At 44.0% G+C, this 288,358-nt stretch overlaps 2 protein-coding genes and 1 pseudogene across 6 annotated transcripts; 1 reads left to right on the top strand and 2 right to left on the bottom strand.

Annotated features, from left to right (window-relative positions):
- Positions 1 to 96,794: 96,794 nt before the first annotated feature.
- On the bottom strand, positions 96,795 to 154,301 carry ABHD17B (abhydrolase domain containing 17B). 2 transcript variants are annotated; one of them, XM_029612462.1, is made up of 4 exons: positions 153,568 to 154,301; positions 136,693 to 137,167; positions 106,743 to 106,922; positions 96,795 to 98,340 (listed from the first exon to the last, which is right to left on the bottom strand). In XM_029612462.1, the coding sequence occupies exons 2-4, from the start codon at positions 137,157 to 137,159 to the stop codon at positions 98,121 to 98,123; spliced, it is 867 nt and encodes a 288-aa protein (XP_029468322.1). In that variant the 5' UTR covers positions 137,160 to 137,167; positions 153,568 to 154,301; the 3' UTR covers positions 96,795 to 98,120. The 2 variants fall into 2 exon arrangements, with proteins under 2 accessions (XP_029468322.1, XP_029468331.1); XM_029612471.1 differs by lacking the exon at positions 153,568 to 154,301 and adding an exon at positions 152,514 to 152,658.
- Positions 153,404 to 253,622, top strand: C1H9orf85 (chromosome 1 C9orf85 homolog). Of its 4 annotated transcripts, XM_029612495.1 has the most exons (5): positions 154,637 to 154,751; positions 169,217 to 169,312; positions 182,452 to 182,558; positions 230,341 to 230,454; positions 253,191 to 253,622. In XM_029612495.1, exons 2-5 carry the CDS (start codon positions 169,271 to 169,273, stop codon positions 253,405 to 253,407), a joined length of 480 nt encoding a protein of 159 aa, XP_029468355.1. In that variant the 5' UTR covers positions 154,637 to 154,751; positions 169,217 to 169,270; the 3' UTR covers positions 253,408 to 253,622. The 4 variants fall into 4 exon arrangements, with proteins under 4 accessions (XP_029468365.1, XP_029468375.1, XP_029468345.1 ...); XM_029612505.1 differs by lacking the exons at positions 154,637 to 154,751; positions 169,217 to 169,312 and adding an exon at positions 153,404 to 153,521; XM_029612485.1 differs by lacking the exon at positions 169,217 to 169,312 and having other exon boundaries at positions 154,363 to 154,751.
- Positions 242,862 to 243,772, bottom strand: LOC115097033 (annotated as a pseudogene).
- Positions 253,623 to 288,358: the final 34,736 nt, after the last annotated feature.

The following is a 288,358-nucleotide window of genomic DNA, read 5'->3' as shown; positions in this document are numbered from 1 at the left end:
TACTGAGTGTCCATAATTCCATAACAAGACCAATGGGAAAGCAAGAACAGAGAAACCCAGGCATATGAAAAACACCTAATAGCATTCTGGAAAATGTATCACATTTACAATAGCTAAGAGGTATCACTTTTCATGACTATAATAATGGTAAATTACCACTGCTAATTCTGCTTTTACTAGACATGCTGTCAGAGATAGAACACAACCAGAAATGAGCTAAGTCAAATCTTTATCAAAAGAGACAGCAAACGTTTAAATAAAGCTTTCATTTCATTCTTCTCTTTGGTTTCAGTTGTCTCAACTTTTGTGTTTGCTACTATTTCGGTTCTGAATGTTGCATTAGTGTCTAATCTGCACCTGATTTCCAACCTGCCATATAGCTTTTTAAAAATATAATATTACAGATTAATGAAAGATTTAGAACCACAATGCTAGAATACGATGCCTACAAATGAAACCACTGACTTGCCAAGCAGGCACCTCCAGTTTATGAGTTGGTGGTTTTTGCAAAATTATCTGTTAGCTGCAGTCCACTGGAAACTGCTGGAGAGATGCAGGCAAGCTCAGAGGCATCAGCCAGACTGCACCATTATTCAGCAGTCCTCACCGCGTGCACAGAAGTTATGAAAGGTCCATAACACATCAATTCAAAACAACAGCTGATTTAAAACTGTTGTTTTGATTCACAAATTCAATTGCACCTTGTTCCATAGCAAACACTCTGGAGCTGCACTCTACTGAACGTCAGTAAAATTCCACTAACACTCAATTATTGACAGTTCCCTCAGTCCGGGCATATAAATTGCAGATATTACAGGTGGTTGTTTCTCTCACTGTGGCCCAGTATGCCTGAATGCACTGCCTGTAGAACAACGAATGGAAAAAGATCTGAAATTTTTTCATAAACAAGTGAGAGCTTTGTATTTTGCTGAAGCCTGTGGTAGAACAGAATAAATTAGCAATTGTTTTTATTACTCTTATTGTTGTTACTACTGTTATAAGTACAGTATTATTGAATTATTATGTATGTTTAACTTGTACACTGCACTGAACATTGTGGAAGATGCGGAAAATAAGAATTTTTAAATAAATACATAATTAAGAAGTACTGCTTACCTGAATAGGTGTTGCCTTTAGCCAAGACAAAATAAATGCACAGAACTGAAGATACTTTTAATCGAGAAAATGTGTTGTGTTCTGCATCCAGAAATACCTGCAAAATAGCAAAATGAGCTCTTTTTATCTATGGCGAAAGACACACATTTAATCTAAGCATACAGGAAGGGCACTATAGATTTCAAGCTGTGCTCAGGATGCTATTTTGACCTTCTGTTTTTCTGACATACAAAAACAGGAATTAAAATGCCTTCCATAAGAAAAATGCATGAGAGCCAAAAGTTACAAGTCAGAGATAATGAGGTGCTGGTATTCATTTTTGAAGTGAAAACGTATGGCATATTAAGTGAAAGGTCAATTTGCTTCTCTTTGCTTTGCATTTAAGGCATATTTGTTCCCTTGTTAATCACTAGGATACATAAGACCAGGGTGTTTGATCTATGAGTTTTAACCAGAATATTTAAACAATCAGGTCTCACTACCTCAGCAAGATGAATTCTATTACTTTTATCTTGTTGTAAATATGTGTAACTATTTTCTTTGGGAACATCAAGCACATATATGGAGTTGTATTTGTTGCCAGATGTGGACCCTTGGGCCGAGGTGAGGTTAGCGCTATCCGCAGGGAGGAGCCCTGCAGATCCTTACTGTCGGTAGGCGGAGTTGGCCGGAATAGAGGCCCAACAGGAGCTTCATCGATACCAGCCCACGTTCCCCACAGGTTGAGCCCTAGGGTGCCGGGCTGACTGGATTTAGGTGCGGGCCTCTGGGCGGTGAAGAATCCAACGCGGAAGTGGAAGACCAGCAAGGAGAAGACAAGTCAGTTCAGACCCAGGTCGGGGCAGGCAGCAGACAGCAGAGACGAGGACAAGCCGAGGTCGGGGCAGGCAGCAGATAGCAGAGACGAGGACAAGCCGAGGTCGGGGCAGGCAGCAGACAGCAGAGACGAGGACAAGCCGAGGTCGGGGCAGGCAGCAGATAGCAGAGACGAGGACAAGCCGAGGTCGGGGCAGGCAGCAGATAGCAGAGACGAGGACAAGCCGAGGTCGGGGCAGGCAGCAATCAGCAAGGTCAAGAGGAGGTCCGAGGTCAGCCAAGAATCCGAAATGAAGACAAGCCGGGGTCCAAGCTAAAGAGTAAGTCCAGAAGGAGGAGGGCTAGGAAAAGCAGCGGAGAGCGAAGACAGATAAAGGACCACGAGACAAGATGCAGGACCACTGAGGAAGCAAAAACAGGAACCGAGAAAATAGGCAGGAACAGGAACCAGTATCAACATGGCAAACAGTTACTCCAAGGAGCGGTGCCTATTGCCACGGCATCAGTAGCAGGGCCGAACAGGCTTTAAATACAGGAGAGATTGTGATGTCATCTGTGGGCGCCACAGTGGTTTTCCTGCTGTGGGTCTTTTAAATAATGATGAGACACACGTGTGCGCACCTAGGAACTCACTGCTCAGTGAGCGGCAGCCCTAGCTCCGCATGTTGGATCTTCACAGCAGTCAGCCATGTCTTCAGCTTTGGGGACTGCGCTGTGGACTGGGAGAGAGGTAAGGGCAGTTGGTCGCGGAACAGACCTGAACGCAACATGATTTGAGAGAAACCAGGATTTGAACTATATTGTTTCCCCACTGAAGGGTCTTGGATATTATTCTTTGGTCCCCACAAGTACTCCTGTGTCCATCTCATGTTAAAGAGTGAACCAGAGCTACATAAAAATGGCACCCAATGTGGGGCCCTATCAAAGGACCTTTTGAAGGATTGTTGCTGATTTGTGACATTTTCCTATAAAAGTAGGATTTTTCCCTGCCTTTGTGCCTTGTACACTGCATGTAATTAAGAACATAAGAACAAAAGAAATTGCCATGCTGGGTCAGCATCCTGTTTCCAACAGAGGCCAAACCAGGCCATAGAGGCCAAACCAGGTCACAAGAACCTGGCAATTACCCAAACACTAAGAAGATCCCATGCTATTGATGCAATTAATAGCAGTGGCTATTCCCTAAGTAAACTTGATTAATAGCAGTTAATGGACTTCTCCAAGAACTTATCCACACCTTTTTTGAACCAAGCTACACTAACTGCATTAACCACATCCTCTGGCAACAAATTCCAGAGCTTTATTGTGCATTGAGTAAAAAAGAATTTTCTCCGATTAGTCTTAAATGTGCTACTTGTTAACTTCATGGAATGCCCCTAGCCCTTCTATTATTCGAAAGTGTAAATAACCGATTCACATCTACTCATTCAAGACCTCGCATGATCTTAAAAACCTCAAAAAAATTTGATCATGTTTCCCCGGTTCTGATGGGATTACATTGGTTGCCGGTTCAGTTCCGCATACAATATAAGTGCCTAACTTTAATACATAAAGCAATCTATGGCACGAATTCGGAATGGCTGAATGCCTCTACGTATCCATGTCCCATCACGAAATTTGAGATCCCTTGGGCAGGCCTTGTTGACCATCCCATCGCCCAAACTGGCTCACCTTAGTTCAGTGAGGGAGAGGTCTTTATCTTTAGCAGGGCCAAAAATGTGGAATTCCTTACCCGCTGAGATTCGGACAGAGGAGGACATTAATAGCTTTAGGAAGCAGATAAAAACCTGGCTATTCGAACAGGCTTTCAGCCTAAATAGTTGATCCCGTTCATCATAGTAATACAGAGACACTAGGGGAGGAAGGAGATGAGAGTTGAATAGGGAGGGAGGGGAGATGAGTGGGTGGGGGGGAGGAGGGTAGATGGATGGGTGGAGGGAAGGGGGGTAACCTGAGAAGATGTGGTAGAATTGTTGGGATTTGAAAGAGCTTAGTTTTAATGTATTTTAGTCAGCTAGCTTTTGGTTTTAAGGTATTTTAGCCATGTATTATGTTTAATGATATGTTTTTTAGTATATATGTGCTTGAAGGTTGCTACTGCAATTTCAATCAATGTAAACCGCCTTGAAATGAATTTGAAAGCCGGTATATAAGGTTGAACAAATAAATAAATAAATAAATAAAATATCATATCCCACCTCAGCCGTCTCTTCTCCAAGCTGAACAGCCCTAACCTCTTCAACCTTTCCTCATAGGGGAGCTGTTCCATCCCCTTTATCATTTTGGTTGCCCTTCTCTGTACCTTCTCCATCGCAACTATATCTTTTTTTGAGATGTGGCGACCAGAATTGTACACAGAATTCAAGGTGCGGTCTCACCATGGAGCGATATAGAGGCATTATGACATTTTCCATTTTATTAACCATTCCCTTCCTAATAATTCCTAACATTCTGTTTGCTTTTTGACTTCTGCAGCACACTGAGCCAACGATTTTAAAGTATTATCCACTATGATGCCTAGATCTTTTTCCTGGGTGGTAGCTCCTAATATGGAACCTAACATTGTAAATGATGATTGACTTTCCTGTCTGTCCCAAATAATCAATGGTGAAGTACACCAAAATTGGTGAAGAAGACAACTGTGCTCTGGCCCTAAGTGAATCAGTTTACATCAGGACATCATCACCAGTAAGATACAGTAGCAGTAACTTTCAAAGTGACACGCGTGCGAATGTGCATGCGTTTTTCTGGGGCAAGCACATGTGCGTGCCGATTTTATGACATGCGCACATTTATGTGTTCATGTTATAAAATCTGCTACCTACATGTATATAACCGTACGATTTTATATTGACGTGTGCATGTGAGTGCAAATGCCATCTCGAGTGCGTAAGTGGAGGGAATTTTAGTAGGTACACACATTGACGCATTAGGCCTATTTCCCAGTTCGCCCCAGTAAAAGAGAGGACTTCCTAAATCCCCTACCTAACTTGCTTCCCTTTTACCCTACTAACCCCGACCCTTAAAACCCCGCTGACTACCCTTTTTTTAAAATGTACCTACTTACATGCAGTCCATAGCAGAAGCAAGTTACGCGATAGTTGGATCCCGGCGCGTGCTTGTGCGCGTAACTGACTTCATGGTGCAGTCCCAGTCTGCCTGTGCCCTGCCCTTGACCCGCCCATGCCCTGCTCAGACCAGGTCTATGTCTGGCCCATTTTTCGCCAAACCTTTTTTATCTGCATACCGGAAGATACACGTGTGGCCACGAGCCTTTTAAAATCTGTGCAGCCCTTGCGCATCCGAGTCACATGCGTATCTCCCGGTTTTTGCCACGTACAAGCCTTTTAAAATCTACCTCAGTGATTTTTGTGAAATGCACAGGGATATGGCAAGGCTCGTGCTTGCCATTTCTTTCTCAATAAAAGGAGAACACTTATGGAATAATGCTCAATGAACCCAGAGAATGAGAACTTGAAGGAAGGACAGATGGAATGCAGCATGACCTGTCATACTTCTGCAAGCCAGGATGAAGGAAAGGCAGAGCTGAGATTTGTGTGAGTTTCTTGCTATGTGCAGAGCATCTACATACCAGTAAAGCTGTGCTATAAAGAGTGCAGTTCTCTTTTCTTTAAACTGGTGGTGATGACCATGAAGTTACAGACTCCAGAGGATTTTGGAAGGCCCAAAAATGTTATGGCGGCTCTGTGGCTATGGAGCATGAAAGAAATGCTGTTCTGGTATCGGTGTCGGAAAAGAAGAAAGCATTGGACCCAGCATCATGCTGATTTACATCTGGAGTACCAGAACAGGCAGTTCAGTTGTACTTGAAGAGACATTAGCTGGAGGCCTATGCCACAGCAAAGAAAGGAAACCCCTGTTGCAATGTCCCTAAAAGAGTGAGCCAAATTAGTGATGGAAGCAGAGAAAATATTGAGGGTAAACCAACCTGAGCTTGTCCAAAGGAAAGAGTGAGGATTTCCTAAAGATAAATTCTGACCTGAAGCAGAAGCAACAGAGAAGGCAGGGAGGGACTGTGGTCGCTTGGTAAGGGCCACGAGTTGGGAAACAGCCAGGAGTACAAAAAAGAGGCCAAGTTCCAGCTGGTTCCACACAAACATACACTTTGTGGTCGATTTTAAAAACTTTGCTCGTGCAAAAATGGCCACATACTTTTTTATCTGCATACCGGAAGATACACGTGTGGCCACGAGGCTTTTAAAATCTGTGCGGCCTCAAGTATGTGGGCCACGCACAAGCAACACGGATTTTAAAAAGACGCCAAGTATTCAGGTATATACAGGTGTGTGCATCAAAATTATGAAAGTGGAAAAGGGGCAGGGCATGGGTGGAGCATGGGCATTCCAGGGCGGGGGCCAACAATTGTGCCCACAACTCTGTATTTTAAAACTGGAGACCACAGTACGTGTCAGCTTGTTATCCACGTAACTTTACTGCTGCTCCAGATGAGGAGCAAGTCTCTAGATCTCGAGTAACCAGGCAGTCCGGACATCAGTGGGCTTCTATCCACCTCCACCCCAGCCTCGCTGGACTCCCCCACTTACACACAAGGAAAACATGCCACACAATTTGGATTCAAAGGCTGCAGCCGTGTATTAGGATCCCTAACATGGGAGTCTAATTAAGTGCCGAGTCCATTCATATTAGCGTACCGACACCGGGTAGGTGTCGGTACGCTAATATCCGCCCAAGTAGAACTGCGGGGTCTCGCGTTCAGCAAGCCCCCGGAACAGGTGTCGTGACCACCAAGAACTGGATGGGACTATGGCTTGAACTGCCACAAAGCAAGCCCACTGCCGTAGCCCATCCGCTGGAGGGGATCCCAGCCCGGCTGCCACAAAACAAGCATTGCCAGATCCTCTCCCCATGTATCAGCCTCGATCTGTCGAGGCCCCGAGCATGGGCCCGACATTGATCTTCCGTGGCAAACGGATGAGGGTCCCTAGACCTCTCACGTACATATCGGCAATTCTCGGCTTCATGCTAATGCTTCTGCATTTACAAAGGCACTCCTGGACTTGGTCGCTGCTGCCACAGGGGCTCGGCACGCGGGAGCATGGAAGCATCTTCCCGCCTGTGCATGATGGGCACCCTCCAGATAACAGCTATGGCCACTGCGCCTGGGTGAAAAATCTCTGCATAGCTTGCAAGAACAGATCGTTTCCCAAGTTTGACAAGTGTACCCATCCAGAGCGTACAATTCTGCGCAGTGCCCGTCCACCTATTCATGACTCAAATGATAACCACCCTGGAATTGTATGGCTTTGGCTACCTGCTGGTTGAACTTGGCACAGTATCTACCCCACCACCCAGTATGCATCAAGCTATGGCGGGGTATGATCTCGGACCAGCAGATTTTTGTGGATGGTCAGGCGGCTAAAATCTCTCCTGATCGCGTTCATCAGGGATGCCGACGCCTTTGCCTGAGTCATTGCCACCAAGGTGAATGATGATTAGGTCAGGAGGTGCTGTGCTCACTCGTCTCAACTGCAACATGGGTCATAGCTGATGCCATCGAATGCCTCCGACCCAGCCAATTGATTGTCCAGCCTTTTTGCAAGAGCCCAAGGTCATGACCAAACTTCCCTTCGATTGCTCTTCTCCGTGCATGCGTGATTAATGAGTGACTGACAATCTACGCAGTGACCCCGAACACCAGCTGCGAGTGAGATAGAAAAACTAAGTCATGGCGCACGCCCAGGCAGGTACAAGCGCAGGGGAACTGTCCTTGTGCCTAAAGTATGACGCGTAAGTTCCCAACCTCCAGCGGCCCTACCGCTCAATCACTGCCTGCGGGATCCTGGCGGTGGCAGCACCACAAGTGGTTCCCATGCAGAATAAGTGAGTGCCAAAACATTCACTCTGGAGTCCTGCCTCCGCTAGGGCTTTCTTAAACACTGCCGAAAACTGATAGCGTGTTCAAAGGGATTTGTCACAGTGTAGCAAAAATAAATCGTTCCATTTTGGGCATAGGGCTAGGTATCAGGTTATGGCTGCTACCGGACATGTCTCTAGATCCTTGACCGCTGTCAGTGTGATGACTTGTCCACAGGCGCACTGGTCAGTCTTAGACTGCCTCAATTTTAGGTATAAGGTGCCGCCTGTGATACTGACATCCTCCCCCAGCAAGCCTCAAACCTGAGATGCCTTACGCGACAGTGCCGTAAACTCAGGAACATGCAGGATGCCAAAAAATGCCAGCGCAAAGGCAACCAGAAAAGCGCAGTCTCATACAGGGTGAGGGTTCTGAGTCAACTGGGGGGCATGCAGGATGAAGGCTCAGAGGGGACTTGAAAACCTCTATATTAACTGGGCAAATGGTGGACTAATTAGAAAAACTGCGTTGTCCCTCGCACAAGCATAATTTAAAATCTGCCTACAAAGCTGAATAAAAGCTGGCAAAGTCCTAGGAAAAATAAATGAGGTACATTTTCTCGAACAATCTCTTAAGTTTAGGTGCATACTTTCGTGTGGGAGGTATATTTAAAACATATGCACGCAAGTGTGTGCACAATTTAAAATTGTGCATGTTGATAATTACGTGATGGGCGCATGTGTGATTGTTTTAAAATTAGCCTGTGTAATGTATTGATAAGCAAAGCCAGAATATAGCATAGAGCCCACTTATATCTGCAGTCTCACAACAATCAAGTATACGCAGTTCTTGTATTGACTGGCTTCCTGCCTACTCTCTATATGGCCTATCCAGTCTTCTTGACCCTGCCTTCTTATCCAAGGCTGCAGGGATCCTCCCTGGCCCAGAATCCCTTGCTGGGTTGTCTCTTAAGGCTGACTGGGCCAGATAGCTGTAACGAGTCCTTTAAAGCAGTGGTTCTCAACCTTTTATCTGTCAGGACACATCTGACAGTTGGTTCTCACATGATTGTCAGGGGGCTAGATGTAAACATATATTCTGTATCTACAGGAACCGCCCTGAGCCCCAACAATGTATGCAGAACAGAACTAGGATATTTCCCGTTCAATTTACCATACAAAAAAGACATTTCTGGTGTCATTTGCTTTCCCACCTAGCCCCTGTGCTTTTCCTGCTCACCCCCAAAATCCCCATGTCCTCCTTATCTTCCTCCCACATTTCCAAGAATCTTCCTGGCTAGCTGCTTCTGCGTCCTGCACTGTACTTTTTTTCTTCTTTGAGCTTCATGCCTGAAACTGGATCTCAGCTATTTGAATCAAACTAACTTAAAAACATCAGAATATACAGAGCAACAAAGAGAAGAAGGACAAAAGATAATAATCAAATCATGTAGAATAAACCAAATGAGAGAATGTAAGATTCTCAAAACAATCCTTTATCTAAGATGTGAAAAGTATCATTTTGTTTTAATTTTCCATACTCATTGCCTTAGGTACTAGATCAATCATTAATATGTACTAGATAATTCCACTTGATAGATATTAATGCCTGTCTATGAATACCATTCCTGTAACCAATCATTGTTTGTTGAGTTATAACTATGAATGTCACTTTGCAAACCGTTGTGATCTATACATGCAATGAAGGTATATAAAATGTCTAAATAAATCACGGGGCTCTGTCGCTGCAGAGCCCCATGCAGTTCAAATAACTGTGATGTTTGAACCTCACAGGACTCCGTAGATCCAGAGCCCTGGAATTGTAATAGCAGAACTCAGGTTTCCACCATTGGGCCAGAAGAAGGTTGAGGTGCCACCAGACCAGATTGGAGTGTGAGAGGAGTTCCTATTCTTTCTGCGCTGCTGGCTCCCACCGTGGATCAGGTAATCATGTGGTGGGCCAGCGGCAGCCTTGAGCAAATGCGCTTATTGGCCATATGTTAGCTATGGCTCTATCTGAAGGAATTTGATATATACTCCTTCACAAGGGCCTATTTTATCTACCACTGAACAGTACTCTACATCTCCTATGGTACAGCTTAGTAGAAAGAAAAATAGTTCAGGGGTGTTCTAGGTCAATTCTAGACCCTGGAGTTCACATAACATATCAGACAGTTTGTCCTGTAAAGAAGAGATGCAGGGGGAAAAAGAGTAAAAAAAAAACAATTTATTGCAACTTGCTGTGAATGGATGTATATAGACTATTTATTCTTGTGTAAAAACTTGCAAATATCTACCTTTAAGTAAAAGGATATTCTGTGGGAACATTAAATACCCATACATTTTACATACATTTATTTTATTTACATACTGGTTTACATTCAGGTACTGTAGGCTTTTCCCTATCCCCAGAGGGCTGGTAAAAATTCTGCAGCCCTTCAAGGATGTCATGGAGGAGCTGAGTTCCAGAAGTGCCACCTTGGCTGACATCATATATAGTTAATTTTTTGGAGGAAAATTTGGTGGGCTTTAAACAGGAAGAGGGAATGACACCTGAGGTGCTGCATTGTCTGGACATTTTGCAGGAGTAGGTGCAAGAGAGATTAGGGCCTTTAACAGAAGAGCACACATACATGCTCGCCACAGTCTGTGATCTCTCATTTGTGAAGGACCTGCTGATAGCAAAAGTCTGTGATCAGGAGCGCCATAGGCAGAGACAGATTAGGCATGAAGCAGAGAAGGAAACAGTGGCAGGCACTTCAGAGAGTTGTGCTAGCCCAAGCATGAGCAGCACTCTGTCAGCGACAGCTAGTACCTCTTCCTCCTCCACTTCAGTACGCCAAAGGAATGTTGGCCATAAAGATTCATCTTTTGTGCTACGGGCTAGAGAGAAAGCAGCTGGCATGAGTAACTCTCAGCCCACCCAAGCAAAGGAGACACCAGCACAACTGTCAGTGACACGGTATCTCTCAGAGCCCACAGAGGACATGCAGACAGATCTGCTGGCATATTGGGCACACAAGACCACTGTCTGGCCACAGCTAGCCAAAGTGGCTCAGTGATATCTGTCATGTTCACCAACCAGTGTGCCCAGTGAATGTGTATTTTCAATGACAGGGGATATCATGAGCCCTCACCGCTCAAGGCTGGCACCAGAGTTGATGGAAATGCTAGTGTTTTTGAAAATAAACCTGCCTTTGCTTGGGTTTCCAAATTTTCCCTATAAATGGCAAGATGAATAAAAGCAATTGAAAGCCTTGCAGCAGCTCCAACTGCCTCCTATGCTCAAGATAATATCAGGACATGTACCTGACCTGAAATGCTGTACCTTTCCGTCTACTGTCTAGGCCATATGTCCCTACAAGAACCTGACCTGAAAAGCTGTGCCTGTCTGAGTTTAGTTCTAGTATTTCTAATTTCAGTTTCATGTACTTGTGCATCACTTCTTTCCAGAATATTCTTTTTCCTGTTTTGCAACATTTGGAATGTAAGAACATAAAAAGCTGACTTAAGATGTTTGGAGCTTGCATATTTCATATGCTCAGTAGTTTTTATGACCTTCATAATATGGGCCATGTTCCCGAAATCTTTCGTAGGTGCCAACAGTAATGTTTCTAGTACTATAGAAAACTGGTGGTAGTTGCATTTAGTTCATCCTCTGTCTTCCCGTAGTTTACAGAGGCACTGTGTAAACTACAAAGATATTGTTGATATTGTTGATATTGTTGATATTGTAGATTTGGACTTGAGTAGCAGTTTTCTTATTTCTGAGAGCTCTTCAAATTCGTTTGTCATCAGCTGAAGTGCATAAGTACAGTTAATAGCTTCTGGATATTCACAAATAATCTCCAGATCAGTTCTTGCTTCACAAATGGCAGTCTCTATTGCTCTAAAAGCATCCTCTGTTGAATTATCTTTCAGAAATGAAAAAGATGCCATTTTCTTCTGGCAGTGAACCAGTTCAAGAAGAAGTGACAGATCAAACCACAACATACCTGCACAAAGGAAATCCTCTAATGTTGTGCCTGTACGTCCAGGCCTTATGTCCCTAAAAGGGCTTGACCTCTAATGCTGTACCTGTCCGTCCAGACCTTATGTCCCTAAAAGGGCTTGACCTCTAATGCTGTACCTGTCCATCCAGGCTTTATGCCCCTACGAGGGCTTGATCTCTATCCTCGAATGCTGTGCCTGTCCATCCAGGCTGGATGGGCTTAACCTCTAATGCTGTGCCTGTCCATCCAGGCTTTATGTTCCTATGAGGGCTTGACCTCTAATGCTGTGGCTGTCTGTCCAGGCCTTATGTCCCTAAAAGGGCTTGACCTTTAATGCTTTGCCTGTCTGTCCAGGCTTTACGCCCCTACGAGGGCTTGACCTCTATCCTCGAATGATGTGCCTGTCCGTCCAGGCTTTATGTCCCTACAAGGGTTTGACCTTGAATGTTGTGCCTGTCTGTCCAGGCTTTATGCCCCTATGAGGGCTTGACCTCTATCCTCGAATGCTGTGCCTGTCCGTCCTGGCTTTATGCCCCTATGAGGGCTTGACCTCTATCCTCGAATGCTGTGCCTGTCCATCCAGGCTTTACATCTCTACAAGGGTTTGATCTCGAATGCTGTGCCTGTCCGTCAAGGCCTTATGTCCCTAAAAGGGCTTGACCTCTAATGCTGTGCCTGTCCATCCAGGCTTTACACCCCTATGAGGGCTTGACCTCTAATGCTGTGCCTGTATGTCCCTAAAAAGGGCTTGACCATTAATGCTTTGCCTGTCCGTCCAGGATTTACACCCCTAGGAGGGCTTGACCTCTATTCTCGAATGCTGTGCCTGTCCATCCAGGATTTACGTCCCTACGAGGGCTTGACCACTAACTCTGTGCCTGTCCGTCCAGGTTTTACATCTCTACAAGGGCTTGACCTCTATCCTCGAAGGCTGTGCCTGTCCATCCAGGATTTATATCTCTACAAGGATTTGATCTCGAATGCTGTGCCTGTCTGTCCAGGCCTTATGTCCCTAAAAGAGCTTGACCTCTAATGCTGTGCCTGTCCGTCCAAACTTTGTGCTCCTATGAGGGCTTGACCTCTATCCTTGAATGCTGTGCCTGTCCGTCCAGGATTTACGCCCCTACGAGGGCTTAACCTCTATCCTCGATTGCTGTGCCTGTCCATCCAGGCTTTATGCCCCTATGAGGGCGTGACCTCTAATGTTGTGCTTGTCTGTCCAGGCCTTATGTCCCTAAAAGGGCTTGACCTCTAATGCTGTGCCTGTCCGTCCAAGCTTTATGCTCCAATGAGGGCTTGACCTCTATCCTCGAATGCTGTGCCTGTCCATCCAGGCTTTACGCCCCTACGAGGGCTTGACCTCTGTCCTCGAATGCTGTGCCTGTCCGTCCAGGCTTTATGTCCCTATGAGGGCTTGACCTCTAACGCTAACAATGTGCCTGTCCATCCAGGCTTTACGCCCCTATGAGGGCTTGACCTCTAATGCTGTGCCTGTCCGTCCATGCCTTACGTCCCTACGAGTGCTTGACCTCTAACGCTGTGCCTGTCCATCCAGGCTTTACGCCCCTACGAGGGCTTGACCGCTAATGCTGTGCCTGTCCGTCCAGGCCTTTCAACCCTAAAAGGGCTTGACCTCTAATGCTTGGCCTGTCCATCCAGGCTTTATGCCCCTACGAGGGCTTGACCTCTGTCCTCGAAAGCTGTGCCTGTCCATCCAGGCTTTACGTCCCTTCAAGGGCTTGACCTCTAATGCTGTGCCTATCCATCCAGACCTTACGTCCCTACAAGGGCTTGACCTCTAACACTGTGCCTGTCCATCCAGGCTTTATGTCTCTTCAAGGGTTTGACCTCGAATGCTGTGCCTGTCCTTCCAGGCCTTACATCCCTAAAAGGGTTTGACCTCTAATGCTGTGCCTGTCCATTCACATTTTGAACGTAAGAACATACAAAGCTGACTTAAGATGTTTGGAGCTTGCATATTTCATATACTCAATAGTTTTCATGACCTTTATAATATGGGCCATGTTCCTGAAATCTTTCTTAGGTGACAATAGTAATGTTTCTAGTGCTATAGAAAACTGGTGGTAGTTGCACTCTAGTTCATCCTCTGTCTTCCAATAGTTTACAGAGGCACTGTGTAAACTACAAGGTCAACATAGGTTGATATTGTAGATTTGGGCAGAGATGACATCAGCGTTTTTTTTTGGTCCTAATGGCTGAACCCTCGATGCAAAGGGAACCCTCTGTCTCTGGCAATTCAAAATACTAATCCTTCACAGCATGGATCCTTAATTAAAACAAACACGCTTTGAAGTCTTGTGCTCCACTCTAGGGGCCAACCCATTCCGGGGAGCCCTTTCCTGCTCAAAGGAAAGGGAACTCATCCCAGCCCGGGTAGCCAGCCAGCCTGTCTCTTAGTACCTGTTGACCCATGTTGAACCGCTGTTCACATGGCACTCTACTTCACATCACCACACTTTGAAGGCTCGTGCTCCACTCTAGGGGCCAACCCATTCCGGGGAGCCCTTTCCTGCTGAAAGGAAAGGGAACTCATCCCAGGCCGGGTAGCCAGCCAGCCTGTCTCTTAGTACCTGTTGACCCATGTTGAGCTGCTGTTCCCATGGCACCCTGCTCCACATCGCCATGCTTTGAAGGCTCGTGCTCCACTCTAGGGGCTAACCCATTCCGGGGAGCCCTTTTCTGCTCAAAGGAAAGGGAACTCTCCCTGGGCCAGGTAGCCGGCCAGCCTGTCTCTTAGTACCTGTTGACTCATGTTGAACCACTGTTCACATGGCACCCTCCTCCTCCTCGGCCTTGAAAATTCTCGTTTGTATATCTGCTAACTCCACCAGATTTTAAAAGACCAGCGAGAGCTTCCTAGATGCCAATGGAAACACCCCACTCTAGGGGCGAACTCATTCTAGGGAGCCTTTTCCTGTGCAAAGGAAAGGGAACTCTCCCCGGGGAAGCCTGTCTTGACCCTATCAAAACCACAGGGACTTGACTACCTCAGCTCTGCCAGTCTGTCTTGCCCCTATCAGCTTTCTGTCACTCTGCCTTGCTGCCATACACAAGATGACTCACTCAACTCCTTGTGGTGTTCTTGCCACTATCATGGTTCCTCAGTGTGTTGGTGCTAATCTTTCTGCTTGCTATGTTCCCCCTTCATTGTGCTGTAGGATGTTGATGCCACTTGTCTTGCCACTTTGCCTGTCATGCTGCCTTTGATGGTTCATGCATCTGTTATTCGTGCTCTCTTTTGAAGCTGTGGTGTGTTTTTGACACTCTCGCTGCTGCTTTGCACCTCTGTTAAAGCACTCTTGCCACTCCTGGTACCCCTTTGCCCTTTTAAAGTACCTTAGGCTATTCATGCCACTTTGGTGCCACTTTGCCACAGTCTAAGTACCTTGGAGCTCTTTTCTCATTCTGATGATTGCTCCCCAGAAGTTTCATCAGAATTGATAAGAGAACTCCAATTTTGCAGCCAAAAATAGGCTGCAAATACATCCCCCATTGACTTTAATGAGAAATCGGAAAATGAATAAAACTAATCAACGAATTGGTTTTCCCCCTGTGAAACGAATGCAACGGATTTAGGTCCCGGCAAAACGAATTCCGAATCAAAATGAATTTTTTCCTTCTGCACATTACTATCCTCCACTCAACTGGTAACTACTGTAAGTCATTAAAACTGGAGTAATCTGCTCTTGACTGGAAGATCTGGAAGTCAACTTTGCAACAGAATTCTGAATTATCTTTAAAACTTTCATATGAGAGTGCAGCAGACCTAAAAACAAAGAATTGCAATAACCAAGTACAGAAAGAGCCAAGGATTGGGTCATTAATTAAAAATCTGAGCTATAAAGCAATGGGTGAGAACTCAAAAGATGCAATTTAAAATAAGAAGATTGAACCAATCTGAGGGTGCAATGACAAAGATGAGTCTACCAAAATCCCCAAGTCACAAGTTTGACATTTAATGGAGATCGAGTAACCATCAAACGTAAAACTTAATGGAAAGGTATCTAGTTGGAAATACCACCTCAGTCTTACTAATGTTAAGGCCCAGTTTGTTAGCAGTCAGAAAAATTCTTGACCTTTGATGAGAAAATTGATAATTTCTGTATTGCCAAGTCAGAGGCAGAAGAGATCAAAAAAAGAATTGAATATCTTCAGTGAATAGTTTGAAGGAAACACCCAAAAGTCCCAAGACTGAATAGAGATGGTCTTATTTATTTTTTTATTTATTTGTCGAGTGTTATATATACCGTCGTTCGGTTTCGCCATCACAATGGTTTACAAAGTTTTGAAGTTTAACAGAGTTTTTCAAAAAAGGTTCATTTAAATGGTTAACATAAAATTATAGTTTTACAGAATTATTAATGTTTTATGAACTTAGTTTGTAGGATAGATTATACATGTTTCGGTTAATTGTTATGTTATTTTTTCTTACATTGGTTCAAATATATTTTTTTGCATAGTGTCAATGGGAGGGGGGTGATGATTTAGAGTCATTGGGTGAGATATGCTCCTCTAACTGGGTAGAGGAGTATATCAAGACCATCTCTATGACTTTAGATAGAAGTGATAAAGAGGAAACAGGACGATAGGTACCTAGATGTAGATCATCAAGATTGAATTTTTTTCAATAGTGGACGCAATACTGCAGATTTTAATGCAGATGCATACTGGCCCTCGGTGAAAGAGGCATTTGCAAGACCAGCAATAAAGCCAATGTCAGATCATAAAAGTTTTATAAGACAAGAAGAACAAGAATTGAATACAGAGAACCTTTCTTTCAGTCCTCCCAGAAAGGAAATAACCTCAACAGAGGAAGTTGGAGAAAATTTGGCTGCTTGAAGTGGGGGTCATAGCCTCTCCCAGAGAGAGGGAGCTCCTTCTGGTACACAAACAGCAAAAGCTACCGTGTGCTTAAAGGAGAAACATCTTGTCCCTGTCTGTCACAGGAATGGTGCTTACTGCTTGGTGCTACATTGGAATAGAAGAAAAAGAGAAGAAGGAGGATATAAGGGAAGAAATGCCCCGGGGGCATATATGTGAAGATATTAAGTCATTCTACCCAGGGTCAGTTCAAGGGAATCAGGTGACCTAGGCAAACTTTACAGCCTCACATCCTCCCCCACCCCCTCTTCTAAATCCTAACCTCTTCTCCCACAGCCCTCTTTCCACACACAATTAAAAATCATAGATTTATAATATTAAATGTTACATGAAAAAGGACATTCAAATTACAGTCTTAGGTAAAAATATCACTAAAACAACACGCATGTTACATTTACATGCACTGCTGTGGTGTCAACAAGAAACGCTTGTAAAAAAGACACTTGGAACCTAAATGATATTAGGCCTGTTGCAATGTGTGTTGGGTGTGGACTTGGCCCTCAGAAAGTCACTAGTAAACTGAATTCAATATAATAACCCTTCTTTATGAAAACAGTACTAAATGCCAGCAGTCAAACAGTAACAACTCTAGCTATAAAAAGGCAACATTGCAAGTATTACAGCAGACACTAAAGCATCAATACACCTCCTACTAGGAAAATAGAATTAGCCAGGCTGCTATAAATCCCTACACAGAGATTACACACTAGCAGAATATCCAGGCCCAGCGCCACCGGGTGTGCAAACTGTACAATTATATAGGGCGGCAATCCTGGTAGGGCGGCATCAGGACTAGAGAGAGGCCCTTGCCTTCGCCGGTGGACCCGATCCTACCGGCAGCGGAAGAAGCAGGAGACCCATGGTGCCTCCAGTGGACCCAAACCCACCAGCAGCAGAAGAACAAGGAGGCCCATGGTGCCACCAGTGGACCTGATCCCACTGGCAGTGGAAGAAGCAGGAGGCCACAGCAGAAAAGGAAGCCCATCCGGCAGCTCCTCATGTGTTGGCCCGTGGTATCAACACTCGCGGTGCTAGCACTTCCTTTATTCTCATGCACGAGATGAGAATAGAGGAAGTGATAGCACCACGACTGTAGAATTACCTCAGGGTCAGCACATGAAGAAGAGCCACAGAACAGCTGCTCTCCACAAAGAAGAAAGTACAGGCTGGCAGCAGCAGAGGAGGAAGGACCCATGGACCCTGACTGCCTGGTCTACATGTGTGTATGAGAGAATGGGAGGCTGCCTGTGTAAGGGTGTGTGTGTGTGTATGAATGGGAAGCTGCATGGGATGTATCTGTGTGTGTGAACCGGAGCCTGCCTGGGTTGGGTGAGTGTAGGAAAGGGTGCCTGCCGGGTTGTACATATGTATATGTGTGTGTGTGTGTGTGAATAGGAGCCTACTTGGGAAGGGTGGGGAGGGTGTGTGTGTGTGAGAGAGAGAGAGAGAAAATGGGGGCTACAGGTAGATTCCAGCCTGCCAGAAGCTGAAATGAAGATGAGGGCCTGGAGCTGCTGGTAGATCCCAACCAAAGAAAAGCTGGGAACGCCTGTGGGTTTGTCTGAGAGGGAGCGTATATGTGTGTGTGTGTGTGTGTGTGTGTGTGTGTGTGTGTGTGTGTGTGTGTGTGTGTGCGTGTGTGTGTGTGTAAAAAGAGGAGAAAGTTTGTGCATCCCATTCCCACTAAAGCATGACAATCTCAGGGTGACTAGAAATCAAAAGTTCTCAGATATAGAGAGTATGCATTTTTAAAATCCTATTTAGTTTTATTTTTCAGGTGTTATTTGATGTGTCTACTGTTTTGAAATATTTTATTGATGTTTGGGACATTTAAAAAAAGCTTGTAATGAGTTTTTAATTATTTGATCTTTTATTCATCAGCTGTTTTTGAAATAATATTATTACGGTAGTTTGTTTTTAGTATTATGATTATGTATTTATTTAATTTGTCGATTTTATTGTTTGATGTTTGAGGAATGGTGATGGTTCCGTTTTTTCATTGTTGCACTGCATAGAGTGTCTGGCTTCTTGTGGTTTCCAGTTCAGTTTTTGGCTACGCTTTTGTATTTCTACTTTATGGTTGCTCTATTCTGTATTTGGTGAGAGTCTATTTATATTCTGCATGTGTGACTAAGGTAGGGCATTTTTTCCTAATTGGAAGTATATTAGTGTATTTGGGCTTTTAAAGGGTCACGTCCACACCCAGCACCCATCACAATAAGCCTAATACCATATGGGTACCAAGTGTCTTTTTTGCAGGGATTTCTGGTTAGAATCACAGCAGTGCATGTAAAAATAACGTAAGTGATATTTTTACCTCAGAATACTGTACTTTGATATTTTTCATGTAAAATATAAATGCATAACTCTTAACTGTTCAGGATGGGGGTGGAGGCATTATGCAAGGTTATAAGGTTCGTCTAGGGCACCCAATACCCTTGCACCAGCCATGGGTTCAGGTGGGGAGGGGGGGTGGTAGTGTCAGTTTTTAAAGTTTGCATCACTGAAGGGAGCTGGGCTTTTTTTAGTGGATTCAGGACGGAGAATGAATGAATGAACGGGGGGTGGGAGGGAAGGAGCAGCACAGTAATTGTTCACCCAGGGCAGCAAAAATACTAGCATCGGCTCTGAGAATACCTCACTTCAACCACACATGCAGAACGCAGACAGATCCTTACCAAATGCGGAAAAAAAGATTATATAAAGTATAAATAGAAATGTGCAGACAAAAACTGAACTGGAAACTGCACCAAGCCAGACTCTGTATGCAGTACAATGATAAAACAGAAATATCACCATTCCTCATAAAACATGTAACACTAAAATCAAGAAATATAAAACAATTATAATAGTAAAATCGTACTAATAGAAAGAATATCAGCTTGTTGTGTGTTCTGCTAGGAGATAGCAAGCTGATGTCAATCTGTTAACAAAGCTCTGAGGTTCGTGCCAACGCTGGTACATCAGTCGGGCCGCCCTTAGGCATCTGGTCAACATGGCGGCTTGCAGCGTCAGGCCGGTCTGGGAATGCTGGAGGAGGACGGCATGGAGGAGCTGCAGCAGCTAGCCTTCCATCAACCCCGAAGGGAGTCGCTAACGAGGTAAGGTGGGCGGAGCAGAGACGTCAGACAGCGATGGACACAACACAGCTGAAGAATAGAACATCCAATAATTAAAAACTCATTTAACATTTTTTTTTAATTTTCACAAACATCAATAAAATATTTCAAAACAGCAGATACATCAAACACCCAATAACAAAAAAAAGATAAGGATTAAAAAATCCCTTGTTCTCATGCCTGAGAACGTTTGATTTCCAGTCACCCTAAGATAGTTGCATGGGCTATATCTGTTTGCCTTTTTTATAATTCTCATGTTTATTTCTAATAAATCTATAGATTCTGAGCTGAGCATAGTGTGATAGCTATCTTAACTTGTGATGCACAACAACTTGCTTGATAAATGCTGGAAGTGTTGAAGTGTATCTCCTGTGACCTCCCCTTAGACACACAGTTTGGACAGGAAAGTTCAGAATTACTGTAAAATGAAAATTAATAGCAGCAAACCTCAGCTAAATCCCAGCAATGATTAATCAGGAGATGGGCATATTTGTCAACTCTTCTGCACCAGGGAACAATGAAAACTTGAGCCCCCATTAAGTAAGCTTTCACAAGCGCCCATCTCTCTCAGTCAGCGTGTGGCGTAGTTCCTCGGCTTTTGCTCTTCCTTCCAAACCCAAAGGTCATCATTTTGAATGTCATGAGATCAGCTATATACAAAGGAAATTCAAAAACACAGGAAAAAAGCACTCGATAAAAAAATGTACAACGGGATATAGGAATTTCCTGCATATACAGTGGTGTCCTCATGTAATGAATCTGAAATGCAGTCTTGCTTTCAGTCTCAAATGCTTTTACTGAGATGTGTTTGGAATCCTAATGGACTGCATTTCAAACTCATTTGAGAAAAAAAGGTAAATTCTTGTTAGTTCGAGGTTTAGAGAAAATGTGTTTTCAATCCAGAGCTTTAATTGCAGTTTACATAGAAGATAGCTAATTCACATTGTGGGAAGAATGGCTTTCATATACGTAAATAAAATTTAATTCCACTGTAAGAAGCATAGACCAAAAAAAAAAAAACCTGTTGAACCTCAAGGAATACATAAAGGCGACTTTTAAAAGCCCTGCTCGCCCCAAAGGCGGGAGGTACGTGCACAATTTGGGTCGGCAGGTGCCGAATGGATTTCATACGCTGCCCAGGTATGCGCCGATCTCTGGCCAGGTGCACAAGTCAGTTTTTTAAAAAGGGGTGGGGCTCGGGTGTGGTCTGAGGGAGGTGTGGGTGTGTCAGGGCAGGCCAAGAGATGTGCGCATAAATACTTGCACACAGGCGCATGCTGGGGTTCCCTGCCACGTAACTTTACTACTGCTATGGGTGGCGTGTAAGTAATAAAATAAAAAAATCTAGGCTAGTCAGCGAGGTTTTAAGGTTCGAGGCTAACAGGGGAAAAGGGAGACTATTGAACTAGGAGGGCAGGGAAGTCTGCTCCCTTAACTGGGTGAACTGGGAACGAACTGAGCAAACTACCTAAGGCGTTGGTGCGCCTCCCTTATAAAATCCCCCCACTTAAGCAGTAAAAGCAGAATTTGGGCGCATCCCTTTAAAATTGTTTGCACGTCCAGGCTATTTTATAACATGCGCGCACGTTTCCTGCCATTTTAGGGAACTTGATGTGAAAAACATCAGTGCTATAAACCTGTACTGTGATTTCCTTTTTATTTTTTGATACATCCGTGGCATTTATTGAGGCCCATATTCGGTTATCTAGCCAATGCTAACCAGATCATTTGTCATGGACATGTGGCAGTCTCCTGCTGAACATACTGGGCTAACAATCTTTTGGGTAATGCTACCTGGATAACTTTGGCTCTACTCAACTATATTCAAAATATAGCTGGGTTGCAAAAAAAAAAAAAATAAATAAAAAAAATACTCTTGCAGGCCACCAGATTTCTCAGCCTCTTTGCACCATAAAATACTTAAAAATATGTCTGGACATAGCCCCCAATTCCTACCAAACCTCTAAGCCCCCCTCCCCCCAAAACTTTTAGATAAAGAACACATGGGCCTTAGCAGCCTGAGGTCCCCGTCCCACCTCTCCCTCCCCAACCCCCTCGCGTCCCACCTGGATCCCCCCATGCTGGGTGCTGGTTTAGTATTACTACTTCCAGCAATGCTGGCATCATACACTCTACCAATGTTTAGGGGCTTGAGAGGGTCAGCTGGCTCTTGGCCATAGGGGTAGAGGTTTGTGGGGCAGGAGGGGCTCTGGGGACTTTTATTTAAATATTATGGGGTGGGGGAGTGGGCCTAGGCCCACTATGGCCTGCATCATTTTTTTTTATTTTTTTTTGGGGGGGGAGGGGTGAACAAGGTGCTATGTCCAGACATATTGTAAACTATTTTGTGGGGTAAGGAGGCTGCGGTATCTGGCCTGCTGGGGTTTTCTTTTCCAGTTACCCAATTATATTCTGAACATAGCTGGGTGGGGTTAACATTATTTGGATAGCAACAAATGAGCCCATTTTTTGTTTGGTTTGTTGTTTTCAAAATAAGTGGATAGTCCTTTGACAATGCCTGAAAACTTTTATTTCATTCTTTTTCAGATCCATTCTGTGACTGGCAGCCAGGTACAGAAACATTTTCTGTGGTCTCTGACTTTCTGAATTTTGGAAAAGTTGTCTTTGTTGTGTACAGTGTGTGTCTGTGATTCTTCCACAAACTATGTCACTTAGTAACTTACTAATGTTAAGTCAACATAGCAGCATGTGGCACACTTTGGGGTCGATGTAATAAGGTGTGCTGAAGCTGCTGTGGGTTTGTGCATGGATGTACACACGTTTGTACGCGCGGTTTCCCATGCAAAGCTCTATACGGGGATGTAATAAGGGTTTTGTGCGCGGGAAAAAATCATGTACGAAGAAAGAGACAGTCAGATTCACAGGGTGAGGAAAGGGGAGAGTCAGAGGGGATGCAGAAAAAATGAGAGGGAAAGGAAAATAGACACATGGGGAGCAAGGGAAGAAAGAGACACAGAGAGGTATGAAAGGAATAAAGTCACAGAGAAGGGGAGAGGAACTACAGGGTCATGAGGGAAGGAGGGATACATAGAGGAGGGAAGGGAAGAAAGAGACAAGAGGAAAAAAGGAGACAGAGGGAAACACAGGAGGAAAGGAGGTAGAAAGAGGAAGTCACTGGGGAGGAGAGGGAGGCAGAAGGGAAGAAGGAGGGAGAGAAAATAAAAAGCATGAGGAGGGGACTAGAGACAGGAGGGCAGCACAAGAGGGGTGCACAGAGGAGGGGGAGAGCATATTGAGAGACAAGTGGTACGAGGGAGACAGATGAAAGTCTGGGAAGCTTTTAAGGAAAGGGAGAGTGAACCACCTGTGTCTGAGAGAAGAGGCTCAGTGTGTGTGTGTGTGTGTGCACATATGACAGAGGAGGTGGTGTGTTTGGGAGTATGTGTGTGTGTGCTGACAGAGGAAGCTGTGCGTATGAGAGGAGGTTGTGTGTTTCAGAGTGTGTGTGTGTGTGTGTGAGTGTGTGTTTAAAAGAGGAAGCTGTGTATTTATGGGGAAGCATGGAGGTGGGTGTGTATTAGAAAGGCTTTAGTTGTGATAGAGACAAAACTGCATGAGAGAGGCTGCGGTTGATGCCTTTATGAGGATAGTTGAAATAACATTTTATAAAACAAAGTTTTCTTAGCGTATACACAAGTGGACTCAGGACCAGTGGGTTTATGCTCCCCTGCCAGCAGATGGAGATGGAACAAGCTGACGTCACAGTATATATAACCCTGCAGTGACCCCAGCCTGCCAATATTCTCTGTCTCCAGCAGATGGTAGGCATAGATCTCCCTATGGGGATTGCTTTGAGCTTTTTGAAAGGAGAAATTTGAAATTCTAAATTCAGGAAAAGAAAGCCCCGCTCTCCTGTGGTGATAACTAAAGATCCCTCCCCCAGTTGAGAATTACTAAGGCAATTTCTGTGGTCCCCTCAGAGGTGTGCCTTGGTCCTGTAGCTGGGTTTCCCGGCGTGGACTTAGCCGCTAGTTCAGCTGAAAGGCAGCATGTGCAGGAGGCAGAGCGTGGCAGTGACGGCAGATGACCCCCCCCGTAGCCAGAGACCATCTCTAGAGTCAGCTCAGGAAAGGTTTAAAAAAAAAAAAGAGAAAGTTTAATCTGAATCAGAGATAGAGGGGTTTCAAGACTTCCTCCGATCTCCATTCTCAGCGTGCTGTGCCAATGTTCGTTCCCGCTCCCGTTGGGGTTGGGGAACTGGGCAGCCTGGCAGGTTGAGCGGCCCCTGGTGGGCTAGGCCCCGCATTTAGGATGTTTTTTTGGACACTGCATGGTAAGCTGAGGTGACCATTTTTGCATGCTCTTGTGTGTGTTTTGCTGCCATCTAAAGCTGTTGGTGTGCGCAGTGTGTCGGCTCTGCACATGTGTTGTGTGCTCGGTTTTTGGGCACACTTTTTAAGCACACAAACATTTTAACGTGCTTAACTTGGTGCACAGGTTGTGTGTGCACCTTGCCATATTTTCTTCTAGGGGCTTATTTTTTGGGTGCATTTCATTTTTGAGCACAAGCTGTTCCAATGCACGTTTACCACAGCAATGGCACCGGTAAGCAAAAAACCTAAGCGTCTTCCTATTTGTGTTGCCTGTCATACTTGGGCTTCTCACTCTGGCCTGGCTTCTAACCTGTGTCAGCGCCACTCAAACGCTCAGGGAGAGTTGTCTTCCTCAGATTTTGCTAAGCCTGGCTCTTCCCAATCTGATGATGGGTTGGTCTCGGCCTTGACCTGGGGGACACCAGATCTTAAGAACATAAGAACATAAGAAATCGCCATGCTGGGTCAGACCAAGGATCCATCAAGCCCAGCATCCTGTTTCCAAAAGAGGCTAAACCAGGCCACAAGAACCTGGCAAGTACCCAAACACTAAGAAGATCCCAAGCTACTGATGCAATTAATAGCAGTGGCTATTCCCTAAGTAAAATTGATTAATAGCCATTAATGGACTTCTCCTCCAAGAACTTAGCCAAACCTTTTTTGAACCCAGCTACACTAACTGCACTAACCACATCCTCTGGCAACAAATTCCAGAGCTTTATTGTGTGTTGAGTGAAAAAGAATTTTCTCCGATTAGTCTTAACTAACTTGCTAACTTCATGGAATGCCCCCTAGTCCTTCTATTATTCGAAAGTGTAAATAACTGATTCACATCTACTCATTCAAGACCTCTCATGATCTTAAAGACCTCTATCATATCTCATGTGGTTAGGGCTATCCATGCCTCTGTTTGAGCCTTGAGGTGTTCATACCACTGCTGGTGCAGCTTTGCTCCCCTTTTGGTATCTTGGGCTATTTATGCTACTCTTCTTGCTGTGTTGTTACTATTTGTTACCATAAGTGCTCCTGCTGCTTTGTGCTTCTCTTGGTGCCTTTGGATGTTTTTGCCTCCCAATGTTTACAAAGTTCTTTTCAAATTCCCTTACTAACGACTCCAGTACTATTGGTCTTGTCATGCCAATCCAATCTTTTACAAACTTGCTGCAACTTTCATTGTTCCTTGGGATGTTTATGCCATCTTGGTACCACTTTATTCCTCTTTAGGTGCCTTTGGGTTGGGGCCAATAAGTGCTGCTTTGCACCTTACTTGGTGCCTTTGGGTGTTTTTGCCTCTGCTCCTGCTGACTTCAAAATTATTTTCAAATTCTCTTAAGGTACTTATTGACTATTGATTTTGACATGCCAAACCAATGCATTATGCACTTGCTACCAGAGATGTGATTTGGCCGAACGTTTTGGTTCGGCCTTTGTTATTGGCCCGCTGCGGGAAATTGACCCACTGCGGGAAAATTGGCCCGCTGCGTTTTGGGCCGATTTTATTTCTGCTGCCCCTGAAATGAAAAATGAAACCCACCCCAACCCTTCAAATTTAATTAATTACAACCCCCCCAAAATTTTCCAGGGGTCCCTGGTGGTCCAGCAGGAGTCCCGGGAGCGATCTCCTGCTCTCGGGTCATCGGCTGCCAGTAATCAAAATGGCGCCGATGCCCCTTTGCCCTTACCATGTGACAGGCTATCGGTGCCATTGGCCGGCCTCTGTCACATGGTAGGAGCAATGGACGGCCGGCACCATCTTAAAAAATGGTGCGGGCCATCCATTGCTCCTACCATGTGACAGGGGCCGACCAATGGCACCGATAGCCCCTGTCACAAGGGAAGAGCAAAGGGCCATCGGCGCCATTTTAATTAGTGGCAGCCGACGGCCCCAGAGGGGGAGATCGCTCTTGGGATCAGGGTCTTTCAGTAAGTCTTGGGGGGGTGGGGTCGGGCAAGTCTTTGGGGATCAGGAGGATGGGGGGTTGCAATTAATTAAATTTGAAGGGTTGCGGTGGGTTTGGGTTGTTTTTGTTCTTTTTTAATGTGCCCTTTCTCTCCCCCCCCCCCAAACGATAAGAAAACCACACAAAATTTCGTGGGTTTTCTTATCCTTTCGTCGGCCCCACGAAATGCAACAAAATAGGAAATATTGTCTTTATTTCCTATTTCGTTGCAAACAAATGCACATCCCTACTTGCTACACCTAATATAGGAGCTGATGTAACAAGTCCTGCAGCAAAACAGGCGCTATTTATGAGCGCGGATTTTGATCATCATGCAGAGCTAAAGCTGGCGCCTCCATGGGATATAAAAAAATAAATAAATTATGCAAATGATTTATGCGCGGAAATCCATGCACACATGAAGAAATGCTGGTACCTAAACGCAGTAAGGCCCTATGTAATAAGTGGCTGGATCTGCACAAAAATGCCTTGCCGATAATCCGCTCATAAAATGAACTTGCGAACGGGTATCCCTTTTCAGCAAAAATATAACTCTGGAATATATTTTAAAGATTTAGAATAACTTGTCTGCTGCAGAAAACATGGCAAATAGTTTCATGGGTGATATTTCACACCGCACGGCAGTGATATTGGAGGGTCTTTAAAGAGAGGGAAAAGCAGCGCCTGCTCTATTGGCTGCATCAGTAAGCACGGGAAATGTAGCACTGGCTGTATAGGGGAGAGCAGGAAATTGTAGCAGATGTTTTATTGGCTTTGTACAGTGGAATGATCTTCAAAGACTTGTGATTGGTGTACATACATGTCAATAATCACAGGACACTCCCCTTTCTTGCTAAAAAGCAGGGGATGCTACTTAGCCTTCTACTCCCCTCTCTGATGACGCCTTGAACTCAATCTCTGATGCCTGTCCTCCCCCCCCCCCCCACTAAGATTTTACATTACCTTCCCTCCTTTCTATTGTCTGTATACGTTCCACATTGTGCCCCACTCTGAACATAGGAAGGGCGGGTAATAAATGCCTTTAAATAAATAAATCCTTAAATTAGCCTGGCATGGGTGTAGTTTGGAGCTGGGGGGAGTAGGAAGTGTCCAGAGGCTAGCGGCAGGTTTACAAGTTATTTTTGCAATTGCTGATTGCTGTGTTTTTTGAGCTAATTGTTTATTCATTGTGCTTTCCCTTTCCCATTGTTTATTGTCTGTGATTGCAGTTTGGCAGAGCATTGTTTTGTTATTGTCTTGCTGTCTGTGTTTTTGTCCTCTAGGCAACAAAGAGCGGAGTGGGAGTTTTTGAGAATGGAGTGTGACAGAGTGGGGGTGTCTGAGGGCGAGGATGTGCATGACAGGCAGATGAGTGGGGAAAGGATGGATAGGAGGAGTGTGGCGTCTGTCTTAGGTGAGGGTAGTCAGGGACTGCAGATGGGGCAGGAGGAGAGGCTTGTGCAAGTGTTTGAAGGTCCGGCTGGGGGTGGGAGAGGAGGCAGGAGGTGGGTGGAAGAGATAGAGCACAGGGCAGGGGAAGGGGGAATGGGAGATGGGGAGGAAGTACTGGACAGGGAGGTAAGGGAACCACTACAAGCTGGTCCCAGTAATTTGGAGGAGAAAAGGCAGCAGAAGGAGGCAAGTTTTTCAGACAAAGAAAAGGATCTGCTTGCCAAGAAGGTGTGAGAGGGACTTTGGTGTGATAGTGTCTGAGGATCTGAAGGCGGCGAAGCACTGTGACAAGGCGATGGCTAAAGACAGAAGAATGCTGGGCTGCAGAGTGAGAGAAATAACCAGTATGAAAAAGAAGGTGAAAATGCTCTTGTACAGGTTCTTGGTGAGGCCACACCTGGAGTACTGGTGCCTGTATCTCAAAAAGGATAAAGACAGGATAGAGGTGGTCCAAAGAAGATCAACCAAAATGCTGAAGGTTCAGTACTGGAAGACTTATGAGGAGAGGCTGAAGGATCTGAATATGTATATCCTGGAAGAGAGGAGGTGCAGGGGAGATATGATACAGACCTTCAGACACCTGAAAGGTTTTAATGATGCACAATCAAGAAACCTTTTCCATTGGAAAGAAATCAATAGAACTAGGGGTCATGAAATGAAACTCCAAAGAGGATGATTCAGAACCAATGTCTGGAAATATTGGGTGGTGAATGCCTGGAATGCCCTTCCGGAAGAGGTGGTGAAGACGAAAACAGTGAAGGAATTCCAAGGGGCATGGGATAAACACTGTGGATCCCTAAAGGATGGAAATAAATAACATAGTGCATGGGGGTAACTGGGGGTAACTTGCTGGTGTGGCAGTTGCTACCTTTAATACATAAGTCTTGATATTGTTAATGCAAATCCATCATTGCTCTCTGCTCCAATGGCAGTGGGAAAAGGGGAATTTAATTCAGACGGAAACCAACAAGGGCCAGACTTTTACAGTTTGGGGAACAAATAAACTTGGGGGTAACTCGCTGATGTGGCACTTACTACCCTTAATCACTAAGCCTGATACTTTTGATGCAGCTCCTTCATTGCTCTCTGCTTCCACAGCAAGGGTAAAAGGAAATTGGATTCAAACAGCATCCGAGGGCCCTGACTTTTATGGTCTGGGAAACTGATGAGCAGGGGGGTAACCTGCACAGTGCAGCAGATACTGGCATAAGCTTGCTGGGCAGACTGGGTGGATCATTTGGTCCTTTTTCTGCCTTCATTTCTATGTTTCTGTGTTTCTATGTGTGTAAGAACTACCATGCACTCTTTGGACAAAAGACATCCACAAGGTTAAAGAAAAGAATATGGGAGAGTATAACCAAAGATGTAAGCAGCCTGTCGATGGCAAACATGTCAGTGGAACAATTAAAGGATCGCTGGCATGACATCAGATTAGCTGTAAAAGCCAAGGTGGCTCAGATAGAAAGGTCAAAGTGCCAGAGAGGAGGAGGGGCCACCATGGGAGGTTCAGCTTACAGAAGTAGATCTGATAAGGGCCACTCTACAAAGGGACTTTATTCCAGAGGTCCATACAGGAGGGACTGACACAGACGCTGCAGACAGAGGCTGAGGGCGTAGCATAGAGGTGGAGGAGATTGCTGTAGAGGAGACAGGAGCAGAGGAAGAATATTCAACCATTGTACCAGATGGGGGGGTTGCAGGATGCGTTGTCACATCTTGATTCCCCACAAGATGCATTGTCATCTTGTGGGGAATCACAAGATGACAATGATAATGCTGAGCTGAAAATAACTTGCGTGAAGACATCACCCAGCTCTGGGGTGGTGGCCCTCCTGCCACCAAAGAGGCCTCTGCTGGCAATGAGGAGGTGCCAACATTTGAAACTCTACGTACCTCCATGGATGCCTTTGTGGAGAACCTGGCAGCAGATCTCATTGCTAGGCAGGAGCAGATTCAGGGCAATATGACAACAGGATGGAGGGCTATCCAGAATGAGATTAAGCAGCTGTGCAAAGAAGTTAGGAGGATGTGAAGGCAGGCTAGACACTCAACCCAGGACCTAAGTGCTGCAATCAGGGAATTGAATACTACTTTGCAAACTCAGCAAAACTCACAAACCAACAGTTCAGCCAACCAAAATAACCCCTCTTGCAGAGGTAGAGGCAGAGGGGGATCAGGATAGCCAGAAATAGATGAAACTACATTCTACATAAAGAAAGGTAGTTCCATAAAGAATGCCATCTTCATCGCTCGTCCTTGCTATATGTGGAGATGGGCGAACAGCTTCTGCACACCCTTCTGTTGCTGACGGACCTCATGCCTGCAAGCCTCTTCTCTTCGCAGACTTCCCTCCCTCCCTATCTCTGCCTGGCCTGTCTTCACTTGTCACTGCTGTATGCAGATATGGACAATGAGCTAGTGCACCTCTAGCCAGTGCGAATGCTTCTCTCACACTAAAGTGCCTGACCTATCGTCGCTCATCACTGCTGTATGTGAGTAATGGCAACATCACCCCCCATCCCTCCTTTCTCTAGGTATCTTGCTCTCATCCACTCCTTTTCACTTCCCCCTTCCATTCCCCCCTTCCTTTTCTCTTATGCAAGACTTGCTCCTGACACTTTATCCAACTCCCCCCACCCCCTTCTATCCCTCCTTTCCCTTGCTACTCACTCTCCAAACCCCTCTTTCGTACTCCCCTCTTCCTTCCTTTCCTATTGAAAGACTTGCTTCTGTCATTTTTGTCAAAAACCTCCACTTTTCCTACCTTTATTCTCAATAGCTGTTCACTCTCCTAATCTTCCCTCCTTCTTTTTGTGTTTCCCCTTCTTCCCTCCTACCAGCTCACCCTTCTTCTCCTGTGACAATTTCTCCCACCCCTCACTTTCTAACCTCTCCTTTTCTCTAGGGGGGTCACTCTCCCAACCACCATTTCATTTGTCTTCTTACATAGCCCCTCCCCCTTTATTTCCCCCATCCCCCTCTTCTCCTGTGCAAGAATTGCTAATCATAAATTCTCCTACCCACCCACTTCTGCCCCCACACGCATCCTTTCTCTAGATACTGACTCTCCCAATGCCCAGCTTTTTTGACTTCACCCCCTCCCCTCATCCCCTACCAACCCCTTCCCCATCCTCTCTTATGCAAGATGTGCTAATGGCAATTTCTAAATGTTTTTATTTGTTTCTTAAACTTCTCCTTCAAGGTGGACGACATTTCTGTCGCCCATCACTGCTGTACGTGTGGATGGTGTTTAGGACTACGTCACATCATTCCAGATCCAGTGCTTGGTATTCTTGCAAGCTTCTTCTATTCGCAGAGACCTCTCCATCCTTGCCCGTCGTCACTATACTTTAATGTTAAGTAAACTATTTGCACAGATATATACACTGGTTTTTGGGGTTTTTTTTTTATTTAAAGTGTCTGGTCATGCGTTCCTAACTATTTTATTAACCTAATACACTCCCTCTTCCAAACACCCTTTCTCCCCCACCCTTTCTCCCCCACTCTCCCCTCTTAACCTTCACCATCCTCTCCCGTACAAGACTGGATCCTCACGTCTTCGCTTCCCACCAACCTAACCCCTATTTTCACTAGGTAATCGCTCTTCCAAACCCCCTTCCCTCCTCTTGCCTCAGCTCTACACCCTCCATCCCGTTACCCTTGTCTGTACTAATCTCAGTGACATGACCCTTGCCTCTAATCACCTTTCTGTGTATCACATCGTGCCCGCCCTCTTTTCCCCTCCCCTTTCCAAACTGATGTCTAGGTAAAAACTGGTGAAACTTACCCCCCTTCTTCTGTCTTCCCCTCTCCCTTCTCTCTCAGAGCAGAATTCTAACAAAATGAAGGACACACCCACCAATGAAAATGTGATTTTTTTTTTTTTTTTAATTTGGCAAATTTCGTACAAAACTACTTACACACAAAAAAAAAAAAAAAAAGGTAAGGGGTTGGATATTCTAGGGAGAAAAACTATTTACAATGATAAAATAAATGGGCGCTGGGACAGTAGGGAGGGCTGAGGCAACAGACTTAGGGGTGTCGCTGACGCAGAAACAGGCCTAGGTGCTGAGCTAAGGCCAGCAGGAGTCCGGAGTGATTGTGCTGGACCTCGGCTAGGTACATGGCAGCCTCAGTGAAATCCACCAGGGCTGCCCGATTCGCCATCAGCTCCTCCCCCAGCATCTGGACGGCTCTCGCAAATTGCTGCTGAGTAACCGGCTCATTGCCTGCAGCGGCTGCTCCAGGCGATGAGCCGGGTTCTTCGGCCGAGTCGCCACTTGTTGAGGGACGAGGTGGCTGGTGAGACGGGCTTCCCTCGGGCAGCAAAGGCTCCCCGGTCTGTATCTCTGCCTCCCCACTGCCCTGCTCAGAATGGAGAGGAGGCTCTACGGTGTGGGGGAGAGGGTGCTGTGGCTGCGGTGGGGGAGGAATATCCTGCTCCTCCCCAGGAGCGGGTGCAGCTGTCCGGGCGGGGCCCAGGACCGGTGCGTCGCCAGCCACCATCTCCTCTTTTCCCTCCTCATCCTCCTCCTCGTCCGGCGACGGGATGTCATCTGTGAAGAGAAGGAAAATATTGTGTCATGTCATTTGCATCCAATCTGTTTGAGGGTATAGAATTACCAGTGGAGATATAGGGCAAGGGAAAAACCAATAGCTCCAAGGAGCCTAACCCATAGACGATACCTTCGACTTTCAGATTAACAAAATAAAATGACTATAGTTTGATGTTGCCTCGCAGGTGCATTGCGTGGTGTTTTGCATTCATTGACAGAGTGTGAAGCATGTGTAACCCAGACCAAGTCTTGGGTTACTAATAGGTCCTGTAACAGTCTAATGCATTTAAGGAAATAATTAGGGGAGTATCCATTCATGGACAGCCCTCCCCCTGGCAGAGCTGTAATGGATACCCCTGGTCCTGAGGTTTTATAGCAGAGCTCTGACATAGGCTCTGGGGGCAGTATTATTTGGAAGTCAGAAAGAGAGGTTGTATTTTTCCTAAGTTGGATTTGGGCCTACCTGGAGCCTCAGAAACCCTCCGAGACCCCTCCAGAGTGGGTCAAAGGGCTACGCTGCTATACTCTTCTCATGAGGTGCAGAGTGGCTGCTCTGGGACTATTTTGGGATCTTGAACATTTATTTAGAGGAGCCCTGCTGGAGGCCTGGGCCTTTCTGAGGCCAGAGACTGGGGAGCCCTGAACTGAAGATGCCCAGTGGTTAGGGAAGATCTGCCCTTCGTGTTGAGCCTCAGTGAGGAAGGGGGTGTAGTGACCCGCTGCAGAGGATTTCCTGATTATCTAAGTTGGGGAAGGAAGATTTGTTTTCAACATCTGGGAGGAAATGTTTTCTTCCACTCTTAATACCCACCAAGGGGACTGGCAAATCCTGCAGCCTCCTAAGGATTCCTACCACCTGGGATCCTGCCATAAGATTAATCTACTAACTGTGAGTAAAAGATTCACATTCAAGGGAGGACACCCGTCCAGTGTCTACCAGAGCCCTGAGGGATAAAGATATTAAATTCTGTGCCAAGATAGATTTTTGTGCCATCGGGAGGGGTTTCCCATCCAACCAGGGGGGGGGCATGCCCAGAGGGACTACTGCACAATCTAATCCAGAAGTGTAGATGGATTCCTTGCTTAATAAAGACTAATGCACAGATAGAGGAGAAAGGAGCTGTAATTGGAAAAAGCACAGCAGAGACCGTGGTGTGTGATTTGCCACATCTGACTGTGCCATTCAATGAAACTGTATCAGTAAAGTATTATTTTGGACACTGTCTACAGGGTCCGAGTGTGGTTTGTTTGGCACACGATGCACAGCTCACCGTACAATGAGGGCAGGGGCGGTCCTATAATGAGGCAGGGTGAGGCGGCCACTTCAGACGGCAAGAATTTGAGGCGGTAAAATTGCCCCGGAAACCTTCCTGCCACAGCCGCCTCACCCTTCATTCTGTCGGCAGGAAAACCTGCAGTGCTGGTGGCGTGGGGCACTGACCTGCTGGCGGGGATTCCGTAGCTGGCGTACGGCCAACGTCCACCGTGCTCTCATAATGTGGCTGAAAAGCCGCTTCCCCTCCTCCCAGCACAGCTCTTTCTCTTGAAGACCAGAGCTCTGCCTCCCAAGGGAAGAACTGAGGCTCCTCGCATCTCCCTAGCCCTCAGGGCCATCCATGAAGGCGGAAGTGGGAGGGGGGGAAGCTAAATCGGGATATCACTATTACTTAGCTCAGAGACAGCGTGCGCAGGCACTTGTTTCTCGGCAGTGAAGAGCAGTGCGGCCTGTGGGGCCGCATGAATTGTCATCAGCCTCCTTTAGTCCAGTCAGAGCAGGAAGAGCAACGCGGTGCTCAGGCCACCTAAAGAAGCATCTGCTCCCCCTTCCCCCTGGCAGTCAGGTACAGGAGAAAGTGCAGCCCACAGTGTAGCGAAAAGATGCATCAGCTCCCCTCCCCCGAAAGTCAGAAACGGGAGGAGTAGCGTGGCTCGCGGTGACGCTAGAAGTATCAATAGCCTCCCCCGCCCCCATCGGGAACAAGAAGAGCAGCGTGCTGCACGGGTCACAAAATGAAGCATTCCCCTGTACGTACCCGGATCAGTCCAGACATTGGGTTGAGCCTCCTGTCCAGCAGGTGGAGACAGACCAAAACTGTGAGGGTATCCTATATCAGGACAGAGCCTACCCTACACCCCTTCAGTATTTGTCTGCCTCCAGCAGGTGCAGGCAGCTGAACCTACGGTTCCCCTTCTTCTTTCCTTAGTTTCCCTGAGGGGATTTTCTTTACTTTTGGTCTGGATCAAGCAAGTTTTAAATTCTTGTTTAAAAAAAAAAAAAAGAGGACTTTGAAAGTTTTTTCCCTTTTTTTCTTCACAGAGACAGTTTGGTCTCTTCGCTCTGCTGGGAGCCTAGGTTTGGGGGGGGGGGGGGGGGGGCTTGCCCATCCTAGGCCCCTTTTTCCCGGTGACCATCTGGGGTGATACTGGTGGTCCAGTCCCTCCCCCATTATCTAGCTGTCCACTGTAAAACAGTACCCTCTCAGGGAGTGTTTTTCCCCTGGCTTAGCTGAGCAGTTAAAAAAAAAAAAAAAAAGGGTACAAGCAGGGCTGTATTTGTTACTTGTATTTGCTACTTTTCAAGAACTGTGGACAGCTCCGGCAGTGTGCAGAGTTCAGTCGCTGCCTCCGCTGACCGACTTCAGCCCTGCACAGCTCAGCTGATTTTACTATTTTAGCGATTTTTTTTCTTCAGCGCTGATGCCCCGTTCCAGGGCCTGTAAAGCATGTGGAGAGTCTGCCACACATTTTTCCCGTGGAGGCCTCTGTTCAGGGTGCCTACCGGGTGGGGAGGGTCCCTCGTCGGTCCCCTCGCCCACAGCGACCCGGAGGTGAGTTCCCCACCGCGTGGGAAACCGCGGGAATGGCGGTCATCTTGGAAGCAAGCTCAAGTGCAGAATCAGATGTTCAGGAGGAAGGTGAGCCCGATTCTTTAGTTTCTCCTCTGGATGTGAGCCCCCCTCATGCCCCGGAGGGGCTGGCTGACCTTTCCCTCCCCCCCTCCTACCCCTCCCCCCCAGGAAGTCTAAATCTTGTTTCTTCGTGGAGTTTGTGCTTCTTATGCAAAGTCCTATTTAGCCAGCTTACAGCAGGAGGAAGATTTATCCCTGGACCCTCCCCCACCAAAAAACCCACAAATTTCTCCTCCGCAACCTCCGAAGGCGCCAGAGGGCCAGGACTCAGTTAGGGTTAGGGTGGTCCCGCCACCTCCAGATCCGCCACAGCCGCCGCCGGTCCCTATATGTATACATATATATATGAAAGGATGTGTGTGTGTGTATGTGTATATATATGAGAGGATGTTTGTGTGTATATAAGAGAGACTTCGTGTGTGTATGTGTATATATAAGATGGTATTTTTGTATGTGTGTATGTATGAGAGGGTGGTAGGGATGGTGTGTGTGAATGAGAGGGTGGTGGTGTGGTGTGTGTTTGGTAGGGTGGTGGGGGTAGTATGTGTGAATGAGAGTGGTGGGAGTGTATATGTATGAGAGGGTGTTGGGGGTGAGTGTGTATGTGTGTGTATATATGAGAGGGTGTGTGTGTGTGAGAGAGAGAGAGTATGAGAGGGGGTGTGTATATATGAGGTGTTTATGTGTGTGTATGTGTATATATGAGAGGGATTTTGTGTGTATATATGCGTATCTATGAGAGAGAATGTCTGTGCACACGTGTGTGCATGTGTGAGAGTACCTGTATATATGTATATGTGAGAGAGGTTAAAATTTGTGCACCCTCCTCCAAACTACAACATTCTCAGGAGGACTGGAAATATAAAGTTCCCACATATGGAGAGTGGGAGATTTTTTTTTATCCTTGTTAGTTTTAATTATTGGTAGTGATGTAGCTGCTGTTTTGAAATATTTTATTAGTGTTTGGTAATATTTTAAACATTTTTATATGTGTTTTTAATTGGCTGAATTTATCAGCGGATTTGACATTCTTTTTATTGGTATGTTTAATGTTTTACATTTCTTGATTGTATTTGTATTGCTTATAGAGTTCGGCTTCTTTTGATTTCCAGTACGGTTTTTGCTGCACGTTTCAATTTATATTTTATGATCTCTTTATTCTGCATTTGGTGAGAATCTATCTGTGGTCTGCATGTGTGACTGAGGTTAGGTATTCTGCTAGCATGTAGTTTCTGTGTAGGGATTTACAATAGCCTGGCTTTAATCTGCTTTCCTAATAGGAAGTATATTGGTGTTTAGGGCCTGATGAAATATTTGCAGTATGGCTTTTTCATAGGTTGAGTGCTGGCAGTTATGATATGGAAGGCTTACTATACTGGAATTGTAGTTCAGTTTATTCCTGACTTTCTGTGGGCCAAGTCCTCACCCAATGCAATTTACCATAGGCCTAATACCATATGGGATCCAGTAAACTGCCTTGATTACTATGAGAAAGGTAGTTTATTAAGTCTATTAAACTATTATTATTGAAAGTGTGTTTTTGCAGTGTATGCCTATATAATATATATGTTGTTGTCATGATATTTTTACTTCAGAAGATTGTACTTTGAATGTCTATTTTCCCTATACAATCTGCCTTTATAGGTTGGGGAAGTTAATAAATTTTAAAATGGAAAAGAATGCATAAGATTTAATTATGTGGGGAGGGGAAGGAAGGGAGAATGAAAGGCTGTAAGGTTTGTCTAGGGCATCTAATACCCTTGTATCAGCCCTAAGAGAGAGTGTGTCACACACACAGACTCCCACCATTCACCAACCTCTCACACCCCCAGGGGGCAGATCCTGGAGAAGGGTGGGAGGCAGGCAATAGGGAATGGAGGGGTCCTATTTCTAGACCCAGGGGATGGGACAGCCAAAGGCCGTCCTGCCCAATTAAACATTTCTCCGGCGCCCCCTAGTGCAGACGCCGAAAACTGAGAACAAAAAAAATAACAGGCCCAAAAAGTGAGTGGTTAGAGCAGTGGGCTGCAAACAAGGGGAGCCAGGGTTCAAATCCTATTGCCATTCCTTGTGACCTTGGGCAAGTCACTTCACCCTCCATTGCCTTCCCCCTGCCCTGGCCCTCGGTGATTTCACCTGTACCGGGCCATAGGGGGGGCTCCATTTCATTCTTCGCTTCAGGCAGATTGCCTTGAGCTGCTCCTGAATGAGGGAAAATCAGGTAAACACTCCAGCCACCCCGTACTGGGACCAGAGAGGACTCCTTTCCACCCCTAGTCCAAAGGACCTACACCTTGAGATGGGAAGAGAAGAAAAGCTAGCCAGGGCCCCTTCCCCAAAGAACTTGTAAATAACTTTATGTCCCCCTCTGTTCCCGACCCGTACACTAAGGAGAGGTAGGGGTTACACAAAATGGCGCCCAGCAACATGGGGCACCAAGTGCAGGGTGCGAAGACAGAAGTTTCAGCTGTGAAATGTGACAATTTGGACTTCCAAAAACTGCTACTTTACAAACTTGCTGGACCTTTTGAGGAAAATCCTCCATGGGCAGCAAGGGACTAAAGATGGCCGCCGCCGCCCCTGACTGTGGGGGATGGGCCAAGACTGAAACGCCCCCCTGCCTCTTACCCAGTCCACGAGGAGGCTGGTGACGTCAGCAGAGAGGCGGTACAGGTGACATCACGGCAGGAGGAGCTGGGACCAGTGATGGGAGGGGCCTGATGATGTCTGCCAGGAATGGAGGAGGAGGAGGCGGCGCTTGCCCATGACACAGGAGAGTATGTGGCCAGCCAAGGCCCGGTCAAGCCCCCCTACAGCCCACCCAGGATAAAGATAAAACAACTGCCAACCCGTCCCGTGTCTCTCCGCACGACCTGGGAACTGAAGAGCAGCCTGGCTGGGAAGTGGACCTGGGCAGAGAACCAGTGGGACTTACCGGCAAAACAGCAGCAGCAGCAGCAGCCGCCGCATCGTTGGAGTGCTCGAGAACCCTGCATGGAGGCCCGGCAAACTGCAGCAGGTAGAGATAGGGCTGAGGTCAGGATGGGAGCCCTTCTTAAAGGGGCAGTGCCTGTGATACCGGCAACTTTTTTTTGTTAAAAGAGCTATTTCACTTGAGGGACCCCCCCCCCCCCCCCTTCTGTAGGGTCAAGCAACGCAGCACTGACTTGGGGGATTTAGGACCGTGGCACCATCTGTAGGGGTGTGAGCCTGCATGCCAGTCCATGTTGGCATTTGCTGCCGGGGCACTGTATAGGAAGAATTCCAGCTGCTAAATTGTGTATCCTGTTACTCAGTTTAAGAAAAAGGGAAAAATAAAATCTGACAAAAAAAATTACAAAATGTTTGAAAACAGTGTCCCTGGTTTTCTTTGTGACTTGGTCAACTTAAAATAACCTTTTGTTTTGTAGGTTGGGTACAGAAGCTCATCCGGTGCCTTAACTTTTCCTTTACAGGACTCGCACCACAGTGGGAGGAATAAATTGAAGTTGAGAAGTGTTAACCAATTTTCTCTTCACAGGTATTGGCAGAGACACCAGTTATTCTACCTGAAGAATGAAGTAGAGGGGCTAGAAGTGTGTTTAGTCCCCTCCTGGGGGACCAAGTGTGAGATTTATCTCCCATTGGAGATGGGGTGCAATGCATCCATCGTTATAACAAGAATGGTAAGAGCATTCAATGCTGGTAGCCAGCTGTGGCAGGGCTGGCGTAATGTTGGTCTATCTCATTGTTAATTTTACTTATGTGCTGTTACGATGTATTAAGGTGATTTTTCCACCAAAGTGCTTATGTGAAGGTATTAGCCGACCAGAATTTGAGTGCCTACACCAGGTGTACAGTCTGCCTGGACCTAGAATCCAGTCCAGGACAGACATGGGGGCATTGCCTGTCAAACTGATTGTGAGATGTGTAGTAAAGGTGATTGTGAGAATTGCAGTGCAAATACTACATACAGGCCGATACAGAAAAACGCGCGGGAGAGCCGGCGAGCGCCCGTTCTTCCGGCGCGCACACAGGCCACTCTCCTGGGCGCGCGATTCAGGAGGGTGGCCTATGCAAATTAGGGTCTGTGATAAAAAGAGGCGCTAGGGACACTAGCGCCTCCTTTTTGACAGGAGCGGTGGCTGTCAGTGGGTTTGACAGCCGACACTCAATTTTGCCAGCATCCGTTCTCAAACCCGCTGACAGCCACGGGTTTGGAAAACGGATGCTGGCATAATTGAGCGTCCGCCTTCCGACCCGCGGGCCGATTTTTTAAATTTTTTTTTTTTTTTAAATATATTAAGTCGGAGGGTGTACAGAAAAGCATTTTTTGTCTTCTTTTCTGTACACTTCCCCAGCGTCAGCAGAAATTAACACCAGCCTTTGGGCAGGCGTTAATTTTTGAAAGTAAAATGTGTGGCTTCGTTGCACATTTTGCTTTCTGGATAGCGCGGGAATAACTAATAGGGCCATCAACATGCATTTGCATGTTGCGGGCGCTATTAGTTTCGGGGTGGGGGTGTGTTGGCCGCGCATTTTCGACGCGCTATTACCCCTTACTGTATAAGGGGTAAAGCTAGCGCGTTAAACGCCGGTGGAGCGCACTGTACTGTATCGGCCTGATAGTACTTTTGGGTGTTCCACATTGTAAAATCCGTGAGGGGGGAGGTGTAATCCAGATCACTTCTTGGGTTACTAATAGATCCTGTAACAGCCTAATGCATTTAGGGAAATAATTAGGGAAGTATCCATGCATGGACAGCCCTCCCACTGGCAGAGCTGTAATGGATACCCCTGGTCCTGAGGTTTTATAGCAGAGCTCTGACATAGGCTCTGGGGGCAGTATTATTTGGAAGTCAGAGAGAGAGGTTGTATTTTTCCTAAATTGGATTTGGGCCTACCTGGAGCCTCAGAAACCCTCCGAGACCCCTCCAGAGTGGGTCAAAGGGCTATGCTGCTATACTCTCCTCTCGAGGTGCAGAGTGGCTGCTCTGGGACTATTTTGGGATTTTGAACATTTATTTAGAGGAGCCCTGCTGGAGGCCTGGGCCTTTCTGAGGCCAGGGACTGGGGAGCCCTGAACTGAAGACGCCCAGTGGTAGGGAAGATCTGCCCTTCGTGTTGAGCCTCAGTGAGGAAGGGGGTGTAGTGACCCGCTGCAGAGGATTTCCTAATTATCTAAGTTGGGGAAAGAAGATTTGTTTTTAACATTTGGGATTAAATGATTTCTGCCCTTCTTCCTGCCCATCAAGGGGACTGGTAAATCCTGCAGTCCGCTAAGGATTCCTACCACTTGGGATCCTACCAGAAAATTAATCTACTAACTGTGAGTAAAAGATCCACATTCAAGGGAGGACACCTATCTGGCATCTACCAGAGCCCTGAGGGATAAAGACATTAAATTCTGTGCCAAGATAGATTTTTTTGCCTTCGGGAGGGGTTTCCCATCCAGTCAAGGGAAGGCCATGCCCAGAGGGACCACTGCACAATCTAATCCAGAAGTGTGGATGGATCCTTGGCTTAATAAAGACTAATGCACAGATAGAGGAGAAAGGAGCTGTAATTGGAAAAAGCACAGCAGAGACTGTGGTGTGTGATTTGCCATATCTGATTGTGCCATTCAATGTAACTGTATCAGTAAAATATTATTTTAGACACTGTCTACATAGGTCTAGCGCCCTGATGTGGCCAGGGTAGATCTGGGGAGACCAATCTCTGCATTAGAAGTCAGGGAGGTGATTAAAGATCTTAAATTGGGCAACACACCTGGCATAAATGGGTACAACCAATTGTTCTATAAAAGGTATGTAGGCATCTTGGAAGATCCATTAGTTAGAATGTTTTAATGAAATTAAAGAAAGGGAGTCATTTGTTTCCCCTTAGCTACCCTTGGGGGGCTTCTCTTCCATATAAAAGAAAATACTTTCTTCTGAAGATTTTTAAGGTGAAAATTGGTAATACAAGGTAACATCTGAAAGAAGTAACTAATTCTGGGTAAGAAATTAATCTTAATCGCAGCCACGCTACCTAACCATGACAAGATGAATCTATCCCATTTTCTTAGTTCCTGTAGTAAAGATTGTATTAGAGGAGTATTCTCAAACTTACAGGTCGATCCAGTAAAGTGTGCTCCGTCGGAGCGCACTGTCACCCTGCTCTGGACGCGTGTTTTCCCTTACCCCTTATTCAGTAAGGGGAGGAAAACACACGGCCCACCCGCGGCACCTAATAGCGCCCTCAACATGCAAATGCATGTTGATGGCCCTATTAGGTATTCCCGAGCGATCCAGTAAGTAAAATGTGCAGCCAAGCCGCACATTTTACTCTAAGAAATTAGCGCCGCCCAAAGGTCGGCGCTAATTTCTTCCGGTGCCAGGGAAGTGCACAGAAAAGCAGTAAAAACTGCTTTTCTGTGCACCCTCCGACTTAATATCATAGCGATATTAAATCGGAGGTCCCCAAAAGTAAAAAAAAGTTAAAAAAAAAAAAATTTTTTTTGAATTCGGCCCGCGGCTGTCGGGCCGAAAACCGGACGCTCAATTTTGCCGGCGTCCGGTTTCCGAGCCCGTGGCTGTCAGCGGGCTCGAGAACCGACGCCGGCAAAATTGAGCGTCGGCTGTCAAACCCGCTGACAGCCGCCGCTCCAGGCCAAAAGGAGGCGCTAGGGACGCGCTAGTGTCCCTAGCGCCTCCTTTTCCTCGTTTGTACCGCATCGCCTAATTTAAATACTGGATCGCTCGCACCGGCGAGGGGCCGGTGCGCGCGCCGGGAGAGCGGGCGTTAGTCCGCTCTCCCACGGACTTTACTGGATCGGGCTGTTAAATAGATATTTCTGCTCTGTGCAAATATTCACCCCCAGATATCGTAATCTGTCTTTACTGCATTTGAATGACTGATGCCCCTTTAAGAAGTGGATTTGAGAGTCTGAAACATATATAGGCAGTATTTCAGATTTATACATATTTACTTTAAATCCAAAAACGACCCCAAAGTTTTGTAATTCCATTACTACTGCTGGAAGGGATGCTTCTCGATCTTCTAAGGCAGTTGTTCTCAACCTTTTTTCCGTTGGGACACACCTGACAGATGGTTCTCACATGCATGACACACTGACCCATGATCGTCACGGGGCTAGATGTAAAAGTACAGTTTGCATCCACGGGAACCCCCCTGACCCACAAAAATGGATGTAAAGCAGAATTATGACATTCCCCATACAACTCACCCTACAAAAAAGATGTTCTGGTGTCATCTCAGTAACAGCAACTCAAACTCCTCCTACTTCCAGGCTCAAGAGCCCTACTTCCCTGTATGTACCAGGATCAGTCCAGACTGCTGGGTTATGCCTCCCCTCCAGCAGATGGATACATGCTATTAAAATATCTCATCTCGGTAACAGACACAGAACCGACCTAACATACTCCCAGGATCTGTAGTAATGCACATAAACTAATCCGCACACAGTTACACCTGTATTATGGAATACACTCAAACAGGAGCAACCCTATCTATGAAAAGGCAACACTACAAATATTAAATCAGGCCCTAAAACCCAATACACCTCTTATTAGGAAAACAGAACTAGCAAGCAGCTATAGATCCCCACACAGAAATAATTGTAAAACTATACTAATAAGCAGAATAAATGTTTCAAAACAGCTATGAACAGAATAACATCCAACAATTAAAAACTCATAAAAACTATTAAACATTCTCCAAACACCAATAAAATATTTCAAAAAAGCAGACATCACATAATATTAAATAATTAAAATGGCAGTCAATCACGAAAAATAAACTTAAAAAGCCACCTTTACTTACCCCCCTCCAGCAGCTCTCCTACTCCCCTTCCATGCAGGCCGTGGCACACACAGGAAGCAGCAGTAGAAGCTAAGCCCTATACTCATGGTCCTCTTCCTTAGTGCCCATGACCAGTCTCTCTGTCTCTCACACACACACCATACCAGTTATGCCCCATAACCAGTTTCTGTCTCTCACACACCAATCATCTCCCAAACAGTCTTTGACACAGACACACACCAGTCACCTTCCCGAACAGTTTCTCTCATGCCATCACACACACAGGCTTCCCACTCCCATGTTCTACTTACATATATTGGCTTCTCACTCTCACAATCACTTTCTCTGTCTCACACACACACACACACACTCACCAGTCTCTCACTCCCATGCTTGTTCTCTCCACATGCACAGGCTTCTCATTCCCATAATCACTCTCACACAGGCTTCCCACTCCCGTGTCTACTTACATATATTGGCTTCTCACTCTCACAATCACTTTCTCTGTCTCACACACACACACTCACCAGTCTCTCACTCCCATGCTTGTTCTCTCCACATGCACAGGCTTCTCATTCCCATAATCACTTTCTTTCTCTCACATACACACACCAGTCACCTGATCTCTCTCATGTATACACACACACCCACACACAGGCTTCCCACTCCCATGTTCTCTTTCAGATATACAGGCTTCTCACTCCCATGCTGTGTCTCACACACACCCAGGTTTCTCACTCCCATGCTCACTCTTCACATGCACATGGGTGCGTGAGTGGCAGCTTTGTGTGTGTGTGTGTGTGTGTGTGTGGTAGAATGGGTGCGTGAGTGGCAGCTTTGTGTGTGTGTGTGTGTGGTAGAATGGGTGCATGAGTGGCAGACTTGTGTGTGTGTGTGTGTGTGTGTGGTATAATGGGTGTGTGAGTGGCAGCTTTGTGTGTGTGTGGTACAATGGGTGCATGAGTGGCTGTGTGTGTGTGTGTGTGGTAGATTGGGTGGCTGTGTGTGGTAGATTGAGTGCATGAGTGAAAGCTTTTGTGTGTGGTACAATGGGAGCATGAGTGGCTGTGTGAGTGTGTGGTAGATTGGGTGCATGAGTGAAAGCGTTTGTGTGTGTGGTACAATGGGTGCATGAGTGGCTGTGTATGTGTGTGTGTGTGGTTATAAGTGACAGAGGTTGTGTGAGCTTGTATGTAAGTGACAGAGCATGTGTGTGATTGAGAGAGACTTGTCAGGGAGGTGCCTGGTGTGTGTGTGTGTGAGAGAGACAGAAACTGATCAGGGAGGTGACTGGGGTGTGTATGTGTGTGTGTGAGAGAGACAGAGACTGGTCAGGGAGGTGACTTGTGTGTGTGAGACAGAGACTGGTCAGGGAGGTGACTTGTGTGTGTGAGAGAGACAGAGACTGGTCAGGGAGGTGACTGGTGTGTGTGTGTGTGTGTGTGAGAGAGAGAGAGAGACAGACTGGTCAGGGAGGTTACTGGTGTGTGTGTGTGTGTGTGTGAGAGAGACAGACTGGTCATGGAGGTGACTGGTGTGTGTGTGAGAGAGAGAGACAGAGACTGGTCAGGGAGGTGACTGGTGTGTGTGTGTGTGAGAGAGAGAGAGAGACAGACTGGTCATGGAGGTGACTGGTGTGTGTGTGTGAGAGAGAGAGACAGAGACTGGTCAAGGAGGTGACTGGTGTGTGTGTGTGGGGGAGAGAGACAGACTGCTCAGGGAGGTGACTAGTGTGTGTGTGTGTGTGAGGAAGAGATACTAGTTAGGGAGGTTACTGGTCTGTGTGAGACAGAGACTGGTTGTGACTGGTTGTGGGCTCTAAGGAAGAGGACTGTGAGGACAGAGCTTCAGCAGCCACTGCTGCTTCTGGTGAGTGCTATTGGCCTGCAAGGGAAAGGAGTAGGAGAATTGTTGGAGAGGGTAAGTAAAGGCAGCTTTTAAAGTTTATTTTTCTTGATTGACTGCCATTTTAATTATTGGATGTTATGTGATGTGTCTGCTGTTTTGAAATATTTTATTGATATTTGGACAATTTTTAATAATTTGAATGAGTTTTTAATTGTTGGATGTTATTCTGTTCATCAGCTGTTTTGTAACATTTATTAGTAAAGTTTTACAATTATTTCTAAGTGGGTATGTATCTATAGCAGCTTGGCTTGCTCTGTTTTCCTAATAGGAAGTGTATTAGTGTTTAGGGCCTGGTTAAATATTTGTATGTGGTAAATTACTGTCTTTTCATAAGGAAGGGCATTGTGCTTGCCAGTAAAGAGAGTTTGTTTTGCTTTTACTGAGATGTCATCAGATCCAGAATATCTTTTTTTTTTTTATGGTGAGCTGTACGGGTAATGCCCTAGTTCTGCTCTGCACCCATTTTTGGGGGTCGAGGGGGTTCCTGAGGATGCAGAATGTATATTTACATTTTGCCCCATGTCGGTCACATGTTCAGTGTGTCACGCATGTGAGAACCATCTGTCAGGTGTGTCCCGGCCGAAAAAAGGTTGAGAACCACTGTCTTAGAGGAGCATGTTCAGACAGCTGGCAGTCAGACAAGTTATCCAGCTAATATTAGCCTGATAACTTGTCCCAGATATTCAGCCAAAAATGATGGACTTACAATTTCCTTTATATTTTTTGATCTTACATAAGACGTATGTATATCCTTAAAACAAGGAAGTAATCGTAATGTTAGAGTGCAGTTTTACAATTTTGGCCAGACCCAGAGTCAAACTCGTGTACCTTGTGACAAAGTTAAGAAAACTCTTGTCCTGGGTGTTATGTGTTGATCTACTCAGTAATTTGTCTCTATTGGAAAACCTAGCTCTCTTGTAACATCTCTTCAGTAATTTAACAGGATAGCCACGCTCCAAGAGATCACTGCATTTTTGTTGTGACAGATTTTTAAATTCCTGTATTAATGTATAGTTTCTACAAATCCTCAACAACTGTGAGAACGGTAAACTGTCTTTAAGATGTGCTGGATGAAAACTACCAAGAATATGTTGCGATCAACAGGTTTCTTATACAATGTGGTTTCCAGAGTGCCTTCAGGTATTTTGATTACTCGGACATCGAAAAAGGGAATTGCTGTAAAGTCATATTGCATAGAAAATTGAATTTCCTCCTCATAGGAATTCAACCAATTGAAGAATTCAAGTAATTCCTTTATAGATCCAGACCAAATTAAGAACACATCGTCTGTGAATCTTTTCCATAGAGAAATCCTAGCTGTATATGGAGAATTCTGAATCCATGTTTTCTCAAATCTCTCTGTGTAGAGATTGGCTAATGATGGTGTCATTGTGGCACCCATGGCTGTTCCTGAAATTTGTTTTCATAAATGAAGAAGTTCCTTGTTAATGAAATCCTCATAGGTTGCATAATAAAATCAGCAGGGACCTCATGAGGACGAGGTCTATGACTCAAAATATCACGAATAGTATCCATTAGGGGTATTTGAGGTATTACCGTGTACAACGATTTAACTCCAGGGTAACAAGGTAACAATCCTGAAGATCAATTGACAACTCATCTAGTAGTTTCCCGGATCACCCTTGAGCCCTTTTTAAAGATCGAGGTTACATTGGCCACCTTCCAGTCTTCAGGTACAATGGATGATTTTAATTATAGATTATAAATTATTGAAATAGAGAAGTGGAGCCTGACCACCTCCCTGAGCTCCTGACATCTCTGTCCCCGGAGGAGCGGTTTGCCTTGGGAACCCAGCAGAAGCGCGAGAGCTGTCCCTGCAGCGAGATTGGGAGCCGCTGGAGGAAGTGGGCGGTGAACTTTCGACCTCTGAGCCTGGGGGACTATAGGAGGACGCTGCTGCACTACGGAAGATCGTTGTGGAAACAGGGGAGGCTGTTGGCAGGGTTGCAGCATGGCAGGATTGAGGAGAATCAGTGGATCTTCTACAATTTCACCCAGTGGAACTGGTAAGACCAGTTATTTTCAGTTTGGAGACTATTTGGGAAGCCATACAGACTGTGAATACTAATATTATGGCTCAAATTAGTCCTATTATTGAGAATGTTAAGTGTGTGGAGTCCCGTTTAACAAAATTGGAGAAAGAAAGTTGTGAAAATAAAAAAATGTTGGAAAGCTGTACTACAAGATCTGAAAGCACTGCAGTTTTACAGAATATTTTAAAGAAAATCAATCTCTTCAATTCAAACTTGAAAATATGGAGAATCAGATTAGAGGAAGGAATCTTCGATGTATTAACTTTCCCAAATTACCACATGTTCTTCCGAAAGATATGTGGAATAGATACCTGACGGAAATACTTAAAATCAAGGAACAGATTCTCCCTTTAGTCTCAAGGATATATTACATTCCGCCTTTTAAGAAGAGGCCTTTGGATAAAGAAGGTATGCAAGTCTTAGCTTTAACAGAATCTACAAAATTGGATATCTCGGCTATATTAGAAACATCTGAAGTGAACTTGGCTACACCAGCAACACCGTGTGATGTAACTATGAACGACGGTATAGAAAAGCTTCTAAATTTATTTATTTATTTATTTATTAAGGCTTTTATATACCGAATTTCTTGATACAAATCAAATCAATTCGGTTTACAATGAACTAAGTAGAATATACAATTAACCAATCAACAAGAGATACAGAGCATACAGTTACATTATAACAAGGAAGCCTTAACTTGGAGTAGGAAAATAAAGAAGGGGTGAACGGAGCAATAAATATATAAAGTGCAATAAAATAGAATAAATACTATATACATATAATAAATAAATAAATAAATAAATAAATAAATAGCTAGCACTGGTTGTTTCATTTCTCCTTGAGTCGGTCAGAGAATGGGCTTTGAAGCAGTATTTCAAATATAGGAGAGAGCCTTTTCTAAATAATCAAGTACAAATATTTCCTGACTTGGCTAGGTCTACACAGGCGAGAAGGCGTCGATTTTCTTATTATGAAACCCCGAGTTGTAGAACTTGTGGGCTTTTTCCTGCTTAAGTTCCCCTGTAAGTGTGTGGTCAAGATGTTGGGGGGCCTCTTATATTTTTTACCAGCCCTCTCAGTTATCTTTTTTGTCCAATAAGACAGGGATTCCCTCTTCATCCTCACCTGCCTAATAGCTGAACAAATATGTTAACAATATCAAACCACAAAGAAATGTTTAAAAGTTGTCCTCTGAGCTAGTTTTCCTTCCTTTATTGAAATGTATTCATTTTTTTTCCACTGAGGTTATTAATGGATCCTCCTATAAGTGGACTTTAACATATATTCTGATAAATAAGGTACTCTTGTGAAAATATATTTAGTTCTGTATTATCAGTTATTTCTGTCGGATATATGTATTGCAGCTCAAGATGTTTTCTTGAAATGTATTTTATAAAAATTCATAAATAAATAATTTAAAAAATCATTTATTAAATGCTTAACTGATAAATCTCATTAAGTGATGTACAACATAATACATTTCAGACCATAATACACATTTTACAACTTTTTTTCAATCAATCATACAATGTTTTATATTTAACTTGCCAATGCTTATGCTTTTTCTTCAGTTGGATCCTCTTCCAATTTCTAAAGGAAGTAATTTTGGCTGGATTCGCTGCCGCTGCTGGGGAGCCCAACCCGGGACCCACAGAGATCTTAGAAATGTGAGCAGGCGCGGGCCAAGCGCGGCCGGGACGTGCAACAGTAACCCCCCCTTCTAGGCCTCCCCCCTCCTCAGACGAGGCTTGTCTGGATGTGCCTTATGGGAAGGCCTTTAGGAGGTCTTTATCCAGAATGTTTTGTGAGGACTCCCAGGAGTTCTCCTTGGCCCCATACCCTTTCCAGGAGAGAAGGTATTCCCAACGGCCTCGACGTCACCATACGTCGAGAGACCTCTTACCTGGAGGGTGTGATCTGGCTCGGTGGACACTTGTGGCGGAGGAGGATCTTTGAGGAAAGGCCAGGAGAGCATGAGTGGCTTCAGTAGAGAAACATGGAAGGTATTGTGGATACCCATGGATCGAGGCAACTGTAGCTGGTAGGTAACTGCTCCCACTCTCCGGAGGATGAGAAAAGGTCCAATATATTTTGGTGCCAGATGATGTAAGGGGAGTCGCAGTCTAATGTGCTTGGTACTTAGCCATACCTTTTGACCGGGTCTAAAGAGTGGAGCTGACCATCTATGAGCGTCAGTGATCCTCTTTGAATGTTCTGAGGCTTGGGCGAGTCGTTCTTTTACTTGATTCCACACGTTACAGATACTTTGCGCCATGAACTGCACTGCAGGAGAAGGCACAGAAAGTGGTACAGGCAAGTGTAGTCGTGGTTGGCGTCCAAATACCACAGAGAATGGGGAGACGTCTGTGGCGGCAGCAAGATGTGTATTATGTGATAATTTGGCCCAGGGGAGTAAGCTGGCCCAATTGTCCTGTTGGCCATTTACGTAAGATCTTTGAAAGGCTTTCAGGGTCCGGTTAGTTCTTTCAGCTTGGCCGTTCGCCTGAGGGTGGTTTGCTGAGGTGAAACTTAACTGAATGTTGAATTTTTGACATAAGGATCGCCAGTACTTCGCGGTAAACTGAGGACCTCTGTCCGATACGATTTCTTTAGGTAGCCCATGTAGGTGGAAGATATGCTTCAAGAACAGCTTGGCGAGTTCAGGGTCCGATGGAAGGCTCCGGAGTGGGATGAAATGTCCCATCTTGGAAAAACGGTCGTGACCCAGATGACAGTGTTGTTTTGAGATGGAGAAAGGTCAGTGATGAAATCAGTAGCTATGCTGGCCCATGGCTCAGTGGGTGCTGGGAGTGGCTGGAGAAGACCCCATGGCTGGCCAGTAGGCGGCTTTTGTTGTGCACATATTGGACATGAGTCCATGTAGTTGCAAGAGTCCATTACCATGCTGGGCCACCAGTATAAGGGTCTCAGCATTTCCAGGGTTCGTGCTCGACCAGGATGTCCAGCTAGTTTTGAATCACGGGCCCAGCAGAGTATGCGTTCACGTAGTCGATGAGGGACGATTGTTTTACCAGCAGGTACTGTTACAGTTACTGCAAGGGATACACAGGCCGGATCAATGATGTGTCTTGGGATGTCCGGGATGTCCTCAGGCTCGAAAGAGCACGAGAGTGCGTCTGCACGAAGGTTTTTTGAGACTGATCAGTAGCGCAGTTCAAAGTTGGATCGCTCAAAGAATAATGTCCAGCGGGCTTGTCTAGGATTTAATAATTGCGCCTCTTTGAGGTGCTCCAGATTCTTGTGATCTGTTAATATAGTAAATCTGTGTTGGGTGCCTTCCAGCCAAGGGCGCCACTCCTGAAGTGCTAGTTTGATGGCTAGGAGTTCACAATCACCGATGGTATAGTTCTGCTCCGCAGGCGAAAATTTATGAGAATAAAAAGAGCACGGTACTAGTGTACCCTTGGAAGAGTACTGGCTTAGCAACGTAGCGGCTCTGATACGGACGCGTCAACCTTGACGACAAATGGGTGACTTGGATCAGGGTGTCATAAACAGGGACCTTTAATGCATGGAATGCTGATTGAGCTTGAGGGTTCCAAACCCGGAGATTGGTTCCTTTCTTGGTCATTGCGGTGAGTGGAGCAGCTAATGTGGAGTAGTTGACTATAAAGCTCCTATAATAATTCGTGAATCCAAGAAATCTTTGTAAGGCCCAGAGGCCTACTGGCTGGGGCCAGTCACGAATTCCCTGAAGTTTTTCGGGATCCATTGTAAATCCTTGATTGGAAATAAGGTACCCTAGGAATGGTAGATGATTCTGCTCAAAGATGCATTTCTCTAGTTTTGCGTAAAGGTGATTCTCTCGGAGGCATTGTAGAACGGTTCTGACATGGGAGCGATGGGACTTCAGGTCTTTTGAGAATATCAGGATGTCATCTAAGTACACCACTACGAATGAGTAAAGTAGATCTCTGACAATTTCATTCATCAGGCGTTAGAACACCACAGGGGCATTGCAAAGGCTGAAAGACATCACTATATACTCGTAGTGGCCATCCCTGGTGTTGAACGCGGTCTTCCATATGTCCTTGGGCTGGATGCGTACGAGATTGTACGCTCCTCGCAGATCGAGCTTCGTGAAGATCTGGGCCCCTTGCAGATGGTCGAACAATTCGCTGATGAGAGATAATGGGTAGCAATCTTTACGGGTGATGGCGTTTAGCCCTCGGTAATCGATGCAAGGATGAAGTCCTCCATCCTTCCTCTTAACAAAGAAGAAACCTGCTCCTGCCGGAGAGTCAGAAGGTATAATGAATCCCTTCTCGAGATTCTCTTTTATATATTCGGTCATCACCTGGGTCTCGGGAAGTGAGAGTGGATAGGTCTTACCCTTGGGAGGTGTAGTACCAGCTAGAAGTTCGATAGGACAATTATATTTTCGGAGTGGAGGTAATGTGTCTGCTTTTTGTTTTGAGAAAACGTCCTCAAAGTCAGAGTACTGAGCCAGTAGGCTGGTGAGAGTGGTAGTCTTCAGAACGGTCACTGCTGGGGATACTTGCTTCAAGCAGTGTTTGACATTGTGGGCCCCACTGAACCAGCTGGAGGGACTTCCAGTCGAATTGAGGTCCATGAGTTTGAAGCCAAGGGAGGCCCAGTATGTCTGGGTGTGTTGAATGTTTTAAAACATATAAGGATATCTCTTCTTCGTGAAGGGTTCCCACGGTGAGACGGAAGGCCACCGTGCAGTGCGTGATAAGTCCGGGAAGATGTTCCCCTTGTATAGCGGCAATGCAGAGAGAAACTTCTAGGAGTTGTGCTTGGATTTTCAGAAGGTTCACTATGTCATCCATTATGAAGCTGCCACTTGCTCCAGTATCGATGAGAGCAGTGGTGGCGAAGGAGCAGGACTCCATAGACAGGGTAACAGGTAGTAGAAGTTGGGAGCCGGTGACAGTAGCACCCAAGCTCAGGACCCCCACCAGGCTTAGGCCTTGAAGTTTTCCGGATGGATTGGACAGGACTGCCTCAGGTATCCAGAGGCAACGCAGTAAAGGCAGAGGCCCTGCTTCTTACACCGAAGACGCTCGTTGGGAGACAACCGCCCACGGTTGACTTGCATCGGTTCTTCGTTGGAGGGAGACGGTGCCGGTAGAGACTTCAACTAAGGGCTAGGGGAATGTGCTGGGTGTTGAGCTGAAGGCCGGGGTGCTTTCACTTCTTGGTGCCGTTGCCTGAGGCGATGGTCAATTTTCCTAGCGAGGTACTTGCTAGGTACTTGTAGCCTGGATTGGCCACTGTTGGAAACAGAATGCTGGACTTGATGGACCCTTGGTCTGACCCAGTATGGCAATTTTTTATGTTCTTAGGTTCTCAGGCTGTACACAATTAATATGCCCACATTGTATACAAATCTATCACATGCATATTTATGTGCCCTGAGGACTGGATTGAGAACCATTGGTGTAGAGGTAACACAAAATGTTGAACAAAAGATAGAGGTATAGAAGAGAGAAAAGAGAGTGAAAGATGAATGGAGCTATGGATAGAAGGGCTGCAAGGATAACAGAGAGGAATGGGGCATTAAGACTATTTAATACTGTGGGAAGGCAGGATTCCCACTTTTTTCCTATTTCAAACCCTGGACAGAACAGAATGAAATTGTTCCAGAGAAGATACATTGGAACCTGGAAAAATGTTTTAAAAAGAATAATATTCTTTTAAAGATGACTTATATAAAAGGTGAAATTATATAAAAAGCATGGATGAGAGAACACATTATCTGTTATTCTTCAGTTTTAGCAACTGTAATCTGACTGCAGGAGCCTTGCAAGGATGAGAGCTGCAAAATAGGATGCCGGTATTGATCAAGACTTACTGGCACACAGAGCTAAATGAAAGTTTAATGAAGAGCAATGAAGTGCCTGCATGATTACATGGCTGTACAGATACTATAAAAATTCAAGAGAGATTTCATTTATATTCTCTAAAATGTAGATTAGAACTCAAGTGTTTTACTATTTTATTTACATTATTGATTGCTATAGTAACCAGCAATAATCTTATTAACAATGTTATGCTTGTGATTCTTTGAGAATCTGAGAAGTGTGAATCAAAACTGAGTGATTCTGAAATCCCCAAGGGGTTTATAGCAAATAAGGCATACAATTATCATAATGGCTATTCCATTAACTTGTCATGAATCTGGGGGAAGGGAGACCTTAGTGGCAACTTCTCCTTTTAGCTCCACCTAGCTTTTGATTTATTTTGGTTGATAAACTCTGCTTATATCTGTGTTTATATATACACTGCTTAGATTCAGCATTTTGAACGTAGAAAATACTGAAGAGCACTTTATTTGTGTGCAAAATTTCTAGTTCTATCCCCCAATCCATCCAGTAGGAATGTACAATCATTTGAAGCAATTGGGTAAAATATAACAAATGAGCCCATATTTGTTTCATTCATGGTCCCTCAAAACAAATAGTCTTTGTCTCATTTGTCCATTTCCCATTCATTTCCATGGCTTAGTAAAGTCTATGGCTTTGCTCTAAGTAAACAAGAGTAGGTAACTTAGCAACCAGCTCTGGCATTTGTGATCTCGCCACCTTGTCAATTTCCATTTCTTGCTTCGCTGGTACTGGCTACCTGTGGTGGTGCTACCCTGACACTGGACCCTGTTTTTGCTACTTCCTCCATGCTTTGCCCTTCTCTCTATAAGACAGCATGGCTGCTATGGTGTCCATCTGTGCCTCCACCTTCTGTCATGATGGTGCTCCTTCTCTGTCCTGCAGCAAGCCTGGTGATGCGCCGCCCACTGACATGGGTCCTGATGTCTCCTGGTGGGGGAGTGGTCCATATCTCGCCCATTGCTGCCATACCAGTGTGTACATAGGTTGGGTTACCCCTGGTAAAATGCAGGACCCCCACTGAGCCATGCCTTGCTCTGCCCAACCATAGGAAAAATTTCATATCTTGACCTTCAAGTATGGGTGGGGTAACTGCTGCATGTGCATGGGGGCTCCCTAACTTGGCCCAGGACCCTACTGTGATCAGCCTGCCACCTGATTGGTCTGATGCTTGGCACCATCCATGGATACACATGAGTGCCTGAATCTTGGTCTGACCCTGAATGTTGGCCTGACGTCACTGGGCACAACCTCATCTGCATGGGGAACTGCCCAATCTCCTGAGCTGTAGGCCAAATCCATCCCATAGCACTGCAGGGACAGTGTTATGGGACAGTAATGGTTCACCCCCAGCATCAGTGGAGTCACTTAATGCTGTTCCACATGCAGATTCCCTGCTCGTGGTCTATCTGTCTTCCCTCGTGGTCATTCCATTCATGCTCTGACAAGTGTCGTCTTCTTTTTGGCCTGGGTTCCCTTCTCTTCCTCACTGCTCCGATTCTGCTCTGAATAAAGGTTAGGCCATGCTGCTTGCTCTGCCATCACCCTGAGTCCCAGGAATCCATGGCACCTCCAATTTTGGCTCTCTCGGTCTATTGAGGGCAGTCACCATATAGATGTGTGGCATCACTCCTGGCTCCTCTTACCTGCCTCAAGTCTGCGGCTGCTGCTGGCTGATGAATGCTTGAATTTATCTGCCTGCCACATGGTGGCTGAAACTGTTCCTCTGTCTGAAGCTGGGAATGGCATGCGCCAGAGGACAAATTACGGTGCAGCACCTTATTAACTGGCTGCTATTTGGATCAAGTAACATTAGAAACAGAGAAACATGATAGCAGAAAAATACTGTATAGCCTATCCATTCTGCCCATTCACCCAATCGGTCCAGCATTACAATTCCAGTTACTTCCCTAGAGATCCCCTGTATTTATCCCATGCTTTCTTGAATTCAGATACTATTTTTGTCTCTCTCACCTCCACCACCATCTCTATAAAGAAATATTTCCTAAGATTACTATTGAGTCTACCCTCTTTCAACGTCATTCCATGACCCCTCGTTCCAGAGCATCCGTTCTGTTGAAAGAGACTCACCTTCTGTGCATGGAAACCTTTGCGATATTTAAATGTCTCAATCATATCTTGCTTTTCCAATAGGGTATACATGTTTAGATCTTTAAATCTATCCCCACATGCTTTAGAACGAAGACCACTGACCATTTTAGTAGCAGCCCTCTGGACTGTTTATATCCTTTTGAAGTTGCACAGTACATAGTATTCCAAATGAAGTCTCACCAGGGACCTATACATGGGCAATATCACCTCTCTTTTTCTACTGACCATTCCTCTCCCATTGCAGCCAAGCATCTTTCTGGCTTTTACCATTACTTTATCCACTTGGCTGGCTACCTTAAGCTCATCAGATACAATCACCCCCCAGATCTCACTCTTCCTTTGTGCTTAGAGTTTCACCTCTGATACTGTATCTCTCCCTTGGTTTTTGCTGCCTAAATATATTACTTTGCATTGTTTAGCATTAAATCTTAGCTGTCGGACACTAGACCATTCTTCAAGCTTTGCTTCCTGGCTGTCCATCCTGTTTCATCAGCAAAAAGACAAACCTTTCCCAACAATCCTTCTGTTATGTCACTCACAAAAATGTTAAAAAGAATCAGTCCAAGGACTGATCCCTAAGGCGCACTGCTAGTAACACTCCCTCCTCAAAGAAAACTCCATTTACCACTACCCTTTGTCACGTCCCACTTAGGTAGAGAGCGCATCAAGCTAGGGCGAGAGTACATAGTAGGGATGTGAATCGTTTTTTTGATGATTTAAAATATCGTCCAATATTTTTTTAAATCGTCATTAATCATTAAAGAGTGCGATACAATAGAAATTCCACCGATTTATTGTGAAAAAATCGTTAATCGGGTTAGTGCACACTAACGGGAGTTAGGACACAACCTAAAAACCCACCCGACCCTTTAAAACCGCTCCCTTAGCCTCCACCACCCTCCCGACCCCCCCCCCCCTCCCCAAAAAAATAAGTTTTAAAATTACCTGGTTGTCCAGTGGGCTCCGGGAGTGATCTCCCGCTCTCGGGCCGTCGGCTGCCACTAATAAAAATGGCGCCGATGGCCCTTTGCCCTTACCTTGTGACAGGGTAACCATGCCATTGGCCGGCCCCTGTCACATGGTAGGAGCACTGGACGGCCACCGCCATTTTTAAAGATGGCGCTGGCTGCCCACTGGATGGCCCATGCCATTTTTAAAGATGGCGCCGTCCACTGGATGGCCCACGCCATTTTTAAAGATGGCGCCGGCCGTCCACTGGATGGCTCGCTGGACCACCAGGTAATTTTAAAATGCTTTTGGGGGTGTCGGGAGGGTGGTGGAGGCTAAGGGAGCGGTTTTAAAGGGTCGGGGTGGGTTTTTTGTTTATCGGATCGGATGGCCCGCGCCATTTTTAAAGATGGCGCCGGCCATCCAGTGCTCCTACCATGTGACAGGGGCCGGCCAATGGCACAGTTACCCTGTCACATGGTAAGGGCAAAGGGCCATCGGCACCATTTTTATTAGTGGCAGCCGACGGTCCGAGAGCGGGAGGTAGCTCCCAGGGCCCACTGGACCACCAGGTAATTTTAAAATGCTTTTGGGGGGGGGGGGTCGGGAGGGTGGTGGAGGCTAAGGGAGCGGTTTTAAAGGGTCGAGGTGGGTTTTTTGTTTATCGGATCGGGCGCAGCCAATTAAAAAAAAAACAAAAAAAAAAACGATTGGGCTGGACGAAAAAAAATGCACGATTTGAATCGGAACCAAACCGATTCCGGTTCCCATTCAAATCTCTAGTACATAGCTCCCTTATGAGGAAAGACTAAAGAGGTTAGGACTGTTCAGCTTGGAGAAGAGACGGCTGAGGAGGGATGTGATAGAGGTGTTTAAAATCATGAGAGGTCTAGAATGGGTAAATGTGAATCGGTTATTTACTCTTTTGGATAATAGAAGGACTAGGGGGCACTCCATGAAGTTAGCATGTAGCACATTTAAAACTAATCGGAGAAAGTTCTTTTTCACTCAGCGTACAATTAAACTCTGGAATTTGTTGCCAGAGGATGTGGTTAGTGCAGTTAGTATAGCTGTGTTTAAAAAAGGTTTGGATAAGTTCTTGGAGGAGAAGTCCATTACCTGCTATTAATTGAGTTGACTTAGAAAATAGCCTATTACTAACAACGGTAACATGGAATAGACTTAGCTTTTGGGTACTTGCCAGGTTCTTATGGCCTGGATTGGCCACTGTTGGAAACAGGATGCTGGGCTTGATGGACCCTTGGTCTGACCCAGTATGGCATGTTCTTATGTTCTTAACTCAAAAATTGACCTAACCATGCCCCCCCCCCCCCCCCTTTTTATTTTTTTTATTGTGGGAGCTATTCATGCGAAAATTATAGCAAAATGATGAATCTAAGCCTAAGTTTGAAGGAATGCAAACCGTTCTGGTTCTTTTGTTTAAGAAATCAAAACCATGTAGTTAGAACAGAGTGATTTTTTTTTTTTTTACTGTGTAAATTAATCATGTACTTATTTCTTCTTTAATTGTTTAGAAATGAAGATGTCTAGTTAGTTCAGTTGCTTATAGCTGTATTTACCTTGTGATGTAATTTGATTTATAAGAATGAATTAACCTTACTTCCTACATAAGATTTTTTTTTACAGATTGACAAATACGAAGCCTGCTTTGCCAAATAGGGTGCAAAACTTGAAGGTATTTTCCCTCTAGTTATTCCTTTATGCTTTTTTGAACAGATGTCTTAAAAATTCTAATTTGTTTGTTTAATTTTGGATCCAAATATTTTTTTTTTTGCTTTTAAAAGGCTATGTTTTAAGCTTTAATGCTTGATAACTGTTTACTGTTTGTGGTTCTCTGTCATATATTTTGTTTGTGTGTCATTGTTGTGTACATTAAATTGTGTATCTTTAGTAAAGATAAAAACCGCAGAGTTTAACAACTGTGTTTTATCTTGGTACTGAGTATGAGTAAAATACAATGAATACACAATAGCTTCTGAAGTCATTTAAGTGAAACAAACACTGTGCTTAAGTTTCTGCTAAAGGATGATAATTGAAAAATTTTTCCCCTGTTAAATTTTGTTTAAATTCAGTCACAATCTATAAACCTGAAGGCAAGGAGGTAATATGTTTTTTTTGTTGTTGTTTTGTTTTTATATAAGTATTTGTGAAATTTTTTTTTCCCTTCCCTATTCCTCCTTTTACTTTTTGGGGTTTACATTATGTATCATGATCTTACATGTAGAGTCTGAACAGATGAATGAGCACCTAGGTTACTTGTGTCTGAATATTGTGTGTTATCTTATAGGAAAGCAGGAGACAAAGAAGGGATTGGACATTATGTAACTGCTTCTTTGAACTATGACAAAGCAATATTGGACATCTATATTAATAGTATACATAGGGATTAATCCATACAAGTAGTTATTGACATTTATCACAGAGGTTTTTTTTATTTCTTAATTTTGAATTTTTGTTCATCTCATATCAGGTAATAATCCATAAACACAAACATCTGAGGTAGTGATGGGAGTGCAGAATCTGTGCTTGAATGACAGCTTCATGATTGCAGTGGTGATTCCTTGTAAAGAGGACTGAACATATCATTTGTCAGTGACATTGATTACAACATCACACTCTTTTGCAACAGAATGGCCTTTTCAACAATTCATTTTATGGACTCAAGTCCTCAGAATTTATGCATATGCTCTGCCTTCATGTATTCTTATACTATGAGGGTAGTGTTAATCAGACACTGTTCTTATTTGTTTTATGAAGCAATATATATATATTTAAATATAATAACTGATTATTGTGATGAAATATTTTTTATTATGTACTTAGCTAATACCTAGTTCCATACTTACTTGCAGATGCTACTATTTTGATTCTCACATAGATGATAAAGACTGAATTAATGCAAATTTATTGGTCCATAGTTGCTACTCTCTGTGTTCATGGTTCAGTAGAATATGCTATCTGCATGTTGATCCGCCACTCAGATAGTAATTTTTTTTTTAGAGAGAACTAGATTAGATTTTTGAAACAGGGGTTTGTTTTTGTTTTTTACTTCTTTACCAGGGGTAATGTACTACACATGAGTTTAACTATTCCAGATACTTAAAAAATGATTAACAAGCTATGCATTACCAGTGGGAGATGCTAACTAGCAAGGACCAGAGATCATAATACATCACAATGTGGAGAGGTACTCAAATAACTGCACATGTGAAGCTTTCGTTATGCAGACTATGCTGAGCACAGTAGGCCTGACATTGAACACTCAATGAAAGGTGGCCTATATACTTTATATACTATATATATATAAAACCTTGCTGTTCACCAAAGCATACCTTAATAACCTTTGATCCGGCAGACAAATCTACCCCCGACTACAATTAAGATGTATAGTTGGACTTTCGATTCATGTTTAAAAAATCATCGTCAGACTGTTACTTAAAGAAGCAATCTAGAAAAACAACCACAGGAACCTTTTTGGAAATTTTGTTAAATATCATTCGATATTATCTAAACTACCTACAATGTGTTAAAAAACCAAATGTTATTACTTAAATTTATCTACGTTATGCTTTTTAGACTAACAACCTAAGGATCTGTTAGCAATTTGTTACATCAAATCTTTGTAAACCATTGTGATGGCGAAATCAAACGATGGTATATAAAACCCGATAAATAAATGAAATACTCTGGTGACCCAGGTGTTCCATGAAGTCATATAGGCTAGCCATGTGTACATCTACCAACATGGAGATAGCAACGGATGATAGAAGATACTGAGAACTGCCATAGAGACTCCTGGCAACTGGAGGCACACCTTGCTAAGGATTTTAAATTGACCAGACTTCTGAGTCAACTAAACTCCAGGTGACATAAAGCTTAGATGAGGTTTAGGTATTCTTAATGAGGGTCATCTTACCAATTGCACAGAGTGAGCAATGAGATAATGGATTTAGCATTCTTGCAAATATGATAGCAGCCCTGGTCTTTTATACTTGCTAGTACTAAGGGAACCAATGTTTAATGCATTTGTATACAAGTAATAGACATTGCTCAGATTAATGCTGACACCAAGATAACTGTAGAGTAGGAAACTTTGCATCCAGCAGAGGTCTGTGTAAGTCCTCTGAATCCAGGGATGAAATGTAATGGAATTATTTTTTATTACTTTGGTTGAGGATGTATTTAGAGGTTAGGCTGTATGGATTCAGAGATCTTACCAGACACAGACTAGTTTGAAGGCTACAGGCCAACCTCTGAGTGAACTCATATTTACTGTTTTACACTGTAAATGCTTACGAACAGGTAAGAATCTGTTTATTGTAGTTATGCCAGTAGTTCTATGGTAAGAAAGTAAGCAATTAACTCATACTAAAGTCTGAGAGAGTGTGCCTGAAATTGCTAAGAACTCAGACAGAGGGAACATCGCTGCTTTTCCCAAGCATTTAGGGCAGTGGCGTAACCACGGGTGGGCAGCTGCCCACCAAATTTGGACCCAGGCACACCCAACTGGAACCAGAAATGGAGCACTGGACCTGCAAGGCCATCGCAGGATTCCATCTCCGCACGGTGATAGGAGGACCCAGGGCCGGCGCGCTATTACGTTCATTTGCATGGCACGCATGGGGAAGCGATCCTGCGGCCCTATGGCCCACGAATCTTGCTATTTTGGGGGGGGAGCAGAAGCGCCACACACAGCTTCCGCTTCCTCCCTCTCCCCCCCCCCCCCCCCCAAGCAGGAAGATCGGTAGGCCCTATGGCCCAAAGATAGCAGGAGGCCAGTGGCAGCAGGAGAGGCCAACTGATCTTCCTGCTTGGGAGGGGGAGGAAGCAGAATATGAGCTTGTGTGTGTGTGTGTGTGGGGGGGGGGGAGAGCATTTGAGAGTGAGAGCTTGAGTGTGTGAGAGAAAGCGTGTATATGTATGTGTGGAAGGGAAGAAAACAGTAGTAGAAGAAAGACACTGAAAAGGAATTAGGAAATGAGCGACAAGGGAAAAAATAGGAAAAAGTGACCAGGACCAACTGATTAGAAAAATACAAAGATCAGACAACAAAAGTAAATGATATATATATATATTTTGAGGTGTTAGATATGCCATCTTTGGGAATGTGCATTTCTTATATTTTTGTATTTTGCTCTTTCTTCAGTATTTCATTGTTCAGAGACTTTAGTTTCGCAGCCTTTCTATTTTGGTTTTATCTGCATGTTTCTGTTTCTAATTTGTGGTCTCTTATTTCTAATTAGGTAAAGATCGGTCTCTGTTTTGCCTGTGTGTGTGACTGAAATGCAGTATTTCTGCTAGCGTGTAGTTTCTCTGTAGTAATAGTAGTAGTCCAGCTTGTTCTGTTATTCCCGTAGGTGATGTATTAATGTTCTAGGGCCTGGTGTAGTATTTGCATTGCTGCTTTTTCATAAGGTTGCTGTTATTTGAATCCTGAGAGTCAATGCTGTGACTGTATGGCAAGGTTCCAGATGCCTCTTTCTTTGCAAGAGTTTGTGTTACTTCACAAAATAGCAGTGGAGGGTTATTTTTTGCTGAGGTGACACCAGAATTTGAATTTTTTTTTCATGTTAGTTGTAATGTGAATTGCCCTAGCTCTGCGCTGCACCTGTTCTGATGACTAATTATATTTTATTGTATTTATGAAGATTTCTAGTTTTCTGCAAAGATGGTTCATGAAAGAATACATTAATTTTTGTTTTATTACATGATTGGATCTGATTGTTTTCTATACTTGTGCATTTATAAGCTGCAATAAATATAAAATAAATTCTGATTAATAAGGAATTTTTAATGCTGGTAAGTGCTTGAAATAATTGAGGTAAAATGTTTTAAAGTTTCACGCATAATGGCTGTTGCAGATTACTTAGAAAGCCATTCTAGGGAGCAGTATATGGCATTATTTATCAATAAGAAAACAACTAGTAGGTCTCAGACCTGCATGCCTACAGCCCCACCCATGTTAACCTGTGCCCCCCAAAAAATCAATTCTGGCTACGTCACTGATTTAGGGATAGATTTTAAAAGATGCTCGTGTGCATCTATGTGCCTCTCCCAGTTCTCTACTGCCGGCGAGCACTTTCCTGGCAGAGCAGCAAATGGCCACTGTACAGGCCACCTGCAGCTCTGCCCCTCCCCCTCCGGACCACTCCTTTCCTTGGGCCCAGCACTTCTGCATGTAACAGGTATTATGTGCGTAGCTGGGCCCCTTTGAAAATGCGCACTGTGCGTGCAAGGCCTGACCACGTGCAAAACCCCCATTTTTTTTACATGCATTGCCCATTTAAAATGTTAGTGCAGTGGTTCTCAACCTTTTTCCCATCGTGACACACCTAACAGATCACACTCATGTGTGACACACTGCTCATTACAATTTATGGCAGAAATAAAAAAATAAAGGTCCATTATTATTTTTATTGTTAAGAATGACACAAGGAAAAGATACATATTTTGTTTGAACAGAAATGCATAAAAGGTAAACAACCCACACCAAAATAGCACCAATTTCCAGCACTTAATAGTAACCACCTTACCTAAGAAAAGGCAACACTGAAAATATTACACCAGGCCTTAAGACACCAATGCATTTCCTATTAGGAAAACGGACCAAGTCAGGCTGCTATAAAGCCCTACATAGAAACTACACGGCAGCAGAGAACCTCACCTGAATCACATGTGCTGACCCTCACCTAACAAAGAATAAAGAGACCAAAACACATAACTAGAAGCATGCAGACAAAAACTGAATTGGAAACTGCAACAAGCCAGAGTCTCTGTATGCAGTGCAACAAATTAAAAAAAAAAGAAACATCACCCATCCTTATAAAACAAATCAAGAAATATAAAATCAGTAGCAGTAAAACCATACTAACAAAAAGAACAGATTATTTCAAAACAGCGGATGAATGGAATATCCAATAATTAAAAACTCATATAAAAAATTTCTAGATACCAATAAAATATTTCAAAATAGCAGACACAAATACCCAGTAATGAAAAATAATGATACAAAAAATGTTTTGCTCTGCATACCTGGGAACGTTTGATATCCAGGTGCCCTGAGATTGTTTTGAATTAGCAGAAGGGGTGGTTTGCTTGGAACTTTCTCCTCTCTCTCTCTCTCTCACACTGGCTCACAATCGCTCAAATATGCACATGCTTTTTCTCTCTTACTTATATAGGCTCTTATTTACACATTTACACACATGCTGTCTATCTTTTCAGGCTTACACACACAGACTTTCAATCACACACACATACATGCTGTCCTTTTCTCTCACACACAGACTCTCATTCACATGCTTACAAACATGCTCGCTCTCTTTCTCTCGTTTATACACAGGCTCTCAATAACATACTCACATGCTCCCTCACTTAAACCAGCTCTGACACACACAGAAACACATGCTCTCTCTCTTTCTCTCATTTACACACAGGCTCTCAATCACATACTCACATGCTCCCTCACCTAAACCAGCTCTCAATCACACACATACACTCTTTCACATGTATAGGCTCTCAATCACATACTCACATGCTCCTTCACCTAAATCAGCTCTCAATCACACACACACACACACACACACACACACACACACACACATGCTCTCTTTCTCTCATTTACACACAGGCTCTCAATCACATACTCACATGCACTCTCACCTAAACCAGCTCTCAATCACACACAGACACACATGCTCTCTCATTTACACACAGGCTCTCAATCACATACTCACATGCTCCCTCACCTAAACCAGCTCTCAATCACACACAGACACACATGCTGTCTCTCTCTCATTTACACACAGGCTCTCAATCACATACTCACATGCTCCCTCACCTAAACCAGCTCTCAGTCACACACATACTCTCTTTCACATGTACAAGCTCTCAATCATTCACATACATGCTATCTCACTCAAACACACACAGGATCTCAAACCCACATGCTTGCTCATTCACTCACTCTCCCCCTCCCCCAAACTAGCGGCAGCAGCAGCCTCCTCCACTTCTAACCCTAAAGGCAGCAGAAACCTCCTTCATTTTCAGCCCTCGCGGAGCAAGGAGTCTCCATCGGCCGCGGGGGTTGATGTTGTTCTTCGTTTTTCTCTGAGCCGTGCTGCTCATTCCTCATGCTGCGCCTCTCTTTTCTTCGGGCCGACGCTGCCTGCACTAGCATGGTATCTTCTTCCCATGCACACACCCACTGATCACCACTTACTCTTCTGGGCCGCGGGAGGGGGGGGGGGGCGGGAAGAAGAGAGCATGCCGGTGCCGCTGACTCCAGCTCTCCTGCCGCGTTCCACCTGGGCTTTCAACGTTTTAAGCCTGGGTAGAGGACCTATCTTGCTCGGGTAGGGGGAGCAGCTGGGTCAGCAGGGGACTGGGAAGTGTGGTGACAAACGTGCATGTGCTTGGTGAGACACCGGTTGAGAACCACATTGTTAGTGTATAATGAGAGCTAACAGCTAGGGAGAGAGCACTTCTGGATGTGATAGCACAGTCTGATCCTTTGGAATCATGTAAGCTTTACATATATGTGGTAATTGATATTATCTGCAACTAATTCTTTGCTATGATCTGATTCTGTTTGTTCTATCCTCTTATTGCTCAAATAACCTTACTTGCCTAAATACCTGGAACTGTGATGTAGTAAATCAAAGTTTATGTGTGTAGCTATTTGGGTGGAGAATAAGCTCCTGGGTTCAAGCCTCCAGGTATACTCCTAGTAATTGTGTGTTTACATTGGGTAAGCCCCCGAGGCAGTTCTGTGTGCATGCAGGCGATAAGCCCCTCAGGTAACTCGCAGTGTAGACCCCAGTGAGATTAGCCCCCAGGTCAGAGCCTCTAGGAAGAATGCCAGTGTGCACAGTCTGAACTCAGAACACCAGCGGAGCTGCTAGGTCATCTCTTAAGTTCCCTTAGTACCCTCAGATGTATCTCATCCGGCCCTTCACCTTATCTACTTTTAAGTTTAGTTAGCTCCTCAGGAACACACTGTTCTGAAAATCGATTGAGGTTCCTCCTTCCTGACATCTTCCCACTGTAAAATCTGAGCATGGGCAAAGAGCTCAGTATTTCCTATCTAGCTTTTGGCAGAGAAGCACATGCTACTAGAAACTCTCAGCATTTTAAAAAGGCTTACAAACTTTTTGACTTGCCACTGGTAAAGGGCTACTTCTGCTCTTCTCTGTACTGCATGTCTCGCACACTAACTGCACTAGAAAGGCAGTGCACTGCTTCTGATTTTTTTTTTTTGTGGACAAAGACATGGGCAACGACTCTTGGATGAAGGTTCAGGAGCAAGGTTCTGTAGACAACAAGTCAAGAGCAAGAGCTGAGTTGAGACTGCGACGCAGTGCGCCCTACACAGCCCACTCACGGGGCTGGTCATGGACCATGCTGGAACCGATGTAGTCAGGAGCAAGGTTCTGGAGACAAAGCAAAGTTCTGTAGACAACAAGTCAAGAGCTGAGTTGAGACTGCGAAGCAGCGCGCTCTACACAGCCCACCAGCGGGGCTGGTTGCGGACCACGCTGGAACCGACGTAGACTCTAGACGGAGGATGAGACCAGGACATCAGGAACATTGAGGCAACGAAGGACCAGGACATCAGGGAAACTGACCCACGGTTCCCTGCCACGAGAGGTGGCTCTAGGCGCGGCAGTCCGAGCCGCATGGTTGATCGGCAGCCGTGGCTAGGCCGCGAAGAGCAGGGGATTCGGCAGCGGCAGCCTCCCAGCTACACGAGGTGTCCTGGCAGCAGCACCAAGCAACAAAGACAGTTGGCGGCATCAGAGGTGGGTGAGTAGGTGGAGAGGCCTGCCGCGGGATGGGCTCTGCTGGCAGGAATCGTAACAGTATGTGTGAGAGAGAATATGTGTGTAATTGTATGACTGAGAGCCTACTTAAGTGAGAGAGCGAGCATGTGTGTGATTGAGAGCCTATGTAAATGAGTGACCATGTGTGTAATTGTGTGATTGAAACATAAGAACATAATAGAATATACTATATGTACATTCTATATACTTTCTATACATAATAGAATGTATAGAAAGTATATAGAATGTACATAAAGCCTGCATCTTGTAAATAAACCACCTTCAATCCCTCCTCTTTTCCTGTATACACATAAAGTTCCAAGTTACCTCCCTCTCCCACACCGTCCCTCCCTCCCCCCCCCCCCCCAGTTATAATATCAGTTACAATGTAAAGCCCAGTTGGCTGAATTTTCTGTTGTCTGGAAACCGATGTGATGCCTCGTGCGAATGTCGGTATAGAAAAATGTTAAATAAAAAAAAGAAAAAGAACATAAGAAAATGCCATACTGGGTCAGACCAAGGGTCCATCAAGCCCAGCATCCTGTTTCCAACAGTGGTCAATCCAGGCCATAAGAACCTGGCAAGTACCCAAAAACTAAGTCTATTCCATGTTACCATTGCTAATGGCAGTGGCTATTCTCTAAGGGGCAGATTTTAAATACTTGCACGAGCGCGTACTTTTGATACGCGCGTATCATATAAAATCCGGGGTCAGCGCGCGCAAGGGGGTGCACATTTGTGCAACCTGTGCACGCCGAGCCCAGCGCGCGCTGCCTGTTCCCTCCGAGGTCCATTTTCCTAATAGAAATATTGGAGTTTTAATACCTGGTGTAAAATTTTCAGTGTTGCCTTTTCTTAGGTAAGGTGGTTACTGTTTGAGTGCTGGAAGTTGGTGCTGCTCTGGTTTGGGAGGTTTACTATTTATATATTTTATGTTCAGAGAGAGTACTCTTATTTTTCCCTTGTGAAACTCTTAAGAATAAAAGTAATACAGGGCCTTTTTAAAAAAATTTCCACCATCGATTGTAATGAGCAGTGTGTAACGCATGTGAGAACCACTGCTCTAGATAATCCCATGTATCTTGCTGCAGCTACATATTCAACAATTAAGTCTGCTAGGACAAGCCCTGTAACCCAGACTATCCCTTTTAGGAAATTCGACACAAGGTCATAAACCTTCCCATAAGCCGACCATGTCGTCAGGGCTACTAATTCCTGGAGTAATTCCCATGCTGTTGCATTCCAACCTCCATAGGTATTCTGGAACAGGAACTCCCATCTCATCGGCCTCTGGTATATGCTATTGAAAGAGATCCAACTTAGCTTGGGATTTGTATCCACCATCCCATGCCTGTTACCTGGCACATGGCATACCCTCACCATTATATTAACACGCAAACATGCCAACTCCATGTCCCGATCAAGACGACCACCTGCAGGCATTTGGCAGATTGCCTGTTCATGACCTCAACTATGGCTTCATTGTTGTACCAAAAGACTATCTTTCTGTCTTGAAATCTCTTGACACATACCTCCAGCACTACTAGGATGGGGAACAGCTCTAGGAATGTAATGTTTTTTGTTATGTCTGCATCCACCCATACCATTGGCTGCTGCGTGGTGCACCATGATTGCTGGTAAATGACTCCAAAACCCCAACCCCCTGAGGCATCCAAGTATATACTGAGGTCCTTGCTGGACACTGGGGGATTCCTGTCATACCAGTTCTTTGTAAAAGCATATACACCGCATTCCTGTTCCATGTAAATCGATATGATGTTTCCAACGAATGTCAGTCTAAAAAAACTTTAAATAAATAAATACCAAGACGCCATTATAGTCTTTGAGGAAAGCATCCATAACACCAGATCTGCCTTCACGGCTGCCGAGATCCTAATAAAATGATGTGATCAACTGACCCCAGTTGTCATTGTGTCAAGTTCTCAGGAACATCCACCCCATCAGTATCACCTTACACATGAAATTGAGGGAACCTATCAATGAATGCAAGTTGGCTAAAGGCAATTTTTCAACAAGCACCGCCTTACTGAGCATACTGTGGAGCTTTTGTAGTTTCTCAATGGGCAGCCTCGACACCATAGCATTTGAGTCTAGCTTGATACCCAGGAAAGATATGACTGTGGAAAGGCCTTGCCACAGTCTAGGTATCTCAGTTCTTTCCCCTTCTGGTGATGTCTTCCCCCAAATTAAAATTTATGAGAAACCCCCAATTTTGGAGCCCAAAATAGGTTGTGGTACTTCCCTATAATAAATGAATGAATGGAGAAATTACTTACCTGATAATTTCGTTTTCCTTAGTGTAGACAGATGGACTCAGGACTAATGGGTATAGTGTACTCCTAATAGCAGTTGGAGATGGATCAGATTTCAATCTGACATCAGCCCTAGTATATATACCCCTGCAGGAAGTGCAGCTCTTCAGGATTGTCCTCGAAAATCATTGTGGATATATGTATGACTGAATAATTTGAATAACTTGGTTAACTTTATAACTTAACTTAATTAATTTGAACCAGTTGAATTGGTTATAGCTGGAGACCGCCAGTGCCCTCAACCGAGAAATGTCGACACCCGGTAGGATGGGTGTTCTAGCTGGAGGAGAGCATGGCTTACCTGTGAATCACTCACTCTCGGGGATGTCACCCAAGAATTCCATGAATAACGGCAGCCGGGGGTGGGATGCTGACTCCATCTGTCTACACTAAGGAAAACGAAATTATCAGGTAAGTAATTTCTCCATTTCCTAGCATGTAGCAGATGGACTCAGGACCAATGGGATGTATAAAAGCTACTCCCGAACCAGGTGGGAGGCTGCCCGTGACCCGCTTAGTACTGCCCTTGTGAATGCTGTGTAATCTCGAGCCTGAACATCCAGGCACTAAAACCTGGAGAAGGTGTGGATGGAGGACCATGTCGCCACCTGGCAGATCTCGGCGGGTGACAGCATCTTGGTTTCCACCCAGGACACTGCCTGGGCTCTAGTGTGCAGACGTTGAGAGGGCGTAGACTGCGAGACTCTTCCGAGTTCTTATGCTCATCTGGCGATGGTAGCGAGATGGTTTGGTTGAGATGGAAATGAGATACCACTTTGGGGATGAATAACGGAACCGTGCGTAACTGGATGCTTCCCGGGGTGAGTCTGAGGAATGGCTCCCAGCAGGACAGTGCTTGTAGTTCGGAGATACGACGGGCTGAACAGACTGCCACCAGGAAGGCTGTCTTCAATGTTAATAGTCGGAGAGACAGGCCGCGAAGAGGTCTGAAGGAAGCTCCTGCTAAGAAATCTAGGACCAGGTTGAGGTTCCAAAGAGGCACCGGCCACTTTAGGGGTGGTCTGATCTGCTTGACTCCTTTCAGAAAGCGGGAGACATCCGGGTGAGAGGCTATGCTGCTGCTCTCGCTCTTGGTTCCAAGGTACAGGTGGCTCTTGTGGCCACCTGTACCTTGATGGAGTTGAGAGACAATACCTTCTGTAGTCCGTTCTGCAGGAATTCCAAAATTGCAGGAATTTTGACTCAGTGTGGAACGATGTCGCGGTTCTCACACCAGGCTTCGAATACTCTCCAAATCCTTATGTATGTTAAGGATATAGAGAACTTGCGTGCTCGGAGCAGGGTGTCAATTACTGCCCCCGAGTATCCACACTTCCTCAGGCGAGTCCTCTCACTGGCCAGTCCGTAAGAGAGAATCGAGCTGGATCCTCATGGAGGATCAGTCCTTGTTGTAGCAGGTCTCTGTGTGGAGGTAGCAGAAGTTTGAGGACCTGTAGGTAGTCCCATGCTGTGGGGTGAAGTTCGCTGAACAGGGTTCACAACTGGGTCATCAATTTCAATCTCCTTGACGGTGTCAGGATGACCTTGTCTTGTTTGGAGTCGAACTGGACTCCCAAGTATTCTAGAGATTGGGAGGGCTGCAGACTGCTCTTGTTTGTGTTGACCAACCACCCGAGGCTCTCCAGGAGATGTTTTGACTCTGTTGGTCACCTGGTGGCTTTCCTCTGGGGATTTCGCCCTGATCAGCCAATCATCTAGATAAAGGTGTACGAGGATTCCTTCCTTCCTCAGTGTTGCTGCCACTACCACCATGATCTTGGTGAACGTCCAGGGTGCTGTGGCTAACCCGAATGGTAGTGCCAGTCCAGGATCGTGAAGCGTAGAAAACGCTGATGCTCTTGATGGATCGGAATGTGTAGATAAGCTTCCAACAGGTCCAGGGATGTAAGGAACTCTCCCGGTTGTATCGCTCTTATTACTGAGCATAGGGTTTCCATGCGGAAGCGAGGAATCTTCAGGTGGTGGTTGACTGACTTGAGGTCCAGGATGGGCCTGAACGTTCCTTCTTTCTTGGGACTGTTTGAGGATGGATTCCAGATGTCTGTCTTGAGCATGGCTCAGTAAGCGCGTGGCTATGCGTGTTGCTTGTGCACATGGTACTTGGGCACGCGACGTTGTGCGCACAAGGTATTTCTGTGCACGGCTCGCCTCTGTGCGCACGGATCGGGATGGCGACCACCTCGGAAGGTCTCCACATGGGAGGACCCTCAGATCTAACCGGGGTCTAGCCCTGCTAGGGCAGATCAACCCGGTGGCACTGGTCCCAGCTGGCGACCTGTGCGTCTCCTTGAGCTTCGGAGACTTTTAAATAGATTTCTACCTTACCTTGTCTCGGCACTTCCCGGTCTCATTCTGGGCATGCTCCAGCTGCAGGGGGAGAGGGAAAATACCTTCACCACCGCGCTTGAAGTTGCACCCGCTGCCTCTCATCCTCACCCGATGATGGGGGCTAGGTCCCCGCTGAGGGTCGGCCGCCAGATCGAGGCTTACCTCCAAGGGATCGCAGAAATCATCTCAGGAATTCTCAACTGGGGGAGGGACCCAATGGGTGTCACTGTAGGAGAGCAGGGCTCGTCTGTAGAGGTAAGATTTCTTCTTATTTTGCTTTTCTTTGGTAAAATTACTCTAACGCTGTGCGAGTGTGCATAGAGTCCCTAACTGCCATGGAGATGGAAAATACTGAAGAGCTGCATTTCCTACAGGGGTATATGTACTAGGGCTGACGTCAGATTGAAATCTGATCCGTCTCCAACTGCTATCAGGAGTACACTATACCCATTGGTCCTGAGTCCATCTGCTACACACTAGGAAATAAAATATTTTTTTGGTCATTTGAAACTAATGTACTGACTAGAGATGTCCTATGAAACAAATAAATGAACGAAAATGAAAATGTTTCCTCTGCACACTCCTGTCATCCAGTTTGAAGGAGAAAATCTCAGTCAGTGGCCCTCTTGCTCTCTGGTCCAATGAATAAAAGCGGGTGTGTTGACTTCTTTATTTTCCTGCAGAGTAAGATGTGGAAGGAACAAGTGAACCTGTATTTTTGGAGGGGAGATAACATATATACAGGGGTTTAGATTGCATACATTTATAAATAAGAGTTGGGAGCTTGTGCATCAAGTTGAGGTGGGCTCCTGCTTTGATCACAGGCGAGGGGAAAAGAATCTCTGTTAGCTTGGCTGCCTAAGTGCTAGGCCCCTACAAAAATGTTTGCAGGTAGCTGTAGGATCCTGTCTGCTCATATCGCAGAACCTTTCTGCCAGTCACATGGACAGGATGTTCAGCATAGCAGGTTAATTTCCATGCCTCTCTGTGAATATAGCACATGATCCAATGCAAAAAAAACAGTGAAGAAGGATGCTACATCCGTGAAACAAGCCAAAAATTAAAAACAATAACACCACTCCACAGACATAAAGTAACATATTGAAAGGGAATATAATTTCCTTCATGACCTCACAATCGGCGTACTTAAGAGTACACAAGAATGCAAAAGGTTTGATGTTAAGATGGTCAAACACTTTGAAGCAAACAGAGATGGGCTCTTTGAACTGTAATTTTACTAGTCCGTCAATTCCTCCTTTTATCCCCTCCTCCAGCGCACACAGACACGTTTTCCTGAGCTGCAATAACATATGCAGGCAACCTAAAGCCTAGCTGACCGCACTATTTAAATACAGCATCCCTTCATCAGGTCAGCTGCTTCCTCACTGACCTGATGAAGGAAGAATAGATCTGCAGTGCTAGTGAAAGATGCATCAAGCTGGCCCGAATGAAAGTATCACCTACAGCTTGAACTTGTTTGTTGACTGTTATTGCTAACAGGATTAGGGAACTTTGTTTAACCATTAAATGTACCTATCTTTCAAGAATATTTACATCTACAATAATATGCTTCTGAAGGTATACCTCTGATTTTAACAAACTGGAGAAATATACACTGAGTAGGTTGAATTCTCAATCTGTAGTTTCCCCTCCCAAAATTTCCCCTTTCCCTCCCTTTTCATCTCAGGCAAAGGGATTAGGTAGGATGAGAAGGACTAGAAAGAGGTAAGAGGAGTTAAGAAGCTATGATGGTGTGTGTGTGTGTGTGTGTAAGCAGTAAAGATAGACAGTGAATAGAGAGAGATGCACACAAGAAAGAAAGAACTGAAATGTTAACAAAAAGGAGGGGAAGAAAAAACTGAAAAGAGAAGGAATGGGAAGCAAGAGAGTAAACTAATAAAATGAAAAGCAAGAAGAGAGAGAGGATAGAACTCAAACTACAGCTCGGTCCCCTTTGGCAGCTCTAATGTCTATGGCATGGTAAATAAGAGGGACCTTACACTCCTTATCTGCTGTCATATTTCATGTTTCTGTGTATACCTTTACCTTTTCTATGTTACATAGTCTTCCTTTCAGGCACTGCAAAGCAGGTTACATTCAGACAGTGGAGTATTGATGTACTAGGGTGAGAGCAGCGGGGCAGTCTGCCCCAGCTGCCTGAGAGGAGGGAGATGCCATCACAAGGAAGGTCAGCAACCCCAAACGGAGGCCATCCCACTCAAGGCAGAAGAAAAGGGTGGCTGCCGGGCCACGAGCAGTGGAAGACAGTGAAGAGAGTGGCCAGATAGCTGCAGGCAGCTGAAGGAGAGAGCCAGAATGATTATACTTGAGCCTATGCAATTGAGAGAGGAAGGGTGTGTGTATGTGAGTGTGTGTGTGTGTATGTGAGGTGTGTGTGTAAGAGTGTGTATATGTAAGAGATTGGGAGCTTGCACATATGTGTGGGAGTACATGTGTGTGTATCTATATAAGAGACTGGGAGTGTGTTTGGGTATGTAAAGTGTGTGTTTGGAAGTGAGGGTGTGTGTGTGAGAGAGGGAGCCTCTGAGAAGGGGTGTGTATGTGTGAGGGACAGATAAACTGAGGGAGCCTGTGTGAGGGAGAGGGAAATTGGTGATCGCTGCTGGGGGGGGGGGGGGGGGTGGTGGAAGGTGACAAAGGAAGCACTCACCCCAGGCGCCAAATACTTTAGGTTCACCTCTGCATCCAGGTACTGTAGGCATTTCCCTGTCCCCATGGAAATTAAAGTTACATTTGTACCTGAGGCAATGGAAAGCAAAGTGACTTGCCCAAGGTCACAAGGAGCAGCAGTGGGATTTGAACCCTGGCTTCCCTGGTTCACAGCCCACTAGCACTAGACTACATGCCCTACCGTTTCACTGACCTGGGTGTTTTTACTGAAAATCCCATAGTAATGAATATTTAGTACTATGCATTATAGTTGGGGAAAGGTGCACAATGCAAACTATTGTTGGGTGTAGTCTTTATGCTACCAGCATTTGACTCTGTCTCCACAACTAGTTTCTGCTGCAAAAGCAAAACAGCACAAAAGAATAATCCGTCTAGAAATTAGTGGTTGATAAAAGGTCCCTGGCCTGAAAGCTGGAGAACTGGCAGAAAAAAAAATATCATTAAGGTCAGATATCCAAAAATAGTTGGAATAAACAAACAAATACACCTTTCTTTTTTTTCCAGGGGTTTTGAGTGATGATATTGTTATCAATTGTACTCAGAACTACCCAGACAGTAGAGACTGTATCTGTTTCTTGAAGATTATAATCTAAAACTTCTAGGAATCTAAATCTTCTAGGAAAGAAGCACAGACAAAACACGTGGGAGTGTTAGATTAAAACAGCTGGGTGAGCTGCAAGGCCTGAGACCTCCGCAGAGTCTCAGAGCTAGAACAGTGGGCGGAGTCCACCTAAAGACAGGGACTGCCCTCCCCAATTAATGTGAACGAGTGGGAATGTCTTTTCCTTAGAAGTAGTCTGTATAAGAGGAACATAGCAAACACATAAATAAATAAATGTCATCAGAAATTTAAGGCTTGCTGCCGTTCCTGGAAAAAAAAAAAAATTAAATTAAAAGGAAAAAAACCATAGAAACATAGAAATGACGGCAGAAGAAGACCAAACGGCCCATCCAGTCTGCCCAGCAAGCTTCACACATTTTTTCTCATACTTATCTGTTTCTCTTAGCTCTTTGGTTCTATTTCCCTTCCACCCCCACCATTAATGTAGAGAGCAGTGATAGAGCTGCATCCAAGTGAAATATCTAGCTTGATTAGTTAGGGGTAGTAGGGGAAGTAACCGCCGCAATAAGCAAGCTACACCCATACTTATTTGTTTTACCCAGAATATGTTATTCAGCCCTTATTGGTTGTTTTTCTTCTCCCCTGCGGTTGAAGCAGGGAGCTATGCTGGATATGCGTGTAGTATCAGTTTTTCTTCTCCCCTGCCATTGAAGCAGAGAGCGATGCTGGATATGCGTGAAGTATCAGTTTTTCTTCTCCCCTGCCATTGAAGCAGAGAGCTATGCTGGATATGCATTGAAAGTGAAGTATCAGGCTTATTTGGTTTGGGGTAGTAACCGCCGTAACAAGCCAGCTACTCCCCGCTTTGTGAGTGCAAATCCTTTTTTCCACATTTCCTCTTGCTGTTGTAGCTTAGAGCGATGTTGGAGTCGCAGTAAGCATGTGTATGTTTATTGAATAAGGGTATTATCTCCAGGCAGTAGCCGTCATTCTGGCGAGCCACCCACTCTTTATTGACGGCCTCTTGATTTTATGGATCCACAGTGTTTATCCCACGCCCCTTTGAAGTCCTTCACAGTTCTGGTCTTCACCACTTCCTCCGGAAGGGCATTCCAGGCATCCACCACCCTCTCCGTGAAGAAATACTTCCTGACATTGGTTCTGAATCTTCCTCCCTGGAGCTTCAAATCGTGACCCCTGGTTCTGCTGATTTTTTTCCTACGGAAAAGGTTTGTCGTTGTCTTTGGATCATTAAAACCTTTCAAGTATCTGAAAGCCTGTATCATATCACCTCTGCTCCTCCTTTCCTCCAGGGTGTACATATTTAGATTCTTCAATCTCTCCTCATAAGTCATTTGATGAAGACCTTCCACCTTTTTGGTCGCCCTTCTCTGGACCGCCTCCATCTTGTCTCTTCGGAGATACGGTCTCCAGAACTGAACACAATACTCCAGGTGAGGTCTCACCAAGGACCTGTACAAGGGGATAATCACTTCCCTTTTCTTACTCGATATTCCTCTCTCTATGCAGCCCAGCATTCTTCTGGCTTTAGCTATCGCCTTGTCACATTGTTTCGCCGACTTCAGATCATTAGACACCATCACCCCAAGGTCTCTCTCCTGCTCCGTGCACATCAGCCTTTCTCCCTCCATCGAATACAGTTCATTCGGATTTCCACTCCCCATATGCATGACTCTGCACTTCTTGGCATTGAATGTCAGCTGCCATATCTTCGACCACTCTTCCATCTTCCTTAAATCCCGTCTCATTCTCTCCACTCCTTCCGGAGTGTCCACTCTGTTGCAGATCTTGGTGTCATCCGCAAAAAGACATACCTTACCTTCTATCCCTTCCGCAATGTCGCTCACAAAGATATTGAAAAACACCGGTCCCAACACCGATCCCTGCGGTACACTGCTTAAAACCGCTCTCTCTTCAGAGAGAGTTCCATTTACCATCACACATTGTCTTCTGTCTGTCAACCAGTCCAATATCAGTCTACAAATGGTAGATCACTGGAAATGTAATCCTTGAACTGTAAGAGCAGAGAAGAACATGCCATACTGGGTCAGACCAAGGGTCCATCAAGCCCAGCATCCTGTTTCCAACAGTGGCCAATCCAGGCCATAAGAACCTGACAATTACCCAAAAACTAAGTCTATTCCATGCTACTGATGCTAGTAATAGCAGTGGCTAATTTCTAAGTCAACTTAATTAATAGCAGGTAATGGACTTCTCCAAGAATTTATCCAATCCTTTTTTAAACACAGCTACACTAACTGCACTAACCACATCCTCTGGCAATACAGAAATGACTCCTACTTATTCCCAGCCTCCCAGCTGATCTGTATGCTTAGTCCAAATGCCCCCCCTGCCCCCCACATTTTTAAAACTGGAGTCAGTGTGGAAGGTGGAGTTGAGCACCTCACTGTGTGTTGGGAGGGAGTGGGAAGAGAAAGCATGTTGGACTAAAGGAAAGGCAAGAAAACAAGTAAAATGCAAAATCTGACAGCAAGGAAAGGCAATGAAGACAATTTAGATGAAACTCAGAAGAAGAAAGTGAGAGAAGAAAGGGGCCATCAACAGCAGCCTGACCATACCAAGCTGTGAAAGTGACCCCAGCAGATTGACTAAACAAGGCACTGCTGCCCTGTGTATACACATCTGTAGCAGGAGAGAGATGGCTTACAAGGACCCAGTGTCACTTTCTCTGCTATATACAGAACTGTCACAAGGGATGGGCACAAAGGGAGACTGCCCTGGGCACCTAGCTGAGGGCGTAGGGAAGGGGTGGTGGTGGGGGGGGGGGGGGGGGGGGAGGGGGGGGGGTGCCAAACCTGAAAGGGAAGAAGGATGCTGAAAGTGACCATTGCCAAGGGCACATTTTGTCTAGCAGCTGCCCTGGCTATGTATACATATATACCAGTGAAGCAGGTGGTGCTATCATGTCTGTCCCAAAAGACTAAATGATTTACTTGACTTAATGGGGAGGTGCTGACACTACTCCTGTGTGGGTGTGACTTCAGCAGAAGAGAGAGTAAGTTACAGCAATTAGTCATTGATTGGGCATCACCATTCATTACACATACATATAGGAGAGAGACTAGTGGTGCCAGTATTCCCATAAAGAAACAATGCCAAAAAATCACACAGGCTACTATATATACGGTGTGTGTATATATATATATATATATATATTTTTTTTTTTTGTGATTTGTTCTAGTTGAAGAAGAAATACTTAATCCTAGGCTGCCAGCAAGCACAGAAGTGAACACTGAAGTAACGCTGACAGTAGGACTGCATACTTAAAAAAAAAAAAAAAAAAAAAAAAAAAAAAAAAAAGTAAGCTTTCCGCACACTTTAATTTACTTATTTATGCATTTTATATTCCATCATTCCAAAAGAAGATCACAATGGGTTACAAAAGCAATATTCACATTTTAAGTCAGCGTATCAAAGCATGTTAACTAGATTATTAAAATTGTCACTGAGTTGTCTTAGTACTCTTTACATCTCTTAATGACTGTTGCTCTTTCATCAGCCAATGTCCATGTCATTTTCTGGCATTTGTTATTTTACACAAAATCATATACCCGTGTATATAATTAAACTCCTCAATTTTTATTTCTAAACACTTGTTTTTAAAAATACATAAAGCACACCTATTACATCAAAACCATTCATACCACTCTCATTCACTCATCTAAACATACAATGGTAAAATACAACAAAGTTACATTTCAACTCCCCAATTACACAAATATTGCAACAATCCCAAATTACAATGTATATATTTCATTTAACAAGGATTTACTAGGGAATTTACTAGGGAATCCTTGTTAAATGGAACATATACATTGTAATTTGGGATTGTTGCAATATTTGTGTAATTGGGGAGTTGAAATGTAACTTTGTTGTATTTTACCATTGTATGTTTAGATGAGTGAATGAGAGTGGTATGAATGGTTTTGATGTAATAGGTGTGCTTTATGTATTTTTAAAAACAAGTGTTTAGAAATAAAAATTGAGTTATTTAATTATATACACGGGCATATGATTTTGTGTATCACTAGTGATAATACCTGTGGTAGACCCATAATAATCTAATTTATATCGGACATTTGTTATTTTACGTTAGATCGTATGCATTTTTGAAAAGCCATGTTTTCAGCTCACGTTTGAAGCTCTCTCTTTCAGTGATCAGACACAACAACTCAAGTAGACAGTTCCATAGCTTGGGGCCCGCTATAGAAAACATTTGTTCTCTTATTTGTGTCTGATGAGTACTCTGCCGTATAGGTACAATTAATAGTCCTTTGTTTTGTGATCTTTGTGTTTGCAGGGGGTGTATGGTTGGAGATTCACACCCAATAAGCAAGAGTTTCTGTCATTGATTATGTTGAAAATTAGTGTTAGTACTTTGTAGTGTATTCTTGATTGTCATGGCAGCCAGTGTAGATCTATCAGCGAGTAGGTGATATGATCAATTTTCCTTGTCCCCAATAGAAGTCTAGCTGAGGCATTTTTTTTAGAAGCTGTAATGGTTTTAATAATCCTGAAGGTAGTCCTAGTAATAGTTGCAGTAAACAATATTTGACAATATTAGTGTTTGTAGAACAGTTCAGAAGTCCTGGAATGTTAGTAAAGGTTATAACCTATGTAGAATTCTAAGCTTGGAGTAACCTCTTTTATTTAGTTTATGTACATTTTCCCAGTAATGTTTTCACTGATCTGTATTCCTAGATCCTGTACTTGTTCAGAGGGTGTAATGTGAAAAATACCTAAGTCTAGAGATGGCGGTTTTACTATAGCACTGTTTCTCCTTGGCCATACGATTTCAGGTTTTTTTGTGATTAGTGTTAGTTTAAGCTGAGATAGCGTTTGCTGTATTGCCTTCATGGATGTTGAATGTGTTGATGTTGTATTTTCAATTGAATTGATTATAGGAATGTAGAATTGTATGTAGAAAAAGTTGATTCCTAGTTCTGCAAGTAGTTTACAAAGAGGAAGCATATAAAAGTTGAAAAGTGTAGCCGAGAATGCAGAGCTTTGAGGGACACCTGTATCGACTGGGAATTTGTCAGATAAGTGGTTGCCCAGTTTGGCTTAGAATTTCCTATCAACTAGGAAGGAGAACCATTTTGAATCAAACAGTTACCAACAAGAGCCTTGAAGCTGGTGGTTGGTGAAACAGATAAGTATGAGAAAATAAGAGTAGAAGCTTGATGGGCTGATTGGTCTTTTTCTGCTGTCATTTCTATGTTTCATTTGAATACACTTCCATCTAGTCCAGTTTTTTCCACCTAATGGCATAGCAGGGCATGGTCAACAGTGTCAATGCGGCTGTTAAGTCTATTAGCACCAAAATGTAGGATTCATCAATGTCAAATCCCTATTGCACAGGGTCTTTTAAGGATAGGAGTAGGGTTTCTGTTGATCTATCTTTTCTGAATCCAAATTGGTTTGGGTATAGGATATCATTGCCTTCTAAGTGTCTATCATCAAGAAAATGAAGCCCTCATCGCACCCAATAGACCAAATCCCAACCAAATTCCTTCTCACAATCCCTAACATCATCGCCAAACCTCTGGCAGACATCATAAACTGTTCCCTCACTCACGGAACAGTCCCGGATGCTTTAAAAACAGCCTCTCTGAAACCATTACTAAAAAAACCCTAACTTGGACCCCTCCAACCCCATAAATTTCCACCCCATCGCCAACCTACCTTTCATAGCCAAGCTAATGGAAAAACTGGTCAATACTCGACTCACAGACTACCTAGACTCCCACGACATTCTATACCCATCTCAATTCGGTTTCAGGAAATGCAGAAATACAGAATCTCTCCTACTCTCATTAACGGACAACATCCTGATGGGCCTCGACAAAGGTCAATCATACTTGCTAGCTCTGCTAGACATCTCGGCAGCGTTCGACACAGTTAACCACACAATCCTCATCAATTGTCTGATGGAAATAGGCATCTCAGGTTCTGCATTCCTCTGGTTAAAATCCTTTTTAAGCGACAGATATTACAAAGTAAAAATAATCAACAAAGAGTCTCACCCTGTAGCGGCCAAGCAAGGAGTTCCCCAGGGTTCCTCGCTCTCGCCAACCCTATTCAACATATATCTTTTCCCCCATGCCAACTACTCAATAACCTCAACCTCACCTACTTCATTTATGCGGATGACGTGCAGATCCTAATCCCCATCAAGGATCCCGTTTCCGACACTCTTAACTATTGGAATAGCTGCCTTCACGCCATCAACCTCCTTCTCACAAGCCTCAGCCTTGTTCTCAATACGTCCAAGACTGAACTGCTGGTCATTTTCCCCAATGATAATAATCCACTAGCCAACACTACTAATGTTGAGATTACTTACCTGATAATCTCCTTTTCCTTAGTGTATGCAGATGGACTCAAAACAAATGGGTATAGTGTGCTCGTGCTAGCAGTTGGAGACGGATCTGACGTCAGCACGGGTACATATACCCCCACAGGAAGTGTAGCAATTCAGTAATCTTCCTTGCAAAAGCTTTTATGGATATATGTGTGACTGACCGATTGTTTAAATGAACAGGATTACCCTGACCAATTTGATGGTAGCTGGAGACCGCCAGTGTTCTCAACTGGAAGGCGTCAACACCCTGCAGGGTGGAAGCCCTATCTAAGCAAACATGGCTTTACCATGAGTCGGTGAATCCCCAGAATAAAAATACAAACAAAATACAAACTTTGAAATGTTTGTATGCTAATGCCAGAAGTCTAAGAAGTAAGATGGGAGAATTAGAATGTATAGCAGTAAATGACGACATAGACTTAATTGGCATCTCAGAGACATGGTGGAAAGAGGATAACCAATGGGACAGTGCTATACCGGGGTACAAATTATATCGCAATGACAGAGAGGACCACTCGGGAGGAGGTGTGGCGCTTTATGTCCGGGATGGCATAGAGTCCAACAGGATAAACATCCTGCATGAGACTAAATACAAAATTGAATCTTTATGGGTAGAAATCCCTTGTGTGTCAGGGAAGACTACAGTGATAGGGGTATACTACCGTCCACCTGGTCAAGATGGTGAGATGGACAGTGAAATGCTAAGAGAAATTAGGGAAGCTAACCAAATTGGTAGTACAGTAATAATGGGAAACTTCAATTACCCCAATATAGACTGGGTAAATGTATCATCGGGTCATGCTAGAGAGATAACATTCCTGGATGGAATAAATGATAGCTTTATGGAGCAATTGGTTCAGGAACAGACGAGAGAGGGAGCAATTTTAGATCTAATTCTCAGTGGAGCACAGGACTTGGTGAGAGAGGTAACGGTGGTGGGGCCACTTGGCAATAGTGATCATAATATGATCAAATTTGATTTAATGACTGGAAAAGGAACAGTGTGCAAATCAAAGGCTCTCATGCTAAACTTTCAAAAGGGAAACTTTGATAAAACGAGAAAAATTGTTAGAAAAAACTGAAAGGAGCAGCTACAAAAGTAAAAAATGTCCAAGAGGCGTGGTCATTGTTAAAAAATACCATTCTAGAAGCACAGTCCAGATGTATTCCACACATTAAGAAAGGTGGAAAGAAGGCAAAACGATTACCGGCATGGTTAAAAGGGGAGGTGAAAGAAGCTATTTTAGCCAAAAGATCTTCATTCAAAAATTGGAAGAAGGATCCAACAGAAGAAAATAGGATAAAGCATAAACATTGGCAAGTTAAATGTAAGACATTGATAAGACAGGCTAAGAGAGAATTTGAAAAGAAGTTGGCTGTAGAGGCAAAAACTCACAGTAAAAACTTTTTTAAATATATCCGAAGCAGAAAGTCTGTGAGGGAGTCAGTTGGACCGGTAGATGATCGAGGAGTTAAAGGGGCACTTAGAGAAGATAAGGCCATCGTGGAAAGATTAAATTATTTCTTTGCTTCGGTGTTTACTGAAGAGGATGTTGGGGAGGTACCCGTAATGGAGAAGGTTTTCATGGGTAATGATTCAGATGGACTGAATCAAATCACGGTGAACCTAGAAGATGTGGTAGGCCTGATTGACAAACTGAAGAGTAGTAAATCACCTGGACCGGATGGTATACACCCCAGAGTACTGAAGGAACTAAAAAATGAAATTTCAGACCTATAGTAAAAATTTGTAACCTATCATTAAAATCATCCATTGTACCTGAAGACTGGAGGATAGCAAATGTAACCCCAATATTTAAAAAGGGCTCCAGGGGCGATCCGGGAAACTACAGACCGGTTAGCCTGACTTCAGTGCCAGGAAAAATAGTGGAAAGTGTTCTGTGATTTTGATGTTTAGAACATATAGAAAGACATGGTTTAATGGAACAAAGTCAGCATGGCTTTACCCAGGGCAAGTCTTGCCTCACAAATCTGCTTCACTTTTTTGAAGGAGTTAATAAACATGTGGATAAAGGTGAACCGGTAGATATAGTATACTTGGATTTTCAGAAGGCGTTTGACAAAGTTCCTCATGAGAGGCTTCTAGGAAAAGTAAAAAGTCATGGGATAGGTGGCGATGTCCTTTCGTGGATTGCAAACTGGCTAAAAGACAGGAAACGGAGTGTAGGATTAAATGGGCAATTTTCTCAGTGGAAGGGAGTGGACAGTGGAGTGCCTCAGGGATCTGTATTGGGACCCTTACTGTTCAATATATTTATAAATGATCTGGAAAGAAATACGACGAGTGAGATAATCAAATTTGCAGATGACACAAAATTGTTCAGAGTAGTTAAATCACAAGCAGATTGTGATAAATTGCAGGAAGACCTTGTGAGACTGGAAAATTGGGCATCCAAATGGCAGATGAAATTTAATGTGGAAAAGTGCAAGGTGATGCATATAGGGAAAAGGATTTGAAGATGTTCTTGGAATTGGTCAGGCAGGGTTTCAGAGAAGTCCTGTATTTGCTTGAAAATGACCCTGTTGTATTGGGTCATATACAGCTGGTAAGAAGCAGTCCTTGAGATAAGCATGGCCCCTTGGAACACTCGACGACCAATATTGTCGAGGAACTTGTGTTCGTTGACAAGAGGGGTAGAGGAGTGTGGTGTCATCCTTTTTGCTTTCTTTTGAGCCGATTCCACCACAACTGAGTGGTGGTCAAGCTGAGATTTTTGAAAGCCAGGGGCTGACTGTACCAAATAAGTAGTGTCAGCCTTTCTGTGTACTGGGGCAATGGATCCAGGGTTTTCCCAGTTCTTTTTGAGGTCAAGAAGAACTTGATGAATGGGAATAGAAGTGATCACTTTAGGGGCATCCAGGAATTGGAGAAGCTCCATCATCTGGTGCCTATCATCTTGCTCTGTCTGAAGCTGGAAAGGGACCAATTCTGACATTTCCTTCACAAAATTAATGAAAGAGGTCCTCTGGAGGAGAACGCTTTCTACTTTCAGTAGGAGAGGGAGGTGAAGGTACGTCATTGGTGTCTGTGGAAGTATCATTACCCCAGGTGTCATAAGGATCAGTAGGCTGACCTGTAGGACGAGAAGGGGGTTGGATACCTGAAGGGCCCGGCTGAGGCTCTGAGAAAATCGAAGGAATCACCGGGGGCACCGTGGACACCCTGGGGGGCATCGGTGCCGGCATCGAAGACGCCGATGTGCATATCGCTCCCGATGAATGAATCGGTGGCGAGGGACGACATGGCATTGATGGCTGAGGCAATACCCCCAAAGGAGGAATGCGAAACGGTGTTTCTCCTCCCGATGAAGCCGTCATCGGGGAGTGCACCGGGGCCAGAAACCCGGGAATTACCGGTGGAAGGACAGTCATGAGCGCCTCCATCCGGGATAGCAGCGGTGCCAGTGCTGCTGGAATCGGGTGGGTGACCGGTTTCCACTCTCGGTGGCCGGGTGTCAGTGCCGGAGGGACCTGGAGTCGTTGCATCGCCTTGTCGATGGCCTCCTGGACCAGTCGGTCCAGTTCTTCCCGGAGACCTGGGGCAATCAGCTCCGGCTCCGTGATGGAAGAGGGAGGCTGAGGCACAATCGGAGGGACCACCTTTACAGGCGGAATCGCGACTCCCAAACCCCGATCTGGTGAGGGTGGCCTCGATGTCCCGGTCACAGGAGTGGTCGGTGCCGTTCCTGGACGGGGCTTCTTCGATGGTAGCTCGGACGGTGGCGAGGTCGATGATTTCGCTCCCTCGACGTTCCGAGACTTACTATGCCGATGTTTCTCCCTTCGATCCCCTCAATCTTGAGGGGGAGAAACGGGAGTCGATGGCCGTGAAGACGTTGATGGCGGGCGGTCACCGAACAGTTGTCGATGGTGGTGCGACTTCGACGGTGCCGGTTCCAATGACATAGACGCGATGGACGGCGTCAGGGTGTGAGCACGGAAAAGGAGTCCAATCTTCTCCATTCTGGCTTTGTGACCTTTTGGTGTCATGAGGGCACATTTGGTGCAAGTCAGGACATCATGCTCATGGCCTAAACACATTACACAGACTCTATGAGGGTCTGTCATAGACATGGTGCGAGTACAGTCCGGACACCAATGAAAACCCGACACCATGGCCATAGAAAAAATATCGAGCCGCGGTACGGTCGACGGCCAGTAGGCCGCGAGGGCCAAACTCAACGGTAATTGACGAAAAACAGTGAAAAACTTACCGGAGTACTGCGGCCTGAGAAAAGTTAGAGGGACGGACCCCTGTGGGGCTAACTAATTTTAAATAAGTCCGTGAGGAAAATTCCTATCAGGAATGTGTTCAGAGCTCCTAAACCGCGAGGCTACTGCTGCGCGGAAAAAAGAAGACTGAAGGGGGACCCCTGCTGGCTGCAGGGTTAGTGCCATGCTGGGCATGCCCAGTAGGTGCCAGTCAAAGTTCTGGAAACTTTGACAGAAGTTTTCTGTGATTGGGCTCCATCCTGATGTCGTCACCCATATGTGAGGACTACATCCTGCTTGTCCTGTGAGAAAGAACTTTCTCCGATTATTTTTAAATGTGCCACATACTAACTTCATGGAGTGCCCCCTAGTCCTTCTATTATCCGAAAGAGTAAATAACCAATTCACATTTACCCATTCTAGACCTCTCATTATTTTAAACACCTCTATCATATCCTCCCTCAGCCATCTCTTCTCCAAGCTGAACAGCCCTAACCTCTTCAGCCTTTCCTCGTAGGGAAGATGTTCCATCCCCTTTATCATTTTGGTCACACTTCTCTGTACCTTCTCCATCACAACTATATCTTTTTTGAGATGCGGCAACCAGAATTATACACAGTATTCAAGGTGCGGTCATACCATGGAGCGATACAAAGGCATTATGACATTTTTCATTTTATTCACCATTCCCTTTCTAATAATTCCCAACATTCTGTTTGCTTTTTTGACTGCCGTAGCACACTGAACAGACGATTTCAATGTATTATCCACTATGATGCCTAGATCTCTTGCTTGGGTGCTAGCTCCTAATATGAAACCTAGCATTGGGCTAGATTTTAAAAGCCTTGCGCGCCGCCAGCACGCACAAAGCCCCGGGATGCGCCCAAGTCCCGTGGCTTCGTAAAAGGGGCGGGAGGGGGCGTGGCAACGGTTCAGGGGTGGGCCGGGAGGGCAGTCCCGAGTCCCCTGGCACTGCAGCATGTGCCAGGGGATGCCGAGGCGGCGTGCACAAGTTACGCCTGCTTCAAGCAGGCGTAACTTGCACAACAAAGGTGGGGGGGGGGGGGGTAACGCGGAAGGAAAGATTTCGGAGCGGCCTCGGAGAAAACGGAGGCAGGCTGCGCGGCACGTGCAGGCTATTTTGCGCAGCCTTGCATGCGCCTACCCCGGATTTTATAAGGTACACGCGGCTATGCGCGTATCTTATAAAATCCGGTGTACTTTTGTTTGTGCCGGTTGCGTGTACTTTTTAAAGATTTACCCCATTGTGTAATTTATATAACCATCTTTTGCTGGATGCAGAGTTGTTACCATTGATGAATTTGGTGAGCATTACGGTTATCCCTAAACCAGGGCAGGATAGCAGTTTCTGGGTCATATAGACCAATATCATTACTTAACACTGATGTTAATATATTGGCTAAAATATTGACTGACCAGACTGATGCTGGGGCTGGTACATGCTGACCAATCTGGGTTCATAGTGGGAAGAAACACCTTGGATATTCTTAGGTGGCTCCTAAATTTGACTTGGGTAGCAAAGGATATCAATCAAGTGGATGGCAGGAGTTGAACCCACCATCAGTATGGTAGCATCTCCAGACATGATTAAAAAGCCTTCTTCAGCGTTTGCCAGATGGATTTCAGGCATCTGGATCGATTCAAAAAGCACCAGCACATCATCCTCCTTCACAGATATTGGGAAACCACGGCTCCCCCAAGTACTGTCGCCTTGGCAATGACATCATCTAGCACTATAGTCACCACAGTAGGAAAGTTCTGTAGCACCAGACTGTTGGCATAGCTAAGCGATACCTCCTCCCCGGGGCAATAATGGCACCCCCACCCCTACTAGAATTACACATGGGGAGCTGGATGGCTGCTACAAGAGGAGCAAAAATTGCACAATGTTCTCCTGTCCCGGAAGAAGGGAGGCTCGCACGGGAAGACTCTTACTCTCCCCTTCGAGGGCATTTCAGTGAGGTAACAATCAATGAGCAAGGAGATACAGGATGCTGGAGCCCGTGGCTAACCCATACCATTATGTTGGCTTTTCCCCCTTTTTCCAATTTTTGAAAAGTTCTTTTGGCTAAAATAGCTTTTTACCTCACTTTCTAACCATTTTGCCCCTGGTCTGGTCTTCCTTCCACTTTTAATGCATCGAATACATCTGGACTGGGCTTCCAAGATGTAAATAGTTAACCTTTTTAGCTTCACCTTTCAGTTTTTATTTCCTCATATTATCAAAAGTCTTCCTTTGAAAGTCTAATGCTAAAGCTGTAGCTTTACTTAGTGGCCTTTGCTCCAGTCATTGACTCAAATTTGATTGCATTATTTATTTATTTAATGTCTCTTATATACCGATGTCCGTTCGCACATCGCATCGGTTCACAGTAAAACATGAACTTTATGGGCGAAGCCCTTACAAAGAACAGATAAATACAGTTAACTTTAGGGCATAGCCCTTAACAAAACCAGGGAAGCAATACACTGGAGGGGGGTATTGATTTACATACTATAACCTATATATATATATATATATATATATATATATATATATATATATATATATATATATATATATATATATATATATATATATATATCTATAAACATAAAATTATAACAGTTCAAAGTACCAAAATCAGAGGCATATCGTAATCCATATTCAGGTAACTGTTGCCAAGGAGTCCCACCATTTTTATTTCTTGCACAAAATCCTGCATTCCACTAAGACCTAGGCCTAAAATGGCTCCCCCTGTCCTCAGTTCTCAAACCAACCGTTCGATGAAGCAGTCATTTCTGCTAGAAACTTTACCTCCCTAGCAGGTTCTGATTTTACATTTACCCAGTCAATTGAGGTAGCTAAAGTCTCCCATTACTGTGTGTCGCAAAATCTATTAGCTTCTCTAATTTGTTAGCATTTCATTGTCCTTCTGTTCATTTTGGCCAGGTAGATGGTAGTATACCCCTCCCGCTTTACTCCATCACACATGTAATTTCAACCCACAAAGATTCTACTGTGCATTTAGTCTCTTGCAGTAACATTATGCTGTTGCACTCTATGCCATCCCTAACAAAGCTCCCCCTTCCCCCCTCCAACTTGCTCCACCTATCATTGCAATATAATGTGTCTCCTGGTATAGCACTTTCACATTGGTTATCCTTCTTGCACCAGGTCTCCAAGATACCAATTATGGCAAACTCTTCATTCAGTGGTATACATTCTAACTCTCCCATCTTACTTTTTAATTTTCTGGCATTAGCATACAGACATTTCAAAGTGGGGGTTTTTTGTTTGTATCACTCTGCTTATCAGTTGAAAAGGGTAATTTGAAATCTTTTAACTTCACTGGTTCTTTACTTATAAGCATGTGCGCTATATTTGCTTTTATTGGAACCTCTCTATTGGGATGCCTTAATGCCTCTTATTTTAGCATTTTTTTGAAGATACCTCCCTCCATGCAGACCTGAGTGACTGTCTGATGTGCTGCATGTTCTAATTTAAAAGTTGCTCTATGTCCTTTTTGAAGGTTAGCACCAGCAGCCTGGTTCCACCACAAATTATCTGGCTATGAATCCTAACAAACCCTCTCTAATTCTTGGTGATTTTAATGTACACATGGATGATTGTTCACTGGATAATTCATGCTCTTTTTTACGTGATTCTTTATTAGCTCTTGGATATAATCTCTCTTCTCAAGCCCCTACCCATAAAACTGGCCACACACTTGATTTAGTTTTTTCTAATTTTAATCTTTGTAAAAATATTACTACTATAACACTACACAAATTCCATGGTCAGATCATTTTTTAATATACACTGAAGAATTTCATTTTCCTTTAACTCAAATGAATGAAGATCCAATATACATAACTTATCGACCTAAGCTTAAATTAGATGACCTAATTACTGAATTTCAGACCCTCAAAGACAAATTCAAGATAGATAATATAACCAAGTAACCTCTGCTTGGCTAGTGGAATGTACAAATATTGCAAATAAATTATGCCCAACCAAGTCCAAAAAAATCAAACCTAAGGAAAGTTTAAATCCCTGGTATAATAAAGAATTAAAGCTGCAAAAACAAGTATTAAAAAAACATGAGATAAATTGAAGAAATAAGACTGTACAGCTGCTAGGTATTTTTAGAACAGCTCTAAACTGTTACAAAAAAAAAAAAAAAAAAAAGAGTATAGAACGTGCTAAAAAAGAGTTTAAGAAAAAAATTAGAAATATCTCTACATAACCGAAAAGAACTATTTGCAATTGTTAAAAATTTAACAAAAAACCCCTCTGGTAATGATAATAGTCTATCAGAAGATAAATGTACTGAGATTGCCTTATTCTTCAAAGAAAAAATTGATACATTAAACTAATTTTAAAGCTAACCTAATTCAAGAAGTAATGATGCCTGTTAAACCTGATGTAAGACGGAGTACCTTCGAACCAACATCCTTTGAAATTGAAACACTTATTAAAAAACGGAATCCGGCAAAACATCCTATAGATGCTATTCAAGTACCTATTCTTAAATCCATTGCAGATACCATTACTCCTTTGGTTACTGAAATAGTAAACTTCTTTAAAAGAAGGTATTTTCCCAGATATGTTGAAAAATGCTAACACCAAACCAATTCTTAAAGTAACCTAATTTAGACGGAGCCCAACTAAAGCATTTTAGGCCTCTCTAATCTTTTGTTTTTAGCAAACATTTTGGAGAAAGTGATTCAAAAACAGCTCGACTCCTTTTTAGAAACCAATAACGTTTTATTTCCAAATCAGTTTGGTTTTAGAAAAAATGTGTATACAGAAACTCTTAATTGCTCTCATGGATAGTTTTAGAGGCTTTGATACTGGACATAGGTTTTTTTTTTTTTTTTTTTTTTAGTGCTTTTAGATTTGTCATCCGCTTTCGACACTGTTGACCATAATATTTATTTACTCGTTTAACAGAAATAGGTATTAAGGATACAATCTTAAATTAGTTCAGGTCCTTTTGGAATAATCGCTCCTTTCAAGTTAAAATTAAGAACTCTATATCTGATAAGATATCATTGCAAACTGGAGTGCCACAGGGTTCAACTCTGTCTACAATCCTTTTTAATGTTTATGTATTACCAATTTGTCATTTTTTAAATGGACTAGGCCTAAAATGTTATATTTGTGGACATACAATTTTTAGTCTCCATAGAAAAGTCAGTAGAGCAAACTCTCAAAATTATTAAAGTTTATATATCTGCCTTGAAAAAATTACAGCATTTGAAATTAATCTTGAATATGGATAAAACAGAAATAGTTCTACTCGAGAGAAAACGTCATTACCAAACCATCCCTGATTTAATATTGGACGACAATATTAAGTTAACACCAACATGTTTTACAAGGGACTTAGGGGTTTTTATAGATACAGAATTATCCTTGAAAAAACATTTTACTACTAAATTAAAAGATGGTTATTTCAAATTACTAACATTAAGAAAATTAAAACCATTTTTAGAACAATGTGATTTCAGATCTGTGTTACAAGCCTTAATTTTTGCAAACATTGACTATTGTAATTCACTGTTAGGATATCATCTATCAGGCTTCTCCAGGTCCTTCAAAATGCGGCCGCAAGAATTTTAACAGGCAAACGAAAATATGATCATAACACACCTACTTTGATATCATTACACTGGCTTCCAATTTGCTATCGGATCTAGTATAAAACAGCTTGCATAGTCCATAATAATATATACGGTGAAAGAACAGAGTGGCTGAATTCATCCATATGCTTGCATGTTCCACAGAGAAATTTAAGATCAGCCAATCAAGGACATTTGACAGTTCCTTTGATTAAATCCGCAAAGCTCAGCCAACTAAGGTAGCGTGTAATATCAATAGCGGGAACTAAAATATGGAATTCTTTACCTACTTATTTGAGATTACAAGCAGATAAAAGAAAATTGAAAGCAGATTTAAAAACATGGTTGTTTGAATGTGCTTACACTGAGTTGGAAAGTCGCAGTGAGCAGTAGCATTATTATATTTCTGGTCTTAACTTTTTCTAATTCTTCTTTTAAATTTTAACTTTCATTTTAGGAAAGATTGACTTTAGAATATTTAATATTTAAATATTTGTTCTTAGATAATAATGTATCATGTTTTTTAAATATTTTATAGTAGTTTTATATTTTTAGCAGCTAATTTATATATGTCTTTTTATTAATTTTAGCTCTCTTATGATATTATTGTATTTCTCTATTTTAATGTAATTGTAAACCGTTGTGACAGCATTGCTTATGTGACGGTGTAGAAAAACCAATAAACTAAATACTAACTTTTGAATATTAAAGACACTCATCCAGCTAAGTTTTTGCCACATAAGTCATAACCCCCCACCCCCAAATTTAGGAAAAAGTACAGTCGAGTTAGCCAAAGTTATCTGGCTAACTGATATTTGGAAGCCGAATAAGGGGAAGGAACAGCTTTCCCTATAAGGAAAAGCTAAAGAGTTTAGTGCTGTTTAGCCTGGAGACAGCTGAAAGAGGGAATATGATAAAGGTCTATAAAACTATAAGAATAGGCAAATGTAAATAGATTTATTATTTAAAAAAAATCAGACAAGAGGACTCTTCATGAAGTTAGTAGCAGCACATTCAAAACAAACAAATTTCTCCTATTTTTCAAGCAAGCTCTGGAATTTGTCCACTTTGTAATTCAGCTCAGATGCAAAGAGGTCCATTGTTGGTTGACCCCCCAAAGTTGGAATATCTTGGTCGCTACGAAAGGATCCAGGGACCACTCGTGGGGTTGGAACAGACTGAGGCAGTCTGCAACTGTGTTATGTATGCCTGCCAGATAAGTGGCCCGGAGAAACATGGAATGTGTCAGGGCACAATCCCAAATCTGCGGCTTCTTGGCAAAGGAGATAAGAACCCATACCCCCCCCCCCCCCCCCGTTTGTTCAGGTACCACATGGAAACTGTGTTGTCTGTTTGTATTAGAACATTCTTGTGCAAAAGGCAGTCCTTGAACGCATAGAGAGCATAACATACAGCTCGAAGTTCTAGGAAGTTGATTTGAAATGTTGCTTCGAGGCTCGCCAAGTACCTTGAAGATTGTTGATATGCGCTCCCCAACCTAAGATGGATGCATCTGTAGGCAAGGTTACTTGAGGAACTGGTTGCTGGAAAGGTAGGCCGGTGAGCAAATTGTTCGTGTTTGTCCACCAGAGGAGAGATGAACGTAACTGGTGAGTTATTTGAACTGGAGACTACAGTGGTTGAATGGCTTGGATCCACTGTGATCTCAATGTCCATTGCATTATTCTCATGGCTAATCTGGTCATAGGAGTGGAAGCCATGTGGCCTAACAGAGTAAGGAACAGATGGGCTGTAGCTGTTTGTTTTGCACGCAGAGATTTCACTAACTGGGAGAGCATGTCTGTGTGATATTTTGGTAGGAAAGCTTTTGACACGGGGGTGTTCAATTCTGCTACAATGAATTGTAGAAGATGAGATGATAGAAGTGGGATTTTTGGTAGTTGAGAAGAAATCCCAGCGAGTGAAGCAGATTGATTGTGAGCTTGAGAGAGGTGAAAGCTCCTTGTTTTGACTGACTTCTGATGAGCCAGTTGTCCAGATAAGGAAAAACGTGTATGCTTTCCTTGCGTAAATGTGCCGCTGCCACTGCTAGGCACTTTGTGAATACTCGGGGTGCCGAGGCAAATGCGAATGGCAGGACCCGGTATTGAAAGTGTTGACGACCCACCAGGAAGCACAGGAACTTGCGATGAGGGGGAAATATTGGGATGTGAGCGTAAGCGTCTTGAAGACAGAGCCAATCTCCTGTTTGAAGAAGGGGGAAGCATGGTGCCTAAGGATACCATCCTGAATTTTTCTTTTTGTAGAAATTTGTTGAGATTTCGGAGGTCTAAGATGGGACATAGGCCTCCTATTTTCTTTGGAATGAGAAAATAGCGGGAGTAGAATCCTCTACCCTGCTGAGGTCAGAGAACTGGTTCCATGGCCCTGGCTCTCAGTAGGGTGGATAATTCTGTTTGTAGAAGAGTGGTATGATCTCTGTGTATCCAAAAGAGACTTTGGTGGAGAGTCTTTTGGCTGTGTGAGAAAATCCAGATGGTATCTGTATGCTTTAATGGACAGAACCCATTGATCTGTGGTTATGGCTGACCAGTTGGGTAGAAAATAGGAAACCTGGCCTCCGACTGGCAAGTTTGGATTTGGGATCTTGGAGAGGCTGCTGTTCCCTGGGATCACTTCAAAAACCAGATGCCTGGCCTGTCTGAGGGGGAGGCTGAGGTCTGGATGTTTTGCTTTGTCTTGACTGACCTCTTTGTGATGGTGTTGATGGTCTACCCCGAGCAGGTGGTGGATAATATCCACGTGGTCTGTAGAAAGGTTTCCTTTCTGGAGGGTCGCCGTATAGAAGATGAAGTTTCCGCTGGTACGGCGTAAAGTCTCGTGGTGATCTTTCAGCTGTGCAACTGCTGCTTGCACCTTATCACCCAACAGGTTTTCACCTGTGCAGGGTAGATCTGCCAATTTTTCCTGAACCTCAGGCTTGAGGTCGGAGGCTATGAGCCATGCCCATCTATGAGCGCTGACACCAGTTGCTGCCATTCTAGATGAAGTTTCAAATGAATCATAGGCTGCACGGACTTCATGTTTTCCAGCTTCTAGACCCTTAAGAATGATGGAGTCGAAAGAGTCCTGATTCTGTTGTGGAAGGGCTTCTGAAAAATATAGCATATGCTTCCACAAATTCCGTTGGTATTGTGTTACCATATATATAGTTGATATGAGGCAATACGGGATAATAAGAGAACCCTGGAACATTTTGCTACCTAAGGTATCTAGGAATTTTTGTTCCTTCCCAGGAGGTGTAGAAGAATGTGGTTTAATCCTTTTTTATCTCTTCTGCGCAGACTCTACCACCACCGACTGATGTGGGAGTTGTGGCTTCTGAAATCCAGGGATATGTTGCACTAAATAGGTGGCATCTGTTCTTTTATTTACAGGTTGCACTGTGCATGGATGCTCACAAAGGTGTCTTTGGAGATCAACTAAAACCTCATGCACAGGTAGGGCAACAATCTCTTTAGGAGCTTTAACAAATTGTAGGACTTCTAAAGTTTTATGTCAAGTGTCCTCTTCAGTAGCCTGCTGGAAAGGGATCATTTTAGACATCTTTTACAAAGCTGGAGAAGGAGAGATCTTCCAGAGGTGACGGGTCCGACAAGATGTCCTTCAGTGGAGGAATCAGTCTACATCCTCCCAGGTGTCCGAACGCGTGTGGACGTGGACTAGCAGGAGGAATGGAAAATGGTAATCGATGGAGACTTGATTTTTGAAGGTTCCGATGATTTTTGTTTCTTTACGTCGCATCGATGGTATTGGAATCGGCATAAATGGAATTGGTGCTGGAATCAGGCAGCTCGATCTCGATAGACCCGACGGTCCTGGAATTGACTGATCTAAATCGGAGTCAGCACCGGTGGCACTGGTTGAGTCGGCAAGGCACCGAGCAAGGAATCGAGCCGAGACAGTAACTGCTGAAACACTGATGCCTCTGGAGTTGGTGGAAGCATGGGAACCGGCATCGGTGGATGGAGGTCACGGAAGGCATCGACTACTGCCTGGCGGATGAATCTATCCAGTTCCTCCCCAATAGCTGATGCGGACAGAGCAGCTATAGGGGGTGGCAGAGGAGGCAAAACTGGCTGCACCACAGGTCCCTGTGGGGGATCAGTAACTGGCACAGATATCAGTGGGGATTGCCTCGGTTCCGGAATTGATGGCATCGAAGCGTCTTCGATCCTGGGCTTTTTAGCGGGTGGGTCGATAGGAACTGAACTCTCACCCTCGGATTGGAATTGGCACCGGGCGGTTCCCGATGCCAGTGACTGTTTTTCACAGTGCTCTCTTTTTTCAAGTACCGATGCCGACTTTGTCGATGCCTTCGATGGAGTTGGAGATAGCGGGTCCCCACTACCCCCATGCACCTGGAGAGTTTTAAGAATTACCTTTTTTGTAATCCTGCCCATGATGACTGCAATGACGATGGAACTAGCTGGATACTGAAAAGGTGTTCCATTTTATCTAGACAGGCCCATTTACCTTTGGAAGTCATCTCGGCATACTGGGGACATGATGAAACATTGTGTCTGGGGCAGAGGCATAGAACACACTCAATATGTGGATCGATGATGGACATGGTAGGGGGCAATTAGGGCATTTTTTTGAAGCCGGTTGCCATTGTGAAAGGCCGGACAGCCGATGGCCTGCGGTCACTGAAAAAATAAAGGAATGGTATCGACCGCAAATATAGATTTTGTCACCGATCGAGGGAAAAAGTGATCCTGAGACTGGGAGACCCCAATGAGGGGATTTTTCAGAGAAAAAATTATTACCATGAAGAAAAGTTGTGAAGACACACAGGGCTCCTTAAACGCGAGGCTAATTGCAACGTGGAAAAAAAGAAGACTGAAGGGAGACCCCGGTGGCTCGAGGGATCATGGCATGCTGGGCATGCTCAGTGTGCCAGTCAAAAGTTTCTAGAAACTTTGACAGAAATTTTCTGTGATAGGGCTCCGTCCAGTGACGTCACCCATATGTGAGGACTATCATTCTGCTTGTCCTGGGATAACTGATCTTTCTTGATTTCTCTCTTGTTTTGCTGCTACAATTTAACAATCTCAAATCAAGCACAACTCCTGATATCCCTAGGCATTTTTTTGAAGTCGGCTGATATTGTGAAAGGCCAGACAATAACTGGCCATTTTTGATGACATGATACAGGAGAAATATGATTCCAACAGATAAGTCATTCCTTTCACAAGGATCAGTATGAAAGAATGCCTCAGCTTTGCAGACAACTTAATTTGAGTAAGCATATGCAGTCCCCCATTTCCTATATTTCATACTTTCCATTACTGTATAAAATTAGTGTCTAACTACTCTAGTTCAAGTCAAATTCTGTACATGCCTCCTGCACTATGGCACCACCACCTATAACGGAACTTGGAAGTTTTGAGGCTGAAAAAAAATGGAATAGGAATTTTCTAAAATGAAGCATCAGTTGGCAAAATACCAGAGAAATCTAAAAGAAATTAACAAAGCAGAAGTTACTTACCTGTAAACAGGTGTTCTCAGAGGATAGAAGGATACAAGTCTTCACCAATGGATGACATCCAACAGAGCCCAGTGCAGACAACTTATGTAAAAGCTTCTAGAAGCTTTAGGCATGCTTGATTGAGCATGTGCAGCATGACCTGTGTCACCATGTTGCATGGGATCACCTTGATTCTAACATAGCTATTACTGTGCACATGAAAATCAACTCTAAGGTGAGACAGGAAGATTTTGTGAGGAGACCTCCTGCTGTCCTTAAAAAAAAATATCTACTACAGGTAGGCAACTTCTGCTTTCTCTTGATAAGCAAGATAATAAGTCCTTACCAGTGGAAAATTCCAAGCCACAGACTACCTAAACAAACAAAAAAACAAAACAAAAACACAACAACAAAAAGCCAAAGAGGGAAAACCATGCCAACAGGAAAAATGATTTTTGATGGCAGATATTTTATTTTCTATTTCTCTCACTTATTTCTATAAGGGCAACCTGGAATACAAAGGTAATGTGTCCTAGGGGGTTGAAGTTAGGTTCACACCTCAAAGACTCCATAGGACAGACTGACCAAATTTGTCAGGTTACAGGTGCTTGATGTCAAAGGGTATCGATGCCCTCCCTCTATGTTGCACTGTCAGCAGCCAGTGCAGCTCCTGGACCCCTTGATGTCAATGACTCGAATGCTGATGGACAGGACCTCCCAAAGAGCTTCTCCATCAGCTCTAGGTGGGAACTGGGGTTTGTGTGTGTGTCATCTTCCCACAAGTGAAGCACCCTGAGATAATGTGTGCTTTCCCTGGATGAGGACCACAGTATCATTGGGATTTGTGACAGATATGAGTTTGCATTCGGGGCACTTATTGAAGCTGCTGGCCTTCGCTTTCTGGGTCATCAGCCAAAAAACAAATGAATCAAAATCAATTGATTTGTTTTAACAAAACCCAAACGTATGCCACTTAGATACATTGATACATCCAACGGTCAAGAAAAAAAATAAACTTTGAAATGGATCGACAAAATCTACTTAGTGAGACTTCAGAAAGTTAGGAAACTGTAAAGAAAGTTTGTCTGAGAAACTGCTACCATGGGGCTCCATGGAAAGAGACTGAGATGGCCCCCCCTTGTGAAACGGTCGTGCTGCACATGCTCAAATTAAGTATGACAAAAGCATCTAGCAACTTTTGTGTAAATCTTCAGCACTGAGCTCTATCAGATGACCTCATCCACTGGTAAGAACTTATTCTGCTTGCCCTCTGAGAAAAAAAAAAAAAAAAAAAAGCTTTATACTTTCCAGTTTGAGGCTTTTCTTTAAATAAAAGCAGCAACAAGGCCAGAGGGGGGAAAAACCACAAAGGCTCTTTCACTGATGCACTTGGGACAGAAATGTTCTTTGAAATTTTCAGAAAAAAAATGCAAATGGTTGGAATCCACTTTACTGTTTATCGCATCTCCACCACAGCATTCACAATACTCAAGATAGATAATACATTTAAGGAAAGCATACATGATCTCAGACATAACCACAAAGACAAGAACAGATAAACGAAGACTTAAATATTACCACAATATTTTTGAACATTCAAATTCAACTATGAATTGTGAATTCATCTGCATTTATTATCATTGATAGTTTAATGTAGGAAAAACTGATTTGAGAAAAAGGGCAACTTACAAATATGTTACTACAGTAATACAAAATATGAACATTCTTTGTAACCTCCCCTCTTAGAACTATATTAGGAAAATGGTAAAAAAACAAAACCCCTTAAACAAAAAAACCACCAAGAGAAAAACTGAAGGTTCTACATTTAAAACAAAAATGTAATTCTGAAGGAGGAGGAACACAAATGTGTGAAAAACTACAAAAACATTCAAGTTTTTTCTACAATCAAACGACTGCATCAATGTGCATTCAAAGTTTAAAACAATGTTGTATACAAAGTATTTCTTCAAGCTTTATACATTTTAGTGGTTTCATATACACATTGCAGACCAGATGCAGACAAATATACTGACATACATGATATATGCATACACAGAACCAGAGTCAGCCAACAATTTTTGGACTCTGGTTCCATAAATGAATACCAAACCATGCATGTCCATTGACTGACCAGGCCCAAGTACTTTGTTGCCTATTCTAATATCTAGCCTTTCAATGACACTTGCACATCATCATAATTCAGTGGTGTTCAGAAATTTCATTGTATTTACAGTTCAATCAGGCAGAAGGAAAGATTAGATCTTAATTCCTCCATCTCCATATTGTAACATGGAAGATGCAATATACTTAAAAAAAAAATTATAAAAAATAAAATAAAAAGTGCTAATCACTCATTTAAATAAACATCTTTGTTTTGATCAGACTCTGTATAACAGACTTGACCAATGCCAGTGAACTTTTTATATATGCTCGTATGTTTACTAGAATTTGCTTACAATTTCAAATCATGGCTATTGGCAATATATAATTTAGGAGGTACAGTCTTGGAATTGACAGTTTAGTTACAGTTAAGCAACAGAATACATCACAGTATATTTGAGATGTTTTAAAAAAAAACTATAGAAACTCATGTTGTATGCCGAAGCATTTGGCAACACTTTGTAGCATCTTTCTGATTTTACATAATTAAGATTTCATACAGTACTGCTTCATATTTCTTTTAAACAGCTAAGAAAACATGTTTTACACAATAAGTATATATAAACTACATAAACTTGACTGCATGATAGTGTTATTCCAGTTCATAATACTGGTATTAAAACCTTCATTACTAATGTTCACAAATCATTACCTGTACATTTTTCAAGGCAACTGACCTGATTTGCAAACAAACACCTTCAGGTTTTATGATTAATATATACTATGGCTTGCAGTCTACCAATGAAACAAAATATAGCAAGCAAATTTACATAGTAATTACAAATTTACTAGCTCTTGTGAAACAAACTGTTTTAGTCGCTCAAGGTATTGTCCATAAAGCTCCACATCATTGTGTCCAGCTCCTTCCACCCACAGAGGCTCTACTGGCCTTTGGCAACGCTCAAATAATGCTAGACCATGTGAAAAGTCAATGACTTCATCTTCTGTTCCATGGATTATCAATACTGGAGAGGTTATCTTCGAAATTTTATCTATGCTGTTAATTAAAAATACACACTGTAACTCCAAATATTTACTTGAAGATGGCATAAGAAAGGTAATACACATTTTAATATTTGTTCTTTGCTTATTTGATAATAGAAACATATAGAAACAGAATATGATGACAGACAAGAACCTCAGTCCATCTAATCTGACCAACTCCATTCTTACTGAAGTATCAGACTGCAATGGATCCTTGGCTTTCCTCACTTATTTATAGCCAGGAATTCTTTTGTTTAACCCATGCTTTCTTGAATGAGGTCACTTTTCAAGACAATTCCCATGAAGAAATATTTCTTGATGTTGCTCCCTTAGAGCTTCATGCTGTACCTCTTGTTCTAGAGCACTCTTATTTGAAAGTTTTGCTTCTTGTGCACTATAAAATTCCTTTGAGGTGTTTGAATTTCTATCATACCCCTCCCCCTTCTATACTCTAGGATAAAATAATTTGGTATTCAACTGTACTAAGAGAATATACAAAACATACAAAATGGCACGTTCAAAATACAAGACAAGATTTCCTAATTTTTCAAAGATAAATTTCTAAGAAAGTCATTTGATCTAATTTGACCAACTGCTGTACAGGTATAAACTAAAACAGAAGATCAAAAGAGTATTCTGGCTGACAGCAATTACAAGCAAATGATGATTGTAGTTCTCAAAGGATATCAGTTCAATTAAATCCCATGGATGGATCAAGTGACCATCCATGTGGTTAAATTGAAGGAGCTACACATGCTCTACAACACATACACCCAACTCCAGTCCTCAAAATCCACAAACTAGTCATTTTTACAACATTCATAGTTAATGCTCAGATACATTTACATATATTTTGTCTAAGAATCCAGTTTATTTGCATATTTGGCTCATTTTGAAAACTAGATACACATCTGTAGATCTTGCAGAGTACCCCTGATCTAGAAATTTTCCTAAGTTTCAAGCACAACCAATTTCAAACTTTTACACTTAAAACTTATAAAATCACCTTTCCAGTGCGCTTGCCCAAGGTAATGTACAATATGATAATAATAAATATACATAAAACAATGCAATTAGATAGCTACCTAACATAATAGGGTGTTTAGAGCCACTGGAATTAACCATCCTCCATTTCTTTTTAAAGAAGCATGAAACAAGGATAAATGATACTCCCAAAATGAGGTGATTTGTTAAACTAAAATGCTATCTTCAAAAACTTCTATTCCACTTAAATGGTTACTCTTTATCAATCAGCTAGAAAATTCCACTGAACCTTTGTTTCAGCCATAACCATCCAAAAACTAGGCAATTTAGATTACTCTACTTTTGCCAAAATACAGTACATCAGATGAGCTAGTAAAGGATTGCATATGATTTGCAAAATAAGAGCCAAAGGAAACTGACAGAAATATATCCTGAGAAAAAAATATTTTAGGTGCTTTTCTGTTTAATTGAACCAGAAGGACAGAACCATGTTTTAACTTTCTAAATTTTAAGCACAAGAAAAGTAGGGAATAGGGGAAGAGGTAATATCATTAATCAGTACTGCTTCACAATTCAGGGCATTTATATAATTGAATATGCATTATTACTAAAGCTATGGTTAAGACTGGGAGAACTGAAATTGCAAAAATGCAATACAGGAACATTAAAAATTCTATATAAATGAACCCCTGATGGGACTGCAAGTGGATAGATTAACATCTAGAACACTAAGTGTGTCATAGGTGTAAACAAATGTTGCTTACCTGTAACAGGTGTTCTCACAGGACAGCAGGATGTTAGTCCTCACATATGGGTGACATCACAGGATGGAGCCCAATCACGGAACACTTTTGTCAAAGTTTCTAGAACTTTGACTGGCACCTACTGGGCATGCCTAGCATAGCAACAACCCTGCATCCAGCAGGGGTCCCCCTTCAGTCTTGTTTAAAGCTACAGGAAGTGCCGAAAAATAAAATAAGAAAACGTAACAAACCCAACACCGCGGGGCGGCGGGCAGGTTTCGTGAGGACTAACATCCTGCTGTCCTGTGAGAACACTTGTTACAGGTAAGCAACATTTGCTTTCTCACAGGACAAGCAGGATGGTAGTCCTCACATATGGGTGAGTACCGAGCTGAGGATGTCCGAAGAATGCACCAAATGTACCCAAGATGTGCAATATGCACAAAGACTGGGGTGGAATTTGGTAGAGGGCATCCTGAACCCTAACGGGCAGGCGGAAGGGTGTTGGTACATCAAGTTGTAAAAAGGTTTCGCAAGACAGACTGGCCGAAGATGGAACCTTGTCTTCCGGCCTTGTCTAAGCAATAATGGGCTGTAAAGGTATGGAGAGAACTCCAGGTAGCAGCCCTGCAAATGTCAGGAAGCGGCACCGAGCGTAGGTGCTCTACTGAAGTCGCCATGGCCTTCACAGAGTGTTCCTTAACACGGTCTTGAAGCGGAATGCCTGCTTGCTGATAGCAAAAGGATCTGCAGTCCGCTAACCAGGAGGAGAGAGTCTGCTTACCCACAGGCTGCCCCAATTTGATGGAATGCAAAGAGACAAACAATTGAGTGCTTTTCCTGTGGGCAGCTGTACGATCTAGATAGAAGGCGGGAGCCTGTTTGCAGTCAAGGGTATGCAGAGCCTGTTCTCCTGGATTGGAATGAGGCCTGGGAAAGAAGGGAGGTAGTATAATGGATTGATTAATGTGAAACTCCGATAGGTAAGAACTTAGGGTGAGTGTGGAGTACTGCCCGGTCCTGCAGAAGTTTAGTGTAAGGCGGGTAGGTAACTAGAGCCTGTAACTCACTAACTCTGCGAGCAGATGTTATTGCAAAAAGAAAAATTACTTTCCATGTGAGATAGCGAAGATCATAGGATTGGAGAGGCTCGAATGGTGGTTTCATGAGCAGACCCAAAACCAGATTGAGATCCCAAGAAGGGGCTGGAGGACGCAGTGGAGGCTTGAGGTGAAGCAAGCCCGTCAGAAAACGTGTTACGAGGGTTTGTACTGAAATAGTAACATCCGACACCTTTATGCAAGGCGGCCTCCGCATTGACATGCATTCTGATGGAGGAAGTTTTTAGACCTGATTCTGACAAGTGCCAGAGATAATCCAGAAACTTCGTGGTGGAACAGGTAAAGGGATCAAGGGATTGAGAAGAACACCATGACTTAAACCTGTTCCATTTGTATAGGTAAGTCTTTCTCGTGGAAGGCTTCCGTGAAGCAATCAGGACATGGGAAACTGGCTCTGAAAGGTTAAGTGGCTGAAGAATTAACCTTTCAACATCCAGGCTGTCAGGGACAAAGCTTGAAGATTGGGGTGGCGTAGGCACCCGCCATTCTGAGTGAACAGAAGCGGGTCCATTCCCAAGGGAATGTGCCTGCGAATAGAGAGATCCTGATGTATTGGATACCACACTTGGCGAGGCCAGTGAGGTGCTACCAGGATCATAAATCCTTTGTCCTGACGTAACTTCACGAGAGTCTTCGAGAGAAGTGGAAGTGGAGGGAATGCATATAGGAGACCGGTTGCCCATGAGAGGGAGAACGCATCTCTTGGCTGTGAGTGTTGGCTGCGAGTGAGAGCAAAAGTTCTCTACCTTGCGGTTTTGAGGTGACACAAAGAGGTCTATGCAAGGATAACCCCAATGTTGGAAGATTGTGTCCGCTACTGAGGGCTTGAGGGACCACTCGTGCAGATGGAAAGCGCGACTTAGGTTGTCCGCCAACACATTGTCCACTCCCGGCAAATAGGTGGCCCTGAGGTACATCGAGTAGGAGAGGACCTCCGCCCATATCTGCGCAGCTTCCTGACACGGTAGGAAGGAGCCCGTCCCTCCCTGTTTGTTGATGTACCACATGGCCACCTGGTTGTCTGTCTGAATCAGGGTGACCTGAAATACCCTGAGAGCATATCTGATTGCTTGAAGCTCCAGGAAATTGATTTGGTGTTTGGCTTCCTCTGGAGACCAAGTTCCTTCTGTTTGCAAGTCGGCCACATGGGCTCCCCAGCCGAGGTTGGAAGCATCGGTGGTGAGAATTAAAGGGTCGGGAGCCTGGAAGGGCAGGCCTTGGAGGAGATTGATCTGATTTTTCCACCAGGCTAGAGACTGACGGAGGGAGTCGGTGATGTGGACAGTGGTTGATAAGAGGTTGGACGGACTGAGTCCACTGCATGACACATGGCCAAGTGGGCCATTGGGGTAACCTATACTGAGGATGCCATGTGTCCCAGTAGGATAAGGAAGTGGCGTGCAGTTGTGCGGCGCTGAGACTGTAGCTGGTGTGCGAGAGAGATGAGAGAGAGTTCGCTGTCGAGGCAGAAATGCCTTTGCCTTGATAATAGAAACAGTTTCCCAGAAAGCAGACTAAGTGGCATCGCAACATAATGTTGTCTTTTTGCAAACCATCCATTTCTTTTTCTAGTGCAGCTAATTTCAATTGCAAACTGTGCTTTTCTTTGTGACAGTTTCTGTATCCTGTTAATAAAAGCCAGCCACGTCTTCCTACTGCCTCCAGTTCCTTCCCTTTTTTTACTGGGACCTCTTGTAATTTGTCTACAATATTTACAGGCTCGCTACCTACATCCCATGCTTCTGCCAATCCCACATTCTTTGCCCATTCCTGTGCCAGCACAGAATAGGGAGTGTTGCAAGGTGTCAAAGTCTGCCACTATGAATGATAAAAGTCTGAGATGGGACTAAGCAGGATTTTGCGTAGTTGACGAAAAATCCTAGCAAAATCAGAGTGTGTAAAGTAAGACGTAGGGACAACAGAGCAGCTTGTTGAGTGGGAGCCCTGATCAACCAATCGTCTAGATAGGGGTAGACATGAACACCTTGAGTCCTGAGGAAGGCTGCTACTACTACGAGGCACTTGGTGAAGACTCGTGGTGCAGATGCCAGGCCGAATGGGAGCACTCGGTATTGATAGTGCTTGGGGCCTACTAGAAATCTCAGGAACCTGCAATGAGATGGATTTATCGCAATGTGAGAGTGTACGCATCTTGGAGATTGAGAGAGCAGAGCCAGTCTCCTCTTTGCAGAAGAGGAAGGAGGGAACCCAAGGCTACCATCTTGAACTTTTCTCGGTGGAGGTACTTGTTGAGGGCACGCAAGTCCAGAATTGGATGAACGCCTCCTGATTTTTTGGGGATTAGAAAGTACCGGGAATAGAATCCTAGGCCTTGTTGAGAGTAAGGTACTGGTTCTATTGCTCTGGACTGGAGGAGGAGGGAGACCTCGTGCTCCAGGAGTAGTGAGTGGTCGGATGTTCTCCACGCCGGCAGAGGTGGGGAGTCCGGTGGAATGGAGAGAAAGTTCAGGCGAGAACCTTGAGAGATTATGGTAAGGACCCACTGGTCTGAGATGATTGTGTGCCACCTCTATGCAGGAGTCAAAAACCGGAAGCAGGGCCTGGCTGAGGAGCTACTTGCGGCTTTTGTTTATGAGGTTGACGAGACTGGGCTTTTTGGAAAGGTCTCGTGGAACGAGTCCTAGACTGTGGTGGGTAGGACTTCTTTGGACGGAAGAATGACTTTTTAGTATCCTTCCTGAAAGGCTGTTTAGAGGAATACTCAGAGGGCATCAGAGAGAGCTGGTGAAGGGTCTCATGATGGTCCTTGAGTTCCGCCAACGTCGGCTGAATCTGTTCCCCAAACAGGTTGTCTCTTATGCAGGGCAGATCCGATAATCTGTCTTGTACTTCAGGGCGCAAGTCCAAAGACTTAAGCCAGGCCCATCTTCTTGCCGAAATAGCAGTTGCAGATATCTTTGACACCGCTTCCAGGGTATCATAAGAAGATCTTATTTCATGCTTCCCTGCCTCAAAACCCTTGTGTACTAGGGTTTGAAGTTGTTCTTGGAATTGCTGAGGCAGGGACTCTGCAAAGTCCTGCATCTGCTTGAATAAGACCCTGTTGTACTGGATCATATATAGCTGGTAGGAGGCGATCCGAGAGAGAAGCATCGATCCCTGGAAGACATGCCAGCCAATGGCATCCAGGAATTTCTGTTCCTTACCTGGGGGAAAGGAAGAGTGGGGTTTTGATCTTTTTTCCCTTTTTTGGGCAGATTCTACAATCACAGATTGGTGATCCAGCTGAGGTTTCTGGAATCCTGGGGCTGACTGGACCAAATAAGTGGTATCAGCTTTTCTGTTGATTGGAGCAACAGAACCAGGGTGTTCCCAGTTCTTTTTGAGGAGATCCAAAAGAACCTGGTGAATATGGATGGAGGTTATTTCCTTGGGAGCATCCAGGAATTGTAACAGCTCCATCATTTGATGCCTGTCATCTTGTTCAGTCTGCAATTGGAAGGGAACCAATTCAGACATTTCCTTCACAAAATTTATGAAGGATAGGTCTTCTGAAGGAGAACTCTTCCTGCTTTCAGTAGGAGAAGGTGGCGATGGCAAGTCATCTGTGTCTTGAGAAGAATAGTCTGTCCAGGTGTCATAGGGATCAAGTCCTGCCCCTCTAGGAGCCTGAGAAGGATGGGAAGATGGTATTCCTGAAGGTCCCGGTCTAGGTTCCGAAGGCATCGAGGGAAATGCTGGAAGCACAGATGAAGGCATCGAGGGCACCGGTGCAGGCATCGAGGGATGGATAGGTGGAGCTGATGGGCGCATCGGCATCAGAAGAACTCCCGATGGAGGAATGCGGAACGGTGTTTCCCCTCGCGATGACAGAGTAAGCGGGGAAGGCACCGGAGCCATCGGTGACAAAGCGGCTATAAGCGCTTCCATCTTCGAGAGCAGCGGTGCCAGTGCTGCCGGAATCGGATCGGTGGTCAGTTCCACAATCGGCACCGGTTTCGGTGGCGGAGGAACTTGGAGTCTGTGCATCGCCTTATCGATGGCCTCCTGAACCATCCGGTCCAGTTCTTCACGGAGACCTGGAGCAAGCAGCCCCGGCTCCGGAAGGGAAGAAGGAGGAAGAGGCATAGACGGAGGGGACCACCGTTAAAGGTGGAGTCGCGGTTCCCGATACCCCGTCTGGGTGAGGGTTGCCTTGGTGACTTGGTCGCAGAAAGGGTCGGTGCCTTTTTTGGAAGGGGTTTCTTCGATGGCGGCTCGGACGATGGCGAGGTCGAAGATTTTCCTTCCTCGATTGTCCGAGACTTGCGGTGTCGATGTTTTTCTCTACGATCCCCTCGGTCCTGAGGGGGAATAGAGGTAGTTGAAGGCCGATAAGTCATCTACGCCGGACGGTCACAGACCGGTGGCCGATACTGGCGTGAAGTGGATGGTGCCGGTTCAGATGACGTTGATGCAATTGATGGCGTCAGAGTTTGAGAATGGAAGTTACATTTTCTCCATTCTGGCCTTGCAACCTTTTGTTGTCATTAAGGCATATTTGGTGCAAGTCAGGACATCATGCTCACACCAGAGACACATTACACAGACTTTATGCGGGTCTGTAATGGACATGGTACGAGTACAGTCCGGGAACCAACGGAACCCCAATGCCATGGCCTTTGAAAAATTTAGCCGCGGTACGGTCGACGACCAGTAGGCCGCGAGGGCCAAACTAGACGGGAATCGATCGAAACCGGGTAAAAAAAAACAAACAACTTACCGGAGTACCGTGGAGTCAAAATTTCGGAGGGACCCCTGTGGGGTATGAAAGTTTTTAGTAATTCCGTGAGGAAAATTCCTGTCAGGAATCTCTGTGGAGCTCCTTAACCCGCGTGACTATTGCTGCATGGAAAAAAAGAAGACTGAAGGGGGACCCCTGCTGGCTGCAGGTTTAGTGCCATGCTGGGCATGCCCAGTAGGTGCCAGTTAAAGTTCTAGAAACTTTGACAAAAGTGTTCCGTGATTGGGCTCCATCCTGTGAGGACTACCATCCTGCTTGTCCTGTGAGAAGTATGTATCCCCTCTTTATTCAACCTCTTCTTGTGATATTCTTACATAAGGGGTGAATAGAATAGTTGTAATCATCTGCAGTCCTTATTGTGCCTTAATATTTAATTATTGCTATGGAGAAGGTGCAATATTGTATAGTCCTCATTTGATCTTCTCCTTAATGTTTGAAACTGTCTCAAATCAGATTTACTAGCATTCTAATGTGTTTTAAAATTTAGAGTTCAAAACTTCTTTCCACATTCCTTGGGGAAAAGAGTCCCAAAAGGAATAGCTTAGGTTTTATTATTCCAGGTTGATAAAAAAAAGAAAAAAGTTTATAGAAGTGGCTACATAAAAAAGAATCATTTTTGAGGATAGATACAATGAGGCAATACAAATAAAGCATATTAAAATTCTGGGCTCAAAATAAAGGGTCTTGTCAAAACCAAAATGCAGACTGCAAAGTACATAAAGTCTTAATGACATACAAATACTGCACCAAACACTTTCCCTTTATGTAAAAATGTTTTCATATTATTTCAGTTGGTTCTAAAATCAACTGCAACTTAACTCACTTGGGGAATGCATCAAAGCAATAAGTCTTCTTTGTATCAGGGAATGCAACCCGCATCCCAGAGGTCAAAGGAGAATGAAGAACAACAGCAGCACTTTCATATCGAGCAGCAAGATCCACCGATGGAACTGTTCCTATGCTTTGGCCATAAATAATCACATTTTCAGGGCGAATGCCGTACCTTTAAAATTAAAAAAAAAAAAAAGGAATATAATTATAACAGTGTAATTAATAAAAGCACATAATCTTTTGACTAAATTTGCAAACTAGGGGACAAGTCAAAACATTCCCATTTCATCTTTTCTTCATCTTAGAGCAATAGATATTTCAAACTATTAATCAGATATGGGGAGAACATTCTCCATACTTTATTTTTCCATGGAATGGTTAGTCAAAGGACTGGTCAAGAAGAATCACCAACAATGTCAGACTGATATATCAAGAAATCCTTTATTGAATAATGTTATAACACCTTAAACAATACTTCTGAAAGCAATTACCATCAAATTTACTTATACAGATGAACACATAGCCAAATTACTGAGTGAAGAGATTGAAAATGCAGATCCTTGCAGGATACAAACCCTTGTAACTGGTAATCTGGGTAATAATAGCTGCATCTAATGCTATTTGGTAATATTGCTCATGGGTTGAATGTTCTGGCAAAGAATATTGTAAGTGTGATAAAGTGAGCTGCTAAGCAATTATGAAGATATTAAACATTACTATGTTGCTAATCAGATGTTGCAGAAATTATTGAAAAAAGCAATGGAAGTACACTTAAGAGAAACTAGATAAGTGCATAAAGAACTGTTTGCATTGTACTTAAGTAAATGACAATATCCCATATTATTCTCCTGAACATTTGGAAGCAGAATGACAATGATGCATCCAGAGTTTGAGATCAAGGAGCATTCAATTTTCTACTACTGATTTCAAATGCTTCAAGAAATCTGGAGATTCACCAAGTCTTTCAAATATTCTAGAAATATTCAACAGCTGAATGAAAATCTAATTGAACCTTTGCCTTCTTCACCTCTATTTAGTCCTGGGGGAATTCTGCGCTACTGTGGAGTGTAGAATTACCCCCCTCAGGCAGAATTGGGGGGGGGGGGGGAATTTTGCATGCCGCAAAACAAAGCATGCATAGATGAAGGCCCCAGCGTGCCATTCACAGCGAAAATGAAGGCCCCCATGAGCCGAACGGAGTGTGCTCCGCTTGTGGCAAAGATGAAGGTCCCGGTAAGAGTGAATGTGTGTGAGTGAGAAGAAAGGGAGCCTATATGAGGAGATTGTGAAGGAGTGTGTGTGTGTGTGTGAGTGAGAGAGAGAGAGATTGGAAGCGTATGTGGATGAAAAAGGGATCGTGTGTATGTGAGGGTGTTAGCCTGTGTGAAGGGATAGTGTGTGTGTGTGTGTGTGTGTGCGCGAGAGAGAGAGAGATTGGGAGCGCGTGTGTATGTGAGGGTGCTAGCCTGTGTGTGTGTGAGATACAGAGCCTGTGTGAAGGGGTGCATATGAGAGAGAGACATAGATAGCCTCTGTGAGGATGTATCTGTGAGAGAGAAAGGGAGCTCGTGTGGGGGTATATGCAAGAGAGAGGGATCCTGTATGAGGGGACATATGTGTGCGAGAGAATGAGGGAGTCTGTATGGAGGGTGTGTGTATGTGAACTAGAGAGGAAGGGATAGAGGGAGCCTATGTGAGGGGTAGTATTGAGAATGGGGTCAAACTCTGGGACTGGCGATAGAGTGGAAGGATTGAGCCTAGAGGGGAGAGATACTGGCAGGTGGAAGAGTTGGGGCCTGAGAGAGCAAAGTGGCCAGGGGAGTAGAGAGAGCGAGTGGAAGGGACACTTACAGTGAATTTCTAGGGAAATTCTGCATCTCTTAAGTAATAACTTTTCTGTATTAATTGTGTTTTGACCAATATCAAGTTTGAAGAATTTTAAGTTTTTGTGCACAAAATTTTTAATTTTTTTGTGCATAATTCCACCAGGAGTACCTCTATTCAAGAAAACAGCAGCAAAACAGTTCGTCTGGCAGCAAACCTGGATCCTCACCAGAGGACATTAGAAGACTGATTACTGCTATGAATACAAATATTAAAGTTATTAAGACTAGATGGGTCAATTTGGTCTTTATCTGCCATCACCTGCTATGTTATTAGGTAAAAATGTCCCCAACACTGGCAGACATTGCAGAGTATCACACAAAAGAAAAACATTGGAGCAAAGACATCATTTGGCAAGGCAGCAGAGTGTCTCCTCTTACACTGTAAAAAAAACGCTACTCTAATTCCCAATTGTTGTCCAGGATTGTTCTAAGGATCCTAGGCATTCCACTAACTGCAGTTTCTTGTGAATAGAACTGAAAGGTTTTTGGCTTAATAAAGTTAAAAAGAGGATTGCTATTTTAAGAGGATTGCTATTTTAGTTTCTATTTCTCAGAATCTTGCACTTTTGCATAGTTGGTGAAGATGCAGAAAGATAAGCTGCCCTTGATTATATACTCATTGGTAAAGCCACTGTGTAGTGAAAAATGTGGTTCAGATTTGCCTCAATTTGATTCTGAAATGGAATATGTAGTATCAAAGAATCAGCAGATAGTGACAGTGAAAATGGAAGTGCCACAATGATCTCAGAAGAAGTTAAACTTTGTGGAAGTGTATGATCAGACAATTATGGCATATCAACCATGCACTCTTTAGGTGTACTAAAATAAGAATTAGTTTTTAGTGCCTTTGGCTTTTTTACCCTTACATTTAAACAGTGTAAGAGAAGTACATGCTATGTACTCTATTTTTATTGGTATACCAATAAAATATAAATACATCTCTTTCCACATAAAACTGAATTTATTTCAGCATAATATTTAAATCACATTAAATGTCTGATTTCCCCCCCAACCAAATACTTCAGTTCAACTATTTGGCTACTTGAAAAACTGAGGATCAATGTGAGAAATTAATATTTTTAAATTACATATTTAAGTAAAATTACATGCCAAATAAGGTCACAAATCTATTTAGGGCATCATGAAAATTTGCTGAGGACTGACTCAATGGCAGTGTTGGGCACAGACATGCCTTCGATCCCCAAGTTGGGTCTTCTGCTCCCCAGACCAGCTAGGGGTACTGCAAAGGCATCATCTAGCCCCCAGGGTGGGGAGGGAGTTGTGCTCATTGCTTAAGGGCAACACCTAGTAGCCAGATTCAGGGCCTGCCTCAGGTGAGGGTTTCCACGACACTGGCCGAGAGATTTTTGCAACGGCTTCTTCAGTGCATCTCCCGACACTTCGCTGAGGCGTGGATGCACTTTGGCGGGGTGACCTGCCTGTCCCGTTTTTGCACCGAATGGCCAAAGGGAGGAGGTCCTCCTGGCTTTCTCTGGCCGATCTGTGCTGGGACCCGGTGAGAAGTGGGCCGACAGCTGCTCAGACATTGGGGCATAGGACCCCGAGTTCTCCTCTCCGACGGGCAATCTTCTGTACCAGCTAGCGCTGGGCCTGGGGTGACATATGACCACAGTCCGGGCAATAGGACTGGTCATGGTCCATGCCTAGACAAATATAACAGTAATTGTGTCCGTATGTAACGGACATTATCTTGCTGCACTGGGAATATTTAAAGCCAGGCAGCTTCGGAGCCATTGTAGCACTTAAAAGTGCTTTTGTTGAAGGGAAAAAAAACCCAAAACTTGAAATCTTCTGAAGACAGAAGCAAATCTCCATATGCAGCTCGCAGAGCGGAACCCCCCCCCCCCCAAAAAAAAAAACAGACTGAAAGAGGAAGATGGTGCCGCGCGGGTAAGTACATGCAGCTGCACAGAGCCAAAGCTCTGTGATCTTTGTGAAGCTTTGCCCAGGCTGCCCGGAGGGACGTCCCAGACAGCATCGCTAATTCAGCCTGCTTATAGACGGGAAAACACTTACCAAAATTGTCCAATAACCTGGGATCCATGGCTAATTCATTCTGCTATCTATATATAAAACACCCTTTATGGTAAGCAAACTTGCTTTTGCTGTTGATGAGTGTGCCTGAACAGAAAACCAATATGGAGAAGGGCAATTGACCCAGAATCCTTTGCTTTCTTAGCCTGCCTTGGCTGTATGAACTCTAAGCATGACTTGCAAAATTCCCAGGACATCTGGACAGGCAGTCAAAGCTGGCTCCATACTGTGATGCCTAATTATAGGGTCACACACTGCAGAAGCCAACGGAGGGAACTTCAGGCTCTACTATCACAATAGAAGCACTCTCTCTCAGGGGTTTCTATAAACACAACCTCAGATGTGTTAACTGCCCTGACCAGCAAGATTTTAACAGAACAAAGGACTATCTAGAGAGTGATGGTAAATGGGCCCCACCTGGGAGAAGTAATCAGGGCAGTTTAGGGATGATCTTATCATGCTGTTGACATGACAACCAATGTGAATTATTCTCTAGGCCAGACCTGGGCAAGGGGCGGCCCGCGGGCTGAATCCGGCCTGCCTACGGTATGTGACCGGCCCGCCCACTGCTGAGAGCAGACGGGGAATGAGGCACTGCTGCCTTCCCTTGCAGAGGGAAGGCAGCAGTTCATTCTCCGCTCCCCGATTGGCCGGCCAATCGGGGAGCGAGGGAGCGGAGAATGAACTGGTTTTTTTTTTTTTTACAGCGTCCGGTGGGGAGGAGGGAGTGACTCGAGCGAAGGCACGCTGCCCGATTGGCCGGTGCTGGGCAAGGACCGGCCAATCGGACAGCGTGTCTTCGCTCGAGTTTCTTTCCTACATACCCGTATTTTTCGCTCCATAAGACGCACTTTTTTCCCCCCAAAAGTGGGGGGGAAATGTATGTGCGTCTTATGGAGCGAATATTAAAAAAAAAAAAAAAAAAAAAATCTAACAAACCCCCCCACCCTCCTGACTCCCCCAAGACCTGCCAAACGTCCCTGGTGGTCCAGCGGGGGACCAGGAACGATCTCCTGGGTGTGGGCCGTCGGCTGCCAGTAAACAAAATGGCGCCGACGGCCCTTTGCCCTCACTATGTCACTGGGACCGACCGCTGCTATTGGTCGGTCTCAGTGACATAGTGAGGGCAAAGGGCCGTCGGCGCCATTTTGTTTACTGGCAGCCGACGGCTGAAGCCCAGGAGATCGTTCCCGGACCCCCGCTGGACCACCAGGGACGTTTGGCAGGTCTTGGGGGGGTCAGGAGGGTGGGGGGTTGCAGTAAATTAAGTCGGCAGGTCTTGGGGGGGGGTCAGGAGGGTGGGGGTTCCCAGAGAAAGAAAAGTTTTCTGATCTGGGGAGTGGACCGAAATGGCCCTCCCCAGACCCGAAAACAAAATGGGGAGAAAAAAAAAACAAAACTATGCACTCCCCTAATTTGCTCCATAAGACGCCCAGACGCAGAGCCGGTTTAGCACAAATTTTTTTTTTTTTTTTATTTTCCCCCCCTGAATCCTAGGTGCGTCTTATAGTCAGGTGCGTCTTATGGAGCGAAAAATACGGTATGTCACAGTTCCGCCTTTCGTGGTCTTTTTTCAGGGGTCCCCAACCACCAGTCCTCAGACCGGGACCGGGCCGTGGGAGTTTTTTGCCGGTCCGCGGTGCGCGCTCCCGGTCTCTCCCGCTGCCGTTGCCGCTGGGCTGTCAGCACATTCAAGCCCAGTGGTAACGGCAGCGGTTTTAGAAGCTGTGGCACCCGTGGCTGGCCTTTTCTTCTTCCCGCGCCTGCACCCCCCCTCCCGTGACCCGGAACAGGAAGTGATACATGGAGCGGTGCGTGGGAAGGAGAAAGAGCCGTGCCGCGTCGGCTGCAGCGTCTGTCCCCGAGCAATTGAAGCAGCCGGTAATCGAGAAAGGAGTCAGCAGCATGAGCCTCCCGCGGCCGATGGGATTCTTCTTTCTTGGCCTGCGGGGGCTGCTGCAGCTCCCATCTGTGCTCGGGGGGGGGGGGGGGGGAAGAGGAAGTGAGTAAGAGAGAGTGAGAAGCAGCCAGCCAGCCTGTGTGTGATTGACTGGTCAGAGAGCTGATGTGTGTGTGTATGTGAGAGACAATGAAAGTGATTGCTCAGGGAGATGACTGATGTATATGTGAGAGTGTGAGACATTAGTCAGGGAGGTGACTGATGTGTGTGTGTGTAAGAGAGAAAAAGCATGGAAGTGAGAAGTCTGGGTATGTGGGAAAGCATGGGCGTAAGAAGCCTGGTGTTGTGGGGGTAAAAGAAAGCATGGGAGTGAGAAACCTGGGTGAGTGTGCATGCATGAGAGAGACAGACTGCTTGGTAAGGTGACTGTGTGTGTGAGAGAAAAAGACTGGTGTGTGTGAATGTGAGAGAATGTGATTCAGGGAATGAGAAGCCTGTGCATGTGGAGAGTGAGCATGGAAATGAGAGAGACTGGTGTGTGTGTAACAGAGAGAAAGTGATTATGGGAATGAGAAGCCTGTGCATGTGAAGAGAGTGAGCATGAGAGTGAGAAACCTGGGTGTGTGTGAGACACAGCATGGGAGGGAGAAGCCTGTATATCTGAAAGAGAACTTGGGAGTGGGAAGCCTGTGTGTGTGTGTGCATGAGTGAGATCAGGTGACTGGTGTGTGTGTGTGTGAGAGAGAGAGAGAGAAATAAAGTGATTATGGGAATGAGAAGCCTGTGCATGTGAAGAGTGAGCATGGGAGTGAGAAACCTGGGTGTGTGTGAGACACATCATGGGAGGGAGAAGCCTGTATATCTGAAAGAGAACATGGGAGTGAGAGACTGGTGTGTGTGTGTGAGAGAGAGAAAGAAAGTGATTATGGGAATGAGGTGCATGTGGAGAGAACAAGCATGGGAGTGAGAGACTGGTGAGTGAGTGTGTGTGAGAGAGAGAGAGAGAGAGAGAGAGAGAGAGAGAGAGAGAGAGAAAGTGATTATGAGAGTGAGAAGACCATATATGTAAGTAGAACACGGGAGAGGGAAGCCTGTGTGTGTGTGTGTGGCATGAGAGAAACTGTTCAGGAAGGTGACTGGTGTGTGTGTGCCAAAGACTGTTTGGGAGATGATTGGTGTGTGAGAGACAGAAACTGGTCATGGGGGCATGACTGGTATGGTGTGTGTGTGAGAGACATGGGCACTAAGGAAGAGGACCATAAGTATAGAGCTTAGCTTCTACTGCTGCTTCTGGTGTGTGCCACGGCCTGCAGGGAAGGGGAGTAGGAGAGCTGCTGGAGGGGGTAAGTAAAGGTGGCTTTAAGTTTATTTTTCTTGACTGCCATTTTAATTGTGTGATGTCTGCTTTTTTGAAATATTTTATTGGTGTTTGGAGAATGTTTAATAGTTTTTATGAGTTTTTAATTGTTGGATGTTATTCTGTTCATAGCTGTTTTGAAACATTTATTCTGCTTATTAGTATAGTTTTACAATTATTTCTGTGTGGGGATCTATAGTGCTTGCTAGTTCTGTTTTCCTAATAAGAGGTGTATTGGTTTTTAGGACCTGATTTAATATTTGTAGTGTTGCCTTTTCATAGATAGGGTTGCTCCTGTTTGAGTGTATTCCATAATACAGGTGTAACTGTGTGCGGATTAGTTTATGTGCATTACTACAGATCTTGGGAGTATGTTAGGTCGGTTCTGTGTCTGTTACCGAGATGAGATATTTTGCTAGCATGTAAGCGTTTGTATCGGTTTTATTTGTTGTGTTTTCTCAGAGGACATGCATTGGTGGTAAACTGCTGTCTTTTCATAAGTAGGGCTATTGAGAACTGAGTTAATTATATTAGTCCGGCCCTCTAAAACCATCCCAATTTCTCATGCGGCCCCATGGGAAAATTAATTGCCCACCCCTGCTCTAGGCAGTCACGCAACTCTAGAATCTAACCCAGTACAATATTGTATGTTATCTATAAAAGAAGGATCACTTCCTGTATACGATGAGATGCTGGTGGTCTGTTTGTCAGAAGCATGGCATCAGCATCTCCCAAGAATACTTATATTGTTCAATAAAAAATTATGCTTTCTACAAAAACCTAAGAGTTCTTGTACCCCTGGACATAAGCGTAATAAAGAATGGCCTGGCGCTTAACATTGTCAATAAGCAGACTGAATTATCTATTACATGTGGGAGTCCCAAGCTTAGGGTTGCAGTGGAGCAATTACTGAGTAAGTAACCAATATGAGAGTACACTACAGCTAGAAAAGGTTTTGCAAAACTGCTTGTCCAAATTTACTATCAAGTCTTTCAAAGTTGAGATGTAACAGTGTGAACTGATGATTGAGTTGCAGCTTTGCAAATATCCTTGAAGGGCACTTCTTGACTATTAACAGAAGCAGCCATGGCTCTCACTTGATGAGTCTTCACAGAGTGTTACAGTCCTGCTAAGGTGCAGCATTGGTGAATGCATTCAGCCAGCCAATTAGATAAAAGTAAGTTTGGCAACCGCTACATCCAGCCTGATGGGATTGTACAAGATGAACAATTGGGGGGTTTTAGGATGCAGCAGAGTTCATTTCTTGTAATATACTAAAGCCCTTTTGCAGTCCACATTATGAAGGGCTTTTTCACCTTCATGCGCATGGGGCCTTGGAATTAAAATAGGTAGCATGATGGATTGGCTGATATGAAAAGTGGAGACTACTTTGGTCATAAAGTTTGGATGGGTACAGAGAACCATTTTGTTGTGAAAGAATTGCATGTAAGCTTAACAGACAAGAGTTTAGAGTTCACTGACCCTTCTAGTAGAAGTCACTGCAATGAGAAATAGTACCTTCCATGTCAAATACTTTAAGAAAGCAGATGCCATTGGTTCAAAGGAGGGCTTCATTAGTTGGGACAAGATTTTCAGGACCCACGGACAGGTGGTTTTTGTACTGGAGGCTTGATATGCCATAGACAGATTTGTATATTTCGGTTGTAATCTGCATTGATGCTATTGCGAATTGCAGACTTTAAATCTGTGAAATATAGACCTTTTGTTTATTAATAGTTTTATATTCCAACTTTTGGCACTTCAGAACAGACTGCATTCATGTATTGTAGGTATTTCCCTATCCCCAGAGGGATTACAATCTAAGGGCCTTATTTACCAGGCATGTTTCTCAGACACAGAATGGGAGAAAAACCTTAGTAAATCAGGCCCTAAGTTTGTACCTGAGGCAATGGAGAAAATTCTTTTTCACTCAACGCACAATAAAGCTCTGGAATTTGTTGCCAGAGGATGTGGTTAGTGCAGTTAGTGCAGCTGGGTTCAAAAAAGGTTTGGATAAGTTCTTGGAGGAGAAGTCCATTAATGGCTATTAATCAATTTTACTTAGGGAATAGCCACTGCTATTAGTTGCATCAGTAGCATGGGATCTTCTTAGTGTTTGGGTAATTGCCAGGTTCTTGTGGCCTGGTTTGGCCTCTGTTAGAGACAGGATGCTGGGCTTGATGGACCCTTGGTCTGACCCAGCATGGCAATTTCTTATGTTCTTAAAGTGACTTGCTCAAGGTCAGAAGGAGTGGCAGTGGGATTTGAACCCTGGCTTCCTTGCTTTGCAGCTCACTACTCTAATGAGATCAGTGAATGCGCAGAGATCAGTTTGCTATATACTTGAGTATGGTATACTGCTATAGCACTAAGGTGAACTAAATCAAAGATGGAGCAAGTATTTCAGAAGATACTTAGGTCTGCAAAAAAATGTGTGCAATGCATGTTGTTGGTACCATCTTGCATATCTATTCCATTTGAAGGCAAAATTACTTCTAGCTGAAGGTTTTCGAGATAAGACTAGTACAGGGGTGGCCAACTCCAATCCTCAAAAGCCACAAAAAGGCCTGGTTTTCAGGATATCCACAATGAATACACAGATCGCTTCCCTCTGCATTCATAAAGTGAGGATAACGAAAACTAGATTATGGTTGAAGGAAAGGCTTTAGCTTCTGAATGCAGTCATGTATGTACTGCATTATATAGAATTGCTTAATAGTAATGTGAGCAGGAAGCACTGAAGCTAGGAGCCTGTGATCTTTTCCCAGAGTGGAATTGGAATCAGTGTTTTATTTGCTTTCTTCATAGAGAAATCAACCACCTCCTGTTTCTTAGCAATTGGGGAGACTGGATATAGAAGTTTCCTACATCCATATCTGAAGCAAGCTGAGAACACTATGGACTGGAAGGGCCATTGGTTTAGACTGCGTGTTGAAAATCTGAAGAAGCTCAGAATGGGGGTCCATGATCTTTCTTGACATGGACATTCAGAATGAGTCCCATCTTTTCCACAAATTTCAAGAAGAGGATGTTTTTTAGTGGAGAAGTGCGATTGAGTACAATAGGCAGTGGGTCAGAAGGGATCCCTGTAGAGTCTTCTTCTGAAACCAAATGGCATAGACTCACTCACTCAGGACTGAAGAGAGGAAGAAGGTGAACCAGGAGGGTCATCAAGTGGACTGTGAGCTGGACTAGCTTGATTCAGTACTTTTGAATGACCAAACTCTGCTGCAATAGAGTGGGATGATAAAGAACCCCGAATCAAAGGTTCTGATGAAGTGTTGAACAAGGGGCTCCCTTGTCAGGGATGGCTGCAGCAATAGTAGAACAAACAGGTTGGAGAGGTCCTTCTGACCCCTTAAATTAAGGTGGCAAAGAAATCTTATACTATGCTGGTGATCTGATTAAGTGTTGTGTCCTCTGGCCTGGCAGTTGGACATCTTCCTCAGGTACCAGGATAGGCTCTCCTGTGTCTGAAGCTGCAGCCTGCTGGAGATAAGCATGACAGATTTGGTCCGATGTCTCTAGCCGGAAGCCATACAACAGTAGCTTGGGGAGGAAGAGGTCTACTAATTGTAGGGGAAGGGGCAGTCTGATCCCTTTCACTTAAGAAATAGGATGGCTTGTATACAACTAAGTTGGCAGAGCAGCTTGAATATGGGATGCTTTGAAGTGAAATATGGTTGTGAGTACTTCCCTTATTTTTGCTTGAGTCACATTGTGAAGACTGGCTAAATGCGTCAATGCTGCATCAATGAGAGCATCAGCTGCAAAGCTGCAACATGCAAGCTGGATGATATCACCCACCTTATTAGCCTGCTTAGCAACGGAAAAGGAAAATTGGTTCTTACCTAATTTTCGTTCCTGTAATACCACAGATCAGTCTAGACCAGTGGGTTATGCACTCCCACCAGCAGATGGAGTCAGAGAGCAAAGCTTCAAGGCACTGGTATCCCAAGTGTGCCACCTGCAGCTCATCAGTATTTATCGATACCCAAGCAAAGTATAAATTGACAAAAAAACCATCTAATTCCCGAAATAAGGACGAACAGGAAAAAACTTGAAGGTTTTTTGGTTTTTTTTTTAAAACACTAAAACTAACTTCTAGTAACAGAAAAAAATAAAGCCTAACCTAAGAATAATAGAAAAAAATCCCCAAAGGGGCTACTTCCCTTACCACAGACACTGAGGGGGAGCTTTCGGGTCGCTGAGGGAGCCAGTCCCCTGGCTATCAGAGGACCCAGAACCACACGGGCTAGCACTGCCAGGGTTAACCAACCCCCTGTTCGCCTGGCTCTACCTGAGGGATGGCCCAGACACTGAACCTAGCACCGCAGGGAGTAAGAAAAATCTGTCTCACACAGAGCTGCAGGTATACACGACCACCATCTGCTGGAGTCAGAGAAATACTGATGAGCTGCAGGTGGCACACATGGGATACTAGTGCCTCGAAGCTTTGCTCTCTGACTCCATCTGCTGGTGGGAGTGCATAACCCATTAGTCTGGACTCATCTGGGTATGTACAGGATATTGCACTATCAAACCCAGAGAATTTTTGCATACTATATTTGAGGTTAGTTTCCTTGCAACTAGGGCACAGGAAATAAGATTTTCCCACATTCTTTAATGCACTTCTTGTAGTATATTATGAATTAGGATAGCTGCTGGCTCCACAGGTGTGCCCAGAAAGAGGAGACAGATCTTTGCACAGGATGTTTTTTTGTTGTGTACATTAATGCTGAGCGCTTTTCCCAACTTGTCCCGAAACCTGCTGTATGAAAGGTCTTTCAATGGAGACGAGTCTTCAGGAGGTTCTAGGATGGGGTCAGATTGAAATCCCGATCCCTCTTCAGAGACTGGAAATGAGGGAACAATAATCCAGGACCTCAATGTTTAAGACAGATACCAAGAAGGGGTTTTTGGTCGTTTCGGGGGGGTATATCCTGGTGCACATCCTTTGACTGGCTAGAATCCACTGCAAGTGAATGCCATGGGCTAGAACCACTTAGCAGGGGTTCTGATGACATGTATATGGGTGTTGGGAGGCCTGAGAATGCTCCTCATGAAAGTAAGTGTAATACCCTGGAAAGGAGAGGTTGGAAGGTACTCTCCTTATTCTTAGCCAAAGAGAAACAAATCCTTCATCAACTTCACTGTTTGGTCGAGGAGCTAACATACCCTCTTGTCCTGGTATGGGTTGTGGAACATCCTGACACTAAAATGGAAGCCTGCACATCTTTTGGATTTTATAAAATCTGGATTGGAGAGATTAGATGTGAGAGGGTAACGGAGAGCAAATAGGATCTGGGGTCTCTAGATGCAGCCCTTGTTGTTTCATTAATTTTGGTGTAAATGCTGTGATAATTGAAGGGAGCAGAAGTATAACACCTCCTCCTGCTCCTGTTAATATTCTCCATAGGCATGCATGTCACTGTGTAGGACGTTCCGCAGTTAGATGTGTCGATGATGAACAGGTTTAATGAGCAATGGTGTAGAGGCTCAATGTTTTAGAGCCAATGCATTGAGAGTGAAGACTTATGCATCGATGCCGATGCACCTGAGACTTGATGCTTCTTTGGCACTGGCTTCTCCATAGAATGATGCCTCTTACTTTGAGGCATGCTGGTTCTGCTTACTCAATTCCAAAGACTCAGCCTGTTCGGCCAATGGGGAAGATATTTTTTAGAGCTCCTGTTCAACTTTATTCCCAGGGAGGCAGAGGTGGCTGCATCTCAGGAAGAGAACCAACTGTGGCTTCTGAAAGACTTGCTCAGGTCCCTCCATTTTCAAGCCCCTCAATCTTTGTGTATGTAAGGACATCCATCCATAACTTAACAGTTGTCCTGGTTATGGTCTGGTCTCTGTCTTTTGGTGCAATTCAGAATATCGAGGATAGGAGGGCTGAATCTGAAAATATTCTAGAGTACTGTCTGTCCAAATGAGCTACCTCTGGGAGTGAGATGCAAGAAATAAATCAACTACTGGGGGATCTGCTGGGTACTTGTGACCTGGACTGGGCATGGTCAGAAACAGGATGCTGAGCTCGATGGTCTTGGGTCTGACCCTACATGGTTCTTGTGTCCTTATGAGTACCTAAGACAGTGCCCTATGAACTCCTGCTGGTGAGATATGTTAATTGACTTTTTGTAGTTTACAAGGAATCCCAATGAGAGGAAAATCTGAATTACATTACTTCTTGTTAACTAAGCATATCCTTGCAAATTTTTTATGAATGGAAATAGCAAGACATTGTTTTTCCTTAGATAGGCAGCCACTACAGCTAAACATTTTGTGAATACTCTTGGAGTAGCCGAAAGCCCAGAAGGAAGAACCTTGTACTAGAAATGTTCCTCTCTGAGAGCAACTCATATTTCCTGTGATACAGATGGGGATAGGCATCCTTGAAATCCAAATTGGTTAGCCAGTTGTCTAGCTCCAAATAAGGAAGAATGGTAGTTAGGGAATTAATCTTGAATTTATCCCACTTGAGATACAAGTTCAACTTCTCAGCTCTAGGATGGATTAGAGACTGCCTACCTTTTTGGGGGATCAGGATCTATATTGAACAGTACCTTGTTTCTCTCTGCAGTTGAACTAGTTCTTTAGCACATGCTTATAAAAGAGAACTATTTCAGCCTCTTAGATGATATGTTCTTTGGAAACAAAATGTGGAGATTGCTCTAAGGTGGAAGAGTCTTGAAATTAAACTTGTATCCTTTGAAAATGATACTTATGACCCAACTGCATGAAGTGATTAGGGTCTACTGGTTGTGGAAAAACAAACTAACCTACATTCCCCCTACTAGAAAGTAGTCACGTATTAAAAGGATGTTATAGTCAAAAACTAGATGTAAGTTTTTGAATAGCATATTGCATATATTTTGTTTGAGGTCTCTCTCGTATGTGGTCTAGCCTGTAATTGCTGCTGTTCTTGAAGTTGAAAACTCTGGTAATGTCTTTGGAAGGCATAAGGAATATATGAAAAATAAAACTTTCTGTAGAACTGTGAAGGATATTGCCTCAGTGAAGAAATTGTATCTGTGGTAGCAGTAGTTAATACTTGTAACAATGTTAGTGGATAAGGTGGACTGTTTTGTCTCCAGATTGTCATCTGTACAAGTGACATTAGCCAGCTTATTGTAAAACTGTAACCCAGCTCTGAGCCACTCTAACCTCCTTGTTAGTAGGGCCACCTGGACCAAGTATCAAAATTGTGATTAACAGATTTTATAAGATGCTTAGAACATTCTTCTGCATCAATATGCACTTGATATTCTGCTTGATTGTCAGGTGCAAGAAATGTTGCTTCTTTGATCTTTAGCAATAAGTTGTATCAATACTATAAATTTACATCTGGTGTACTAACACTGCTCTGTAACAGTGTAGGTAAAAAGATTTACCAATCTAGAAGCTTGTAGTCCTTACCTAGAGAATTATCATCATATTTTTTACATTACATAGTGCTGACTTTACTATGATGGAATCATGAAGGACATTGCATCTTCTCATGGCCATGGCAATCCCTAACATTGAACTTGAAATGTTAGAGACTGCCATGCTACTGGTAATATGGAAAGCATATCTGAGAGCTTTGTGAACTGAACTATGAGATTGCTTTCACACTCATGAAATTCAGAATGCCTAGAAATTCTTCTGAGGCTTCAGATTTCTCTTGGAGTTGAAAAGGTACAAATGCTGCCTTTTTTTAGACAGTGTTCCAAGGAGTTTTTGGATATGGGTCTGGAGGAAGAGTATCTGGCAATGAAAGATTCTTGCTGTTAGTCAATCCATAATATTTTAACATTTAAAAATTGCTTTCCAGATCAATTTTCCAAAGTGACTTACAAATTAATATCTACCAGAGATGCCTGCCTTAAGAGACTAATGATGGTTTCTGCAACTTTCTTGGAGGAGTCCAATATGGGTGAATTTGCAATCGATCTGGCTTGATATTTTCTCTAATAGAGATGGTCTCCTGAGAAGGCAACTTCTTTATATATTTGTGTACAAAATGATGCTTTTTTTTTTTTATATAAAAAGAGTGACTGGATAAATGTGAAAATACAATGGAGGAAGTGTCAGATAGTAGAACACACACACAGGACTAAAGCAAGTTTGCTTACCATAAAAGCAAGGTTCACTGTAGACAGAAGGATGAATTAGCCATGGCACATGCGAGATATAGAATTGACCTCTCTAACTCAGTAAAGTTTTACTACTGAACATACGCGGGAGTTCTTGTGCGCTGCCTTGTGAACCCCTGGATCCTCTGTGGAGTGTGGACTACTGCGTGAACAGGCTGTGTAAAACTGCTTCCCCAAAGTTACTGTTGCTTCTTGAGTCTGTCCAATCAGTTATGGGACATGAAGGTACTGACGTCTAAGTTGCAGCTTTGCAAATGTCTTCACTGGATATGGTTCTTATGTGAGCTACTGAGTTAGCCATAGCTCTTACTTGATGAGCCTTGACAGTCTGGGATCTGGAGGCCAGGCAGAGCATAGTGATGTGCGATACAGACTGCTAGCGAGTTCAACAATGTGCATTTGGCAACAACTACACCCACTTTGTTAGGATGGCAGGAAATGAAAAGTTGAGAAACATGCGATATGGTTGAGTTCTCAAGGCCATTTTACAGTCTACTGAAAGGAGGGCTCTCTCGCCTTTGTGCACATGAGGTCTTGGAAAGAACGCTGGAAGAACAATGGCTTTATTCAAATGGAATGCAGAAACCACTTGTGAAGGTGAGTGCTGTGGGAAAAAAAACTTTAACTAAGGAGAATAATGAAGCAATGCTTGAAGCTCTCAGACTTCAAGCCAAAGTGATGTGACTAGGAATATTGCTTTCCAGGTAAGAAACTTTGAGGAAGCAGACTCCAACAGCTCATAGGGGGGTTTCATCATCTGTACCAAGACAACACAGATTCCATGGAACTGATGGCTTCACAACAGGTAGTTATTGTATACCACAAATCCTTAAGAACATAAGAACTTGCCATGCTGGGTCAGACCAAAGGTCCATCAAGCCCAGCATCCTGTTTGCAACAGAAGCCAAACCAGGCCACAAGAACCTAGCAAGTACCCAAACACTAAGATCATCCCATGCCACTGATGCCAGTAATAGAAAGGCCATTCCCTGAGTCAACTGGATTTATAGCAGTTAATGGACTTCTCCTCCAAGAACTTCTCCAAACCTTTTTTTTAAACCCAGCTACACTAAACTGCACTAGCCACATCCTCTGGCAACAAATTCCAGAGCTTAATTGTGCGTTGAGTGAAAACTTTCTCTGATTAGACTTAAATGTGCTACTTGCTAACTTCATGGAGTGCCCCCTAGTCCTATTATCCGAAAGTGAAAATAACCGATACACATCTACTCGTTCAAGACCTCTATTATATCCCACCTCAGCTGTCTCTTCTCCAAGCTGAACAGCCCTAACCTCTTCAGCCTTTCCTCGTAGGGGAGTTGTTCCATCCCCTTTATCATTTTGGTCACCCTTCTCTGTACCTTCTCCATCACAACTATATCTTTTTGAGATGCAGCAACCAGAATTGTACACAGTATTCAAGGTGCAGTCTCACCATGGAGAGATACAGAGGCATAACAACATTGTTTTGTTAACCATTCCCTTCTTAATTCCTAACATTGTTTGCTTTTTTGACTGCTGCAGCACACTGAACAGACAATTTCAAAGTATTATCCACTAGGATGCGTAGATCTTTTTCCTGAGTGGTAGCTCCTAATATGGAACCTAACATCGTGCAACTACAGCAAGGGTTATTTTTCCCTATATGCAACACCTTGCACTTGTCCACATTAAATTTCATCTGCCATTGGGATGCCCAATCTTCCAGTCTCGCAAGGTCATCCTGCAATGAACAATCCGCTTGTGATTTAACTACTCTGAATAATTTTGTATTATCTGCAAATTTGATAACCTCACTCATCGTATTCCTATCCAGATCATTTACAAATATATTGTAAAGCATCGGTCCAAGTACAGATCCCTGAGGTACTCCACTATTTACCCTTTTCCACAGAGAAAACTGACCATTTAATCCTTCACCGTTTCTTGTCTTTTAACCAGTTTGTAATTCACGAAAGGACATTGCCTCCTATCCCATGACTTTTTAGTTTCCTTAGAAGCCTCTCATGAAGGACTTTGTCAAACGCCTTCTGAAAATCCAAATACACTATATCTACCAGTTCACCTTTATCCACATGTTTAACCCCTTCAAAAAAATGAAGATTTGTGAGGCAAGACTTCCCTTGGGTAAATTCATGATGACTGTGTTCCATTAAATCATGTCTTTCTACCTGGCTGTGATTCTGATCTTTAGACTAGTTTCCACTATTTTTCCCAGCACTGAAGTCAGGCTCACTGGTCTATAGTTTCCCAGATCACCCCTGGAATCCATTTTAAATATTGATGTTACACTGGCCATCCTCCAGTCTTCAGGTACAATGGATGATTTTAATGATAGGTTACAAATTTTAACTAATAGATCTGAAATTTCATGTTTGAGTTGCTTCCATCTTTCAGATTCACAGTGATTTGGTTCAATTCATCTGATGCATCACCCTTGAAAACCATCTCCAGAACTGGTATCTCCCCCAACATTCTCATCAAGCTTTCAACATCCAGGCTGTGAGGGACAGGGTCTGAAGGTTCAGATGGCGTAACATGCCTTGGTTCTGAGTTATGAGAGTGGGAGCTGTGCCCAGGCAAATAGGTTCTCTGATCGAGAAGTCGCAAAGCATGGGAAACCATACTTGTCGAGGTCAATTTGAAGCTATGAGTATTATTGACCCTTTGTCCTGTTGTAGCTTCACGAGGGTTTTGGCTTATCAGCGGTATCGGGGGATACGCGTATAGGAGGCCTGTGTTCCAGGGGCGAGGGAAGGCATCCATAGCTAACTTGTTTTATTGTCAGTGCAGGGAGCAGAATCTGTCCACTTTGTGATTCAGTTCGGATTCAAAGAGATCTGTTGGTTGACCCAGCGTTGGAAAATTCTGGTCATTACCACAGGATCCAGAACACTCGTGGGGATGGAACTGTCAGGATCTGCTACCACGTTCTGCATGCCCACCAGGTAAGTGGCCCGTAGATACATGGAGTGTGCAAGGGCCCAGGCCCAGATTTGTGCAACTTCTTGGCAGAGGAGATAAGAGCCTGTGCCGCCCTGCTTATTCAAGTACCACATTGCAACTCTGATGTCTGTTTAACAGTCTTGTATGAAAGGCAGTCCTTGAACACATATAGAGCATAACGTAAAGCTTGAAGCTCTAGGAAGTTGATCTGAAACGTTGCTTCGAGCTGTGTCCAAGTACCTTGAGTTTGAAGATTGTTCACATGAGCACCCCAACCCAAGGTGGAACTGGTTGCTGAAAGGGTAGACCTGTTAGCAATTTGATTTTGTTTGTCCACCAGAGAAGCAATAAACGTAACTGGTGGGTTACTTGAATCTGGGATGAAAGTGGTTGAATGGCTTGGAGCCATTTAGTTATTCTCATGGCCAGTCTGGTCATAAGAGTGACGTAGACCATGGAAGCCATGTGCCCCAGCAGCTTTAAGAATTGATGGGTTTAGGCTGCTTTCCTTTGTGCACAGAGATAGCGCTAGTCTGGAGAGTGTGTCTGCACGGTCGTTGAGCAGGAAGGCCTTTGCCACTGTGGTGTCCAAATCTGCTCAGATGAAAAAGTCAGGAGGTGAGATGGAGTCAGGTGGGATTTTTGGTAGTTGATGAGAAACCCCGGAGAATGTAGCAGATTGATAGTGAGCTTGAGAGCGTCGAGAGCTCCTTGCTTGGATTGGCTCTTGATGAGCCAGGCGTCCAGGTAAGAAAAGACATGTATGCTTTTCTTGCGTAGATGGGCTGCAGCCACTGCTAGGCACTTTGTAAATAGACGGTGTGCCGAGGCAAGTCCGAAAGGCAGGACCCGGTACTGAAAGTGTTGATGTCCCACTAGAAAACGCAGGTACTTGCGGTGATGTGGGGATATTGGAATGTGAGCGTTAAGCGTCTTGAAGATCCAGAGAACAGAGTCAATCTCCTTTTTGCAGAAGGGGAAGGCATGGTGCCCAAGGACAGCATCCTGAATGTTGCTTTTCTTAGAAATTTGTTGAGATTGTGGAGGCTGCCTGATTTCTTTGGAATGAGAAAATAGCGGGAGTAGAACTCTCAGCCCTGCTGTACTCGGGGAACAAGTTCCACGGCCCTGGCACCCAGAAGGGTGGACAGATCTGACCCTAGAAGACCTGTGTGATCTTCTTGCATCCACAGAGGATTGGGAGTAAGTCCAAGGGTACCATGAGAAAGTTTAGATGGTATCCCTGGGTTATGATGGATATAACCCATTGGTCTGTGGTTATGTTGAGCCAGTTTGTTATGAAGTGGCAAATTCAACCTCCTACTGGCAAATCTGAATTTGGATTTGTGGAGAGACTGCAGTTCTCTGGATATGCCTCAAAATCCAGAAGCCTGGCCTGTTTGCGGTGGTGGCTGAGGCCTGGATGTCTTGGGCTGTCGAGGATGTGTTCTCCGAGATGGTCTAGATGGCCTCACGCGAGATGCAGGTGGGTAGTATCTGCGTGGGCAATAAAATTGTTTTCTAGGGTCCATTCTAGTGGATCTTCTTGCAGAAGGGGCCTCGGTAGTTACTGAGGATAACTGCCACAGGGACTCATTATGGTCTTTTAATTGAGCCACTGCATCTTGTCGCCGAATAGGTTTTCACCGGTACATGGCAAATCAGCAAGTTTGTCTTGGACTTCAGATCTTAAGTCAGAGGCTTTTAGTCAGGCCCACCTCCTGGCGCTGACACATGAGAAGCTGTACGCAGCACGAACCTCATGTTTTCCAGCCTCAAGGCCTTTATGTAGTTTCATCGCCATACTATCTTGTTGCTGTTGGGGAAGAAAGTTGGCTATTCCCTGAACCTGCTTGCAGAGATTTGATACTGTGTCATGTAACATTTGTAGGCAGCTATGTGTGACACTAGCATAGAACATTGAAACATCTTGCGATCTAAGATATCAAGGAATTTTTGGTCCTTGCCAGGTGTAGAGTGTGGTCGCAGTCTTCTGGCCTTCTTTTGTGCATAAGAACATAAGAAATTGCCATGCTGGGTCAGACCAAGGGTCCAACAATCCCTGCATCCCATTTCCAACAGAGGTCAAACCAGGCCACAAGAACCTGGCAATTACCCAAACACTAAGAAGATCCCATGCTACTGATGCAATTAATAGCAGTGGCTATTCCCCAAGTAAACTTGATTAATAGCAGTTAATGGACTTCTCCTCCAAGAACTTATCCAAACCTTTTTTGAACCCAGCTACACTAACCTCATCCTCTGGCAACAAATTCCAGAGCTTTATTGTGCGTTGAGTGAAAAAGAATTTTCTCCGATTAGTCTTAAATGTGCTACTTGCTAACTTCATAGAGTACCCCCTAGTCCTTCTATTATTCGAAAGTATAGACAACTACCACAGACTGATGGGGCAGTTGTGGTTTTTGGAAACCAGGAATATGTTGGACAGGATAAGTTGCATCTGTCCTCTTATTCACAGGCTGAACAGCACTAGGATGCTCCCAGAGACTATGTTGCAGATCTACTAGCACTCTGTGTACTGGTATAGCCATCACTTCTTTTGGTGCATCCACAAATTGGAGAACCTCTAATGTTTTGTGGTGTGCATCCTCCTTTGTGATAATTTCAAAGGGAACTGTCTCTGAAATCTCACTAATAAAATTGGCAAAGGAGAGATCCTCTGGGGGAGATTTTCTCCTTTCTTCTGGAGGAGATGGTTTAAGATATCCTCCGTGCATATATCGGTGTCAACATCTTCCCATGTGTCAGAAAAGATCTCTTATCGAGATCTTGAAGAAGGGAAGGAGATTGGTACGGTAGGACGGGTTGGCACCGATGGATCCTTCGATGGCCTCAATGGAAAACAAAGGCCTCTCAGTCCCGAGAGCCCTTACGGACCAGGCATCGGTTCAGGTATCAGTGACAGAGGACTGAATCCGTGCAGTCGTTGTTTGAGGACCCCGGAATGGGAATCTGGGATTTCAGAGGCTTTGCAGGTTTGCTTTGGCATCGGTGGCCCGGGTTGTGTTGGAAGGGCACCGATGAGTGTATCCAGCCTGGTTAGCAACGGTGCAAATATCGATGGCTCCGATGTCGGTATGGGGGCCGGCATTGATGGCAGTAGGTCTCGTTGAGCATCGAGCACTGCCTGGCGGATGAAACAGTCCAGTTCCTCCATGAAAGCTGGTGTAGATAGATATCGCAGCTACAGGGGGTGGCAGGCTAGGCGCTACTGGCACCTCCACAGGGACTTGTGGGGGCTCAGTACTCAGCACAGATATCTGTGGGGATCGCCTTGGTTTTTCGGGTGGAGAGGGTGTTAAGAGGCTCCTCTATCAGTGTCTTTTTCGCAAGTGGCTTGATAGCTTCCAGATATCGAGCCGCATGCATGATAGGGAGGAGATTGTAGAATGGAGTCTTGTCTTCTGGGGTTATCATGGCAGATGGGACAAATAGACCCAGCTACCATTTGAATCCTCTTAGACCCACAGCCCGGGTGCCTTGTGCCTTTTAGCATAATGTTAATGGGAAACAAACACAAATGCAGGGAAAAATGGCACTTTTACTTTTTATAACCTGTGTGGTAGAGTGCAATCCTGCATACCGCTTTCCTCAATGTTGCTGCCTCAAACGCTTCCCTCCACTCAATAGGGCACATACTGTCCTCACACTGCTCAGGAACTTCCCTACCTCACTCTATATTCCCCAGAGGAAGAGTAGGGCCGCTCCTGGTCTCGCTTTGGGGAGAGGGGAACGCCCTACTAGGGCCGCCACGGCAGTGGGAGCAAGGGACTCAGCAAGGAGGACCCCAGGTTTTGTTTTGTTTTTAAGCAGGCCTGCAATTTCAAGCACTGGGCAGAAAAATAAGTAGGGGGAAATGTTCCGTCGATCCACCTGTGAGACAATTACTGGAGACCGCTTGCAGCCACACCTCTTATGGTAGACCAGTTGTCACATGCAAATCTTAGGAGGCGTAGTCTGTCTCCACCGGAAGGGGAATATACCTAACAGTCACTGGTCTAGTAGTAGGATAAAGAAAAAGGCATTATGATATTTAGTTTTGCTCTCCATTCCTTTCCAAATTCCACCTAATATTCTATTGCCACACACAAGGATAAAGACAGATATTACCCCCCAAGGACTCAGAGAGCAGAGTTGTTTACCTGTAACAGGTGTTCTCCTAGGACAGCAGGATGTTAGTCCTCACACATGGGTGATATCAAATGGAGCCCGGCACAGAAACTTGCCAAAGTTTCTAGAATTTTGACTGGCACACCGAGCAAGCTCAGCATGCCCTAATCTACGTGGGGGTCCCTCTCCAGTCTAGTAACATAGAATTACGAAAAAATAAAACAGACTAAACCCAGCTCCACAAAGTGGTGGGCAGGTTTCGTGTGGACTAACATCCTGCTATCCTAGGAGAACACCTGTTTCAGGTAAGCAATTTTTTTTTTCTCCTAGGATAAGCAGGATGGTAGTCCTCACATGGGTGAATCCCTAGCTACAGACCGTCTCCAAAGGCAAATGACCAAAACACTTAACTACGTGCCAATGGGCACATCAGTGGTGCTGAGGGAGACAGCCTGAACCAGAAAAAAGGCTCTAGGCAGGAAGAGTTGGGTTTAGAGTTGAAAGACTTCCAAGGACGGACTGGCCAAAACTGTCGTGTTGGCCATCCCTATCCAGACAATAGTGAGAGGCGAACGTGTGGAGGGAACTCCACACTGCAGCCTTGCAGATCTTCTCCATAGATATAGACCTTAAGTGTGCCAAAGTCACCATGGCTCTGACGGAATGAAGCGACATGACTGCCAAGCTGCAGCCCTGCCTGTGCATAGCAGAACGAGATGCAGTCCACTAGCCAGCTGGACAGTGTCTGCTTTCCAGCAGCAACTCCCAATCTATTTTTGTCAAAAGGAGACAGAGTTGTGTGGATTGCCTAGGTCCTTCTGTCTGCTGCAGATAGAAGGCTAAAGCCCTTTTGCAATCCAGACTATGACTTGGATTGGCCACTGTTGCAAACAGGATACTAGGCTTGATGGACCCTTGGTCTGACCCAGTATGGCATTTATGTTCTTATGTTGGTACACCCCATCCGCCTTCCTATTCACAGGCGGAACCATGAGGGGGTGGCTCCCACACCCTGAGCAGCAGTTCCTTGAAGATGTCATGAATTGGAACCACCACATCCTCCCTTTGGGGAATCCACAAACTGGACTACCTCCAGCATCTGTGTCTAGTGTCCTCCTCTGTCATCAGTTGGAACAGAATGGCTTTGGCCCACATAAACCCTGCAAAGGTTAAGTCCTCGGGCGGGGACTTCTGCCGTTCCTCCGGGGGAGACTGGGTCAAGGGAAGGCCCTCTGAATCCTAAGAGGAAGAATTGGGACGATGCCCCAGGGGTTATAAGGGGCATCCGTCCTCACTAAACTGAACAGGCAGGGCCCGAGGACTAGGCATCACGGGCACTGCCAGCTTCGCATGCAAACCTGGTAGGGCCAGCCAGGGAGCAGGAAGGCGTGGTGGTGCCGGCCTTGAAGGGCCTTCCTCATCTGAGGTGCCATGGATGAGAACGGCATCAGGCTGAGGTAGCGACAGTGCTCCATGGGGGATCGAAGGCTCCCATGGCACCGGAGCAAGCTGAGTAGGGAGGACGCCTAGAAGAAGAACAGAGGTGCTCCACAGTGGCTCCAGTAAGGAGGCTGTGGCCACCACCAGCACAGGCTCAATGCCCTGCAGGGCTTAGTCCACTGCCAACTGTACCTTATGCTCCAGCTCCTCCTCGAATTTCACAGATGTTAGACCCAGCTGTGCTGGAGGATGGGTGCCATGATCCTCCTCAGAGCCTCAAGGGAGGTAGTTACCTGGCACTGGAATTGGTGGGGACCTTCCCGTAGCCCCAGCATTGATTGAGAGTGTAACCTACTTGCCTTGGGGACACTTTGGGTGCATCACGGCAAGAGCAAGTGCCATCCTGAGCCCTGCAATGTGCGCCGACAGATGTCAATACTTTGAGTTCCTATAGTGCTCAGCCCAGTCTTTCCCCAGCGCAGAGGTGGAAGCTGAAGATTCCAACATCCTTGATCTAGAAGAGACAGATGAGACTCCATCTCTAGCCCCCTGCTCCTCCAGGGTCACCGGGAGAGGATCAGCACCCATCAGTTCCCCTGATCCTTCAGTGTCAAGGACACTGATGCCAATGTCGAAGGTTCAGACCTCTTAGGGCCGAACAGCTTCTCCATCTTGTCGAGATGGGCTGCCAGTCTTTGGGGTTCATCTGGTCACAGAAGAGGCACCCCCGAATGTCGTGGATTGCCCCCAGGCAGAGGATGCACATATGTGGATCCATAATCCAGACGCACGGATCATGACCTGTGTGCCCCGGACACTGCTACAGGGAACAGACCGTGAATCAGACTTACCATGCCGCGAGACTAAGGCCAGGGGACCCGAGAGGGACCCAGTGTAGGAACAAAGCAAAACGTAGCCCAAAATTGGATTAGTTTTCCAGAAAAAGAACACAAGCTTCAAGACACGAGACAACAACTCCACAGGGAAAAAAAAAAAGGACTGAAGTGGGACCCTGCATGGACTAGGCAATGCTGGAGCATGCTCAGTGTGCCTAAGTTTTAGAAACCTTGACAGAAGTTTTACGTGCCAGACTCCATCTGATGTCACCCATATGTGAGGACTACCATCCTACTTGTCCTAGAAATCATTTTCCTTGATTGTGACAACACAGAACCCCTTCCAAAATAGGGTCTCTCAGTGGGTTCCTCAGCCTTGGAGTCCACAAACATGAGGGAGATAACCAACTAAGTAACAAGTGTAAACTTCCTTCTTATGAAAAAGCCCGACTGAAGAACCCTCATCCTCAGACGAGTAAGCCCCTTCATCTAGCAAATCTGATGATCAGAATCATTATCGGACACTGCTCCCAAAAGGGACTCCCGAGAAGCAAAAATGGCCAGAATATCCGAATCCCCTCTGGTAGCTTCTGGTTGCTTTGGGGCTCATACTGACACCCAGCAGAATCACCAGGCCCAGGGGCAGGGTCAAGCCATGCTCCCACCAGGCTTCTGCATAGCACAGAGGATCTGGTACATGACCAAAATAAACTTGGGAGAAAACACACCCCCTAGCTAACAGTTACAAGTGAGGTTCCTGAGGGGAGAGCTTAGCAAGCCCCAACTCCCCGAGAGGAAATGAGGAAAATTATACAAAATGAATTCAAATATACATGCCAACATAAAATAAAAGAAAATTAAAACTATAAAATCTTATATTAACAAAACATTCTAAATAAGCAGATAAATGCAAGACAAGTGAATAAGAAAATATAAAATGAAACAAGTATTGTACAAAATCAATTCAAATATACCAATATAAAACAGTAAACTAAACTATAAATCATGTATTAAAACAGAATATTCAGATGGCCAAGCTGAGTCCTGAAGGTACAGAGATTGAGAACCAGCTGCTTCCTTAGCTGCTCCTGCTCCATTATCATGGTTGCCTACTCCCTCTGTTCTACAAGTGTGGAAAACCCTACAGGATCAAGACTCTCAACTGGATCCTATGTCCCTGTCGCATACTATGCAAAGGAATACAGCAACACTACACACATCAGGTCCTGCAGGCCATGTGCATCCATGGCCCCAATTCATGTCAACAACAACAAGTCCTGCTGAAAAAGAGCCCAAGCAGAAAAGAGGTTCCCATCCCCCAGTGAACACCTCTCCCTAACACTTACTCTGTATGGAGGGCTACTGCAAGAAGCAGATTCATGCTGCAGCTGCTTCTTCCTTTTCTCATCCCTCATTTTTCACAAGTTCAAATCAGAGCTGTCCAAAAGCAAAAAGGGATAAAAGGTGAGCTGGGAGGAGGTGGTAGTGCCTGAGCTTCTCTTTTGCCTTTGTGGTGGAAGGAAGGTCCTGTAAGATTAGGTGGTCTAAGAACTGCCTGCAAGAGGGATGAACTAGGACCATCAGGTAACCTGGGATTGATCCCAAGGCTTTGCTCAACCAGGACGATAAATAGGATCACCACTCGCCAAGAGAAATCAATGCAAAGGAACAAATGAAATATGCTCAACCAAGCCAAGACCTAACCTAGGTTCTGGGAGAAAAATCCTATTACACTAATTCACAGGTGTCCATCATCAGCTGGAGACAAACTACTGGCAAAGTCTGCATTTCCCTTATAGCCAATGATGTCATAGAAAAACGTGTCTCCTTTGTCTCTATCAGCTAACAGGTGGAATAAAACCCATTTGTCTGGGCTGGTCCAGCAGGATAAGGAAAAAAAAGATTGTAATTGTATAATTTGAAATTTTACATTGGATTATTTGGCATAGAGCATCAACAACTTCCAGATTTTTCTAGGGAAGACAAGTCTTTACTGAACTTTTACGCTTCCTGCCAGCTCAGACATGTGTTGCTCTGTGATTTTACACTGTTTTGAGACTTTTTTTTAGCTAAAATTCTTCTTTTATTCCCCTCAGATTTTGTGCAATTTCTAAGTATTACTTTGCTTGTCTTCTACTGCAACTCTTAAAACTTGTTTACCTCCACATATTTCACTGCTGTTTCAGCACTGCAGCCTGGACAGCTCTTCTAGTCAATTTCAATAAAATGAATAAATTTGAATTGCACTATGCTAAAAAACAAAAAAAAACCAAACCCAAAAACCTGTACTTTTTAGTTTGGGGTATCATTTGGTGTACGGTCAAATTTTCTACTGTCTAGGAATAGCTAAACTGGGGAAGCAGCTAATATTTACCTTCTTTTTTTGTTTTCCTTTTAGATAGCAGAGTACCTGTTTTTCTCTCAAAGATAGTTCTTCCAATTAAAAACAGGCCATGTTTTTTCTTGATAAACCATCCAGAATTTTCACACCTGCTGGCTGGCTGCAATTGTCTTTTTTCTCCTGCACCCCTTTACATTCTGCTTCTTAAACCTCTTTTGGTGCTTCTCCCTCCTGAATGTGTCAAGCCTCAGCTCAACTGTTTGAACCACACAGTGCTCTATGGGTCACCTACGGTGTAACACTCAGTTCAAATATTTGAGTGATACTAATCAGCATAGGAAGAATAGCCACAGTCTGAACATTCCAGATAAAATGTTTTCACCTTTTGCAGATTAAAAGTTCTTTATATATTTATATGTAATAGTATGGCAACCATCACATGCTTTTAACAAACTGGACTTGACAATTTACAAAAATGTTCACTGCTGAACTGTGCACTTAACGCCATGTCTCATCCTTGAACAAACAACTACTCTTGAAACATTTTAATAGAAATTAAGGTTTGTTCATTCAAGTTGCCTCTCTTGGATTTTTTTATGTTCCTTTTGGCTGCAATCATCCTTCATCAGTATATCAATCATAAGAAAATTTGATTTAGAATTACCTGGTAGATAATCTAAAGAGCATAAGCATTTTCGTTTTAAATATATTGTATTTTCCGGCGTATAAGACGAGTTTTTAACCCCTGAAAATCTTCTCAAAAGTCAGGGGTCGTCTTATACGCCGGAGGTAGTCTTATAGGGCAAATAATTACCATATTTTTTGCTCCATAAGACGCACTTTTTCCCCCAAAAGTGTGGGGGGGGGGGGGGGGGAATGTCTGCGTCTTATGGAGCGAATATAAAAAAAAAATAAAAATCTAACAAAACCCCCTACCCTCCTGACCCCCCCCCCCCCGACCTGCCAAAAGTCCCTGGTGGTCCAGCGGGGGTCCAGGAGCGATCTCCTGTACTTGGGCCGTCGGCTGCCAGCAATCAAAATGGCGCCGACGGCCCTTTACCCTTACTATGTCACTGGGGTCGACCAATGGCAGCGGTAGCCCCTGTGACATAGTAAGGGCAAAGGGCCGTCGGCCCAAGTCCAGGAGATCGCTCCCAGACCGCTCCTGGACCCCCGCTGGACCACCAGGGACTTTTAGCAGGTCTTGGAGGGGTCAGGAGGGTGGGGGGTTGTATTTAATTAATTTGGGTGGGGGAAGCTGAGCGATTCGTTTTAAAGGGTCGGGGTGGGTTTTTTGTTTATCGGCTCGGGCGCAGCTGATAAAAAAAAAACCCGATCAGGTCGGATGAAAAAAAAACCACGATGTGAATTGGAACCGGAATCAGAACCGATTCCGGTTCCTCCTTCTCTGCCTCTCAGATCTCGCACATGCACGTCTGCGCCGCTTCACTGCAGTCCTCAGGAGCGAGATCTGAGAGGCAGAGAAGGAGGTACCGTAATAGGATACAAGGGTGGGCCAGAGGGATGCGTTACCGCTCTGATAGTCTTGGAGACAGGGAGGGCTGGGCAAGCAGGGAGAGCTGAACAATCCAAGCAGGATTTGTATACAACAACCAGCCAATCGCCGGTAAGGTACATCGCTTGCCGTGATTGGCTGGCTGTTGTATACTGGGTACCACATACAGTATGGTTATGTAGTGACACAGAAGGGTAGTCTTATACGGCGAGTATATCCCAAACTCTATATTTTAACTGGAAAAGTTGGGGGTCGTCTTATACGCCGGAAAATACGGTATATAAAGCTTTTGTATCTTTTGATGTCTACTTGTGCTTAAAAAATGGGCTAATTTTAATACAGATTAGATTTGTAGGTGGGGGAGTTTAGACAAAGCATTCTTTGATGTTAAGAATGGATCATTCTCCTCCACTAGAACAGTACTTATTACTGCAGTGTATTTGAAGAATCTTGCTCAAGATTTCCTTTCATCCTAGCAAACAGTTCAAGCACATTGTAGAGATGAGTCAAAGCTGTTAAAATAATACTTTCCCCAAGTTTTGGTATCTTGTACATAAACTTTTCTAATATGAGAGCACTATTGCTGGGTCTCCTTGCTAACAACCAGTAAGGTTTCCAGAAAGCAATATTTTTGCATGCCAGTGGTGTCTCTTGCTGCAAATATATATATACTTTTTTTTACATGGAAATAATCTGTTTACATCAGTGGTTTTCAAACTGAATGCAATCAAAGAAACTTCCAATGACACAAATATCTTCTCACTTGAACCTTCATAATATAAAAACCAAAGACAATAATTGCTAACTACAGTCATTTCACATTAAATAACAACAATGTCTAATTTCAGTTACTTGTAAACCATTTTAAATAAAAGAAAAATAAATATGGTTAAAAAAAATATCAGGATATTTTGGGTCTCCAGTGGATGCAGATTTCTCTCATGACTATTCATTGTAGATATTCTAAAAATCCAACTGTCTCCAAGGTCCCCAGGACAGGTTTGAGAAGTCCTGCTCTGGCTGTTTCTCTGGTCCAACTTGTGCTGCTTACTCAAGGGTCCGCTCAGCTCTTGGTCTCTTCAAATTGTGAGGTGCTGATACTCTGAATTTCAAATTATCGAGAAAATAAAGTGATAGTGCAAGTACTGTATAGCACATAGTCCCTGGAAGCTGCACAGGCCTTGAGTTGGCAATAAAATTCTGCAGCATACATTCTACCACATTGGGAGAGAGAATAGCTGTGCTGCAGAAGCAGGTGCATAGATAGGAAACAGGCTCCAATCCAGTATTAGGATATGAACCCCAAGCTTGAAGGCTACTGGTCTGCACTACAAAGTTTGTGCAGACAGAAAAAAAAGTTAGTAAAATAAACATGCAAGTTACTGCTTACCTTGTCCTAAGAGCTATCCAAGCAGCATCAATGTCAGCATATAGATTTTTTTCTGTTGGTTTCCCAGAACTTGTGCCATATCCGGAGTAATCATAGGAGAATATGTTGCAATTAATCCTAGAACCGAGTCCTATGTAAAAGCTGCTCATCTGACCTAAGTCAACAGCATTTCCATGTGAGAAGAGCAACGTATACTTGGCATTAGGTGAGCAACGCACAAACATGCAGGCAATCCTGTTACCTCTGCTGGTTCTAGTCATGAAACATTCAATAGCATCTTTTTCACGAGAAGAGTACTGCCAGTCTGCTCGTTCTGAAAGGTGAAGTGTCCAGCGACTGCCACTCTCATCACACATCAGTGTATATGTAGGGTCAGGTGGTAAAAAAGCCAGTTTGGATGCAATCTTCCCTGGGCATGGTGGACAGCAGAAGAGGCAACACAATTCACTAAAGGAAAGATTATTCATCTTCTTTGCTGGAAAAGGACAAAACAAAAACAAGTATTAACTACTATGGACAACAAGCTGCCATATGTATTTGAGGAGTGTGTGGAGGAAAAAAAAACTGAGGCATTTGTAAACAGACAACTATCAAACATTTGTGAAAATTATTACTTATGCATATTCCTACTGTAAAGGAACTAAAGCCATTCTGCTTTTATGAAACAAAAGGTCAAATAGGTTGTAGGTGATACATTTTGATTTAACTATTTCTGACTTTCAAGGGCTCTACTATCTTCTGTAAAACTGAAGCAGAATAAAATACAACGTACTGAAAATGTATTGCATTTACATTTAGTCTTACACTTAAAAAAGGTTACCATCTCTAAAACAATTAGTATATGAGACAAGAAATAGTAAGGCTTAACATATAAAGCATTTAGCTTTTATTTATGAAACACTTGAAAAAAAAAATGGGGTTGTAAATACAAATACTGAATTGATAAAGACAGGAAGGGAAACATGGACATGACAAGACCCTGCACAAGGAGGGAGACAAGGCCTTCCATCTGGGTATACTGAAAGATAGAGGAATGTGGCTTGAGAACAAAAAGATATTAACCCTTGCTCAAAAAAAAAAAAAAAAAAGTAAATAAGAGCTATAAAGATTTTTTAAAAACCCCCACACCATTCAGCCATGCAACAAACTGGCACTAGTCGGCTGGACCTGAGACCAGCACCATTTTGGTGTCACGATGGCACTGGTCTCAGGGCTGGTTGGAACCATTTTCAAGCAATGCCAGAGGGGCAGAAGGTGAGTGGGTAATTCCTCCTGTCGCTTTCACTAATATGATATTCCCACGGAAGGGATAAATGAAGGCTGCAACTTTTTCAGGTGCTACATACACCCCATCTACCAAAAGAGGGGGAGAGACTGCATTCTTTGGCAACAAAGCATACAAGGACAAGTGGAGGTCACAATTTTTTCAGGAGACGAGAGGACATTTGGAAGGTACCAGGAAAGCACCTTTTTGGATTTGATTTTTATGTTGGTTAATCAAATGATCTGAAACACAAATACACATTAAATGAATTGAAACCCCCAAAACAACAAAAACAAAACAAAACAAAACCAAAAAAAACCCCACACATTTTGAAGGCTGCACACCCTTAGCAACCACTGCAAAACGTTTCATATATACCCTGGGTGCTGTGGAGAGGCCAAAAGGGAACTAGCAATGATCACTGGCATTAGTGAAATGTAGAAAATTTTTTGAGCTTTTGCTACATTCGAGATTGAAGGGAGATCCCTGTGGCTGAGAATATCACAGCATGCTGGGCATACTCAGTGGGCTCAGAGTGCCAGTCAAACGTTTCTAGAAACTTTGACAAAGTTTTCCGCAATAGGGCTCTGTCAATGACGTCACCCATATGTGAGGACTACATCCTGCTATCCTGGGATACCTATTACAAGGTAAGCAATTTTGCTTTTTTGAAGTTGTAGAAAAAAAACTATGATTACATTTTTATTGTGTTTGGAGAGTTTGGGCTGCGCTCTGTCCCTAGTACACAGTCTGCTATACTGCTGCTGGGGAAAAAATTTTTTTTTAATAATAGTACTGCCTCCTGTAATGCTGTGGTTGACTTTTCCTGCTTGTAAATAGTTGTTCAGTTGTGGCTGCTGACAGGATAAGGAGGGTAAAGTAGTGATCTTTAATAGGATCTGTTTCTTTAAACTTTGCCTTCAAGTAGATTATCCCTGTGCATGGAGCACTGGCACTCCATGAAGTTAGCAAGTAGCACATTTAAAACTAATCGGAGAAAATTCTTTTCCACTCAACACACAATTAAGCTCTGGAATTTGTTGCCAGAGGATGTGGTTAGTGCAGTTGGTGTAGCTGAGTTTAAAAAAAGGTTTGGATAAGTTCATGGAGGAGAAGTTCATTAACTGTTATTAATCAAGTTGTCTTAGAGACTAGCCACTGCTACTACTGGCATCAGTAGTTGGGATCTACTTAGTGTTTGTACTTGCCAGGCACTTGTAGCCTGGATTGGCCACTGTTGGAAACAGGATGCTGGGCTTGAAGGACCTTTGGTCTGATCTAGTATGGCAATTTCTTATGTTCTTAGGTTTTTGGGAACATCTTCATGAAAACCCAAAGCCTGCAGCCATGCTAGCCTTCTGGCTCCAATGCTATGGCAGATGTTCTTGAGGAAGTATTTTGTGCATTATAAGCTGACTGAATTATATGTGCTTCCCACATTCTTTTGCTTCTTGTGGTACAGGAGTAAAACGATCCATTGAAGAAAGCTGCTAGGTCAAGGCTTGCAGCTCCTGGAAGAAGTTATAAATTTATCATTCTGTATACAGTTGATGAGCAGCTATCCTAGATGTTAACATAGCTAACTAGAAAATCTTCTTTGCCATGGGGTTCAGTAAACTTGCATCATTACACAGAGCAGAGCTTTCCAAACTGTGTGTCACGACATGTTAGTGTGTCACCTGCAGTGGAAAGGTGTGTCGTCTGGTCCGCATAGCAGCAGGGCCAGCGGAAGCAGGGAACTACAGCAGGAAGATCGGCGGGGCCGTGGTGGAGCTTACCTCACCACGGCCCGAAGAAAAGGGTCAAGTTCACTCCTCCTCCGTCCTGCCTGCGCAGCCCCAGAAGAAAAATGTTGCTGGAGCCACATGGGCAGGAAGGAGGAGGAGCATCTTCCATGTACAGAAGAAGAGCAGCGTTAATGGGCCACCTGATATCCCACATCGCAATGGCCCGAGAAGAGGAGGAAACTCGGTAGCAGGACTGCTGTGAGAATGAGAGCCTGATTGTGTGTTTGAGGGAAGAAGACAGATGGAGAGAAAAATAGAAAAAAAAAAAAAAAGACCCTGTAAAAGGAATTGGCAAAAAACAAGAAAGGGAAGGTGGAAAAAAAAAAAAAAAGGCCTGTGACCAACTGATTAGAAAACTAAGATCAGACAGCAAAGGTAAAAAAGATTATTTTTTAGTGATTGGCATATGTTATCTTTGGGAATGTGCAAGAGTAGCACTTTCTCTATGCCGATCTCGCAATGTACGAGATCGGCATGGAGGAAGTGGAAGCCCGCAAATATTTAATACCGCGGGGCCTGCACAGAGGAGGCAGCAGAACGGGCTTCAGTGCCAGTAGCAGCAATCAGCACCTCCCCAAATATCCACATGGCAGCAGTGACAGCAGTAGCAGAGGAAATGAGAGAGGCTCTGAGGTTGCTGGCAAAAGAAAGAGGAGGGGGGGGGGGCTGCCTTCAGTGTGTGCAAGTGTATGAATAGGAGTCTGCCTGGGGGTGTATGTGTGTGAATGTATGGGTGACTGCCTGAGGCTGTATCTGTTTATGAGAATGAATGGATGTCTTCCTGGGGTCTGTCTGTGTGAGAATAGGTGCCTGCCTGTCTGCGTGCGTGCGTGTGCATGTGTGCCTGTGGGGTGGGGAGGGAGCCGTGAGAGAATCAATGGGAGCTGCCTGGTGGGGTCAGTGTAGGTGTATCATTATGTAATCCACAAAAATTTATGTGGAGGCGGTGCAGGCTTGTCTTGTGCTGCGGAGCGCTTTGGAAGAGGGGGGGGGGGGACGAAGAATGGTGAGGGGGAGGCGGGGGGTGCCCGGCAGCGGTGACCAATAGCAGGGGAGCATTTTAAAATGCTTCACTGTGGTTGGGCACCGTTCTGTTAGTCAGGGAGCCGTTAGTTTTGCCTCAGACGGTGTGGGCAGGCTGAGGCAGCAGCGGCGTTTAGTTTCCCTCCCTCCTTATGACATATTATGTTTATTCTTCAGGAGTGTATAATGTTTTAAACTTTGTCGCAGAAGGTGGCGGTAAACCTGAGCCTGTTAAGTGTTGAATTTACTGTAAAAGAGCATGGTGGGGGGGGGATCTTATGTAATTTGGGGGCTGCTACATGAGATGGCCAATGAGCAAGAGGGGGGCCGATGCTCAAGGCCGCGTGCTTACCTTTGCTGGGACAAGGTGGGGTAAGACGAGACATGGACAATGCTTAGCCCTACCACTGGGGGCGTTTTGAGCTTATGTTAAAGTTAAGGGCTCGGGTTCAAGTTGTAAATAAACTGCAGCCTTTTTGAAAACCAAAGGATGTGTACTATTATTTGTAAAGGAGGTGGGGGGGGGGGGGGTTTGTTGTCCTATGATTCGGGAAGAGCATATCAGGTCTCTACATTAGTATATATTTAAGGAAACATACATAAATTGTCGAAATACGTTTTGTGCGTTTAACCTTTAACCTCTGGTTTGCTAGTAGAGTGAATTACTGTGTCTTGAAATTGTGTTTGTCTAAAAAGTGTGTCACCAACATGAAAAGTTTGGGAAGTTCTGACAGAGGAATACTAGAATGTAGTTTGGAATCCTTTGCTTCCCACCCCCCCCCCCCAAAAAAAAAAAAAAAAAGCTGATTCCATTATTACAGATTCATGGAGGAATTGCACCCCGATGCTCAAGACAAGGTTGAATTTTTCTGAGATATAACTTCCTTGCTGCTGGTAATAGAGAGAAGGGTGTCAGTTACATTCTGTCTTTGGGATTAGCATACCAAATATATCATCTCTATGTTCTGCCTCATTCTGTAAAGCAAATGGACTTGCTGTTGACATCTTTTGGACAAAAGCAGAATATGACAGATTTCGGGTGATGTACTTCTAGGATGCTGTGGAGAAGGGTCCGATGAAGTTAGATTGACTTTTCATCATCAGACTAGTACAAGAAGGAATTCAGATGATTCTGATCTTTCAAGGATCACACAATACTAGATGTGGTTCTTCTGAGACTGTCCTAGCCTTGGACAAAAGTTGAATCTTGACTCAAACTATGATTCAGTTTGTATAATTTCTTGCCTGGCTTAGCATGGCAAAATAGATGGAGTTTCAGATTTTATGGCCATGGACTCAAAAATGGGAGACTCTTTTCTAACTAGGATGGAAGGAGATGTAGAACCTGGTATATTAAGATTGGATTAATTTAATAAAAAACTTACTTTGATGATGATCCTGTTAAGGAGGAATCCCAGTAGAAGAAATATCTGATTCAGGAACTAGAATCAGCATGGATTGTTTGGACAGGACACAGAATTAAAAACTGTTTTGCTTGATCAGTACTAAGATTCATATCTCCATGCCAGAAGCTGTGGTACCTTTACTTGTTGATTGTTCCAGCAAAAATTATGCTAAGAGGGATGGCACTAAACATCCCAATGTGTTGTTGACATTTAGTGCCCACAGAGCTCGTTTTCACTCCTGCATGCTTTGGCACTGAAGAATGCAGTCTGTCTCTCTTTGCTAGAAGGGGAGTGGCACCTGTGCCAAGCCTTCAGAATCATGGAGTTTAGCATGAGGGGGACTTTTGTCTTTTTTAAATTTAGGTGATGTCCCTAAGCTGGTAATTGTTTCCTCTTTGCTGATCTGGAAGCTTTAAAAACTTGTTCCATTTAGCTTCTGAATCTTCTGGCCCTGGGTGACATTCAGGCATAGACTGTGCAGTTAGACATCATGTGATGGACCTAAGCACAAACATGGCAGTCCCGCTAGTCTGATAAAGACAACTGCAGGGACACATTTTGAAGCTTGGTTTGCTTTGCAAGATAGGGCAAACTCAATTTTGCAAAACTAAATTAACAAAAATAAAATTTTTTTGAGAAAAACAAACTACTTCAGAGGAAAAAATAAAATCAGAAGATAGGGAAGAAAAAAAAAATCTACCTTACCTCTGTATTTTAACTTGGAATATTGATTAAATGTAAGGTGTTGCTAAATTTCCCTATATATGATTCAGTTTTTTGAAGACGTGATCTAAGTTTCATCAATGATCCATCCTTTTTTCTTTGATTTGTCTAGGACTGCATCACTATCATTCCTTCAGCTTGATTTGCAAAAAAAAAAAAAAAAAAAAAAAGAGATGTTGGGCAAGCAGCTTAAGAGAGGAAAAATGCATCCTTTTGCATGAGGAATAAAAAAAAAAAAAAAAAAAAAAAAAAGACTGAAAAGACTCATGCTCAAGACTGTTTTTTCATCCAGGTGCCACTGGATGATGTCACCCATTTATGCGGCTGTTTTTTGTACTGCTTGCCCACGAAGAATAGCCTTCCCACCATGGGCCTTAGATAATTGCTGGTCTGCTGTGAGTGATGGGATAGCACAGAAGCTAAAGTTAGGGGGGCATGTCAACCAATATGATCACATGAATCCAGCCTAATGATTAATAAATTTGTCCTCTTACACAAGTACACTTCTATTTATTTTTGCTATGAACATTTGCTTTGAAAGAAAAACTGAATATTGCATAATTTAATAGATCTGATATCACAAAAAAAAAATGTTCGAATCTGCTGGCAAATTACAGTCTACAAAATAATACAAAGACAATATCAAGTGGTCATGGCAACCAGTTTAGAACTAGCTGTACTCTGGCAGCTCTATACCATGCACTTTCAAGGTCTTTGATAAAGCTAGATGCATAAACTGAATCTTGCTCAAACTATAGTTTCACTGCACTTACTGTTAAAACAATTTTTGTACTATTGACATCTGGCAGTACACTCAAAACTTCGCTTTCTAAACAAGCTTATATACTAAAATTCTTATGACATTTACACTTTTACTTTATCTTTTGCTTGAAAAACTGCAAAGAATTCAAATACTAATGGTAATCAAATCTATGTAATAAAGAAATGTATACAACTATCCTAAATGCCATAGTCAACAAACTTCTATACAATTCCTGTCTTTCAAATATGCAAGTGTTGCATATTCTATAAAAAATTCTAACAAAGCTTTTTCAGACAGCCCCCCCCCCACCCAAAAAAAAAAAACAAACAGAGGACTTTAGTTCATTCCAGCTAATCATGATATGGAATTTGATTATGGTGTAGGAATCAGGTCTAGAGATAGAAACAAACCATGTCTGGGGAGTTCCTTTGGTGACAACCTGAGGGATCAAGTAACGAAAGGGGAGTGAACATTGTTACATGGAATGTACGTATCCTCTATTTTTTTGATGTGAGGGGACTAGGTTTGCTGGGATTTTGGTAATTTAATATATTGTGCTTGCTATTTAGAAGGACTGGTATGGGCTCAGTTTAGTAGGTTTATGTTGAATGACTACTTGTAAGTTTTGTATTAAAGGGTTGACCTACCCCACCCCGTTAGTGTAGGGGGATGGGGCTATTCTGCATACTAGGGACTATTTTGTATTGATTATTGCATTTATCTGTCAAACTGCTTTTTGTTCATATTTATGAAGAAGGAATTTGGTATTACCTGTTAATTTTCATTCCTGGAGTCCTGTTCCATCAGTCCAGACAAGTGGATTATCTCCACCTAGTAGCAAATGGAGACAGAGGACACACCTTTGCCAGTGACATCACCTGGTATAAAGGCTGGTTTGCAAGGGGCGGGGGGGAGAAAATTTGTAAGATCAAGACTTCCTCATGCTCATCTCTTAAGAGAAGGTAGAAATTTGTAACTGAAGATGCCCCATCCAGGATAACTGTGCAGGTACTGATGTTCTGTGATAGTCCTGGACTGGTGTAGCAGGACTCGAGGAAAGGAAATTAACAAATAAGACCAAATTTCTCTTTCCTTACCAACCTGCTGCACCAGTCCAGACAAGTAAGGCGTCCCCAAGCTTATATGACTTCAGATGGGAGGAAGCCCATCTGCCTCAGGAGCTGGCTGGTTTGACAATGTGTGCACCGAGGGCTGCATCATTTTCTGACCTATAGATCTACCCTGCAATGTTTTGCAAACGAATGTAAGGAAGACCACCTGGTAACACTTAACTCCTCTGGAGTGAGCACTATACACTCCACCAAAAAGAGAAAGCCTGAGCCCAAACAAGCTCCACAATTTGGTTGCCCTTTCAGGAAATCGATAGAAGCAATAGTTTTCTTAATCCATCTTGCTGAAGTCTAGGAGCTGCCTCATCTCAAGGAGGCCCTCCAAATAAGTCCAACAAACTAATAGACTTCATGAAAGGAATAGTGACTTAAGAAAAATTGCTCTTGCTCTGACTTTCTCCATCTGAAGTGGTCAGAATGGAGAGAGAATCCTATTTCCATGAAATCATGTTCAGTAAAAGATGGGGGGGGGGGGGGGGGGGGGGGCGGCGACAAAAAAAAAAAGTCTGCAAGAAAATGAGGTAAGGGTCTCAGTCAGAAAACCTTCTGGTATATGCTTGGCAGACCCCAAGAGCCCCTATATCAGGGGGACTCAAACCGGTGCTATGGGGCCCCCCAGTCAGTTTTTCAGGAGGTAATGTATGCAAATCCCTCATGCATATTTATTAGGGATATCCTGAAAACATGATGGCTTTGGGGGGGGGGGGTCCTGTAGGACCAGTTTGAGCACCCCTGCCCTAGTTAATGCCTTTAGGGATGCTGGCTTGGATGACAAAAGGAGAATCTCCCCTGAATTCCAACTAGCTCCCGAGTGTGGTAAGCTCCCCGGGGTGGGTTTACACTTGGCTCTCCACTTTGTAGGCAGCCTGATCTAAGCAGGGTCTTGACTGCCCACATAACTTCTATTTCTTAATTGTCTTGAATGTGCTCAGCAATATTCAAAAGACTTGGCAGTTCTTTTATAGCCATCATCCAGATCAGCATCTTTCCACAACTTTCTCCTGAGTTCTTTTGACAGTTCCTTGGTAGCTCATGGTTGGGATTTTGCTTTGAAATGCACAACCCAGTAAAGAGAACCAAACAGAAACTGCTGAACTTATCCTGTCATGTGACTCAGTTTAACATAGGTGGGGGCCAAATCACTTGTGTGCACTTTTGAAGGAAATGAATTACACCATAGTTTAAATATTTAGGATTATTTGCTTAGTTGCAATATTTTACAAAAGTAAATCAGAGCAACATACATAACATTGAAAATTACAAATTAAAAAATAAAATCACTAAGAATTCATAAAATGACAGTCACTACATGAGTGACTGGAATAGCTTTCCACTAAGCCTCTCCACCACCAGAGAAAGAACATTCACTATCGCAGGCCCTGCCCTCTGGAACTCCCTCCCCACACACCTCCGTCTTGAAGCCTCATTACCCAATTTCAAAAAAGGTGTTAAGACCTGGCTCTTCAGACAGGCCTACCCAGAAACCAACCCCTCGTAGCCTACCCCCTGAAACCCACCCAGTCACCCCCCCTCACACCCCTCTCCTGCAACCCACCCCTATCCTCCCCTCCTCCCTACCCTCCCCTGTAACGCACCCCAGACACCCGACTCCACTGTAAGTTTAAGTTAAAATGTACAACCTGCTCTAAATGCTGTAAATAAGTTATCTTTTATAACCTGCATTAACTACTGTAAATAAGCTATCATATATGACCTTTCTTTATATGCTGTAAATTAGCATCAATATTTAACCTACGTTAATTAAGTCACGTTGTATATCCCTCTGCATTTATGGTTATGCTACTATACGTTCTCAGCTGCTATCCTTTCCTCCTGGAACCCTTCTCCCTCACTCACTCCCTCTCCTTCTTCGCTCCTGCTCCATTACCCGCTCCCTGTTTTATGTAATTTCCTCCTTTCTCAAGTTGTATTGTAAACCGGCGTGATGTGCTTGCACGAACACCGGTATATTAAAAGCTATTAAATAAATAAATATATTAAGAAATTCTGGAATATATTTCACTTAGCAGTTGTGGGATAAGATATGTGGATACAAGGAACACTATTTTAATCATTTTTCTTCCAGTTTATAAGGCAACAAAAGTTGAACATTTTGGAAGGGTGTGTAGACATATAGCCACTGCACACACACAAAATTAAACAAAGATCGGATTTATCTAGTAAAAGTTGAGATGAGTGGTCTGTTCAGTTTACTGACTTAAGGGCTAAAATAATCCAAGAACTAAGAGGCTATTTCACCTATTTATAGATGTTCTCTAGGCCAATGGCTCCCAAACTTAGGCTCAAGCAGCCAGCCCAATTTTCAGGATAAACACAATCAACAAGCATAAGACATCTGCGCACACAGCCTCCATAACATGGGGGCACTAAAAAATAGATATGGGAATCACTTTTCAAGCCTGCACTTTTTGACTACACTTGGTTAATTTGGTTTGACCATTTTCAGTGCACTACACAATTAAAATGGGAAAAAAAAAAAAATCACAACCCAAAAATAAAACAAGTTATTATAATCATAACTAAAGGTTCACTAAATCAAAAATTAGGTATTTGAACTAAAATATGATGAAAGGTAAATACACTTGCTCAAACTACATGGTCTGAAAATACACACACATTTCTGTTACAATTTGAGGTCACCAAAGACAATTTAGTAATGAAAGAAGAGGAATGAAAAATGTAACATGCATCAACACTATCAGGAAAAGCACAGCCATCAACTGTGCAGTTTTCCTATTGGTAGATAGTGAAGGGGAAGGAACACAGACAACAGCAACAGGTTCAGAGAATCCCTTTCCTGTGATTAAAGGTAGGGGTCAAAGAGAAAGATCAACCCAACGAAAAGCTAGGCAAAATCTCTTCTCAAGTATCATAATTATTCTTCCCCCACCCACCCCAAATACAGACCCAATCTGTAGTAACTGAGGGGAAAAAAAAGGCTACCCTGCAGCTCTGGTAAGGGGAGAGAGGTGCTGGATAAGGAAGAGAAGGCCTGTGGAATGGAGAAAGAAAGAAATTAGGGATATGAAGAGGAGGAGGAGTATATGCTAGCACTCCCTTCTCCAGCAGTAGACCATTCTGGTGAGTGTTTTGTCTGGTAAGTGCAGGTGGAAGTTGAAATTTTACAGAAACAAAATATGAGGGATATATGGATGTTACAAGCACAGCAATACTTGCATCCACTGATACCAACTGATTTAGGTTAAGATATATTACAATACAACAAGGCAGCTTGGAAAAAAACCCTAAAAAAGTATAAAATATTTAAACACCCCCCCCCCAAAAAAAAGAAAAAAAACCAAACCCAAGTCAGATTTAAGGAACCTGTAGCACAAATACATGGAACACTTCTATATACTTCTAAGATGCCCAGGGAACAATTTGACAAACTCAGTTACTAACAATTAAGTTTTTTTTATTTTGTGACTAGTTCCACAACTGTGTTACAGCTGCTACTTAAGTCCTTAATATGAGAAAAATGAGTAATTCTGCAAACAATTTATCATGGAAACACAACTTCAGGCAAAAATGTTTAGGAGCCAAGGAAAATTTTTGCCCAAGAAACACTTTGTCTTGGCTTTTGTATAGCCTATTTTCAAATTGGGGGTGGTGCCATTTTCGCTTGTTCTCCCCCCCCCCCCACACTTTAAAGATGTCCTGCCTTTCCCACTCTTCCTCTTGCTTCCACAGCCTCCAACATCTTCCCCCTCTTTCTCCCAACCACTATCCCCCTCCACCTGTATATATGGATTGACAGGAGGCCACCTTGGATTAGTTTCTGTCTGGCCACATCAGGCAGGTAAATGCAATTCCGTAGTCTTTTTTTCAAAGCAAACTTGTGAAGGTATGAGACTCTGCATGGTTTTACACTCCTTTTCTAATTTTTACTAACCATGGATTATCTAAGGAAACAAAAGCATTCAGCCCATTTGTCCCTATAGAATTACATATTGCTGCTACTATACAAATCTGATCAGGCTTAAATTATGAAAAAACAAGCCGTTAAGCCCGTTAAAACGGGCTACATTAACATTTTTTTTGGATCATTTCCTTCCCCCTCATTCTCCCTCCCACCTCCCCCACTCTCTCCCCTCAGTCACTCCTCTCTCTCCCCCCCTCCCTCCCTCCTCCCCTCAGTCACTCCCCCCTCCTCCCTCCGTCACTCCTATCTCCCCCTCCCCCAGTCACTCCCCTCAGTCACTCCCCCCTCCCCCAGTCACTCCTCCCCCCTCCCTCCCCTCAGTCACTCCTCTCTCCCCCCTCCCCTGAGTCACTCCTCTCTCCCCCTCCCTCCTCCCCTCAGTCACTCCTCCCTCCCTCCCCCCTCCCCTCAGTCGATCTCCGCCGAAGACCCAGAGCGGCGGCCCGAAGACGCGGAGCGGCGGCGGCATGCGCGCGAGGGAGGGACAGACTTCCTTCCGTCCGTCTGTCCCTCCCTCGCATGCCGCCGCCGCTCCGGGTCTTCGGGCCGCCGCTCCTGCCGCTCCGGGCCGCCGCCGCTCTTCGGGCCGCCGCTTCCGCTCCTGCCGCTCCGGGTCTTCGGGCCGCCGCTCCTGCCGCTCCGGTGCCGCCGCCGCCGCTCCGGGTCTTCGGGCCGGTGCCGCCGCCGCCGCTCCGGGTCTTCGGGCCGCCGCTCCTACAGCGCCGTTTTTATTTTTAAGAGGCACACTGTGACCGACGTGCGCGCATGCGCGGTAGAGCTGCTCTCTACTGCGCATTTGCGGCACGTCAACCTTCGTTTATTAGGTTGATTAAATTATGAAAAAATGATTAAAAGTAGGAGGCCTCATTTAAAAGGGATTGACATTAACTTATTTTAGAGAAAGGTTTCCAGAAGCTGAACCTGATAGCCTATAGTACTATATGTACATAAACTCATATTTTGGAAGATCAGAAATGTTTTAGCACTTTGTGTAGTTGCTGGTTCCAAATAAGAATAAAATACCCCTTAAAATTCTATCCACCTTCTCCTAATTACCATGGCTATTCCTCTCCCATATTATCCATACCCTGGACCCTGCAAGATGACAATTTTTTTTAGAAATTAATCGCACAGACTACAGTATTGTATAGAAGCACATGGGGAATATCATTAATACAACCTATACTAAAAATACTCAAAGATAACAGTCGTTAAGAGAAAACTATATTTAATAAAAATCACTCAGATGCTTATTTTGCTTGCATGTTAGACAACAAATCTGTTAAGAAAAAAAAAGGTTCATGAACATTACAAGATGTGGTTTTCTTCTTCAGTACATAAATGTATTTATGTACTGTATCTGTATCGCTCCATGGTGAGACCGCACCTTGAATACTGTGTACAATTCTGGTCGCCGCATCTCAAAAAAGATATAATTGCGATGGAGAAGGTACAGAGAAGGGCTACCAAAATGATAAGGGGAATGGAACAACTCCCCTATGAGGAAAGACTAAAGAGGTTAGGACTTTTCAGCTTGGAGAAGAGACGACTGAGGGGGGGATATGATAGAGTTGTTTAAAATCATGAGAGGTCTAGAACGGGTAGATGTGAATCGGTTATTTACTCTTTCGGATAGTAGAAAGACTAGGGGGCACTCCATGAAGTTAGCATGGGGCACATTTAAAACTAATCGGAGAAAGTTCTTTTTTACTCAACGCACAATTAGACTCTAGAATTTGTTGCCAGAGAATGTGGTTCGTGCAGTTAGTATAGCTGTGTTTAAAAAAGGATTGGGTAAGTTCTTGGAGGAGAAGTCTATTACCTGCTATTAAGTTCACTTAGAGAATAGCCACTGCCATTAGCAATGGTTACATGGAATGGACTTAGTTTTTGGGTACTTGCCAGGTTCTTATGGCCTGGATTGGCCACTGTTGGAAACAGGATGCTGGGCTTGATGGACCCTTGGTCTGACCCAGTATGGCATTTTCTTATGTTCTTATTATGACTAACCAATGGCAGGGCAGCTATAAAATGTGCTCTCACCTCCAAGGATTACAACTAAATACTGAGCTGACCTGGTTTTCTACAGGAAGTGAAGGCAAAAAAACTAAACTGTGATGCTAAGTATAGGAAATGCTGTGGATGAAAAGTATTAGCTGGGAGTCACTATGTACTCTATTTGTGGCAGAAATTTGGATGAATGGTTCAAATGTTATTAGGAAAGACACTTAACAGGAAGATGAGGGATCAGGGAGACCAGTTTCCCTATGGGAAACTAGGCTAAAAATGCATCTCAATTTCTGCATAGTGAAATGGAAGTACAAGGGTCATAAAATGTTAGTTTTGATGATATTTTGATACCTGCTTCAAAATGAGCTAATTGTCTGGTGAGATCAGTTCAAGATAAAACATCCTGAGCTTGATATACTCAATTCACAATATAGATGCAGTCCAACCAATAAGCTGAGTAGGTATGACTTAAAAGTTATTAAGCAGGCATAGAAAATCTGATAGCCTAATTTTCATATTAAGTAATGTATCTGCAAATTCTATTTGAATGGTTTTTAAATCTACGCAGATCAACAGGTTATACTAAATTCAACTCAGATTTTAAAAAATAAGAAATCTGTACCTGGCTAATAAGTCATGAAAGAGGGAATACAAATAAAAAACTAAGCATGTAGGTTTTAAAAGAAATTTAAATGAACTAGCATTTGATAAAAATGAGTAGTAAACTTCTGTAAAGAAGCTAGCTGGCTTATGAAAGACAAATGTAATAACTGATATAGTGATTCAAACAAAATGCTTTGATATTGCCAACCTTATGTATAAGTCAACAAAAGCCCCTGGATCTTACTAAACTGGGAATAATGCATGTTTTGATACGCCATGGATGAATTTTTGCTGAAGCCAAGTCATTTCCATCAATGAAATGAGTCTCTGGTAAGATATAGAAAATCTCTTGAGAATTACACTTGACTGAACTAGTCCAATAGCCTGAAATAAAATCCAGACATTGGCTATTGACTTTTATGAATGAGCTATTGAATACCATTATGTAATTTATAAAGAAAAAAGGATTACCGTACATTAAAGTTCAAATGACATCATACAATTTTTAAAGCACAAAAATTCCCAGAATAAAAAAACCCCTCAAGAGCTTTCAAACTTGATAAATTTCCAAATAATTTGTCTCCAAAGCACCACTATTTAGTTCACGTTATGTTAAGGCATAAACTCTTTAGGGTGTCATTCATACATTTTATAGGGCTACATACCAAAAAAAGGTTAAATCCCTCACTAAGCCCATTCACTCTTTTCGCATTAATCTCTTCCCCTGCACAGTAGGCCATATCAATGACTGGATCTGACCTTAGAAAGTCACTACTGATTTTTCTCCAGGCTTAAGATATCAATGACAGAGAATGGCTTTTTTTTTTTTTTTTTTTTTTTTTTTTTTTTAAGTATTCCTAATTTACACTCACACTGGAACAAACTCCAACAAGGAGTATTTAAAATGACATACAAATCAAAATAAGTCTTCACTTAGGATCTACTATACTAAGGGTCCCGTTCCCCCCCCCCCCCCCAAATTGTGTCTATGGGAAAATGCTTAGTGCATAGGCCTTTTAGTCTGAAAGGCGAAGACTAATTAATACAATCTTGCAGTTAGAGTTGCATAAGAATTTGACCTTCTAAGAAGCAAAGCAGCTGGCTCTCTGCTTTTTTTTTTAAATCAAAATTGACAGTAATGTTCTAGTTCATCTTCCCTGGGAACTCACCGATACCAAAGGTCAGCACACCATCAGATGTCTAGCACTGTGAGCACTTCAAAGCGAATCCAATGTAGTTGCCTTTCTAATTATGCCTCCAGACATAGCTCAATTCTTGAAAATCGCCAAGACACTGAAAAGTCACTGGAAGACATTGTGCGACAATCCTGGAAACGTGATACCCAGTGAGCACCTTACCTGACCCTTACTTATATTGTCCAATCAAACCATCATACTTTAATATGATGATCCAAGCCTGTCTTTCTGAAACCTAATCTTACCACTATTTTCCTCGGAGCAGTTTAGGGGTTCGCAGAGCATTAACCTACACGTCTGGGACACCTATTGGAAGCTAACGACGCAATTCTTTGCAAGCCATCATTAGCCTCGCTGTGACTCACAACTGTTCAACTCTAACTGTTCAGGAAAAAAAATAATAAAAAACTGAACCAAACTACTTTCTTGTTCCCCACCACTACCAGGCTAAAGACACTCCCGAGATGGCTGCACAAAGAAGAACTAAATAGCTCCAGTTAATTCCTAATATAACTTGGGTATAGGGATAACACAACTGCTTCACCTTTGCTTACATCTCCACATAAAAGAGCGGCCAAAGCCACAGAAAGGAGGAGGGGGGAGCCCCGTGGGCCCAGCTTGTAACCATATTTCCTTCCTCCTACGTTTAAAAAAAACAGAACCAAAAAAAAAAAAAAAAAACCGCATACACACAGACCCGGCGAGAGGCGAGTGGCAGTACCGCGGCCTACGCCCCAACGAGAGACCGGGTGACCTGGCTCCCCTTCATAATATTCGCTCATTTCCTGGGCTCAGTACCAATAAACGCTGGTTTTCTTGCCTAGCGCTCCCCCGCCTCCATCTCTTTGTCCTGGGGTAAAGCGGCGTTAGACTTTGGCTACGGAGAGACAACAACAACAACAGAGGAGGCGAGCAGAGACGCGGTGCCGGGGGCGAGAGATGTGCGAGAATGACCTCAGTACCACCTCCCTGGGTCAAAGGGTATGAGCCGGGGGGGGAGGAGGGGGGGACGACCCGGCACACTTACCTCCAGAGATGTCACCGTCGCGTATCCCTCGTTCCAAACAGGAACCGTTCAGCCAGAAAATCCTGCTGCCAGGCCTCTCGCCTGCTCCCCGCCAAGCCTGGCGCTAGAGGCACCTGCCGCTCACCCCGGGAAGGGGGGAGAGCTACGCCGGCTGACCGGCCTCAGTGCGCGTGCTGCTGCTGAGTAACGGCCACCGCTCGCGCTCTCTTAGGCCTTTGTCCCAGTCACCGGCGCGACCGCTTCCATGCAACGCGACAACTGCCTCTAGCCGTAGTGCAGCGCCACGAAACGAGGACAACCAAAAGGGGGGACGATAACAAAAAAAGGAACGCGGAATGGGACCACTTCCGCTCAGCAATCGACCCGCTTGCCTGCTTTCCCCCCCCCCCCCAAAAAAAAGCACCCAAGACTACTACCGCAGTCCAACACGGCACTTTGGATGTGCAATGCACGGGGGCGCGTCTGCGCGCGCCCAGTCTAGCCGCTCTGTCAAGTTCCGTGCACGCGACTGGAGCAAGAAAAGTGCATAGTCTTCACCCGATCTGGTTCACTAGCCAAGCGATAAAGGGGGGGGGGGGGGGGCGGAGGCTCACCTCAGGCACGGGCGCGACTCGCGGACCAATAAATGCCCAGCCCCGTGGCAGAACGTTAACAATATCAAGCTCGAACCAATGGGAAAAGAGAAATGTGCTGAAGGACGGCTAACTGGGGACCAATCGCTATCCGGTAAAGCTTCTCGGCTGAGGTGAACTTTGGCCCTGATGAGAGCCGGGAGGGGAAGCGAGTAGTTCTTTGTGCCCGCACAAGCCAATGGGAAAGTCGACCGGGAGGAGAAGAAGGCGCGGGCGTGAAAGAGTTGGTCAAGTACCAGGATAGAAGGGCGAGTCCTAACGATTTTTAGATCTGTGGCCGATGGCGGCAACAGAAGCTAAACAGGGGGCGGTGTTTCAATTGTGCATTTCCGTTGTCAGACAGGATGACAACTGTGCCTTCCGGGAACTAGATCTGGCCGCGCGGCCGGAGGAAGGGGAGGTAACAGCAGTGGAATCACCCATTTTTTTTTTTAATTTCACGTCATCGCTATGAGTTCCCAGAGAGGTAACGTGTCACGCACGCGTCCCCCCAAACACCGGAATGTCACTGTCTTCAGAAACGACAAGTTCGATAGCAGCTCGCAGACCAGGGTGAGCCCGATATGCGTTACGTGTGTGGGCTGGATGGGGGCGGGGCAGGCATAGCTCTAGGTACATTTTCACATCGGCTTGATCAAGTTGGCTTGCAAAATACAATTCGGTTCGCTATCCAGGGTGTGTAGAACTTCCGTTTCTTTTGAGGATTGATTTTCGCCCCGCCTTTTCCCGGAAGCGGAAGTAACATGCTCGTGCCGCAAACTGCTATCAGACGAGACATCCCTTTGTTCAGGGTGATGCCAAAAAAATTCCAGTAACATAAACATTTTTATATTAGTCTAATGAGAAATGTGATAACTTGAAAAAAAAGGGCTAACGCTGTTACATGTTTGGCGTCCTCTTTGCTTCCTGCCCCTAAGGCTGGGGTTCTGTGGCAGTATGTAACAGGAAGGGTTCACCAAATTTATGTGCAGTTAACAAGTAGGAACGCTTCAGGCAGACCTGTTTTGGTTCTGTCTCTCCCCAAAACAGAGGACACTTCTTCTTAAGAGCTGTAATTTCCCACAACCCCGAGGATTCTGGCTTGGTCCAGTTGGTAGTGACTGCTTCACACCGAACATTCATTTGAAGCAGTGCTCATACACAGATGGAAACCACTTCCCTTCCTGGGTACAGATGCCATCCTGTTACTGGCTGGCTTTTCTAGGACCTCCCTTTTACGACTTTCCTTTTACAAGGTTCAGTGTACTCTGCAGACTAGAGCAGTGATTCTCAACCCGTTCCTTGGGGTTTTCAGGATATTTGCAATGAATATGCATGAGATAGTTGTATACAGCTCTGTCTCCTGCATATTCGTTATGGATATCATGAAAACTTGACTGGCTAGGTGGGCCCCGAGGACCGGGTTGACAGCCACTGCTCTAGAGAGTCCCAGCCTCCTATCTGCAGAGCTTTAGGCTCTCCTGCATCTAACATGGACTGTTACATGCTGCCTCTGAATCTGTCCTCTGGCAGAATTTTCAAAAATTTAGGGCAATTATGTGGCAAATTTGCATAAATCTGCATAAAGATTCACACTTCTGACTATGCAAAAAGTCAATTTGTCTAATATTCAATTTACCAAGCCCAAAAACAAGTACAGACATGTTACAAACATTTTCATTTATTTATTGCACTTTAATATGCAAACAGGCCTACTTGTAAGAGAAACTACATATATAGTGATGGATCTAGGTTTTTGTCAATTCTAGGCACTATTTGTTCTGTTGCCCTTCCCCCAACCCTTCTCCAAAATAGACAAAAGGGAGTAGAAGATGTAAGGCATAACACCACAGCGTCCTATGCTAAGAATTAGAAAATTCTAAATCTCATTGGCAAATATGTTGATCTTTTATATTATGGTTTAAATATTTTTCCAAGCTTCCTTGTGTCTGTAGAATTTATTTAGATTTTATTGTATGAAGAAAAGAGATCTCAGGTATTAGCTCAAGGAGGAGATCTTGGACATGGGAAGAAGAGAATGAGAGGATGAAAGGAGAAGGGATGGGGAAGATGGAGAAGAATAGAGGACTGGGCATAGAATGAGAGAGCAAAGAATGGATTAGGGAGAACTGGGAATCTGGGATAGGAGAAAAGTAGGTGGGGATCAGAGGATGGACGATCTGGGGTTGGAGATGGGGAATTCCTGGATCTGGAAGAAGGGAGAGGTAAGAAGGAAGACAGGGAGGTTCCAGAATCTGGGGGATAGAATCTGACATAGGAGGGAGGATCTGAATTCCATCGGGAGGGAGAGAAGGAGGGTGTTGTCCATACTATTCCCCCTTGCATCCCCTCTCTAACCTCCTACCCAGTTTGGTAAATATATAAACACATATACCCAGCATCAATCCTTTCTTTCCATACCTGGGAACATTTGAGTTGTAGGCGCCTTGACATTGCTATTGATTAGCATGGGGAGGAAGAGGAATAATGTGTATCAACTTTCCCTTTTCTGCTACATCCCCCACTAATCCACAGTTTCTGTCTCTTCCCCCTGCTCACCCACCACCACCACCACTATCACCACCACTTCCACCTCTCGAAGGAATGATCCCAGCCTTCTTTCCCTTCCTCTCTCCTGACCTCAGTGCTCTCTTTGCTCCCACCTCCACTTAAGTCACAACTTCCTGACATATGCACTCTACCCACAGCCAAGTGATTCCAAGCCCTGGAATCAAAGCTGTATCTCATGTCCTAATCCTGCATACACTCATATGCAAGGACCAGAAGGATGGGCTCTAAGAACCAGCAGACTTGCTCCTTGAGCGCACCATTAGCAGTAGCAAAGAGAGGAGTGAGGCAGTACAATAGTTGCAGTAGTGGCTGCTAAGTTTCGGGGGAGAGACATGCTCTTGCTCAGGTTTACAGTACACCATTGCCAAACTTGGTTAGACCAAAGCCTTGGAAGTGTCAAAGAAACATGACAGATATAGAAATAGAGAACATGATGGCAGATAAAAACTATATGACCCATCCAGTCTGCACATCCATATCTCCCATTCAGCTTAGTAATTGCCATCCATGATCCTGCCCATCCAGCTTTCAACAATTATATTTTAGGGATGGCCTAAATTTAGGGTGACAAAATAAGTAGATTGTGTAATATTCTAGAGAGCCTAAGGTCACTACCCCCTCCCCAGATATTTCTCATTGAAAGGTTCACATTTTGACTGTTCTCCCCCAAATTGCTCCCCATCTGTAACTTTCATTCGACACAACTAAAGTTCCTTATGCCATCTGTCCAAGTTTTAAGTTTCATTCACATCAGCCCAGTAGTTATGCAATTGAATCTCCACCTCTCCCCATGAATTTCTTATGGGAAAATTATTCACTGTGCTCCCCACCCCAAATCACTTTCAAACTTTGAAAATCAGAATGGTCACATGTCCACCCAAGGCCTACATCCACACAAGTTTGGTTCAGCTCAGTCTGTTTTTGATTAATATTTTGACTGCTTTTATTTTGCGCTACATATTTTCTATATAACTATTATTTTGTTATCCTAGAATAGTAAGATGGTCCCTTTTTCTTGGCTAGTCGTTTCTTTTTCAGACCTGTAATATATATATTTTTAACTTACGTTCCGAAGGAAAAAAAGGCTTATGCGATCATCATGTGTGTCCCCTCTCTGAATAATCTTTTTGTTTATTGTCTTGTCCACACCAACTTCTCAGGATGTATAGTCCTGGAATGTAGGTTCCTTTCTGGGTAGAAATTCTTGTTACGTTTACTAGCCTGATGCTAATTAGATGAAATTCATCCTCTGAAAAGCTGTGCACCTTTAATTATGACTTCTTCTTGTTAAAAAATAAATAAATAAATACATTCTGCATATTATGCTATTTTCCAAAGTGTATGTATGTACATGTATGTATATGTGCATGTATGTATATGTGCTTCCCTTAATAACTTTTGTATGTATATGTGCTTCCCTTAATAACTTTTTTGTTAGTTCTAAGCACACACAATTTTGTGGGTATGTCATGGGGGGGGGGGTGTGTGGATTACATAACAGAAAGTAATCTGGATTAGTTGATGGCACTTGTTGTTTTGAGTTGAATTAAGTATTTCTTCTCTGGTTGTGAGGCAGCAGAAGGTACCGTTTTGTCAGGCATTGGCTAAGTTAAATGTTATCAGTTTCAGAAGACACAAGCAATTAGCAACTCGGCTGATTCAGTATTCTAATGATAGGTAAAAGGTAACCCAGATTTAAAACAAGACTTCCTAGCATTTAGACAGATGGACTCTGGACCAGTGGGTTTATGCTCCCCTGCCAGCAGATAGAGACGGAGCAAGCTGACAACACAGTATATATAATCCTGCAGTAACCCCAGCCTGCGAGTATTCTTCGTCTCCAGCAGATGGTGGACGTGCATCTCCCTATGGGGATTGCTAAGAATTTTGAAAGGAGAATTTTAAATTGAGAAACGAAAGCCTTGCTCTCCTGCGGTGATACCTAAAGATCCCTCCCGGCTGAGAATTCCTGAGATGATTTCTGTGGTCCTTCAGAGGTGTGCCTTGGTCCGGTAGCCAGTTCCCGGCTTGGACTTGGCTGCTTGTACAGCTGAAAGGCAGAGGGTGCAGGAGGCTGAGTGTGGCGGTGACGACAGATACCCTTTCCCCCAACAGCCTGAGACCGTCTATGTACTCAGCCGTAAGAGCTGAACTTGGTAAGTTTAAAAAAAAAAAAATATGTATCTACAGAGACAGTTAAGGGTTTTTTAGGGTTTTTTAGGCCTTCCTTCTTTCTCCGTGCTCGGCGCGCCATCCCAACATCGTTCCCGCTTCCATTGGGGTTAAGGGAACTGGGCAGCCTGGTGGGTTGAGCGGCCCTGGTGGGCTAGGCTTTTCTCCTGCGTACCGCGTGGTAGTCTACAGTGGCGTTTTTGCATGTTCTTGTGCTTGCTTTACTGCCCTCTTCAGGATGTCTGTGTGCGCAGTATGTCTGCTCTGCACATGTGTTGTGTGAGCCGCGTTAGATATGACTTTTGCGTGCATAACGTTTTTGAGCATGGGAATAAGTTCCAGCGGGGCGCACTGGTAGTGCGTGCGCCTTTCCGCACTTATTGTTGAGGCGCTGGTAAACAAGAAGCTCTTTGTGTTGCCTGTCATATTAGGGCTTCTCAGCCTGACCTGTCTTCCAACATGTGTCAGCGCTGTTCAGATACTCAGGGAGAATTGTCTTCCTCAGATTTTGCCAAGCTTGGATCCTCTCATTCTGATGATGATCTGGTTCCGGGTTTGGCTTTAAGTGCGCTAGATCTTGATACTCCCTTGACTAGCTCTTCCGCAGGAGATGGCAGTTCAGTTGGGCCCGCTCCAGTGCCTTCTGGGTTTGGTCTGGATCTGGCTGCTTTTTCTTGGGTAGAGTTTTTTTCAAGGTTTACAAGTCTTGTTCAGGCGCAGTCCTCCACTCTGCCAACTCCGGTCAGGTCGGACCCTCAACCCGGTGGCCCCTCCCTCTTTCTTTCCTATGATTAATCGCTGTGAAGCGCCTCGGTTCACCACAGGTGTCCCTGGTGGGGACCCGGATGGCATGGATGATGAGGCAATTCCTGATTCCTTGGATGAAATTCCTCCTGGTTTGGAATCGTATCGAACTTTGTTATAGTTCTTTCATAGAGGTGAACTACTGGCCCACATTTCCCAGACATTGAAGATGCTGGGAGTACTTGGGGCAGATTCTATGTCTGAGCCAAGGAAGAATCCCATTTTGATCTCCTTGTGTAAAGCCGCTTGCCACTGCTTTCACAAGCATTTGTAGTGTATAAGGAGAGACAGCGAGAAAGAGAGGGGAGAGAGAGCCCTGAATGTGATGGTATGCCTGATCCTTTGACAATGTAAACTTTTTATATCTATTTAGCAATTGTTATCTGCCATTACTACTTCTGTATGATCTGATTTTATTTGTTCTGTCCTCCTGTTGCTCAAATAAACTTACTTTCTTACTTGGAACCATGATGTACTGAATCAGAGTTTGTGTGTGGCTGTTTGTGTAGGGGATAACCTCCTGGGTTAAAGCCCCCAGGTATAATCCCAGTAATTGTGTGTGGTTATTTGTGTAGGGGATAAGCTCCTGTGTTTAAACCCCCAGGTATAATCCCAGAAATTGTGTGTGTTTATATGAGATTAGGCCCCCAGGTCAGAGCCCTTGGGTAGGATACTGGTGTGCATGGTCTGAACCCGTAACAACCCACCTTCAGCCCCTCGGCTGGGAAGCCATCCCAGAAGCCTCCTCTGGCCGTGGACCCGTAGGGGCCTCCACCCCTGATGATTTAGTGGATCTTGTCTCCTCTGATGAAGAGCCGGCTTCTGAATATGCATCCACGGGCAACTCCCGGTCCTTGGAGCGTGTCTTCCAGATGGAAGAGGTCTTCAGGGCAGTTGCAGGAGCCCCTCTGAAAGCGGCACAAGAGTTCTTCCTCAACGGAACAGGCGAAAGTCTGGCCCAGAGTTCCCGATTCGGACATCCTGCTTGCAGCACTGCCACCAAGGAATCCCTTGACAGATGGCTCATCATCTCGTCCAGGCCGAGTCTGTCAGCCCAGTAGTAATCACTTCTACGAATGTACTGCGTTGTCCATCCAATTCTCCCTTCAAGGATGGATCTTCCCTCAGCACTAAGGACAAATTAGAAGATTCTTTCAAAAGTCCAGTTGAAGTACTGGCAAGTGATGTATTATCTTGCAACATATCTTGACAAGGAGGAGATGGGGTTGTCTGAGCTCCCGGACTTAGTGATATCGGTGAAGCTGGCAGGTCTAACCTGGGCTCCTCTGGGTAGCCTGCAGCGCTTCTCTCGGGAGATTTTCCAAAAGCTAATCTGAAAAATTTCTCAATTTTCCCTTGGGTTGGGGATATCGAGGGGGTTGCAGCTGCCATCTCTCTTAATCTCCCTTCCCTCTTGGTATGAGGCATTAGTTAAGAGCAATAAACTTTATAAATTGAGAGATTATCAGCACTTTCTCTAATATTATTCAGTTGGATACTGCTTCAAGATGGAGGAGAAGATAATACTTTAATATATTTAAAACCTTCTTTTACTTACATGAGGAGGTGAGCAGAAGGTCTTGTCAGACAAAGCCGCGCGTGGCTTGGGTGGGGCGATTTTATGGGCCCCAAATGATGATGTTAGACGTGGAAATAGTCGGGCCTGGCGGGGCAAAGCAATCTCTCACCTTCACCGGCTTCAGGAAAATGCAGTCTAGGTAATGTCACTTGGTTCTGGCCTTTCAAAAGCTCCCATGGTCTGCGCTTCACTCCTTCTCCTCCATGGTTGACTATTTTTAATCACCTTTTTTGCTAGTCTGTCCCCAGTTGCTTTTGAAGAGAATACTGGCAGGCTGGGGTCACTGCAGTGTTATATATACTGTGATGTCAGCTTGCTCCATCTCCATCTGCTGGCAGGGGAGCATAAACCACTGGTCCCGAGTCCATCTGTCTACACTAAGGAAAACAAAATTATCAGTTAAGTAATTTCTCCATTGTTACTTTTATCAGTAGAATTATTAAAATACTATTAAATCTGGTTTATTAAAAAACCCTAACGTTCTTAGACTAGATATAAATATGTTGTTGTAATTTGTAAAGACTGTTCTTATTTTCCCTATTTATTGAGAGAAATTTTGAGGTGTAGCTTAAAATATATGGAGAGTAATTCATTTTCTCTTTTGTTTGTAAATTGTGATTTTTTCATTTTTTTGGTATTCTGAAATATAGCAATTTCAAAAGAAGCACAAAGCACTCTCCACCACCAGCACACACACACACACACACACACACACACACACACACACACACACACACACACACACACACTGGGGGGCTCAGCTTTATTTATGATTTGGATTCCTAGTGGCTGGAGTTTGTCAAGTGTGATAAACTTCAAACACTAATATCCAGGTAGCCAAAACTAGATACAAGAAGATGACCTTTAAAACTGACTGGGCAGAGAGGAGGAGGAGACCTTAAATGGTGTCCATTTGATATCTAGGAAGTTTATTGCAAGTCAGTGTTTCTGGCAGTGAAAGCTTTAATTTGCTTGGATCAACAAACTGATGCTTGAGATAGTAAACCTGTCTGTCATCATTTGCCTATGGGTTTGGTGATTTGCAGCAAATTACACATTGTTCAATCTGCTCTTCTCATCTCTTGGTAATGCATGATTCCCTGCTTAGCTGTGCTGTCATGCAGCATTGCTGAAAATAGATGAAGCAATCTTTAGCTTACCATCATTACTATCTGCATAACTATTTAAAGTTCCATAGAATAACAACAAATAAATACAGCTGAAAGTCACCTATACATATAAAAAAGTAGAATTGGTTATTTTATTATTTTACTCATAATTAAATATTAAATTAAAAACAGTATACACATATATGATTATCCCAACAATCATATAAATGGTAACCCCAACCCACTTCTCATTTAGAGTATATTATTGAACTATGTAGCCGTAAATATTGGCACACTATGGATAACTTAGAAACCAAACCTTTTTCGTGCCTAAATGTAAACCGTTGTGATGGTACATTACTAAGCGACGGTATAGAAAAGTTTTTAAATAAATGATAAGCAGTGGAATAGGCAACAAATATCAGAGGTGTCTTAGGCTGTTTCTCAGAACATGAAACCTACCTAACTCATTCCAAGAGAAATGTGCATAGTGCATTCTCTTCCCTTGTGCTGTAAGAATTACTTCATAGAATTTATTTTGGGAAGTCGGGCATCACGTAAGGGGTGCGCCAAGGAGACTTGTCCCTTTTTGTATGACCCTTGGTTCATTCAGAGTGCGAACAAAGGGTTTAGGAGTTTATGTGCCTTTGCAAGTGGGAGGATGCTGGCAAAATTTAGCTGTCTATCCCAACTGTTATGGGTTGTAGTAATTATGTCCTTGATGATAAATTATTTTAAATACTGGGTAAAGCAAGGTCATGGGAACTCTCCGATGACAAGCAGGGCTGAATTAGCTATTACACGTAGGGTAATATCATTTGACAGAGCTGAATGGACCTTTTGCTGAGCTCATAGAGGTTTTGCTCCACTGAGCATATGCAGGAATTCCTGTGCAGGCATTGCCTCATGAGGTCTGTCTTTTTTTTTTTCTTCAAGACTTGTATCCTTCCTATCCAGGAAATTGTTCCTACTAATATTTTCCTACTTTTTTCTGATTATTTAATGGCCTTGCTGCCTCAGCAGCCTGCCCAAATAGCACTTTTCAGAGCTACACAAAAAAATAAAGAAGAAAAAGTGATTTCTCTATAATATGTCCAGTTCCAAGAAGCCCACAGTGATAGCTTCAAAGATTGTGTATGTGATAGGAAGATGTTCATAACCATTGCCATGGATCATGACTAGGCAAACTGTTATCATTGTGGCCACATGTCTTCACAGTTGCAGAAGTCCAAGGCCTGGAAAACGGAGGACCTCCATAAGACTCTTAGGATTTATTATCTGTACTCCCAGAGGGGTGACATCTTCATGTTCCCTTGGTGTAGATTTGAGCAGGAGCTCCTCTAAAAGGTCACCCCCATTGACAGAACAGGGAATATCCTTGAAAACCAAGACCAGGTAGGGGGTCTGGAAGGGGCCCTTTGAAGGGGGGTATGTTGCGTCCGTCGGTCTCAGACAGCTTCGACCTCTGTGCCTCACCTTTCTTCCTTCTCTCTCCTCAAGCCTTGGGAAGATGACTGCTAGCGTGTCTTCATGCCGCTCTCTCTGGCATCCCCGGAACGGTGACAGTGTTCGCCATGATTTTCCTGAGGGCCTCCTAGGGTGCGCGCACGCCACCCACGTCTTTATCTATGTCATGACGGGAACCTCGGGGACATTCCCTTCGAGTGACGTCATCACATCCTGGTATTTAGCCTGCCCTTCGTTTGCTAACAAACGAAGGTCTGGATTTATGAAACTACACCTCTTTGAATTGCGTTAGGCTGTGCGATAAGGTTTCATCGCCTTTTGCGGTGTCTCCCGTAAGGCCTATTTGATGTGAATTGAAGGGTCCAGAGAGAGAGAGAGAGAAACTCGAGGTGGGGTTTAGGTATGAGTGTAGGGGGTTAGGGGCCACTTTGACATTCTATGTGACACGTACGAACAGAACAGTGAGGAAACTCACTCCAAGATGAGATTTGGGCAATGTTCTCTCCACCTAGCTTGATGTTACCCAGGTAGACAGTCCCTCAAGCTAGGTTGAGAGAACACTGCACAAATCTCATCTTGGAGTGAGTTTCCTCACTCTGAAGGCCATCAAGTCTTCACAAGAGACCACTGTTCTGTTCGTATGTGTCACTTAGAATGTCAAAGTGGCCCCTAACCTCCTACACTCATACCTAAATCCCACCTCGAGTTACTAGGTGGGCCTACCATAGGGATACAAATACCTACCTATGGGGATGACATTATGGCCAGTCTGTGTCTCTCTCTCTCTCTCCCTCTCCCCACCTCCTTCAATTCACATCAAATAGGCCTTACGGGAGACATCGCAAAAGGCGATGAAACCTTATCGCACACCCTAACGCAATTCAAAGAGGTGTAGTTAAAATCGGCGTTACAGCTGTGCGATAGCTCTTCGCAGACAGGCTAACCCAGCCCACTCTCCGCCCCTAACTCCTATTTTCTGAATTTGCATCGCACCATACGATATGATGCTATCGCATGCGGTAAGGGCCTTTCGCATGCAATAAGCCCTTAACGCATGCGAAAACGCCTTATCGCATTTTGATAAATGACCCCCCAAGTTAGTAAGGATTGGATTGGATTGAACTGCCTCCGGTCTAAGCTGCTCTGCCACTTCCTAGCCGCTGCAGGAAGCTCTCTCTCTGCCCTTCGGGGTAATTCATCACTAACCTGGGTACCTGCTCCTCGGGGGCCCTTGTGCTCTCTTTCAGGTACCTATCTGGGATCTCGGGTACTCGCTCCTCGTGGGCCTGCTCTCCCTACTCTGGTGCCTACTAAGGATCTACTTCTGCCTGGCAGGATCTTCATCAATACAGCTATCCACTTCAGTGAGTACTAACCTTGTCAGTCTGTCTCACCTTCAGCTTCAGCGCTTGGAGTCTTCATCCGGGACCTTCCTCGGCTACCCTGCATTGCCCATCATCTACTCTAGTGTGGGACTGGTCTCCTCTGCTGAGGACCCCTGGACCACTACTGGGTTACCTCATTGCTGTCCACTCCCCGGACAGTACCATCAAGCTGTATAACAAATACAAATTCTCTGTGTCTGCGTGTATAGAGTCTAGCCTAGTACTGCGGTTCCTCATGGGGCTCCTCCCCGTGGGAGTGGCCATCACTGCAGTACCCAAGAATCCACTCCAACACCTCAAAACCATAACAGGGCCCAGGTCAAAATAAGGTTTAGTACTGCAATTGTGGCTGCACATCTTCCAGGGCGCAGCAGTGTCAAGCTTGAAAGATGTGGGACCTTAAAAGAGTACTTAAGGATAAGCAACGGTCTGAGTTCAGGCATCCCAGCCGTTTCATCTCCCAGAGTAGGGCATCGTTCAGCTCCTGACATGTAGAGCTGGATTGGAGCTCCAGGCCCCCCTTTCCTTGCCCGATGATAACTGCTGGATCCTCCACAGGTCAGGGATCGAGCAAGGTGCAGAAGCCTTCAGTGCAGGAGGAGACGTGGAATAAGGTGCCTAAAGCAGGGCCTGTCTCCAGGTTGGGTCCACATCAGAACTGAGGAAACTGAAGTCGGTGCAAGGACTCTACAGCTGTGGATCTTTTGTTAGCACAGAGGAAACATGGGACCATGTCAGCACAAGTATCATCCTCATTTATGTTATGGAAAGTCCCCATGGTACCAGTCTATTTTACCCAGATCCCAGTCCTTTCAGGATGCCATCAGTGCTGTTGGTACGGAGACCCAAGATGGTGAAACCTGTGCTATCTCCATCAGCAAGGGGAGCTGTGGAACTGGTTGGAAAGGAATTAGAGCAGAAGACTTTGGCAGAGGCCTTGGTGTGGATGACTGTTCAGGCCAGTTGGCATTAAGCGTTCTGGAGCCAACTCCTTCTACATCCATCCTGCTGTGATTCAGGCTGCCTCATTTTTTCCAGCAGTACACCAGTTGTTGTGCCCGTTGCACAAGTTGTATGCTGTTGGTATAATGTAAGAATGACACAGCCTGTAGCTTGCTAATCACCCATATGTGAGGACTAGCATCCTGCTTGTCCTGGGATAAAGCAAAATTGCTTACCTTGTAATAGGTGTTATCCCAGGACAGCAGGATGTAGTCCTCACAGAACCCACCCACCTCTCCGCGGAGTTGGGTCCGATACATTTTTATTATTTTATTTTTTTAGCTCACGCATATTGCTACAAACGAGACTGAAGGGAGACCCTTGTGGCTGAGAATATCATGGCATGCTGGGCATGCTCAGTAGGCCCACAGTGCCAGCCAAAAGTTTCTAGAAACTCTTGACAGAAGTTTTCTGTACCAGGGCTCCATCTGATGATGTCACCTATAAGTGAGGACTACATCCTGCTGTCCTGGGATAACACCCATTACAAGGTAAGCAATTTTGCTTTCTTATGACCTTAAATAAGTCACTTCATCCTCCGTTTCAGATGCAAACCTAGGGCCAGTTTACTAAGCTGTTTTCCCATAGACACAGAATGAGGAAAAAACCTTTGTAAATAAAGCCCTTAGATTATAAACCCTCTGAGGCAGAGAAATATCTACTGTACCTGAAATGTAACTTGTCTTGAGTTTGGGTTTGGAAGACAAGTAATTATATAAAAAAAACCCCAAAACCTAAGTACATTTCAGAATGGCGACCACTACTATTGAAGTATGAAAAGAACAAGAAGAAAAATGAATACTGTCCATATGTTGCCCAGGATAAAAAGTTGCTTGCCTTAAGCTTCAGCACTAAATTTAATGATCGTGGTAGTGATGGGTCTTCCTGACTAATAAAACAAAAATAAGCACACACATCTTTTGAATATCAAAAAGAAAAAGGCAAACCTATCCCAAAAGGTGGATATCCTAAAAGGTATAGTATGTATTAAGTGATGTGGCACCTTTTGGGGGTAGGTTTACCTTTTTTTTTTTTTTTGGTAGTGATAGTGCTAAATCTTCAAGTAAAGACAATAGTAGTGCTCACTTTGCTGAAGTTTAAATATATGTTGTATTGTTTGATTTTTATGTATGTTGACTTGTACCCACTCTGAACTTTGGAGAGTATGGGTAATAATTATTTTAAAATAAAAAGATGATCGGAGGAGATTTCCTGAGGAGGTATCTAGATTGAAGACAGGGGCCGCTGTGAGTTTCTACCTCTGCCTGTCTGTGCAACCGTAGCGACGCTCCACCCCTGGCTGAAGTCATTGCTGGTGCCATTTCCAAGGGCCCTCGCTCCTGTTAAAACCCGAAGGCCTACGGCGCGAGCCGTTGGCGCGCTGCTGAAGCCGTGCGCTCCAAAGGAGCGTGCGGCTTGTCCTGATGGGAAAGAAGAGAAAATTGAAGATCCTTACATCTTCTCCAGCTCCAGCATCGTTTCAAGACCTGATGGACAATCACCTTTGTAATATGGGTGAGTTGTCCATTAGTGACTGTGCTGGAAGCTCTTCTATGTGAGCTTCCTTGAGTCCTGCTCCAAATAGACATCCTCCTCAACCCACAGTGCCTCCATTATAGGAAGTTAGGATGGAACACTCCCCAAATGGGAGAACTGTTTTAGGGGAAGTTCCAATTCCTGGTCAACAGGTTTTGAATTTTGCTAGACCTGTTGAATTTGAGGTCCCTGACTCTGAGAATAATTCCAAAGCAATATTCTTAGATAAAGGTAAAGATCCATCTAGTGTTACGCTAGCTGATCTATGGAGATTGACTGTGAAGTTAGATAATGATGTGTCTCAGTCAATATCTCAGTTTAATTCTTTTATGATTGAAACTAAATCTACTATACTTGTACAGGAGGAGAATATACAAGAGTTGGATAAAATAACATCTTCTTTGAATTTACAGGTCCCTTTGATGTTAAATGCAGAATTGGACCATAAAAGATAGTATAGCGCTATAAGAGTTCATGGAACCTTATTTTGAATAATTCAATAATTGAGACTTGAGAATTAATTAAATCAACATATCCTTCGTTTATTTAACGGTTGCTTGCAGACAAATCTTTCGGTCCCCCACAAGGACTGCATCGGGAGGGACAAAAGCCCAAAAGTGAAATGATAAAGCCTGTGACCTGAATATGTTGTATATGTTGTGGAGCCCTGCGGAGGGAATTCAAATCAATTTACAAACATATTAATCAGAAGTGCAACAACGTCTCCTTAAGGGAGGATTTCTGAAATTAACCCGAAGTAGGAGGAGCATGTAAAGAACTTTACCGGGTGAAAGAGAAAGTATGGTGGCTTATTAGCAAATGCAGAATTGGCACATATTAAGGATAGCTTATTATTGCACAATGAGATTGAGGCCTTAGAAAATCTTGTAAGAGTTAAAAATCTACACTTTATACATTTCCCATATACTGGGCTGTTATCTGCAATTGAAATGTTTTAAAAAATACTTTCAGGAGGTTTTATCTAATTCTGAAGTTGATATCCCTAATAAATCTAAGATATTTTATCTGTCTAACAAAAAAGGGTTAGATCAGTCTAAGCAATCTCCACAACCAGAGAGCCCAGGGCTCTCAACTTTTCTTGAGGAATCGTTAGATTTTATAAGCAATAGAGCTACCTTAATTGCCTCTCTTTGTGCAGAGCAGGACAAAGATATAGTATTTTCTAAATATTTGAAAAAATAAGGACTTCTCTTTTTGTGGGCAAAAGATACAAATATTTCCTGATGTCTCCCGTCCTATGCAGGTATGTATGAGACATTTCTTTTCCTTAAAAGATAAAGTTATTGCCTTAGGAGCATCCTTTTTTCTTAAATTTCCTTGTAGGTGCTTTATTATCTTGCAATCTAATAAGTTTGTGTTTACTGATCCATTTCATTTGGGAACCTTTATTAGGAATAAGAATGCTGAGAGAAGATCAGAAGGTTAGGGTCCTTTCCTGTTTTTGAGATGGCTGAGGGGTTGGTCTATAAGAATTTAAATAGAATCCAGGTACTTTTCCTTTTCTTATAAATAACATTTGTTATTGTGGTGAAATTTCTTTGAAACTCATCATGATTATAGGGCTTATGATTGTATTTTCTTTTCTTTGGTGTATAAAGAGTATTATTGTCTATAATTATTCTAATACAATTATATTTTCTTTATCTTATTGTAATTAATCGAGAAATTCAATAAAGATATAATTATTAAAAAAAAAAAAATAGATCTTCTACAGCAAGGTCAGCCTGTGATGTTACTCAATGAGACCTGGTAAGAGAGAGTTATTCTCTTCTGTTATTCTTGCTACCCTCATACTCTTATTCTCTCTGCTTTCAGATCTCTTGTGTAAAATGTCTCCTGCTCCAGCAAGCTTGCAATCCTCAAGTTTGAACAGAGAGAAGATTGTGACTTATACAATGTTTTTTTTTTTTGTAATTTTTAGTCTGCATAATATTTAAAGGTGGAATTCAGATTAGTACTGATCTTTCGTAAGCATAGTTGATTTTCCGGATACGCCTTCAGCCCAAGAAGGCCTTCCCTTACCTTTGCAGCCTTGTAAGCCAGGAATCATTTATTACTCATTACAACAGGTATTGCCTTCGGCATATTTGTAACTAAGGTGAGCTGGCAGAAGAAACCCTTCCTCACGCTTACTGTGCACTTCACTTCATCTAGCCTGGTGAACCCAGTGAGTTGAAGTAGAAATCCTTCCTCAAACTGAGTTTCTGCTTTGTTTTTCATATTTGCACTGTATATGAATCTCTCCTATTGCTCCTCCACCCACCCAGTGGTTGTTCACTGATGGCTCATTGTGCCTCTGACTTCTGCATGGGAGGTAAACCTGCCTGTTAGGTCAGAAAAGATTCCTAGGGGCAATCTCTTTCAATCTGCCTTGCAGGCAATTAGATTTTATTTTCTGTTTAGCCTCTTTTAAATAACATTTATGTTTTGAAGATAAAAGTAGAATAAACATTATGTTATAAAAAAAAAAAAAAATAAATCATTTATTTCTGCAGATGTGAAAAGCTTATATAGTTCTCAATATGGTGTTTCACATCTAGGTTTAGACTACACTGGGTGATCTATACCTGAAAGATAAAGCATGTGATTATAACATAACTAATTCAACAAGATTATTTTTTATTTAGTGTACTTTTAGATGTTTTAAATAACTCGGGTGGGGGGGGGGGCGTGTTTGATGATGTCACCAGCCAAGATGGCCACTTGAGACCTTCTTTGCTATTTCCTAAAGTCTTTAATTCAAATTATCTGGGCACTCAGCGACGCATTGCTGTTAAATTTTGGTGCAGCATGTATTTTAGTGGGTCTCAATGGCATCAAAGGAAAAAACCCACGATTTGAAGCAGTTTTCCTTCTCCAAAGTCAAAGAGGAGTTTTGCGGCAATCAGGGGCTTGACTTCTGAGACTGAGCCGACATGGCAGGAAAGTCCCACAAATGGTACGCTTCCTCAAGCTAAGATCGATATACCATTGCGTTCAGAGTTCCACGAATGGTTTTGTGACTTATGGAGGGATATTAAAAATAATAAGGATGACCTGGTTGCCGTGATGTCTGATCTACGTGAGGAACTTCTAGATATCGGGTGGCATACCGATAAGCATGGGATCTTCTTAGATGCCCATTACTACTGGCTGCCGCGGCGTCTGTCTGCCATCCTCACCGGCATCCCCGGACCGGCTTTGGTGCTGCTTCCCGCCATGCTCCTCCAAGGTACCATAGGGTGCGCGCACGCCACCCTCATCTTTATTTCCATGTTGGCGCGAACCTCAGGTGCGTCCCCCTGAGATGACGTCACGCTGCCCGGATATTTAAGCCTACAACTTTTGCTAGCTAATCGAGTTAGCAACCGGAATTCTACAGATGGGATTCACTCTCCGTACCAAAGCTACTCTGCCACTCCAGCGTTATCTGGAACTCTTATTGCTAATGGGGTACCCGCTCCTCAGGAGCCTCTTCTGCTTCTTTCAGGTGCTATCAGGAAACCGGTACTCGCTCCTCAAGGGTCCATGTTCCCTGAGTCGCTGCCTGCATCTACAACCCTTTTTACTTGGAAGACTTCACTAACAGTTTCCATCTGTGAGTATAACTACCATCTATTCCACAGTACTGCTTCCCTGGAACCAGGTACTCGCTCCTCGAGGGCCTGCCCTCTGTTCCAGTGCCAGACCTCTTGTCTAGTGGAATCGCAGTGTGAATACAATACCATTGAGTCTCTCTACTCTAAGGGATCAAGTACTCGCTCCTCGAGGGCCTGCTCTCCCTGTCTCGGAGCTTCTCCTATTCTACCTGGGACTCTGTATGTGTCTCACTGTGTACTTATAACTCTCAGTCTCTTTCCACTACAGCACAGCCAAGCAGAGGATTCGCTGTTCCAGTATCCTGTGGGATATTCGCCCAGCCGGGCTCAACATCTACTACTCACTACTGCCACCTCTGGTGATTTCGAAAACTGTTTAAATAAAGATTCAAATCTGTGTTTGTGTGTCCAGAGTCTAGCCTGACACCGTGGTCCCCCACGGGACTGCCCCCCCCCCCCCCGTGGGTGTGGTCAGCTGCCACAGTGTCCAAGGATCCACCCAAACATCAATAACCATAACATTCAATGATGTTTAGCTCAATTATTTGTTCACTTACAGTATATATTCTATTGTAAGCAATAGTGCCTAGATATCTTTGCTGTTTTAATATATGTTTTGGCTTGTAGTGGGGGGTTTCAAAGGCATGTTGGTTATCTTTGGTTATCTTCCCTGTACTCCTTTTTTTTTTATTCAGGACATGAGCATATTTCACTATTTGGGGGGGGGGGGGGGGGAGGAGGGATAGGGTTTCGGTGGCGAGTGGGTGGTATTTAGTACAAGTGGGGATTAGTGACCTGGTTTGTTTTTATAGTGGCGAGAAACCCTGAATTAGGGTGAGAATATTCTTGCATTGGGCTTCCTTTCACTTTGGGTTGCACATACCTCAGGGTGAGGATTAGATACTTTTTTTTTTTTTTTTTTAAGGTATCCTTTTAATATTATTTTCTGATGTCTCACTTTCCAGTTTTTTCCTTGAATGTGAAAGGTCTCAATATTCAAAGGAAAGGAAGCTACTTTATGCGGATTTTGTGGATATGAAAGTATCCATAGCTTTTATTCAGGAAAAACACCTGAAGAGGAGGCATGAATACCTTATGGCGTCCTTGGTGTATCCACACAGATTTTTTGCAGCAGCCTGTCAGGGAAGTAAATATTCAGGAGTGGACATTCTATTTTCTTCCCAATTTAGCTGCCAATTTAAGAAATATATGGAAGACCCTTTGGGCAGGTTCATTCTCATTCAAATAATAGTTGAGGATGAGCCCTACACCTTGGTCAATGTATATGCACCTAATGCAGACCAAGTTTCTTTTTTTGTACATTTGGCCAGCATCTTGGATAAGTGGGTGGTGGACAAGCTAATTATTGGAGGTGATTTCAATTTAACATCATCTCCCCCGTTAGATAACTCCTCCGGTGAAGATCAAATTGCCAGGGTTCACAGAAGTAAATTTCTACAAATGATGCATAAATGGCACATGGTGGACATCTGGGGGGATCGTAATGCGAAACAGTGGAACTATACTTTTTTTTCTCTAAGGCCCATAATGTGTACTCCCACATTGATCAGCTGTGGGTAGACAGATCCGCGACTAATCAAGTGGTATTTACAGATATTGGGGCTATCACGTGGTCTGACCACGCCCCGATGTGCATGACACTCTCGTTTGCCAAGATAGATAGGGGGCGTCGATTTTGGAGACTTAATGACTCCCTCTTTTTGGACATATCGTTTGTTAGATTTACTCAAACTCAAATTACAGAATACCTTCAATTTAACGATATGCAGGGCACATCTGCTGTTATCTGGGAATGCTTAAAATCAGCATTAACCATAGATAGCACCAGGTAAGTGTACAGCAAAGCAGAAAAAAATGCTTTTCTGTACACTCTCCGACTTAATATCATAGTGATATTAAGTCGGAGGCTCCAAAAATAAAAAAAACAAAAAATTCTTGAAAAAAAAAAAAATCTGCCTGCCTCGGCGGGTTCAAAAACAGACACTCGATTTTGTCGGCATCCGTTTTCCGAACTCGTAGCTGTCAGCGGGTTCGAAAACCAACGCTGGTAAAATTAAGTGTCGGTTTTCGGACCCGCTGAAAGCCGCCGCTTCCGCTAGTAAGGAGGCGCCAGGGTCTCCTTATTAGCGCGGGCCCTAATATAAATAGAGCATTGCGTGCCCTCAGGAGAGGTGCCTGGGCGCGTGTCGGGATAGCGGGCGCTGGCCTCTGAGCGCTGGCTCTCCCGCAGGTTTTATTGCATCGGCCTGTTAGTGTGGCAGCTGGGATATTATTAGGCTATAACTTGAAATGAAGCCAGTGATATTTCATTCATATATCTATTTAAAAGCTAGCTGAACAAAATTTAATTCTGGCTAATTATTAGCTGACTCGAAACCGATGTTGTTTAATAATTGATAGAAAAGGAAAAAAGTTATTAGCAAAGCAGCTTTCTTTATAAAGAACATTTCAAAACTGTTATTCCTGGGGAAATTCTGTGACAATCAGAATTGTTGTGACTCACCCATGCAGAATTTACCATTTTATTTGATTTTGATTTATATTCCACTTTTTAGTCACTTAAAAGCAGATTACATTTAGGTACTGTAGGTTTTTGGGTTTTTTTCTTTTCCCTGTTCCCAGAGGGCTCACAGTCTAACTTTGTAACTGATGCAGTAGAGAGTGAAGTGACTTTCCCAAGTTCATAAGGAGCAGCAGCGGGATTTGAACCCTGGCTGCCTTGAGTGGGGTGACTAAGAAACATTAATTCTGCAGACATGAACAGATTATATAGCTCTCAAAATGGTATTTCACACCTAGGTTTATACTACACTGCCAGCAAAATATGAGCTGCACTGCTTCCAGACAGTGGAAGCAGTAGGAGATTCTGGCAGGAGCAAGAGCTGCTGCTGCCCTGAATGCCAGCAAGAAGAGCTAGCTCATAAGAGCTGGTATATGCAGTGATCTCAAACGCCGACTCCACTGTGCAGGAGCTGCCTGTCATTGAGTGCACTCAGGAGAGAGAAAGTGGGGTTGGAGGTAGAGTTGAGAGGTTGAAGAGGATGGGAGAGTTTACAGAGAGTGAGAGGCTGGAGGGGCTGTGAGGTGGTGGGGATGACTATTGCCAAAAATAAATTCTGCATTATATTTTAATTATTAAGCAAAGATGATGAATAGTCTGTATTTTTTACAAAAAAAAAAAGGTGTGCAAAATGTTAAAATATTGTCCACAAAATTTTTAATTTTTTGCCACAGAATTCCTCCAGAAGTAAGCTATTTTGATGGTTGAACTATTAATTCCTAAAGTAAAAAATAGATCAAATGTGGTAGACCATGTATGTAAGGCTATTAGCATTAAATTCCTGCAAATTTAATTTTCTTCCATAATGGCATAATTTGAGCAGACTGAGCAGTTGGGAAACAAGTGAATCTCTGTTCCCACTGAAGCCTACTGAATGATATGAGCGTTGCTTCTGGAATGAGAAACTTCCCTGCCTAATGCAGTTCTGTGCAGCAGTAGAATCCCTCCCTGTGTGGCAAGAGCTTTCTTCTGACTCTTTTTCTCCCAGCACCATATGACTGTTCATATTCCTCATGGCCATCCCAACTCCAGTTTGAGAAACGTTGGCATTGGGAGGGGTGGGTAAAGAGATGCTAAGAGGGAGGGAAGAATGAGGACAGGAGACAGGCCAAAAGTAAAAATAAAGCAACAAAATAAAACACAAATAGACAACAGAATTTTATGAAGCAGATTTTTTTTCTCTTGGCTTTTATGTTTTAACTGACACCCAAGTTTTTAAAAATTTTTCCACCCCTAGCTGTGACCACTATTTACTGATGACAAATGTGTTGTTAGACTATCCAGTTTCATGCCACAATACCAATTTCTTAAAGCAGAGCTCCTTCTATTACTATATATGTGTCCAGGACCCAGGAGATGGGCTTCTGTTGGATAAGTGTTGGGATCTGTTGTCCTCATAGTTTCTGGCATTTCATCATTTACCACTTTTTTTTCTTGTGCTTGTAGGTAATAATGGCTATTCCCCCTGTTGACTTCTAGCTCTGAAAAGTGATATAGTTGTGTTCTACCAGGCCCCTTAAGGTGCTGAAAGTCCAGTTTTGTTGAGTAGATCACAGCAGAGGCTTCCTGGTCTAAGTATATCTGAGCTGTCGGCCATCCTAGCATTGGGAAAGAGGACTGGTGCATCCTCTCATTATTTGAAGGTTGTGCTTAGCCAGCTGAGTGTTGGGCGTTACCTCTTTATGAACAGGACAGCTCTTCATCAAATACAGTATTATATAAATGGAGTTCGCATATATGTTTGTTTATAAAAATGGCAGCAAGTGATGCTTTGTACTTTCTAAAGGATAAACAATCCTGGCAAATTTAATGATATATCATACCATCAATCAGATTATATCATATAGTGACATATAATTTATTGTAATAACTTTTATTTCAATTACAAGAAATGTTTTAATAAAGATCTCTTTACAATTATTTGTATTTTTAATATACAAAGGAATACATATTTCCAAATAACAACATTGAATATTAAAAAACATCCATACATCCATCCACACACACATTAAAAATACTTATTAATTATCTCTCTCGTAGTGAAATTCCTTTTCTCCGTTATTATTGAGAAAACTCTCTTATTTCTTCTTCACAAAGCTTCATAATACTCCCGACATGTTTGCCTTCTCACAGGCTTCTTCAGGAGAGTATATTTCAATTCACTACTGAACCCATATCTTCCAAACGATCTTCCCAAGTATCCCCATGCATATAATAATCTCAGATCCCGACTTTTATTTATCAAAATCTCCACCGAATGAATGTCTAATTCTCACTCAGTTTTTCTTTCTTCTAATTGCTTCTTCACCAAAGAAGCACACAGACGCTCACTTTCTTCTAGCATTTCAAGGGACTGTTAAACTCGCCACCTTGAACAGTCCACAAAAGCTCACTTCTTCTTAGCGTTTCACCGCCATACCTCCCAGGCATTTAAGAAACAGGTAACCGGGAGTATCATGAAGCTTTGTGAAGAAGAAATAAGAGAGTTTTCTAAATAATAACAGAGAAAAGGAATTTTACTACGAGAGAGATAATTAATAAATATTTTTAATGTGTGTGGATGGATGTTTTTTAATATTCAATGTTATTTGGAAATATGTATTCCTTTGTATATTAAAAATACAAATAATTGTAAAGAGATCTTTGTTAAAACATTTTTTGTACTTTCTAAAGGCATTGCTATTAACGTTTCCCCTATAATAACTATTTTTTTCTGTGCATCCATGGCATTGATGCAAACTGCTGGAGAGAGTATGCAGATAGCACAGTGTGGGAAATGAAGCATAGGTGGTTACGGTATTTTTGGCTTCGTAGTCAAGTCTGGTCTTTAAGTTATGCTGACTTCACAGCCCACACATGCTTAGTATGGTTACCCCACCTTATTCTTAGAAAGCCAACTTCACCCAAGGCACCTTGCATGTCTGAAATAGAATGTATCTTAGCGTCCAGTAGATGAATCCAGAACAAGTGGGTTATGCACCTCTACCAGTAGATGGAGTGGCGCAAACTGATGTAACAGCTGTAGCCTCTACATCTCATTCATTTAAAAATATAAGGGCCAGTGCAGGTTGGTCTCCCTCATCCCCATATCCCCACTCCCAGGTCCTATCTAATTTTCTTGGAATCATACTTTCCAGGGCCCCATCCCCACCCTTACCCTCCCAGTACCTTAATTCAGTTTAGTCTTCAGCCTTGATTGCTGCAGCAACTTATTGTGACCTGGGCCTGGCACTTTTGCTGCCATTAGGCAGCTATGCTAGAAGAGTAGGTACCTGGAGGGTAAGGGTTGGGGTGGAGGAGAAGGAGAAGGAGGGGAGCCCTGGAGAGAATGATTATTAACAAATTAGATGGGATCCAGGAACAGGGGAATGGGTGGGAGAGGGAGAGCAGCTGGCACCAGCTCTGTGTCTTATGTTTTTAAAGTAATGAGTTGGGAGGGGATTTTGGCGAGGAGCCTGCAAGTTCAACCTGACAGGACTCGGCATTTGGAGCTCAGATGGGAGGGAGGAGTGGGACTCTGTTAGGGCCAGTAGGCTCATAATTAATAAACTTTTTTTCCCTAGCATTAGTCATATGGGCTTAGGACCAGTGGGTTTATGCTCCCCTGCCAGCAGATGGAGACGGAGTAAGCTGACGTCACAGTATATATAACCCTACAGTAACCCCAGCCTGCCAGTATTCTCTGTCTTCAGCAGATGGTGGACGTGCATCTCCCTATGGGGATTGCTTCAAGTTTTTTGGAAGGAGAAATTTGAAATCTAAATTAAGGAAAAGGAAGCCTCACTCTCCTGCGGTGATACCTAAAGGTCCTTCCCCCAGAATTCCTGAGGTGATTTTCATGATCCTTCAGAGGTGTGCCTTGGTCAACTAGCTGGGTTTCCCGGTGTGGACTTAACTGCTACTTCAGCTGAAAGGCAGCAGGTGCAGGAGGCTGAGCGTGGCGGTGATGGCAGATGCTCTCTCCCCCTGCAGCCAGAGACTGTCTCTGTATTCAGCCGGTAAGCACTGAGCTCAGGTAAGGTTTAAAAAAAAATAGGGAAGTTTTAACTTTGAAATAGAGACAGAGGGGTTTCAGGGCTTCCTCTGATCTGTGTGCTCGGCGCATCGTCCTGACTTTCTTTCCCATTCCCACTGGGGTTGGGGAACTGAGCAGCTTGGCAGATTTGAGCTGCCTCTGGTGGGCTAGGCCCCTAAGTTAAGCTTTTTTCTTGCACACCGCGTGGTAGGCCTCAGCAGCGTTTTTCGTGTGCTCCTTTGTGTGCTCTGCTGCACTCTACAGGCCGTCAGTGTGCGCAGTGCATCGGCTCTGTGCACACGTTGTGAGCTCAGTTTTAGGCGTGCTTTTTATGCACATACCCTTTTTGAGCACAAGCGGTTCAGACGTATCTTTACCGCCGTGATGGTGCCGTTAAACAAGAAGGCTAAGCATCTTCTTATTTTTGTTTCCTGTCATATTAGGGCTTCTCAGCCTGACCTGGCTTCTAACTTGTGTCAGCGCTGCTCAGACGGTCAGGGAGAATTGTCTTCCTCAGATTTTGCTAAGCCTGGCTTCTCCCATTCTGATGATAGATTGGTTATGGCCTTGACTGGAGGGAAGCCAGACTATGGTTCTCCCTTGACTGGCTCTTCCGCAGGCGAGGGCAGTTCTGTGGGACCTGCTCCAGTTCCTTCTGGGCTTGGTCTGGATCTGGCTCCTTTTTCTTGTGTGAAATTTTTTCAAGGCTTACAAGCTTTTCTTCAGTCACAGTCCTCCACTTTCCCCATTCCTGTCCTGTTGGACCTTCAGCCAGTGGCTCCTCCCTCTTCCAGTCCTTTGCTTAAGTGCTGGAGCTCGTCTTGGTTCCCTGCAGGCATCCGGATGGCACTGATGATGAGGTTGATCCTGATTCCCTGGAAGATGAGGAAATTACTCCAGGACTGGAACCGTATTGAACCATGTTGCGGTTTTTTCATAGAGATGAACTGGGGCACATTTAAAACTAATCTGAGAAAGTTCTTTTTTACTCAACGCACAATTAAACTCTGGAATTTGTTGCCAGAGGATGTGGTTAGTGCAGTTAGTATAGCTGTGTTTAAAAAAGGATTGGATAAGTTCTTGGAGGAGAAGTCCATTACCTGCTATTAAGTTCACTTAGAGAATAGCCACTGCCATTAGCAATGGTAACATGGAATAGACTTAGTTTTTGGGTACTTGCCAGGTTCTTATGGCCTGGATTGGCCACTGTTGGAAACAGGATGCTGGGCTTGATGGACCCTTGGTCTGACCCAGTATGGCATGTTCTTATGTTCTAACTGCTGGCCCAGATTTCCCAGACCTTGAAACAGCTTGGTGTCTCTGGTTCAGATGCCATGTTGGAGCCGAGAAGGCTATGGCTAGCCAGATAACTATATTCAGTGGGACATTTATCCCACTGAATATCCCAGATAACTTAGCCGGCTAACTTTTTTCTATGTTTTTGAATATTGGCCTCAATGAGGTTAAAAGGCATAGCAATAACATCTAAATATTCCTTAGCATTTAACATAGGGCAGCAGTAATCAAGTCTAAATCCAAAACATGTTTCCCTTAATCAGCTAGTGCTAGTTTAAATGTTAGAATATTTGTGATTCTGTTTTAAGTTGTCTTATCTTCACAGAGCTTGTGGGTAGAAGGGAATCTTTGGGAGAGTGTGAGATTCCAAGGAGGCGCCTGCCAAGGCCAAAAACCCTGCCCAAAACCTAGCACATGCATGCTAAAAATAAACCTTAAAAGGGAGAGCTTAAGCCGCAACAAACTGCAGATGGGGTGCTTTGGAAGGCAGACAGTCTAAGTGCATCAAAAGTTCAGCATTTGGGATTTAGGCTCCCTTTTAAATGAAAAAGAAAGAAAACCATACAGAAAGTTCAGAGGAAGCCTTTGCAGAGCCCTGAAAACAGAAGGCAGTAATAGGTGGTTGTGCCTCCAGGGAGCCCTTGACCTTTGAATGGAGGAGCTTGGTTTTGCTTTTAAAGGTACTCATGTACCCACAAAGGTTTTTTGGTTTGGTTTTTTTTTCTTACAGCAAAAGTAGCAGCTTTAATCAAGTAATTGCAGCGAAGAGTGCCACTTTATGCCTTAACCACACTTTCAAGTTTAGAGCCAGGCTATTCTAAGCAGCAAGTTCCACATTCACTTGTTTTCACACTTATTCTTATCACCTCTCTGGGGAACCTTATTCACCATTTCTGTGCAACTAATTCTCTTCCCACATACCAGTAATTGCCTTACTGCAGGGCAGGTAGCTGTTAAAGGAGCAGGGTAAGGAAAGGAAAGGGTGTTTCTTTAAAACACAAACTGGGGGAAACCCCTTTTGCAGGGTAGATATTTGATTATTTGGTTAGTGTTAGTTATCCATAACTTTTGTTATGGATTTTTGTAATATAAGAAGGAAAAACAAACCAGCAACCTTAATTGCATGCCTTCATATCTCTGTATTGTTTTAAATGTGTGGTACCTTTAGCTCCATTTTTTATTTGTTTACTTGTTTGACTCCCTACATTTTCAGTCTACATTTCCTATGCCTAGACTACCTACATAACCATCAAGAGGATAAAGTCAGAAACCATGCTCTAGAGAAGAAAAAAGCAGTGGTGCTTAAAAAAAAAAAAAAGTAAAAGTTGTCCCTGGGGTTAGGAGTTTGCTGGTGAGGGAGGCACAGAGCTCTTCTTAAGTCACCCACACCCTATTGGAATTGATGCACAAGGGCAGCAGAAAGAGGCTGGAGTCTTGGAAGAGGGTGGTGCTGCTGCAACCAGAGAGCTGCTGGTGAAGCTGAGAGAGGGGAAATCTGATTGGACAAGGTGGCCAGGTGGAACTGGTAGGCCTTGCTGAGCGAAATGCTTGGGGCCTTTCTGATGGCCCCGAGTTCTGACCTGTCTCAGGACAGAAAGCTGCAGCCATCCTAGGGCTTGCGAGAGCTTGCCAGGAGACCACTGAAAAGATGGTGGCCATAAGAGGTAAGAAGAAAATCGGAGAGCCCTCTCAACCACAGGGGAGGACCTTCACAATGCCATTACTGGATGGAAGGGGAATGTGGCAGAAGGGGAATGAAAGACTTTCTTTTGGGGAAAATAAAGAGTGTGAATTATTGTTGTAATGGTGATACTTGAGGAAATGTTAGATTAGCAAAGGCTGGACACTGTCTTTGGATGAGATAAGGGCTAAAGGTTTTGTAATGGCAAACTTTGGAGACTGGCTTGTATTAGTCAGAGTACAGACCTGAAAGATGATAAATAAGTGGGGGGTAAATGTTGAACTATAAAAAACAGTCACTGACATCTTTTTATGAGTCAGCTGCTTTTATTTTGCTTTTTAGGGCACTTGACAGGTAAACAAGTGTTCTGTAGCTGGCATCACAGAAACATGATGGCAGAAAAAAATGTAGTTTGGACATTTATACCAATTACTCAGCTCTATAGTCCCTACCACTCCCTCAGAGATCCCCTATGTTTATCACATGCCTTCTTGAATTCATCTACTGTCCTTGTCTTTACCACCGCCACAGGGAGGCTGTTCCATGCATCCACCACCCTCACTGTGAAGAAATACTGTCTTAATTACTTTTGAGTCTACTTCCTTTCACCCTCATCCCATGACCCCTCGTATGCTGTGAAAAAAGTTTGCCTGAAAGCAAGAGTAATCTTTGAGCTCACAGAAGGCCACCTACTTTCAGCTATGGAAATATGGCAGCATAGCATGAAAGAATGGAAACCAAGCACCCTCATACAAAAATACTCAGAGGCATGGTTTCCATGACTTCTGTGCATAATATGCTGCCCTAGCAATGATGCATGACACCACTGATCATCCTCTGGCTGCCCTGTGCAGTGTACTATTGTGAGTGGTACACTTTTATAGTACACACTTTTTAACATAGGTTCTTCTTAGTGGCTCAGTATGATCACGAGCATTACAGCTTTTATACTCCGTGCCCCTAATATCTAATGCATTGCCTTTAATTGGTTGTCTGTTTATGAAATTATATATATGAGCATTGTCTTTATGGTGTTACAAGTGGAAATGTCTCAACAATGTCAGGCTGTTCTTTTAGTGTTGTTGTGGGAAGGATTGTGTGCTGACATTGGAATGTAATGGTGACACACAGATGAGACACATAATGTACCTCACACACGTCCTTATGCTGCCAGTGGATGCCTGTGCAGCCACCTTGCAGTTACAAATATGAAGAAAAATAACTCTTAATTGTAGGTTTTAAGTGACCATTGTTGGTTGAAAGAGAACATCACAAATGACTGAAATCTGTCAGTATATGTGCTGAAAAGATCTCATAATATGCTTTTTTTGAGCACAACTGACAGTGATTAACACACAAACCCAGCAAATTATATAGGGAAATTTCATTATGTCTTACTAATTCTTTTGGTCAACAGCTGTACAGCAACATCTGCTCTTGAATTTATTGCTCTTTCTTACCATTTTTTTTTTTTAGAGAATTAATGCAAAGCTTCATGATGGATTATGTCAGCGCTGCAAGGATGTACTAGAATGGCGAGTTAAATTCAGCAAATACAAACCACTTTCGCAGCCTAGAAAATGGTGAGTTACCTTAATCGGTTGCTAGTGGAAGCATGCCTTAGAGTAAATTGTTTGGTGTTAAAAGTATATTGATATTAACTTATCCCCTGCAAAGCCTGCCAGACAGACTCAATTGATAGAATCAAACTAGCAATGGCAGACTAAGTACAGAAATAACTAGGAGGTCCATATTCAAAAGCCATTTAGACGGATAACTCAAAAGTTATCTGTCTAAAAAGCAAATTCAGCCACTTATCCGTCTAAATTATAGCTGGGTAATAAATAGGCATTTTGGGGGTATTCCAGGGAGGGGCTGAGATAGCTGGCTAACCTAGCTGAATATCTGGTATATCTGACTTGGTTAGCCAGATAATTTTAGACCTTTCTGGCCTGCTGTCATCCAGCAAAATAAAGTTCAGAATAAAGGGTGGCCAACCTCCTCCCTCCCCAGCCCTAAAGCTTGATACTTAAAGCCTTGTCAGGCCATAGTCTTCTACCTCCACCCCTCCTACCCAAACCTCTTTAAAGCTTGATGGAAGTGCCCAGTATTGTATGCCGGAGCCCCGTCCCTGGTCCCGATTGTGAAACACACCAAATTGGCTTCCTCTCCTCCCACCCAAAATTAAGAATCCTGGCGTCTGTCCCCTCCCCCTGCCCCTCTCCATCTTAGCCAGTACCTTTTTTTATCTGTGCCAGGAGCAAGGGACCCTCTGACGCGCTCCCGGTGCCTCCAGCAATGCTGGAAGTAGAAACATCAACGTCAGCTTCCAGCGCTACTGCTGTCAGAGCTGTGCTGGAGGCACTAGGAGCGGGGCAGAGGTCCCTCGCTCCTGGCACAGGTAAAAACAGTATCAGTTGGGAGGGGGATGGGGTGGGGGGATAGGCACCAGGATTCTTCATTGTGAGGGATTTGGGGAGGAAGGTGGGGAAGGCAGCCAATCGGTGTCTTTCATAATCAGGACTGGAGACCGGGGCCCATTTTGTCCCCCTTTAAAAGGGTTTGGGGAGAGGGAGGGTGAGGGTAGGAGACTGCACCCTGATAACGCTTTGCTATCATGCTTAGAGGGCAGCCAATGCCCTCCTCCCATAATCTGTACTTTATTTTGTTGGCTAATTACAGCGTTACTTAGCTACTTTTAAAGATATCTGTCACGATATCGAAGCTCCAGGGAGGAAGACTCAGAACCAATGTCAGGAAGTATTTCTTCACAGAGGGTGGTGGATGCCTGGAATGCCCTTCCGGAGGAAGTGGTGAAGACCAGAACTGTGAAGGACTTCAAAGGGGCGTGGGATAAACACTGTGGATCCATAAAGTCTAGAGGACGTGAATGAAGAGTTGGTGGCTCACGGGAATGACGGCTACTACCTGGAGATAATACCCTTATTCAATAAACATACACACGGTTAATGCGTCTACAACGGCAAGAGGAAATGTGGATAAAGGGATTTGCATTCACAAAAAAGCGGGGAGTAGCTTGCTTGTTATGGCGGTTACTACCCCAAACCAAATAAGCCTGATACTTCACTTTCAATGCATATCCAGCATAGCTCTCTACTTCAGTGGCAGGGGAGAAAGTCTGATACTTCACTTTCAATGCATATCCAGCATAACTCTCTGCTTCAACAGCAGGGGGAATGAAGAAAAGTGGATCGATACAGACAACAACCAACAAGGACTGAATTACATAGTCTGGGTAAACAAATAAGCATGGGAATAGCTTGCTTATTGCGGCGGTTACTACCCCTAACTAATTAAGCTAGATATTTCACTTAGATGCAGTTCCAACACTGCTCTCTACATTAATGGTGGGGGTGGAAGGGAAACAGAACCAAAAGGTTACTAAGAGCCAAGAGTAACAGATAAGTATGAGGAAAAAAAAAAAGTGCGATACTTGCTGGGCAGACTGGATGGGCTGTTTGGTCTTCTGACGTCATTTCTATGTTTCTATTCTGTTATACGGTCACACGAGGCCAGATAAAAACGTAACCAGCTATATTCAAACATAGCCAGATAGGTTTTTGTTATCCAGCTATATGTAGCTGGATAATTTTAGACAAGTTATAATCAGCAGGATATTTATCTTGCTGAATAGCCAGATAACTTGTCCACTAATCAGCTTACTGAATATGGACCCCTAGAAGTCCTAGTGGAAATGTAAGCACTAATATAACTGGGTCTGTCTAGTAGGCTACACAGGGAATATTTGGGCAATGACCACCCTAGTATATAGATGATTACAGAGCTTTATAGTTAGACGTGGGAAAGGTAGAGCGCTAGAAGAAATTGGGTGTGGATCATCTACCCAGGCTGGTAGAGTACAAAGAGGAAGATAAAAACTGCTGTTCTGGAGAAGAGAGAGATCTTTGTAGGCTGTCACATTTTGAGGCTGGCAGCTGGGATGTATCCTTAGGTGTACGGACAGCTAAACTGGGCAGACCAGATGGGCTAGTTGATCATTTCTGACACTTTCTGTTATATATATGTCACTATGTAACTATTTTTTGTAAGTATCAATATTCATTTAATACTATGCTGTGCAAATTCAGTTAACCTCAAGTACGAGGAAACTAAAACAAGTGGTTTGCTTTAGGGGAGTTTGCCTGAGAATGACATCTCTATTTTTGTACAAATGAGAACTGTGCTCTGATCTTAAGTTGCCTGATGAATGAAAACATCTGGAAAGAGTGAAGATAGAACTGGCTCCTGCACTGCTTATTTTTTCAGTTTTGGTTTTTTTTTAATGTCAGATTGAAAATAGGTGATGCTGATGCATTTATTTTTCCTTGGCTCAAAATCCTTGGCTCAATTTTCCTAATTCTTTTTAGCTTCTGAAGGGCAAATGAAAAATATTTGGGATTTTGTCAAACAGCAACTGGCCGTAGAAGGACATATTTGCAAGTTAATTGGCAAACGGAGATTTCTGTCTTTTTTTTTTTTTTAAAGTTGTGATGAATATTTGAGGAGCTCCTGGAGACATTTAACATTCTTGTCTTTGCCCCCAGACCTACCAAAAATGGCATATTTTGCCCAAATACTTGCACACCTGCTCTTCCTCTCCAAGAGCTCTCAGACTGGAAAGTATAAGGTGTGTTCAGCAGAATGCACAATTTTACTCTCAGATGTATGCATTTTTTTGTGTGCAAATATTACTGCCGATGCAGCAAGGAGTTTTGTGCACAAAAAATATGCATGTCAGTGTATGTTGAATTCCAAGATGGCCGCACGGTAAAGGAGACTGCTTCGTGGATTCCCTCTTGCTCTGTAAAATTTGACTTCTTTACCTTTACTCTGATTTTCCATGGGCAAGAGAAAGGGCAAGGCGTATCTGGATATGTTGGCTACCTCAACACCAAAGGGCCCGATGGACAAGTATCTCCTCTGGAGCCGGGTCCCTCGGTTTTGATCTGTAGAGCAGTCTCTGTACAGTTTGCTAGGTGATGGTTCATTGGCTGCATTTCCTAACTCGGAGCTTTCACTCACTCTGGAGCAGCGCTGTGGGCCTCCCCAAACTGGGGTCTCTGTGGCTAGTATTGATGTGGGCAGCCGCCTAGGCTCCAGAGCCTCCGCTACCTCCTCTGCTGTATCTGGCTCCGCTGCAGGTCTCCCCATATGTGCCGCGGGGAGACGCCGCCATCCAGCATCCTGCTGCCCTCTAGGCGCGCGTGCGCCTTGTCGTCTTTTAAAGAAGCTGCAGTGGGAAACCAACCCATGGCCCCGGATGATGATGTCGCTGGGCCCTGCTATTTAAGGCAGGGCCTGCCACTAGTTCCTTGCCTTGGCAACAGGTCTCCATGCTTGTCATGTGCTCGTTGCTTGTTCCTGACTTTGTTCCTGGTTCCTGTTCCTGACTTTGTTCCTGGTCCCTTCCTAGCCTTTTTTGGATTGACCTTTGGCTTTGACCCTTGCTATGCTTCGGACCACACTCAGGACTGACCTCTGGCTTGACCCTTGTGTTGTGAATTTGCTAGGGAGTTAGCAATCTGTTGTGAATCTCCATACGGAGTTAGCACTCTGTTAGGGTTCTCCGTGAGGAGTAGCAATCTGTTATATCTGTTAAGAAAGCTGGGCTAGATGGGAGGGGCAATCTGAATGAATGGCTCCTAAGAAGGAGGAGTCAGCTATCTTTTAGTGTCTCAGATTCTGCTATGCTGGTAGTTAGCAATCTATTATGAATCTGAGATAGTAGTGGTGAATCCCTGGGCCGGTGGCAGATGACCACACCCCCGGGAGGATATCCCGAGAGGGACCACCGGCTAGGCTTGAGTATGGAGACAGACACACATTAGTTCTTTTATTAAACAGGTTTGGGAAACCACCAGAGGTGGCAATAGTGAGCTGATATGCCCGGCAGGGCTGTAGTCCCTCAGGCACTGGAACCGCGATCCAGGATGGCTGAGCTGTTGAGAACTGTAGAAGTGAGTAGGTAGAGTAGACAAGGTTCATGAACAGAACTAGATGACAAAACTCACATAAGGTCTCAAGGAAGTTCAGAAGCTGGAAAGGTTTAGGCCCTCGAGGAGCGAGTACCTGGTTCCAGGGAAAGCTCTGAGAGAGCGATGGTAACTCACAATTGTTTGTAGCAGCAACAACGTCCAGGCAGTAGAGAATCTTGAGGGTCCAGAACATGGGCCTTCGAGGAGCGAGTACCGGTTCCTATCTGTAATCTGAAAGTAAAGAAAAGAGCGAGGTCCCCGAGGAGCGGGTACCTCTGGTAAGTCCGAGGAGGCAGAGTAGCTTGGAGGAAACGTAGCCGAATCCGTATCCGAATCCTCTCCATGCTAACTCAGTTAGATAGTGAATTAGAGATCTTTAAATATTGGAAGCGGATGACGTCATCTCAGGGGGACGCCCCTGAGGTTCGTGCCCTTGCTGGTACTTCAATCAGAGCGCATGCGCGCCCTAGGTCATCAGGCAACATGGCGGATCTGCAATGTCGAGCCGGTCCGGGGACGCCGGAGGGAGACAGCATGGAGACGCCACGGCAGCCAGCCGTCCATCAGACCCGGAGGGAGTCGCCACAGAAGTAAAGAGGGCGGAGTGAGGGTGTCAAGCAGCGATGGACGCAACACCTTGCTACGCTTCGGACCACACTCAGGACTGACCTCTGGCTTGACCCTTGCTACGCTTTGGACCACGCTCAAGACTCACCTCTGGCTTTGACCCTTGCTACGCTTCAAACCACGCTCAGGACTGACCTCTGGCTTTGACCCTTGCTACGATTTGGACTGCGCTCAGGACTGACCTCTGGCTTTGACCCTTGCTACGCTTCGGACCACGCTCAGGACTGACCTCTGGCTTTGACCCTTGCTATGCTTCGTTCACGCTCAGGACTGATCTCTGGCTTTGACCCTTGCTACGCTTCGGACTACGCTCAAGACTGACCTCTGGCTTCGACCCTCGCTCTGTTGACCTCCGTACCATGCCTAACTCTCTGCCTGCTTTGACACCAGCTTGTCTTCCATTTGTTTCCAGGTATCTTCCTGCACTTGGCCTTCTCAGGCTCCGGCCTACTACTACCCGGGCATTACCTGTTCTCACTCCTGGCCCTCTTTGGCACTCAGGTCTCTGGATCCCTGCCTCGTCCCGACCTGCTGCAATCTTCCTGTTACCTCTGCTGGTCCCTGGCTATCTACTGCCTCTCCAACTGGGAGTCATCTGACGAAGGCCCACCTAAGACCAGCTGACCCCAGCACCTAAGGGCTCAACCTGCAGGGAACGAGGGCTGGTATTGGTGAAGCTCCAGTCGGCCTCCGTCTCACAAGCAGCTTCGCCTCCCGACAGTGGGGACCCGTAGGGCTTGCCCTGGGTCTACTGTCAACCCCACCTCAGGCCAAGGGTCCATCTTCAACACAACATAGTGGACTGTTGGTGGCACTTATTCCCGGTCTTATACCTTTTTTTCTCAGTCCCATGGGTCATACTCACATATAGACTATTTTCGTATAGACAAAATGTTACAAAACAGAGTGCGCAAAGCTGATATTGGGATCATTACTTGGTCGGATCATGCTCCTATTTTATTAGGTATTATGCTTCACGACCTGGATACGGGTGTGAAAACCTGGCGTCTGAATGAAAATCTGCTGAGAGATGCTGCTTTTACAAATTTGCTTGACAATAGCTTACGGGAGTATTTTTAGCTTAATACTTCCACTTCTAGGGGGTGACATGGAAGTGCTCTAAAGGGGTATGAGGGGTATCTGATTTCTTTTGCCACTTTTAAGAACAAAGAAACATGAAGCGCTCGCAATTACTCTCCAAGACTGAGTCCTTATCTCATGCTCATTGATATCTAAATCTCCTAAATTACTGCAGCATCATGCTCTGTTCTGCATGGCCAGAACAGAGTTAAAAGTACTAGATGACAGTAAGGTGTTACTTCAGTTAGATTCACTAAAGCAGGAACATTTTGAGAATGGCAACCGCGCAAGTTGATACTTAGCCTGGCATTTAAAGCAAAAAAAAAATCCCAGAGCTTTATAGCTAAGAAAGAGGCTCCACACGTGAATCTAGTTACCACACCTACTGAGATTAGATAGTGTTTTTTCCGTTTCTTCGAATCCTTGTACGCCTAAGATAAACCATCCCCCATGATGCTATAGAAACCTATTTAGATGGGGGTCACTCTACCAAGGCTCAATTTAGAGCAGAAACAATATCTGGATAATCCCATGAGCCCTTCAGAAGTAATGGAGGTTATTAAAAACCTAAAATCTGTATAGGCTCCAGGAATGGAGGGCCTTTCTAGTGCCTATTATAAATATCTGTCGCACGTTTTGGAAGCACCTTTAACAGCCATGTTTAACTTCTTAAAGGATGGAGGTTCCCTTCCACCCCAATCTAACATGGTGGTCATAACAGGCAGGGATCCAGTCATCTGTGGATCTTACAGACCCATATTGCTAATAAATTTGGACTTAAAGATATTAGCCAGAATCTTGGCATTGCGATTAAATAATTTAATGCCCTTATTGGTTCATAATGACTAAGTGGGCTTTATTCCCAAACGTCAAGTGGCTGATAATGTCCGCAAGATCATTGATCTTGCTTGGTGGGTGTGTAAACAGAACATACCTGCGCGGTTATTATTGGTTGATGGGGAAAAAGCTTTCGACTTTGTCCAGTGGCCCTTTTTGTTCAAGACTTTGGAGAGGATGCATTTCGGAACTGGCTTTCTGCAATAGCTGGGGAACAAACTAACTGGTTAGACGTGGCTATCAGACTCCATGTACCGCAGCGAAATCTTCGCTCAGCCAACAAAGGTCTTTTGACAATTCCCTCTGTTCGATCCACATAACTCATCTCAGTCCGGGAATGTGCAGTTTCTCTCGCTAGCCCTAAACTTTGGAACACACTTACAACCTAGCTTGAAAACATTTAAGAAGGAATTAAAAACCTGGTTGTTCACAATAACAGTTTCACAATCATCTCCCGCTTTCCGTAAACTATTGAACCCTCACCACTTTTACTACTTTTAGTACTTATAACTTTTTAATATTTCTCCTCTTTAATAATATTGTAACCGTCTCTTTTAGTCAGTAAGGAGGTCCAGACAACTGATCCGTAAAGATAGACTTTTATTGCCAGCAAGATGCAGCTAAGACAAGGGCTTAGTACAACTGCATGCCCCTCCCCTTCAGGAGCAGACTCTTATGCACTTTACAGTTCTTATCTTTTACACATGCGTTCTAAGCATTGCTGAGCAAGCATATTCCGGCTGAAGGGGCTACTGACCCCCTCCCTAGACACCCTGGAACTTTCGTGAAACCTCTCCCATGTTCTGCAGGAGAGGCTGCTGGGACTTGCAGTTCTGGAAAGGAATTTGCGAGTCTGCAGCAATACAGCCCGTCACATAATACATCCATTGTTCTAATCTAGGTTACAGCAGTGAAAGCTTATCAGAGAATAAGAACAGCGAAGCCAAAAAAATGAAAATGTGCAATGTGCTGACAGAGAGTTTCTCAATGTCCTAATTACAGCTGTATTGCAGACTGTAAGTAAACCCGTCATGAAGCAGGGAATTCTGGTACATGAAGTCCTGTTTGGCAGGAGTTTCAGGTTGGCCTTTGTCAAGTTGTAGCCTTCAGACCCCTTCATTCCCCCCTTTGATACTTATCATTCTCTATGAAAAGTATCACACCATCACAACGCAGCTGTGGAGCTAAAAGAAACAGAAACAAGAAAAATTAGCAATTTGAGTTCTCAGAGGGCCCTAATTTCCCAAACAGTCCGATGGTTTCTTCACGGGTTTGAGACGGATGGGCCCTATTGGCTCCACCCCCCTTTGTAGCCCGAACTTGTCATGTATGGGAAGATGGCCCAGGATAAAACATGAGGATGGTTAAACAGGTTCTATAAGACCCCTTCAATATAATTTTATTTTAATTTTATGTACTTAATTGTAAGTTTTACATGACTTTTATTACATTGTATTGTATCAATTTTAAGTGTTTTTACTTTATATTGAAATTTATAAACCATTATGATGGCGAAACCAAATGACGGTATATAAAACTCACTAAATAAATACAAATAAATAAGTTATATGATAATCCTAGGGCTCGAGTTAAAGTAAATGGCGCTTTTGGATCTCATTTAAAAAAAAAAAAAAAGTAAAATCTCTGTTCCACTCTTCAGACATTCTTTGAAGCCACTTCTGATCCACCCTCCACATTAAGAAGATTCCAGAGTGGACCAAAGAAGAAATTATTTTTTTCCAGAAGGGAGACCTTTTTCTCATTACACTCAACCCCATCAGCAATTGGGCTCCAGATCACATTCTTGTGATTGCCAAAGTTCAAATCCCTCAACAGCAACCCAGTCAAAACCGGGGACAGGTGTTTTACTGGACCCAGAACTTATAGCCAGCATTCCAGTTTCTATGAAAAATAATCTTTCCAGAGGGAGGATGGAAGCAAGGGTTTACACAAATTGTTGGCTCCTTACAACTTTCAACAAGCTCTATTGATTATGAAGGAAGACTACAGATTACACTTATTGAAGATCCCTACAAATCACCCACCAAAGGGATGTTTTTAGCCCCAGCCACACTAGGATGTAGTGTAAATAAAGCTGCTCTCCCTTTTTGCAGACCCATATGGGTCAAACCTGTCCTACCACAGGAGAAAGTGTGGGGTTTCTGTCCCAGACTCTTCCTGGTTCCCAAAAATTGAACAGGATGCCATCTTAAATATAAAGCCTTGAACAAATATCTAGTAAAAGAAAAGTTCAAAAGATTTTTCTGGGCTATATTCTACCTCTTCTAAAGGAGACTGGCTATACACTCTCTAGATTTCAAGGACATCTCACTTGCTGGAAAGTATCTCTAGTTCTTGGCAGGAAAGCAATATTTTGTTTGACATTTGGCCTTGCATTGGCTTCTTATATTTTCATGATACGTCTATCAGTCATTGCAGCATTTCTATGTATCCTGGGAGTGTTCTTTTTTCCCTATTTGAATGGTGTGCTGTTGATCAGCCAGCCTCAAGTGAATTCAAACAACTTTGTGCACATCTCCATTCTTGGTGCTGGAGTCATAAAGTCTTAACTTAGTTCTTCACCCTAATTGGAGTATTTCAAACAATCTGGTAGTTATGCTTCATCTGAAAAAGCAAGAAGGAACAGATTATTACCTAGCGTGTAGCAGATGGACTCAGGACCAATGGGTATAGTGTACTCCTGTTAGCAGTTGGAGACGGATCAGATTTCAATCTGATGTCAGCCCCTAGTACATATACCCCTGCAGGAAGTGCAGCTCCTCAGTATTTTCCGTCTTCATAGCAGTTAGGGACTATCTGCACGCTCTCAGAGCGTTAGACCAAAATTAAAGAAATTTAAAGAAGAAACCCACCTGAAGACGAGCCCCACACTCCTGCGGTGATACCCTCGGGTCCCTCCCCCAGTTGAGTTTCCCGAGGTGATTTCCGTGGTCCCTCGGAGGTGAGCCTCGGTCCAGTGGCCGATTCGCAGCAGGGACCTAGCCCCCGAATCCTTGGGCACGGCGCAGAGGCGGCCTCGGTCCGGCGGCCGAATTGCGGCGAGGACTTAGCCCCTGATATCGGGCGCGGCTGAGAGGCAGCGGGTGCATCCCCTTGAGCGCGGCGGTGAAGGTATTTGCCCTCTCCCCCCGCAGCCGGAGACCACCCGGGGCGAAACCGGGAAGCGCCGTAGACAAGGTAAGGTGGAAATCTTCTACTTAATCCGGTCTCCGAAGATCGAGGAAGAACACAGGTCGGCGATCGGAATCTGTGCCACCGGGTTGATCCGCCCTAGCAGGGCTAGGCCCCGGCTGTTCCAGGGTCTGCCCACGTGGAGACCCTCCGAGGAGGTCGCCATATTGCCCGCACGCTCGCCGTCGCCATCTTGGCCTTGTTTGCTGCGCCGCTCGCCGTCCGATCCGAGCCACAAATTGCACGGGCCGATCCGAGCGCACAATTTGCGCGTCCGATCCGAGCGCACAGAATTTGTCGCAGGCCCCCCTGCTGGAGGGCCTGCGACAGACGTCTTGCCATTTTCCTCTCTTACAGGCGGCACAACAGCTAATTGATCTGGAGTGGAATGCGCCGGAGTCCTCATTCAAAGGGGGCCGAGCCTTATCGGCCATGTACCCCCTGGACCCAGCAACCAAGGAGCTTCTGGCGTGCCCTAGAGTGGACGCCATAGTCTGCGCGGTCACTAAGCGCACTACCATCCCAGTGGAGGGAGGAGCGGCGCTCAAGGATGCACACGACCGGCGCCTGGAAGCCATACTGAAACAATCATTTGAGGTGGCAGCCATGTCCCTGCAGATTACGGCCTGCTGCACCGTGGTGACACGTTCCTGTTTATCCCAAGCCAGGAACAACACCCCGGGAGAAGACATGGAATCAACACTATCATTCCTCACAGATGCGGCATCCGATCTAGTGCGCACAGCAGCCAGAGGAGTGTCGTCCACAGTGGCAGCCAGGAGACAACTCTGGCTTCGAAATTGGTCTGCTGATGCCTCCTCCAAGACACGCCTCACGAGAATGCCCTTCAAAGGATCTCTCCTCTTTGGCAGCGAACTAGAGAAACTGGCCAACAAATGGGGCGACTCCCCATTACCTCGCCTGCCGGAGGACAAGGCGAAGAGAAACCAGCGTCCCTTCCTCAGGTCCACCAGAGGCAGAAGCTCACAGTGCTTCAACCCTTACAAGAACAACTATCAAGCGGCCCGCCCTATGGGCAGGAACCAGTCCTTTCAGAACAAGCACAACAAGAGGGGAACCAGCTCGGGTCCAGGCCCCAGCCACACCCCACAATGAGATTCAGCCGACCCATCCAAGGGAAGAAGCCATAGGGGGCAGGCTAACCCTATTCTACCGCAGATGGGTCGAGATAACTTCGGACAAGTGGTCCTAGCCATCATCCGAGAGGGGTACTACCTGGACTTCTTTCGAACCCCTCCGGACAAGTTCGTGGAATCTCCCTGCCACAACCCCCGCAAGAGGGCGGCAGTGGAAGCTACACTGACCAGACTCCTGGCCCTCGAGGCCATAACCCCAGTACCTACACGGGAAATAAATACTGGACATTACTCCATTTACTTTATTGTTCCCAAGAAAGAGGGTACATTCAGGCCCATCCTGGACCTCAAGTCGGTCAACCAACACCTAAGGATCCCACGCTTCCCATGAAAACCCTACGTTCGGTCATACGTGCAATACAACCAGGAGAGTTCCTCACATCCCTGGACCTGTCGGAGGCCTACTTACACATCCCAATTCATCAGGAATACCAGCGCTACCTACGCTTCAAGGTCCTGAATCAACACTACCAGTTCCAGGCACTACCCTTCGGGTTAGCCACTGCACCCCGGACGTTCACCAAGGTAATCGTAGTGGTGGTGGCAGCACTCAGGAAGGAAGGAATCCTCGTTCATCCCTACCTGGACGATTGGCTGATCAAAGCAAAATCACCGGAAGAAAGCCATCAAGCAACCAGCAGAGTCATAACTCTACTGGAAAGCCTAGGATGGGTAGTCAACACGAACAAGAGCTCCCTTCAGCCCTCGTAGTCGCTGGAATATCTAGGAGTCCGATTCGACACCAAGGAAGACAAGGTCAGCCTGACCCCCACGAGGAGATCAAAGCTGTGGAACCAGCTCCGGACCTTACTGAGCGCCTCCCGTCCCACAGCATGGGATTACCTGCAAGTCCTCGGACTAATGGCATCCACACTGGAAGTGGTACCATGGGCATGTGCCCACATGAAGCCCCTACAACGCTCACTTCTATCATGGTGGAGTCCACGATCCCAGAACTACACCGTACGTCTACCACTACCGGCCAGAGTCCAGACCCAGCTACAGTGGTGGCTACAGACCAGCCACATGAGCCAGGGATCAAGACTATCCTCCCCAACCTGGACCCTGCTCACCACAGATGCCAGTCTACACGGGTGGGGAGCACACTGCGAAGAGCTAACCGCCCAATGGCGGTGGAACGAAGAAGAGGCGGGGTGGAACATCAACCGCCTAGAAGCACGGGCGGTCAGATTAGCCTGCGGTTCGCCCACAGACTTCGAGAGAAAGCGGTCAGTGTGATGCGGGCCAACGCCACGACGGTGGCCTACATCAACCGGCAGGGCGGAACCAGAAGCCAACAGATCTCCTTAGAAATAGACCCCCTGATGGCCTGGGCGAAAGCAAATCTCCAGGACATCTCCGCCGTCCACATCGCCGGGAAGGACAACACTACGGCAGACTTCCTCAGCAGGGAAAATCTAAATCCAGGAGAATGGAAGCTGTCACCCACAGCCTTCAAGATGATAGTGAATCGGTGGGGGACTCCAGACATGGATCTTCTAGCAAACAGATCCAACGCTCAAGTACCCAGATACTTCAGCCACAGGCGAGATCCACAGTCCCAGGGGATCGATGCCCTGGTATAGGCCTGGCCACCGGGGACTCTGCTATATGCCTTTTCGCCGTGGCCCTTGCTGGGCGCAATCATTCACAAGATTCAGCGGCACAGGGGACTAGTTCTTCTGGTGGCCCCGGACTGGCCAAGAAGACCCTGGTACGTAGACATGAGAAGACTACTGGCAGGGAATCCCCTACCCCTGCCTCCACACAGAGACCTGCTACAACAAGGTCCCATCCTCCACGAGGATCCAGCTCAATTCTCTCTTACGGTCTGGCCATTGAGAGGGCCTGCCTGAGAAAGAGGGGATATTCGGGGGCAGTAATAGATACTCTCCGAGCACGCAAGTTCTCCTCATCTCTAACATACATAAGGATCTGGAGAGTCTTTGAGGCCTGGTGCGAAGACCACAATGTCAAACCACGCTCCTCTAAAGTTCCCATGATCCTGGAATTCTTACAGAATGGACTACAGAAGGGTCTGTCCCTCAACTCCATCAAGGTACAGGTGGCCGCATTGTCATGCTACGGCTCCAGGAGCGAGGACGACAGCATAGCCTCGCACCCAGATGTATCACGCTTCCTGAAAGGAGTCAAACACATTCTCCCACCACTAAAGTGGCCAGTGCCCCTGTGGAACCTCAACCTCGTCTTGGAATTCCTAGCGGGATCCGCCTTCAGACCCCTCCGAGGCCTGTCCCTCCATCTGTTAACCTTGAAGACAGTGTTCTTGCTGGCCGTGTGCTCGGCCCGCCGCATCTCAGAGCTACAGGCCCTGTCCTGCCGTGAGCCATTCCTCAGACTCACCCCGGGGACCATTCAGCTACGCACGGTTCCCTACTTCCTCCCCAAAGTGGTCTCACACTTCCACCTTAACCATACCATCTCACTACCTACGATGGACGGCTTGAAGAAGTCGGAAGAAGCCCGTAGTCTGCGCCATCTCGACATCGGCAGACTCCTTTCCAGATATCTGGAAATGTCGGAACCAGTACGAAAGACGGACCACCATTTCGTCCTTCACAGCGGGAGGAGGCAAGGGGAAGTGGCCTCGCGGGCAACCATTGCCCGCTGGATCAAGGAAGTCATCAAGGCGGCCTACGTAGAAGCGGGAAAACCACCACCCCTACAGGTCAAGACCCATTCTACCAGAGCCCAGGCGGTTTCCTGGGCAGAAACTAGAATGCTGTCACCTGCCGAGATCTGCAGAGCGGCGACGTGGTCCTCCATCCATACCTTCTCCAGATTCTACCGTCTGGATGTTCAGGCTCGGGAGGACGCAGCATTTGCAAGGGCAATCCTAACTGGACCACGGGCAGCCTCCCACCCAGTTCGGGAGAGCTTTTATACATCCCATTGGTCCTGAGTCCATCTGCTACATGCTAGGAAATGGAGAAATTACTTACCTGATAATTTCGTTTTCCTTAGTGTAGACAGATGGACTCAGCAGCCCACCCTCGGCTGCCGTTATACATGGTCCTTCAACGAATCAAGGGTAAGCCACGCTTTCATTTACCTAGGACATCCACCCTGCCGGGTGTCGACGCTTTCCGGTTGAGCACACTGGCGGTCTCCAGCTATAGTCAACCAACCAGTTCAAGTTAATCAAGTTTTTAACGTTCTAAAAAAAGTTATCTAAGTTAATCATATTAAGTTAACCAATCAGTCAGTCACACATATATCCACAATGCTTTGCAAGGAAGAATACTGAGGAGCTGCACTTCCTGCAGGGGTATATGTACTAGGGGCTGACGTCAGATTGAAATCTGATCCGTCTCCAACTGCTAACAGGAGTACACTATACCCATTGGTCCTGAGTCCATCTGTCTACACTAAGGAAAACAAAATTATCAGGTATGTAATTTCTCCAATTCTTTGTCTCAGTAAACTTGTAATTTGGCACTGGGTCAGTCTCTCACAAGTTAACTTTGAGAGCTATGTGTCTGGCAGAAGAGAGAACTGTTGTGGTTATGAGGTGTTGAAGTGGATTCTTGGGTACTGCAGTGATGGCCACTCCCACGGGGAGGAGCCCCGTGAGAAACTGCAGTACCAGTCTAGACTCTTATACACACAAACACAGAAGTTGTATTTTATTGTACAGCACGGTGGCACTGCCCGGGAAGCAGATAGCAGTGGAAGGTAGCTCCAGCAGTAGTAGTCCAGGGATCCTCAGCAGAGTAGACCCATCTCACTCTTGAGTAGGTGGGGACAGCGCGGTAAACAGGAACAAGTCCTGGAGGTAGAGCACTGAAGCTGAAGGTGAGGTAGACTGATAGGTTAGTACTCACTGAAGCAGAAGCTGTATCTTTGGAAGTCCTGGCAGACAGAAGTTGTAGAGTGACAGGCCCCAGATTAGGGAGAACAGGCCCTCGAGGAGCGAGTACCTGGTATCCCAGGCTAGGCACCTGAAAGAAAGCAGAAGGGCTCCCGAGGAGTGGGTACCCAAGTTAAAGTAGAATTACTCTGAAGGGCGGAGAGAACCTCCAGCAGCAGAGCAGCTTAGACCGGAGCAATTCCAATCCTTGCTAACTCAGTTTGTTAGCAAACGAAGGGCAGGATGTGCTGACGTCACTCGGAGGGGACACCCCCCCGAGGTTCCCGCCATGACATGGATAAAGATGTGGGTGGCGTGCGCGCGCGCACCCTAGGAGGCCCTTAGGAAAAACATGGTGAACGCAGTCACCATCCGGCGTCCCCGGATCAGCAACGCTGATCCGGGGACGCCGGGGAGAGCGGCATGAAGACGCGGTGGCAGCTAACTTCCCAGGGCTTGAGGAGAGAGAAGGAAGAAAGGTGAGGTAAAAAGTCGAAGCCATCTGAGACCGGACGCAACAAGAACATTCTGGTGGACCAGCTGAGTTGCATCTTGGACACTCATGAGTGGTCTCTGAATCAGGGAGTAGCAAGGAGGATTTTCCTTGAATAGGGATAACCTAAGATAGATCTTTGCTGCATCCTAAAACAGGAATGTCCACTTCTGTACCAGAAAAGAACCAGAAAACAATGTCATCAGAAGCCTTTTCCCTTCACTGGAGAACAGTCTCTTATATTAGTATCTTCTGCTACCCCTAGTTCTAAAGACCTTTAGGCATCCAACGAAGTGGACTCTGTCCTCAAAAGCTCATTCCTCAATAAATTGGTTAGTCTAAAAGATGCCAACCCCCTCGTGTCATTTTTGCTACACCCAACTAACACAGCTATCCCTCTGAATATCTAAAGACATTTATTTTATTTATTTATTTTTACTACCAATCAGAATGTCTTAGCAGGTTTCCAGTAGTACATTCATAAAATCAATCACAACATAATTAACAAAATAAAACAAAATTAAAGTAGTAGATAGTTGGACAGTTCTGATAAGATGTGTTATACGACACTGTCATAAATAAACCTTTGTATAAACCTCAGCAATTGTCATCTGTCTATAAATCCAATACCAAAACAATGTTGTATGACAAATAAACTATAAAAACATTAATGGAATAAAAGGAACATAATACATAAATAATAAAATACAAGTCACGTGATGCAGTGAGCCAGGACGGTCGGGTTGTCTGAGGCTCCGGGTGCCTTCCCTTGGGATCCTTTACCATCTGGACCCAAATCCTTCCTTTATCACAACTGTGACTCAGGCAACTGCATTTCTTTTTGAAATATATTGAGCCTTGAGCAGCTGATTATGACCACTTGTTTAACCAAAAAGGAGAAGCCGAATCTGCCTGAGGGGAAAATGGCTGCCGCATCAGACCTTGCTTTATCTGGCGGCTTGAATGCGGTCGCAGTTGCGGACTTTACCTCGGCGGTCGTAACAGCCCTTGCTTCCAGATTTGATGAATTCTCCTCACAAATCGCAGACATAAAAAATTCCTTATCAGAATTCCATTCTCACATGGAAACTGTGGAAGGCTGGGTAGGTCGTGTGGAGGATGACACATTGGCCCTAATGGTGAAAATGGACAAACTCGAAGTTAATTAAAGTGCATGAAGAAAAAATCAACGACCTTAAGAATCGTTCTCGGCAATCTAATTTGCACTTCGTTGGCTTCCCTTACTCGATTACTGATGAGAAACTTCAAGAGATAATAGAGAAATGGCTACCTGAGGAACATAAAATGGCTGACCTAACCAACCGACTGCGTGTAGAGTGAGTGCATTGTGTGGGGCCTGTGATATCAGACAGAAATAGACCACGAGTGGTCCTGGCTAAAATCTTAAACTTTGCCCATAAGGCGAAGATACTACAAGCTTACCGTCGGCACAAAGATCTCAGCTATGATGGAAACTGAATAATTATTTTTCAAGACTATTCGGCATGGATCTCTGCCATGCACAAGGAGTTCGGGCCGACCTACATAGAATTGGCCAAAAGACAGATGTGATTTGCACTAATATATCCAGCGCGACTGAAGATATGGTCTTCACAGGGTGTTGCATGGTTTGATTCGATACAAGCAGCAATGGACCATCTGACCACCCTATTGCAACCGACACGCAATGCTGACTTTGCTTTCAGGTACTGAGACAGTGTGTAACTTAATGGGCCTGGATTTTGGAATCTTTTGGTCTGCGGTTGACAAATAGAATAATGTCGGCCAAATGTATTTAGACGCGACAAGATTTACTAAGTGAAACAATGGAATATTTTGAATAAGATCTTTGTTGAGAAGTAAGCTGGGGACAGTTGACTATATATGCGACCGAGGACTAAAAGGCTGATGTGCCAGAGATGTCCGCCCTACAGAAGGGAATCTCTTCCTATGTGAACTGGATGTTGGACAGCGACAGTTCTTTGGCTTTCTGGCAGCTTTTGATCATTTGGGAATCACTTAATAACATGATAGTTGGACCGTTCAGCTCAATCGTGGCTCATATGAGTTTTGCAGCACAGTCATCCCCACGCAAGTCTAAAGGAATATTTTCAAGTACAGACCACTGCAATTGAGAAAATGGATGTGCATAATTTAGACAATGTTGTACAATAGGAATAGAGATTTTTTTTTTTTTAGTATTTAAACAACTTTGATGCTCAATCATGTGCTTCAAAATACATCTTGTGCGACCAATGCATGTTAAAGAGCAGGGAGATTGTATCATGTAGATCACATAATCAGAGTGTCAATCAGTGATGAACTTATGTTTAACAAAAAAATCCAATGATTGAATTTATTCAGGACTCGTAATAATAGTATTATATATTTCACATGATTGGAATGGCCAATGGCCAACATAAGATTAACATCATCAGTGATTCTGGAAAATAAAGTGGAGTGCCCAAAATGATCACATGTATAAATGATAGTAGGCAAATCAGTAGAGCATTGATACCTGACCAGTATAGGCCAATGTTTACATATGATAGTAGCAATGGTAAAAGATTTATTAGTATAAGGAAGAACATATTTATTTATTTATTTATACATACATACATACATACGTCTTTTATATACCGAAGTATTCGGTATATAAAAGACGTATAACGTGTATAAAAGACGTATAACAACGCTATACATTGAAATCAGATGAACAGTTTAAACAGAGTTAAAGTTATAATGAATATATATAAAAACCTGTTAAAGGTCTAAATATGTCAGAACTGTTAAAAGACATAGATATACTTTACCATATTTATAATTAAATCAGAAAATAGACAAGGATAAGTAATAGCTCTTGGGAGCAATACAGACGGTGGGTTAGAGATATATTATCAAGTGATATGAAGGTTAAGATGATCAGGTAGTGAGATGATTGGATAAGTACGGGGTAGGGGGAAGAGCTGAGGGGAAGAGGGGAGGATGGGTCTGGAGGAGGAGAGAAAAGAAAAGAAAAGAGGAGGGGGAAAGTGGTGGTTAGGGCAAGTGGAGGAGGGGGATGTATGTAATTTTCATAGTCATTGGTTTAACCTATTCCGTCTTTGTAAACTTGCTTGAAGAGCCATGTTTTGAGTAGTTTTTTGAACAGTTTGGTGTTGTTTTGTAGTCTGAGACTGGAAGGAAGAGTGTTCCAGAGGATAGGTCCAGCAATTGAAAAGGATCTTTTTCTGGTGGTAGCTAATTTGGCTGAGGTGAGTGGAGGGATTTCTAGACGTGCTTTATTGGTAGATCTCGTGTTGCGTTGATTGTGGTGAATTTGTAGAAGGGAGTTGAGGCAATCGTGGTCATTGTGGTGGATAGAGTTGTGAATCATTGATAGTGTTTTGTATTCGATTCTTTTTGCTATGGGGAGCCAGTGTAGCTCTTTTAGCACGGGTGAAATATGGTCTGTTCTTTTGAGTCCAGTGAGAATTCGCGCAGTGGCGTTTAATTTACCCTGGTCAAACAGATTTAACAATCCATCCCTGTCTGAATGTAGCGCCTTCCATTATGCAGCTTTAATGGCACTCGCAGGATAGCTGTGCTTTATGAACCTTTTGGCCAAAAGGTTTGTCTGCATCTTAAATTCAGCAATAGTAGAGCAGAATTGACTCACGGGTAATCACAATTTTAAAGATCTAGGATAGTGACTGAAATAATAGCAAATTTTATTCAACTGATTTCAGATAAAAGGAAGTTTTAAACCCTATGGAAGAAAGGGAAATCAAGATATCAGAAAATGAAAGTTGGTATTTATCCCCTATTAATGTGAATTTTAGTTTGGAATCCAAGGAACTGAGCCTTGAATGAAACCATAACAACTAGTCCACCCATGCTGTCATTTTTTGGATAGTGTTTTTTTTTCCTAGTTTATATTGTTTTCCTATCCTGTGTGATTTTTGTCATTACACAGTAGTCTAATTTTTGTGCCATCCTGCATTCCATCTGCATTTTCTGTGGATTTTATTGAAAGCCTTTTAGCTAAGTTTGGAGTCTTCTGCTTGTTTTACTACATAGTATTGATATGGAGTTTGTTTTATTTTACTGACTTAATTTTATGTTCTTATACTTGCTTTGTTGTATTGGTTGATTGTATTTTGTCATTCCATTTGTAAGTGTAAAATTATAAACAGCCTAGAATCTCAGATGGGTGATTTATAAATTTTAAATAAGTCTTTTAATCACAAGCATATATTCATTCAGTCGTTAATTCAGAGGGGTGTATAGGTTACATATCTTCCTACTTTTCCTTGGTGTTGACATTTTCTGAAAAGCTAGTATATGACTGAGGAAGCCCCATGTGGCAACATCTGCAGGGAAAATTATTCTGCATGCCAAGAAAAACCTTTTAGGCTTTTCCAGAAGCTCAGGATAAAGCGCACTGTGTTAATGCCATCAGATATTTTCATCCACTTGTGTGGATGATTATGCTGTTGTCCACAGAGAACACCTGTTACCAGATAAGCATCTTAGCTTTATTTTTCCTTCATGTTGGTAGTGAGTGGAGGTACTCTATGGCTGGCCGCCTTCCTATCCCCTACAGAGATTATTAGGATTCCTCTCTGGGAAAACAAACCACTCCTAATAGGCTCAAAAGGCGTCCAAGTGCAGCTTGCAAGAGCATAAAATTACGACGTAGTTTTCATCAAATCACAGAGCAAGTAACTCTTTGCTAGTTTTTTTTTGCCTGCAGTGGGTGTATAATCAGCTGTATTTCTCCCTTCTAAACCTTGAAAATCTAGTTTGACTTTGCAGTCAGCACAGAATGTAGCATTGTTGTGTTGCTTGGATCTCTGCCAACATAGTAGATATGCTACTCTGCCTAAGCACAATTACTTTTAATGCTCTTGAAGGGTAGTTTAGTAAATACCTTTTCATGTTGGTTTGAAAGGTTGAGATACTTAAGCATAAATGTCAACATTTCTCACCAGCTTTTAAGAACTACACTCCCTTTATCAGGTCAAATCAAAATGAGAAGGTTTGATCTGAAGAAGGGTGTGTACATCTCGAAAGCTAGTCAAAAGTGTATTAAATTAGTTTAATAAAAAGATCTCACTTGGAACATTTTTGCTGACATTTTTATTTCTATATATGCAGGTGGATTAATGTGGCAATCGCGCTACTTTATTCCACTGCTGATATGAAATTCAAAACCATGTTCTCCAACAATCTGCTCCTTCCTTCTCTTTTCATAACACAATGCCCAGTAATGACGTTATTCCTCGTTTCTATGTTTGTACTTTGTGTATGTTATATGCACCCACATATGCAGCTTGTGCTGTTTTCAGGTTGAGCATTGCTCCACTAGTCTAAAACCTGATTTTCATTTCTAAATACAAGGACATTTGATCATTGATCCCTCTGTTTTGTTTGACTTGTGGTAGATGCAGAGAATGAGTATTCCATTTAGCAGGATTTTCATTCTTGGATTCTAAAAACCATAAAAACAAGTAATATAATAGCATCCTAATGCCAGGTTCTTCTGGCAGAGAAAGGTTGATCATGATGGTATTAATGCTACTCAGAAGCAGGCATTGTCTGAGTGACCTTGTCTGTCTGTCATGGGTCTGACTCCAGGAACAACTCAATGACCTGATACATTTAATTATCCAGTAATTATAATATGTGTATGTGACAAGTCAGTCTAACTTCAGATGCTGTTTGTTAAGTAGGATATGTAAAGCAGTTTCTGAAGGGAGCATCACTCCTGGCAACACTTAAAGAAATTATTTGGCAAGCAGTATCTGACTGAAATAAATAAAGGCCATTGTTTTGAGAACTTGCTGGCTAGAAATAAGCATCAGAAGAAAATGAATGGCCCACAGGTGGATGTGAGAGTGCTTACTGCCTTAATTTAAGCAATCTGATTGCCTACTAATGTTGATAGCATATATGTATCTAACAAGAATGAATGCAACAGTGAGAGGCCAGGTCTGAAAGGACTTATTGATACCTGGTCTAAAATATTCTCATATCAAGAGATGAAACTGAGATTAGTTATTTGAAATTATAATTAGTTTTTCTCTGAGGACAAGCAGGATGTTAAGCCCTTATAGGTGGATGACATCATCTGATGGAGCCTTGCTGGTGAAGTTTATTTCAAAGCTTCTTTAAGCTTTTTGCACATGCCACTGAGCGAGGGCATACTATTCCACATGGATTTCATGCAGGGCCCCTTCATTTCTTGTTTTTCCACATAGCCCACATGTCATTTCTCTGAAACAAAGTCAGAAAACTTTTGGTCTGTTTTTAATTTAAAAAATTTTATTAAGCAAAAATATTACAAACAAACACTGGTACACACTTGTTTTTAGTGCGCACCAGGACAACTAGAAAAAAATATTATTTGCTTACATTTTTACCCCCCCTATGCAATTCCCCCCCCCCCCCCCATTAGAACATAAGATATATTCCATATTGGGTCAGTTCAAGCCCAGCATCCTTTGTCTAGCAGTGGCCAATCCAAGTCACAAGTACTGGCAAGTACCCAAACATTAAATAGATCCCAAGCTTCTATTCCTTATTGATTAATAGCAGTTTATGGATTTCTCCTCTAGGAACTTATCCAAACCTTTTTTTAAACTCTTTCCGTTGGAAAGAAATCAGTAGAACTAGGGGTCACGAAATGAAGCTTCAGGGAGGACCAACTCAGAACCAATGTCAGGAAATATTTCTTCACAGAGAGAGTGGTGGATGCTGGGAATGCCCTTCCGGAGGAGGAGGAGGTGAAGACGAAAACAGTAAAAGAATTCAAAGGGGCGTGGGATAAACACCGTGCATTCCTAAAACTAGAGGATGGAACTGAAGAAAAGAGTGCATGGGGGTAACTTGCTGTTACGGCAGTTTCTACCCTTAACCAAAAAGCCTACATACTGTTAATGCAACTTCATCCGTGCTCTCTGCTTCAATGGCAAGGGGTTACAGGGAATTTGATTCAGACCGTAACCAATGAGGGCCCTGACTTTTACAGTTTGGGAAACTAATAAGCATGGGGGGTATGCGGCAGATACTACCATAAGCTTGCTGGGCAGACTGGATGGACCATTTGGTCCTTTTCTGCCATTATTTCTATGTTTCTATGAAACCACATCCTCTGGCAATGAATTCCAGAGCTTACGTATGCATTAAGTGAAAAAAAATTGTTTCCAATTTGTTTTACATGAGCTACTTGCTAACTTCATGGAGTGCCCCCTAGTCCTTCTATTATCCGAAAGTGTAAATAACCGATTCACATCTACTCGTTCAAGACCTCTCCTGATCTTAAAGACCTCTATCATATCCCCCCTCAGCCGTCTCTTCTCCAAGCTGAAAAGTCCTAACCGCTTCAGCCTTTCCTCATAGGGGGAGCTGTTCCATCCCCTTTATCATTTTGGGTGCCCTTCTCTGTATCTTCTCCATCGCAACTATATCATTTTTGAGATGCAGCGGCCAGAATTGTATACAGTATTCAAGGTGCGGTTTCTCCATGGAGCGATACAAAGGCATTATGACATTTTCCGTTCTATTAACCATTCCCTTCCTAATAATTTCTAACATTCTGTTTGCTTTTTTGACTGCTGCAGCACACTGAGCCGATGATTTTAAAGTATTATCCACTATGATGCCTAGATCTTTTTCCTGGCTGGTAGTTCCTAATATGGAACTACGGCATGGGTTATTTTTCCCTATGTGCACCACCTTGCACTTATCCACATTAAATTTCATCTGCCATTTGGAAGCCCAGTCTTCCAGTCTCACAAGGTCCTTCTGCAATTTATCAGAATCTGCTTGAGATTTAACTACTCTGCATAATTTTGTATCATCTGCAAATTTGATTACTTCACTCATCGTATTCCTTTCCAGATCATTTATATATATATATATATATATATATATTGAAAAGCACCAGGCCAAGTACAGATCCCTGAGGCACTCCACTGTTTACCCTTTTCCACTCTGAAAATTGACCATTTAATCCTACTCTCTGTTTCCTATCTTTTAACCAGTTTGTAATCCACGAAAGGACAACGCACAATTAAGCTCTGGAATTTGTTGCCAGAGGATGTGGTTAGTGCAGTTAGTATAGCTGGGTTCAAAAAAGGTTTGCATAAGTTCTTGGAGGAGAAGTCCATTAACTGCTATTAATCAAGTTTACTTAGGGAATAGCCACTGCTATTAATTGCATCAGTAGCATGGGATCTTCTTGGTGTTTGGGTAATTGCGAGGTTCTTGTGACCCTGTTTGGCCTCTGTTGGAAACAGGATGCTGGGCTTGATGGACCCTTGGTCTGACCCAGCATGGTAATTTCTTATGTTCTTATGATATATCATTTTTGTTTTCTGGAGGTAAGGAAATATCTTGCTTTAATTTGTTGAAATAAATAAAATAAACCAAAAAACTTTTGATCAGATAGTTGATGTAATGCCTCTTCTACATACATATTCTTATCCATTATCACCACTGCACCACCCTTATCTGCAGCCTTTATTACTATATTCATATCCATTTGCAAATCATCTAGAGCCTTCTTTCCTTCCCGAAATAAATTATGCAGAATATGAGATGGTTGTTGAGAAATGACTTGTATGTCCTTGTATACCAATTGTAAAAAAAACTTGAATTAATGGGTCCACTGGACCCGGAGGGCACCAACGTGAATGTGGAGTCACTACAGATCGCTCTTGTGTATTAACAGTATTAGCAGTATAAAAAAAAAACCGGCGAAGATGCAAGGTGCATATAAACCTTTCAAAAGATTTGCAAACTTCAAACAAATTAAACCGTGCGGTAGGTACAAAGGAAAGTCCTTTATTAAGCACATTCATATGAGAGGGGGACAGTACCTTGTTGGATAAATTAATTACAGCTGTTCTTTCTGTAATTGCCCCCATCTGCTCAAATGTGTCCAACCTTTCTAAGTCGTAAACCTCCTTGATTCTCTGCATTCGGCATCTGAAATTTGACTTTTCTGTGGGCACCTAAAAAAGTACAAGACTATGCTCCTGACTCTCTAAATCCAAAGGAGCTCGCTCATCTTGACAATTAAGCTCATCACTTGAAGAGTCATCAGAACCTCAGATTTTTTTATATTGTCCCATACGTTTCTGTTGTGGATTCATCCAATAGTATATGGACCCTTCTTATAATCCTGTTCATCACTGATTAAATTTCTTCAGTTTCTGCTGTTTCAATTCTTCAGAGAAAAGTTGTAATGTAGCTTTAAATTCTTTTAATAGAACATTAAAAATCTCAGTGGGATTTTGAGCTTTTACCAGGTGAAATAATTCATCTAACTCTGATTGTAATGTACCCGATATCATTTTCACTCGTTCTGTAACTAATAAGATAAGATCTAATGAGCAGTTATTTAATTGTTCTTTGTATATTTGGATCTCAAGGTGTTTCACATGTAGGAGGATGCTCTCTCCTGGAGCTGATGAAAAAGCTCTTTGGGAAAAGCAGGTCTGGCCCATTGGCATCAAAAGATCCAGACCTGCATTGGAAGCTATTAGTACATCGATATTGAGGAGGCATTGATTTCCCTCTGTTGAGCATCCATAGAAACCAGGGAGATAGACCATAGTCTAGCTCCAGCTATCCAGCAAATGTGAAAGATTCTGCTTTGTAAGCATCAGTATCAAGTAATAGCTAAAAAGCATTAGTATCAGTCTCCGTCTGTGTGCGTGGCTGGGAGCAGGGGTATCCTGGTGGTGCTCTTAAATCCTCCAAAGGATTCCTACAGAGAGTACAACTCATCAGCACATCGATCTGCAGAACAGTGATAGCTTCCAAGGGCCCAAATGTCTGCCACAGATGTTCCTCAAGTGTCCCAGGAAGATATGACCACTTCTGCTTCCCATGTGATATTGGCATTGACAGTTTTAAGGAGGAGGAATTGGAAAGAAGGATCCAGGAAGCGCTGAACTCCCAAACATTTGATATATCAGCATCAACATCATTGAGAGCTTTGCAAATTGAGGTCCAGTCACTACTGGAAACTTTTTTATGGCATCTGGTGGAAGGAATCTGCTGCTATTTACTGGAGAGGTATCGGGATCTGCTGCACCATTATCAATTTCAAATGTAGTAGAGGAGGAAGCTTTTCCAATGTGCAGAAGTTCATTGGGATCAAAATGCCAACAGAAAATGGGTACCCTTGCAAAGGTTTTGTCTTGTAGACAGATGCACAGTCACACCACACTGCCAACCTATGATTCTGGCTCGGAGTCTCAGTATTCCTGGGAGTATACTTTCAAATCTGTCTCCCCTTGGAACTCTTCTCCACAGAAAAGGAGAAAGTCTTCTCTGGAAGACTTCTTCTTCACTGATTTTGTAAAAAGAATGGCAGAAACCATTCCATTAAATTTGCAAAGGGGGAAAGAGTCCAGAGCAAAAATGCTTAATATCCTCCAATTTGTAGATTCCTCCAGGGGAATAATGGCAGTGCTAGTCAAATTTCCCTCCAAAAAGCTAATGGCTTGATCTCAATATAAGGAACTGCTGCAAAAGAAGCTCTCCTCCCTCTTAGAGGGAAAGGGACTAACGATTTTATTTAGAGTACTTCCTGATTCCAAAGAAAATGAGGTGATTCCATTTCATCCTAGATCTAAGGTTTTGAACAAATTCCTGGTAAAGGAAAAGTTCAAGATGGTTTCTCTGGACACCTTGAGTCTCTTCCTAGAAAAAGGGGACTGGCTCTGATCCTTGAATCAGAAGGGTGCTTACAGCCACATAGAAATTATTTTCAGGTCACAGGAAATATTTGATTTGTAGTAGGGGGAAACAAATCTCTGATATACATGTGTATTTACAGAATGTCTTCAAGTGGTTGCTGTACTTCTACGCAGATTGGGGGTATACTGTTACCCGTCAGCGGTGGCAGGTCCGGGTTTCTTCAGCACAGCGTGGCAGACTCTGTTGGCGGCAGTACGCACCGACTTTCAGCGCGCCCGAGCTCTGCCCCCGCTCTGACGTGTCGGCAGCAAGACCGGAAGTTCCCGTGTTTGCACGGGAACGTCTGAAATTTAAACCCCTGAGCCCAGCGCAGCATTGCCTCAGCTACAGGCTTGCTTGTGCTGGTGCTCCCCCTGCTTTTCCTTTGTTTCTTTGCTGTTTGTGACCTCGGACTGCCTTGGACCTTCTCTGCCAGGTGCCTGCCTCGACCCTGGATTGGATTTTGACCTTGTTTGCCTGCTGCCTGCCCAGACTTGGACTGTATTCTGCCTTTCCTGCTCGCTGCCTGTCACGACCTCGGATTGGATTTGGACTGTGTTTGCCTGCTGCCTGTCATGACCTCGGATTGGATTTGTACTGTGTTTGCCTTCTGCCTGTCACAACCTTGGACTTTCTCTGCCGGTTATCGGCTGAGACCACGAGTTGAGGTAAGACTGTCATCTACTAAGCGATTCAGTAAACACACTCCATAACATATACATACTTCTCTTCCTGGACAATTGGTTGTTTAAGAGCGCAACTCAAAGAGATGCCATAGTATCACAGCACCTTCATTATGGTACGCATTTCTGGTCGTCCTATCTCAAAAAAGGCAGAGCTAGAAAAGGTACAGAGAGAGGCAACAAAATGATAAAGGGACTTTTCTATGAAGAGAAGCTACATAGTTAGGCTCTTAAGCTTGGAAAAGAGGTGGCTGAGAGGGGACACAATAGAAGTTTATAAAATCATACGTAGAATGGAAAGGGTAAAAAAGGATGGTTATTGCCCTTTCAAATAACACTAAAACAAAGGGACACTCCATAAAATTAACAACCAGAAGATTTAAAGCAAACTGTAGAAAGTACTTTTTCATTCAAAAAAACATTTTGTTTAAAAGACATATCCCGCATACTCCAAAATCTGTTGCTGGGAACAATAAAAACCCCCACAAAAAAAGCACTATCAACTGTTGTGAAATATTGGAAATGAAAATGCCAGTAGAGAACAGTATCCTAAAATAGCCCACAAAAAATAAATCAATCTTAGTCAAACCTTTATTAATTCTTTAGAGTATTCATAATTTACTATTTAACTGTGATGTAAAGATGCCATGTATAAAATCCCAAAATACGATGTATAAAATCCCAAAACTTCACAACTCTATCTTTCTTTATAATTACTCAACATATAAAACACTGAAAACAGTGTTTGACTGTTTGACTAATGTTGATTTATTTCTTGTGAACTATTTTAGTATACTGTTCTCTATTGGCGTTTTCATTTCCAGTATTTCAGAACACTTGATAGCGGGTTTTTTGTGATCTAAGTGGGACCACAGCTATTGCATTTTGTTGGACTAATACACTTGAGTTTCTCAGATGCACAGCTTCATTGTTATGCTCAGGCTTATGGACCCTTGGGCCGACAGAAGGATAGTATACCTTGGAGGAAGATCCGTAGGTTCTCCCGTCGGCTGGCGAGGCAGGAACAGAAGAGGTGACCAAATGACCCTCGGCACTGGAGACAGATGCGACTGTGAAGGCAGATGAAGAGTCGTGACGTCAAGGAACGGAGGTGTGTCTTCGCCACTGGAAGTCCGCGGTGCCCCTAGGAGGAGCCGGTAGGGACCCAGACCGCTGGGACTTAGGTGGACCTTTGAGAGGTCAAGGAACAGACGTACGGTGCAAGGGTTGTCTGGAGCTTCACCCCTGGAAGCCCACGGTCCCCCCGGGAGGAGCCCGTAGGGACCCGGGCCGCTGGGACTTAGGTGTGCCCTTGAAGACAATGGTCAGAAAGAGGTCCAAGGTCAAGTGCCAGAGGGTCGTAGCTTACCAGTCCGAGGTCACACACCGAGGGATCAACACTTGCAGTCCGAAGCCACACACCAGAGAATCACCGCTTGCCAGTCCGAAGTCAATACCAGGAATCACCGCTAGTCAATCCAAAGTCAATACGAGGAAACACCACTAGCCGATCCAAAGTCCGGAACCAGGAATACCAAGACGAAACTGGAACAAGGAGTCAAGACGCTGGAACTCACCGAAGCAAGCAGACTCAAACAACTCTCACAGGAGACGTTGCCAAGTCGAGGAATGGTCAGAGGAAGTCTCCTTTTATACTTCCTCTGGCTCTGTGGATAGGAATCAGCTGCAGGCAATTAAAGGGACGAGGTCCCTTTAAATCTAGTGAAGAGGCGCGGCTTCGCGCCTAAGGATGGCGGCGGCCATCTTGGATCCGGGCTGCGAAGGAGAGCAGCATTGGCTGCGAGGGAGGAGCAGGGACGGCGCTGATCCTGGCGGCCAGCCCGAAGGCCCGCGCCTCCGCGCGGCAGTCGGCCCCGACGCTGCCTCTGGCCTGGTCGGCAGAAGAGGTAGGGGGACACAACAGTACCCCTCTCTTTAGGGCGCCTTCCCGGAGGCCTGGGTTTAGCTGGATGATCTTGGTGGAACTGCTCCAGCAATCCCCGATCCAGGATGTTGGCCAATGGTTCCCAGGTGTTCTCCTTGGGACCGAGCCCCTCCCACGCTAGGAGATACTCCCATTTCTTTCCATGCTTTCTTATGTCCAAGACCTCGCGGACTTGAAAAGTGAGGTCATCCTCGGAAGCAATAGGTTAGGGAGTCGGAGGCGTGCTGGAGGGCCAAGACAACACCAAGGGCTTTAAGAGGGACACATGGAACGTGTTATGTATCTTGAGGGAAGGCAGCAGACGAAGCTGATATGACACAGCTCCAACTTGACGGATGATAGGGAAAGCTCCAATAAAACGCGGGGCCAGTTGTGTTGATGGCAGCTTCAGACGGATGAACTGAGTATTTAGCCATACCTTTTGGCCTGGCCGGAACGGAGGGTAGGGCCTTCTTCGCTGATCTGCATATTTTTTAGTGGCTTGACTGGCTTGGACCAATGCGCATTGTGTGGAGATCCACAAGCGGTGTAACTCTGCCGAAAGTTGAGCTACAGGGGAAGTAACTGTGATGGGAACTGGCAACGGTGGGAGTGGCTGCTTCCCATATACAATCTGGAACAGTGAGGATCTGGTAGCAGAGGAGAGGTGGGAGTTGAGCGCGAACTCAGCCCAGGGTAGCAGGCTGGACCAATCATCCTGTTTTTCATTGACGTGGAGTCGGAGGAATTGTTTTAGCATTTGGTTCGTCCTCTCCGCCAGGCCATTACACTGGGGATGGTACGCTGACGTATAGTCCAAGGTAACGTCAAACTTTTGACAGAGAGACCTCCAAAACCTGGCAGTAGAGGCCATGCAGCCGAAATATATGCTTCTAGGAAGGCCATGCAGCTGAAAGATATGCTGCACGAACAGCTGGGCCAGCTGGGGAGCAGACGGCAACCCCGGGAGTTGCACGAAATGCGCCATTTTACTAAACTGGTCAACGACCACCCATATGACCGTGTTGCCACTAGATAGTGGCAGGTCGACAACAAAGTCGGTTGCCACGTGAGTCCAAGGTTCTGCGGGCGCTGGTAAGGGCTGGAGTAAGCCCGGGGTTGAGCCAGGGATCCTCTTATGGCGAGCACATGACTGGCAGGACTCCACGTATGCTTGGACATCCTTGTTAACTTTAGGCCACCAATAGTATCAGTGTAGGGTTTGTAAGGTCCGAGATTGTCCGGGGTGACCAGAGCAGCAGGAGTCATGGGCCCAGGCTAGGACTTGTTTCCGCAAGTGCGGCGGAACCAGGATTTTCCCGGGAGGGATGGTCGTGGTAGCAGACAGAAGGATACGGGATGGCTCAATGATGAACCGCGGTTCCTCAGTACCTTCTGTAGACTCAAAGACAAGGGATAGAGCGTCAGCCTTGACATTCTTCCCGGTGGGCCTGTAACGAAGGACAAAGTTGAATCTAGTGAAGAATAGGGCCCAATGTGCCTGCCGGGGATTGATTCGCTGGGCCCGCTGCAGGTACTCTAAATTTTGTGGTCTGTGTAGATCGTAAACTGGTGTTGCGCCCCCTCTAACCACGGTCACCACTCTTCTAAGGCTACCTTTATAGCCAAGAGCTCCTTGTCTCCTATGGCGTAGTTCTGTTCTGCCGGGGAGAATTGGCATGAGAGGAAGGCACATGGGCGTAGCTTATGATTTTTGGAGGTCTGGCTCAGAACGGCACCTACGCCTTCTGAGGATGCGTCCACTTCGATGACAAATGGCCGCTGTGGGTCCGGATGCTGAAGGCACGGCTGTAACAGGAACACCTCCTTGAGGCGACGAAAGGCAGCCTCTGCCGCAGGAGGCCAGTTTTTGGGGTCCGCGCCTTTCCGGGTCAGGGCTGTCATCGGGGCAACGATGGTCGCATAATGCGGGATAAAAGATCGATAGTAGTTTGCGAAACCCAGAAACCTTTGGAGTGCTTTAGTCCTGACGGCTGCGGCCATTCCCGAATGGCTTTCAGCTTCTGGGGGTCCATACTATGTATCCCAGGAAGGGAAGGGACTCCTGTTCAAAAAGGCACTTTTCAAGCTTCGCATACAATTTGTGTTCTCTGAGGCGCTGTAACACTTGGATGACATGCTGGCGGTGAGTGGTTAGAGTATCTGAAAATATCAGTATATTGTCCAAGTATACAACCACGCACCGATACAAGAGGTCGCGAAGAATCTCATTCATGCTGTTCTGGAACACCGCGGGGGCATTGCAGAGCCAGAACGGCATTACCAAATACTCGTAGTGGCCGTCTCGGGTATTGAAGGCCGTCTTCCACTCGTCACCTTCCTTGATACGGATCAAATTGTAAGCTCCTCAGAGATCGAGCTTGGAGAAGATCTGTGCTCCTTGCAACCGGTCGAAGAGTTCGGAGATGAGGGGCAGCGGATAACGGTCCTTGACTGTAATAGCATTCAGGCCCCTGTAGTCAATGCAAGGGCGCAGACTACCGTCCTTCTTGGCGACGAAAAAGAACCCAGCCTCTGCTGGGGACTTTGATTTCCGGATAAATCATCTCTCCAGGTTTTCCTCGATTATACTCTTTCATGGCCTGTGTCTCGGCCGGGGAAAGGGCATAGGTGCGCCCTCGAGGAGGCTCCGTCCCTGGGAGAAGATTGATGGCACAATCGAAGGAACGATGCGGTGGCAGAATTTCAGCTTTTTGTTTCAAGAAAACATCCGCGTATGCGGCATATGGGGCTGGAAGACCTGGAAGGCTGGTGGAGGCTATGGGGCAGGATACTGGAACCACAGAGCGGAGGCAATTGCCATGGCAATTCGGCCCCCAACGAGCCAGCTGCAAAGTCTTCCAATCGAACTGGGGCTCGTGCTCCTGGAGCCAAGGGAGACCTATGACGATCGGATGGATGGAGTACTCCAGGATGTAGAATGACATCGGTTCTTGATGCAGGGCCCCAGCCCTCAGCTGGACGGGAATCGTGGTGTGTCTCACCTGTTCAGGAAGAGGCTTCCCTTGGATTGAAGAGATAACCATGGGAACAGGGAGACATACTTGTGGGATCTTTAAATGTTCCACCAGCCCTTTCATTATAAAATTGCCGCCGGCGCCGGAGTCCACTAGAGCTAGCGTGTGGAACTCCCCATCCATCGTGGTTAGCACCATCGGCAATGTCAGTGGAGGTGCGGGTGCAGTACGGCCCAGGAAGAGACCTCCTCGGGGGCCCTCCCTCATCTCTCGGCTATCTGCTCCTCGGAGGGCCTTCGCCCGGTTTTCTGCCTGCCTCGCTTCCCAAGGCTTTCTACGGAACTGCTCCTTTGTCTTCAGTCACTGTGAGTAACCACGCTGTGGACCACTGCTGTGATATCTACATTGGAATCCTCCCCGGTGTACCCTGCTCTGTGGACCATTGCCATGATATCGCTAGAGAAGCCCTCTCCGGGTCTACCCGACTCTGCGGACCTTTGCTTTGATGTCGCTAGAAGAACCTCGCCGGTGTACCTCGCTCTTCGGACCAGTGCTGTGACATCTTAGAGGAACCCTTGCCGGTGTACCCCGCTTTGCGGACCACTACCGTGACTTCCCACCGAGGAACCCTCTTGTGTTCCATCTCTACAGACCTCGTGTAACTTCAGTGACTGTACTTTCTCTCGGCAGCCCCGCTCCTCGGGTAGTGCCGTACCTATTGCCTGACTCCAGTTATCCCGAGCTGAGTCTGACATCAGCACCTGAGCTGTTGCTCCGTGGCCTGCCTCCTGGGGTCACCCTCTCTCTCTCCTTCTCTACTTCTGCTGTATACCATCCCGCAGCCGAGACCCCGCCTCCCGACGGTGAGGCTCAGTGGGGCTCCTCCCCTGGGCGGTACCATCTCTCACCTCAGCCTAAGGGCCCACATACCCACAAATCCTAACTCTAAACTTATTTTAAAAAGAAGAGAAATACAAAAAAATTCTTATGCTTTCTTATGTTAATGATTAAAAGCGAATAAAAATACAATTATAAAATTTTTCATTCATTTCTAGGTTGCTGCACTGCAGGACCTTGACCTTCTCATATGATTTTAAAGAACTATGCAAGGTGTACAGCTTAATATACAACCAAAAATGAAGGTACTCTGAAACCTTGGCAGCTTGGCGGGGCTGGTAATGCAGTATCTAAGGAAACTGCTAAGAAAAGAAAACAACACTAAGACATTGCCACAGGGAGTGGCATGCAAAACTGAAACCTGTCAGAAAATGTTGTAAGACATATACCCGGTACTGTACGTAAAGAGATTATTTATTTATTTATTTATTTATTTATTTATTTGGAGTTTCTTATATACCGATAGCCGTTCGCACATCGTATCGGTTTACATACAACTAATAACTTGTGGGCATAGCCCTTACAAAGAACAATAACAGATTATACTTAAGTCAATGAACTGAAATGAATTATGGCAGTATTAGCATTCCCATGGTTTGTTGTTATTTGTTTCTTTATCATGTTAATTTGAAGTCTACTAAGTAACAGCAACATAGATTTCATGCTTTATTAACTCGAATCTCATCGTGGTTTATACAACTTTTTTTTTTCTGTTTACTTTGGGTGGATACAGAGTTTTGTACCCCTGAGCGCAGGTCTAGTACAAGCTGAATTCTTTGAGCAAACAGTGTAGTTACACAAGAGATTTAGAATGGGTTTGAGAGAGGACCAGCCCGGTGACTCTGGTATTGTTGTGCTCTGCCATGCAGAAGGACCCCGATTCAGTTCCCTGAGTTGGGTCTTCTGCTCCCTGGATCAGCTGGGAGAAGTTCCAGATCTAGTCCTAGTTATGGTAAAGCTGGAGGCCCAAATAAGCAGGAGGAAACTAGTTAATTAAAAATAATAATAATAATAATAATAATTCTGAGTGGGCAGATGCTTTTTGAGCATGGTTTTAACTAGAACCTCAAGTCTTCTGGTGAACTTTATACTATTAGACCGTCTCTTTCCAAACCACTGTGTTTGGGGAATTTGTGTTTCCTAAATTCCTTTTCTTTAAGGTTTATTTTTTGATAACATTTTTGAGGTTTTTAGCAGAGCTTAGAATTTTCATTTTTGAGGCTAAATGACTTCTGAATATTTTTGATCTCGCTGTTACCAGAATTCCTTGCTGCTCTTAGACACTCTGAAGCTAAGATTTTTAGACAGATTTACACAGATTTCAACAGTGGATTTATTTGGCTAATTTACATAGTGGAAGAGATTGCTCGCTGTAATGTGCTGTCAACCAGCTGGCAAGTGCTCTCCACAGCAGCTGCCCGAGCAGTACTAATGCATTGGCTGGTACAGTTCAATGTAATCCATACAGTTATACATCCTCCTCATGCAAGCGACCTTCACAGGGGGTGGGGAGGCTTACTTATCCCTTTTATAAGTACAAAAGCCCTCTCAAACTGTGGCCTTCTGGGAGGATGCATGAATTTGGTTGGTTGCCCTGGTTGGAAGCAGGGAAAGTGGCCAGATTTGGGCCAGCAGACCATGTTGGTGATGAAGGCAGCTGGTAATGTGACTCGCATGGAAATTCCAGTGTGAACATCCAGGCTACCATATATTTATTTCCCCAGTGCCAGCCCCTCTATATCAGGTTAAGTACATGTCATGATGGGCCTGATTTATGTGCACTCATATTTAATCACCAAAAACCTAAGCTGGCCAATTAGAATAATCCATCCGTACTTTTCTGGTGAGTGGTTGAAATGTGATCTGGGCCTAAATTCTTGCTAACAGAATAATTTGCATCACCTATAGTAGAAGTATCGAGCTATCAGCTGGTCAAACAGGTTTGTAATTTGTGTCTAGTGCGGTTGTTAAAGTTGGATGATTAAGTATGTCAGGTATTTAAGTGTTTGTAGAGCCAGTCTCATGAGTACCTACCTATTAGGCTGATTGGGTCGGTTGGATAATTCCTGCTTATGACACACATTACTGCCATCATGACCCACTTTCTGTCAGAATGAGCAATTGCTTTTATAATTATTTCCTTAAAAGCAGAAGAAAAATACTTTTAGTGTCTGAGAAATGAACAATCAGTTCAGCTGCTTTATCATATTATGGATAGCTCATAACTTGCAGAGTGCTGGAGAATTAATCTCACTCTCTGTAACCAGAATGTTTGTAATAACACAGCACTCTGGTCCTGGGGTAGGAGGGAGGTGGTTGAGACCATATTCAAATAGTGCAAATGAAACTTTTAAGGGGTGTGTGTTACATGTACAGTGAATCTACTAGATAAGGGAGCCCGGACCGATGTGCCGCAAATGCGCAGTAGAGAGCAACTCTACCGCGCATGCGCAGGCGAGCACGTCGGCCACAGCTTGCCCACAACAAAAATGGCGCTGGTAGGAGCGGTGGTGGCGAGGAGCGGCGGCAAGGACAAGGAGAGGTGGCAGCGAGGAGCGGCGGCAAGGCGCATTAGCGGCGTGCGCGAGGGACCTCCCCCGAAGATCTTCCATTTGTGCTATCCGGAAGGGGAGTGACTGAGTGGGAGGAGGGAGTGACTGAGGGAAGGGGGAGAGGGGAGGGAGTGACTGAGGGGAGGAGGGAGGGAGAATAAAGGGTAAGGGGAAAATGAGGTGGGAGGGAGGAGAATGAGGGGGGGGGGGAATGGACCGAAAATTTTTTTTTAATGTAGCCCGTTGTTACGGGCTTAACGGCTAGTGTATATATAAAAGTTGAATAGTAGCCTCTTTTAGAAAGGGGGCAGATGATTTCCTATACCTTGCTGGAGTATTCCTCCCTGGCCTCAGACTTCAGGTATGAACAGTCGGGCAATAAGGAAACCCATGTGATTGGCACGGATAGATGGGCCAGTAGCAGACCACAAGGGCCTCACAGGAGAGGAATTTAAGGGATTCTTGTTCATTTCACACTATTTTTCACATCGGATACATTTTTTATAAGGGGCAACCAATATAAGGAAGCTAAAAGATGGTGTGTAACTTCCTTCCAACTTGGTTTAGCTAAGATATACAGATTCTGACTGATCCTGCTGCTTTAAACGAAATAAAGAAAAAAATATTGTACATTTTAAATATTTCAGGTTGTAAGGAGTTTCTTAGGAGGATCTTTAGATCCAAAGTTAAAAGGCTACTGAGTACATACAGCTTGTTAGTGGTAGGATATGGACATGAAACATGGACTTACTGTATAGAATTACTGTCATTTAAATTGGGTATTCTGGAAGAGTTCTGAAAATTAGCTAGAAGGACTTAATTTCAAATGAATGGGCATATGAGATGACTGAAGATCTGGTCAAAAGGAAAATGAGATTGCTGATCATTACCTTGATGGTTCTGTTGGCAGATCAACTAATCTAATACTGGAAGCTTGATAGAGGGTAAAAGAGCAACAAAAGTAGAGAGCTGCCTAGGACAATGACAAATAAAAGGTCATGATCTGAAAACATGGGCAAAACAGGAGAACTGAGCACAGAGATTTGGTGCATCATGGTTTCTAGCCTTCATATTGAAGATGGGATTTGGTGATAATGATGAAATGAAATACAGTATATAAAATAAGTATTTTTTTTCACCTATCTTAGTTATGGTTGGGGCCCTTTTAGGGAGCACTCAGTGAGATGCTGTATTCAGCAAAATAAAATAGGACACAATTAACATATTCTATCCTTCCTTTCTTTCTTTCTTTCATTGACAGTGTATAGTGTTCCAAAATATTTTCATCTAGCATGGAATCCTTTTTGGTAGGATTAACTGTATGGTAAACATTCTCTCCATAGTTTGGCAGAAGCAGGTAGCCCAGTTAACAGTAAGAAAGCAAACAGTAGACTAGTAAACTCCAGGAGAGCTGGAATCATTTAAGTGTGAACAAAAACCATTATACCTGTAATTGCAAAATTTTGTACCTCAAGGCATAATAAATTATGAAGGAAAGTAGGACATTTACCAGTATTGTGTGAGACACGGGGAGTAAATGCAGCTAGCAAAATAGGGGGTAAGGAACATAATTCTATTCCTAGTGGTGTTGGGGCACAGTTGTGCTTCTTTGATCTCATAACATTTTACTTAGTCACTGAGACGGCAAAGATAATTATCTCCTTCCTGAGAAATTAACAAGGGAAGGAGGCATGATGATCTTGAGAAGAATGTGACCATTAATAAGTATTAGCATGCAACAGGATGTACTGTAAATGAATTTGACATAGGACATGGACATTTGTGGTATCTGGGAAATATATTGAAATGCTTCAGTACAAACCCTGAAATGTATAAAGGAGCTTAAATGTGCACTTTGTTTCCTTTTAAATAAAAACAAAATGTATCTCTTTTTGTTGTTGTTTCTTCAGTAACTTCAGTATACATTGTGGGTGATGTCAGGTGGTATTAAAACTGGCTTGCCATTGGTCTGTGCTTTATGATGTGTTGGCTGTGCATGGAAGGTATTTGATATGTAGTTACATGATGCTTTGGGGGAAGATTCCCTCAACTAGTTTCTAACAGGAACTATTTATTATCAGGAGTGGAAAATATTTATAAACTCTAGTGCCAGCTAAAAACTTTTAGAAGCCAGGATAATTTTTTTTCATTTAGGGTTTTTTTTTAAGCTCCTCTTTTCTTTTTGTTGTTTTGCACTTTATTTGTTGTATTGTGGCAGTGTCCATACATGATATACTTAAAGAGGTACTGATGAGAATGTGGGAGACCCCTCTTTTTTACCTTCCATTAATAGGAAGTCTGATAGCATGTGTTGTATATAAAAGACTCTCAGATATGAGAACAAGTGCCTCAACAGTCCATTGTAGAATTCTCTCGCTCAAAAAAAGCCAAGAAGTCAAGGAGTAATACCTCAGTGCCTCTTGAGCATGACTCACATACCCTTGACAAGGTTGGGAGAAAAACCTTGCTAGAACATTATGCTCTCTTCCCACAGTGTCCTACCAGTATGTGCGAGACATTCTATGAAAAGTAAAGGCCCTGTCAGATACTCTCCATCAAGAGAAATAATGAGCTGGAATCACTAGTAGACAAATGTCAGGAGTGTGGATAACATTTGGTCAAATCAGTCTACGCTGTTTGAGATGGCATCAAGAGCCTCTGCCACTGGGATTCGAACTTGAAGATGCTCATAGCTATGAGTCGCAGATCTCCACATTTTCATGAAAAAGTTTGCTGATGAGCCATGCAAAGAAGAAAATCTCTTTGGAAATCATGTAAAAGAAACATTGGATCAAATTAAAGACGATATCACAATGCTTCAAACCCTCTCTACAGCCACTTCTGACCCATCCTTCTTAGCATCTAGAAGGTTTTCAAGAACATAAGAAATTGCCATGCTTGGCCAGACCAAAGGTCCATCCAGCCCAGCATCCTGTTTCCAACAGAGGCCAAACCAGGCCACAAGAACCTGACAATTACCCAAACACCAAGAAGATCCCATGCTACTGATGCAATTAATAGCAGTGGCTATTCCCTAAGTAAACTTGATTAATAGCAGTTAATGCACTTCTCCTCCAAGAACTTATCCAAACCTTTTTTGAACCCAGCTACACTAACTGCACTAACCCCATCCTCTGGCAACAAATTCCAGAGCTTAATTGTATGTTGAGTGAAAAAGAATTTTCTCCAGTTAAATGTGCTACTTGCTAACTTTATGGAATGCCCCCTATCCTTCTATTATCCGAAAGTGTAAATAACCGCTTCACATCTACTCGTTCAAGACCTCTCATGATCGTAAAGACCTCTATCATATCCCCCCTCAGCAGTCTCTTCTCCAATCTTAACAGCCCTAACAGCCAGGTGAAACTGTTTGACGAGTCTTTTATCTAGAATATTAGAAGCTGGCTCCCAGGAGTTTTCCTCCGGACCGAACCCTTCCCAGGAGAAGTAGATATTCCCACTTCCCTTTGCACCGTCGGACATCCAGGACCTCTTTCACCTGATAGACTTGATCATCCTCAGAGGACAGGTTTTGAGGTTCCGGAGGTTTTCTGTGAGGCCATGACAACAGCAGCGGCTTCAATAGGGAAACGTGAAAAGCGTTATGTATTCTTAGGGAGGATGGTAGTCGTAACCAGTTCGTGACTGGTCCAATTCTTTTGGAGATGGGGAAGGGCCCAATGTAGCGGGGAGCTAACCGCATTGACGGCACCCGAAGTTTAATGTGCCAGGTGCTAAGCCAGACCTTGTCTCTGATATTGAGCTGGGGTGCCGCTCGCTGATGCTTGTCAGTCATGCTCTTAGCTCTAGTAGCCGCTCGTTGGATCATGTCTTGAGTCTTCTCCCAGAGTTCCTTAATCTGTTGTGCGGTCATCTGGGCAGCTGGGGAAGGCACCGTCAGGTGAATGGAAAGTGGCAAAGCAGGTTGTTTGCCATATACTCTTGTTTAAATCTGTTTTTTGAGAAGTCAAAACAGGAATACAAGCAGTGATATTCGGACATAGCAATAACAGTGCGATACCGAACATATCAATAAAACCTCTTAATTTTTATATGAGAGAAAGGAAAGAGTAGTAAGAAGAAAAAAAAAAGAGAAGAAGTAAAGAGAAGCAAAGAAAGATCACATCAAATAGAGAACATAAGCTTGCTTGATCAGGAAGCCATTCAGCCAGCACACCCATTCCACTATTACAGTGAACCTGTGTAATCGTCAAGTGGCTTCCACACCGGACCCCAAGATGCCAGTCTATGAAATTTAATAGCCATTGTTTTTTCATATTTATTAAACAGGCAGACAGAATTCCACCAAAGGTGTTCGGACAGCATATCACTATGTTTCCAGTTGGCCATAATATTGTGTATGGCTACAGTCAGTAAAAAATCTAATAATTTATGGGAGGTTGCAGGAAGATCTACAGATGGATCAGCACCTTTAAGTATAACCAGTGCATAAGTAATAGGTTGTGAGATTCCTAAGATTGTTGAAATAATCTTCCATACCTGTTCCCAAAAAATAGACACATATGGACAAGAAAAGAGCATGTGAGATAAGGTGCCCTTGGCACTATTACAAGACTAGCATGCATGGGAAGTGATCAAGCCAGCACGATGCAACTTCCATGGGGTCCAAACCGCTCTGTGCAATACAAAAAAGGATGTTTGAGTTAAACTGGAGGAAAGCAATATGCGAGCTGACACCTGCCAGACATAATTCCAATTGACAGAACCAGTGACACCAGGAAATTCAGAGGACCATACAGAGTATAGCTCAGCGGCAGAGCGAAAGGGCAAATTCGTTTTAATTAGCTTATACAAACGAGAAGCCAAATGTCTTTGGGAGCCATATCGATGGTACACCACAAGTAAATGGGGTAAGTCTTTGCTAACCAACTCAGTAATAGGAAGAGAATGGAGGGCACTGCGTAATTGAAGCCAGGCATAAAACTGAGACGTCGGTAGAGCATATTGCTCTTTCAGATGGACAAAAGGAATCATTGCATTATCCCGAAAGATAAAAGAAAGAAACCATATCCCTTGACGCTGCCATATAGGCCAATTAAGTGTATGACTTTCTATTTTTATCAAGGGGTTGTGCCATAGGGGAGCAAATTTAGATGACCGCCAGGGACATGTCTCAGATGAGTGAGTCAAATCAAATTCCAGAAGGGCTCTATGTAAGGATCGCATAATAGGGTTGAGGGCATGACGAGATAATAAAGGCACCCCAGGGAAGAATTCCATAGGGTAAGGATTAATTAGGTGGTGTTCTATGATTAGCCATCTTGGAGAGTCTGAGGAGGGAGATTGAGGTGCATAATAATAATAGCCCTGCTGCAAAATAAATGCCTGATGATACGAGTAAGAGACCGAGAAGTTTACCCCACCATTCTGGGTAGTCCCTTTCAATTTTGACAGGGCAATGTGAGGAGCTTTATTCTGCCACAGGAAGCAAGACAAAATTTGATCTATATGTCTATAAAAATCCTTGGAAAAATAGATGAGAATCATGGACAAAACATATCTGATCCTAGGTGCAAGTACCATCTTAATAGTATCCAACTGCCCCTACCATGAAAGATGTAAAGGGAACTATTGCAATGAGGCATCTCGGAGTTGTTGCAGAACCAGTGATTCACAATAATCAATAGTGGTCGCAGCATCCGTATGGAACCGAATACCTAAATATTTTAGATCAGCAGTCACTTTATGTATAGGGTAATGAGAAAGATCGGTTAGGGACCCCAGTGCATTTAAGGGGAGCATCTCAGTTTTATGCCAATTGACCTTATAGCCAGAAACAGATGAGTAAGTGGAGATAAGGGTAAACAGAGAGTGTAAGGAAGAGTCAGGGTTGAGTAAAAAAAAGAAGAACATCAATGGCATAGGCCGAGAGTTTGAAAGTTTCAGAACCTATAGTTATAACCAGCAATAGACGTAGTTTGTCTAATGGTGAGAAGTAGTGGTTCCAAAGCCAGGTTGAACAGGAGAGGGGAGAGGGGGCACCCTCCAGGAAGATGCTTCGGAGGCTGCCCTCCTGCCAACCCAACTCCAACTCCGTCACTAGGGTACGGAATTCTATGGCAAATTCAGCCAGGGTTCGGGAGTCCTGCCGGAGATGGAGGATATCTGAGCCAGCCGTGGTGAGGCATCCCGGCTCATCGAAGACCTGCTTGAAGTTTAGTACGAAGCATTGTAGGTCCTGCAATTTGGGGTCCCCTCGCTCCCACAATGGAGAGGTCCAAGCCAAGGCTTTTCCGTCTAGCAAGGAGAGGATAAAAGTCGTCTTGATGGAGTCGTTGAAGAACTGAGCGGGTTGCAGAGAAAAATGCATGAAACATTGATTGAGGAAACCCAGGCACTGCTTAGGATCTCCGGAGTACCGAGGGGTAATCCGGAAGATGGATAGACTCTGTGGCCATCGCGGATGGAGCTGGTACCGCGGGTGCGGAGGCATTGGCACTGGCTGAGGTGGTGGCATCCAAACGTGCTGCGAGGCGTTCCATGGTGTTGGCTAGCATTTCGAGGCAGTGCTGCTGCTGCTGAATCTTTTGGGCCAGGCCTGTAGACTGGGAAAGTCCGCCGGTTCCATGACCTCAGCAAGCTGTTGTACGGTGGACCCCTGACTGAGACGAGGTTGACACTACCCCCAGGGGAAGGCCCCTGCGGGTCCTCATTGTCAGAAGGCAGCTGTGAAGAGCTGACCCAACAGGAGCTTCACCTTTACCAGCCCTCGTTCCCTGCAGGTTGAGCCCTTGGGTACCAGGGCCGGCAGGAGGGGTGAGGAAGCAGAGTCAGACGTACCAGAGGTCGGGGCAGGCAGCAGTCGAGGAGTGTCGGGAACAGGCAGATGGTCGGGGCAGGCGGCAATCAAGAGAGGTCTGGGTCTGGAGATAGGCTGAAGGGTAGTCAAACAAAGCAAAGTCGATATCCATAGAGTCAGTCCAAAACATAGACAGGGCAGGAATGAAGAAGACAGAAAGCGGGAACAACGAAGGTCAGGAGCAAGGAATAGAGAGGATTCTCTATCAGCAATGAGCATGAGGAGACCTGTTGCAAAGGCAATGCTATAGAGTGAGGCCTGAGCTTAAATACACTGGAGAATCTGACATCATCATCCGCGGCTGCGGCCAGGTTCCCGCCGCGGGCCCTTCAAAAGGATTAGTGATGCTCGTGCGCGCCTAGGGAGGGACACGGCGTGGGTGACGACATCTCTCCGCGGGCCACGCAGAGAGGCCCAATGAGCAATGGCATCTTGACTGGAAATACTGGGGACCATGGCAGAGCCAGAGGCACCGGGGGCAGTCTGAGGTCGGAGCCGGTGGCCCACCACCGCCAGTGAGGAAGAACCAGGAGCTGGAGACAATGTAAGAAGGTGAGGGGGCTCCTTATCTAGCTATTTATTCCTGCTGCCGGTAAAGCACTTCATCTACCACATGTTAACATTCGCTAAACCCTTGATTTAATGCCCTTTAGTATATGGGCATTTAACATAGGGATTTGCAGGAGATGTAAAGGTGCAGCTGCAAAGGCTAAAAGTTTACATCAAGCATAGAGATTGTTTAAAAATGTCATCTTGTAAGCCCAGACCAGATGTATTCCGTGCATTAACAAAAGGGGAAAGAAAGGCCAAACCAATGACAGTTTGGTTAAAAGGTGAAGTGAAAGAGGTTATATTAGGCAAAAGAGCATCTTTTAAAAATTACAAGAGGATCCAGATGAAGAAAATAGGATAAAGTATAGATATAAAACATTGATAAGGCAGGCAAAAAGAGAATTTGAAAAGGAGCTTGCCATGAAGGCAAAAACTCATAATAAAAACTTTTAAAAATACATCTGAAGCAAGAAATGTTTCATATACTAAAAATTATTTTACATATTATCCTTTAATAAATAAATGTCTCTTAGTAGTTTAATATTTTGGCGCAAAAGAATGATAATCACAATCCTGATAATGATCTGTTATCAGATAAAGGCATGAACAGCACAACATTCAGATATTTCAGAGATATAGACCCCCTTTTTTTTTTTTTTTTTTTTTTTTGTACGTTGCATGTATATTCATTTAACAGGCGTTCACTGTTTCTAGGTTTCAGATGGAAATGCCTTCATTTTGGTTTTTGGCTTCATGCATGGACAAGATTGCATTTTTTTGACCATGTCTGTTCCTTAAAGCAACAGTCTTCCCAAAATATATATATTAAATAATTCAGTCAGCAGAACAAGTACTTAGTGTGATGTACTGTTTTTAATTAATTGTATTTTATCACATGGCGGTAGATCCCACATCCTCCTGTGTCATCTTCTCTTCGTTGCAAAACTTATTTTTCCCTATTATCTTACATTTTGTGCTCCACATATGTGCAGAGCTGTGTAGATTGATTGCCTAATAAATTCCAAAATAGCGCTGCTTGAGAAGTAAGTGAAACTGATTTTAAAGCTACTAAGACCCGAGTTGCAGTAACTCTGTGTTCTCTAGATCTGATTGCTAGCAAACAGTTAGACCTTTGTTGCCCTGATACTTAATGTTTTTTAGGGTAGTATACCAGGCAAGAGCAATTTAAAAAGAACGGACACAGTTATCATGAAAGGTAAAACTTTTTTTTTTCAAAACAAATGAGCACCCTTTTAAGAAATATGATCCTTTTATAAACTTTCTCAATTACCTGCTTCACTCATATAGCTGCTTATCACTTTTGGATAGTAGATGATCCCATTTCTATCCATCCACTGGTCTTTAAGTTTGTAAAAGGTTTGTTCCTTATTAAACCACCAATTTCAAAGCCTGCCATTCTGGGGGACCTCAATATTGTTCTGGCTCAGGATATGGGACTTCCTTTCAAGCCATTAGAATCAGCCTCATTGACTTTTCTCACATGGAAAGTGATGTTCCTCCAGCCATCACATTGGTTAAATGAGTCTGTGAACTCCAAGCATTGGTTTCTTACTCTCCGTACCTTCAATTCTTTAATAACAAAATGGTATTTTGCACCCATTCGAAGTTTCTACCTAAAGTGGTCTCTGCTTTTCACATAAACCAATCATGGCATTGCCTATGTTCTTTCCAACACCTCATTCAACAGAGGAGAAATGGTCCTTCACACACTGGATTGCAAAAGGGCACTGGCCGAGAACATGAAAAGATTACATCCACATTCACAGGCTTCACAGCTGTTTGCATTTTATAATCCCAATAGACATGGAACAACAGTGGCTAAACAAACTATTTCCAACTGGCTAGCAGACAGTGTTGCGCCTTGTTATGCTTTAACTGGCCAACAGATCAGAGGCTCTATCAAGGCTCAACAATTCGGAGCCATAGCTACTTCATTTGCTCATCTGAGATCTGTCTCTATTGAAAACTTCATCATCAGTACATACTTTCATGTCCCAGTATTGTCTGGACAATCTTGCTAAGAATAATAATAACTTTGGACAAGCATTTTTGTGCAGTCTGTTCACCCATGGGGAGCCGGGTTGTTTGTTCAATAAGTGGAGGAGAAGCCTAGTGTTTATAGCAGTGGGCTACAAACCAAGGAAACCAGGCTTCAAATCTCATGGCTGCTTCTTGTGATATTAGGCAAGTCACGTTACCCTCCATTGCCTCAGGTACAAATTTGGATTGAAAGCCCTCTGGGGATAGAGAAATACCTACCATACCAGAATGTGATCCACTTTGAAGTGCTGAAAAAGTGGAATATAAATAAAAAAGAACTACTTTCTTTGGCATTATTCTACAGACCAGGGAGCTTAGATTGGGATATAGGCCATATGACTATGGGTTGAACATAGTTTCAAAGATCCATATTTTTATAGTAATTTCCTAAAAGCTAGATTTGTAGCTAATCTGATTTTTAGTGATAGAGAATTGTGTAAGGTTGGTACTGATCTTGAGAAGGCTGTCTTTTTTTGGTGCTTGTGAGGCACAATTCCTTAGGAGCTTTTTGGTGCTTGTGAGGCACAATTCCTTAGGAGCCTTGCAGCAATGAGCACAGAGAACAGGAATATGGTGAGGCAACAGTTAATATAGTAAAATAGAGCACAGCCTTTGAGGACCTTTGAGGACCAGAACCAAGATTTTAAAGTTTGCATAAAGAGTACCCAGAATCAGTACATAGATTTTTAAATGAATGTGAACATTTTGAAATTTTTTGCACTTGGCATCAGTCGAGCTTCAGCATTCTGTATGAGTTGCAAACAAGGCTGTTGAAAGACAAAGACCAGGAGTAGTATCTGTTTACCTTTTTCCTAAAAGATAACTAATAGATTCTGGAAACTGGGCAAACACTTGTGACACTTTTTAAATTTCTAAAAGATGTCTGAACATAGACATTACCCATGACTGAAGACACCATTGTGAAATTAATGAAACTTCGATTGCGGTATCGCTCTGTATTCTCCAAAGTTTCAAATTTATTATGAAATAACATATCTTTAACCAGCAAACTTTCATTTCCTTGAGCTTTCTTCTGCTTTATTTCAATAAAAGCTTTTATTTCCCTCCTAAGCCAGTTTGGACAGCCTTGAAACTAGATTATTTCAAACATTTTATAATGTTGGAAATAGTCTTACGGCCTTGAGATTTAGTAACCACGTTATCTAACTGCCCCGAAATACACTGTATCTGTCCAATGCCAGCAATAACTCCCAAAACACTTTCAATATTTAACCACCTAAGATGCTCCAAAGTTAACTGAGGGAACTCCAAAAATGTAACATTTTCCATTAAAGTCAAACCTGGAGTAGAATGAGAGGACTTCTTGCTTCGAGAAACTTGATAGGTTCTAGTTTCCTCTATTATTGCGGTAAGTTGCAAAGCAACTTCTGGTATTACCCAAAGATCTGGTGTTCTCCTTTACCTCACCGCTATGTCCTGCAGCATGCCAGTTTGACACATCTGCTCTCCATCTGATGCTGCTGTTGCTACAAAGTCATCTGTAGCTGCTGGAGAAGAGAATTTGCTAGCCACCTCCTCCATGGCTGACGTATTGGGAAGCACCTCCAACGTTTAGTCCTTGGAGTCTCCAGCAGGGATAGGGTAATTGCTGATTAGGTTAGGTTATTTGTTTCTTAATTGCCTTTCTAGTATAAAAATTTGTTACAATAAATACAGATCATATAATAAAGTTTGTCTATAAGTTAATAAATAAAATAACCAGTTTCATCTGTCAGAAAATGCAAGTAAAATAACCAGTTCCAGCATGGTTAAGCTGATAAAAGAAACAAATCAATGTAAACAAATACTTCACAAATTAATCAGAGAGATTAAAGGTTTGGGAGAATAACTATGCCTTTACTTGTTTTCTAAATTTAGGGTAATCTTTTTCTAGATGTCCAAGAAGTGGTATGGTTTCTAGACCTAGATATAACTCACGGTCTGGAGAAAAAAGGCAAACTGAACGAGTCACAAACTGATCCATACTTTCGAAGGCTACAGGGTTCCCAAAGTTAGAGCTACTTCTTACATTTAATCATGTGGTAGGTGAGGGAGCAGTTAGAAGCCTAGGCAGGATGCTATCATGATCCACCCTCCATGTGATTTGCTTTCAAAACTGGATTCTTTAGGTTGCAATTACAGTACCTTTTTATTGAATCAACATAAAATATCGCCAAAGATGAGGCAGTATATGAGTTTTCTAGACAATGTAGGTCCCTACTTTGGATGTCATCAATCAATTCATTTGCTGCACATTTCTTCCAATATAAAGATTGTTAGATTTTAGACACTTTTTTTTAAATATGCAAACTATTGAAGAATCAGTTATGGTGTAGCATTAGATTAGAAGTAGATTTCCAAATTACTAAACAATTATTGGTTTAGAGTACGGGATATACTATGCTTATCTTAAAAAACATAAGAATCATCAGACCAAAGACTCATTGAGATTAAGATTTATTTATTTATTTATTTATTTATTTATTTAACATTTTTCTATACCGAACTTCATGACAAGCTTCATATCAGGCCGGTTCACATCAAACTTGGGGGTTAACTGAACATAACCATATAACAGATTTTTAAGGGTGCTAAGTATATATATATATATAATTATATATATATATATATATATATATATATAATAAGTATATATATATATATATATATAACAGATCTTTAAGGGTGCTAAGTAGCAAGGCCCTATTTTCCACTTCATTTAGCCGCAGAGAATAAGGCTGATGAAAATTCTTCTGGCTTCAAAAAAAGTTCTTCTTTTAGTGTGTAAGGAAAGCTGTATGTGAAATTTTGTTCAAATAAGCAATAACTTGGACTCATCCACTGGAAGAATATAAATATATTTAGAAAAAGGAAACGTGAAAATACTTTTTTTCTCTCTCTCTTGCAATAGTGTCAAGTGCTTGCAGAAGACTGTGAAGGACGCCTATCATACTGTTTGTAGACCATGTGCCTGCAAGTTGAACCTTTGCGCAAAATGTGGGAAAGAAGAAGAAATTGTCTTTCCGTAAGTACCAGCTTAGTAATGGATGCCTGTAAATTTCTTTGTGGTCAGCAAAATTATTGGTAGTATTTTGTACTGGAATTCCTTTATTATATTTAATTTTGAGGAAGCTTTTAACATTCCTGTTCTTAGAAGCATTTGTGGACCTACTTGATCTGTAAAGTCTCTACGATAATTATGCTTGTATTTTAAACCATATGTTTTACATGGATCAGATATGAAATTTGCAGTCCTGTTGAGCTTATGGTCTCTTTACGTTGTCTGTGACCCATAGGCTCTCACATGCGCATACAAACTCTCACACACATACACAGGGAAGCAGGAGGACTGAGGCTGGTCATGATGTCAGAAAATGTGTTGCAATATGTGTTTCTTTGTAATCATGTATGTACAGTGTAGTCAGTTATACCAAGTTAGTACTGAAACATAAGAATTGCTTTTTCATATGCCCTGCACTAGAAAAGGGCCTCTTTTGAGATGCCTTCCAACTTCAGACACCTGTGTCCTTGGAGGCTTAGAAAAAAAAAAGTATAAGAAACTTTACTTCTTAACTTTGCTCTTGGAGAGTTAGAAAATGAGATCCCCCACCTGGCTACCCTTGTCGGGGGGGGGGGGGGCAAAAAAGTTAACTTTCTTGAACTGGGAAGCCTTCCAACTTCAGACCCCTCTGTGTTAGGAAGGGGGGGCAAAATTGTTAACTTTTTTGATAAGAAGGAGCAGACTAGCCCCCACCTGGCTATTCTGTCTATGTAAACACCTGTTAAGAGCGGAGCGAGAGAGAAAAAACCCTTGACTGACCACCAGAGAGACAGTAAACGGGCTAATTGCTTCATGGGATTTGGTAAGCTTTTAATTAATAATTATTTCTGCATAAGAGAACCCTAGCTAGTATAATTAACCCTAATTAGTATTAGCTATTCATGTATTAGAAAGAATTTATTTTACAAGAAAAATGTCTTTGTAGATATTTATCTAATTGCTATAGTTGCAGTCACTATTGTTATCATAATTATACTTCTAGCTCTGTACTGTTTGATTAAGATAAGGTTAGAAAAGTAACTTTATGAAGCGTTATAGTCACATGCTTTAAAATATTATAACTTTTTATCTGAATAAAGAGATTGTTATTTTCATATATCCAGTCTGGTTCATTTCTCTAAATAACTCTATTGGGGAATCCTCATCTCTAAAAAAAAAAATAATAATAATAATAATTAAAAAAAAAACTCCATCTCTAAGGGCTGGAGGGTCTTGTGAAAAAGGTAGGATAGGAGCAGAGCATATCCTGTCATTCACCGACAAGGACTCTGTAGAGGCTTTCTGTTGATCAGTCCAGTAGGGGATTAACTGGCTGGTGGCTGGCCTCATTGGGAAAAGTGTTGGGGAGAGAGGGCAAGTAAAAGGCATCCTTTTTTCTTTCTATGTGTGCATCCCACTGTTTGGGGGAAGGGGGGCATATTGAAGACCACTGGCTATTTGGGGAATTGTGGGGATTGGGGCTTTAGGGCCACTGAAAGGTATACTCTTTCCCTTCTGTACTCTCCCCCTCCTTATGCTCTCTTACCCTTCCCTCTCTCCTACTTCCCAACTCCTACCCTCTCCCCATCACCCTCCCTTTCCTCTCTATCCCTCTACCTACTTTATTTCCTCCCTCTATTTTACCCCTTCCCTGTCTCCTACCCCTCTGGGGCTGGAAAAATCTGGGAAATCAGGTAATCTGGGCACCTAAAATTTAGTACCTGGTGCCTAAAATGTAGAAAAGCAATAATTAAAATAAAAGAATAAAATGATACATATTAAACTAAAAAAGGGCAAAATAAGAAAAATATCCAATCAAATAGCAACAATGGAATGAAAAATGAGAACAAACAAAGGAATAACATTTTTCTGGATCCTAAAAATTTTTGATTGGCATCTAAGTTTTCTAAATATATTTCCACCCCTGACCCCTATCCTGTCCTTTTACGCTGGGGCAGCTCAAGGCAATCTGCTGCCTGAGGCGAGGAATGAGATGGCACCCCTTCTCACCCCACCTCCCTCCCTTTTCCACATTCACACATATACACTCATTCACTTCTCTCCTTCTTCCATACACACGATACATACACCCACCCTTTCACATGCATACACACACCCTCTCATATACACTCACAAGCTGCATCCCCGGCCCGAAGTTAGCTGCCCCCTCCCCCCACACACACACACACAAATGCAAGTTTCCTCTCTTACATTGAGCTTCTTCTCATTCTTTGGCCTAGTAAGCCTGGCCTCCGCAGTGTCCCTCCACTCTTCAGATGCCACCAGCATCTGAAGAGTGGAGGAGTGATGGTGCGGTGAGTGGAGGAGTGATGGTGCGGTGGCCCGCACCATCACTCCTCTCTTCAGCCGCCACCGGTCTGTCTTCCAGTGGCAGCCTTCAGCATCACTGCTGTCTTCAGCTGCCACCAACCTGGGTCGGCAGCTGCAGCAGGGGCAGGCAGTGTGAGGTGGACACCACAGCAGCGTTCTGAGAGGCATTTTTTGCTGCCTCAAAATTCTGCCGCCTGAAGCAGCCTCCTCATCCTGCCTCATTATAGAACCGCCCTTGCTTTTACCCATTCTTCCCCTCTGTTTTACCCCCTCCCTTCATCTTCTCCTTTCTCCAATCCCCATAAAGTTAAAATTAAAGGGAGTAAAAAAAAGAAAAAGATATACTAGCAAGGACAATGGTTGTCAGATTACATTCTGGCCTGATGGCAAGATACAACATATTTTGCTGCTATAGCTGCTGTTTGTTGTTTCCATCATAATTATACAGAGTTTTTCTGGCTTATTCTTTTGTGGGAAGTTTGATTATTTTTTAGATTTGGTAAATGAGCATCTCTGATATAGCTGTACTTTGCACATACAAGAAGAAATGAATTACTATTTGTCCAGTGTTGCATTCTGTGTAGAATCTGGCTTCCTGAGGTTTTCATTTCAGTTTTTGTCTGTATATTTCTATTTCTAGTTTGCATTCACTTGGTGAGTTTTGTCTGTGTTATGTGTGAGAATGAAGCCAAAGTGAGGTATTTTGCTACAGGTAGGTTCTGTGTAGGGATCAATTGCAGCCTAATTTGTTCTGTTTTCTAATCTGTACCTCCCAATTTGTATATTACAGTGCTGCCTTTTCATAGGTAAGGTTATTGCCATTCGAGTTCTGGGTATTAGTTCTGTTGTGATTTGGCAGGTTTGCTACATATAGTCCAAGGGACAGATTTTAAAAGCCCTGCGCCGTCGCGCCTATGTTGCATAGGCCGCCGTCGCGCGCAACGCCCAGGAACGCAAATAAGTCCCGGGGCTTTGCTTGGGAGGGCATGTTGGGGGCAGCACGGCATTCGGGGCATGCCGGGGCCGTAGGTGTGGTGCTGGCCCGGTGGCATTCCGGGGTGTGGCCGAGGCCTCCAAACCAGCCCCTGGGATGGGGAAATGGTGCGCCGGCAGCCCGCCGGCACATGCAAGTTACGCCTGCATCGGGCAGGCATAACTTTCTTAACAAAGGTAGAGGGGGGGATTTAGTTAGGGCTGGGGGGTGGGTTAGGTAGGGGAAGGGAGGGGAAGGTGGGGGGGGGGGCCCGTAAAAAAAAAGTTCCCTCCGAGGCCGCTCCGATTTCAGAGCGACCTCGGAGGGAACAGAGGCAGGCTGCTCGGCTCGGTGCGCGCAGATTGCACAATTGTGCACCCCCCTGTGCGCGCCAACCCTGGATTTTATAACATGCGCGCAGCAGCGCGCGCACTTTATAAAATCGGGCGTAGATTTGTTTGCGCTGGGTTGCGCGAACAAATCTACGCCCGCGCATAACTTTAAAAATCTACCCCCAAGTGTCTTACTTCAGAGAATGTCTGGCAGTGGAGGGAGGTTGTCATTATCTTGCTGCCTTTTTTGAGCCAGAGCAACTGAAGTTATTTTTCAGCAGTTATTAACAAGCATCCATGAAGCAATGAGTGCCTTACTGGAAGTCTGATTTTGTTTTTATTTTGAATTTTTCTATCTGGTTTTTCACCTACAGTAGATGTTCTTTTTCTTTCCTCAAGTTATCTTATTATATTTTTGTATTCTGGGGTCCCCTTTACATATGTGTGCTGTTTATAAATTGGATTCTTTAAGTTGTATAATTATGAATTGGTGTTAAAGATAATGAAAAAGAGCAATTCTTTAACATAGAAACATAGAAATGACAGCAGAAGAAGACCAACAGGCCCATCCAGTCTGCCCAGCAAGCTCTCACACTTATTTTCCCATACCTTTCTGTTACCCTGACCACTGAGTTCAGGGCCCTTATTGGTAACTTTTTGATTCCAATTTCCTTCAGGGCCCTTATTGGTAACCTTTTGATTCCAATTTCCTTCAGGGCCCTTATTGGTAACTTTTTGATTCCAATTTCCTTCCACCCCTGCCATTGATGCAGAGAGCAGTGTTGGAGCTGCATCAAGTGAAGTATAAGGCTTAATGTTTGAGGGTAGTAACCTTCGTATCGATAAGTTACCCCGATGTTTGTATACTCATACTGCTCAGATCAATGCCTTGTTAGATGTCTGGATGTAAATCCTCTTTTTCTCATTCTCATCCTGCCGCTGAGGCAGAGAGCCACGCTGGATATGCATTCAAGGTGAAGTATCAGGATTGATTGGTTTAGGGTAGTAACCGCCTCAACAAACAAGCTACTCCCACGTTTATTTGTTTAACCAGACTGTGCAAATCAGTCCGTGTTGGTTGTTTGAATGTAAATCCTATTTCTTCATTTCCCCCCTGCCATTGAAACAATGAGCTACGCTGGATATACATTCCAAGTGAAGTATCGGGCTTAATTGGTTCAGGGTAGTAACTGCAGCAACAAGCAAGCTACTCCGATACTTATTTGTTTACCTAGACTGTGCAGCCTTGTTAGTTGTTGCCTGAATGCAAATCCTCTTTTCCACATTTTCTCTTGCCGTTGAAGCATAGAGCAGTGTTGAAGTCGCATTAACCGTGTGAACATTTATTGAATAAGGGTATTAATCACCAGGTAGTAGCCGTCATTCCCGCAAGCCACCCCTATGCCTCTTCATTCCCATCCTCTAGGCTTTATGATCCTCTAGGCTTTATGGATCCACAGTGTTTATCCCATGCCCCTTTGAAATCCTTCACAGTTTTGGTCTTCACCACTTCCTCCGGAAGGGCATTCCATCCTCTCTGTGAAGAAATACTTCCTTACATTGGTTCTGAGTCTTCCTCCCTAGAATTTTAAATCATGACTCCTGGTTCTGCTGATTTTTTCCAACAGAAAAGGTTTGTCGTTGACTTTGGATTTAATGTCTTATATCTAAAATAATTTGGTGCACAAATGGGGAATACTGAAAAGTTAGTGATGTAGTAATGGAGTGGAGCTGAACTAAAGTTTAGTTTCTAATTTGTCAACTAGCAGAGTGTTTGTGTATGGTGAAGTTTGTCTGTTGTGGTGTAATGTGTCTGTCTTGGTGTGGGGTGGTTTGGGTGTATGTGTTATGAAACTTCTCTCTCTGTATCTAGGTGTAGCGTGTGTGTCTCTCACCACTTCTGTCTGGCATGGGGTATCCTGTCTCTTTATCTTTGTTTGTTCCTTTCAGTAGTTTGAAAGAAAACAAAAACTGGGTCCTTGAGTTGCTGGCTGGTAGTGTGGTTGCCTGGTGCTTGGCAACCAGTTCAAGAGATGATTGGTTGGCAAGAGACTTTCAGGCTAGGAATCTAGGATACTGTGCATGTTTGAGTATTATATGTATCTATAGATATAGAAAACAAATCAGGCAATATATATATGAATGAACCAGTGCTTAATTATTATACCACAAGACACTTTAACTAGAGTGGGCTACAAGCAGTTAATATATTCAAAAAACATTATAATTATTTTAGGAGAAAACCACTTATCACAAAAAATTCTTTATTACAAAAAATGGTATCAAAACAGTTTCAAACCAATTTACAATGTTATCAAATCACTCTATTCAGTGTACATTATATTTATCAATATCCTCTTAATTACAAAAATGATAACATTTCACCTAAAATCACCTACTCTTTATTATAATAATGTATAACTAACTCATCTCTTTCATCCCCATACATACCACATTCATAACCCACACTTTATCAGTTACACTCTCAATTTAAACTTGTAAACAGTCTCCTCCTTCCAAAATACATACAATATTATTAATCTGAAACTAGTATTCTACTTTAAGGCAGTGGAAACATCCCATTATCATATTGTTCTGTAACTATCAAGCTGTAAAGCTAATATGCATCATTAATACAATAGTACTGTTCCCAATACATTACCCCTCTTAACTAATAACTATAGTAATGTTTCTTAACCAACAGAACATAAAATAGATGTTCTTATTTGAAGGTGGAGGAGATGTCCCAATATAATATTAATATTTTCATTGCCAAATTTTGAAATTGGTGTTCTTCTTCTATAAGATGGTAAAATCCCAACAAGGCCCTTGTTTCACCGAAATAGCTTCCTCAGGGGAATAATCAACTTGACCAGAACACTTCATACACTTCATACATCGCAGATACCAACTCTTAAACAAGCCTGCTTGCTTGTGAGGGACAAAATCAAATCTCTATCGCAAGTTATGTAAATGTAAAAGACTCTTGACAGCCTCAAAGCTTCTTATACCACTTGCAAATTTCTTTGAAGGGCTCACTGCTCGCCTATGTAACGGTACAACATTTCACTTTCCCAAACTTAAAAAGCTGAGCAGCATCCTCCCGAAGCCTGCAACAAGCCCAATAGCTCTAACTCGTTCCTTTGAACAGCTGTATCTCTCGGCGTCTTTTGCCTACATAGAATGAAAACAAACAAGAAAAATATATTCCTATTAATGAGGGAACAAAATATAATAAGATTCTATTGTAGCAAAAAAAGAATATATATATTAGGGATGTGCATTCGTCCAGAACAAATTAGGCCACCCCGAAAAACATTGAAATGTGAGAGCGCATTAACCCCGAAATTCGGGGCAGCCGAAAAAAATCGGCCCGAACTGCGGGAAAACGAAATTTCCTGCAGCAGGCCGATAACAAAGGCCGAACCAAAAGGTTCGGCCGAATCACATCTTATATATATATAGAGAGAGAGAGAAATAACTCTAGATATATCTGAAACAGTGTTCAGTATAGTAACAAAAAAGTAAACTAATAAATTACTCTTATTTGATGTTTGTTTACAAACATGCACAGTTTTTGTGGTATTAATATCTTTGTGAAAACTGCTCTCTACCTCCTCTGACTGAGAAAAAAATTTGCGACATGTCCCCACGTGTGAAGAGGTTGGACAAGCCTGTTCTAGCAGTTTGAAAGCATTTGAAACTGCCTGATATTCTGTGAAATGACACTTTCATCATCTCTTTGAAGAAAGATTTGCTGTGAATAGGAAGAATAATTTTATGGCAGAAAGGCAGCAGAACCTACAAGATTATCTAGAACAGTTCTTTAAAAAAGTAACTGAACAAGAATTGAGTGGGAGCTGAGAAACAAAAAGGCTGCTGGGCCCTTAGTCTTCCTCTTTCTTCTAATTCAGTGGTTTCTGAACTTGTCCTTGGGACCCCTAGCTGAATGGGTTTTCAAGATATTCACAAAGAATGTACACAGATACACTTGCATGTGCTGTCTCTTGTCAAGACCTGTTGAGCATTCAGTAGGCCTTTTGGACTGCCGGCTTAGTCCTTCCAGTTCTTTGGCCTGCTGCCTAGACATTCTGTTTAGTCCTCCTAGTTTTACATATATAGTAACATAGTAATGACAGAAGAAAAGGACCCGATGACCCATCCAATCTGCCCTGCAAGATTCTTATGGCAGTATCTGCCACTCCATGCAGGTTACCGCCTTGTTTCTCGCAAGGGTAGTATCTGCTGCTCCTTGCAGTTACCCCCAAGCTTTACGATAAGGGTAGTAATATGGACAATCAGTCAAAACCAAGCAACTGTCAAACCCATAAATTACAGCTAGCAACATTTTTACTGGGTGAGGAACCTTCTTGATAATTCAGACAATGCTGCTTGACATTCTTTGCTTTGGGACTTGGCCATAGAAGCCAAGTAGCCTGTGTATCATGCAGGCAGCCATGCTGTTCCAGTTGGATTTAGATATAGTCTGGCTTTATTGTGTGCACCTTGCCAGAGCTTGGTCCCAGTCTTGGTCCTTGTCATGGTCTCAGTCTTGATCCTAGTCTTGGTCTTTGTCTCTCAGACTGTGGTCCTTGTGCCCCTAATTTAGGGTCTTACATGGGTCCTACTCTGCTGAACCGGCACGAGAAATCAAAGAGAGTAGCACACTTCAAGAACCACCAGTTTTAATACCAGGTACTGTGTTTTCCTGCAAAAGCCTCCAAAAGTAACTCTAGACATGCTTTGGAACGCTTTAGTCTCAATAGAGTCGGCGAAATCCACACTAACGCAGGCCTATTTATTGCGTGTTCCTGAAATCACACTATTTTATGGAAGCATTTGCTTGATTTTATTTTATTTACTTATTTATATTTGTATACCACCAATACTATGGCCCTAGGAAGTGAAAAGTTAAACATACATATGATAAGTCAATCAAAATAACAAAACAAAGGACAAAAAGACCATAAAAGAAAATAAACAGAAACGTTCACAGTTCAGCACTTAATCAAATGCTAGCCTGAAAAGATAGGTTTTCAGCATCACCTTGAATGTCTTTGTGCAATTCATTAGCTACAACTCATGGGATAGAATTCCAGAGCTCAGAGGCCATAAAAAAGGCACGTTTGCGTGTGTCAGCAAATTGTGCCTGACAAACTAACGGTATATCGAGTAGACCTCTCTACAAAGATCTTAAGATGAGAGATGTATTGTAGAGATGAAGAAGGGCATTCACACAAGGAAAGGAGTCCAATGCCAATAAGTTATGGACCAAAATCAAGGCTTTATACTAGACTCTAGATATAATCTGTAATCAGTGTAGGTCTTTTACTACAATAGTGACATGCTTCCTTATTGAGTGGCCTGAAATCAGTCTTGCTGCGGTGTTTTGCAAAATCTGAAGAGCTCTCAAGGCCAGCTTTGGTAAGCCAATGTACAGACAGTTACAGTAATCTAACAATAGCAAGATTAGTGCCTGCACCACAGAATGAAAATCAGCTGCAATAATAGAAGTTCAAGTTCCACACTAGGCATAATTTATAGAGACCTACGAACATTTCTCTACATGCAATACATAAACATAACTTCACTAACAAGCCTGATCTCTAATTTTTTAAGGGAATATGGAGCCAAAGATGTATAAAAGTAAAGGAGCTCATATTATCAAACAAATTAAAAAGGAATACACCATCTCATACGATACCTTCCCCTTAAACATTCCTAGCATCACAATTCAACCCTTCCCATCTAAGAAGCCCCTTAGTTGTTCCGGTTATAGAAATATATATTTTTCTTCTTGAAATTTTAATAAACATTTCCATGGATATCTTAGTAACATGCTAGCCCCACGATTTATCACTTCTGGTCTCATTATTAGGAACTTCTTCCTACACTCTTGTGTGGAGTGAACTATGTCTAGATAAATCCAGACTTGTTGCCTGTAATATTGAACCATTCTATTTTTAAAAAAGAATTTCAATACTAAGTTCCTATCATATTCAAATGCAAATGAAACTAGTAACGTTCCTCTTGTTTGTATTTCTGTTTGTGACAACATCTCCAACAATTCTGAAATATTCATCGACTGTTGTTCCTGCATTTCTGCTCCTGAAGAAACCATAGCCTTACTAGGCACATAAAATGCTTTAGTAATCACTGATGTTATCTCTTTAGGAATCTTTCAACATTCCAACATGTAGGTTTTAAATATATCCACCGGTGACATTTTCTTAATTACTGGGAAATTAACAACCCGAAGGTTCAAGTATTGAAGAGAATTCTCAATGTTCTCAAAATTTTTCTCAGCAATGCTTTCTGATTTAATCAAACTAATTTGAATATTTTCCAATGATGTTACTTTTACTTCCATTTTCTCTATTTTCTCTTGCTGTAAATTCACAGTCTTTTCAATATTTAATCCCCTTTTATAAGACTCCAGAAATGCCTGCGTTAGTGTGGATTTTGCCGACTCTATTGAGACTAAAGCGTTCCAAAGCATGTCTAGAGTTACTTTTGGAGGCTTTTGCAAGGAAAACCCAGTACCTGGTATTAAAACTGCTGGTTCTTGAAGTGTGCTGCTCTCTTTGATTTCTCGTGCCGGTTCAGCATTTGGGGGCCCGAGTAGAGATGTAGTTCCTCCTGCCAGAGTTCTCTCATCTCCCTCATTCGCACTTTCTCCGTTTCCTCCATCTGACTCTGGGGATGGCGTCTCCCTCCTCCTCCAACTCGGGGTTTGCGATATTTAATCCGCCTCAACCCTGGTCTGACCTCGAGGCGGAGAATGGCGTCTCAGAGGCCCCTGGGCTTAGCAAGATCCTCTTGGTCATAGAGAGGGATCTAAGCTCCTGATTCCCTCTCTCAGCGACCCTCGCTTCCGGCGTCTTCGGGGTAGATTCAAAGAAGCTCTCGATTTTGGTTTGTAGAGTGCCCTCTTCTTTACCAGGTATATTATTTTTTAATTTTGCTTTGCGTTTTGTGTGTGGCATCGTGCAAAACCAACCAGATTATCCAGGAAATAACACCAGGAAATTCTAGTCGAGGAGAGAACTCCTTCAGCGCGTCCTCTGAGGCGGCCATCTTCCAGAACTGTGCCTTTTGAAGGAATGGAAAAGGATTTGAATGACTGGGCAGTGGAATGCAGATAGAATGGCTACATTGTGACTCACTCGAGCATTAAGATTCATGCCCTTCAAATGGCAAAAGAAGAAAAATATTCAGCGACAAAGGTCTGAAATAATTCACACTATCGTAAGGGATAATTTTTGGTTTTGGAAGGCTTGCTTTTTCAGGAAAGTGATAGCTTTTGCTAGGCCATTGTATATAATTTTCCCTATTATTTGGGTAAAGATATTAACCCTTGCTTATTGTGCTGATATATAACCTGTTTTGTGATCCAGGCATTCTTATAAGAGTCTGTTTGTGCATATATTATACAGAAAATATAGGTTTTCATATTTTTTTTTAAATCTTTATCATTTTAAATCAATTTAACAAGTTTAAACAACTTGACAAGAAATGGTGTATAGAGATCAAACAATTTAGGAAAATACCTTCCACAGACATATGAAATCTCAATACTACCCTGTCAGACCACAATTTGGGGAGAGTACCAATAGAAATTATGAGAAGAAAGATCAATTATTATAAGACTGAAGAAAAAGGCCACAAACACAATAGTCTAGAGCCCTCAAAATTGCATAGGATAACAATGACTATGGGCTGGATGTAAGGATAGTCGGAACTTGTCTAACTTTATCATTTAGAAAAATATTAAGTTGGGAGGGGTCAAAGAAAACATATTTGACCCCATCATGTTTAATGACACACGTACAAGGAAAATATAACCAAACAGAAGCACTCAAGTTAATAACAGCAAGACGCATTAATAGGAAATGTTTTATCTTAGCCTGTGTAACCTTAGACACATCAGGAAACATGTGTATCTTAGTTCCTAGAAATAATACATCCCTTTTGCAGAAAAACATTTTCAATACAAAGTCCCGGTCTGAGTCCAAGACAAAGGTAACAATTAAGGTAGAAAAGGTAATACCTTCTTCGTTAGAATTCTCAAGAAAAGAGGATAAATGAGACAAATCAGTGAAAACTGCATCTATAGGTGCATTATTCAAATTAGAAACCTTTACATTTGGCAGATAATAAGCTTTTGAAATAGGTGGAAGTAAATTTTCTCTGATGGATAATACTTCCACGAAATATCTGCGCAGCATCTCAACCGGAGTAGTAAATCTTTTTCTTGGAAAGTTTAGAATTCTAAGATTACAGCGTCGTATAATATTTTCCAAGTTCTCCATTTTATTTTGTAGATACAAATGTCCAACCGAGATAACATACATAGAAACATAGAAATGACTGCAGAAAAAGACCAATCGGCCCATCCAGTCTGCCCAGCAAGCTCCCACACTTATTTTCCCATACGTATCTGTTTCACCAACCACCAATTTCAGGGCCCTTGTTGGAAACTGTTTGATTTAAGTTTCCTGCCATCCCCTGCCATTGATGCAGAGAGTAATGTTGGAGTTGCATCAAAGGTGAGCATAAGGCTTAATGGTTAAGGGTAGTAACCGCCACATCAAGCAAGTTACCCCCGATGCTTGTTTACCCAGACTGCACAGATCAATGCCTTGTTTGATGTTGTTTGAATCTATGTTGAATGTTGTCTGAATGTATTTTTTTTTTTTATGTTTAATATATTTATTTGATGATTTTTTTTTTTTTTTTTTAAATCTTGGTAGAAAAGAACAGAAGCAGTCTTAGTTATCTGCAGCACTTCCCTGTGCTCTCAAGAAGCTTGTCTTCTTCTAGGCAACACGGGCCTTTCTCTGGGCCAATGAGAATTTGGGGCGGTTCGACCTCTTTGTTTTTACTTCTTTCTTGAGTTTATTTTCATGTGCAGGTTCTCTCTTATAGCAGCATGAGCATTTTTATACATATCCTCCATCATGTCTGGTGTGACACTGTTTTTAATGTACTGCGAGAACTGCTTTTTGTATATGTCTTCATCTTCCTCCATCAGATAGTGCATGCATTCTGCAACATTCTGTCCTAGAATGTGCTTGCGGTGAACTTCGGAATTGAATTCTTTGCTTTCAGAGTCGTAGCCAGGGAAACGTTTAGTACTGTGAGGAATAGACAGACCACCATCGACTGCTCCTTTTAGGGCTCCAAACACTTTGTTTCCAGTGGTAGTTCTCGCAAGGCCTGCATCCAGATAGCAAGAAAAGGCACTAGGCTGACCATCAATGCTTTCTACGTTATATTCATCTCCAGTTACTTCAACCTGCCCTTCGTAGACTTTGTCCAGTCCAAACTTGTTCAGAAGCCTGCGGGCCAGCAGCAGACTGGTGCAATATGCTGCAGCATAGTTTGTCAGTCCAACCTTCATACCGTACTTAGGCAGCTCATGTGAACAGGCTGCACAGACAATCATGTCCCCTTCAATTCAGGCATAGGCAGTCTGGCAGATGATGTCCCTATTGGTAATACGTACAATCATCCTGTACTTAGGAGTGTTGTACTTGTTCTTATCTTGAATCACCAGACGTTTGCGGGCATAGTAATCAGTTTTCCCCTCTCTTCTTCGTCGGAATTTCACCTGGTACCTTTTGAAGTTAGCCTTGTTCTTCACAACTTTCACAAACCCCATTGGGCTGACGTTTGTCCTGCCTCGGCTAAGACAGGGAAATCTCAGCACCAACATCGGGACGCCGCAGCACCTGGGAAAAGGCCTTGCATTCTGCCTAGTATCAACTGACTTCTGTATCATTGTCTCCTTGGACTCCAATAATTCAACTTTAGATTTTATTTCTGATATTTGGGATTGAGAAGCTTTGAAAGTGTTTGAAAAATCACGATATTGAGAGACAAGGTGTGAAACCTGATTATACAGGTTAGCAATTGCCACTGCACAAAACCCAGCTGTTGAAGATATAGAGAAATAGCCAAAGAAAGTTCTGCTCCCTTACTGAGCCGGCGACCAGCTCCCTCAGGTGCCTCCAAACTGGCTCCACCCGAGGCTGAAACTACCAGCTGATCACCATCATCGGGGTGCGTTGGGAACACACTGAACACGTCAGCAGCACCTGCGGGGGGCGGGGCAGGTTGAGGAGGCACCCAACCCGGCTCCGGAGAGAAAGATGAATCCAAGTCCGGGGTCGTCAACGAAGGAGCACCTCTCAGCTGACCGCCCAAGGACGCATTCACGGAGCTTGACAAGGACTCCTGGCTCCACACGACATTCTGATCCATCGGGCCCTGAAGAGAAGTTCCCACCAAGGCTTTGGAGAACACTCTGGCCCTGCCTTTCCTCTTGCCCATATTCGAGGTAAGAAATTTTTGATTCTTGGCAGAAAAAACTAAAAGGGCGAGGAAGGAGTCAGAGCACCTCGCTTTAGCATGCGGCCATCTTGGATCCTCAGCTTTTCATATTTTCATGAAAGCCATAGTCAGGTGTCATCATTTTCTTAGTGTATTTGTGTGATCCATACTACAAGGCAAAAACCCCCATCCTTCCACCCACTACAGGAGGCACCAGGATTTTTCAGGCAACCATGAAAGTAGGGTTTTTGCCCATATGTGCAGAAAGGCTGGCAGCGGTCATTATGGGAGCGGAAAATGTACAGGCGAACTATCTGGATTGGCACGTTAGCCCACCACAGAGTGGTAACTGGAAATAACTGAATTTGTGTTGATTGTCCAAAGGTAAGGCAAGCCTCTTGTGGATCTTGTGGCAATTCTAAGGAACAACAAGATGGCATGTTTCTTTAGTCAAAGGAGAGAACAGGGAGGATGAGCTAGTTCATGATCTCCTATATGTCCCCCCCCCCCCCATCCCCCATGGCTGCTGGTAGGAAGAGTAACACATGGAATCAGAGCTTATCATCTTGGTGGCTGTGGATTGTCCAAAATGACCTTGGTATGCAGAACTGATTAGATTCCAGGTCGAGAACTCCCTGGAGCTTCCTAGGCAAGACGCTTTTACACCAAATTCCAGTTCTGTTATCTGAGGATCAGTATTATCACTGTTGCAGTCAAGATAAGGGGGTTGGAGACCTGCCAGTGTTTGCTACTTTTGGGTGGATTTTGGCCCAACCCCTATAATGAACATTCCCACTCAGTGTGGGAATCAGTGCCTGGCCTGCAGAAACAAAAGGCTAAGGTGCAAGCCTCAGGGTTGTGTAGGGCATGCATGAACAGCGATAAGGGCATGTCAGCAGTCCCTACTCCTGCCCCTGAAGAAAAGAAGCCAACCGCAAAGTAGCCACTGCCCTGGAGTGTGGCGTCAGTAAGTGCGGGAAAGCTGGATAGCACGGGAACTGCAGCCATGTTATCCTCATCTCCCGTGGTACAGGGGCTCGTGGGGAAGAGGGAAGTTAATCCTCCACAGTTGTCTCCTATTGCAGGAGTGACAAAGGGGGCCTAGGGGGTTTATGAAGGGGATTCTGACTCTGAGGAATTCTTTTCTACAGACTTTGTTTTTCTTCTGTATAAGGCCTATTTAGGCAGAAAGACAGCATGTGTAAAAAGTCTCCCCTTGCAAAGAGTCCCTGGAGGCCTTTGGGGGAGGGGGGATGTCTGTGATACCATAAAAAAAAAAAAAGTAAATAGGACCCAAACAGGACTTGGAGCTGGACTCAAGAGCTTCAGAAGAGAATATGGAGAGAGTGCTGTAAATGATCTCCTACTGGATGGGGAGGAGAGGAGGGGGTAATCCCAGTAGCGAAGAGGGATGACCCCCAAGGTGATGCATCTCTTCAGGTTTTGGCAGAGCTAGGAATAAAGGAGTCTGTGGCAGAATCCGATCTTGAAGGGGAGGATCACATAATGGAAGGGTTTTGGGGGTCTGCTAAGGCATTTCCCTTCCATAGGATAGTGAAGACTCTTGTGTTTAAGAAATAAGATACCTCAGAATATGGATTAAATGTTGACAAGGCTATGGCTAAGCTTTATCCACTGCCAGATAATGCATTGGAGCTTTTGTTCTCCTAGGAAAAGCAGGGTGATATCATCAGATGGATAAAGCCCGGCACAGAAAACTTATATCATAGTTTCCAGAACTTTGACTGTGCACACTAAGCATTCTAGCATGCCCGAAACCACGCGTCTACATGGGGTCCCTCTTCAGTCTCTTTTTTCCGCGAAGCTGTTTGCATTGCGGTGAAGAGCTCGTGGCTTTTCTTATTGAAATTGCTTTGGAAAACTCTTTTGTTGAATTTTTTGATGTTCGCACGTGTCTCCTTGATGCCAGGTGGTTCCCCTTAATCTCGTCAGTTAGGATTTTCGGGTAGTTCGGTAAGTTTCTTTTCACTTCAGTCCTTCCTCGTGGTAGCAGTGCCCTGGTGCCCGCCAGCGTCTCGCTCACCACCACTGTCCCTCATTTTTCCCCCTTCTTTTCTTCGTTGATTATGGCCTCATCAGGTTTTCATTGGTGCCCCCAATGCCCGAGGACCATGTCCATCACGGACGCCCATAAGGAGTGTGTCCTCTGCCTGGGGGCATCGCATTACATCTGGGGTTGCCACCTCACTGCCAGATGACCCCCAAAGGATGTCGCGCTCGATTCAACAAGATGGAAAATCTCTTTGGGTCAAGGAAGGACCTTGGAGCTGCACCGATGGACACCGAGCCATTGACATCGGCTTGGTCATCGGTTCCATCATTGCCATCAGCGGATAGGATTGCTGGGGACAGTCCTCTGTCGGTTTCTTCCAGTTCGAGAATGTCAGGTTTGTCGTCATCAACCTTGGCACTAGGGAAAGACAGAGGAAGCATCGGCACCGGTCAGCTTCGATGCACAGTGCCGGGCTCGGGAAGGTGCCAACTGAAGCAATAATGCCCCCATAGAGACCCCTCATCGAGGACTGCCAACCTCCATTGATGCTAGGGGTCTGCAACGGTCTCTTCTAGTCCTGGTGCCAGTCACTGATCCACCTCAGAGATCCAAGGAAGATCTGGCCACCCCTCCTGCCTCCTAGTTGGTTTTGGCATCGATAACTATTCGAGGAAGAGCTAGAACGGAGAGTCCAGCTGACGGTGCAGTGGGCATTGCACGACATCCAACCGGTGGCACCAATAGCTCAGATCAGGGTACTTACCCTGCTGGAGCCACTGCTGAAACAGCTCAGTGTCTTCATTGGTGTATTACCAACTCAGTTGGTGCCAGTTCCCAGGAAGCCATCAATGCCAGGCGGGGCACCGATGCTTCCCCTGACTGGTGCTCATCACCGGTTGCTCCAAGACCAGCGGGGACACCGGGGCCTGCTGCTTCCCATTCAGCTTTGCATGGGCCAGCACCAGTGCCCATGTCTCTGGATGAAGGCCGAGCACCTAGGGCTCCATCCCCTGTGGACTACAGTGAGGTTGAAGCCCCGTATGACCTCTGGGGGGATGACACTGCATCCGAGAGGAGACCCTCCGGGTCTCCTCTCGGATCCGTCTTCTCCAGAAGAGCGGAGGAGGTCTCCTCCTGAGGTCCTGACCTTGTTGCATCCATCGGAGTCAGACGGCTTCGCCTCTTATGTCTCATCTTTTTCTCGGCTCCTCCCGCTTACCTTGGGAAGATGGCTACCGCCGTGTCTGCAAGCCACCCTCTCTGGCGTCCCCGGAACGGCTATGGCATTGCCTCCCACCATGTTCCTCCCAAGGGCCTACCAGGGTGCGCGCACGTGTGCTACCCACTTCTTTATTCCAGCTATGGTGCGAATCTTGGGGGCGTCCCCCTCAAGTGACGTCACGCCATCCGGGTATTTAGCCTGTACTTGTTTGCTAGCTCACTGAATTAGCAAGGATTGGATTCGTCCGGTCTAAGCTACTCTGCTGCTTCCGTACTGCCGCTGGAAGCTCTCTCTCTCTGCCTTTGGGGTATTCTCTAACCTGGGTACCCGCTCCTCGGGGCCCTCTGCTTTATTTCAGGTGCCTTACTGGGATCAGGTACTCGCTCCTCGAGGGCATGCTCTTCCTGCCTCGGTGCCTGTTACCATCTACTTCAGCCTGGTGGAATTGCCAACCTTTCAACTACCATCTAGTGAGTAATCTAATTCTCAGTCTATCTCATCTACAGCTCTGCTGTACTGGGAAACCTTCTCCTGGATCTCCCTATACTAACTTGGTGAGATGGGTTCCCTCTGCTGAGGGTCCCTGTACTGCTACCTCTGGATCACCTCACTACTGCCACCTCTGGTGGTACACATCTGCTGTATAATAAAGATCTAACTCTGTGTTTGGGCGTCCTGAGTCTAGCCCAGTACTGGGGCTCCCCAAGGGGCTCCTCCCCGTGGGCGTGTTCATCTGCCACAGTACCCAAGAATCCACCCAAACACCGCTAAACCATAACAGATTGCTAACTCCAGTCGGTAGTAGTGGAATCCGCCATCAAACAGGCAAAGCGGAACCGAACCCACGCGTCCGTGCCTCTAGGTTAGAACCATAGGGAATGGGACACACTGGCTAGGAAGGTGTTCCAGGGGGCAGTGTTAATAGCCCGTATTGCCTCCTACCAGTTATATATGGCCCAATATTCCTGGAACCTCTGGAAAAAGGTTCAGGAATTGATGGAACACCTCCCTCAACAGCAGCAGGATGCGTTGCTAGCGCTCGTCCAGCAGGGCTTCAAGTGTGGTAAGCATGAGGTGTGCTCCACGTACGACATTTTTGAAACGTCAGCCCATGTGGCCACAGTGGGCATCGGAGCCCACAGAACGGCCTGACTCAGAGCCTCAGATCTCTGGCCAGAGGTCCAGGAGAAACTTGCAGACCTCCCCTATATAAGGGATAAATGTTTTGGGGATAAGGTCCAGGATGCTCTGGCTCAGCTAAAGAAACATCATGAGACCCTCCATCATCTTTCGGCTAACACCTCGGTCCTCCCCTCCTCAGCCAGAATGTCGGCGAGGCAAGGGGCTCGTAGGTCTTTTTACCATCAGAGGAAATGGTTCTAACCTAAAGGTTTCCTGTGGGCACTTTCGGCAGTACCCTCTAGAGGTCGCTCCAAGCAGCCGCAGAAGCCTAGACCCCAGCCAGTGCCTCAGCCAAGGCCTGCTACGGGGTTTTGACTGGCGGAGAGGGAGCATAAATCCAGTCACTATGCCCTTGGCGCCAGATCCACCAGTAGGGAGCCTGTGCCTCTTTCTGGATCGCTGGTTAGCGATCGTGTTGGATCGGTGGGTTCTGTCCATCATTTGCCAAGGATATTGTTTAAACTTCTTGAGTGCACCCGGGGATGCTCCCTCGTGCCTCTCTTGGGGTCAGACTCCCCATCAGGAAATCATGTTTAAGCTCTCCGACCTCATTCATGCCAGGGCAGTCAAGCCAGCAGGGGACAGGGTTTTACTCCCGATGTTTTCTGATCCCCAAGAGGACGGAGGAACTCCATCCCATCCTAGACCCAAGAGCTCTGGATTGTTTTCTCAAACGAGAGAAGTTCAAGATGGTCTCTCTTGACACTCTGATCCCTTTCTTGCAGGGAGGAGACTGGCTTTGCTCCCTCAATCTCAAGGATGCATATGCACACATCGAGATGTCCTGCAGTCACTGAAGATATATCCGCTTCCTGGTGGGCTCCAGGCATTTTCAATACATGGTTCTGCTGTTTGGCCTCACCTCGGCACCACCCGTCTTCACGAAATGTCTAGCACCAGTTGCAGCGCACCTGCGCTGTCTAGGGGCACAGGTGTCCACTACCGTCTTATAAAAAACTGCAATTACTCCAAATGAACAATTCATTGTAAAACACATAATTCTTGTAAGGTACCCCGGTCAATGTAACTCGGTTATATACTATGTTAAAGTTCCTTTAATGTTTCCTCTTGCTCCCAGTTACACTTATCCCTGTTTTATTGTAACTGTAACTATTTTATGTTTAACACCTATTATTTATTTCGTTCATTGTTCCTTTTATCACTCCACTGTTCATTGTAAACCGGCATGATGTGAAATCCTCACGAATGCCGGTCTAGAAAAAACTAAAATAAATAAATAAATAAAAGGTGTTTCCTTATTTAGACAACTGGTTAATCATGAGCAGCTCCCAACAGGGACACTTCGGTCTCTGTGCTTAACCATTTAGGTTTTGGAGCTCTCGGGTTTGTCATCAACTACCTGAAATCCCATCTGACGGCATCCCTGCGCCTGGATTTAATCGGTGCCCACCTGGACATGGCGGAGGGCAAGGTCTATCTCCCTCGCGACCGAGCACTCATCTTGGTGAGCTTGGTGCATCGGAGCCAGAGAGTCACTGCCCATCTTATGCTCCGCCTTCTGGGTCACATGGCAGTCACGGTCCATGTCATTCCCTTTGCTCGCTTACATATGCACAGGGCGCAGTGGACCCTATGGTTCCAGTGGCAGAAAGCCTCCCAGGACCTCAGTGTGTGTATATATGTCACTGTGCTGCTCCAGATTTCCTTGTCCTGATGGGAGGACCTAGCCAATCTGGACCAGGTTGTTATTTTCAATCCCCCTCCTTTCAAGTTGTCCTCACCACCACTGCGTCCACACTTGGGTGGGATGCCCACGTGGAAAGGTTCCGCACCCAGGGTCTGTGGTTGGCTCAGGAAACTCGGTGCCAAATCAACTTCCTGGAATTTCAAGCGATCCGTTACAGTCTTTGGGCGTCATCATCCAGACCAACAATCAGGTAGCGATGTGGTACATCAACAAACAGGGAGGTATGGGGTCATTCCTCCTGTGCCAGAAGGCGGTTCAAATTTGATCTTGGGCCCACTCTAAGAAGATGTTACTTTGAGCTGTCTACCTGATGGGGATGGAGAATGTAGTGGCAGACTAGCTCAGTCGAGCTTTTCGGCCCCATGAGTGGTCTCTGGACCCAACGGTAGCAAACATGGTTTTCCATCTTTGGAAGACGTGGATTTGTTGCCTCCCCCTGCAACAACAAGGTGGAGTCTTTTTGTTCTACCAGGAGGACGGCAAAACATCCTCAGACACCTTTGCATGTAACTGGGGCAGGGAACTTCTGTATGTGTATCCTCCGCTCCTGCTGGTGATGAAGACGCTCCTGAAGCTCTGGCAGGACAGGGAACCATGATCCTCATAACCCCCTGTGGCCACAGCAGGTTTGGTTCCCACTCCTGCAAGTCTGGAACCTGATCAGTCTGGGCACCTCCCTGACCCTAGTCACGCAGGACCAGGGAAGGATGCACCATCCAAATCTCAGGGCATTGTCTCTGACGGCCTGTATGTTGAAAGGCTAGTCTTGCAGCCCCTATCTCTGTCTGACGATGTATCCCAGGTTCTGGTTGCCTCCAGGAAGCCTTCAACTAGAAAGTTGTACAGCCTGAAGTGGAAGAGGTTTGCCGTTTGGTGTGAGCAGCACCGGTTGGATTCATTTACCTGCTCCACCGTTAAAGCTCTTGGGCTATTTGTTGCACCTGTCAAAAGCTGGTTTAAAGACCAACTCAGTCAGAGTGCAACTCAGCACCACTGAGGCATATCATCACGGGTGAATGGTACGCCCATCTCAGTGCAACCCTTGGTTGGCTGGTTCATGTGTGGTCTGCTTCAGTTGAAGCCCCCTCTGCGCCCTCCGCCTGTGTCCTGGGACCTTAATATAGTCTTGGCTCACCTCATGTAGGATCCCTTTGAGCCTATGCGCATGTGTGACCTGAAATTTCTGACCTGGAAGGTCATATTGTTGGTTGCAGTCACCTCAGCGCGTCGGGTCAGCGAACTTCAAGCATTGGTGATGTACCTACCTTATACGAAGTTCTTTCACAATAGGGTGGTTCTCCGTACTCACCCTAAGTTCTTGCCTAAGGTGGTATCAGACTTCCATCTGAACCAGTCTGTTGTCCTGCCTATCTTCTTCCTGAGACCTCATTTGCACTCAAGCGAATGGGCCTTGCATACTTTGGATTGTAAGAGGACCAAAGACAGTCCGCACAGCTTTTCATCTCGTTTGATAATGACAGAATGGGAGTTGCTGTGGCCAAGCACACCCTGTCTACCTGGCTAGCAGACTGCATCTCGTTTTGCTATATGCCAGCGGGATTGCAGCTTGAGGGCCACGTTAAGGCTCACTCTATCCGGTCCATGGTAACTTCAGTGGCTAACTTGCAAATAGTCCCCATGACGGAGATCTGCAGAGCTGCCATGTGGCGTTCTCTCCATACGTTCGCAGCTCACTATTGCTTGGACAGAGATGGCCGCCAGGATAGTAGCTTCAGCCAGTCTGTCTGCCATAACCTTTTTCGGATCTAAACCCAACTCTTCCGCTTAGGGCCCTGTTTTTCGGGTTCAGGCTATCTTCCTCCATTACCAACAACACCTAGGTTGTTGTGCCCATTGGCACCTGTTTGGTGTCTGTTGGTCCGCTCCGTTCAGAAACAGCCTGCAGCTAGGTATTCACCCATATGTGAGGACTACCATCCTACTTGTCCTAGGAGAAAACAGAGTTGCTTACCTGTAATAGGTGTTCTCCTAGGACAGCAGGATGGTTGTCCTCACGAAACCCGCCCACCACCCTACAGAGTTGGGTTTCATTTAAGTTTATTTTATTTTTGTAATTCTCTGTAACATGACTGAAGGGGGGATCCCACGTGACTGCACGGATAGTGGCATGCTGGCCAGGCTCAGTGTGCCAGCCAAAGTTCTAGAAAATTTGACAGAAGGTTTCCGTGCCGGGCTCCATCTGATGATGTCACCCATACGTGATGACTATCATCCTGCTGTCCTAGGAGAACACCTGTTACAGGTAAGCAACTCTGCTTTCTCACTTCCCTCTAAACACATCACTCCCATCCTTTTACCTTACAACTCTTTGCAGCTTTTGAAAATAAACATGAATGTTTTTCAACCTGTAATTTACGTATATATATTGGCCACATCATCCTTGTCAAATGTGTGCTGACCTGATGAAGCGAGTATAGCTTTTGAAAATTAGTCACAAATGTAGTAGGTATTCCAATGAAAATATATCATTTGCCGCTTGTTTGACTTTCATTTCTTAGTCCAGAGGACAAATTAAATAATTTTTAAAAATTAATTTCAATATTTCTTTTCAGGGGAAGGAGATTAATGTTGGTGATAATGGTGATGCTGTTATTCTTTTGAAGGTTTGGTAAAGGACCAGAGATGGGTGATGAATCTAATCTAAATAGTGAAAAGACATGGGGAGGTGATCAGGAGGTTGATGAAGAACTGGATTTCAATGACAGCGATGAAGACAATGTAGACTTCACTGAAGGAAAACCTAAAGAAGTGAATCTAACTCATCAGCCTTCGAAACAGAAAGACTTGAAAGAAAGGACTGTAGTGTCTGAGGTAGTATGATTCCCAGTTCCAACATCTTTTATACAAAGCTGATCAAGATTACGCTTCCATTTACAATGTGTACAGCCTACAGTTTTTGTGGCAACTAAGGGCTAGATCCTGCAGCAAAAGTTAAAAAGTTGTGTGACAATTGTGCAGCATATTGGCATAAATTAACATCTTTTGCATATTAAATGTAACATTTATTTTATGTTATAAAGTAATTTTCCAATTTTGTTTGTGTCTGTATAATTTATTTTACATTTTGAAGAGGGGGCGAAGGATAGGCATCAGTATAGGAAGGGTCTGCAATTGAGGGATCAGGATCCAGGATCTGTGGGAGAGAGGGAGGGTGGTTTTAAGGTCTGGGTGGCTTGGGAAATGGGGAGAGAATTCAGGATCAGGAGAATATATTTCTCGCCCAGGTCTGGTCCTATTCTTCCTTTCTTCCATACCACCTCTTGCTTCCCTTTCTTCCCCCTCTTGACCCCTGAATTCTCAGACATATGTGTATTCTCTCTTTAGCACTTGTACATTCTCACACTCAAATACACAGCAGATCCCATAACCAACTCCCTATTCCTTCTTTTTGTTTTGGAAGGAATTACTGCATTCTAACCGTACATTGAATTGGAATTGGTAGGATATCTATTTCAATCACACTATCTAATGTATTTAGTGCTTTCATGATGCCTAGTCATTGTGTAGAAGTCCTGAAATTTAAGTTGGGCAAGGTGGTAATGAACCACCAGTGAATGTCCATAAACTATATTATATTTGCATAGATATGATTTCTCAAACAGACTGATTTCCTTACACCAAAATGCAGAATTCTTTTGTAACTGTGGAGGACTGGATTTACACAGCCCTGAATCAGGTAATTTGCAGCTGAAAGAGTACAATACATGGAATTGAATTAATTAATTCAATATTTTAAAGTCCTAATTAAACTCAAGTGGTTTACATAAATATGTGAAATTTCTAAACTTAATAAAAAGTACTCTTTGTGTGTTGGGGCTGGGGTTTTTTTTCTTGTGAGTTACTGATTAATACGAGATTGTAAATGTACTATACGACAGAGTAAATGAAGATTCTGACTATGCTTCCTCTCATAAAGAATATTTTGTGGGTTAGAAATGCTTTTTATCACTGGCAGTTTCTCCCCCTTTATTTTTATTATAGTTTTCAACATTATTCCAACAAAAATAATTATTGAAATAAAATACAAGTAACAAAATCACAATATAGGAGAGATCTAATAGTCTCCAGATAAAATATGAAAAAATAGTAAATAACAAATTACCCAGTCTCCAAATTTCATGGAAAAGAACTTGCTGAGGAAAAATAGAGCCAACTAAGAAGGGCACACCATCTCAATAAATCAGTTAACTGAAGTACCAACACAAATACAGCTACTTGACAAACTTTCTAGCCCACAGTATTAACTCTTAAAGGCAGATAACTATAAGGATCTGTTATCAAAAAACATATCTCCCAATATTTTCTAAATCACTTGCAGGGGTATTGGAAAATATATTGGGATCGTAAATGTACAACTGATCTCAAATTCAGAATTGTAGGCGGATCCAAGATGGCCACAATAGCACTTGCAGTGTGAGCGTCAGCTTTTCTCTTGCTTCTCTTTCTTAATCAATATGCCTCATAATGGACGCAAATGAAGGGTGCAAGAGGGCTGGCCTTGCTGTCGCTTTGGAGCACTCGTCTGTTGGCCCGATGGATGCTCATGTGGGAGAACAATCGGGAATGGAGCCGTTGTGGGTAAGACTGAGGAAGCCGTACAGATCTCTCCCCTAGACTCGTCCATTTACTTTCCCTGATTTTAAGGTCTGCTCTAGCCAAACTCGGAGCCACCCAGGACCCTGAAATGTCGCTGGTGCAGGCTGATGCTGTTGCTGGTGAGTCCCCTGCAGGGAGCATCTGTGAGAGGAGGTTGAAGTGGAGTGAGTTTCTTCCAGGGTGTTGGCTGTTTCATCATTCATGGGAATTCAAGCTTCAGACGGTAACATAGTAAGGGCAAAGAGCCATTGGCGCCATTTTGATTACTGACAGCTGACAGCCCAAGTGCAGGACATCGCTCCCGGACCACCGCTGGACAGCCAGGGACTTTTGGCTGGTCTTTGGGGGGGGGGGGGTCAGGAGGGTGGGGGTTGTAGTTAATTAAATTTAAAGGGTTGGGATGGGGTTTTTTGTTTGTTTGTTTGTTTTCCCACAGAAAGAGAACGATAAATGTTTTCTGATCTGGGGAGTGGACCGAAATGGCCCTCCCCAGACCCAAAAACAAAATGGGGACAAAAAAATTTTTATGCAATCCCCTAATTTGCTCCATAATACGCACAGGAACAGATCCGGTTAAGCACACCTTTTTTTTTTTTTTTAATTTTCCCCCTCTGAATCCTGGGTGCGTCTTATGGTCAGATGCGTCTTATGGAGTGAAAAAAAATGGTAGTCTCATGCAGGATGTTTATCCTGTTGGACTCTATGCCATCCCGGACATAAAGCGCCACACCGCCTCCCAGGTGCTCCTCTCTGTCATTGCGTTATAATTTGTACCCCGGTATAGCACTGTCCCATTGGTTGTCCTCCTTCCACCATGTCTCTGATATGCCAGTTAAGTCTATGTCATCATTCACTGCTATACACTCTAATTCTCCCATCTTACTTCTTAGACTTCTGGCATTAGCATATAAACATTTCAAAGTTTGTGTTTTGTTTGTATTTTTATTCTGCTTTTTAATTGATAGGGATAAGTTAGAATTTTTTTTAGCTCAGGTGGGTTTTTAGTTACTGGCACTTGGACTACTTTTCTTATTATTGGAACCTCACTGTCAGGATGCCCTAATTCTGATGCATCATTAGTATCCTTTGAAGATACCTCCCTCCGAACCATGCGCTACTGAGCGAGTGTCGGCTTTCCCCAATTGTTCTACTTTAAAAACAGCTCTGTCTCCTTTTTAAAAGGTTAGCGCCAGCAGTCTGGTTCCACCCTGGTTAAGGTGGAGCCCATCCCTTCAGAAGAATCTCCCCCTTCCCCAAAAGGTTCCCCAGTTCCTTACAAAACTGAATCCCTCTTCCTTGCACCATCGTCTCATCCACGCATTGAGACTCGAGCTCTGCCTGCCTCTGGGGACCTGCATGTGGAACAGGGAGCATTTCAGAGAATGCTACCCTGGAGGTTCTGGATTTAAGCTTTCTACCTAAGAACCTAAATTTGGCTTCCAGAACCTCCCTCCCACATTTTCCTATGTCGTTGGTGCCCACATGTACCACGACAGCCGGCTCCTCCCCAACATTGTCTAAAATCCTAACTAGGTGACACATGATGTCCACCACCTTCGCATCAGGTTGGCCTGTTACCAGGCAATCCTCACGTCCACCAGCAATCCAGCTGTCTATCATTCCTAATAATCGAATCACCAAATATGGACAGTAGGCCTTGGAAACACATCCTTGGTGCGAAAGGACAATGCACCACTTGGAGAGCAGGTCCTTGCTACAGGATCCTTTCCTGCTGCACCAGGTTGATGCTCTCCGATCATGAGACCTTCTTCCTCCAAGGTAGCTCCAGGGCTGCCAGTCTGAAGTTGGGACTTGGCTACTATGTCCCTGAAGGTCTCATCTATTTACCTCTCTGTCTGCCTCAGCTCCTCCAGGTCTGCCACTCTAGCCTCCAGAGATCAGACTCGTTCTCTGAGAGCCAGGAACTCTTTGCATTGCATGCAGATGTACAATTTTTCACCGGCGGGTAAAAAATCATACATGTGACACTCGATGCAAAAGACTGGGAAGCCCCCTTCTTGCTGCTGGACTGCTGCCTTCATCTTAAATTTGTTCAGTTCCTACTTAAGTTTTAGTTTGCTATGGGAGTAGGAATGTGTCTAATTAATGTCCTTTAAATGTATTAGTGAATTCATTATATGTCTGGTAGTGGCCTACAGGGGAATGATCAAACTTTCAATAAGGTTTTTTGTTGTTTTTTTTTAAAGTGGCACCTGCCTATAAATTAAAGGATGAGCTGGGGTGGGTGGGCGAGGGGTGGGAGGGTTGGGAAATACAAACATTCTAACTTCAGTTAGTCAGCCAGAGTGACTCACTGCTCTCTTGATTAACAAATGTTGGTACCAAATCACACTACCTCAACACCTTTCCAAGGTGAGTAACTGAACTGAACTTTTCAACCTTTTTACTTAGGTATACACTGCTCCTAGCTTATTTCTAGCTTCTGGCTACTTTTTTTTTTTTTTAATATACAAACACTCTAAGATCTGCTTATTAGCTGCCTTACAGACTATTAAAAATAAACACACTAACTACTGCTTATTAGCTGCCTTACTGACTGACCATTTAAAAATACAGTCTAACTTGTTTATTCTCTGTCTTACTGACTATTAAAAGAACAAACACACAAACACACTAAATAATATTCCCAAATAGTTAACTTCGTCCCAATACTTTTAAAAAAGAAAATTTCCCAAGCAAAAACTTACTGATTCCTTTCAGCCACCAGCAAGGTGATCCTCTCCTCTCAGTGCTCCCACTGATAGAACTTTATTGCCTGGACTATGAGCATTTGTGCTCATAGCTTTCCAGCTGGTTCTCCTGGTATCCTCTTCTGCCTTTTTGCTGTCGAGTGGACTATTGAGCAGATTTCTTTGCTTATTTTCTCCTCCCCATTCATGTGTTTGAGGGAGGTGACATTCCAAATCCATTGGCTTCCATCTGCTGCCCCTGCCCTCCAGTTGAAATGTCTGATGATATGATGTGTTTCTCATAGGATCGTTTTTCCCGCCTCAGAAAGATTTTAAGCTGTCTTTACCATATAGCCTTTTACTTTTCCATACGTGGCCCCATTCCCAATATATCTAAAACTTCTTTTTTACACCAGGCTTTGAGCCACGTATTTGAGTTGTCTGCATCATAGAGCTTTCCCTTTTCTTTTCCATGAACAAGTAATACTTCTGAAAGGACTGTAGTCTTTACCATATGCCCAAGGTCTGGCAATCTCTCTGTCCTGAAGAGATGCTGTTTCTAGCAAGATCATTTGTCCCTAAATGGATTACAACCTTGGTTTTATAGTCCTTACTTTCTTCTATAATTTCATTAACAAATTAATTTGCATTTCTGCTAGAAGGCGGGTGGATTCCCTTCCTGGTTACTACCCAGTTAAGGTGGAGTTATGTTCTCTAGAATTATCCCTTCTTGGGTAGTGTTCACGCCCACAGCAGTGCTGAACTGAAGAGCGGTGTGAGATAGTACTGTGGAGCAATGGTAGCATTGTCAATGGTCGGCGCTAAAATGTTGTGCCTCCCAGGGTGGAAAAAACGGATTGGCCTGGCTTGACATATCTTATAACCAGCTTGGTGGTAGGCACCCTGGTCACAAGGTCTGCCATCGTGGTGGTGGTAAATGAAAAAAGTCCCAGATGGTTGAGGGGCTGCGGGTTGCACCAAAACCATGGCTAGTGCGGTGGCAGGGGTAGTTGTTTTATTACCCAATCCCACAGCTGGCTGTAAAAAGGCTCCCTGTGGTGGAATGCTCTGGAGCAGAGGGACATATGTGGGATTGGGGGTCCCTGCCACTGCTGGGTTGGTATCGGCCAAAGTTGGTGCTAGGTGTCCTGTAGCTCTAAGGACATCCATTTCTGGGAGGAAGGTAGTGGGATCTTTCTCCCCCTGCTTTGCTCCTGGGAGCGCTTCTTGGCATTTTGTCTGCCAGGTGTTTTTAAAGGAAGAACACAAGAGTTCAAAATAATAAAACAAGTTGGGAATGAGAGCGTGGTGGGGGGGGGGGGGGGGAGAAGGGAAGAAAACAAAAAAAAAAAACAAACCTGAAAAATGGCTTTTAAATCTCAGCCATGGAATGGAGAGGTTGGAGAAAGGAGGACCTTTATGGCCTGTGTTAGCCTCACACAGATTTGGTCTCCTGGACTAAGCTTGCTTTGCTTTTGCAGGCTTTAGTTTGGACGGTCAAAGGAGAAAGAGGTGCCTGACAAAATTAAAAACAGCTTACTTCAGTTTAATTGGGGTGGGAAAGGAAAATCACCCACACACACAGCCACACGCTCAGGGAAGCATTGAGCTCTCTCTATTAAGGGGAGATACTAAAGCAGGTAGGAATGGAGCACAAGTGGGGGAGGGGAAGGGATTAACATACAAACTAAAAAAAACTGTGAAGGGAAATAACAAACTTAAACTATGAAAAGGGGGGTCCTGTTCCTAAAAACAAGCCCTTTGCTTTTTTGCTGTTACTCCCCCCAGGTTCGAGCCCCACCCACAGCCTGCACAGTTCTAGAAGGTGGAATAAAAACAAACCCTTATCTTCTGAAGAATGGCAGGAACCTTGCAGGTGTAAGCTTCCTTCCTAGGGAGAGCAGCAGCAAAAGCAGGGAAGGGCAGGGAAGTTTGGGGGAGTTAGGCTGCTCTGTTGCGTGAGGGAGTCAGTAAGCCTAGCCCAGCTGATAGGCTGGGGATGGGAACAGGCTCTGCTCTCCCTTGCCAGGGGCTGCTTGGGTTGGAGCAGGAGCAGCGAGTGGCCCCCTCCTTCTCTCTCCCACTCAGCTTCTTAGTGAAAGGCAGAGTCAGAGCCTATGGAAGAGAGCTGGTGTATCCCTGCCTCCTTGAACAGCATAGGGACAGGAGGCTGGGCACAGCACAGCCCTCAGCGCCCACTATTTCTATCAGTAAACACCAGGGTGGGGTGCCAAAAGGATTTTTTCTCCACAACTACTGGCTCTAAGCGTTTCTTGAATCCCATCAACCTGGTGGACTTGGCAGTAAACCCAGTATTTATTTCGTTATTTATTTATTTATTCATTGTTTTTTCTTTACTGTTGTTGAGACGAGCCATCACAATCATTTACATGCTTCACAGAAATACAATAAAATAATTACCTTATAGGTAATTACCTTATAGGTAGATAGAACTATTAAAATGTTAATAAAAATAAAATACACATGATATAAATCATAACTACCGTATATATAAATAAATTAACAATATAAAATTGGTACTAGTAAAATTAAGTAAAATAAACAAAATTAAATAATCATATGCAAGAGTTGTGGTTAGTAAAAATATCTGTTTGAACTGCTCTCATTCATTATCCTTGTAAGCGATGCCAAATAGCCATGTTGTTTTTAAGTCCTTTTTAAAAGTTTTAATATCTGATTGCAATATTAATTTTGTAGGGAGTATATTCCACAGTTTTGGGCCCAGCTAACAAGATGGTTGTTTCCCTTACTTGGCTCAAATGAGCAGAATTTACAGATGGGATGGCCAGCAGGCCTTTGTTTGCAGATCTGCTCAAAGGTTTTCAGTCCATAATATTGCAGAATCTCACTACATGCCTACTGTTGGCCAAGAAATTGGATCTCAATCAGCTCTTGATTTTTGATGATACAGTTCCCATTCCATTCAATAGTGATAGTCAGCTCTCAAGAGCGCAAAGAAATCTAGGGACATTTCTAACACTCTATCAGTAAAGACTCAGTCATTAGACAATTCTGGAAGAAAATGGTGTTTCCAAGTTCCATCCTGAGCTCCAGCATAGTGACACAACAGTTGTATATGGTTCAGTGCTTACATGAATGTATTAAGAAGATGAAGCTTCTAATGGAGTCCTTAGACTCCCAAGCAGACCACAGCATACAAGGTGGCTGAGGACACCAAGGCATGTGAGTAGCATCTGGTCTGCTTGCTCAATGAAGTTTTTGGTACTGCAGCAAGAACTTCGGTGACCATCATTAGGGCCTGTCGGCTGGCTCGGTTGCATGCCAGTGGTCTGAGAGAAGACATCTAGGACAAGATTATAGGTGTTCCTTGTTTAGGGAGACAGTTCGTGGACACTGTTGCATAGTCTGTTTTAATCTTAATTCAAACAGAAAATCAAGTTGCCATGTTCTACATAAACAAACAAGGGAGAACAGGCTCCTTTGCCCTTTGTCAAGAAGCTCTCAGGATCTAGACATAGGCTAATCATAGTGGAACTCATCTACAAGCAATATACCATTTCAGAATCCTAAAACACTCTGGTGGACTGCCTCAGTCAAGTCCTACTTCCTCAAAAGTGGCTCCTGGATCAGCAGATAGTGAACAACAATCAACTTATTTGCTACAGAAAGCAACAAAAAGTCGGAAAATTTACTTTCATTCTTCCAGGCAGATTCAGCTCAGCTCCTGATGCTTTTCTGCTATTCTAGGATGCAGATCTATACGCCTATCTTCCAATCTTGTTAATTACAAGGACAATCCAGAAAGTTAAGCAGGCTTGTGCAAGAATGATTCTCATTGCTCCGGCATAACCACGACAAGTGTGGTTCTCCTATTTCCTGATTTTTTCCAAACAATCTCAGATTTCACTGGGTACATTCCTGCCTCTCATCTCTCAGTATGATGGTAGTCTCTGCCATCCAAATCTGCCTTTTCTAGCCCTTACAGCATGGATGTTGATTGCATAATAGTTTCTTCCCTGCTTCTTCCTAACAAATATTTGAATTTATTAAAAATCTGTTGTTCATTCTTGTCACAATATAGTTCAAGGCAAATTACATACAAACATGCATAAGAAACACAAATTCAGTACTTATGGAACTTCAAAAATAAAACAAATAAGTAAAATAAATAATCAGCAGACAATCCATACTCTAGCCCTTCTGCATGTATAGAGGTGCTAAAAAAGTGATTTATTGGTAAACAGTCAGATTTATATGCTTATCTTTACAAAAATGTTTTTAGAGGCATATTGAAAGTTTTTACACATTCAATAGATCAAATGAAGTCTAGCAAGGAGGTCCAAGTGCATGGGTCAGCAACTGAAAAGGCCCTGTTTCTAATAATGTCTAGTCATGCAAGCTTAATTGAAGGTACTTCTGATAGGATTTTGCCCTCAGATTTTAAGGATTGAGCAGATTTATAAACTCTCAAAAGTGTGTTAATCCAGCACTCTGTGTTCTCATGTATGATCCAATGAATAAAAGAGGCCACTTTAAATTGGGCCCTTAATGCAATGGGCAGCCAGTGCAAGGAGGCAAGTACTGGGTTGATGTGATTACACGTAGGAATTCCGGTTAATATACATGCTGCTGTTGCGACCGTCAGTGCTAGATGGCTTTGCCCCGCTTGCCTCACCTTGTTCACGGCTCCTTCCGCTTACCTTGGGAAAATGGCTACCGCCGCATCTACAAGCCGCCCTCTCCGGCATCCCCGGAATGGCTATGGTGCTGCCTCCCGCCATGCTCTTCCCAAGGTCCTACCAGGCGTGCGCCACCCACGGTTTTATTCCAGCATTGGCGCGAACCTCGGGGGCGTTCCCCTCTACTGATGTCACGCCATCCGGGTATTTAGCCTGTACACTTTTGCTAGCTCGTTGAGTTAGCAATGGATTGGTCTCGGCCGGTCTAAGCTACTCTGCCGCTTCCGTGCTGCCGCTGGAAGCTCTCTCTCTGCCCTTCAGGGTAATTTCTAACCTGGGTACCCACTCCTCAGGGGCCCTCTGCTTTATTTCAGGTGCCTTACAGGGATCAGGTACTCGCTCCTCGAGGGCCTGCTCTCCCTACCTCGGTGCCTGTACCATCTACTTCAACCTGGTGGAATCACATACCAACAGCAACCATCTAGAGAGTAATCTAACTGTCTATCTCATCCACAGTACTGTCTTGCTGGGAAACCTACATCGGAATACCCCTATGCCAACGGGGTGAGAAGGGCGCCCTCTGCCGAGGGTCCTGAGACTACTACATCCAGACTACCTCACTACTGCCACCTCTGGTGGTACTCTTCAAGCTGTTTAATAAAAGAACTAATTCTGTGTTTGTGCGTCCTGAGTCTAGACCAGTACTGTGGCTCCCCACGGGGCTGTTCCTCGTGGGAATGGTCAACTGCCACAGTACCCAAGAATCCACCCAAACACCGCTTAACCATAACAGATTGCTAACTCCATGGATTGGCTCAGCTCACCGCATTGCAGGCCATTTCAGGCCTGGCCTAGTGAATCTCCGAACAACAGAATGCACTGGAGAGTTTGACTGCTGCATTCAACCTGCTGCACACACAGATGAACTTACCCACCACCGAAAGTAAAAATGTTACACTGCCAGAAGTGACGGTCAAGACTATTGTACCTCTATCTGCTCCTACACGCTTCTCGGGGGAAGTTTGGAGATGCAGAGGTTTTATTAACCAGTGTTGCATGCACTTTTACCTGCAACCTAGCCAATTCCCCACAACTTATGCCAAGACCACCTATATCTTGTCTTATCTGGACAGAAGCGCGTTGACTTGGGCTTCTTTGCTGTGGGAGCGAGAGGATCCTAGTCTACATGACCTTGAAGAAGACATCGAATATAAGGTAGACGCTATCCTTGACATAAGAAAAAGAGGCAGAGTATGGGAATACCTCCTGTCATGAGAAGATTATGGACCTGAAGATAACTCTTGGACTCCTTTGGCTAATATATTGGATAAAGAGATATTCTCAATTGTGTGTTGCCTTTGATTCTAATAGACTGGGAGTGCAGTTGTCAAAAGAACTATGTCAAATTGGCTGGCAGACTCTATCTTACACTTTTATGTGATAGCTTGTCTACAGATCCAGTGGGAGCACTGAGAGGAGAAGATCACCTTGCTGGTGGCTGAAAGAAATCAGTAAGTTTTGCTTGGGATTTTTTTTTTTTTTTAAAGTATTGGGGCGAAGTAAACTATTGGGGTGTATTATTTAGTGTGTTTGGGCTTTTAATAGTCAGTAAAGCAGTAAATAAATAGAAGTTAGAGTGTTTGTTGGTGATTTGATTATTAGAAATGTAGACAGCTGGATGGCTGGTGGGCATGAGGATCACCTGGTAACATGCCTACCTGGGGCAAAGGTGGTGGACCTCACGCGTCACCTAGATAAGATTTTAGACAGTGCTGGGGAGGAGCCAGCTGTCGTGGAACATGTGGGCACCAATGACATAGGAAAATGTGGGAGGGAGGTTCTGGAAGCCAAATTTAGGCTCTTAGGTTGAAAGCTTAAATCCAGAACCTCCAGGGTAGCATTCTCTGAAATGCTCCCTGTTCCATGCGCAGGTCACCAGAGGCAGGCAGAGCTCCGGAGTCTCAATGTGTGGATGAGACAATGGTGCAAGGAAGAGGGATTCAGTTTTGTTAGGAACTGGGGAACCTTTTGGGGAAGGGGGAGTCTCTTCCGAAGGGATGGGCTCCACCTTAACCAGGGTGGAACCAGACTGCTGGCGCTAACCTTTAAAAAGGAGATAGAGCAGCTTTTAAACTAGAACAAAGGGGAAAGCAGACAGTCGCTCAGCAGCGCATGATTCGGAGGGAGGTATCTTCAAAGGATACTAATGATACATTAGAATTAGGGCATCCTGACTATGAGGTTCCAATAATAAAAAAAGTAGTCCACGTGCCTGTAACTAAAAATTCACCTGAGCTAAAAATTTTTAACTTATCCCTATCAATTAAAAAGCAGAATGAAAATACAAACAAAAAACACACTTTGAAATGATGTCAGAAGTCTAAGAAGTAAGATGGGGGAATTAGAATGTATAGCAGTGAAAGATGACATAGACTTAATTGGCATCTCAGAAACATGGTGGAAGGAGAATAACCAATGGGACAGTGCTATACCGGGGTACAAATTATATCGCAATGACAGAGAGGAGCATCCGGAGGCGGTGTGGCGCTTTATGTCCGGGATGGCATAGAGTCCAACAAGATAAACATCCTGCATGAGACTAAATGCATAATCGAATCTTTTTGTGTAGAAGTCCCTTGTGTGTTGGAGAAGAGTATAGTGATAGGAGTATACTACTGTCCACCGGGTCAAGATGATGAGACAGATAGTGAAATGCTAAGAGAAATTAAGGAAGCTAACCAAATTGGTAGTGCAGTAATAATGGGAGATTTCAATTATCTATGTTGCATCAAACAATTTGCAATTTTAATAGTGTAGACCAATGTCTTAATATTTTATAACATTCAAACACAATTTTTATGAAAATTTAAGACCTTCATATCACCCGCGATTAGCAAGTATACCACTTGTGCTTTCGCCGCTACGGGTCTTTTTTAATCATCGGTCCATTAAACACTTTGGTCTATTAAACACTAGGCAAATATCTAGTCGTTGTATATCGGACAAGTTGATACATTTATATTGGGAAGTTTCAATTACCCCAATATTGACTGGATAAATGATTCATTGGGACACGCTAGAGAGATAAAGTTCCTGGATGGAATAAATGACAGTTTCCTGGAGCAATTGATTAAGGAACCGACGAGAGAGGGAGTAATTTTAGATCTAATTCTCAGTGGAGCACAGGATTTGATGAGAGAGGTAATGGTTATGGGGCAACTTGGCAATAGTGATCATAATATGATCAAATTTGAATTGACTGGAAGGGGGACAATAAGCAAATCCATGGCTCTAGTGCTAAACGTTTAAAAGGGAAACTTTGATAAAATGAGAAAAATAGAAAAAACCTGAAAGGTGCAGCTACAAAGGTAAAAAGTGTGCAAGAGGCGTGGACATTGTTAAAAAATACCATCCTAGAAGCACAGTCCAGATGTATTCCACAAATTAAGAAAGGTGGAAGGAAGACAAAACGATTACCGGCATGGTTAAAAGGTGAGGTGAAAGAGGCTATATTAGCCAAAGGATCTTCAGTCAAAAATTGGAAGAAGGATCCAACAGAAGAAAATAGGATAAAGCATAAGTGTTGGCAAATTAAATGTAAGACATTGATAAGACAGGCTAAGAGAGAATTTGAAAATACGTTGGCTGCAGAGGCAAAAACTCACAGTAAAAACTTTTTAAAATATATCTGAAGTAGAAAGCCTGTGAGGGAGTCAGTTGGACCGTTAGATGATCGAGGGGTTAAAAGGGCACTTAGAGAAGATAAGGCCATCGCGGAAAGATTAAATTATTTCTTTGCTTCGGTGTTTACTGAAGAGGATGTTGGGGAGCTACCTGTACTGGAGAAGGTTTTCATGGGAAATGATTCAGATGGACTAAACCAAATCATGGTGAATCTAGAAGATGTGGTAGGCCTGATTGACAAACTGAAGAGTAGTAAATCACCTGGACCGGATGGTATACACCCCAGGGTTCTGAAGGAACTAAAAAATGAAATTTCAGATCTATTAGTAAAAATTTGTAACCTATCATTAAAATCATCCATTGTACCTGAAGACTGGAAGGTGGCTAATGTAACCCCAATATTTAAAATAGGCTCCAGGGGTGATCTGGGAAACCACAGAGCAGTTAACCTGACTTCAGTTCCAGGAAAAATAGTGGAAAGTGTTCTAAATATCAAAATCACAGAACATATAGAAAGACATGGTTTAATGGAACTAAGTCAGCATGGTTTTACCCAAGGCAAGTCTTGCTTCACAAATCTGCTTCACTTTTTTGAAGGAGTTAATAAACATGTAGATGTAGTGTATTTGGATTTTCAGAAGACTTTTGCAGAGTTCCTCATGAGAGGCTTCTAGGAAAAGTAAAAAGTCATGGGATAGGTGGCGATGTCCTTTCATTTATTATTTATTTATTGGTTTTTGTATACCGGGATTCATGTACACATATCATGTTGGTTTACACTAATGTAATCCTTTCATGGATTACAAACTGGCTAAAAGACAGGAAACAGAGAGTAGGATTAAATGGACAATGTTCTCAGTGGAGGGGAGTGGGCAGTGGAGTGCCTCAAGGATCTGTATTTGGACCCATGCTTTTCAATATATTTATAAATGATCTGGAAAGGAATATGATGAGTGAGGTAATCAAATTTGCAGATGATACAAAATTATTCAGAGTAGTTAAATTACAAGCCGATTGTGATAAATTATAGGAAGACCTTGTGAGACTGGAAAATTGGGCATCCAAATGGCAGATGAAATTTAATGTGGATAAGTGCAAGGTGATGCATATAGGGAAAAATAACCCATGCTAGCTTCCAAATTAGGAGCTACCACCCAAGAAAGAGATCCAGGCATCATAGTGGCTAATACATTGACATTGTCGGTTTAGTGTGCTGCGGCAGTCAAAAAAGCAAACAATGTTGGGAATTATTAGAAAGGGAATGATGAATAAAATGGAAAATGTCATAATGCCTCTGTATCGCTCCATGGTAAGACCGCACTGTGTACAATTCTGGTCGCTGCATCTCAAAAAAGATATAGTTGCGATGGAGAAGGTACAGAGAAGGGCAACCAAAATGATAAAGGGGATGGAACAGCTCCCCTATGAGCAAAGACTAAAGAGGTTAGGACTTTTCAGCTTGGAGAAGAGATGGCTGAGGGGGGGATATGATAGAAGTGTTTAAAATCATGAGAGATCTAGAACAGGATAATAGAAGGACTAAGGGGCACTCCATGAAGTTAGCATGTGGCACATTTAAAACTAATGGGAGAAAGTTCTTTTTCACTCAACGCACAATTAAACTCTGGAATTTGTTGCCAGGGGATGTGGTTAGTGCAGTTAGTGTAGCTGGGTTTAAAAAAGGATTGGATAAGTTCTTGGAGGAGAAGTCCATTACCTGCTATTAATTAAGTTGACTTAGAAAATAGCCACTGCTATTACTAGGAACAGTAACATGGGATAGACTTAGTTTTGGGGTACTTGCCAGGTTCTTATGGCCTGGATTAGCCACTGTTAGAGACAGGATGCTGGGCTTGATGGACCCTTGGTCTGACCCAGTATGGCATGTTCTTATCACAGACTTCATCATGGCTCTCATTTAATAAGCCTTGATAACTTTAGTGGCTCACCTATAGGCTGCCTGAAGATATCTGCAAGGCACACCTTTACATCCCACTATGAACGTAGCTTTGGAAAGCAGATTTGTGCAACCTGTTCACATAGTAGTCCACTCCACTGGTGGTGCTGGGTTGTTCATTTAGTAAGTGCTCTGCTATACACCCCTCAACTAATTCTAATTCAGCCCTGCTTGTCAATGGAGAAAACAAGTTTGCTTACATGTAAATAGGGCTCTCTGTAGATAGCAGAATTAATTAGCAGTAGATATCATTTGATTAAGATTCAGCTATCATCTTCAAATTACATATCTTAACTGTAAAGAAGCAAAGAATGTTTATTTTGAAAGTCTGATGTAATTCTAGAGAAAAACTGTTTTTTTTTTTTTGCAGGTTGTAATAATTTTTATTGACTCAAAATAAAGCTTCTGTTATGCATAAGTTTTCAGAACCATACTGGTCATTTCTTATTTAAAAATCTATATTTCTCTCTCTCAAATTTCCACATCTCAATCTTAATAAATGATGAATGTTCTTTAAATTATTTTTTCTGAACTCAGATTATAAAACCTGTTCAGAAACAATCAAATCTGCGTAGGTCACTTGTAAGACCCCACCAGTTCTGGAGGCTGTACCTACCTTAGGACATAGAAAGATTGGAGACAGTTCAGAAAAGGGCTTCTGAAATACCAGGCCTGCAACTCAAACCCTACAAAGAAAGTCGCAAGATGCTCAACACGAAAGAAGGGATGGGGCAACATGATGGGAACTTTGAAATATTTACATTCTTTAATAAAGTACAGAAAGGTGAAATTCTCCATAAAGTAGGAGACTAAAGGACAAAACGTCTTGACATAAAGTTGCAGGGAGGATGATATAATGGAAACATGGAATAGCCTATAGTACCCAAATGTAATCTGCTTTGAAGTGCCAAAAAGCGGAATATAAATTAAAACTGACACAATGTAAGAAAATACTTTTTCATGAGAAGATGCTGGACATCTGGAACAGACTGCGGGCAGAGGCAATGGGAGCCAAAATAGTGGCAGACTTTAGGCATATCTGGGAGAGATACAGGGAGGTAATTTTCAAAGGCCTTTCTATGGATAAAATGGTTATTATATCTGTGAAAATGGCGAGTTATGCAGGTAGACTTCTGTGCATATGCCCTGCATGTATTGTACATAAGTGTACCTGCAGTAGGAGAAGGCGTTCCTTTGGGCAGGGCTGGTTTGGACTTGCCCACATATTTTTGAATTTTCCAAAGTATGCATGTAAATGCCCTAGAAAAAGTTCTACATATAAATTAGCAGGTGTAATTGTGTGTAGGTAGTTTTGGTGGGATAATGTTCAAAGTGAACATATTTACATAAGTTCACTTTGAAAATTGATGTAACATGGGCATAATTGCTGATTTTTTAAAAAAATTTTCAACATTGCTTATGGTTTACTTGCAAATCTTAAACACAATGTATTGAAATATAAAGAAAAAAACTATTCCAAGGAAACCCATATTGCAAGATTCTGTCAAGACCACAAGCCGGAGAGGGGCAAGAGGATAGGAAAAAAAACAACCCAGCAATAGTAGAAATAAAGCTATAAGTAACTTCCATTAGCCATGAGCACATAGTAGCATAACCCTTACCCCAGCCATACACACCTCAATTACAGAGAAACATAAACACTCATGAAACTTTATTATGCCAAAAAAATGTCCACTTGGAAAGGATCAGAGAAAGAGAAAACTCTTCCTCCTAAGTTGTGTAGTCCATGCCACATCTGGGAATGTCATCACCCGTTGACCCCAAAAAGAAACATTTTAAAATATAGTCACAAATCCAAGTTCTTACCCATCTTGGAGCAAAAGGGAACAGGCAGGCTTGCCCTGGCAGTAATTTCATCCTCTGAAGATCCCAAAAAAGCTGACATCCAAGCTATCCATGATGAGAATACTATCCAATACATCCCTCCTCCACATTCTCTTAGCATATTCCTTGCAGAATGTAGTATCATTTATATAGTCCAGTTGCATCCACATTTGAGATTTGAAACACTTCCTTCAAGTATTATTTAAACAATTCTTGAGGGGATAAAAGTCTAGCCTTAGGAAAATTAAGAAAGCGCAAGTTCTTGACCTAGGCAGCATTCTCCAAGACTTCATCTTCCCTATCTTTCCCCCTCTGGCTTTCCTTCTCTTTCCTTGTCTCATGCTTTTCTTCTGTCAGTCTCTTTGTTCCATAGTTTTATCCCTCCTTGTCTCTAGCTTACCGCTATTCCAGTGTACACTCTGTCCCTTCCTCCCAGTCTCATTCTGTCCTTCCCCATTAATTCATCCTCTCCTTGCAAGGATTCCTAAACCTCTCTCACTTGCTTTTTCCTTTTTAATCCATTAGCAAAGGGATGGACTGCTTGATGATGGTGGATTAAGCTGTGATGATTAGTGGCTCTCCCAGGCTCTGCTTTGCTCATCACTATTGGCTGTTGTCATTTCTTCCTGCCCAAAAATTTGCATTTCCTCCCTCTCCTACCATAGAGTAGGTTTAGCAGACTCTTAAAAGAGGAAGAAGCATACTAACTTGTGAGCAAAGTGTTTTTAACTCCTGATTTCCATGGCGAGTAGTACTTGCACAAGTGTTTTTGAAAGTGATTGACATAGCACTTTTATGATGTGGATGAGAGTTTGTCACTGCCAGCTCTGGCCAGTTTGGATCACATCTGAATCAATTTGAGTCAAAATTTAAACAAGCTCAGCACAAATTTATTTCCCATATTTGGCTCATTTGATTATGATGGATGCTTACGTCTGTACCTGCTTTGAGATTCTTACCAAAAGTCACGGACAAGGTGGGAGAGCTGCTTAAGTCAATATAAACCTTCTTTTTGCCCATTCCTCCCTGATATGGCAAGGTTTAGAAATCTAAGTCAGCTCCTATGGAAAAGCCAAGATGACTGGCAAAGAAATGTGATATGGTTCACTAACCAAACACAAACCATGTCTCTGATCCGGCTCAGAAGAATGAGCAAAAACATAAGCCTGGCTGGTTTACTTAAAAACCACATCCTAGCTGAGTCAGTCATGTCATGTGTCCCTGGGTAAAATATTTCTCTCTTTTTGGGAATGAAATATAGAGCAGAAAGAGCATGTGGGATCTAAGTAATTGTATTTGTTTTGACTGTAGACAGACCAATGAAAAGTAAATAATTGGTAGTACTCCTGATTTGGACTCTGCTGTGAAGTGCAAACAACCTTACCTAGTCAAACTTAATATTGAGTGTCATCGTATGTGCAAGTGTACTTAGTCCCAGATAGTAAATTGTTGCTGGAGCCTAGAACTGACTGACAGGCTGATGCAGAAAGGTGCGTTGAATGAAACTTTCTACCTGCACTTGAATGTGCATTTTCTGTGTGCAAAACTTACTGCCAATGCAGCAAAGATTTTTGTGTGCAGAAAATGCACTTTTCTAAATGAGAATACTGCTTAGCGCCCTTGCATGGAAATCCTGTGCAAAAGAGGGCATTAAGCAGTACTCCCTGATGCAGAGAGACTATTTGGCCAGGGCATCTTTCTTAACACTAGAAACAACCCCTGGGTCAGAGCTGGAGTTAAGTTTCCAGTGCTACTGCACTGATGCTTAAACCCTTAAAAAAAGAGGGTTTTATTCAGCTTTTGGAGCCCTCCGCAAACTCATAGCAGAAGTAACATTATGGAACTCCTTTTCAATGTGTAGTTCCCATTATTTCCTATTTATTATTTTTAAAGTGTATACCACCTTCCCGGTCATGAAAAAAAACCATCCAAAGCCAAAGAGACAAAATTCCATTTTTTAATTTTCCTTCCATGGAAATTCCTAGGAGCCAGGCTTTGCCACCTCTGCTCCTTTTTCTCTTTCATATTCCATGGGAATAGAATATGAACGAAGTGTCAGGAAGGAGATTTTCAACAGTTCTGTTTGGCGTGGTGCTTTGCTGCTGTTAAAGAGAATGTTCCCCTCAGTCTGCTGGAGATGGAGTTTTTAATTTTGCCAAGAGTGACTTGCTAGACCGTTCCTGATATATATGCATGCCAACACACTTCCAACCCACACCTGCCTCTCTTGTGCATATTTCATGCTCACATGCATTCTCACAGCACAAGCAGGATGGTAGTACTCACATATGGGTGACATCAGAGGATGGAGCCCAATCATGGAACACTTTTGTCAAAGTTTCTAGAACTTTGACTGGCCCCTACTGGGCATGCCCAGCATGGCACCAACCCTGCAGCCAGCAGGGGTCCCCCTTTAGTCTTCTTTTTTCCGTGCAGCAGTAGCCACGCAGTTAAGGAGCTCCACAGAGATTCCTGACAGGAATTTTCCTCACGGAATTACTACATCTTTTCTTACCCCACAGGGGTCCCTCCTTCAATTTTTTCAAGCCGCGGTACTCCGGTAAGTTTTCTACCCATTTTCGGTCCATTCCCGTCGAGTTTGGCCTCACAGCCTACTGGCCGTCGACCGTACCGCGGCTCAAATTTTGCATGGCCATGGCATCGGGGTTCCGTCTGTGCCTGGACTGCACTCAACCCATGTCCATAACAGACCCTCATAAGGTCTGTGTAATGTGTCTTGGATGTGAGCACGATGTCATGACCTGCACCAAATGTGCCCTAATGACACCAAAAGGTCGCAAGACCAGAATGGAGAAGATGGCGTCGGGGTTTGAGCTGAAGAGAAGTTCCGTCTATTGCATCGACTTCGTCAGAACCGGCACCGTCAACTTCGCGCCAGTATCGACCGGTGACCGTCCGGCATCGACAACTTCTCGGCCTTCAACCACCTCTACTCCCCCTCATGACCGAGGGGATCGTAGAGAGAAACATCGCCACTGACATCGGAAGTCTCGGACCATCGAGGGAGTGAAATCATCGACCTCGCCATCGTCCGAGCCGCCATTGAAGAAACCCTGTCCAGAAAAGGCACCGACCTTTTCGGCGAATGGGACCCCGAGGCAACCCTCACCCGAAAGGGGATTGGGAGCCACGACTCCACCTTTAACGGTGGTCCCTCTGGCTATGCCTCTGCCTCCTTCTTCTGTTCCGGAGCCGGGGCTGCTTGCTCCAGGTCTCCGAGAAGAACTGGACCAGCTGGTTCAGGAGGCCATCGACAAGGCGATGCATCGACTCCAAGTTCTTCCAGTACCGTTCGTGGAACCGACCACTGACCCGATTCCGGCAGCGTTGGCACCGCTGCTCTCGAGGATGGAAGCGCTCATTGCCGCTTGTCCACCGATGGATCCCGGCTCACTGATGGCTCCAGTGCCCTCTCTGCTTACCTTGTCATCGGGAGGAGAAACACCGTTCCGCATCCCTCCATCGGGAGTCCTACCAATGCCTCAGCCATCGATGCCGATATGTCCGGTGCCACCGATCCATTCATTGATGCCCTTGATGCCTGCACCGGTGCCTTCGATGCCTTCATCGGTGCCTCCAATTATTCCTTCGATTCCTTCGGAGCCTAGACCAGGACCTTCAGGGATTCCACCGTCCCATCCTCCTTGGGCTCTAGAGGGGCTGGTGCCGATCTTTACGATACCTGAACTGATGATTCTTCACCATACACCGATGATCTGCCTTCACCTGTTCTCCTACTGAAAGCAGAAAGTGTTCTCCTCCAGAGGACCTTTCCTTCATAAATTTTGTGAAGGAGATGTCTGAATTAGTTCCCTTCCAATTACAGACTGAACAAGATGACAGGCATCAAATGATGGAGCTGTTGCAATTCTTGGATGCTCCCAAGGAAATAACATCCATCCCTATTCACCAAGTTCTTCTGGATCGCCTCAAAAAGAACTGGGAACACCCTGGCTCTGTTGCTCCAGTCAACAGGAAGGCTGACACCACTTATTTGGTATAGTCAGCCCCAGGTTTTCAAAAAATTCAATTGGATCACCAATCTGTGGTTGTAGAATCTGCCCAAAAGAGGGCAAAGAGATCAAAACCCCACACTTCCTTTCCCCAGGCAAGGAGCAAAAATTTCTAGATGCCATTGGTCGCTGGGTCTTCTAGGGCTCAATGCTCATCTCCCAAATCGCCTCTTATCAGCTCTATATGACCCAATACAACATGGTCTTATTTAAGCAGATACAAGACAGTCTCCCTGCCTCAGCAATTTCAAGATCAGCTCCAAACCCTAGAAAACAAGGGTTTTGAGGCGGGCAAGCATGAGATAAGATCATCTTACGATATCTTTGACACTGCTACCAGGTATCTGCAGCTGCTATCTCGGCAAGAAGATGGGCCTGGCTCAAGACAGATTATCCGACCTGCCCTGTGTAGGAGACAATCTGTTTGGCGAACAGATTCAACGAACGGTTACAGAACTCAAGGACCATCATGAGACCCTGAGACAGCTCTGTCTGATGCTTTCTGAGTACTCCTCCAAACAGCCTTTCCAAAAAGACACTAAGAAGTCCTTCTTTCGTCCGAAGAAATCCTACCGGCCACCGGCTAGAACTCGCTCTACGAGACCATTTCAAAAAACCCAGTCTCGTCAGATACGAAAATAAAAGCCGCAAGCAGCTCCTCAGACGGGCCCTGCTTCCGGTTTTTGACTCCTGCATAGAGAGCAACAGCCAGCTTCCACTGCCTCACATACCAGTGGGAGGTTGATTATGTCATTTCAACAACAGGTGGCACTCAATCACCTCAGACCAGTGGGTCCTAGCGATAATCGCTCAAGGTTATCATCTCAACTTTCTCTCCACCCCACAGGACTCCCCACCTCTACCGACATGGAGAACATCCGATCACTCCATCCTTCTGGAACAGGAGGTCTCCCTCCTTCTCCAGTCCAAGGCAATAGAACCAGTACCCTACTCTCAGCATGGCCTACGGTTCTATTCCCGGTACTTCCTAAACCCCAAAAAATCGGGAGGCGTTCGTCCAATTCTGGATCTACGTGCTCTCAACAAGTACCTCCATCGAGAAAAGTTCAAAATGGTAACCTTGGGTTCTCTTCTTCCTCTTCTACAAAGAGGAGACTGGCTCTGCTCTCTAGACCTCCAGGACGCATACACTCATATTGTAATAACTCCATCTCATCGCAAATACCTGAGATTTCTGGTAGGCCCCAAGCACTATCAGTACCGAGTGCTTCCATTCGGACTCGCGTCTCCACCACAAGTCTTCACAAAATGTCTCGTAGTAGTTGCAGCCTTCCTCAGGATTCAAGGTGTTGACATCTACCCCTATCTAGACGATTGGTTGAGCAGGGCTCCCACTCAGCAAACTGCTCTGTCGTCCCTACATCTTACCTTACACACTCTGATTTTGCTAGGATTTCTCGTCAACTACGACAAATCCTACTTAGTTCCATCTCAAACCTTATCATTCATAGGGGTAGACTTGGACACCTTGCAGGCAAAAGCTTTTCTACCTCGACAACGAGCTCTCACTCTCGTCTCTCTCGCACACCAGCTGCAGTCTCAGCACTACACGACTGCACGCCGCTTTCTCATCCTACTGGGACACATGGCGTCCTCAGTTCAGGTCACCCCAATGGCCCGCCTAGCCATGAGAGTCATGCAGTGGACTCTAAGGTCACAATGGACTCAATGCATTCAGCCCCTGTCAACCATTGTTCACGTCACCGACTCACTCCGTCAGTCTCTTGCCTGGTGGAAAAATCAGATCAATCTCCTCCAAGGCTTGCCCTTCTAGGTGCCAGACACTCAAATAACTCTCACCACCGAGGCTTCCAGCCTCGGCTGGGGAGCCCATGTGGCCAATCTGCAGACACAAGGAACTTGGTCTCCAGAGGAAGCCAAACACCAAATCAATTTCCTGGAGCTTCTAGTAATCAGACATGCTCTCAGAGTATTTCAGGATTGCCTTTCCAACCACGTCATCCTGATTCAGACGGACAACTAGGTGGCCATGTGGTACATCAACAAACAAGGAGGCATGGGCTCCTACCTCCTGTGTCAGGAAGCTGCGCAGCTATAGGAGGAGGCCCTCTCCCACTTGATGTACCTCAGGGCCACTTACTTGCTGGGAGTGGACAATGTGTTGGCAGACATAAGAACATAAGAAATTGCCATGCTGGGTCAGACCAAGGGTCCATCAAGCCCAGCATCCTTTTTCCAACAGAGGCCAAACCAGGCCACAAGAACCTGGCAATTATCCAAACACTAAGAAGATCCCATGCTACTGATGCAATTAATAGCAGTGGCTATTCCCTAAGTCAACTTGATTAATAGCCGTTAATGGACTTCTCCTCCAAGAACTTATTCAAACCTTTTTTGAACCCAGCTACACTAACTGCACTAACCACATCCTCTGGCAACAAATTCCAGAGCTTTATTGTGCGTTGAGTGAAAAAGAATTTTCTCCGATTAGTCTTAAATGTGCTACTTGCTAACTTCATGGAATGCCCCCTAGTCCTTCTATTATTCGAAAGTGTAAATAACCGAGTCACATCTACTCGTTCAAGACCTCTTATAATCTTAAAGACCTCTATCATATCTCCCCTCAGCCATCTCTTCTCCAAACTGAACAGCCCTAACCTCGTCAGCCTTTCCTCATAGGGGAGCTGTTCCATCCCCTTTATCATTTTGGTTGCCCTTCTCTGTACCTTCTCCATCGCAACTATATCTTTTTTGAGATGCGGCGACCAGAATTGTACACAGTATTCAAGGTGTGGTCTCACCATGGAGCGATATAGAGGCATTATGACATTTTCCATTTTATTAACCATTCCCTTCCTAATAATTCCTAACATTCTGTTTGCTTTTTTGATTGCTGCAGCATACTGAGCCGATGATTTTAAAGTATTATCCACTATGATGCCTAGATCTTTTTCCTGGGTGGTAGCTCCTAATATGGAACCTAACATTGTGTAACTACAGCAAGGGTTAAGTGGCTAAGATAAGCTAAGTTGCACCTTTCAACCGCACGAGTGGTCTCTCAACCCCTCAATAGCGGACTTAATCTTCCAACAATGGGGTTACCCTCAAATAGACCTCTTTGCATCACCTCAAAACCGCAAAGTAGAGAACTTCTGCTCTCTCCCTCGCAGCCAACACTAACAGCCAAGAGATGCGTTCTCCCTTTCATGGGCAACTCGTCTCCTATATGCATTCCCTCCACTTCCACTTCTCTCAAGACTCTCGTGAAGTTACGTCAGGACAAGGGAACCATGATCCTGATAGCACCTCACTGGCCACGCCAAGTGTGGTTTCCAATACTTCAGGATCTCTCTATTCACAGGCACATTCCCTTGGGAAAGGACCTGCTTCTGTTCACTCAAAACGACGGGTGCCTGCGCCACCCCAATCTTCAAGCATTGTCCCTGACGGCATGGATGCTGAAAGGGTAATCCTTCAGCCACTTAACCTTTCTGAATCAGTTTACCTTGTCCTGATTGCTTCACGGAAGCCTTCCACAAGAAAATCCTATCTTTACAAATGGAACAGGTTTCAGTCATGGTATTCTTCTCAATCCCTTGACCCATTTACCAGTCCAATCACGAAGTGTCTGGACTATCTCTGGCACTTGTTGGAGTCAGGTCTAAAAACTTCATCAGAATGCATGTTAGTGCGGTGGCCGCCTTCCATAAAGGTGTCAGGGATGTTCCCATATCAGTACAACCCCTTGTAACACGTTTTCTGAAGGGCTTGCTTCACCTCAGTTTACCGTGTCCTGATTGCTTCACGGAAGCCTTCCACGAGAAAATCCTACCTTTACAAATGGAACAGGTTTCAGTCATAGTTTTTGGGTACTTGCCAGGTTCTTATGGCCTGGATTGGCCACTGTTAGAAACAGGATGCTGGGCTTGATGGACCCTTGGTCTGACCCAGTATGGCATGTTCTTATGTTCTTATGTTCTCAAGCCTCCACTGCGTCCTCTGTCCCATTCTTGGGACCTCAACCTGGTTTTGGGTCAAGAAACCACCATTCGAGCCTCTCCAATCCTGTGAACTTCGCTATCTCACATGGAAAGTGATTTTCCTTTTGGCAATCACTTCGGCTCGCAGAGTTAGTAAGTTACAGGCCCTAGTTACCTATCCGCCTTACACTAAACTTCTGCAGGATCAGGCAGTACTCTGCACTCACCCTAAGTTCTTGCCTAAGGTAGTATCAGAGTTTCATCTCAATCAATCCATTATACTACCTACCTTTTTTCCCAGGCCCCATTCCAATCCAGGAGAGCAGGCTCTGCATACCCTTGACTGAAAACGGGCTCTAGCATTCTACCTAGACCGTACAGCTGCCCACAGGAAAAGCACTCAATTGTTTGTCTCTTTCCATTCCATTAAATTGGGACAGCCTGTGGGTAAGCAGACTCTCTCCTCCTGGTTAGCGGACTGCATATCCTTTTGCTATCAACAAGCAGGCATTCCACTTCAAGACCGTGTTAAAGCGCACACTCTGTGAGGGCCATGGTGACTTCAGTAGCACACCTACACTCGGTGCCACTTCCTGATATTTGCAGGGTTGCCACCTGGTGTTCTCTCCACACCTTTACAGCCCACTATTGCTTGGACAAGGCCGGAAGACAAGATTCCATCTTCGGCCAATCTGTCCTACGTAACCTATTCACAACTTGACGTACCAACACCCTTCTTCCTGCCCAGTAAGGTTCAGGATGCCCTCTGCCAAATTTCACCCCAGTCCTAGTGCCTTGCACACCTGGGTACATTTGGTGCATACTCGGACATCCTCAGCTCGGTACTCAACCATATGTGAGGACTACCATCCTGCTTGTCCTGTGAGAAAGCAAATGTTGCTTACCTGTAACAGGTGTTCTCACAGACAGCAGGATGTTAGTCCTCATGAAACCCGCCCGCCGCCCCGCGGTGTTGGGTTCGTTCCATTTCTTATTTTTCGGCACTTCCTGTAGCTTTTTAAACAAGACTGAAGGGGGACTCCTGCTGGCTGCAGGGTTGGTGCCATGCTGGGCATGCCCAGTAGGGGCCAGTCAAAGTTCTAGAAACTTTGACAAAAGTGTTTGTGATTGGGCTCCATCCTCTGATGTCACCCATATGTGAGGACTAACATCCTGCTGTCCTGTGAGAACACCTGTTACAGGTAAGCAACATTTGCTTTCTCACACACTTATACTACCTGTACCTATGCCATATACTTGTACCCATATGTCGAAATCTCACTAATAAACCATTAGAACATAATTAACAAATAAAAGACACCAAAGGTACCAAAAATAATTTATTTTTTTAGCATTTGGAACTAGAAAGGATGCTCATAAAAACAGAGAAATGTGACAGCATAAAAAGACTATACAGCATAAGAACATACAAAATTGCCATGCTGGGTCAGACCAAGGGTCCATCAAGCCCAGCATACTGTTTCCAACAGAGGCCAAACCAGGCCACAAGAACCTGGCAATTACCTATCTAGTCTGCAATCCACACCACCTAATTCAGCTTTATAATCCCTACCACTCCCTCAGAAATCCCCTATATTTATCCCATGCTTTCTTGATGGCATGGAATGTGAGACCTTTTGCTGTGGAGGGATTGGCACTGTGCAGCTATTGACCCAGCTGGGCCTCATCGGCAGGAGGTGGACTTAATCAGACAGTGACCAGATCTGGGCTTCATTTATACCAGCCTCTTTTCCTGCAGATTGAGCCCTTGGGTTCAGAGGTTGACAGGACTTAGGCAAGGGTCTCGTAGAGAGCTGGCAAAGAAGGTCAGAGATCAGGCAGTGTCAGTCCACACAAAGTTATAAAGTCTGGACATGGTAGCAAGGCCTGCATTTCTTCCTTCAGACTGAGGACTTTTGTGGACAATCACGTCAGCAAATAGGGTGGGAGAACCAGGCTGGGACTTTGGAGGGGTAGAAAAAAAAGAACTCTAGAGCAAAAGCTCTGTAGTAGTAACCATTTTTGTTTTGGGGATAAAACACCCCAGTATAACAAACCAAGAAGAAAGCTAGTGTGGAGCGAGTACCTCAAGGTTCCAAAATAGGGAATCGGTAACAGTGGCATGAACCCTTGTGAGAGGCATTAAAGGTAAGCTGGCTTTCAAAGTGGCATCAGCATCCTAAGGCACCAAAATGACAATGCAAGTGTGCATGGCTGATACTGCTGCTTGCTTGCTGCAGTGATCTGCTCAAACTAGTCCTCACCTCTCTGCATTGGACTGGTGCAGCAGTGCCCATGCCCAGTTCCCAGTATCCACCCAGAGAAAAAACACTCTGTACTGACACTGCTCTCTCCCTCCTCCACACAGTCCTTGCTGCACCCTCATCCAGAGGAGAAAAAACACAGTAGCAAAGTGCCTGCCTGGCTGGCAGTGGCAGCCTGGTACTACTTTCCACAGTGGGTGATACTAGTGCAGCACTACTGAAGCAGCAGGCCAGGCACCCAGACTTTTACAAAATGTCATGAAGTGGCCTATGGGAACAGACCACAATATACAATCTCCTCTCAGAAGAAATGGTGCAACACTGCCCACCTCACACATACCCAAACTGCGGGATCAGCATCACTGCATCCAAAGAGCAGTGATAGGCTGGAATTTTAAAAAGCTTCACTCTGATTATGTTCCCTATGAGGTCTACCTGCAAACAAGTCTGGCCCAGTGACTACCCCTCCATCACAAGGCCGTGACATCATGCATGACTAATAGGGAAGGGTTGGGTGCTAGGCCAACAGGGATGGGCTAGCTGGATGGCTACGGTAACATTTTTTAACTGTCTTACCTGTTAACATCCCAAAACAAATGAAATTAATGGGACTCTACAAATAATGTTCCTTCTAAGGCAGAGCTTTCCAAACTTTTCATGTTGGTGACACACTTTTTAGACAAACATAATTTCACGACACGGTAATTCAGTCTACTAGTAAACCAGAGGTTAAAGGTTAAACAAACGAAACATATTTCGACAATTTATGTATGTTTCCTTAAATATATACATAAATAAAATGTTTCATGACACAACCTCTCTCATGAAAACCTTAAATTTATATTAAAAATATATATTCCAAGATTCATGTTATTGTTATAATTTATGAGAAACAATAATAAAACAAATTGTCTGTCCCCCACACACTCATATCTCTCCCCCTCAAGCACATGTCTGTCCCCCCAGCACGTTTGCCCCCCACTCACTCATCTCTCTCCCCCCAGCACATGTCTGGCCCCCACACTCATGTACCTCGTCTTTTTGATTGTTGCCAGTTAAGTGCTTCACTCCCTTCCATCATCACCAGACACTGCTGCTTGCAGTCAGTACTCCTCATGGCCAGGCCTCATCGGCAGCAGCAGCCAATGCAAGGATGGCTGGGCTCGTTCCACCCACCAAGCCCCCCAAAAAAACGCGATTGACAGCAAAAATCACCCAATAATAAGCAACCCATAAACTGAAAAAAAAAAGTGAATCTCTAGAAAAAAAAAAGCCCAAACTCGCATCAGAGTTGACCGGGCTTGCGCGACACACCTGCACACTGCAGGCGACACACTAACGTGTCCTGACACACAGTTTGGAAAGCTCTGTTCTAAGGATTGGGTTGCTGTGTGCAAAAATGTTTGGTTTCATTACCCTGTGAGCACTACATTCTTTGATGCAAAATAGCCTATCAATTTTATGCTCACAGCAACCCAATTGTTAGAGGTAACATTGGAACAGCATGCACACAAACTTTCTCAGATACACACTAACACACTTGCCTATTCAGTCTCATTCTTTCAGTCTCATTCTTTCATACATGCTCAGTCTCACAAACATACACACACACTAACTCTCATTCCTCTCATTCATTCCCCAGACTCACGCACATGCATACTAACTCAATTCTCATCTTACACACACACACACACACACACACACTCATCTCAGTAACTGCCAAATACTTTGAGAAGTAACACAAACCCCTCAGTGCTAAAAAAGCAGCAGCCTTATTCATGACATGGCAGCAATGCAAATATTATACTAAGCCCTAGGACACTAATACACCACCTACTGGGGTTAACAGAACAAAGCCCTACAGAAAAACTACATGCAACAGAAATACTGCACCTCAGTTACACATGTTGAACACAGACAGACCCTTACCTAATACAGAATAAGGGACCACAAGCAGCTGAAAATAAAATGGAAAGCTTGAGAAACCACTGAACAGTGAAATATTGAAGAAAGAGCAAAATGCAAATATGTAATACACATTCCCAAAGTTAACATATGCCAATAACTAAAATTAAATTTTTTTTATTACCTTTGTTGTCTGATCTTATTTTTCTAATCAGTTGGTCCCAGGCCTTTTTTTTTTTTCCATGTTCCCTTTCTCGATCTTTCCCCAAATCCTTTTACAGGGTCTCTTTTTTTTTTTCTGGTTTTCTTTCTCCATCTGTCTTCTTCCCTTCCCTCCATCCACACCCATACACTGGCAGTCACACACTCAGACTCTCACCCAGCCACCCACTCCCATACACTCAGGCTCTCACCCAGCCACCCAAGATCTCATTCACAGGCTCTTACCCTTCCCCCCCACCCATACACAGACAGTTACTCACCCACAGGCTCTCACCGAGCCTTTCACCTACCCACCCCATGCACACATGGCTTCTTTACCCTCACATACATACAGCCTCTCACATACCTACACAGCTTTTCACCCACCCATACACAGGATCTCACCCACCCACACACAGGCAGTCACCCCTCCCTGCACCATACACACAACCTGACTCTTATATCATCCCCAGATACTCATATACATACACACATACACACACAGTCACCCACACACACAGGCAGTCACCACGCCACCACCCAGGCTCTCACCCAGACACACACACACACACACATATATATATATATATACACACACACAGGGCTTGGGCCTCATCTTCATCTGCCAGAAGAATGGGTCCACTGGCGGTCATCGTGTCCTCCTCCTTTCTTTGGCCGTCAACAGGATGGGGGACTGTTGGTGATCACCATGTCCTCTCTCTTCAGCTGCTGTGGGTCAGCAGCTGAAGAGAGAGGACAAGTTATGGGATAGGCGGCAGCAGGAGTCTTGTTTATCTGAATGTCATCGCCTGCTGCTGTGGGGTTGATCTCACAGAAAGAGCTGCGAGAGAGGCCCCATGGCAGCAGGTGATGACATTGAGATGGAGTGTATGGAGGTATGATGCCACTGATTGGATCGGGCAGGGGTTTGGTTTATCTCTGCCTGATCTGATCCCTGTGCAGGGCACATAAAAGCTATGCAGGGCCATACACACGCACAGCATAGAGGGAACAGTGCCCTCAAATGAAACAAATGGGACCCATTTGTTTCAAATGTACATTCATTTTAAAATGAATACACATTTCTATTTTTAAAAACAAAATTCTGGCTACATAGCTAGACATGATTTAATGGGGAAGAGTCAACATGGGTTTTACAAAAGGAAATCTTGCCTTACCAATTTACTAGATTTTTTTTTTTTTACAACATTTTATTTAAAGAAATGCACAGACTTCCAAAGATAAAATCAAATACAACAGCCAGCAAGAAGTATGGCTTAAAATCTCAAAAGAGAAATGAAAAAGAGTGAAAATTACAATTACATAAATTCTAATATCAATAACAAAATATGCAAAAGATGACAGAGTACAATAAAAAAAAACCCATAATAATATTAACAACTGTAGAAGTAGAAAAGAGCTCCTTTAACACGTGTCCTCTCCATTTTCAGTATGGCCCCAGAAATGGACTCCATATAAAGCAGATTTGTCACGTAATGAGTAGGTAATTTTGAAAATCAGTGCTGTCTCTGCTAAGGAATTAGGTCGATAAGAGATCTGAGGGCTGCCTTTCCAAAAAAAGGCAATGATGAGGTGAGCCACATGTAAAGAAAGCCCCATCAAGAGGTGTAGCTGCTGTCACAAGCGAAAGAAAGTGAGGCCTTGGCCGCTGTCACGTTGGCACTGCCTGGCCCATAAGGAGATGGGACGGGCCCTGACAGATGGGGGGAGACGCACCAACTTACAAAGACCATGTAGCATGGTGTCATCACCTGCACCACCCCCCTCCCTCGTAGGTTGATTCATTGGCTTCTGGGGGCCAGAAGGACTTGTAGCAGGCGGTGGTCAGGGCAGGTGGCAGAAAGCAGAGTCGAGGTCAGGGATGCATTATGAATCCGCAATGAATCCACATGAATCCGAGGTCAGGGATGCATTATGAATCCGCAACATCTGTGGTGATGGCAAGTAATATGTGCCTGGTCCAATGCATTGTAGCACTGGGAAGGGGCTGATGAACCTCAGAGAAACTTAGATGAAGTTGATTTCAGCTGAAAGTTTTATGAGACATGATTTTTCATGGAAAGAAAAAAAAATGAACAATATATTTTTCTTCCCATAAAAGATAATGTGAGCTAAGTGGCTGAAAAGGGAGGATGCCTACTTGGGACAGAGACTTTGGAAAAATGACTAAAACTTGCATTAACGTATTGGTGAGTGAAGGTTTGTGGACCAGAGATGGAACAAAAGGTGGTAACAGAGCATCTATGTTCACCCCACCTCTTGTGCACTTTGAATATCTTTCCTCTGGCTGACCTGAAGAATATTTTACCTCTTTGAAAATATCCTAATTAGCCCCCAGAATATCCCCTTTTACAACCGGAAATATTTGAAGAAAACCTGCTATTTGACCACTGTTCACCAAATGGAGTCCCAAACCTCTGGCCATGAATCAATTAAAAAAAAAAAAAAAGCAAAGGCCTCTCCTGTGAAATTTGATGCAAACAAACTCTACTTAAGAGTACATTTCTGTGGAACAGAAGCATATATAACCCTTCCCTGAACATTTTTGTAGAGTAAAGAAAGAAAGGCTGTGAACTGACTAGCTCCAAATTGTTGACCTTTTTCTCAGTTCAGGAATTGTGGAGACTTGAGGTCAGAGTGCTTGGGGTTAGTAATCTGTGTTGGTATCGCTAATTGTTTTCCATAGTTATCCTACTGCCTTGAACTCAGTCTATGAACTACCTAATAACACAGGGCTGTCAAGTAACTCAGTTCAAAAAAGAAGACTTTTGGCCAGTCCTGGGTTTTGAGTTTACATCCCAGTGCATTGTGGTATTTGCACTCCTTATGTCTACAGTTTAAAATCAGCATCGTACGATAGCATGGGGTTGTCAAAAATCCAAGATTGGCCTAAAAAAATCATTCCTTTCACGAGATCCCTTGGCATCATTACAATAATCTAATACATGTACTTGTATTTTATCTTCTCATTTATGACACTATTGATATACAGTCTGAGGACTTCTAATCCATTACAAACTACTTGTAAGACACTCCTTGTGCTCTGTATAGTCTATTAAAGCTCTTTTAATGAAAAGGAATGAGCTAAATCTAAAATAAATAGTATTACAACAATCTGATTTATGATTACACATATAAACACATACATGTGATGAATATTCATTGTGGATATCATGAAAATTAGACCTGTTTGTGGCTGTCGCTGAGAACACTGACCTATATTACTGGTCTTGGCTGATGATGTCAGCACGGGTGTTATTAGGTTGACTGCCAGAGCGGATATGCAGACATGTTTGTGAAACATGAAGAATGGATTTTAAAATTAGGTATTTCAAAATGGAAAAATGAATATGATCAACATAAGTGATCCATTTACGTATGACTGATTCTTTGTACACTGTACTGATATGACTGGAAATATTTATTGATGGCCTGGCTCTGTACCCGAAGGGAAAGGAAATCCTAACACAGATGAACAGAGTGAAGAGAAGGAAATGACATCATGGAACTGACAGTCTCCACAGGGTCACTAACAATTCACATCCAGATCCTGCTGTTGGGAAACTTCGGATGGAAGAGATGATAAAACTGCCGTTACAAGTGGGGGATTCCCAGACAGTGATCGATGAAAGAAACAATGGACAAGAGAGAAAAACAGGAAATGGGAAAGAAAAGGAAATATTTCCCTGTGTAATAACATTTATATTATAACAAATTTATCCTCGTACCAAACATATATTCAATGGGGTTCATTTTCAAAAGATTTATGTGGTTAAAACTGGCTTTTAACTACATAAATCTAACTAGTTAAAAATCCTTTCCTTTCTCACATGACAAGCAGGATGGTAGTCCTCACATATGGGTGACATCACAGGATGGAGCCCAATCACGGAACACTTTTGTCAAAGTTTTTAGAACTTTGACTGGCACCTACTGGGCATGCCCAGCATAGCACCAACTCTGCATCCAGCAGGGGTTCTCCTTCAGTCTTTTTTTCCACACAGCAGTAGCCACGTGGGTTAAGGAGCTCTCTAGAAATTATTGACAGGAATTTTCCTCACGGAACATCTTTAAAAATTTTCAAAAAATTCTACCCCATAGGGGTCCTCCTATCGATATCCATACTCTGCGGCCGAAAGGTAAGGCTTTACCCTCGATTGCGGTCAATTCCCATCAAGTTTTCAATTCGGGGCCTATCAGCCATCAACCGCACTGTGGCTAAATTTTTGTCGAAGCCATGGCATCAGGTTTTCGTCTGTGCCCCGATTGTCCTCTGACAATGTCCATCACAGACCCTCATAGAGTTTGTGTATTGTGCTTGGGGTCCGGCCATGATACCCTGACTTGCACCAAATGTGCCCAAATAATGCCGAAGGGCCATAAAGCCCGCTTAGAAAAGATGGAGTTTCTTTTTCATTCAAAACTCCAGACTCTATAGACTGCTTTGACTTCGTCTGAGCCGGTACCCTCGACCTCTCGCCAGCAGCGGGACACTGGTGCTGCCTGACTGGCATCGACTACTCCAAAGGTGTTGACTTCTTCCTCATCGCCTCAGGAGAAGGACCAAGGAAAACATTGTGAAAAGTGTCGATACCGGCATCAGAAGGCTCAGTCCGCTGATCCAGGCAAGCCCTCAGCATCAGCGTCGACAGAACCACCGAGAAAGAAATCCCGTCCAGAGAAGGCCCCATCCTCTTCTGGTCACCGAGGCGTTCCCCACCTTTATCGATGCAGGGAGCCGCGACTCCACTTTTACCGGTGGACCCTCCGGCTACGTCTCTATTGCCTCCTACTCCGGAGCTGGGGTTACATGCCCCCGGCTTCCGTGAGGAATTGGATCGGATGATCCAAGAGGCCATCGGAAAAGCACTGCAGGGATTCCAGCCTCCATCGACGCCGGTACCGGTCACCGATCCAATTCCCATGGCACTTGCACCTCTACTGGGTAGACTGGATGCGTTGATCAGTACCCTTCCACCGCTGGAACCAAGGACACCGGTATGCCCTCTTCCTTCGATGCCGATTCCTTTCTCATCGGACGGCGAGGAAACACCGATATCCATACCGCCACCTGGAATTCTGCCATCGATGTTGCCGATGCTGTCGATGCCACCATCGATGCCGTCGGTGCCTCTTCCGATGCCATCAATGCCTAGGCCTGGTCCTTCGGGGATAATGCCATTTCTTCCCTCTGAAGGTCCTCAGGGAGCTGGTGATAACCTTTGATCCTTGGACTGATGATTCTTCCCAGGATACAGATGATCTGCCTTCAGAGCCCTCTCCTCCTGAAGAGCGAAGGTGTTCTCCTCCAGAGGATCTGTCCTTTATTAACTTCATTAATGAAATGTCTGAGACAATTCCATTTCAGCTTAACAGAAGAGGATTCAAGGCACAAGATGCTGGAAGTACTCCAGTTCCTTGATGCCCCTAAGGAAATCATGTCTATTCCTATTCATTAAATCCTAATAGATCTTCTAAAGAGGAATTGGAGGCACCCAGGTTCAGTTCCGCCTGTCAACTGTAAGACAGATGCCACCTATCTTGTACAGTCAGCTCCTGGGTTTCAAAGATCACAACTGGATCATCACTCTGTGGTTGTGGAATTAGCTCAGAAAAAGGCAGGTGTTCCAAACCTCATTCCTCCATACCTCCAGGGACGGAGCAAAAATCCCTAGATGCTTTTGGCAGATGGGTCTTTGATGGCTCAATGCTTATATTTCGCATTGCTTCCTACCAGTTATACATGACCCAGTATAACAGAAACCGTTTTAAGAAGATCCAGGATTTCTCTGAATCTTTACCTGACCAGTTCCAGGATGACCTTAATGCTCTGGCTCAAAAAGGCCTGGATGCGGGCAAGCATGAGGTCCGTGCTGCATACAACATATTTAACACTGCCTCTAGGGTGTCCGCAGCGGGGATTAGTGCAAGAAGGTGGGTCTGGTTGAAAT

This window comes from Rhinatrema bivittatum, chromosome 1, assembly GCF_901001135.1.
Source record: "Rhinatrema bivittatum chromosome 1, aRhiBiv1.1, whole genome shotgun sequence".
NCBI lineage: Eukaryota > Metazoa > Chordata > Amphibia > Gymnophiona > Rhinatrematidae > Rhinatrema > Rhinatrema bivittatum.
Note: the sequence above shows the minus strand (reverse complement) of the source record. Positions and strands in the feature narration are given on the sequence as shown.

Excerpts from the sequence above, each read along its gene's own strand:
- ABHD17B (XM_029612462.1), bottom strand. The coding sequence starts at position 137,159 with ATGAATAATCTTTCCTTTAGTGAATTGTGTTGCCTCTTCTGCTGTCCA. Across the intron at positions 106,923-136,692 it reads TGGATAGCTCTTAGGACAAG|GTACGGCATTCGCCCTGAAA; the intron begins GTAAGCAGTAAC and ends TTAATTTTAAAG. Across the intron at positions 98,341-106,742 it reads TGCTTTGATGCATTCCCCAA|CATAGATAAAATTTCGAAGA; the intron begins GTGAGTTAAGTT and ends TTTAATTAACAG.
- C1H9orf85 (XM_029612485.1), top strand. The coding sequence starts at position 154,650 with ATGAGTTCCCAGAGAGGTAACGTGTCACGCACGCGTCCCCCCAAACAC. Across the intron at positions 182,559-230,340 it reads CTTTCGCAGCCTAGAAAATG|TGTCAAGTGCTTGCAGAAGA; the intron begins GTGAGTTACCTT and ends CTCTTGCAATAG. Across the intron at positions 230,455-253,190 it reads GAAGAAGAAATTGTCTTTCC|GTTTGGTAAAGGACCAGAGA; the intron begins GTAAGTACCAGC and ends ATTCTTTTGAAG.